General features: G+C 52.9%; 15 protein-coding genes and 1 long non-coding RNA gene across 41 annotated transcripts; 5 read left to right on the forward strand and 11 right to left on the reverse strand.

Annotated features, from left to right (window-relative positions):
* Positions 1–1,271: 1,271 nt before the first annotated feature.
* LOC309449636 (unconventional myosin-Vb-like) lies at positions 1,272–18,047 on the forward strand (the record flags this gene model as incomplete). Its single annotated transcript, XM_082071896.1, has 37 exons — positions 1,272–1,298; positions 3,285–3,395; positions 3,889–4,051; positions 4,143–4,287; positions 4,793–4,949; positions 5,141–5,281; positions 5,484–5,565; positions 5,766–5,873; positions 6,121–6,233; positions 6,347–6,612; positions 6,788–6,869; positions 7,164–7,304; positions 7,377–7,499; positions 8,264–8,347; positions 8,947–9,096; positions 9,225–9,322; positions 9,458–9,544; positions 9,623–9,734; positions 10,418–10,629; positions 11,268–11,424; positions 11,499–11,738; positions 12,440–12,649; positions 12,775–12,868; positions 12,984–13,129; positions 13,364–13,504; positions 13,881–14,108; positions 14,191–14,288; positions 14,802–14,988; positions 15,193–15,274; positions 15,483–15,638; positions 15,810–15,961; positions 16,264–16,353; positions 16,549–16,699; positions 17,081–17,351; positions 17,429–17,603; positions 17,729–17,809; positions 17,889–18,047. 37 exons carry the CDS (start codon positions 1,272–1,274, stop codon positions 18,045–18,047), a joined length of 5,220 nt encoding a protein of 1,739 aa, XP_081928022.1.
* A 4,345-nt stretch (positions 18,048–22,392) lies between these two features.
* On the forward strand, positions 22,393–26,219 carry LOC309449689 (killer cell lectin-like receptor subfamily F member 1). Its single transcript, XM_082071997.1, has 7 exons — positions 22,393–22,438; positions 22,514–22,597; positions 23,292–23,378; positions 23,779–23,955; positions 24,355–24,509; positions 25,462–25,577; positions 26,082–26,219. Exons 2-7 carry the CDS (start codon positions 22,522–22,524, stop codon positions 26,203–26,205), a joined length of 735 nt encoding a protein of 244 aa, XP_081928123.1. The 5' UTR covers positions 22,393–22,438; positions 22,514–22,521; the 3' UTR covers positions 26,206–26,219.
* On the reverse strand, positions 25,074–31,959 carry LOC309449690 (C-type lectin domain family 2 member B-like). Of its 7 annotated transcripts, none has more exons than XM_082072002.1 (8): positions 31,936–31,959; positions 30,218–30,301; positions 28,740–28,870; positions 28,251–28,307; positions 27,746–27,838; positions 27,461–27,645; positions 27,251–27,354; positions 25,074–26,849 (listed from the first exon to the last, which is right to left on the reverse strand). In XM_082072002.1, the coding sequence occupies exons 3-8, from the start codon at positions 28,762–28,764 to the stop codon at positions 26,693–26,695; spliced, it is 621 nt and encodes a 206-aa protein (XP_081928128.1). In that variant the 5' UTR covers positions 28,765–28,870; positions 30,218–30,301; positions 31,936–31,959; the 3' UTR covers positions 25,074–26,692. The 7 variants fall into 7 exon arrangements, with proteins under 7 accessions (XP_081928128.1, XP_081928125.1, XP_081928127.1 ...); XM_082071999.1 differs by lacking the exon at positions 31,936–31,959 and adding an exon at positions 31,328–31,903; XM_082072001.1 differs by lacking the exon at positions 31,936–31,959 and adding an exon at positions 30,952–31,281.
* A 785-nt stretch (positions 31,960–32,744) lies between these two features.
* On the reverse strand, positions 32,745–38,844 carry LOC309449688 (killer cell lectin-like receptor subfamily B member 1B allele B). Its single transcript, XM_082071996.1, has 8 exons — positions 38,831–38,844; positions 37,920–38,021; positions 36,232–36,450; positions 35,256–35,351; positions 33,762–33,890; positions 33,407–33,561; positions 33,084–33,199; positions 32,745–33,003 (listed from the first exon to the last, which is right to left on the reverse strand). The coding sequence occupies exons 3-8, from the start codon at positions 36,419–36,421 to the stop codon at positions 32,877–32,879; spliced, it is 813 nt and encodes a 270-aa protein (XP_081928122.1). The 5' UTR covers positions 36,422–36,450; positions 37,920–38,021; positions 38,831–38,844; the 3' UTR covers positions 32,745–32,876.
* Positions 38,845–42,647: 3,803 nt separating this feature from the next.
* Positions 42,648–61,543, reverse strand: LOC309449686 (killer cell lectin-like receptor subfamily B member 1B allele B). 11 transcript variants are annotated; one of them, XM_082071991.1, is made up of 11 exons: positions 61,153–61,543; positions 60,831–60,914; positions 60,424–60,602; positions 60,082–60,182; positions 59,693–59,924; positions 57,110–57,328; positions 56,131–56,226; positions 55,115–55,243; positions 54,760–54,914; positions 43,352–43,467; positions 42,648–43,271 (listed from the first exon to the last, which is right to left on the reverse strand). In XM_082071991.1, exons 6-11 carry the CDS (start codon positions 57,246–57,248, stop codon positions 43,145–43,147), a joined length of 762 nt encoding a protein of 253 aa, XP_081928117.1. In that variant the 5' UTR covers positions 57,249–57,328; positions 59,693–59,924; positions 60,082–60,182; positions 60,424–60,602; positions 60,831–60,914; positions 61,153–61,543; the 3' UTR covers positions 42,648–43,144. The 11 variants fall into 11 exon arrangements, 6 of the variants coding, with proteins under 6 accessions (XP_081928117.1, XP_081928116.1, XP_081928118.1 ...); XM_082071990.1 differs by lacking the exons at positions 42,648–43,271; positions 43,352–43,467 and adding exons at positions 54,099–54,356; positions 54,437–54,552 and having other exon boundaries at positions 61,153–61,542; XM_082071992.1 differs by lacking the exons at positions 42,648–43,271; positions 43,352–43,467 and adding exons at positions 54,099–54,356; positions 54,437–54,552 and having other exon boundaries at positions 61,417–61,521.
* Positions 43,812–46,484, reverse strand: LOC309449692. The gene is made up of 3 exons (XR_014185990.1): positions 45,524–46,484; positions 44,030–45,375; positions 43,812–43,829 (listed from the first exon to the last, which is right to left on the reverse strand). It is a non-coding gene; the product is annotated as an uncharacterized lncRNA (long non-coding RNA).
* Positions 48,398–70,275, reverse strand: LOC309449691 (uncharacterized protein). The gene is made up of 6 exons (XM_082072005.1): positions 70,245–70,275; positions 50,473–50,932; positions 50,151–50,234; positions 49,744–49,922; positions 49,402–49,502; positions 48,398–49,244 (listed from the first exon to the last, which is right to left on the reverse strand). The coding sequence occupies exons 2-6, from the start codon at positions 50,762–50,764 to the stop codon at positions 49,130–49,132; spliced, it is 771 nt and encodes a 256-aa protein (XP_081928131.1). The 5' UTR covers positions 50,765–50,932; positions 70,245–70,275; the 3' UTR covers positions 48,398–49,129.
* On the reverse strand, positions 61,714–78,557 carry LOC309449684 (killer cell lectin-like receptor subfamily B member 1B allele C). Of its 5 annotated transcripts, XM_082071983.1 has the most exons (10): positions 69,722–69,956; positions 69,401–69,484; positions 68,994–69,172; positions 68,264–68,753; positions 65,663–65,881; positions 64,760–64,855; positions 63,266–63,394; positions 62,911–63,065; positions 62,588–62,703; positions 62,260–62,507 (listed from the first exon to the last, which is right to left on the reverse strand). In XM_082071983.1, the coding sequence occupies exons 5-10, from the start codon at positions 65,850–65,852 to the stop codon at positions 62,354–62,356; spliced, it is 840 nt and encodes a 279-aa protein (XP_081928109.1). In that variant the 5' UTR covers positions 65,853–65,881; positions 68,264–68,753; positions 68,994–69,172; positions 69,401–69,484; positions 69,722–69,956; the 3' UTR covers positions 62,260–62,353. The 5 variants fall into 5 exon arrangements, 4 of the variants coding, with proteins under 4 accessions (XP_081928109.1, XP_081928106.1, XP_081928107.1 ...); XR_014185984.1 differs by lacking the exons at positions 68,264–68,753; positions 68,994–69,172; positions 69,401–69,484; positions 69,722–69,956 and adding exons at positions 61,714–61,923; positions 67,358–67,459; positions 78,444–78,553 and having other exon boundaries at positions 62,290–62,507; XM_082071980.1 differs by lacking the exons at positions 68,264–68,753; positions 68,994–69,172; positions 69,401–69,484; positions 69,722–69,956 and adding exons at positions 77,540–77,641; positions 78,444–78,545.
* Positions 78,558–80,957: 2,400 nt separating this feature from the next.
* LOC309449685 (killer cell lectin-like receptor subfamily B member 1B allele C) lies at positions 80,958–102,339 on the reverse strand. Of its 3 annotated transcripts, XM_082071984.1 has the most exons (13): positions 101,536–102,339; positions 100,385–100,844; positions 100,063–100,146; positions 99,656–99,834; positions 99,314–99,414; positions 98,924–99,156; positions 98,029–98,130; positions 96,340–96,558; positions 95,361–95,456; positions 94,345–94,473; positions 93,990–94,144; positions 93,667–93,782; positions 82,631–82,888 (listed from the first exon to the last, which is right to left on the reverse strand). In XM_082071984.1, the coding sequence occupies exons 6-13, from the start codon at positions 98,958–98,960 to the stop codon at positions 82,762–82,764; spliced, it is 981 nt and encodes a 326-aa protein (XP_081928110.1). In that variant the 5' UTR covers positions 98,961–99,156; positions 99,314–99,414; positions 99,656–99,834; positions 100,063–100,146; positions 100,385–100,844; positions 101,536–102,339; the 3' UTR covers positions 82,631–82,761. The 3 variants fall into 3 exon arrangements, with proteins under 3 accessions (XP_081928112.1, XP_081928110.1, XP_081928111.1); XM_082071986.1 differs by lacking the exons at positions 82,631–82,888; positions 93,667–93,782; positions 93,990–94,144; ... (8 more) ...; positions 100,385–100,844; positions 101,536–102,339 and adding exons at positions 80,958–81,414; positions 82,969–83,084; positions 83,292–83,446; ... (1 more) ...; positions 84,665–84,760; positions 85,646–85,864; XM_082071985.1 differs by lacking the exons at positions 93,667–93,782; positions 93,990–94,144; positions 94,345–94,473; ... (7 more) ...; positions 100,385–100,844; positions 101,536–102,339 and adding exons at positions 82,969–83,084; positions 83,292–83,446; positions 83,647–83,775; positions 84,665–84,760; positions 85,646–85,864.
* An 8,290-nt stretch (positions 102,340–110,629) lies between these two features.
* On the forward strand, positions 110,630–159,865 carry CERS4 (ceramide synthase 4). Of its 3 annotated transcripts, none has more exons than XM_082071978.1 (12): positions 110,630–110,880; positions 120,504–120,558; positions 135,762–135,935; positions 143,782–143,899; positions 146,615–146,733; positions 149,208–149,265; positions 150,227–150,277; positions 151,698–151,790; positions 153,002–153,130; positions 153,386–153,492; positions 153,882–154,038; positions 157,934–159,865. In XM_082071978.1, the coding sequence occupies exons 2-12, from the start codon at positions 120,539–120,541 to the stop codon at positions 158,123–158,125; spliced, it is 1,218 nt and encodes a 405-aa protein (XP_081928104.1). In that variant the 5' UTR covers positions 110,630–110,880; positions 120,504–120,538; the 3' UTR covers positions 158,126–159,865. The 3 variants fall into 3 exon arrangements, with proteins under 3 accessions (XP_081928104.1, XP_081928103.1, XP_081928105.1); XM_082071977.1 differs by lacking the exon at positions 110,630–110,880 and adding an exon at positions 116,958–117,042; XM_082071979.1 differs by lacking the exon at positions 110,630–110,880 and adding an exon at positions 116,991–117,003.
* Positions 159,866–161,847: 1,982 nt separating this feature from the next.
* LOC309449594 (kelch-like protein 23) lies at positions 161,848–165,332 on the reverse strand (the record flags this gene model as incomplete). Its single annotated transcript, XM_082071847.1, has 3 exons — positions 161,848–162,388; positions 162,692–163,103; positions 164,411–165,332. The coding sequence occupies 3 exons, from the start codon at positions 165,330–165,332 to the stop codon at positions 162,076–162,078; spliced, it is 1,647 nt and encodes a 548-aa protein (XP_081927973.1). The 3' UTR covers positions 161,848–162,075.
* Positions 165,333–167,000: 1,668 nt separating this feature from the next.
* On the reverse strand, positions 167,001–171,075 carry LSM7 (LSM7 homolog, U6 small nuclear RNA and mRNA degradation associated). The gene is made up of 4 exons (XM_082071741.1): positions 170,933–171,075; positions 169,962–170,052; positions 168,951–169,022; positions 167,001–168,062 (listed from the first exon to the last, which is right to left on the reverse strand). Exons 1-4 carry the CDS (start codon positions 170,975–170,977, stop codon positions 167,920–167,922), a joined length of 351 nt encoding a protein of 116 aa, XP_081927867.1. The 5' UTR covers positions 170,978–171,075; the 3' UTR covers positions 167,001–167,919.
* On the forward strand, positions 171,019–193,352 carry SPPL2B (signal peptide peptidase like 2B). Of its 2 annotated transcripts, none has more exons than XM_082071740.1 (15): positions 171,019–171,207; positions 177,797–177,916; positions 180,322–180,504; positions 181,160–181,249; positions 181,601–181,740; positions 183,210–183,352; positions 183,992–184,088; positions 184,245–184,361; positions 185,804–185,885; positions 186,274–186,348; positions 186,480–186,542; positions 187,232–187,331; positions 188,189–188,266; positions 189,722–189,950; positions 190,752–190,887. In XM_082071740.1, the coding sequence occupies exons 1-14, from the start codon at positions 171,151–171,153 to the stop codon at positions 189,901–189,903; spliced, it is 1,527 nt and encodes a 508-aa protein (XP_081927866.1). In that variant the 5' UTR covers positions 171,019–171,150; the 3' UTR covers positions 189,904–189,950; positions 190,752–190,887. The 2 variants fall into 2 exon arrangements, with proteins under 2 accessions (XP_081927866.1, XP_081927865.1); XM_082071739.1 differs by having other exon boundaries at positions 171,023–171,207; positions 189,722–189,882; positions 190,752–193,352.
* A 17,002-nt stretch (positions 193,353–210,354) lies between these two features.
* TMPRSS9 (transmembrane serine protease 9) lies at positions 210,355–227,683 on the forward strand (the record flags this gene model as incomplete). Its single annotated transcript, XM_082072046.1, has 19 exons — positions 210,355–210,478; positions 211,714–211,841; positions 212,282–212,349; positions 212,726–212,901; positions 214,705–214,746; positions 215,152–215,265; positions 215,950–216,121; positions 216,403–216,674; positions 217,408–217,544; positions 218,658–218,976; positions 219,511–219,682; positions 221,023–221,294; positions 222,842–222,978; positions 223,932–224,274; positions 224,369–224,485; positions 225,286–225,457; positions 225,749–226,014; positions 226,742–226,878; positions 227,293–227,683. The coding sequence occupies 19 exons, from the start codon at positions 210,355–210,357 to the stop codon at positions 227,452–227,454; spliced, it is 3,330 nt and encodes a 1,109-aa protein (XP_081928172.1). The 3' UTR covers positions 227,455–227,683.
* A 1,916-nt stretch (positions 227,684–229,599) lies between these two features.
* Positions 229,600–231,218, reverse strand: TIMM13 (translocase of inner mitochondrial membrane 13). Its single transcript, XM_082071763.1, has 3 exons — positions 230,960–231,218; positions 229,900–229,968; positions 229,600–229,825 (listed from the first exon to the last, which is right to left on the reverse strand). Exons 1-3 carry the CDS (start codon positions 231,095–231,097, stop codon positions 229,727–229,729), a joined length of 306 nt encoding a protein of 101 aa, XP_081927889.1. The 5' UTR covers positions 231,098–231,218; the 3' UTR covers positions 229,600–229,726.
* Positions 231,219–233,716: 2,498 nt separating this feature from the next.
* Positions 233,717–261,613, reverse strand: LMNB2 (lamin B2). Its single transcript, XM_082071976.1, has 12 exons — positions 261,315–261,613; positions 251,621–251,757; positions 247,966–248,122; positions 247,608–247,733; positions 245,191–245,361; positions 244,003–244,128; positions 243,597–243,817; positions 241,665–241,953; positions 241,096–241,203; positions 240,168–240,287; positions 238,880–238,981; positions 233,717–238,305 (listed from the first exon to the last, which is right to left on the reverse strand). The coding sequence occupies exons 1-12, from the start codon at positions 261,513–261,515 to the stop codon at positions 238,264–238,266; spliced, it is 1,800 nt and encodes a 599-aa protein (XP_081928102.1). The 5' UTR covers positions 261,516–261,613; the 3' UTR covers positions 233,717–238,263.
* Positions 261,614–273,986: the final 12,373 nt, after the last annotated feature.

The following is a 273,986-nucleotide window of genomic DNA, read 5'->3' on the forward strand; positions in this document are numbered from 1 at the left end:
TTCCATATTGATCCCCAGGAATGAGTCCCCCCTCAGTGTCCTCTTGTCCAGCTCCAGAGCCCCAGCTCCCTCAGCCTTTCCTCACACGGGAGATGCTCCACTCCCTCCAGCATCTTGGTGGCTGCGCTGGACTCTCTCCAGCAGTTCCCTGTCCTGCTGGAACTGAGGGGCCACAACTGGACACAAGATTCCAGGTGTGGTCTCCCCAGGGCAGAGCAGAGGGGCAGGAGAACCTCTCTGACCTACTGACCACCCCCTTCTAACCCACCCCAGGTACCATTGGCTTCCTGGCCACAAGGGCCCAGTGCTGGCTCATGGTCATTACCATTGTCCCCGTCCCCAGTGCTCTTGTAGGGAATGGAGCAGGCAGGTGCCACAAAAGCCACCACCCAAAGCCACTCCATGTCAGGGACACTGAGCAGAGCTGCCCAGTTCCAGGGACCTGTAGGAACAGGCAGGATGGTCAGACCCCAGGGGAGGGGACAGCAGGGACACTGCAGACATAGGGGGGGCACAGAGACGCCCCAAAGGTCACTTTAGGCAGGCAACATGCTCCAAACAGAGCTGTTCAACAGAAACCAACTACAAACGGGGTTTATCCAAATTTATTCAGCACTCCAACAACATTACACAATGCAGGTTCAGTTACTGGTGGGGAGTTAATTACCACACAACCACCTGAAACTCAAGGGGATCAGATCGCAAAACTCCAGAGTGATGATTTAAAAATGAACCCAAACTGTTCTGTGTTTCTATGGGGAAAACGTTGCCCTCAAGTACCCTGGGGTGCAGGTGATCAGGGTCCAGGGAGGCCCAGGGTACCCTGGATGAGAGCAGTTTTGGGGTGTCCCAGATAGGAGGGGTTTTTGAGTGCCCTCAATGGGCTTTTGGGGTGTCCCAAGTGTATGTGTGGGGCAGTTTGGGGTGTCCTGGGCTGCGGGGAAGTGCGTTACAGATGAGGCTTCTCAGGATGTCCCAAGTGGGGTCTTGGGGTCCCCCTTATGGGGATTGTCGGGGTGTCCCAAGTGGGGAGTCTCGAGGTGCCCTGCACAGGGCGCTCTTGGGGTGCCCGAGCTGAGAGGGACCTTGGGGTGCTACAGTCGGGGGACCCACCCAGGGGATCTTCTGGCCGGGAGGGGCTGTGGGGCGGAACCGGAGGCGGAACGGGGCGGGACCCGTAACTCCCCTCCCCTCCAATTAACAGCAATTAGCGGCCATAAAGGGGCTGCGGTCAGCGGGGGTGGGAGCGCTCACAGCAGCGGGGGGGCACCATGGCTGTGGGGGACCTGTATGTGCAGGTGAGGGGACCGGGGGTGTCCCACCCTGGGGTGCTGGTGGGGCACCTGGGGTGCTTGTTGCAGACCTGGGGGGACCGGGGGTGTCCCACCCTGGGGTGCTTGTTGCAGACCTGGGGGGGGGGTCGTCTTGTGCCTCCCCTGGGGGGGTTGACCCGCGGGAGGCTGCAGGTGCTGTGGGCCGGGTGTCCCCTTGGGTCACCTCCTGGGTGGCACCTCGTGGGGTGCAGGCTGCCTGGTGGTGCGTCAGCCATGGGGCGCTCGCTCTGTGTGGGTGCTGCCCCCCAGCTGGGCTGCTCTTGGGGGTCTGGCAACCGCAGCACCTCGCAGGGCTGCTCCCCACGGGTGAGGAGGGTTGGGTGGCTGCCTGGGCACCCACCTGTCCTGCTCCTTGCCCAGCTGTTTCCTCACCTGCATCGTCCTCTCTGCACCGTGGTCCAGCTCAGCACCATGAGGATGCTGCTGCTGTGAGCAGGTAGCAGGACAGGTTCTTGCTTATTGTTCTTGCTGCTGTGTATCAGAAATGATCGTTGTAGGACAGACCCAGAACATGGTCTGTTCTCCCTGGGGGTACAACATTATTCTCCATGGGTCAGGGGTGCAGCATGCACTACTGTGCCACGATTGAGGTGTCAACCAGGGCAAAGCAAGGAGGGTTTCTGTGCTTGAGGCATCGTGTGTTGCTTTGTCACAAATAGCTGGCCAGGCTGAGACCCAAGGGGCTGCAGGACTGAGCTAAGCGCCCCGTGGAGCCGTGACGGGACCTCCAGCCTGTGCCAGCCCTGCGCTCCCTTGGAGGGGAGCTGGGCCATGGCAGGGATGCTCTTATATCCAGATGTGATTTCAGACTCAAATCCCTTAGTGTCTTGCCAGGAAGCTGCACATGGTGCAATTTTTACTACCCCCAGCAGCTACTGCTCATAAAAGATAATGGTTTCCTGCTGCCGCACCTTTGTGGAGCAGCCCTTGTGGCCCCAGCCCACTCTTGATTTCAACTGCAAAGCCAGACCTTCAGTTTTCTGATGACTCCTGGGATGTGAACCTGAAGTTCAACCCCTTCCTTCCCCCTCACCAGATTTGCAGGCTGTTCAGTGCTTGTTTGATCAGATTTAATAATGCATTAACACATTGCAGGCCTGGAAACATTTGCTGCAAGCCAAGTTCCCTGCATTTGCAAAATGGGTGAAACCAGGGTGTTTTTTCAGGCGCTGGATTCCGGCACAAGGCTGGCTCCAGCACACTGATGGGGGTGATGTGTTAGAGCCCCATTCCTGCTCTGCAATAGCTCCTGGAGTTTGCAAAAGCAGATTCGTGCTCCCATCTCAGCCTGGAAGTTGCAGTTCCTTGGCCTGGGAGCCTGTGCCAGCTTGGGGCTGAGTATTCACTGTCTTGCTCACTGATGGGGTACCTGCAGCAGGGGTGTGAGGTTTTTTAGCCCAGTTTTTACCTCTCTACCTTGGACAGATGGACATGAGGTTCTCAGGATATGGGGCAGTGCCAGGGCTGGGTTATGGTTGGACTCAATGATCTTGAGGGTCTTCTCCAACCAAAACGATTCTGTGATTCTATCTGCTTCCAAGCCTGGTATCTCTGCCCAACCAAACCATGTGGCCATGTCCCCAGCGTGCTGGGTGTTCAGAAATGCCCGTGCTTGGCATCTCCTGTGTGTCCACAAACTTCCCCACAGCAGGTGTGGTTGCATCCTTGCTGTGGGGCAGAGACCCCCATGCGAAGGACAGCAGAGGTTTGACCTTCCTGGGGTGGGCAGTGGGGCTCCACAAAGGCACCTTCATGCACATCTGGAGAGCAGCTGGGTGCTGTGTCCATGGCTCACCCCACTATGGCGATGCTGAGTACCGGGCTGGCTGCCTGAAGTGAGAACTGCAGGGAGGGCTGTGATGCTGGGTTCAGAGGCTGGCAGACAGATGCTTTCCTTGTCCCCTGGCCGTGGCTCTCTGCAGCAATCCCCTCCCTCCCATGTCCCCGCAGGGTGCCCGGGTGTGGATCCCCGACTCTGTCGATGTCTGGAGGGTGGCAGAAATAACCAGAGGCTACAAGGAAGGAGACACTGTTCTCCATCTCCGCCTGGAAGATGGCTCGGTAAGGCTGGAGCTGTGCAGCCCCATGGATCCCTGCTGTGTTCCCCGCATGGTTGAGCATCCCCAGATAGGAGATGGTTCACCTCTGCACCCCCAGACCAGCCTGGCTCCTCAGCAGCATGTGGAGAGGCTCAAACACTGCCTGGATGTGTCCTGTCTGGTGTCTGAGCATCAATCCAAACTGTCACGGCCAGTTCTAGCTCACCGTGCCCTGTGTCCCTTGACTGTCCTCTGTCCCCACCTGCCTGGTGAACTGGTCCTTGCTGCCTGATTCCCAAAAGGCCTCCAGCTCAGCTCGCTGTGGTTCCTGGTGACTATGCAGGGACAGGAGCTGGACTCAGTGATTCTTGTGAGTCCCTTCCAACTTGAGCCATTCTGTGACTAACAGCCCACGCGTGGCCTGCAGACAACATCCCTCCTGCAGACCCATCCTGCCTTTGCAGGGCTTGCTGACCCCACTCAGCTCTTGTCCTGCTCCATCTCTGTCCCCACAGGTGCTGGCCTACCCCATTGAGTCCCAGCTGCCACCTCTCTGCAACCCCGATTGCCTCTCGGGTGCTGATGACCTGGTGGCCCTGAGCCACCTGCACGAGCCGGCCGTGCTGCACTCGCTGCGCCGGCGGTTCCTGGAGGCCAACGCCATCTACACCTACTGTGGTGAGCCCCAAACCCTCCTGCTCCCATCTCCTGCCCCTTTCTTGCAGCTCCTGGGGACAGTGGCCCCTCCTGCCCGTTGCTCTTCCTCCAGGTATCATCCTCGTTGCCATCAACCCCTATAAGCCGTTGCCCATTTATGAGGAGGAGGTGATTTACGCCTACAGTGGCCGTGAGATGGGGGACATGGATCCCCACATCTTTGCGCTGGCAGAGGAGGCGTACAAGCAGATGGTGAGGTGAGAGCATCACTCAGGGAAGGGCTGAAACCCTCTCTAAACTGTGGTGTGTCCATGGAGAGTGGTCCTGCTGGGTCACAGCATCCCAGCCTGGATGGGTTGCAGGAGCTCTGCAGATCCCCAGCCCCACCTGCTCACGCAGGGTCACAGAGCAGATCACACAGGTGGGCCCAGGGGGTTGGAATGTCTCAGAGCAGGAGACTCCACACCCGCTCTGGGCAGCCTGGGCCAGGCTCTGGCACCTCCCAGCAAACAAGTTGCTGCTCATGTTCACATGGAGCCTCCTGTGTTTCAGTCTGTGCCCGTTGCCCCTCACCCTGGCGTTGGGCACCACTGAACAGAGTCTGGTCCATCCTCTGACACCCACCCTGAGATACTGATCCATTGATCAGATTCCTCTCAGCTTCTCTTCTCCAGCTCAACAGCTTTCCTCATCAGAAAGATGTTTGAGACCCCTGAGCGTTTTTGTAGCAGGTTGTCCCCAGCTCCTGTCCCTCTCTGGCAGGTTTGGGAAGAACCAGTCCCTCATCATCAGCGGCGAGTCGGGCGCAGGGAAGACGGCGTCGGCCAAATATACCATGAGATACTTCACCACCGTTGGGGGCTGCCTGGGTGACTCCAGCATGGAGGAGAAGGTGCTGGCCTCCAGCCCGCTCATGGAGGTGAGTCCCCAGGGATATCCATGGGGACAGCCGGGGTGTCCCCGCAGGCTGTCCCTGTGCTCCTCATGGCCTGTGCCCTGCTGTGATGCCATATCTGTCCCCTCTGTAAAATGTCAGGAGGGGACTGACCTATTCCAGAGCACGTGGGCATCTGGGGCAAACTAAAACCTCCTGCCCTCCTTCCCCACCAGGCCTTTGGAAATGCGAAGACAGCCAGGAATGACAACAGCAGCCGCTTTGGGAAGTACATCGAGATCGGCTTCAGCCAAGCGCGTGTCACAGGGGCCGCCATCAAAACCTACCTGCTGGAGAAGTCCCGTGTCACCTTCCAGGTGGGTCTCGGGGTGGCGTGTGGACAGGGCTGAGAGCCCAAATCCTCTGAGTAAGAAGGTGCTCCTGCTGGTTATCCCTCAGAGCTGCTGGGAGAGGGAAGGTGTCCCTTGTCCCTAAATTTGGGGCTGCAGCACTAGTGCAGGGGAGCAGAGTGGCCCATTGTGACCTGGTTTCTCAGGGATTTTTCTTGATCATCCACAGGCGAAAGCGGAGAGGAACTATCACATCTTCTACCAGCTCTGCACCTCGGCCACCCTGCCTGAGCTCCAGGGCCTGGGTCTCCGTGAGTGCCCCCGTGTCCCCCTCGTGTCACAGCTTGCTGCTGGCCTGTCCCATGCTGGGCAGTGCCAGGCCCTGCTGCCCTCCAGCTGGGTGCTGGAGGAGGTTCTGCTGCGGGTGGGCACCCCGGGGTGGGATGTGGGTGATTGGGAGCCCCCTGGGGCAGGTTGTGCTGGTTCACAGCCTGACACATGTCACCTGCAGGTGGGGCGGAGTCCTTCCACTACACCTGCCAGGGCCAGGACACCGCTGCCCAAAGCACCAGTGATGCGGCCGACTTGGAGAACACACGACATGCCTTCTCGCTCCTGGGTACTGTCTTGGCTGGGCACAGGTGGGGAGGGGGCAGGCAGGGCTGGTCCCCAGGGCTGGTTGTCCCATCACCCTCACCCTGATGCTGGTGAAGAGTTGCTGGTGCCAGACACCCCAGTGCTGGGAACCCTGTTGTCACCAGTCATTCCCATTGCCCTGGACTGTGTAATGCAGCGTTTCAGACCTGGGGGGGGGTTTCAGCCAGGGGGAGCCTGGGAGGTCCCTCATGCCTGGGTTGTCACCGCAGGTGTCCCTGAGGATGAGCAGCTGGAGCTGTTCAGCATCCTGGCTGCCATCCTGCACCTGGGGAACATCGTGGTCAGAGGGAGGGACCGCCGAGGGGACGGCTGCTTCGTGGAGGTGGGTGACAACCTGCTGCCTGCATCCCATGTCCCAAACTGTCCCCTGAGCTGTGCTGGCTGCAGGAGCCACATCTCAGTAATGCCGTGGTGACAGCGTCTGTCCCCTTACAGCCTGATGATGAAGCCCTAGAGATGTTCTGCTCACTGCTGGGCGTTGAGGTGTCACAGGTGATGCGCTGGCTCTGCCACCGCAAGCTGGTGACTGCTGGTGAGACCTACCTGAAGCCCCTCTCCAGGCAGCAGGCGCTCGACTCGCGGGATGCTCTGGCCAAGCATATGTACGGGCAGGTCTTCAAGTGGATGGTGAGCAGGGTCAACCGTGCCCTGCGGTCACTGGAGGGCCACCATACCTCCATTGGCATCCTGGACATTTATGGGTAAGAGCAGATCCCATCTGCTGGGCTGTATGGAAGAGTGTGGTCCTGGTCCTGTGCCAGCTGTGGGTTTGGAGCCACCAGCTGCTCCGGCTGGGATGTGGGGCAGCACCAGTCCCTGCAGTGGGTGGGTGGCTCTGCCCGGCAGGTCCCTCAGGCAGGTCTCTGCTTCCCGCAGGTTTGAGATGTTTGAGCTCAATAGCTTTGAGCAGTTCTGCATTAACTATGCCAACGAGAAGCTGCAGCAGCTCTTCAACCTGGTGAGTGTCACCCAGATGTGCCTCCTTGCTGGTTGGTACCTGAGGGTGGGACCTGCGCATCCCTGCCATAATGTTGCTATTGATGCTCTCTCCCTGAAATGTGGCTGGTGCTTCAGTCCCTGCAAACATGGGGCTGCTGAAGCTGGGCATGGTCCCCTCCTTTCTCCCAAAATGCTCCTGTTCCAGAAGGGCTGCTCAGGTGTCATATGGAAACCCCTACCTTCAGTGTACTGGGTAGCCAGTCACCTTTGTCCCCTCCTGGCTCAGTCTCACTCTGTTCTCCCTGCCCGCCAGAACGTCTTCAAGCTGGAGCAGGAGGAGTATGTGACCGAGGAGATCCCTTGGGTCTTCATTGATTTCTGTGACAACCAGCCATGCATCGAGCTCATCGAGGGCCGGCTCGGCATCCTGGACCTGTTGAATGAGGAGTGCAAGGTGGGCGAGCAGTGCTGGGACCGGGCAGCTGTGGCCACCCAGAGCTCCCCTTCTGACCTCTTTGCCTTTCAGATGCCCCAAGGCAGTGATGGGAGCTGGGCACAGAAGCTTTACCAGACCCACCTCAGCAGCTCCCACTTCCAGAAGCCAAAGAGACCCACGGATGCTTTCATTGTCTGTCACTTCGCTGGCAAGGTAGGGAAAGCTGTGACAGCCCAGCCTTGGGTGGGGGCTCAGAACCAGTGGGCACCCAGCCTGTCCTACCTAGAGCTGGGATTGGGTCCTGCTGGCTCTGCTTCTGCTAAATGTGCTTAAAAGTGGTGGATAGCAAAGATGGGGACAGACTTGAGCAGGTCCTATTGTGATAGGACAAGGGGTGATGGTTTTAAACTAGAGGAGGGAGATTCAGGCTGGACATGAGGAAGGAATTGTTGCCCTGAGGGTGGCGAGAGCCTGGCCCAGGTTGGCCAGAGAGGTGGTGGATGAACCATCCCTGGAGACACCCCAGGCCAGGCTGGACGGGGCTCTGAGCACCCTGAGCTGGTGAAGATGTTTAAAAGGCACATAGACAAGGTTCTTAGGGACATGGTTTAGTGCTAGAGTTTGGTTATGGTTGGACTTGATGATCCTGAGGGTCCCTTCTAACTGAAATGATTCTATGATTTGATGTCCCTGCTCATGGCAGGGGATTGGACTAGATGAGCTTCAGAGAGCTCTCTGAACCCAAGCCATTCTGTGATTCTAAGTGCTGGGCTGCAGCCCTTCAGCTGGGGGTGAAAATATGGAAACTCTGGCTGCAATGGTTCCCTGCAGCAGGGCAGGAGCTGGGCAGCGTGGCCACCACCAGCTCTGGCTCCTGCAAGGACTTTTCCCCAAAATCTGTGTCCAAGCAGAGCCCTGCACCAAACCAGGTGGGGAAGCAACAGGCTAATGCTGGCACTGGCCTCATCTCCCACCAGGTAGAGTACCAGTGTGGTGGGTTTGTGGAGAAGAACAGGGACGCTGTCCCCGAGGAGCTGGTGGGGCTGCTGAGAGCCAGCAAGGTGAGAGCCACTATGAGTAGGGGCTGTGTAGGGCAGAGTCTGGGTGGCCTGTGGGTCCAGGAGCCCATGACTGGGACAATGATGGTGTAGAAGGTACAAACCATGTAGGGTAAATCCCTGTCTGTCTGTTGGCATAGCCCTGTGCGGCGCTGGCCGTGGTCAGGGTGTCCTGAGATGTGGGTGCTCCCCACCCCATTCCCCTGCCTTGAGTTTCCCCAGCTTGGGGACATTTGGCCATGTCCCTGCTGAGGGGGCTGGAGGGTCCTGCTGCTGCCACATCTGTAACGCTGTCACTTCTCCCTCCACCCTGCGTGGCCCTGGCAGAAGGTAAGGGACATCTTGGAGAGTTCTTGAGCACATCTGGGAAGGTGCCTGTGGCTTGTACTTTTCCTGGGGGAAACAGCACCAGGGGCACAGCTGGATCTGGCACACCTGGGCTGGATTTTCTGGCACATGTGGGCTGTAGCAGGGCTGAGGACCATGCACTGGGCTGGCATCTGTGGAGCCTGTGGTGTTTTGGGGCTGTCTGCTGGTGGTGGTAGCTCTCTGGGTGGCGCTGGTTGGGAGCTCTGCCTGGCTCTCACACCCTGCTCTCGCAGTCTGCCCTGCTCGCTGAGCTCTTCCTGGAGGAAGGGGACGGCGCCGTGTCCCTGCAGTCCCGCAGGTCCAGCGGGCCCAGGATGACCGGTCGCTCCAGCCGCAGATCACTGCCCAGTAGCCGAAAGAGCAAGAAGTCCATCTCCAGCCAGGTACGGGGTGTGGGGGAAACATGTGCTGGAGTCCCCAAGGTGGGCCCATCTGTGTCCTGGCGTGGGGAACCCCCCAAGCCCCAGGGTGCTCCTACCAGCCCTGATCCCGCTCGCCTTGTTCTCTGCAGTTCAAAGCCTCCCTGAAGCGGCTGATGGACATGCTGGGCAGCACCACGCAGCACTACGTCCGCTGCATCAAACCCAATGATGGGAAGCAGCCCTTTGTGTGAGTGCCTGGGGGGCTGGGGATGCTGTGGGGCACTGCTGTCCCCCAGTCTGTCCCTCCTGCCCTGGCTCTGCATAGCTTGGAGTGTGCCAGGCTGGCTGGGATCCATTCTGAGTCATCCTCTCTCTGCCCCAGGTTTGACTCCAGGAGGGCAGTGGAGCAGCTACGAGCCTGCGGGGTCCTGGAGACCATCCGGATCAGCGCCTCAGGATACCCTTCCAGGTACCCCCTGCTTCAGCAGCACCCTGGGTGCTCCCCGCTCCAGCCACAGCACATCTGACCCCCCTCTGCCCCCCATAGGTGCACGTACCAGGAGTTCCTGGAGAGGTACAGGGCTCTGGTGAGCAGAGAGGAGCTGAGGAGCACCAACAAGAAGCAGATCTGCAGCCTTGCCCTGGAGAGACTGCTCCAAGTGAGGGTCCTGCTTGGGGGGTGCAGCTGTGGTACCAGAGTGTCCTTTGCATATGCTTCTCCTTCTTTTAAGAAAGCTCTTGAGGTGCTGGAGCGAGTTGAGAGGAGGGAATGGAGCTGGTGAGGGGCTGGAGCACAAGTGTGATGGGAGCGGCTGAGGGACCTGGGGGTTCAGCTGGAGAACAGGAGCTGAGGGGAGACCTTCTGATCTCTGAACTGCCTGAAAGGAGCTTGGAGCCAGGGGGGTCGGGCTCTGCTCCCCAGGAACAAGTGCCAGGAGCAGAGGAAACAGCCTCAAGTTGCGCCAGGGGAGGTTGAGGTTGGATGTGGGAACAATTTCTTCCCCAAAGGGCTGTGGGGCATTGGAACAGGCTGCCCAGGGCAGTGCTGGAGTCACCATCCCTGGAGGGCTGGACAGACGGACATGAGGTTCTCAGGACATGGGGCAGTGCCAGGAGTGGGGAAATGGTTGGACTCAATGAGCTTTGAGGGTCTTTTCCAACCAAAATGATTCTATGACTGTATGTGTGGGTGCCCAGTGGGTATGGAAATGGGTGAGATGAATAGGAGCTTGGACTTCAGGGACCTTGGATGGGAAGGTTGGTGCCATGAGCAGCATCATTCCTGAGGGACTCTGGCTGGGGAACGCTCTGTCCCTGGCACTCACTCCACCCTTGCACACAGGACCCCAGCAAGTACCGGTGTGGGAAGAACAAGGTGTTTTTCCGGGCTGGCCAGGTGGCTCAGCTGGAGGAGCTGCGGCAGCGGCGGCTGCGGGCGGCCTGCACACTGCTGCAGCGGCTCCTGCGCGGCTGGCTGGCGCGGCGGCACTTCGCACGGACACGCGCTGCTGTCGTCTGTCTGCAGCGCCATGCCCGCGGCATGCTGGCCAGGAGGTGAGCACGGGACAGTGTGGCTTGGAGGGAACTGCGATGAGCTGAGACAGAGCTCAGCCTTGGGGTCAGCTGGCTCTGGCTGGGCTTTGAGCTGGGTGTCCCTCTGCTATGGGCTGGGCTCCTGGCTTTGTCACCCCCTGCCCAGCTCTGCCCTCCCTGCAGGTTTTCACAGCATCCCAGCTGGTTGGGTTGCAGGAGCTCTGCAGATCCCCAGCCCCACCTGCTCACGCAGGGTCACAGAGCAGATCACACAGGTGGGTCCAGGGGGTTGGAATGTCTCAGAGCAGGAGACTCCACACCCGCTCTGGGCAGCCTGGGCCAGGCTCTGGCACCTCCCAGCAAACAAGTTTCTGCTCATGTTCACATGGAGCCTCCTGTGTTTGTCTGTGCCCGTTGCCCCTCACCCTGGCGCTGGGCACCACTGAACAGAGTCTGGTCTGTTCTCTTGACACCCACTCTTAGGTATTTATTGATCATGTCCCTTTCAGCCTCCCCCAGGCTGAACAGCCCGAGCTCTCTCAGCCTTTCCTCATAAGATGTTCCAGACCCCACAGCATCTTTGTAGACCTGAATATTTTTGTCACCCTCTGTCCAGCTCTCTGCCCTCCCTGCAGTCACTGTGTCCGTCCTCTCTGCAGGTTTGCCAGGCTGCTGCGAAGGACCAGGGCTGCCGTGACGCTGCAGAAGACCCTGCGGATGGTTCTGGCCCGGCGTTCCTACCTCCGCCTGCGCCAGGCCGCCCTCACCATCCAAGCCTTTGCCCGGGGTTTGTTTGCCCGACGCCTTTACCAGCAGGTAGGAGCCTGGCAGGGCGGGGGTGCCCCATCCCACCTGGGGGGCTGTGCCACTGCCCCATCTCTCCCCCACAGATGGTGCGGCAGCGGAAAGCCGTGGTGCTCCAGGCCGCTGTGCGGGGCTGGCTGGCGCGGAGCCGCTACGGCCGCCTGCGCGGGGCCGTCGTCTACCTGCAGTGCTGCTACCGGCGGGCGCGGGCGCGGCGGGAGCTGCGGCGGCTGCGCCTCGAGGCGCGCTCGGTCGAGCACTACAAGCAGCTGCACAGGGGCATGGAGATCAAGGTGATCCAGCTGCAGTGCAGGCTGGACGAGCAGGTGGGTGCTGGATTGGGCACTTGGTGGGCCTTTGACCACTTCTTACCAGTCTCTGTGCAGCCAAAGCCACATCTACCCTTCTCTCCAGCCTTCTCCAAGTCCTGAGGTGGGAGCTGGCTCTGCCTGATGTGTCCCCAGGCAGGATTTGTGCATCTGGGGCTTATTCCTGGGTTTCTAATGCTTGCCATGGATGTGGGGCTGTGGTGCTGGGAGGAGCTGGGCACCCTCCTGAGTGCTGGGTTGGGTGCAGCAGTGTCACACTGGGAAGAGCTCAGTGTGGTGTGTTCTCCCACTATGGTCCTGCCAGCACCATCTCCTGTCACCACCTGGGTGACACTGCTCCATTTCTGGGGGTGTCTGTGGAGGGTTCCTCTGGTGTGACCTTGTTTCTGGGGGTTGGAAGAAGCAGGCCTGGAAAATCCTGCTGTTGGGGCTGGCCAGGAGGTGGGAAACGGGCTGTAAAGCCACAGCAAAGCTCACACTGGCTCCATGTGTGGTGGGATGTCATGGAGAACTGCTCTCCCAGGCCTGACCTACTTTGGGGTGATGCCAGAAGCCAAGAGCTCCAAAGAGATGGGTGAGAAATGGAGTGTTCAGGTTCATTGCAGAAGGGCAGCTTGAGTACACATGGTCCATCACTGATGGGGGATGTGTCCTTGTTCATGGCCACCTGCCTGACGTGCTCTGCCCGTTGTCCCCAGGCCCAGGAGAAGCAGCGGCTGGTGGAGCAGCTCTCGGGGCTGAACGCTGCCCATGCTGAGGAGGTGCAGCGCCTGCGGGCCGAGGTGCAGCGCCTGCGGGAGGAGGTGGCCCGGGACAGCCAGGTCCAGCAGCTGCAGGAGCGTTTGGCCGAGCTGGAGAGGCTCAGCATGAAGAGCTGCCTCAGCCAGGAGGTTGAGGAGCTCAGGCAGGTCAGTCTGTCTGTCTGGGGGATGCTCAGCTTGTGCTGGGGATCTCAGGGACCTGGCCACATGCTGTCTCCTGCCATGAGGTGCTCCCTGGAGAACACTGTGCCCATCCCTCCGCTTTCCTGCAGCGCTTGGCAGAGGTGGAAGCCACGAAGCTGCAGCTGGGGCAGGAGAAGGACGCTGTGATCCAGCGCATGTTGGAGCAGTCGCAGGATCTGGAAGGTAAAAGGAGTCCCTGGTATGGGCTGGTGCTGCGAGCTCGGTGTGTTCCTGCATGTCCCCTCACAGAGGGGTCCCAGTTTGGCCTGTCCCCAGCCTGCTGTGTCTGTCCCCACAGAGCAGCAGCAGCGTGTGGCGCGGGAGAGCTGGGGGCTGCGGCAGGAGCTGGAGGAGGAGCGGGCGCGCTACCAGAGCCTGGTGCAGGAGTACACCCGCCTGGAGCAGGGCTACGAGAACCTGCGGGACGAGGTGGCCTTCCACAGGGTGAGGGGCTGGCAGGGACACGGGAGGACCAGGACAAACCCCGCTGGGTTCCCTGTGGGGAGCAGCAGTGCTGGTGGGTCCAGGGCACACACTGTAGGAGAAGTGGGGTCCCCAGCTCATGTGCTGGGGGGTCCCCAAGCCTCCTCCTGAGGCCGTCGCTGCTCTGCTCCAGCTGATGGCCCAGCATGTGCTTGGGGTGTGAGGGAACAACGTTGTTTTCTCTTGCCTGCTCAGCAAAGCACCCTGAGGCGATCCCCTTCATCGGAGAGCTTCCTGGGCTCCGACAGCAGCTACATGTCCTTGTCCACAGCTCCCTCACGAGATGGCTCTGACCAGCAGGCTGAGGTTAGTGGTGACACCGGTGGGGACAGTGAGGTAGGGGTGATGTGTGGACTGTCCCTTTCCCTGGCTATGGGGACAGCTGTGCCCTGGAGCTCTTGACTGGGGGCTGGTCCCATGGGGAGGGCTGTCTGCAGGTGTTCTGCTGATGGACATGAGGAAGAAATATTTTGACCTTGAGGGTGTTAAAACACTGGCCCAGGTTGGCCAGAGAGGTGGTGGATGAACCATCCCTGGAGACATCCCAGGCCAGGCTGGACGGGGCTCTGAGCAACCTGAGCTGGTGAAGATGTCCCTGCTCATGGCAGGGGGGGCACTGGGGGAGCTGGGATGGTCCCTTCAACACAAACTGTTCTGTAACTCTATGGTGCCCAGCGCTGGCTGCCGTGCCCGACCCTGTCTCTGCACACAGGGGCCGGAGGAGCGCTGGCAGCCGGTGACAGAGGGACCAGAGCCCAGCAGTGAGGCGCTGCTGAACGGCAGCGCGGGGCAGGATCCCATTGGGAAGGCGTATCGACTCCTCCTGGGGCAGCTCAGTGCTGTCAACGAGGAGCTGGCCCGGACCCGGGAGGAGCTGCGCAGGTCCAAGGCGCCCGTGGAGCCGGAGGAGAGGAAACCGCTGGAGTTCCTGAAGCGCAGGGTGAGCCCCTGTCCCACCGCTGTGAGCAGGGTCAGGGCTGGGCTGCTGGCGTTGGCCTCATCCTGCTCTGTTCCATCTGCAGAACATCGCTGAGCTGCTGGGGCTGGGCAGGAGCCCGGAGAAAGCGGCAGCGGATGATGACTTGAAGCATGCATATGATGCGGTGCAGGTTGCCAACAGGTGAGTGTGGTCCTGGGGAGGTGGTTTCCTCACAAGGGGCTACTGCATCCACACTGCTTGTGGTGCTTTCCCTGGTATTTTATCAGCTTCAAATGCTCTTTGAAGCAGCCACCTCCTCAGGGGCTGTTGGTACTTTAGCACCAGCTGTGCTGGGAGAGAAAGGGCGGGCAGCCCCTCATTGCCCCACTGACCATGGGGTTGCCCTGGCTGTGTTTTTTGGGAGGCTGGATCATCCCCCCTTGCTCCAAGTACAGGCACAGCATGAGCAGATGGGATGCCCTGGGCTCAGCAGGAGCCTCCTAAGAGGGCAGGGCTGGTGTACCCTGTCCCTGGGATGTGCCCTGTGTGCTCCGGGCTCAGAACAGATCAAGGGGAGATGCTCCATTAACACAGTGGGGTCTGTGCTGCCTCCAGGGTGGGGGGAGAGTTCCCAGCTCTGAGGTTTTGGGGGAAGAACACCCCATGTAGCAGCTGGAGGTCGGTGCCTCAGTTTCCCTGGGTCTACATGCACAGGCTGCTGGCGAATCAGCTGCGGGAGGAGAAGCAGCAGCACGAGGAGGAGGTGGAAGGGCTGCACCTCGACATCTGCTCCCTCAAGCAGCTGAGCCAGCAGCAGGCAGCCCTCATCCAGGACCTGCAGCGGCACCAGGGGCAGGAGGGGCTGCAGACGCATGTCCTGCGGCTCAAGGAGGAGAACTGGGTAAGGAGGGGGAGCTGGGACAGGCAGGACCAGGCTTGGGGCTGCATTCCGCCTTGTGTCCTGTGGTGAGCTGCCGGGAGCAATGTGGGGGACCCTGTTGCATCCCCCCATCTCTGTTCCATCGGGGGGTGCTGGTGGGGGTGTCCAGCTGGGGGAGGCTGGCTGAGCTCTCCTGGGGCTGTCCCTGCCCAGGAGCTGGCCCAGAAGCTGGAGAAGCAGGAAAGGACCATGCTGAAGCTCCAGAAGCAGCTGAAAGCCTATGCCAAGCAGATCCAGGAGCTCACAGGCAAGTGCTCGCATGGGAGGGAGGTGTGGGGCTGGCTGGAGGGTGACCAGCCTGGTCTGGGATGGAGCATCACCCAACCTCAACATGGGGAGCAGAGTCACCCCAGACAGATGCTGGGGAACATCAGCTTGGACTGAGCTGAGGGGACCTGATTGGGGTCCCACAGGCCAGGACACAGCAGGATGTGACCTGCTCTCCTCTCCCGCAGTGAAGAGAGAGGCTACTGGGCCAGCGCAGGAGTTGGCAACATCTGCTCTGGTTCCATCCCAGTCCCCCATGGTCCCGTCCCTGGCTGGGACATCCCAGGCCATGCTAGCATGGAGGATGGAGGATGCAGGACGCATTATCAAGGCCATCATCACAGGTAGGGTTTGGAGGGAGGGAGACTCTCTCCCTCAGCTTGATCCCTGCTCAGGTTTCTTGCCACCCACTGCGTGGGCTCATTCTTTTGGTATTGCTGGTTCAGCACCCTGCCCAGCCCAGCGCTCACTTCCCATATCTGCCTGGATCCCAACTGTCCTGCTTTCCCCTGCAGATTACAAACCCCAGAGCAGCCCCGGGGCGCTCCCAGACCTGCCGGCCTACGTCCTCTTCCTGTGCTTTCGGCACGCGGACCACTGCGGTGATGAGCCGCGGGCCCGCGCGCTGCTGGATGCGGCCATCGATGCCATCAAGAGGGTCATGAAGGTGCTGGGCTTGGGGTGTGAGCTGGGCTGAGGAGCAGGAGCTTCACTGGCCAAGGTGGGGGTGGCACTGTGGTGGGTGGCACTGGGGCAGCAGCCCCAGGACACAGCGTGTGCCAGACTGCAGTGTCCAGCCTGAGCATGTCCTGGGGTGAGCGGTGGCCCTGGGTGCCATGGGGCTCCTGGAAAAAGAAAAACATCTGCCAGCTCTGCACGTGGCTCACGGAGCTACCACGGGGCATGAGGTCTTGCTGCCGTCACCGCAGAGCCCCCACTGACCCCCGTGCTCTCTGTTCCCTCCCGCAGAAGCACAGTGATGACTTTGATGTGGTGGCACTCTGGCTCGCCAACACCTGCCGGCTCCAGAATTGCCTGCGCCAGTACAGCCAGGACGAGGTAGGGCTGGGCTGCTGGTCTCTGTCACCTCCCTGGGAGGGTGGCAGCTTAGTGGGGACAGGGTTTGTCCCCATCTGGGACTGCATCCTCTTTGCCCCCACCCCAGGCAGTCAGGGATGCACTGGGCTCACCCTCTTGCTTGGGGACCCAGCTGTGTCCCCCTAGTGCTGGCTCTGACCCAGCCTGTGCCCGCAGAGCTACTGGCAGGGGAACACGGCACGGCAGAACGAGCATCGCCTGCAGAACGTGGACCCGCAGAGCTGCTGCCGCAGCCTGGGCGCCCTGGCTGTCCAGCTCTACCAGCAGCTCATCCGCACCGCCGAGAAGCGCCTCAAACCCACGATTGGTACGGCCGGGGCCGGGGGGCACTGCGGGGTGCTTGGTTCAGCGGTGTGAGCTCCTGGTTCTGCTGTAGGGGCTGTGCCAAAGGGGGAAGGTGGATTCTGAACTGGAGGTCCCTCCATCTGCTCCTTGAACATCCTGGCTGGGAGCTAAAGTGGCCTCAGCACCCCAGGGACCTCGGACTGCAGCCATGGGGAGCTCTATTCCCCTGTGCCCTGCTTTGAAACCTCACAGAGCAGTGCCAGCCTCCGGGCCACCTGTCCCAGAGGTTTCATCGGCCCCTGCATCCCCAGCTGGGATACAGAGCCAAGCACCAGTGCATTGACTGCCTGAAACACAAACCCAGGTCTCTGCCTTGTTCTGATGAGTCTTTTCTACCCTTTAGTTGCCGCAATGCTGGAGAGTGAGCCCATCCAGGGCTTGTCCTCCTCCTGCCCTCCCGGCCGCCGCCGCTCCTCGGCAGCCCCTGCCCACACGCTGCCCGAGCTCCTGCAGCAGTTGGGCTCCTTCCGTGCGGCGCTGGACCGCCACGGGCTGGCCCCCGCCGTGGGCCACCAAGTCCTGCGACAGCTCCTCTTCCTCGTCAGCGGCACCACCCTCAACTACCTGCTGCTGAGGAAGGACACGTGCTCCTGGAGCCGCGGCATCCAGCTCCGGTCAGTGCCCGGGCAGGACGGGGGTACCGGGGGGAGCGGGGACACGGCGCGTCCCCCCTGACCCGCTGTCCCGGCAGGTACAACATCAGCCAGCTGGAGCAGTGGCTGCGGGCGCAGGGGCTGCAGCAGAGCGGGGCACAGCAGGTGCTGGAGCCCCTGGTCCAGGCTGCGCAGCTGCTGCAGGTGAAGAAGGTGACAAAGGAGGATGCCGGAGCGCTCTGCAGCCTGTGCACAGTGCTGTCACCCCAGCAGGTACGGGGGGCTGGAACTCGCTGCCTCACCCTCTCCTGGGGTTCCCCAGGGGTGCTCTGGCACTGGGGTGGGACATAGTGATGTACCCAGCCCATCCCTGCTCATGGTCCCATCGTCTTCTCCAGGTTGTGAAGATCCTCCGGGCTTACACCCCGACGGTGGGGCTGGAGGAGCGCATCAGCCCCAGCTTCATCAGCAGTGTGGAGGTGAGTGGGACCTGGGGGACTGTCCCACGGGGGCCCCCTCCCTGGGGCAGCCCTGACCATGAGCTCCGTGTCCCCACAGGAGCAGCTGCAGGAGCAGTATGGAGGGGGACCCGGCCAGCTCCTGGTGGACACCAGCCACCTCTTCCCCGTGCACCTGCCCTTCGCCGCATCCCCCCTGCACCTGGACGAGCTCCACATCCCCGATGCCCTCAACCTGCCCGTCCTCGTCCGCCTCTGAGCCCAGCCCGGCCCGGGGCCACAGTGAGGGGGGGCTGAACCCCCAGGGGTGGGGAGGCCATGGAGGTTTGGGGCAGCACTTTTGCACATGTTGTTCTTCTGTTGAGCGATTTATTTATTGAAGTTCAGGTGCATGTTGTGGCACAGCCAGGGCCCATGGCAGTCTGCGCTGGGGCTTTTGGCCACGTTTTAATCCTTTGAGGTTATTAAAAGTCTTTGCAGGTAACTTTGGTGTCTGGGGTGGTTGTGCTATTTGCAGGGTGAGATGAGGGACCTTGAGGACCATTGCTGGGGTTTTTTTGAGCTATGGAATGGTTTGTGTTGGAGAAGACCTTTAAAGGTCACCTAGTTCCAACCCCTGCATGTGGGAGATCTTTCACTAGATAATATTGCTCAAAGTCCCATCCAGCCTGACTTAAAATGCTTCCAAGGTTGGGTTTCTACACGTCCTGTGGGCAACCTCTTCCAGGGTCCCACCACCTTCATTGTAAGACATTTCTCTGTTAAGTCCGGTCTGAATCTAAAATCCACCCTAAATGCTCTTTCCATTTTCCCCAAAGGGCAGGTGGCCCATAGAGGATTTGGAGGATAGTGAGGGTCCCACAGGGGCTGTGGCAAAGCACAGAGAAGTTATTGTCCAAGCACTGAGGAGAAATCTGTGGATGAGCAGCCCTTCTCCTGATGGGGGATCCCAACTGGGCAGACACCAGGCTGGGGGCTGTTTCCCTGCGCTCCCTCCCCCTCCCACACAGACACGGAGCAGTTCTGGACAAACAAGGTTTAATACAGAAACACAAGAGAAAAGGTCCCAGAGCTACTCTGACCCCCCACCCCAAACCCACCACCCCTCCTCCCGCCCCCACTAACACCCCAAACACCCCCCTCCTCCCACACCTCCCCTGACCCACCCACCCCCAAACCCACCACCCTCCTCCCACACCCTCCAACCCCCCAGACCCCCGAACACACTCGCACTCCTCCCACACACCCCAGACCCCCCACCCCCAAATACTGCACCCCTTGTCTCCCACACCCACCCCTGGTGTTCTCTGATCTAATCCCCCCCTCCCACCCCCCTGCTCCCTGCCAGAGCCCTGCGCTTGCTGGGGGGCTCTGCCGAGGGGCTCTGCCCCCGCTTCTGCCCCCGCTGCTCTGCCTTGGCCGCCTGGGGCGGTGGCAGCTCCATCCCCACGTCCCTCCACAGCTCCGGGGGCTCCATCCCCAGCACGTAGAACTCGGCCATGCTCAGCACGGCCTCTCTGAGCTCGGGGACGGTGTAGTCAGGGCTCAGCAGTTCCTCAGGCAGGCAGAGGGAGGAGAAGTCAGGCTGGGGGACGGGTGGGCTGGTGACACCAGGGTCCCCTGGCCTGGGGCTGCTGGTGGGAGTGTCCTGGGTGACCCCCAGCATGTCCAAGGAGCAGCCGAAGATCTCGAGGGCCTCCTCCAGTGGCACCTCCTCGTCAGCTGCACCGTGTCCCACCGTGTCCCCAGGTGCTGTGTGGTGGGGGACAGCAGAGGTGCTGGGGGGGCTGGTGCTGCCCAGGGGGCTGGCGCTGCCTGGCGGTGTCCCCATGGTGGTGGCCGTGACGGAGACGTTGAGTGGTCCCAGTGGCCCCTCGTGCCCATAGCTGGTGACGGACGTTGGCAGCAGGGGGGAGGCTGGGGCCACCGGAGTCTCACATCCTTGTGTGTCCCCAGTGTCCCCAGACGTGGGGCTGCTGCTGGCACCAGTCTGGCAGAGCTGCCCCATGGCCGGGGGGCATCCAAGGAGCTGCAGGGCCTCCTCCATCAGCTCCTCATCTGAAATGCCCAGGCTGGCTCCCAGGTCCCCAGGCTCCGCAGGGTCAGGAGCTGGGGGGCCGCTGCTGGAACCGTCTTCGGTGACCCCCACGGCTTCCCGGGAGACACCAAAGAGCCGATGGGCCTCTTCTAGCAGCATCTCCTTGGTGACATCCTGGAGAGCTGCTGGGTCTTCCTGGGCTTGGTACTGGGAAGCAGCAGCAGAGCTGGTGGGGGTGTTGCTGCTCCTCTGGAGGATGTTTCTGCCCCCAGGTGTCCCCGCAGCGGTGGCCGTGCCGGAACTGTAGGGCTGTGCCCATTGCCCCTGGATGTGCTGGTGGCCGGGGATGGACGTCGGCATCAACACAGGGGCTGGGGCCACCGCTGTGCCCTGGTGGCCGTAGGGCATTGCCCACTGGACCTGGAACACCCGGGGGTCGAACCAGCAGCCACACGGTGCTCTCTGCAGCCCTGTGTGGGGGAGAGGGAGCCGTGCTGGGCCGGGGGGACCCTCCATGGGCACCCCCGAGCCGGCCCCCATCGCCGACGGCCCCGGTTCTGCCCAGCGCCGTATGTGCCGGGGGACAGGGGTGGTGGGTGCTGGGAGTGCCCGGGGTCGGGGATGGCAAAGGGGCCGAAGGTGCCGGGGTGTCCGAGCAGACAGGGGTGCCGTACCTGCTGCTGGGGCCTGGGGGGCCGGGGGTGCCCCCCCCACCGGGGGTGCCCAGGCTGCGGGGAAGGGCTGCTCCTGCCCGGGCAGTGGGCACAGGGGGGCTGAGCCTGCAAAGAGACAGGAGCCATGGCCGGCGCTCACCTCCGCTCTTGCCCCCAGGAGCGTCCCGGGCTGCAGGGGTCGCGGTGGGTCCCTACCTGGGGGGCAGAAGCTCTGGGGGGGCATGAATGGCTGCAGGGGCTGCAGGAGCTGAAAAACTGGGGGGGCCCGGGGGCCGCGCGCTGGGAGCCGCAGTGGTGGCTGCGCCATCGTCCCTCTGGTTCTGGTAACTAAGGACTCTTTGGGGTGTCACAGGATGGAATGTTGGGGCTCGCCGTGTTCCGCCCCAACCCAAGAGCCTCCCCAGCTCCTCCTGGGCAGGGAAAGGGTTCAGGGGGGCTGGGCTGGGTTTCTTCCCCAAAGGGCTGTGGGGCATTGGAACAGGCTGCCCAGGGCAGTGCTGGAGTCACCATCCCTGGAGGGCTGGACAGACGAACATGAGGTTCTCAGGACATGGGGCAGTGCCAGTGGTGGGCTATGGTTGGACTCCATGAGCTCGAGGGGCTTTTCCAACCAAAATGATTCTATGATTCATGTTATTCCTGATCATTCCACGATCGTTTCTGTGTGCAGTTTGATTTCCCAGCCGGGCTGGGTGTGCAGGATCTTTGGTTCCCACACGAGGGCTCTGTCCGCATTGGCAAAGGCCGCACGTCGGCTTTTCCAGCAGAGCCCGTCCTGACCCAGCCCGGCCCGGGGAGAAAGTTTCATGAGCTTGTTCCTCGCCCTTGAGAGCAATGGGGAGAAACAGCAGCACAGAGTGTTCGAGGTGGTGCTGAGGTCCCTGCCCGTCACTTGCCTGTGTGCACTCAGGAATTGCTTTGGGCTGCACATATATTATATAATAAATTTTGTGGTTTGCGTTGAGTTATTTGGTTTGTTTCAGTTTTTTTGGGTTTTGTGTTTGGTGTCTTTTTTCAGGTTCCTTTTGCAGGGGCCAGTGAGAACTTGATGACATGAACCCAGACTTTTGGACTCAGTGCAGCACTTTTGTCCTGTGCTAAAACACATTGGCCTGGGAAAGGAAAAGAAAGACGGAAAGAAGAGAGAATGCCAAAGCAAGAGAAGATGGAAAGAGCAAGGGGGATGAGAGAGGGGGTGATGTGTCCCCCTGTAAGCAGCTGAAGCAGGGGATCAACCACAGGATCCAACACTTAATGAGCCAAATCGCACCTTGAAAATAAAATGTATGCTATACCTCTTCCTTTATTTTTTCAGGGGGAACATCTCTGCTTTTTGTTGTCACCTCTTTTTCCAGAGAGGATTTTTAATGCTGCATTTTGAGCATTTGCAGGAGCACGAAACCACGTGGACTCTCTCCAAATCTGCCCCTAGAAAGCCCGAACAGCCCCATGGCCGTGGCTGCGGCTGGATGCGGCGGGTTTGGCGTTTCCCGCACCAGCAGCTCTGCTCCTCTGGCCTCTGGGAGCAGCGCGAGACAGACCAAAGAGCTGCTGAAACAAACCAGCCCCAAATCAACCAGCCCCTGCACATCGCAAGTGAGTCACATCCTTGGTCTCTGCTGCTGGTTAAAAGCAGGTAGGAAATAGATAACTATCGATATATACATATATATTAGTACGTGTCATCACCGGCACGTCTCTGGCACCAGGAGGAGGAACCCGCTTTCCCCAATGGGTAAAGACCTTCAGACACCTCCCCTTCTCCCCCCAGGTCGCCTCAACATCTGGAAAGCAGCAGCTGTGGTTGGGAAGCAGCTCTCGGGGCTGGTGCAGCAGCGGCAGAGCAGAGCGCGACGCGGGGGACGTGACAGCCGGGGCACGGCAACGCATGTGGGGTTTGAGCTGTGACCGCAGCCCCAGGAGCCGCCGCTGCCGCAGGTCTCTGAGCTGCTTTGGCTCCAGGGTGGGGACAAGAGGAACCTCTAAGTCTGACTCTTAATGCCACGCGGGCAGGAGCGGCCATGGCGCTGACCACCGTCTACGCCAGCCCAGAGGTGCCGCCGCGCTCGGCTCCCGGCGCCCGCGCGAGGCTTCCCGGTGAGTGACCGTGTCGGTGCTGTTGCTCCGCTCACCCGGCCCCGTGGGGCTGGGGATGGGTGGGGGTGGAGGAGCGGGTGTCCCGGTGCTGCCAGACCCTGCCCTGCAGGGGAGCACAGGGACAATTTCCTGGGCCTTTTCCAGCGCTTTCCGGAGCCGACGGTGGCCAACGCCCAATGTTTTGCTTGGAGTGGGTTCGTTACCCGTCTCCAGCCCGGCACAGAGCGATAGCACATGCAGATTTCTTTCCCATAGCCCAATTTTCTTGAAAAGGGAGCAAAACTACAGCCGACCCCCAAGGACACCCCTACCCCTTCACGCAGGGCTTCGTGTTCTGGTCCCTTTTAGCAGCTCAACAAGGCTGAGCAGGAGCCGCGCAGCGACCTGCACCCTCTCCCCATCTCTTCAGGCATCCCAAGGGCTTTGCTTTGGGTCCTCCCCACCCCGGAGCCCCCGGGTGCAGCACAAGGAGGAGAGCAGCCCCGCTCCCAGGCTGAGGCTTTGCAGCTTCGCTCGCTGCAGCTTCCCCGCTCAAGCAAGCAAAGCAGTTGTGGGTTTTCTCAGCTCCACGGCTCCTACAGGCACTCGCAAGGTTTTCTCGCTAAGTTTCCTGAAACAAAGGGCATCGGAAACTGGGAAAAGAGCCCAGAAAAGCTGCTTCCTCCCTCACTCCCCGCTCTGGTCGCTGTTGCAGGTCCTTGGTACTGGGCGCTGCTGGGAGCCGGATGGGTTGGCACCGCGGTCCTGACGGGCGTCGTGCTGTGGCTGCTGCAGCGACAGGGTGAGCGGCAGCGTCTGTCACCCCAGCGCGGTGACAATCTCCCCCAAACCATCACAGCCCAGCCCCCGCCTGGGCCGGAGCGGATTCCTCCTGTATTTCTAGCAGGGAGCAGCTCCTGGGCCAGCTCTGCAGAGCGATCCCCACGGGGCAGGAGGGAAAAGCTGCCAGTGTGTCCTTCACGGGCTGATTTGTCTGGTTTTGGAGCCTGTCCTGATATAAGTCCCTTTCTGCACCCTGACGGTGGTTCAGAGACCCCAGGGGTCCCCCCGCAGAGTCCCGTCCCCAGGCAGCACCTTTCTCCGTCCCAAGAGCTGCTTTGCACAAGGGGGTCACCCCAGCGGCTGCGTCCTCAGTCCCAGCACAGCAGCACGATGTGCGGGTCAGACCGTCCTCATTTCAGGTGGAAACGGCCCCGTCCTGAGCCAGGACACGGAGACCCCAGCCAGCAAATGCTCCTGGGAATCCTGCCTGGTCACCAGCAGCCGCCGGGACGTCCCGGAGTTCAAATGCTCCTTGAGTTGCTTCCAGCTGCAGCTCAGACAGCGGCTGTGTGAGCCAGGGAGCCACAACGTCACAGGTACCGCGGGTCAGCGTCACCCGCAGCTTCGGTGCTGGGGACCTCGCCTTGTTGCCCCTTTTCATGTGGAAGGGGGACAACAAGGCCAGGAACATTGGGAAAACACCGCAGGACCCCCAAGTCATCCCAATTGCTGTCCCCATCCCCATCGCCCTCTCCCTGCCCCACCCTGCGCCCATCACCTTCCTCTATTGCTCCTCTTGCTTTTCCCCCATTACCAAGGGACATTTTTCCAGCACAAGCAGAGTCCACATTCCCCAAAAATGCACCTGGAAGGGCTCAAAGGGCAGGAAAAGCCTCAAGTGTCCCAAGGGGGTGCGAGAGCCCGGTGCCCCAGCCCTGCCCCTCGCCCGCGGTGCCGGGGGCTGCAGCAGCGCTCACACTCATCCTCTGCCGCAGGCGCCGCGCCGTGCCGGCTCTGTCCCGCCGGCTGGCGGCCGTTCGCAGCCAAGTGCTACTGGGTGTCCACAGACACCAGCGCCTGGGAGGAGGCGGCGGAGAACTGCGGGTACCAGCGATCTCAGCTGGCGGTGCTGGAGAGCGCGGAGGAGAAGGTGAGTAACTGCGGCGGGAAGGGCCCGAGCGACACCGCTGCTTTGAGCTTTTTTAAGCTTTTCTTTTGGCAAAAAGCCACGTTGTGGTTGAGGTTTCTCCTTCCTGTCTGGCAAAGCGCCCGAGCCCACACAAGCAGTGTGATGGGTCAGGATGAGGGACCTGGAGGTTCAGCTGGAGAACAGGAGCTGAGGGGAGACCTTCTGATCTCTGAACTGCCTGAAAGGAGCTTGGAGCCAGGGGGTCGGGCTCTGCTCCCCAGGAACAAGCGCCAGGAGCAGAGGAAACGGCCTCAAGTTGCGCCAGGGGAGGTTGAGGTTGGATCTGGGGAACAATTTCTTCCCCAAAGGGCTGTGGGGCATTGGAACAGGCTGCCCAGGGCAGTGCTGGAGTCACCATCCCTGGAGGGCTGGACAGACGGACATGAGGTTCTCAGGACATGGGGCAGTGCTAGCGGTGGGGGAACGGTAAGACTCAATGATCTTGGGGGTCTTTTCCAACCAAAATGATTCTATTATTTCAGGGGGAAAAAGAGCCTCAAAACATAAATCAGAACTTAGGTGAGGTTAAGGGAAAAGGGCAAATACAGTTTGCCCCGTATATGAGTTTCCAGGCTCCTCTGTCACCCCAAAAAAACCTGCTTCACCGAATCATACACACAGAGTCCCAGGCTGGTTGGGCTGAAGGGACCTCTGGAGATCATCCATTCCAACCCACCTGCTAACACAGGGTCACCAGAGCAGATCACACAGGATCGTGTCCAGGCGGGTTTGAATGTCTCCAGCCCTGCCCGTCATCTCCAGACCACACTCCCATCTCTTCCAAAGCACCCACCAACCCCTCCAGCCCCCGTCAGCAACCGGGATGTGCCGGGCCCATCCCGACCAGACCCTCACGGGCAGGATCAGGTCTCTTTGCCATGCGATCACCTCCGAGTCTCTTCTCCTCTCCCAGGCTTTCATCGCGGAGATGACCAGAACCAGCCCCGGAGCCTGGATGGGGCTGAGCATGGACCAGACGCGCGGGCAGGAGTGGAGCTGGTGGGACGGATCCGCGTTACAAGCAGCCCTGTGAGTGCCCCTCGCTCCGGTTCACGAGCAGGTTCCAACAGCCCCGGCCCAGGGAAATATTTCCCAGCGCGATGCTCAGCACAGACCCGGCTGCCCCCAAAATCCCCCTGGAGGCGGCAGCAACGCTCATAGGAGCAAAGAGAAACCAGAGCAACACGGGTTTGTTCTCTGCAGCCAGAGAGGGAAAAAAGCAATTAAACCATTATTCCTATTATATAGCCAAATGCAAAGTGCAATAATGTGTAAATTGCAATCGATCCCACAGAGCTAATATTTGTTAGTACACACATGGGGGTGTGGGGAGGGGTAATTATCTTTTGGGGTGAGCACGGTACTACCGATAGTTCTGCTTTCCCAACAGTTGGAAAAACAAGAGGGTGGTACCATCAGCTGAGCTGACAGCGGCTGTGCCGGTTCAGGTTGTGGGGGGAAAACACTGTGATGAGGTAACTGTTGTAACTGAACACACGGCGCCAGGCTGATGGCCGTCCCGGTGCTCCCCAGGTCTCCGGTGCTGGGTCCCGTCCAGGCGAAGGCTTGTGCCGCGATTCGGGGGGGTCAGCTGCGTTCCCACATCTGCAGCGCTCTACTGCAACGGGTTTGCCAGAAAAAAGCCACCGAGATTTAAGCCGGAGGAAATGACCAGGAAAACCAGGACAAGCTCAGCGCTGGGTAATTCACCGGGACGCCAAAACACATCCCAGAGCAGCGGCTGGGGCTCCTCGCTGAGGTCGGGGTCTCCACTTTGTATTTCTGCCCATTGCCTCCAGATCCTCCAAACGCAGATAAAACCAAACCAAAAGCAAAACCAAAACCAAGACACACAACACCGAGGACGGGAAAACCAGCGGGACTGAGCTCCGCGGGGCGGCAGCGGCAGAGCGGGGAGTTTTCCAAACCCCTCGAGTGTCCCCGAGTGTCCCCGCAGCTGCAAACGCTGGAAAGACACTTGTGGTCAAACCCCGAGCGAGGATTCTTTGGTCTCAGCTTGTGTCAGCGTTGTGAGGCGTTTCTGCTTTTGTAACCTAAAACGAAAATGAATTTACACCATTGCTAACACGTCGTGGAGGGTTAATAGCAGCTTGTGGTTGATCCCCTCTGCCCAGGGGGAAATTTCAGGTGAAACTGGGGAGAGTTTCTGAATCCTTCTGAATGGCGCTGGGCCGGTTTTGCCGGTGGCTGCAGACAGAGAATTTCGTCTGGGAGCACCAGTCGCTGCTGATCCCGTCCTGGTCGATATAGGCACATTGTCCCTTTCCCCGGACATCAAACCTGCATCAAAGAGCAAAAGGAAAACTCAAAGGGGTTGCTGTTGGCCTCAGGTGGGCGGCTGAGCATCTCCCAGACGGGAAACAGCGCCGCAGGAGCAGGAACACCCTTCCCAGCACAAAAAACGCCCCACGAGGAACAAAACCCGCGTCCCCTCCACAAATGAGGGAATAGTGTCAGTTGTGTGACCCTGGGAGGGTTCATCCCTCAACCCCCACCAGCATCTGCATCCCACAAACCCACAGACTCTGGTCCAAGCGCTTCAGCTCGAGCAAGAAAAGTCGTGCTTAATTGCTCTCAACTCATTAAATTTATATATATGTATAATATATGTGTCTTTTGGCATTCAATCCCCATCCCAGCCCAGGACGTGGTTTTGTTCTCCAGAAGAAGATGGGACGTACCAGTTGTTGAAGAGAGACCCGTTGACCCATTTCCAAGGTCCAGACTCTTCCCTTTGGAGACCCAACCAGTAGTGCAAGGAGCGCCCATAGCGCAAGAGGAAACGCTAGGGTGGGAAAAAATCAACATCAGAGATCTATGTTCATGTTACACCCTCCATTGGAACCCCAAATCGACTTGGAAACACCAGTTCTCAGGAATTTCCTGTTTACCAGCTCCTCCCAGCTGTCGATGGTGGCCAAATGCGCCCCCAGAGAAACACACGCGATCCGACTCCTGTTCCAATCCGCTTCGTCCTCAATGAAGTAAAAGCACTTTTCCCTGTATCCAATGCCGTTGTCCAGGCAGCTGGGAAGGACGTGAGAGGGGCAGGACGGGCAGGACGGGCATTTCTTAACTGGAAAGGAGCAGAACACGTCCTGGTGACTCAACCCGGTGGGTTTCTCCAGGGGAGGAGAAGACTTTGGGGGTCGGCACCTCCACCCTCAGCCACTTACCCGCCAGCGCGATGATGGTGAGGAGCAACGCGGCTACGACCACCGTGACCCCGATGGGGACCTTTTGATCCTTAATGCACTTAAGGCTAAAACCTGGGTACAAACCACATGGAAGATCACAAAGAGCAGCCCCAGCTCCCGCAGCTCTTGTGTTCCCCGCTCAGGGGCCTTCAGCGCCTTTAAATCCGTCCACAAAGCACGTGGGGGGTACAGTGGGGTGCAGGCTCGGTTCAGGGGTGCATCCCAGTGCTTTCAAAGGTCTCAAGGATTTTTAGGGCTTTCTGACCTCACTGAATCCTCTCCATCCCACCACAATCACAAGAGATGGGCACCATCCCCCAGACCCCCCGTTTGGGCCACCCTGTGCCTCCCGCAGCTTGCAAACAGCTTTACTTGCATCCTCCTGCCCCTCTCCCCAGCTATTTTAACCCAAATTTTAGCTGCCCGCGTCACACTCGGCCCAACCACAACCTCCCAAGGCCCCCATGGCAGGGCTGGTGCTCACTGGTCCTTCGCTCTGCTCTCTGCTGCGGCAGCATCGTTACGGCCGTCAGGTCTTCGCCTGTGCCAAAGCAAGAAGCCCATAGAATGTAAAGAGTTACTGCTGATGCTGTGACATTATTCATCAGGAAATTACTAATGTGGGCTGTCTTCCTCATGGGAAAAGCATCATTTCTCCTCCAGCTGGTTTACATGCACAGCAGGAAGGAAAATATGATTTCTGCCTTCAAAAAAACATTATTCGCTTGTTTTTCCAAACCACTTTGATTTTATCAGCTCCTGCCAGCCCTGTTTGCCCTGGGGAGGTTTTGTCTCAATTCTGTCCCCATTTCTTCAGCTACAAGGTGTTTTCAGCACCAGGACCCTCAGGTCACCCCACATGCTGCTGAATGGTCCTTCAGACCCATCTGAGCCGCGTCCCCAGCACAGAAACCAGCCGCTCGTCTCCAGGGCGGCTTTAAAGCCTCTGGGAAAGGGGCTGGTGCTCAGGTACCTGCATCACTAAGAGCTTCTGCCATCCCTGGTGCTGCGGAGGGGACAGATGGACCCTCTGGGGACGAGTGTGTCCCTCAGCTCCGCCGCTCCTGCTCCGTCCGGGGCTTTGCCAGGGCGCTCCTGCCATCACTGAAAGAAACAATTAACAAAATCATAATAATGATAATAAAACAACAACCACCAACCAAAACTCATCATCCCCTCCAAACCTCGGTGCTGCACTCGCAGCACTTCTGTCTAAAAGCTCCTTTTCTGCTGTTCGTTCCATGTTCGGTCCGTTCACTCTGAGTTCTCCGGCACTGTGAGCACCGTGGCCAACGCGGTGCTGAAGAAGCTCATGTTCAGATTTATTGCCAATAATACTGATAAGATTTCTCATGTTCCATCACGAGAGGGGCGAATGTGCAAGGAGGGGCAGACGGAACCGGCGACTAAAACTGACCGACTCAGTTTTCCATCCCATAAGCATCGTACGCCCTGTATCACAGGGAGAGCACGAGGTCTCGCTCTCTTCGACCACGGCCCTGAGGCCCCTGTCTAAGGAGAAAGGGGGTAGTGCCGTGGTTTATTGTCATCTTGCAATTAAACCTCAACAGTTGTTCTTATAAACTGTTTCTCCAAGGTCTTTGACTTTCTGCCCTTTCCCTGGCCGCGGCCTTTTCCCAGAGCCCATGGCGACATTGAGCTCTCTCCTCAGATCAGCAAAACCCCAGGAGATATATGCAGAATATTCACAAGAAAAACCTCAAACAGAAAAACATGCAAGAGGAAGAGCTGGAGATGCTGTTGTGAACAAGCCCTTGAAGCCAAGGGCAGCTGCAGCTCCCAGAACAAAGAGCTTCTGTGTTTATTAAAACCAGCCCTACCATCTGTTCCTGTTTAATGTCAGCACTGTAAACACATCTACATTATCTCCACCTGCCCTTTGGATCTTCCTCTGTTTGCAGCCAATATTTTCCAGGTGAGAACCACCTTCACCAGTTTGCAAAGGTAAGAATTGAATTTGTTTTTAACCCTCAAACGTTTGATCTCGAACAGGGTTTAAGTGATGCAGCATTTCGCTGCTCTCCCCAGCACCAAATGATTCCCGCGGCAGCGCGGTGGGTGTGGGGGCAAACAGCAGGGGATGGGGCAAGAGGAGCAAAAGCACCAAGTGAAGAACAGCGGAGAAACCAAATCATCAGGAAATAACCCCAAATACTTGTGGGAAATAACATACTTTTGTGTCCCAAAAAGCCTGTCTCAAATATTAAAGGAGAACATTGTTCTAGGTCGTGACCTCAGTAGGAGGAAACTATGGCCAGCGGTCATGGAAATAAAGGCACTTTTGTCTGGTGCCCGAGGGACAAAGAATCCCCGCAGCAAATAGGAGGGAGTCCCTTGTCTGACAGCACCCGAATGGTGCTGCAGCAAGAGAAAAACCCTTTAACTGGGAAAACAGAAAGGAAACGTCACTGCTCCGCAGGCTCCACTCACCCTGTGCATGCTGAGCGGAACATGGGCTTTTCTGTGCCGGCTTCTTGGTCCAAAGCAGCTTCAGTTTCCAGCTTCCAGGAGCTGCTGGGAGAGGAGAGATAAGAGATGAGATAAGAGATAAGAGAGGAGATAAGAGAAAAGGGAAACCAGCTTCCACTGCCAGTTCTTTTGTCCACTAGAGAAATAACTGCGTGTTTCCCGTCCCCGCCCGCAGCCTCCAGCCAGCTGAGGGTTTGAACCCACGCAGGGACGCTCTCTGCTCCCCAACCCAAACGTATCCCCAACCCGTAGGACGGGAGCGAGAATCCAGCAAATCGGAACAAGCAGAAGCGTCTGAGAACCGACACGGAGCCGGTGCTGAGAGCCGCCCCTTCCAGGTGCTCCCTGCGGAGACCCGGGAAGCTCCGCGTTCCAAACCCAGGTCCGGCTCCACCAGGACCTGCAGAATGGGGGCAAAGCTACGAGAGACCCCAGGGCTGGACGCTGTGGGTACAGCAGGAGCAAGTCCTGTGGTTGCTGGGACGTGATTCAGCACCGATTGCGGTTCCGCTGCTGATGTGATGGCTAAAGACCTCGAAAAACTGGGTTTTTTCCATGTTGTAATGCACCACTCCAAGGAATGAGGCCAGATAAGGGCACGAGCAGCTGTAACATGATTTCAGTAAAACATTGTACATACTTATCAAGCCAAGAATTCCTCTTGACATAACAAAGAAATAGGCTCAAGCCCAAACCTCTTTCCTTCAGGTTTTTACCCCGGCTCCTGCTCCATAATTCACCGCTTGGTCCCAGGGAGAGGCCGGGGGGGGCAAATGTCTGGAAGCCCCAAATTTCAGCTCTCAGCTCCATTACAACCCACTCCAAGCGTTCCAGCCCACGGCGCGATGCCCCAGCAGCAGGTGGGGCGGGTTGGGCTCCCTTGGATTGTCCTGCCCCGGTGGCAACGGGTGGGCGTCTCTGGTCTCCGGCCACAAATAGAAACACAGGGGAACACTCGGCTTCAGAGCGGCCTCCGAGTGGAAATAAAGCCCAGAGGAAACGCTGCGACAGCATCAGAACAAACCAGGTCGGCTCAAAGACAATTGAACTGCAGGATTTAAAGCTACTGACCTTCCCCGGCTCCCTCCGGCCCCAGCGGGAGCTGCAGGCGCTGCCGCTGTGTCCTCCGCCCGGGGGAAGAGGGGATGGAGCCAGAGATGGATCTTCCCCCTTCGCAGCTTTGTCCTTCCCCCAGGTCCTCCGCACCGACCTCAGTAAATACGCTCACACTCATTTTCTGGATTAAACCAGCAGCTGCCATAAATTCCCGCAGGAAAAGAAACCTCAGGGGAGTGTGGGCAGTGGAGACGGCATCGGCCCAAAAACATCCCCGCACGCAGCTCTCGCCGCCCATCGTCAGCATTTCTGTGCCCACCAGCCATGGGAGCGACACGGGGGATTTCCAGGCGACAGGTCCCACCTGCCCCCCCTACACATGAATATCGGCCGGTTCCCCAGCCAAGGCCTCTTCCCCTTGTGAAGTACACGGTTTATTCCACAGTCAGCGAGAGGAATGGCCTGCAAACACGTCACCAAACCACTGCTGGTGACAAAGGCAGCAAACACAACTATTTATAGGCTCGACAGTGCGATGGTGATACCAAATTTCCCCCACCCACATCACAATTGCAGAGAAATCATCAAGAAAGCACAAGTGGTGCTGGGGAGGGGGGTTGTACCTGATAAAGATGCTGGTTTCTCTTCTCTCTGGCACAAACCTCCTGTTTTGATTGTGGGAGGAATCGCTGCAGGCGGGAGGAGCTCGGGATGTCCCAGTGTCCCGCAGGGTGTGTTCCCTCACCCAAGGCTGCGTTACGGGGCTCTGGGGGCCCCCCAAGTCCTGATCCCCCCAGAAGCAGCCGAAAGCAGCCGCGGGGCTGCTGGGGACGAACCCGAGCTGGCTGGAGGGTGAACAAACCTCCCCGTGTCCCCCGCGAGAGCAACGAGGGGGCTGCGTGACACCAGGGCTGCTGCAAACGGCCCTTCCCAGTGCTCCCAGCCCACCCACCCCCAGGCACCCAGTTCAGACCCACAGCACATGGGGCAGTCCCGCCGAGCTTCGCCGCTCGCTCGGAGCTGGGGAAACCGTTTTGGGAGGTTTGCGCTATTTTTGGAGGTTTATTCTATAGGGAGATGCTCTTATCTCCTCCCCGTCACCCCGATGTGGCAGCTGTGGCTCAGACTTGCAGCCACCCCCATGTCCATGTCCCCTGTCCCCTCCGCGGGTCAGCAAACTGGGCTCTGGGTGTTCGCGCTCCTTGGGTCTGGCCCAGGCGCTGCCTCGCAGCAGTTCACCTGCCGCGTGTTTACCTTTGGATTGCTTTATTTCTTCTTAATCCTCCCCCCTGGACAGAAAGGGATGGGTACAGTGTGCACGAGGGTGTGCACGAGGGCGGGTGTGCACGAGGAGGCTTCTCTGGTACAGCAGGATGCTCCTTCCACCCCTCCCCATGAGCAAACTTGCTTGGAAACACCACACGGAGCCAAATTAACGTCATAATTAATTGGTGCAGATCTGTTGAGCAATGCCAGGACCGCAGCCCCCACCGAGGGCCTGATCCTGGCCCGTTCCCAGGTGTCTCTCCTGCTGTTGGCCCATTTTGTGCCCCTCCTGCCCCCCTCAGAGCTGGGTGGCTTCTTTCTGGCAGATCCAGGGAGATCCCGTGCTGCAGCTTTGAGACGTGATGCTGTTCCCCTTCAGCACCCCACAGCTTCCTCCAGACGGACTGCTCAGCCAGAGCCTGGGGCTGCAGGAAGATCCTGTGTCACAGCACGAGGGTCCCTGGGGTGCCCCCATCCCGACACCCATCGCACCCCAAGCGCTCACCGGTTCCAGTCCACGTGGGAACCATTCAGCCAAGTCCAGTCCTTCCCATAAGAGGGGCGGGAGAGGCCGATCCAGAAGTAGCTGCTGGGTTTCCCAATGATTTGGTTTAGGAAATCCTGTGTCGGGGGAGAGGGCAGGTGGTGACACTGATGTGTCACTGATCGCCATCCCAAAACAGGCTCCAGCCTGTCCCCACGCAGCCCCGAGCCCCACCAGTGTCCCCCACACTGACACCGGCCAAGGCTCCGCAGAGGTTTGTGCACAGGGGTGGGTGCTGAGCCCCGGGACCCGTCCCACATCCCCGATGCCATCGGTCCCTTTACCAGCTCGTCCTCGTCCCTCAGCATCAGCAGCTCGGCCCCCCGACTCGCACAGTCCCCCCGGCTCTCGCTCCACGAGCGCATCCCGTCAGCAACCCAAAAGCACTTGGTCCCACTCGCCATCCAGCCCCCGGGGCAGATCTTGCACCCCCCAGCCTCTGAAAGACAGGCAGTGCCATCTTCAGCCACCAAGAAGCCACCTTGTCCCCTGCCCATCCAAAGAAGGACAAGTGTTTAAGTGCTGCTGGCTCCCCAGGAACACGGGGATGGCCTGAGCTTCACTTGCTTCTCCAGTCTGGGGGTGCTGCAGGGTTTTGGGAAAGCAGACAGTGTGGAGATGCGTTGTGGTTGGCGTTACCTTGCAGGTTTGGCAAGCAAAGCTCTTTCCGCAGCTCTGAGCGGATCTTCTCCAGGGTGCTGTTGCCATCTCCTGCGTTCCCGCTCCCGTTTTTGCAGCTTCCTGGGTTCTCCGGCTGCTGGTGCAGAACTGCAAGGGACGGAGCGAGCAGGGGAGAGGGACGGGCTCCCCAGGCACGATACCACCGAGATCTACGTGCACTGGTCCCCGCGGGCTGCAGGGAAGCGTCTGGGCTGGATCCTCACACAAAGTGGGTGCTCGGAGCCCTCCAGCCCCCCTCACCCTTCCTGTGGTCTCAGCTCAGCCCAGGCCTCCATCTGAGCATCTCATGGGGGTGGGAACCAGCCTCGGGGCCCCAGCCCAGAGCAGACTCCCCGTTTTGGGTACGGGGTCCCCACCTCTGAGCTCAGCCCCGCGCCTGCAACCGCCTTCACCCGCTGCTGCTCTGCGCTGCCAACAGGATGTGGCCCCTGCACCCTGCGCGAGATGGAGCATGAGATACGGAGCCATCAGCCCGGCCGGCTGCAGAGAGCCCGGGAGCCTCTGACCGCTGCGGAAATGGCCTCTAGTGCACAACCCAGCTGTGCCAGCCCCAGCTGTGCAGCCCAGAGGGGCCTGGCGCAAGGGTGAGGGGCTCTGCACCACCTTTCAACTACCCCTTGCAGCACAGCGCGATCACAGACGCTGCAGTGCGCACAAAAGGCTTCCAGGAGATGCCTTTTGGGGTTTCTCTCCAGTTCTGAGCCCACACAAATTCAAACCATCAGCCGTTGCTGGTCAGACGTTGCATCAGACAACCAGTCGTTGCTGGTCCCAGTTCCACCCCGCAGCAGGGACAGCAGATCCCTACAAAGCCACCGGCTCAGGGCTGGTACCCAAATCGCTCCCGCATCCTCAGAGCATCACCTGCGTTCTGCAGCTCTCGGAGCCACGAAGGGTGCTGAGCCTCATCCCTTTGCTCTTCCCTCCATACCCGTGTGCCAAACGCTTGGCAGATCCATTCCCAAAGTTCAAATCCACACCTGAGACCATTCCCAGCACAAGATCCATTGGATCCCCTTCCCCTTTGCAGAAGGATCTCCTCACCAAGATCCACCAGACATTTGAGACTCCGTTCCAGCTGCTTGCTGTGCTTCGGGGGCGCCGTGGGTCAGGGCAGCAACAGGTGCCACCAGCAACATCACACCCGGCACAAAACTCATTCCAACAGGGCTGCGTGTGACCCTGAGCTCGGCCCCAGGGTGTCAAATCCTCACCCTGCCACAGCTGAGAAGTTTCCAGTGGTTTTCGTCTCGCTGGCCAACCAAAATAACCAAGTCTCCTCCACCCACCAGCTCTATGAAATTCTGATAAAAGCCAAGGTCATAAAAAGCAGATTTGCCTCCTACACAAGCACCTGAGCCAGCACCCCCGGAGCAGGGACCCTCTCTTCGGATGGTCCCCTCTCCGGATTGTCCTTTGGTTGTCCCCGTGCCAACAAGCAGATCTACTCACACGAGCATCCCATCGCCACCAGGGCCACCCAGAAGATGAGTTTCCCGGTCCAGCCGGCGCAGAGAGCCGCTCGGTGCCACCGGGGACAGCTCGATGCTGCAAGGGAAAGGAGTTGTTGGCAGAAAAGCCCTGTCCCAGCCCCGCATCCAGCCAGCCAGACCTGCACCGCAGATTCGGGCTCTTTCCTCCCCAAAATCCCTCTGTGGTGCTGCTGCTGGTTGTTCTACAGCTTTGGTCGGTTGTCCATGTTTTGTCATTGCCACCCTCCTCCCGACCCTGCTGGCACTGGGGAAAAGATGCGCGTGATGAAGTTGTGTTGGTTCTACCCAGATATGCAAGAATTGGCAATTTCCTGGATGTTGTAAAGTCACTAGAAGCCAAGGGTAGAGGTGGACCAAGATGGGAGGGCAGGATGATGCTTCTGGCCAAAGCCAGAGCTCACCTGGACCAGCAAAGGTTCGTCATCTGCTTCGGAATCAAACAGCAAAGGAGGAACATCCGACTCCACCTTGACATCAGGTGGTGGGTCTGGCAGAGTCCTTTGAGCTCAAAAGGGGGGTGTTTGGTGCAAATCATGGAATTCTTGCAAAGAAAAGACATTGTGGGAAGCTGCCTGAAGATGCCGTCACCACGCAGAGATCTCTTCCAGAGGGGAAAGAGCAGGAGTTAAACCTTCGCTGCAGGCAGAGCAGGCGCAGGAGGAAGGGGGAGGGAGGTGTAAGGGGACAACGTGGTGGCCGCGGGCACAAAAGCAGCATTTCAAAGGTCCTGGTACGACTTGGGCAACACTGACCCCATTTCAAATAAACCCTAAAACCATTTCAAGAGAAAACTACTGAAGGAATCCCAAAGAGCAGACGGGATCCTCCATCACTCACCGCAGCCACGGGCCCTTCCCGCTTGGGGGGCAGGAGCCTCCCAGCACAACCACAGCCAGAAAGTAAATATCCCCCAAAAAACCCCTCAGTGCACTTACTGCCAGGTTGAGGAAGCGAATGCACTTTCCTGCTGCCCCTTCCAGACCTGATATCCAGGTCAGCATGGACAATTTCCTCGGCCATAGCGGGAGAGGCGGGAGGATCACCAGCGGTGCCTCTGGCTCCAACGGGGCCCATCCAGCCCTGAGAAAACCGGCTTTTCTGCGGTTTTTCGCTCCTCTGGTTCATCTCCGCAAGTTCCTCTCCAGGCCAGAGCTCTGCGGGGAGAAGTAAGAGCCTCTGAGCGCTCGGCAAGCGCAGCGAGGTTGCAAGAAAGCGCATGTGATGCACTGGTCAGCCCGAAAACGAAACCTCACGCCCTTTGTGCTGAATTAAGCCAGGGAAAATGTGTTTGTCTCATCAACAGAAGCAGCTCCTGACAACATTAAGCCTTTTCTATTCAAAGTTGAGCCATATTCTTCTAAGGTACCAAACAAGACACCTTGAATAATTGAAAAAAGGGGCAAACAAACCCAAGATCCACAGTTGGGCAAATGGGCCGTTCCAGACTTTGCTCCGCTCTGTCCAAATGGGTCATTTTGCACAAGAAATAAGGTGTCGTGGCGAGAATGATCCGCGATCTCCCAGAATGTTCCTACCAGGATTGCGAGAATTGGGATTTTTATGAAATAAATAAAACCAGATCCATTCCACCCTTATCTCCTCCCTTCAGCTGCTCGAAAGGTGTTTTCTTGCCTCAGTCACTGCTTCTCCCCACCCAAACCCATCCCAGCATCGCCGCTTTTACCAATTTCCCTGTAATTTCACTGGTTTTCCAGCCTGGGTTTAAAGCACATCACCATTTTGCTGCTTTGCCAAAAAAACCCGGGAGACTCTGGAAACAAGGGGTTAGAAATGAGCCCTTGGAGGGGAAAGATGGAAAATGGCCCAAAAAGCTCAAGAAATCAAGCTGTTTCTCTTCGTTCCTTGTTTTCAAGGCATTTCCAAGAGACACTCAGCTGCTCCCTTTGGGAACCGGGACTGGAGCAACTGAAGGGCGGGGAAGGTCAGAAATGAAAGCACAGCCCCAAACTTATAGAAAATATAAAGGTGGAAAATGACAGGTTTACTGGTTTCTTTGGAAGATTCGCTCATCTTTTTCTGCACCGAGGAAGAAATCCCATGCAAGGATTTTTCAACCCCAATGAGAGGAAATACAAACTGTCAGGACCTGTTGAAACAGCCCCAAATTAGGTATTTAGCCCTTTTTAGGGGAAAGTGGTTTCCAGCCTGGGCAATGTGAGCACACAGAAGGGGCTCGATTGCGACCAGAGCAGGTAGAGAAAACAGGTGGAGATATATTAGGAAATTTCGAGAAACATCAAACACAGGAAGGGTTGCGGCTTCTCGACCAGCAACACACACTTTAGTTTAAAGGTCTGCAGGTTTTAAAGGCTTTTCTGCATCTAATCTGACTGCACAGAGGCAACGCAACAAAAGCCGAGCTCCCAGAGATGCTGCAGAGCTGACAGCCTGAGCTGACTGTGCTGTGTCCCTTATGAAAAAGGGGGGGCTGCGGTTCACAGCATCAAAAGGTGCGATGAGAAGGGCAGCTCGTCACAGCTGCCACGTCCATCAAGGTCATATTGAGCTGCTGCAGCCCCAAAAAGCCAGAGCAACCCTGACCCGGGGAAAAAGGCGCCTCAAAAAGGGGGATGTGATCCTACGCCTCCCACTTTTCACCCACCGCAGCCTGAACCCGGCTCTGATGTGCGGGATTCTCTCTCTTTGAGCTGGACTCTCAGCCTGAATGGGGCAAAGGTCGAGAGGAAGTGAAGAGATGTGAGTGCTACGGGAAGGGAAATAAAGACAAAACAAACAAATGTCATGGGGAAGAAAAACAGGGAAGAGCAAAGAGGAACCTCTGCCCATGGCAGAAGCCTCCACAAATAGGGTTTTCCCACCTAAGGAAGAAAAAAGGGCTGAGACTGTCCCAACAGCATCCCCAGCCCTGCTGGAATCTGCCCCGACTGGAAAGCCCAAGGATGGACGGACTGGGAGCACTGGGAAGGGCCGTCCCGCACAGCCACCGCTCCAGGGGACACAGGGAGGGCTGTTCACCCACCAGCAGGTGGGTTTGTCCCCAACGCCCACGGCTGCTTTCAGCTGCTGCTGGGGCTCCTGCGGCAGCGGCTTCTGGGGGGCGGCACACAAGCCCCCGTACGCAGGAACACAAGGGCTGATGGGGAGAACAGTGGCTTTCAACAAGCGCTGTGAGGAACAGAAGGGACACACATGATTATTTACCATGTTTTAATTACAAAAAATAGCAAAAAACCAGCAACAGGGTCTGGATCAGTAACAGGTGCCACAGGAGCTCACTTCACGTCCCAGCACAGGGTTGGGGAGATGGGCCGAGCTCCCTGCGCCCATCTCATCTGGCAGCAGCACCTCGAGCTCCATCACCACAGGGCAAAAGCAGATTCAGGGGAATTGTCAGAAAAGCAAGATGAGTGCTGCAGTGGGCCCAGGAGAAAGAAACCAGTTCCATGTGCAACCCAGGCTCCCAATCCACACAGCCAGATATCACCATCCCCGGGGTCTGCCCCTCCTGCAGGTCCCTCTCCTTGAGACCGGGCAGCGAGTTGTTACTGAGACCTGGAGAAATCCAGAGCTGCAGTGAGGGAAGAACATCCCCAGGTCACGCTGTGCTGCTGGAAGAGGTGAAGCTGTGGAGGTCCCAGCATGGAGAAGGTCCTTTCTCCATCCTCTCTTTCACATGATAGCTTGGGGCTTGCTGCAGAGATACGGTCGGAGCTGTGAGCAGCTTGAACTCACAACTCCACGGCCATTCAAAAACGCACACTCGACTTGGTCGTACACCAGGTACCTGCGACAAGAAGCACAGACAGCGCTTGCACCCTGGGGAACGGCTGTCCCCTCAGGCAGCAGGAGGGGACAAGGGCTGCCTGCACGGGACAGTCCCCACAGCCACGTCCCACCGCAGGACGGTCTCCCCACGGCCCTGGCTCGCAACGGGACTCACGTGTGGTTGAAGCCGCTGCCGTTCACCCACTGCAGCTGCCCGTCCCGTCTCCGCAGCCCAAGCCAGTAATCAATGTTGCCCCTGAGGCGTGAGAGAAACTCCTGGGCAGGAAAGAGAGAAGCCCAGAGTCAGGAGCTGCTGCCGCCCCAGCGAGTCCCTGTCCCAGCCCCACGCCAGGCCCTGGGACGGCAGCAGCTCCCACCCAACGGCTGCTCTGCCAAGCTCCAGAGCTCCTGCAGGAGCTCCCCAGCCCGGCTGGCCGGGTTGGTCCTGCTCTGCCGCAGCTCTGCGCCCAACCCACACCCCCTGCACCCCACACACCCACAGCCGCCCCTCACTCACCGTTTCCCACTCCCTCTCCAGCACAGCCAGCGAGGCCCCGAGCGAGGAGCACCGTTCCTGGCCCCACTCCCAGCTCCCCTCCTGCTCCCTGCTCGACAGGTAGTAGCAGACATTGCGGTACCCAACCCAGTGGTCAGGACAGCCCAGCGCCGCAGCCGCTCTCGCTCCAGCTCTTCCTGCTGCAGAGGGAAGGGAGAAGCTCAGAGGATTCCGCTCCCCAGGGACCAGGGCACACGGCTCCGGGGGGCAGGGAAGGAGGCAGCCCCGGGCTCCCCCCGCGGGGATCCCCCCTTTGCTGCCAGGGACCCCAGGGAGCAGACACCCCAGGGGAACAGCCCGGCTGGGCTGCCGGCGGCACACACGGCTCTGCACCCAGGGACGGACGGAGGCAGCCGCTGCTCCCTCACCTGACAGCGCAGCAACAGCCACCAGCAAACCCAGGAGCAGAACCAGAACCAGGACCCACACTGCATGGGGCTCGCACCGCCCGCCTGGAGGAGGAAAAGCCACCGGCAGTGAGGACGCTGCTGTCCCAGAGCAGGCACAGCCCCTGTGTCCCCGCCACCCCCACCCCAGCTGCCCAGGGAAGGCAGGAGGGACCCCCAGCCTGTTTCACCCCCCAGACAGCTGGAAGAAGCCTCACACTTGCCAGCCCCAGTCCTTGTGGGGTGACACTGCCACAGGACACTGTCCCCTCCCGACAGGCCACAGGGGCGGCCCTGCACTCACCCACACGTCCTCTGCCCGTCCCTTTGTCTGTCTGCCCAGGCAGCTCTGGGTGGCGGGACACCCATCCGCACTGGGGACCCAGGGGCTCGTCCACATTCCCATCTGTGTCACAGAACCTGTTCTTCTCCCCTTGTCCCACAGGGAAACGAGACAGGGAACCTCTTTCCTTGTAAGAAGTGGAATCTTCGACCCAAGGTCTTGTCTCCACTGTCACAAATGATTTCCAGCCAGGCCCAGGTGTTACCTTCCTACTGGGAGAGCGCAGAGAACATGATGAGAACACAGTAGATCAGGATGTTTATTTTTGTTACCTGGTACAGCTGATTTCAAGTACCATCCACTGTCCTGTGATGATAACCAGGGTCAGGAAGGTGCAGCCGGCCCTGTCCCTGCGGGGAGGGAGACACGGGCAGTGAGCTCAGGGAGCACAGGGCCCAGCCCTTGGCCCCCAACCCTCCTCTCCTGCACCCCCCGCCCAGGCTGTGCTGGGACCGTCCCCCTTCCCACCGACCGGAGCTCCCTACCTGACCCCGGCAGCTCCTCAGGCCGCTCCCGTCACAGCCGCTGTCCCGCTGTGGAGAGATGGAGGCGGTGTCAGCTGCTGAAAACCCCAGCGCTCCGGCCAATCAGCACGTGAGAATGAGGAGTGGCGGACGAGAGAGCCAATCGGAGCGATTTTGGGCGGAAACCTGTTTTTAATACCTCAGAGGCCGCACTGACAGAGTGAATAACATAGCAACCGTCTAGGTCCGTTAAGAACCCTTACTTTGCAAAGGTAAGTTTTGCTGCACCCAGGAGCGTCCTTGAGTGGGCGAGATAACGAGAACGGACTGCAACCCAGTTCTGAACAACCCAGCAGTCTGAACCCCGGCCAGTGCAGCACGCTGGGCCAAGGGTGAGAAAGTTCACGAGCAGCCTTCGTGCCCAGACCCCGGCCACCCCACGACCACCAGGAGACTGTGCAAGCAAACAGGAAGAGGAGACTATAGAAATTATTTCCTATAACTCATTTTAATAAAAAATGCCTTTTGGGGGAAAGGTTTGTGTAATGAGTCAACCGCAGGCTCTCAGTGAGCCGCGTTGGCTGAGAAACTCACGGGAACAAGATTTGCCGGAGCTATTCCTCAGCCTCTGTCCTTGTCCTTGTTAAGAGCACTGGGGAATCTGCCCACTGGATCCAGAACTGTGCACGTCCCACAGGTCCTGCCCGTGCCGAGCGCGGGACGCTGCCGATCCACCCGCGTTTTGGCTGGGGAGGATGTGTTTGTGCTGTGAGCGTGACCAAGCGCTGTCACAGGATGCACAGGAAGATGGGATTTGAGGGGGTGACATCTGTGTGGCCCGAAACTGCCACGTAGAGCCCTTGAACAGAGACCAAAGCAGCGGGAAGGAGGGAGCAGCCTGTGATCGCAGGTCGGTTCCCCAGCCAAGGCCACTTAACCTTGCGAAGCACTCGGTTTCCTTTCCAAAGTCAGCATGAAACATGGACTGCAAGCAGATGCCATAGTCACTGCTGGAACCAAAGCCAGCAAACACAACTATTTATAGGCTGGAGAGGAAGAGTTGATTTAGTGGTAGAGCCCCACCCCGGCGGGTTGGGGTTGTCGCCAGCCTGACTGAGAGGTGAAGCCGGAGAGAAAAGAAACTAAAGGAGCACCATGAGAAGGTAACGATGAGTGAGCAATCGCCGGACACACGCGTGCAGAGCGCGTGGACAGTACATGCAGCCTATCACGTTATCGTATAGCACGAGTTACAACCCATCACATTGTTGTAAGGCGTGTGGACAGGGCAGCTTTGCTATAAGGCTGGCCGGGTCCGGCAATAAAGTGAACTCTGTGAACATCACATTGGTGTGTCAGGTTCCGTGCCTCGCATGGAAAAAGCAACAGGTTGTACCTGATAAAGATGCTGGTTTCTCTTCTCTTTGGCACAAACCTCCTGTTTTGATTGTGGGAGGAATCGCTGCAGGCGGGAGGAGCTCGGGATGTCCCAGTGTCCCGCAGGGTGTGTTCCCTCACCCAAGGCTGCGTTACGGGGCTCTGGGGGCCCCCCAAGTCCTGATCCCCCCAGAAGCAGCCGAAAGCAGCCGTGGGGCTGCTGGGGACGAACCCGAGCTGGCTGGAGGGTGAACAAACCTCCCCGTGTCCCCCGCGAGAGCAACGAGGGGGCTGCGTGACACCAGGGCTGCTGCAAACGGCCCTTCCCAGTGCTCCCAGTCCACCCACCCCCAGGCACCCAGTTCAGACCCACAGCACATGGGGCAGTCCCGCCGAGCTTCGCCGCTCGCTCTGAGCTGGGGAAACCGTTTTGGGAGGTTTGCGCTATTTTTGGAGGTTTATTCTATAGGGAGATGCTCTTATCTCCTCCCCGTCACCCCGATGTGGCAGCTGTGGCTCAGACTTGCAGCCACCCCCATGTCCATGTCCCCTGTCCCCTCCGCGGGTCAGCAAACTGGGCTCTGGGTGTTCGCGCTCCTTGGGTCTGGCCCAGGCGCTGCCTCGCAGCAGTTCACCTGCCGCGTGTTTACCTTTGGATTGCTTTATTTCTTCTTAATCCTCCCCCCTGGACAGAAAGGGATGGGTACAGTGTGCATGAGGGTGTGCACGAGGGCGGGTGTGCACGAGGGCGGGTGTGCACGAGGAGGCTTCTCTGGTACAGCAGGATGCTCCTTCCACCCCTCCCCATGAGCAAACTTGCTTGGAAACACCACACGGAGCCAAATTAACGTCATAATTAATTGGTGCAGATCTGCTGAGCAATGCCAGGACCGCAGCCCCCACCGAGGGCCTGATCCTGGCCCGTTCCCAGGTGCCTCTCCTGCTGTTGGCCCATTTTGTGCCCCTCCTGCCCCCTCAGAGCTGGGTGGCTTCTTTCTGGCAGATCCAGGGAGATCCCAAGCTGCATCTTTGAGACATGATGATGTTCCCCTTCAGCGCCCCACAGCTTCCTCCAGACGGACTGCTCAGCCAGAGCCTGGGGCTGCAGGAAGATCCTGTGTCACAGCACGAGGGTCCCTGGGGTGCCCCCATCCCGACACCCATCGCACCCCAAGCGCTCACCGGTTCCAGTCCACGTGGGAGCCATTCAGCCAAGTCCAGTCCTTCCCATCAGAGGGGTAGGAGAGGCCGATCCAGAAGTAGCAGTTGGGTTTCCCAATGATTTTGTTTAGGAAATCCTGTGTCGGGGGAGAGGGCAGGTGGTGACACTGATGTGTCACTGATCGCCATCCCAAAACAGGCTCCAGCCTGTCCCCACGCAGCCCCGAGCCCCACCAGTGTCCCCCACGCTGACACCGGCCAAGGCTCCGCAGAGGTTTGTGCACAGGGGTGGGTGCTGAGCCCCGGCACCCGTCCCACATCCCCGATGCCATCGGTCCCTTTACCAGCTCGTCCTCGTCCCTCAGCATCAGCAGCTCGGCCCCCCGACTCGCACAGTCCCCCCGGCTCTCGTTCCACGAGCGCATCCCGTCAGCAACCCAAAAGCACTTGGTCCCATTCGCCATCCAGCCCTTGGGGCAGATCTTGCACCCCCCAGCCTCTGAAAGACAGGCAGTGCCATCTTCAGCCACCAAGAAGCCACCTTGTCCCCTGCCCATCCAAAGAAGGACAAGTGTTTAAGTCCTGCTGGCTCCCCAGGAACACGGGGATGGCCTGAGCTTCACTTGCTTCTCCAGTTTGGGGGTGCTGCAGGGTTTTGGGAAAGCAGACAGTGTGGAGATGCATTGTGGTTGGCGTTACCTTGCAGATTTGGCAAGCAAAGCTCTTTCCGCAGCTCTGAGCGGATCTTCTCCAGGGTGCTGTTGCCATCTCCTGCGTTCCCGCTCCCGTTTTTGCAGCTTCCTGGGTTCTCCGGCTGCTGGTGCAGAACTGCAAGGGACGGAGCGAGCAGGGGAGAGGGACGGGCTCCCCAGGCACGATACCACCGAGATCTACGTGCACTGGTCCCCGCGGGCTGCAGGGAAGCGTCTGGGCTGGATCCTCACACAAAGTGGGTGCTCGGAGCCCTCCAGCCCCCTCACCCTTCCTGTGGTCTCAGCTCAGCCCAGGCCTCCATCTGAGCATCTCATGGGGGTGGGAACCAGCCTCGGGGCCCCAGCCCAGAGCAGACTCCCCGTTTTGGGGACGGGGTCCCCACCTCTGAGCTCAGCCCCGCGCCTGCAACCGCCTTCCCCCGCTGCTGCTCTGCGCTGCCAACAGGATGTGGCCCCTGCACCCTGCGCGAGATGGAGCATGAGATACGGAGCCATCAGCCCGGATGGCTGCAGAGAGCCCGGGAGCCTCTGACCGCTGCGGAAATGGCCTCTAGTGCACAAACCAGCTGTGCCAGCCCCAGCTGTGCAGCCCAGAGGGGCCTGGCGCAAGGGTGAGGGGCTCTGCACCACCTTCCGACTACCCCTCGCAGCACAGCGCAATCACAGACAGCTGCAGTGCGCACAAAAGGCTTCCAGGAGATGCATTTTGGGGTTTCTCTCCAGTTCTGAGCCCACACAAATTCAAACCATCAGCCGTTGCTGGTCAGACGTTGCATCAGACCACCAGTCGTTGCTGGTCCCAGTTCCACCCCCCAGCAGGGACAGCAGATCCCTACAAAGCCACCGGCTCAGAGCTGGTACCCAAATCGCTCCCGCATCCTCAGAGCATCACCTGCGTTCTGCAGCTCTCGGAGCCACGAAGGGTGCTGAGCCTCATCCCTTTGCTCTTCCCTCCATACCCGTGTGCCAAACGCTTGGCAGATCCATCCCCAAAGTTCAAATCCACACCTGAGACCCTTCCCAGCACAAGATCCATTGGATCCCCTTCCCCTTTGGAGAAGGATCTCCTCACCAAGATCCACCAGACATTTGAGACTCCGTTCCAGCTGCTTGCTGTGCTTCGGGGGTGCCGTGGGTCAGGGCAGCAACAGGTGCCACCAGCAACATCACACCCGGCACAAAACTCATTCCAACAGGGCCGCGTGTGACCCTGAGCTCGGCCACAGGGTGTCAAATCCTCACCCTGCCACAGCTGAGAAGTTTCCAGTGGTTTTCGTCTCGCTGGCCAACCAAAATAACCAAGTCTCCTCCACCCACCAGCTCTATGAAATTCTGATAAAAGCCAAGGTCATAAAAAGCAGATTTGCCTCCTACACAAGCACCTGAGCCAGCACCCCCGGAGCAGGGACCCTCTCTTCGGATGGTCCCCTCTCCGGATTGTCCTTTGGTTGTCCCCGTGCCAACAAGCAGATCTACTCACACGAGCATCCCATCGCCACCAGGGCCACCCCGAGGACGAGGTTCCCGGTCCAGCCGGCGCAGAGAGCCGCTCGGTGCCACCGGGGACAGCTCGATGCTGCAAGGGAAAGGAGTTGTTGGCAGAAAAGCCCTGTCCCAGCCCCGCATCCAGCCAGCCAGACCTGCAGCGCAGATTCGGGCTCTTTCCTCCCCAAAATCCCTCTGTGGTGCTGCTGCTGGTTGTTCTACAGCTTTGGTCGGTTGTCCATGTTTTGTCATTGCCACCCTCCTCCCGACCCTGCTGGCACTGGGGAAAAGATGCGCGTGATGAAGTTGTGTTGGTTCTACCCAGATATGCAAGAATTGGCAATTTCCTGGATGTTGTAAAGTCACTAGAAGCCAAGGGTAGAGGTGGACCAAGATGGGAGGGCAGGATGATGCTTCTGGCCAAAGCCAGAGCTCACCTGGACCAGCAAAGGTTCGGCATCTGCTTCGGAATCAAACAGCAAAGGAGGAACATCCGACTCCACCTTAACATCAGGTGGTGGGTCTGGCAGAGTCCTTTGAGCTCAAAAGGGGGGTGTTTGGTGCAAATCATGGAATTCTTGCAAAGAAAAGACATTGTGGGAAGCTGCCTGAAGATGCCGTCACCACGCAGAGATCTCTTCCAGAGGGGAAAGAGCAGGAGTTAAACCTTCGCTGCAGGCAGAGCAGGCGCAGGAGGAAGGGGGAGGGAGGTGTAAGGGGACAACGTGGTGGCCGCGGGCAGAAAAGCAGCATTTCAAAGGTCCTGGTAGGACTCGGGCAACACTGACCCCATTTCAAATAAACCCTAAAACCATTTCAAGAGAAAACTACTGAAGGAATCCCAAAGAGCAGACGGGATCCTCCATCACTCACCACAGCCACGGGCCCTTCCCTTCCCGCTTGGGGGGCAGGAGCCTCCCAGCACAACCACAGCCAGAAAGTAAATATCCCCCAAAAACCCCTCAGTGCACTTACTGCCAGGTTGAGGAAGCGAATGCACTTTCCTGCTGCCCCTTCCAGACCTGATATTCAGGTCAGCATAGACAATTTCCTCGGCCATAGCGGGAGAGGCGGGAGGATCACCAGCGGTGCCTCTGGCTCCAACGGGGCCCATCCAGCCCGGAGAAAACCGGCTTTTCTGCGGTTTTTCGCTCCTCTGGTTCATCTCCACAAGTTCCTCTCCAGGCCAGAGCTCTGCGGGGAGAAGTAAGAGCCTCTGAGCGCTCGGCAAGCGCAGCGAGGGTGCAAGAAAGCGCATGCGATGCGCTGGTCAGCCCGAAAACGAAACTTCACGCCCTTTGTGCTGAATTAAGCCAGGTAAAATGTGTTTGTCTCATCAACGGAAGCAGCTCCTGACAACGTTAAGCCTTTTCTATTCAAAGTTGAGCCATATTCTTCTAAGGTACCAAACAAGACACCTTGAATAATTGAAAAAAGGGGCAAACAAGATCCCAAGATCCACAGTTGGGCAAATGGGCCGTTCCAGACTTTGCTCCGCTCTGTCCAAATGGGTCATTTTGCACGAGAAATAAGGTGTCGTGGCGAGAATGATCCGCAATCTCCCAGAATGTTCCTACCAGGATTGCAAGAATTGGGATTTTTATGAAATGGAGTAAAACCAGATCCATTCCACCCTTATCTCCTCCCTTCGGCTGCTCGAAAGGTGTTTTCTTGCCTCGGTCACTGCTTCTGCCCACCCAAACCCATCCCAGCATCGCCGCTGGAAACAAGGGGTTAGAAATGAGCCCTTGGAGGGGAAAGATGGAAAATGGCCCAAAAAGCTCAAGAAATCAAGCTGTTTCTCTTCGTTCCTTGTTTTCAAGGCATTTCCAAGAGACACTCAGCTGCTCCCTTTGGGAACCGGGACTGGAGCAACTGAAGGGCGGGGAAGGTCAGAAATGAAAACACAGCCCCAAACTTATAGAAAATATAAAGGTGGGAAATGACACGTTTACTGGTTTCTTTGGAAGATTCGCTCATCTTTTTCTGCACCGAGGAAGAAATCCCATGCGAGGATTTTTCAACCCCAATGAGAGGAAAAAACAAACTGTCAGGACCTATTGAAACAGCCCCAAATTAGCTATTTAGCCCTTTTTAGGGGAAAGTGGTTTCCAGCCTGGGCAATGTGAGCACACGGAAGGGGCTCGATTGCGACCAGAGCAGGTAGAGAAAACTCTGCGGAGATATCTTAGGAAATTTTATTTGAGAAACATCAAACACAGGAAGGGTTGCGGCTTCTCGACCAGCAACACACACTTTAGTTTAAAGGTCTGCAGGTTTTAAAGGCTTTTCTGCATCTAATCTGACTGCACAGAGGCAACGCAACAAAAGCCGAGCTCCCAGAGATGCTGCAGAGCTGACAGCCTGAGCTGACTGTGCTGTGTCCCTTATGAAAAAGGGGGGGCTGTGGTTCACAGCATCAAAAGGTGCGATGAGAAGGGCAGCTCGTCACAGCTGCCACGTCCATCAAGGTCATATTGAGCTGCTGCAGCCCCAAAAAGCCAGAGCAACCCTGACCCGGGGGAAAAGGCGCCTCAAAAAGGGGGATGTGATCCTACGCCTCCCACTTTTCACCCACCGCAGCCTGAACCCGGCTCTGATGTGCGGGATTCTCTCTCTTTGAGCTGGACTCTCAGCCTGAAAGAGACAAAGGTCGTGAGGAAGTGAAGAGATGTGAGTGCTACGGGAAGGGAAATAAAGACAAAACAAACAAATGTCATGGGGAAGAAAAATAAGAGAGAGGAACCTCTGCCCATGGCAGAAGCCTCCACAAATAGGGTTTTCCCACCTAAGGAAGAAAAAAGGGCTGAGACTGTCCCAACAGCATCCCCAGCCCTGCTGGAATCTGCCCCGACTGGAAAGCCCAAGGATGGACGGACTGGGAGCACTGGGAAGGGCCGTCCCGCACAGCCACCGCTCCAGGGGACGCAGGGAGGGCTGTTCACCCACCAGCAGGTGGGTTTGTCCCCAACGCCCACGGCTGCGTTCAGCTGCTGCTGGGGCTCCTGCGGCAGCAGCTTCTGGGGGGGCGGCACACAAGCCCCCGTACGCAGGAACACAAGGGCTGATGGGGAGAACAGTGGCTTTCAACAAGCACTTTGAGGAACAGAAGGGACACACGTGATTATTTACCATGTTTTAATTACAAAAAATAGCAAAAAAACAGCAACAGGGTCTGGATCAGTAACAGGTGCCACAGGAGCTCACTTCACGTCCCAGCACAGGGTTGGGGAGATGGGCCGAGCTCCCTGCGCCCATCTCATCTGGCAGCAGCACCTCGAGCTCCATCACCACAGGGCAAAAGCAGATTCAGGGGAATTGTCAGAAAAGCAAGACGAGTGCTGCAGTGGGCCCAGGAGAAAGAAACCAGTTCCATGTGCAACCCAGGCTCCCAATCCACACAGCCAGATATCACCATCCCCGGGGTCTGCCCCTCCTGCAGGTCCCTCTCCTTGAGACCGGGCAGCGAGTTGTTACTGAGACCTGGAGAAATCCAGAGCTGCAGCTGAGGGAAGAACATCCCCAGGTCACGCTGTGCTGCTGGAAGAGGTGAAGCTGTGGAGGTCCCAGCATGGAGAAGGTTCTTTCTGCACACCCTCTTTCACATGATGGCTTGGGGCTTGCTGCAGAGATATGGCCGGAGCCGTGAGCAGCTTGAAATCACAACACCAAGGCCATTCAAAAACGCACACTCGCCTTGGTCGTACACCAGGTACCTGCGACAAGAAGCACAGACAGCGCTGGCACCCTGGGGGAGCGGCTGTCCCCTCAGGCAGCAGGAGGGGACAAGGGCTGCCTGCACGGGACAGTCCCCACAGCCACGTCCCACCGCAGGACGGTCTCCCCACGGCCCTGGCTCGCAACGGGACTCACGTGTGGTTGAAGCTGCTGCCGTTCACCCACTGCAGCCGCCCGTCCCGTCTCCGCAGCCCAAGCCAGTAATCAATGTTGCCCCTGAGGCGTGAGAGAAACTCCTGGGCAGGAAAGAGAGAAGCCCAGAGTCAGGAGCTGCTGCCGCCCCAGCGAGTCCCTGTCCCAGCCCCACGCCAGGCCCTGGGACGGCAGCAGCTCCCACCCAACGGCTGCTCCGCCAAGCTCCAGAGCTCCTGCAGGAGCTCCCCAGCCCGGCTGGCCGGGTTGGTCCTGCTCTGCCGCAGCTCTGCGCCCAACCCACACCCCCTGCACCCCACACACCCACAGCCGCCCCTCACTCACCGTTTCCCACTCCCTCTCCAACACAGCCAGCGAGGTCCCGAGCGAGGAGCACCGTTCCTGGCCCCACTCCCAGTTCCCCTCCTGCTCCCTGCTCGACAGGTAGTAGCAGACATTGCGGTACCCAACCCAGTCGTCAGGACAGCCCAGCGCCGCAGCCGCTCTCGCTCCAGCTCTTCCTGCTGCAGAGGGAAGGGAGAAGCTCAGAGGATTCTGCTCCCCAGGGACCAGGGCACACGGCTCCGGGGGGCAGGGAAGGAGGCAGCCCCGGGCTCCCCCCGCGGGGATCCCCCCTTTGCTGCCAGGGACCCCAGGGAGCAGACACCCCAGGGGAACAGCCCGGCTGGGCTGCCGGCGGCACACACGGCTCTGCACCCAGGGACGGACGGAGGCAGCCGCTGCTCCCTCACCTGACAGCGCAGCAACAGCCACCAGCAAACCCAGGAGCAGAACCAGAACCAGGACCCACACTGCACGGCGCACGCACCGCCCGCCTGGAGGAGGAAAAGCCACCGGCAGTGAGGACGCTGCTGTCCCAGAGCAGGCACAGCCCCTGTGTCCCCGCCACCCCCACCCCAGCTGCCCAGGGAAGGCAGGAGGGACCCCCAGCCTGTTTCACCCCCCAGACAGCTGGAAGAAGCCTCACACTTGCCAGCCCCAGTCCTTGTGGGGTGACACTGCCACAGGACACTGTCCCCCCCCGACAGGCCACAGGGGCGGCCCTGCACTCACCCACACGTCCTCTGCCCGTCCCTTTGTCCGTCTGCCCAGGCAGCTCTGGGTGGCGGGACACCCATCCGCGCTGGGGACCCAGGGGCTCGTCCACATTCCCATCTGTGTCACAGAAGCTGTTCTTCTCCCCTTGTCCCACAGGCAAACAACACGGGGAACCTCCTTCCTTGTAAGTAGTGGAATCTTCGACCCAATGCATTATCTTCAGGGGTAAAAACGATTTCCAGCCAGGCCCAGATGTAGTTTTCTGACCACAACTGTTACCTTCGTACTGGGATAGTGCAGAGAACATGAGAACACAGTAGATCAGGATGTTTATTTCTGTTACCAGACAGCTGGCACAGCTGATTTCAAGTATCAGCCACTGTCCTGTGATGATAACCAGGCTCAGCAAGGTGCTGTCAGCACAAACCTCCCCTGTCCCTGCTCTAAGGGTGACACTGGAGCCAGTTGCCAGCACCTGGGGACACAAACAGAGAGACAGTGAGCTCAGGGCCCAGCCCTTGGCCCCCAACCCTTCCCACCCTGCACCCCCCTGCCCAGGCTGTGCTGGGAACACCCCCTTCCCATCGCTCATCCCCCACTCCACCACCAGCAGGGGCCCGGCCATGGGAACAGGGGGTCCAGGGTCCCCCCAACACATCTGCTGAGCCCTCCTCTGCTCATCACACCACCAGCCCCAGCACCCCAAGCTGGGGTGAGACTTTGAGCCTTTGGAGTCAACAAGGGACTGGAAGCTCAGTTATCCTGGGGGTGATGGCAGGAAAGGGGCCTGAGCAAAGCTGCTCATGGGGTGATTAGGAGAAAGACTGAAGTCAGGGCAGGGAGTAAGGCAGGTCTGCAAGGAACTAATACAGGCCTGCAACTTCTACTTTTCCCCACTTATCTGACATAGCCCTGGGCTCATATATCAGAACAGAAACCAACACTCACTTCAGCTGCTGAAGCCCAAGCTCACTGTCCTGCCCATGAAAATGCCAACACCAGCAAACTGCAAAACAGGCTCCCCTTGCCCAAGAGGACAGGACGAGTAACCCAGAGCTGCTCCCGTGGGCTTGTGCAAGCAGCTCCAAATAACCCAAGGGGAAATGGACACACAAATCTCTGGAGTCAGATCGGATCCACCTGAGGGTTCTGAGGGAGCTGGCGCAGGTGCTCACCAAGCCACTTTTACCACAGTCCTGGCTAACTGGGGAGGTCCTAGTTCAGTGGCAGTTGGCAAATGTGACACCCAACAACAACAAGAGTCAGAAGGAGGATCCGGGGAATTACAGGCCTGTCAGTCTGACCTCGGTGCCAGGGAAGATCTTGGAGCAGATTGCCCTAAGTGGCTTCACTCAGCACATACAAGACAACCAAGACTTCAGTAAAGCCTTTCACACCATATCCCACAGCATCTCCTGGAGAAGCTGCAGCTCATGGCCTGGACGGTGTATCTGCAATGGGTAAAGAACTGGCTGGAGAGCCGGGCCCAAAGAGCTGTGGTGAATGGAGCCAAATCCAGCTGGTGGCCGGTCACGAGTGGTGTCCACAGGGCTCAGTATTGGGGCCAGTTCTGTTTAATCTCTGTATCAGTGATCTGGATGAGGGGATCGAGTGCACCCTCAGTGAGGTCAGAGGGGACACCAAGTTGGCTGCAGTGCTGATCTGCTGGAGGGCAGGAGGCTCTACAGAGGGATCTGGATCGATGGGCTGAGGCCAATTGTCTGAGGTTCAACAAGGCCAAGTGCTGGGTCCTGCACTTGGGTCACAACAACCCCATGAACGCTGCAGCTGAGGAAGAGCGGCTGGAAAGGAGCTGGAGGAAAAGGATGTTTGTGAGAGCAAACAGAACAGTGAGAGCAAGCAGGAAACAGTTTGAGTAAGCAAATGGAAACCGAAATCAGACCCAGCTTCTGGGAAAGTGACTCTGTCCTCTCAGCCTGCACACACCAACTCCTGCAGAGGGGACAGGGGAAGCCACAAGCAGCCCCTCCCCACCCCAGCACCAGAGAAAGGTGGGAAATGGAGGAACATGGGGAGAGCAACCAGCCAGGCCCCTTCAGCACCAACCCCTCTGCAGAGCCCCGGCAGCACCAACAGGAATCAGGGAGCTCAGGGCCCGGCCCTTGGCCCCCAACCCTCCTCTCCTGCACCCCCCGCCCAGGCTGTGCTGGGACCGTCCCCCTTCCCACCGACCGGAGCTCCCCACCTGACCCCAGCAGCTCCTCAGGCCGCTCCTGTCACAGCCGCTGTCCCGCTCTTAAGAGATGGCGGCGGTGCCAGCTGCTGGAAACCCCAGCGCTCCGGCCAATCAGCAGGTGAGAATGAGGAGTGGCGGGCGAGAGAGCCAATCGGAGCGATGCTGTTTCCTGTCTAAAGGCGATATTTGGGCGGAAACCTGTTTTTAATCCCTCAGAGGGAGTTCTCAGAGGCCGCGCTGGCAGAGGGAAAGAAGCCAAAGCCAGCAAACACAACTATTTATAGGCTGGAGAGGAAGAGTTGATTTAGTGGTAGAGCCCCACCCCGGGGGTTGGGGTTGTCGCCAGCCTGGCTGAGAGGTGAAGCCAGAGAGAAAAGAAACTAAAGGAGCACCATGAGAAGGTAACGATGAGTGAGCAATCGCCGGACACACGCGTGCAGAGCGCGTGGACAGTACATGCAGCCTATCACGTTATCGTATAGCACGAGTTACAACCCATCACATTGTTGTAAGGCGTGTGGACAGGGCAGCTTTGCTATAAGGCTGGCCTGGTCCGGCAATAAAGTGAACTCTGTGAACATCACATTGGTGTGTCAGGTTCCGTGCCTCGCATGGAAAAAGCAACAGGTTGTACCTGATAAAGATGCTGGTTTCTCTTCTCTCTGGCACAAACCTCCTGTTTTGATTGTGGGAGGAATCGCTGCAGGCGGGAGGAGCTCGGGATGTCCCAGTGTCCCACAGGGTGTGTTCCCTCACCCAAGGCTGCGTTACGGGGCTCTGGGGGCCCCCCAAGTCCTGATCCCCCCAGAAGCAGCCGAAAGCAGCCGCGGGGCTGCTGGGGACGAACCCGAGCTGGCTGGAGGGTGAACAAACCTCCCCGTGTCCCCCGCGAGAGCAACGAGGGGGCTGCGTGACACCAGGGCTGCTGCAAACGGCCCTTCCCAGTGCTCCCAGTCCACCCACCCCCAGGCACCCAGTTCAGACCGCACAGCACATGGGGCAGTCCCGCCGAGCTTCGCCGCTCGCTCGGAGCTGGGGAAGCCGTTTTGGGAGGTTTGCGCTATTTTTGGAGGTTTATTCTATAGGGAGATGCTCTTATCTCCTCCCCGTCACCCTGATGCGGCAGCTGTGGCTCAGACTTGCAGCCACCCCCATGTCCATGTCCCCTGTCCCCTCCGCGGGTCAGCAAACTGGGCTCTGGGTGTTCGCGCTCCTTGGGTCTGGCCCAGGCGCTGCCTCGCAGCAGTTCACCTGCCGCGTGTTTACCTTTGGATTGCTTTATTTCTTCTTAATCCTCCCCCCTGGACAGAAAGGGATGGGTACAGTGTGCACGAGGGTGTGCACGAGGGCGGGTGTGCACGAGGAACCTTCTCTGGTACAGCAGGATGCTCCTTCCACCCCTCCCCGTGAGCAAACTTGCTTGGAAACACCACACGGAGCCAAATTAACGTCATAATTAATTGGTGCAGATCTGTTGAGCAATGCCAGGACCGCAGCCCCCACCGAGGGCCTGATCCTGGCCCGTTCCCAGGTGCCTCTCCTGCTGTTGGCCCATTTTGTGCCCCCCACGCCCCCTCAGAGCTGGGTGGCTTCTTTCTGGCAGATCCAGTGAGATCCCGAGCTGCAGCTTTGAGACGTGATGCTGTTCCCCTTCAGCACCCCACAGTTTCCTGTAGACCAACTGCCCAGCCAGAACCTGAAGCTGCAGGAAGATCCTGTGTCACAGCACGAGGGTCCCTGGGGTGCCCCCATCCCGACACCCATCGCACCCCAAGCGCTCACCGGTTCCAGTCCACGTGAGAGCCGTTCAGCCAAGTCCAGTCCTTCCCATCAGAGGGGTAGAAGAGGCCGATCCAGAAGTAGCTGCTGGGTTTCCCAATGATTTGGTTTAGGAAATCCTGTGTCAGGGGAGAGGACAGGTGGTGACACTGATGTGTCACTGATCGCCATCCCAAAACAGGCTCCAGCCTGTCCCCACGCAGCCCCGAGCCCCACCAGTGTCCCCCACGCTGACACCGGCCAAGGCTCCGCAGAGGTTTGTGCACAGGGGTGGGTGCTGAGCCCCGGGACCCGTCCCACATCACCGATGCCATCGGTCCCTTTACCAGCTCATCCTCGTCCCTCAGCATCAGCAGCTCGGCCCCCCGACTCGCACAGTCCCCCCGGCTCTCGCTCCACGAGCGCATCTCGTCAGCAACCCAAAAGCACTTGGTCCCACTCGCCATCCAGCCCCCGGGGCAGATCTTGCACCCCCCAGCCTCTGAAAGACAGGCAGTGCCATCTTCAGCCACCAAGAAGCCACCTTGTCCCCTGCCCATCCAAAGAAGGACAAGTGTTTAAGTGCTGCTGGCTCCCCAGGAACATGGGGATGGCCTGAGCTTCACTTGCTTCTCCAGTTTGGGGGTGCTGCAGGGTTTTGGGAAAGCAGACAGTGTGGAGATGCGTTGTGGTTGGCGTTACCTTGCAGATTTGGCAAGCAAAGCTCTCTCCGCAGCTCTGAGCGGATCTTCTCCAGGGTGCTGTTGCCATCTCCTGCGTTCCCGCTCCCGTTTTTGCAGCTTTCTGGGTTCTCCGGCTGCTGGTGCAGAACTGCAAGGGACGGAGCGAGCAGGGGAGAGGGACGGGCTCCCCAGGCACGATACCACCGAGATCTACGTGCACTGGTCCCCGCGGGCTGCAGGGAAGCGTCTGGGCTGGATCCTCACACAAAGTGGGTGCTCGGAGCCCTCCAGGCCCCTCACCCTTCCTGTGGTCTCAGCTCAGCCCAGGCCTCCATCTGAGCATCTCATGGGGGTGGGAACCAGCCTCGGGGCCCCAGCCCAGAGCAGACTCCCCGTTTTGGGGACGGGGTCCCCACCTCTGAGCTCAGCCCCGCGCCTGCAACCGCCTTCACCCGCTGCTGCTCTGCACTGCCAACAGGATGTGGCCCCTGCACCCTGCGCGAGATGGAGCATGAGATACGGAGCCATCAGCCCGGCCGGCTGCAGAGAGCCCGGGAGCCTCTGACCGCTGCGGAAATGGCCTCTAGTGCACAACCCAGCTGTGCCAGCCCCAGCTGTGCAGCCCAGAGGGGCCTGGCGCAAGGGTGAGGGGCTCTGCACCACCTTCCGACCCCTTCGGGCTGCTGTGCGTCAGGGCAGCAACAGGTGCCACCAGCAACATCACACCCGGCACAAAACTCATTCCAACAGGGCTGTGTGTGACCCTGAGCTCGGCCCCAGGGTGTCAAATCCTCACCCTGCCACAGCTGAGAAGTTTCCAGTGGTTTTCGTCTCGCTGGCCAACCAAAATAACCAAGTCTCCTCCACCCACCAGCTCTATGAAATTCTGATAAAAGCCACAGCTCATAAAAAGCAGATTTGCCTCCTACACAAGCACCTGAGCCAGCACCCCCGGAGCAGGGACCCTCTCTTCGGATGGTCCCCTCTCCGGATCGTCCTTTGGTTGTCCCCGTGCCAACAAGCAGATCTACTCACACGAGCATCCCATCGCCACCAGGGCCACCCCGAGGACAAGGTTCCCGGTCCAGCCGGCGCAGAGAGCCGCTCGGTGCCACCGGGGACAGCTCGATGCTGCAAGGGAAAGGAGTTGTTGGCAGAAAAGCCCTGTCCCAGCCCCGCATCCAGCCAGCCAGACCTGCAGTGCAGATTCGGGCTCTTTCCTCCCCAAAATCCCTCTGTGGTGCTGCTGCTGGTTGTTCTACAGCTTTGGTCGGTTGTCCATGTTTTGCCATTGCCACCCTCCTCCGACCCTGCTGGTGCTGGGGAAAAGATGCGCGTGATGAAGTTGTGTTGGTTCTACCCAGATATGCAAGAATTGGCAATTTCCTGGATGTTGTAAAGTCACTAGAAGGCAAGGGTAGAGGTGGACCAAGATGGGAGGGCAGGATGATGCTTCTGGCCAAAGCCAGAGCTCACCTGGACCAGCAAAGGTTCGTCATCTGCTTCGGAATCAAACAGCAAAGGAGGAACATCCGACTCCACCTTAACATCAGGTGGTGGGTCTGGCAGAGTCCTTTGAGCTCAAAAGGGGGGTGTTTGGTGCAAATCATGGAATTCTTGCAAAGAAAAGACATTGTGGGAAGCTGCCTGAAGATGCCGTCACCACGCAGAGATCTCTTCCAGAGGGGAAAGAGCAGGAGTTAAACCTTCGCTGCAGGCAGAGCAGGCGCAGGAGGAAGGGGGAGGGAGGTGTAAGGGGACAACGTGGTGGCCGCGGGCACAAAAGCAGCATTTCAAAGGTCCTGGTAGGACTCGGGCAACACTGACCCCATTTCAAATAAACCCTAAAACCATTTCAAGAGAAAACTACTGAAGGAATCCCAAAGAGCAGACGGGATCCTCCATCACTCACCACAGCCACGGGCCCTTCCCTTCCCGCTTGGGGGGCAGGAGCCTCCCAGCACAACCACAGCCAGAAAGTAAATATCCCCCAAAAAACCCGCAATGCACTTACTGCCAGGTTGAGGAAGCGAATGCACTTTCCTGCTGCCCCTTCCAGACCTGATATTCAGGTCAGCATAGACAATTTCCTCGGCCATAGCGGGAGAGGCGGGAGGATCACCAGCGGTGCCTCTGGCTGCAACGGGGCCCATCCAGCCCTGAGAAAACCGGCTTTTCTGCGGTTTTTTGCTCCTCTGGTTTATCTCCACAAGTTCCTCTCCAGGCCAGAGCTCTGCGGGGAGAAGTAAGAGCCTCTGAGCGCTCGGCAAGCGCAGCGAGGTTGCAAGAAACCGCATGCGATGCGCTGGTCAGCCCGAAAACGAAACTTTATGCTGTTTGTGCTGAATTAAGCCAGGGAAAATGTGTTTGTCTCATCAACGGAAGCAGCTCCTGACAACATTAAGCCTTTTCTATTCAAAGTTGAGCCATATTCTTCTAAGGTACCAAACAAGACACCTTGAACAATTGAAAAAAGGGGCAAACAAACCCAAGACCACAGTTGGGCAAATGGGCCATTCCAGACTTTGCTCCGCTCTGTCCAAATGGGTCATTTTGCACGAGAAATAAGGTGTCGTGGCGAGAATGATCCGCGACCTCCCAGAATGTTCCTACCAGGATTGCGAGAATCGGGATTTTTATGAAATAAATAAAACCAGATCCGTTCCACCCTTATCTCCTCCCTTCGGCTGCTCGAAAGGTGTTTTCTTGCCTCAGTCGCTGCTTCTCCCCACCCAAACCTATCCCAGCATCGCCACTTTTACCAATTTCCCTGTAATTTCACTGGTTTTCCAGCCTGGGTTTAAAGCACATCACCATTTTGCTGCTTTGCCAAAAAAACCCGGGAGACTCTGGAAACAAGGGGTTAGAAATGAGCCCTTGGAGGGGAAAGATGGAAAATGGCCCCAAAAGCTCAGGAAATCAAGCTGTTTCTCTTCGTTCCTTGTTTTCAAGGCATTTCCAAGAGACACTCAGCTGCTCCCTTTGGGAACCGGGACTGGAGCAACTGAAGGGCGGGGAAGGTCAGAAATGAAAACACAGCCCCAAACTTATAGAAAACATAAAGGTGGGAAATGACACGTTTACTGGTTTCTTTGGAAGATTCGCTCATCTGTTTCTGCACCGAGGAAGAAATCCCATGCGAGGATTTTTCAACCCCAATGAGAGGAAAAAACAAACTGTCAGGACCTGTTGAAACAGCCCCAAATTAGGTATTTATCCCTTTTTAGGGGAAAGTGGTTTCCAGCCTGGGCAATGTGAGCACACGGAAGGGGCTCGATTGTGACCAGAGCAGGTAGAGAAAACAGGCGGAGATATATTAGGAAATTTCGAGAAACATCAAACACAGGAAGGGTTGCGGCTTCTCGACCAGCAACACACGCTTTAGTTTAAAGGTCTGCAGGTTTTAAAGGCTTTTCTGCATCTAATCTGACTGCACAGAGGCAACGCAACAAAAGCCGAGCTCCCAGAGATGCTGCAGAGCTGACAGCCTGAGCTGACTGTGCTGTGTCCCTTATGAAAAAGGGGGGGCTGCGGTTCACAGCATCAAAAGGTGCGATGAGAAGGGCAGCTCGTCACAGCTGCCACGTCCATCAAGGTCATATTGAGCTGCTGCAGCCCCAAAAAGCCGGAGCAACCCTGACCCGGGGGAAAAGGCGCCTCAAAAAGGGGGATGTGATCCTACGCCTCCCACTTTTCACCCACCGCAGCCTGAACCCGGCTCTGATGTGCGGGATTCTCTCTCTTTGAGCTGGACTCTCAGCCTGAATGGGACAAAGGTCGTGAGGAAGTGAAGAGATGTGAGTGCTATGGGAAGGGAAATAAAAACAAAACAAACAAATGTCATGGGGAAGAAGAACAGGGAAGAAGAAAGAGGAACCTCTGCCCATGGCAGAAGCCTCCACAAATAGGGTTTTCCCACCTAAGGAAGAAAAAAGGGCTGGGCTGTCCCAACAGAATCCCCAGCCCTGCTGGAATCTGCCCCGACTGGAAAGCCCAAGGATGGACGGACTGGCAGCACTGGGAAGGGCCGTCCCGCACAGCCACCGCTCCAGGGGACACAGGGAGGGCTGTTCACCCACCAGCAGGTGGGTTTGTCCCCAACGCCCACGGCTGCGTTCAGCTGCTGCTGGGGCTCCTGCGGCAGCAGCTTCTGGGGGGGCGGCACACAAGCCCCCGTACGCAGGAACACAAGGGCTGATGGGGAGAACAGTGGCTTTCAACAAGCACTTTGAGGATGATTATTTACCATGTTTTAATTACAAAAAATAGCAAAAAAACAGCAACAGGGTCTATATTAGTAACAGGTGCCACACGAGGTCACTTCACGTCCCAGCACAGGGTTGGGGAGATGGGCCGAGCTCCCTGCGCCCATCTCATCTGGCAGCAGCACCTCGAGCTCCATCACCACAGTGCAAAAGCAGATTCAGGGGAATTGTCAGAAAAGCAAGATGAGTGCTGCAGTGGGCCCAGGAGAAAGAAACCAGTTCCGTGTGCAACCCAGGCTCCCAATCCACACAGCCAGATATCACCATCCCCGGGGTCTGCCCCTCCTGCAGGTCCCTCTCCTTGAGACCGGGCAGCGAGTTGTTACTGAGACCTGGAGAAATCCAGAGCTGCAGTGAGGGAAGAACATCCCCAGGTCACGCTGTGCTGCTGGAAGAGGTGAAGCTGTGGAGGTCCCAGCATGGAGAAGGTCCTTTCTCCATCCTCTCTTTCACATGATGGCTTGGGGCTTGCTGCAGAGATACGGCCGGAGCTGTGAGCAGCTTGAACTCACAACACCAAGGCCATTCAAAAACGCACACTCGCCTTGGTCGTACACCAGGTACCTGCGACAAGAAGCACAGACAGCGCTGGCACCCTGGGGGAGCGGCTGTCCCCTCAGGCAGCAGGAGGGGACAAGGGCTGCCTGCACGGGACAGTCCCCACAGCCACGTCCCACCGCAGGACGGTCTCCCCACGGCCCTGGCTCGCAACGGGACTCACGTGTGGTTGAAGCTGCTGCCGCTCACCCACTGCAGCCGCCCGTCCCGTCTCCGCAGCCCAAGCCAGTAATCAATGTTGCCCCTGAGGCGTGAGAGAAACTCCTGGGCAGGAAAGAGAGAAGCCCAGAGTCAGGAGCTGCTGCCGCCCCAGCGAGTCCCTGTCCCAGCCCCACGCCAGGCCCTGGGACGGCAGCAGCTCCCACCCAACGGCTGCTCCGCCAAGCTCCAGAGCTCCTGCAGGAGCTCCCCAGCCCGGCTGGCCGGGTTGGTCCTGCTCTGCCGCAGCTCTGCGCCCAACCCACACCCCCTGCACCCCACACACCCACAGCCGCCCCTCACTCACCGTTTCCCACTCCCTCTCCAGCACAGCCAGCGAGGCCCCGAGCGAGGAGCACCGTTCCTGGCTCCACTCCCAGCTCCCCTCCTGCTCCCTGCTCGACAGGTAGTAGCAGACATTGCGGTACCCAACCCAGTGGTCAGGACAGCCCAGCACCGCAGCCGCTCTCGCTCCAGCTCTTCCTGCTGCAGAGGGAAGGGAGAAGCTCAGAGGATTCCGCTCCCCAGGGACCAGGGCACACGGCTCCGGGGGGCAGGGAAGGAGGCAGCCCCGGGCTCCCCCCGCGGGGATCCCCCCTTTGCTGCCAGGGACCCCAGGGAGCAGACACCCCAGGGGAACAGCCCGGCTGGGCTGCCGGCGGCACACACGGCTCTGCACCCAGGGACGGACGGAGGCAGCCGCTGCTCCCTCACCTGACAGCGCAGCAACAGCCACCAGCAAACCCAGGAGCAGAACCAGAACCAGGACCCACACTGCACGGGGCACGCACCGCCCGCCTGGAGGAGGAAAAGCCACCGGCAGTGAGGACGCTGCTGTCCCAGAGCAGGCACAGCCCCTGTGTCCCCGCCACCCCCACCCCAGCTGCCCAGGGAAGGCAGGAGGGACCCCCAGCCTGTTTCACCCCCCAGACAGCTGGAAGAAGCCTCACACTTGCCAGCCCCAGTCCTTGTGGGGTGACACTGCCACAGGACACTGTCCCCTCCCGACAGGCCACAGGGGCGGCCCTGCACTCACCCACACGTCCTCTGCCCGTCCCTTTGTCTGTCTGCCCAGGCAGCTCTGGGTGGCGGGACACCCATCCGCACTGGGGACCCAGGGGCTCGTCCACATTCCCATCTGTGTCACAGAACCTGTTCTTCTCCCCTTGTCCCACAGGGAAACGAGACGGGGAACCTCTTTCCTTGTAAGTAGTGGAATCTTTGACCCAAGGTCTTGTCTCCGCTGGCAAAAACGATTTCCAGCCAAGCCTGGATGCAGCTTTCTGACCACAACTGTTACCTTTGTACTGGGAGAGTGCAGAGAACATGATGAGAACACAGTAGATCAGGATGTTTATTTTTGTAACCTGGTACAGCTGATTTCAAGTACCATCCACTGTCCTGTGATGATAACCTGGGTCAGGAAGGGGCAGCCGGCCCTGTCCCTGCTCTGACCGTGACACGGGCAGCGGGCTCAGGGAGCACAGGGCCCAGCCCTTGGCCCCCATCCTCCTCTCCTGCACCCCCCGCCCAGGCTGTGCTGGGACCGTCCCCCTTCCCACCGACCGGAGCTCCCTACCTGGCCCAGCAGCTCCTCAGGCCGCTCCCGTCACAGCCCCTGTCCCGCTCTTAAGAGATGGAGGCGGTGCCAGCTGCTGAAAACCCCAGCGCTCCGCCCAATCAGCACGTGAGAATGAGGAGTGGCGGACGAGCGAGCCAATCGGAGCGACGCTGTTGAGTGTTTAAAGGCGCTATTTTGGGCGGAAACCTGTTTTTAACCCCTCAGAGGGAGTTCTCAGAGGCCGCGCTGGCAGACGGAAAGAACAGTTAAACGGTGAATCACACAGCAAGTGTCCAGCTTAGAGCTTTGTGGAACCTGTTATGTTAACAAACAGAGCCTTACTCTGCAAAGGTAAGTTTTGCAACACCCAGGACCATCCTTGAGTGGGCGAGATAACGAGAACGGACTGCAACCCAGTTCTGAACAACCCAGCAGTCTGAACCCCGGCCAGTGCAGCACGCTGGGCCAAAGGTGAGAAAGTTCACGAGCAGCCTTCGTGCCCAGACCCCGGCCACCCCACGACCACCCCACGACCACCAGGAGACACTGTGCAAGCGCAACAGGAAGAGGAGACTATAGAAATTATTTCCTGTAACTCATTTTAATAAGAACCGCCTTTTCGGGGAAAGGTTATGAATATCTGTAGGCATTCCTGTGGTTCTATGTTAAGCACGCTTCATGCCGAGGTCAATTGTGCACGACTGGTGGTCTGGGTGGCTTCTTTCTGGCAGATCCAGTAAGATCTCGAGCTGCAGCTTTGAGACATGATCCCGTTCCCCTTCAGCACCCCACAGTTTCCTGTAGACCAACGGCTCAGCCAGAGCCTGGGGCTGCAGGAAGATCCTGTGTCACAGCACGAGGGTCCCTGGGGTGCCCCCATCCCGACACCCATCGCACCCCAAGCGCTCACCGGTTCCAGTCCAGGCGGGAGCCATTCAGCCAAGTCCAGTCCTTCCCATAAGAGGGGCGGGAGAGGCCGATCCAGAAGTAGCGGCTGGGTTTCCCAATGATTTGGTTTAGGAAATCCTGTGTCGGGGGAGAGGGCAGGTGGTGACACTGATGTATCACTGATCGCCATCCCAAAACAGGCTCCAGCCTGTCCCCACGCAGCCCCGAGCCCCACCAGTGTCCCCCACACTGACACCGGCCAAGGCTCCGCAGAGGTTTGTGCACAGGGGTGGGTGCTGAGCCCCGGGACCCGTCCCACATCCCCGATGCCATCGGTCCCTTTACCAGCTCGTCCTCGTCCCTCGGCATCAGCAGCTCGGCCCCCCGACTCGCACAGTCCCTCCGGCTCTCGCTCCACGAGCGCATCTCGTCAGCAACCCAAAAGCACTTGGTCCCACTCGCCATCCAGCCCCCGGGGCAGATCTTGCACCCCCCAGCCTCTGAAAGACAGGCAGTGCCATCTTCAGCCACCAAGAAACCACCTTGTCCCCTGCCCATCCAAAGAAGGACAAGTGTTTAAGTCCTGCTGGCTCCCCAGGAACATGGGGATGGCCTGAGCTTCACTTGCTTCTCCAGTTTGGGGGTGCTGCAGGGTTTGGGGAAAGCAGACAGTGTGGAGATGCGTTGTGGTTGGCGTTACCTTGCAGGTTTGGCAAGCAAAGCTCTTTCCGCAGCTCTGAGCGGATCTTCTCCAGGGTGCTGTTGCCATCTCCTGCGTTCCCGCTCCCGTTTTTGCAGCTTCCTGGGTTCTCCGGCTGCTGGTGCAGAACTGCAAGGGACGGAGCGAGCAGGGGAGAGGGACGGGCTCCCCAGGCACGATACCACCGAGATCTACGTGCACTGGTCCCCGCGGGCTGCAGGGAAGCGTCTGGGCTGGATCCTCACACAAAGTGGGTGCTCGGAGCCCTCCAGCCCCCTCACCCTCCCTGTGGTCTCAGCTCAGCCCAGGCCTCCATCTGAGCATCTCATGGGGGTGGGAACCAGCCTCGGGGCCCCAGCCCAGAGCAGACTCCCCGTTTTGGGGACGGGGTCCCCACCTCTGAGCTCAGCCCCGTGCCTGCAACCGCCTTCACCCGCTGCTGCTCTGCACTGCCAACAGGATGTGGCCCCTGCACCCTGCGCGAGATGGAGCATGAGATACGGAGCCATCAGCCCGGCCGGCTGCAGAGAGCCCGGGAGCCTCTGACCGCTGCGGAAATGGCCTCTAGTGCACAACCCAGCTGTGCCAGCCCCAGCTGTGCAGCCCAGAGGGGCCTGGCGCAAGGGTGAGGGGCTCTGCACCACCTTCCAACTACCCCTTGCAGCACAGCGCAATCACAGACGCTGCAGTGCGCACAAAAGGCTTCCAGGAGATGCATTTTGGGGTTTCTCTCCAGTTCTGAGCCCACACAAATTCAAACCATCAGCCGTTGCTGGTCAGACGTTGCATCAGACAACCAGTCGTTGCTGGTCCCAGTTCCACCCCGCAGCAGAGACAGCAGATCCCTACAAAGCCACCGGCTCAGGGCTGGTACCCAAATCGCTCCCGCATCCTCAGAGCATCACGTGCGTTCTGCAGCTCTCGGAGCCACGAAGGGTGCTGAGCCTCATCCCTTTGCTCTTCCCTCCATACCCGTGTGCCAAATGCTTGGCAGATCCATCCCCAAAGTTCAAATCCACACCCGAGACCCTTCCCAGCACAAGATCCATTGGATCCCCTTCCCCTTTGCAGAAGGATCTCCTCACCAAGATCCACCAGACATCTGAGACTCCGTTCCAGCTGCTTTCTGTGCTTCGGGGGCGCCGTGGGTCAGGGCAGCAACAGGTGCCACCAGCAACATCACACCCGGCACAAAACTCATTCCAACAGGGCTGCGTGTGACCCTGAGCTCGGCCCCAGGGTGTCAAATCCTCACCCTGCCACAGCTGAGAAGTTTCCAGTGGTTTTCGTCTCACTGGCCAACCAAAATAACCAAGTCTCCTCCACCCACCAGCTCTATGAAATTCTGATAAAAGCCACAGCTCATAAAAAGCAGATTTGCCTCCTACACAAGCACCTGAGCCAGCACCCCCGGAGCAGGGACCCTCTCTTCGGATGGTCCCCTCTCCGGATCGTCCTTTGGTTGTCCCCGTGCCAACAAGCAGATCTACTCACACGAGCATCCCATCGCCACCAGGGCCACCCCAAGGACGAGGTTCCCGGTCCAGCCGGCGCAGAGAGCCGCTCGGTGCCACCGGGGACAGCTCGATGCTGCAAGGGAAAGGAGTTGTTGGGAGAAAAGCCCTGTCCCAGCCCCGCATCCAGCCAGCATATTTTGCCCGCATGTTTTGCCATTGCCACCCTCCTCCGACCCTGCTGGCGCTGGGGAAAAGATGCGCGTGATGAAGTTGTGTTGGTTCTACCCAGATATGCAAGAACTGGGAATTTCCTGGATGTTGTAAAGTCACTAGAAGGCAAGGGTAGAGGTGGACCAAGATGGGAGGGCAGGATGATGCTTCTGGCCAAAGCCAGACCTCACCTGGACCAGCAAAGGTTCGTCATCTGCTTCGGAATCAAACAGCAAAGGAGGAACATCCGACTCCACCTTGACATCAGGTGGTGGGTCTGGCAGAGTCCTTTGAGCTCAAAAGGGGGGTGTTTGGTGCAAATCATGGAATTCTTGCAAAGAAAAGACATTGTGGGAAGCTGCCCGAAGATGCCGTCACCACGCAGAGATCTCTTCCAGAGGGGAAAGAGCAGGAGTTAAACCTTCGCTGCAGGCAGAGCAGGCGCAGGAGGAAGGGGGAGGGAGGTGTAAGGGGACAACGTGGTGGCCGCGGGCACAAAAGCAGCATTTCAAAGGTCCTGGTAGGACTTGGGCAACACTGACCCCATTTCAAATAAACCCTAAAACCATTTCAAGAGAAAACTACTGAAGGAATCCCAAAGAGCAGACGGGATCCTCCATCACTCACCACAGCCACGGGCCCTTCCCTTCCCGCTTGGGGGGCAGGAGCCTCCCAGCACAACCACAGCCAGAAAGTAAATATCCCCCAAAAAACCCCTCAGTGCACTTACTGCCAGGTTGAGGAAGCGAATGCACTTTCCTGCTGCCCCTTCCAGACCTGATATTCAGGTCAGCGTAGACAATTTCCTCGGCCATAGCGGGAGAGGCGGGAGGATCACCAGCGGTGCCTCTGGCTGCAACGGGGCCCATCCAGCCCTGAGAAAACCGGCTTTTCTGCGGTTTTTCGCTCCTCTGGTTCATCTCCACAAGTTCCTCTCCAGGCCAGAGCTCTGCGGGGAGAAGTAAGAGCCTCTGAGCGCTCGGCAAGCGCAGCGAGGGTGCAAGAAAGCGCATGCGATGCGCTGGTCAGCCCGAAAACGAAACTTTATGCTGTTTGTGCTGAATTAAGCCAGGGAAAATGTGTTTGTCTCATCAACGGAAGCAGCTCCTGACAACATTAAGCCTTTTCTATTCAAAGTTGAGCCATATTCTTCTAAGGTACCAAACAAGACACCTTGAACAATTGAAAAAAGGGGCAAACAAACCCAAGATCCACAGTTGGGCAAATGGGCCGTTCCAGACTTTGCTCCGCTCTGTCCAAATGGGTCATTTTACACAAGAAATAAGGTGTCGTGGCGAGAATGATCCGCGATCTCCCAGAATGTTCCTACCAAGACTGCGAGAATCGGGATTTTTATGAAATGGAGTAAAACCAGATCCATGCCACCCTTATCTCCTCCCTTCGGCTGCTCGAAAGTTGTTTTATTGCCTTGGTCACTGCTTCTCCCCACCCAAACCCATCCCAGCATCACCGCTTTTACCAATTTCCCTGTAATTTCACTGGTTTTCCAGCCTGGGTTTAAAGCACATCACCATTTTGCTGCTTTGCCAAAAAAACCCGGGAGACTCCGGAAACAAGGGGTTAGAAATGAGCCCTTTGAGGGGAAAGATGGAAAATGGCCCCAAAAGCTCAAGAAATCAAGCTGTTTCCCTTAGTTCCTTGTTTTCAAGACATTTCCAAGAGACACTCAGCTGCTCCCTTTGGGAACCGGGACTGGAGCAACTGAAGGGCGGGGAAGGTCAGAAATGAAAACACAGCCCCAAACTTATAGAAAACATAAAGGTGGGAAATGACACGTTTACTGGTTTCTTTGGAAGACTCGCTCATCTTTTTCTGCACCGAGGAAGAAATCCCATGCAAGGATTTTTCAACCCCAATGAGAGGAAAAAACAAACTGTCAGGACCTATAGAAACAGCCCCAAATTAGGTATTTAGCCCTTTTTAGGGGAAAGTGGTTTCCAGCCTGGGCAATGTGAGCACACGGAAGGGGCTCGATTGTGACCAGAGCAGGTAGAGAAAACTCTGCGGAGATATATTAGGAAATTTTATTTGAGAAACACCAAACACAGGAAGGGTTGCGGCTTCTCGACCAGCAACACACACTTTAGTTTAAAGGTCTGCAGGTTTTAAAGGCTTTTCTGCATCTAATCTGACTGCACAGAGGCAACGCAACAAAAGCCGAGCTCCCAGAGATGCTGCAGAGCTGACAGCCTGAGCTGACTGTGCCGTGTCCCTTATGAAAAAGGGGGGGCTGCGGTTCACAGCATCAAAAGGTGCGATGAAAAGGGCAGCTCGTCACAGCTGCCACGTCCATCAAGGTCATATTGAGCTGCTGCAGCCCCAAAAAGCCAGAGCAACCCTGACCCGGGGGAAAAGGCGCCTCAAAAAGGGGGATGTGATCCTACGCCTCCCACTTTTCACCCACCGCAGCCTGAACCCGGCTCTGATGTGCGGGATTCTCTGTCTTTGAGCTGGACTCTCAGCCTGAATGGGGCAAAGGTCGAGAGGAAGTGAAGAGATGTGAGTGCTATGGGAAGGGAAATAAAGACAAAACAAACAAATGTCATGGGGAAGAAAAATAAGAGAGAGGAACCTCTGCCCATGGCAGAAGCCTCCACAAATAGGGTTTTCCCACCTAAGGAAGAAAAAAGGGCTGAGACTGTCCCAACAGCATCCCCAGCCCTGCTGGAATCTGCCCCGACTGGAAAGCCCAAGGATGGACGGACTGGGAGCACTGGGAAGGGCCGTCCCGCACAGCCACCGCTCCAGGGGACGCGGGGAGGGCTGTTCACCCACCAGCAGGTGGGTTTGTCCCCAACGCCCACGGCTGCGTTCAGCTGCTGCTGGGGCTCCTGCGGCAGCAGCTTCTGGGGGGGGCGGCACACAAGCCCCCGTACGCAGGAACACAAGGGCTGATGGGGAGAACAGTGGCTTTCAACAAGCGCTGTGAGGAACAGAAGGGACACACATGATTATTTACCATGTTTTAATTACAAAAAATAGCAAAAAACCAGCAACAGGGTCTGGATCAGTAACAGGTGCCACAGGAGCTCACTTCACGTCCCAGCACAGGGTTGGGGAGATGGGCCGAGCTCCCTGCGCCCATCTCATCTGGCAGCAGCACCTCGAGCTCCATCACCACAGGGCAAAAGCAGATTCAGGGGAATTGTCAGAAAAGCAAGATGAGTGCTGCAGTGGGCCCAGGAGAAAGAAACCAGTTCCATGTGCAACCCAGGCTCCCAATCCACACAGCCAGATATCACCATCCCCGGGGTCTGCCCCTCCTGCAGGTCCCTCTCCTTGAGACCGGGCAGCGAGTTGTTACTGAGACCTGGAGAAATCCAGAGCTGCAGTGAGGGAAGAACATCCCCAGGTCACGCTGTGCTGCTGGAAGAGGTGAAGCTGTGGAGGTCCCAGCATGGAGAAGGTCCTTTCTCCATCCTCTCTTTCACATGATGGCTTGGGGCTTGCTGCAGAGATACGGCCGGAGCTGTGAGCAGCTTGAACTCACAACTCCACGGCCATTCAAAAACGCACACTCGACTTGGTCGTACACCAGGTACCTGCGACAAGAAGCACAGACAGCGCTGGCACCCTGGGGGAGCGGCTGTCCCCTCAGGCAGCAGGAGGGGACAAGGGCTGCCTGCACGGGACAGTCCCCACAGCCACGTCCCACCGCAGGACGGTCTCCCCACGGCCCTGGCTCCCAACGGGACTCACGTGTGGTTGAAGCCGCTGCCGTTCACCCACTGCAGCTGCCCGTCCCGTCTCCGCAGCCCAAGCCAGTAATCAATGTTGCCCCTGAGGCGTGAGAGAAACTCCTGGGCAGGAAAGAGAGAAGCCCAGAGTCAGGAGCTGCTGCCGCCCCAGCGAGTCCCTGTCCCAGCCCCACCCAGGCCCTGGGACGGCAGCAGCTCCCACCCAACGGCTGCTCCGCCAAGCTCCAGAGCTCCTGCAGGAGCTCCCCAGCCCGGCTGGCCGGGTTGGTCCTGCTCTGCCGCAGCTCTGCGCCCAACCCACACCCCCTGCACCCCACACACCCACAGCCGCCCCTCACTCACCGTTTCCCACTCCCTCTCCAGCACAGCCAGCGAGGCCCCGAGCGAGGAGCACCGTTCCTGGCTCCACTCCCAGCTCCCCTCCTGCTCCCTGCTCGACAGGTAGTAGCAGACATTGCGGTACCCAACCCAGTGGTCAGGACAGCCCAGCACCGCAGCCGCTCTCGCTCCAGCTCTTCCTGCTGCAGAGGGAAGGGAGAAGCTCAGAGGATTCCGCTCCCCAGGGACCAGGGCACACGGCTCCGGGGGGCAGGGAAGGAGGCAGCCCCGGGCTCCCCCCGCGGGGATCCCCCCTTTGCTGCCAGGGACCCCAGGGAGCAGACACCCCAGGGGAACAGCCCGGCTGGGCTGCCGGCGGCACACACGGCTCTGCACCCAGGGACGGACGGAGGCAGCCGCTGCTCCCTCACCTGACAGCGCAGCAACAGCCACCAGCAAACCCAGGAGCAGAACCAGAACCAGGACCCACACTGCATGGGGCACGCACCGCCCGCCTGGAGGAGGAAAAGCCACCGGCAGTGAGGACGCTGCTGTCCCAGAGCAGGCACAGCCCCTGTGTCCCCGCCACCCCCACCCCAGCTGCCCAGGGAAGGCAGGAGGGACCCCCAGCCTGTTTCACCCCCAGACAGCTGGAAGAAGCCTCACACTTGCCAGCCCCAGCCCTTGTGGGGTGACACTGCCACAGGACACTGTCCCCTCCCGACAGGCCACAGGGGCGGCCCTGCACTCACCCACACGTCCTCTGCCCGTCCCTTTGTCTGTCTGCCCAGGCAGCTCTGGGTGGCGGGACACCCATCCGCACTGGGGACCCAGGGGCTCGTCCACATTCCCATCTGTGTCACAGAAGCTGTTCTTCTCCCCTTGTCCCACAGGGAAACGAGACGGGGAACCTCTTTCCTTGTAAGTAGTGGAATCTTCGACCCAAGGTCTTGTCTCCACTGTCACAAATGATTTCCAGCCAGGCCCAGGTGTTACCTTCCTACTGGGAGAGCGCAGAGAACATGATGAGAACACAGTAGATCAGGATGTTTATTTTTGTAACCTGGTACAGCTGATTTCAAGTACCATCCACTGTCCTGTGATGATAACCAGGGTCAGGAAGGGGCAGCCGGCCCTGTCCCTGCTCTGACGGAGACACGGGCAGCGGGCTCGGGGAGCACAGGGCCCAGCCCTTGGCCCCCATCCTCCTCTCCTGCACCCCCCGCCCAGGCTGTGCTGGGACCGTCCCCCTTCCCACCGACCGGAGCTCCCTACCTGGCCCCAGCAGCTCCTCAGGCCGCTCCCGTCACAGCCGCTGTCCCGCTCTTAAGAGATGGAGGCGGTGCCAGCTGCTGAAAACCCCAGCGCTCCGGCCAATCAGCACGTGAGAATGAGGAGTGGCGGACGAGAGAGCCAATCGGAGCGATTTTGGGCGGAAACCTGTTTTTAATACCTCAGAGGGAATTCTCAGAGGCCGCACTGACAGAGTGAATCACATAGCAAGCGTCTAGCTCCGTTAAGAACCCTTACTTTGCAAAGGTAAGTTTTGCTGCACCCAGGAGCATCCTTGAGTGGGCGAGATAACGAGAACGGACTGCAACCCAGTTCTGAACAACCCAGCAGTCTGAACCCCGGCCAGTGCAGCACGCTGGGCCAAAGGTGAGAAAGTTCACGAGCAGCCTTCGTGCCCAGACCCCGGCCACCCCACGACCACCAGGAGACACTGTGCAAGCAAACAGGAAGAGGAGACTATAGAAATTATTTCCTATAACTCATTTTAATAAAAAATGCCTTTTGGGGGAAAGGTTTGTGTAATGAGTCAACCGCAGGCTCTCAGTGAGCCGTGTTGGCTGAGAAACTCACGGGAACAAGATTTGCCGGAGCTATTCCTCAGCCTCTGTCCTTGTCCTTGTTAAGAGCACTGGGGAATCTGCCCACTGGATCCAGAACTGTGCACGTCCCACAGGTCCTGCCCGTGCCGAGCGCGGGACGCTGCCGATCCACCCGCGTTTTGGCTGGGGAGGATATGTTTGTGCTGTGAGCGTGACCAAGCGCTGTCACAGGATGCACAGGAAGATGGGATTTGAGGGGGTGACATCTGTGTGGCCCGAAACTGCCACTTAGAGCCCTTGAGCTGAGACCAAAGCAGCGGGAAGTAGGGAGCAGCCTGTGATCGCAGGTCGGTTCCCCAGCCAAGGCCACTTAACCTTGCGAAGCACTCGGTTTCCTTTCCAAAGTCAGTATGAAACACGAACTGCAAGCAGATGCCATAGTCACTGCTGGAACCAAAGCCAGCAAACACAACTATTTATAGGCTGGAGAGGAAGAGTTGATTTAGTGGTAGAGCCCCACCCCGGCGGGTTGGGGTTGTCGCCAGCCTGGCTGAGAGGTGAAGCCAGAGAGAAAAGAAACTAAAGGAGCACCATGAGAAGGTAACGATGAGTGAGCAATCGCCGGACACACGCGTGCAGAGAACGTGGACAGTACATGCAGCCTATCACGTTATCGTATAGCACGAGTTACAACCCATCACATTGTTGTAAGGCGTGTGGACAGGGCAGCTTTGCTATAAGGCTGGCCTGGTCCGGCAATAAAGTGAACTCTGTGAACATCACATTGGTGTGTCAGGTTCCGTGCCTCGCATGGAAAAAGCAACAGGTTGTACCTGATAAAGATGCTGGTTTCTCTTCTCTCTGGCACAAACCTCCTGTTTTGATTGTGGGAGGAATCGCTGCAGGCGGGAGGAGCTCGGGATGTCCCAGTGTCCCGCAGGGTGTGTTCCCTCACCCAAGGCTGCATCATGGGGCTCTGGGGGCCCCCCAAGTCCTGATCCCCCCAGAAGCAGCCGAAAGCAGCCGTGGGGCTGCTGGGGACGAACCCGAGCTGGCTGGAGGGTGAACAAACCTCCCCGTGTCCCCCGCGAGAGCAACGAGGGGGCTGCGTGACACCAGGGCTGCTGCAAACAGCCCTTCCCAGTGCTCCCAGTCCACCCACCCCCAGGCACCCAGTTCAGACCGCACAGCACATGGGGCAGTCCCGCCGAGCTTCGCCGCTCGCTCTGAGCTGGGGAAACCGTTTTGGGAGGTTTGCGCTATTTTTGGAGGTTTATTCTATAGGGAGATGCTCTTATCTCCTCCCCGTCACCCCGATGTGGCAGCTGTGGCTCAGACTTGCAGCCACCCCCATGTCCATGTCCCCTGTCCCCTCCGCGGGTCAGCAAACTGGGCTCTGGGTGTTCGCGCTCCTTGGGTCTGGCCCAGGCGCTGCCTCGCAGCAGTTCACCTGCCGTGCGTTTACCTTTGGATTGCTTTATTTCTTCTTAATCCTCCCCCCTGGACAGAAAGGGATGGGTACAGTGTGCACGAGGGTGTGCACGAGGGCGGGTGTGCACGAGGAGGCTTCTCTGGTACAGCAGGATGCTCCTTCCACCCCTCCCCGTGAGCAAACTTGCTTGGAAACACCACACGGAGCCAAATGAACGTCATAATTAATTGGTGCAGATCTGTTGAGCAATGCCAGGACCGCAGTCCCCACCGAGGGCCTGATCCTGGCCCGTTCCCAGGTGTCTCTCCTGCTGTTGGCCCATTTTGTGCCCCTCCTGCCCCCTCAGAGCTGGGTGGCTTCTTTCTGGCAGATCCACTGAGATCCCGTGCTGCAGCTTTGAGACATGATGCTGTTCCCCTTCAGCACCCCACAGTTTCCTGTAGACCAACGGCTCAGCAAGAGCCTGGGGCTGCAGGAAGATCCTGTGTCACAGCACGAGGGTCCCTGGGGTGCCCCCATCCCGACACCCATCGCACCCCAAGCGCTCACCGTCTCCAGTCCACGTGGGAGCCATTCAGCCAAGTCCAGTCCTTCCCATAAGAGAGGCGGGAGAGGCCGATCCAGAAGTAGCTGCTGGGTTTCCCAATGATTTGGTTTAGGAAATCCTGTGTCGGGGGAGAGGGCAGGTGGTGACACTGATGTGTCACTGATCGCCATCCCAAAACAGGCTCCAGCCTGTCCCCACGCAGCCCCGAGCCCCACCAGTGTCCCCCACGCTGACACCGGCCAAGGCTCCGCAGAGGTTTGTGCACAGGGGTGGGTGCTGAGCCCCGGCACCCGTCCCACATCCCCGATGCCATCGGTCCCTTTACCAGCTCATCCTCGTCCCTCAGCATCAGCAGCTCGGCCCCCCGACTCGCACAGTCCCCCCGGCTCTCGCTCCACAAGCGCATCCCGTCAGCAACCCAAAAGCACTTGGTCCCACTCGCCATCCAGCCCCCGGGGCAGATCTTGCACCCCCCAGCCTCTGAAAGACAGGCAGTGCCATCTTCAGCCACCAAGAAGCCACCTTGTCCCCTGCCCATCCAAAGAAGGACAAGTGTTTAAGTGCTGCTGGCTCCCCAGGAACACGGGGATGGCCTGAGCTTCACTTGCTTCTCCAGTTTGGGGGTGCTGCAGGGTTTGGGGAAAGCAGACAGTGTGGAGATGCGTTGTGGTTGGCGTTACCTTGCAGGTTTGGCAAGCAAAGCTCTTTCCGCAGCTCTGAGCGGATCTTCTCCAGGGTGCTGTTGCCATCTCCTGCGTTCCCGCTCCCGTTTTTGCAGCTTCCTGGGTTCTCCGGCTGCTGGTGCAGAACTGTAAGGGACGGAGCGAGCAGGGGAGAGGGACGGGCTCCCCAGGCACGATACCACCGAGATCTACGTGCACTGGTCCCCGCGGGCTGCAGGGAAGCGTCTGGGCTGGATCCTCACACAAAGTGGGTGCTCGGAGCCCTCCAGGCCCCTCACCCTTCCTGTGGTCTCAGCTCAGCCCAGGCCTCCATCTGAGCATCTCATGGGGGTGGGAACCAGCCTCGGGGCCCCAGCCCAGAGCAGACTCCCCGTTTTGGGGACGGGGTCCCCACCTCTGAGCTCAGCCCCGCGCCTGCAACCGCCTTCACCCGCTGCTGCTCTGCGCTGCCAACAGGATGTGGCCCCTGCACCCTGCGCGAGATGGAGCATGAGATACGGAGCCATCAGCCCGGCCGGCTGCAGAGAGCCCGGGAGCCTCTGACCGCTGCGGAAATGGCCTCTAGTGCACAAACCAGCTGTGCCAGCCCCAGCTGTGCAGCCCAGAGGGGCCTGGCGCAAGGGTGAGGGGCTCTGCACCACCTTCCGACTACCCCTCGCAGCACAGCGCGATCACAGACGCTGCAGTGCGCACAAAAGGCTTCCAGGAGATGCATTTTGGGGTTTCTCTCCAGTTCTGAGCCGACACAAATTCAAACCATCAGCCGTTGCTGGTCAGACGTTGCATCAGACAACCAGTCGTTGCTGGTCCCAGTTCCACCCCCCAGCAGGGACAGCAGATCCCTACAAAGCCACCGGCTCAGGGCTGGTACCCAAATCGCTCCCGCATCCTCAGAGCATCACCTGCGTTCTGCAGCTCTCGGAGCCACGAAGGGTGCTGAGCCTCATCCCTTTGCTCTTCCCTCCATACCCGTGTGCCAAACGCTTGGCAGATCCATCCCCAAAGTTCAAATCCACACCCGAGACCCTTCCCAGCACAAGATCCATTGGATCCCCTTCCCCTTTGGAGAAGGATCTCCTCACCAAGATCCACCAGACATTTGAGACTCCGTTCCAGCTGCTTGCTGTGCTTCGGGGGCGCCGTGGGTCAGGGCAGCAACAGGTGCCACCAGCAACTTCACACCCGGCACAAAACTCATTCCAACAGGGCTGCGTGTGACCCTGAGCTCGGCCCCAGGGTGTCAAATCCTCACCCTGCCACAGCTGAGAAGTTTCCAGTGGTTTTCGTCTCGCTGGCCAACCAAAATAGCCAAGTCTCCTCCACCCACCAGCTCTATGAAATTCTGATAAAAGCCACAGCTCATAAAAAGCAGATTTGCCTCCTACACAAGCACCTGAGCCAGCACCCCCGGAGCAGGGACCCTCTCTTCGGATGGTCCCCTCTCCGGATTGTCCTTTGGTTGTCCCTGAGCCAACAAGCAGATCTACTCACACGAGCATCCCATCGCCACCAGGGCCACCCCGAGGACAAGGTTCCCGGTCCAGCCGGCGCAGAGAGCCGCTCGGTGCCACCGGGGACAGCTCGATGCTGCAAGGGAAAGGAGTTGTTGGCAGAAAAGCCCTGTCCCAGCCCCGCATCCAGCCAGCCAGACCTGCACCGCAGATTCGGGCTCTTTTCTCCCCAAAATCCCTCTGTGGTGCTGCTGCTGGTTGTTCTACAGCTTTGGTCGGTTGTCCATGTTTTGCCATTGCCACCCTCCTCCCGACCCTGCTGGCACTGGGGAAAAGATGCGCGTGATGAAGTTGTGTTGGTTCTACCCAGATATGCAAGAATTGGGAATTTCCTGGATGTTGTAAAGTCACTAGAAGCCAAGGGTAGAGGTGGACCAAGATGGGAGGGCAGGATGATGCTTCTGGCCAAAGCCAGAGCTCACCTGGACCAGCAAAGGTTCGGCATCTGCTTCGGAATCAAACAGCAAAGGAGGAACATCCGACTCCACCTTAACATCAGGTGGTGGGTCTGGCAGAGTCCTTTGAGCTCAAAAGGGGGGTGTTTGGTGCAAATCATGGAATTCTTGCAAAGAAAAGACATTGTGGGAAGCTGCCTGAAGATGCCGTCAGCACGCAGAGATCTCTTCCAGAGGGGAAAGAGCAGGAGTTAAACCTTCGCTGCAGGCAGAGCAGGCGCAGGAGGAAGGGGGAGGGAGGTGTAAGGGGACAACGTGGTGGCCGCGGGCACAAAAGCAGCATTTCAAAGGTCCTGGTAGGACTCGGGCAACACTGACCCCATTTCAAATAAACCCTAAAACCGTTTCAAGAGAAAACTACTGAAGGAATCACAAGGAGCAGACGGGATCCTCTATCACTCACCACAGCCACGGGCCCTTCCCTTCCCGCTTGGGGGGCAGGAGCCTCCCAGCACAACCACAGCCAGAAAGTAAATATCCCCCCAAAAAACCCCTCAATGCACTTACTGCCAGGTTGAGGAAGCGAATGCACTTTCCTGCTACCCCTTCCAGACCTGATATTCAGGTCAGCATAGACAATTTCCTCGGCCATAGCGGGAGAGGCGGGAGGATCACCAGCGGTGCCTCTGGCTCCAACGGGGCCCATCCAGCCCGGAGAAAACCGGCTTTTCTGCGGTTTTTCGCTCCTCTGGTTCATCTCCACAAGTTCCTCTCCAGGCCAGAGCTCCGCGGGGAGAAGTAAGAGCCTCTGAGCGCTCGGCAAGCGCAGCGAGGTTGCAAGAAAGCGCATGCGATGCGCTGGTCAGCCCGAAAACGAAACTTCACGCCCTTTGTGCTGAATTAAGCCAGGTAAAATGTGTTTGTCTCATCAACGGAAGCAGCTCCTGACATCGTTAAGCCTTTTCTATTCAAAGTTGAGCCATATTCTTCTAAGGTACCAAACAAGACACCTTGAATAATTGAAAAAAGGCGCAAACAAGATCCCAAGATCCACAGTTGGGCAAATGGGCCGTTCCAGACATTGCTCCGCTCTGTCCAAATGGGTCATTTTGCACGAGAAATAAGGTGTCGTGGCGAGAATGATCCGCGATCTCCCAGAATGTTCCTACCAGGATTGCAAGAATTGGGATTTTTATGAAATGGAGTAAAACCAGATCCATTCCACCCTTATCTCCTCCCTTCAGCTGCTCGAAAGGTGTTTTCTTGCCTCGGTCACTGCTTCTGCCCACCCAAACCTATCCCAGCATCGCCGCTGGAAACAAGGGGTTAGAAATGAGCCCTTGGAGGGGAAAGATGGAAAATGGCCCCAAAAGCTCAAGAAATCAAGCTGTTTCTCTTCGTTCCTTGTTTTCAAGGCATTTCCAAGAGACACTCAGCTGCTCCCTTTGGGAACCGGGACTGGAGCAACTGAAGGGCGGGGAAGGTCAGAAATGAAAACACAGCCCCAAACTTATAGAAAATATAAAGGTGGGAAATGACACATTTACTGGTTTCTTTGGAAGATTCGCTCATCTTTTTCTGCACCGAGGAAGAAATCCCATGCGAGGATTTTTCAACCCCAATGAGAGGAAAAAACAAACTGTCAGGACCTGTTGAAACAGCCCCAAATTAGGTATTTATCCCTTTTTAGGGGAAAGTGGTTTCCAGCCTGGGCAATGTGAGCACACGGAAGGGGCTCGATTGCGACCAGAGCAGGTAGAGAAAACTCTGCGGAGATATCTTAGGAAATTTTATTTGAGAAACATCAAACACAGGAAGGGTTGCGGCTTCTCGACCAGCAACACACACTTTAGTTTAAAGGTCTGCAGGTTTTAAAGGCTTTTCTGCATCTAATCTGACTGCACAGAGGCAACGCAACAAAAGCCGAGCTCCCAGAGATGCTGCAGAGCTGACAGCCTGAGCTGACTGTGCCGTGTCCCTTATGAAAAAGGGGGGGCTGCGGTTCACAGCATCAAAAGGTGCGATGAGAAGGGCAGCTCGTCACAGCTGCCACGTCCATCAAGGTCATATTGAGCTGCTGCAGCCCCAAAAAGCCAGAGCAACCCTGACCCGGGGGAAAAGGCGCCTCAAAAAGGGGGATGTGATCGTACGCCTCCCACTTTTCACCCACCGCAGCCTGAACCCGGCTCTGATGTGCGGGATTCTCTCTCTTTGAGCTGGACTCTCAGCCTGAATGGGGCAAAGGTCGTGAGGAAGTGAAGAGATGTGAGTGCTACGGGAAGGGAAATAAAAACAAAACAAACAAATGTCATGGGGAAGAAAAATAAGAGAGAGGAACCTCTGCCCATGGCAGAAGCCTCCACAAATAGGGTTTTCCCAGCTAAGGAAGAAAAAAGGGCTGAGACTGTCCCAACAGCATCCCCAGCCCTGCTGGAATCTGCCCCGACTGGAAAGCCCAAGGATGGACGGACTGGGAGCACTGGGAAGGGCCGTCCCGCACAGCCACCGCTCCAGGGGACGCGGGGAGGGCTGTTCACCCACCAGCAGGTGGGTTTGTCCCCAACGCCCACGGCTGCTTTCAGCTGCTGCTGGGGCTCCTGCGGCAGCAGCTTCTGGGGGGGCGGCACACAAGCCCCCGTACGCAGGAACACAAGGGCTGATGGGGAGAACAGTGGCTTTCAACAAGCACTTTGAGGAACAGAAGGGACACACCTGATTATTTACCATGTTTTAATTACAAAAAATAGCAAAAAAACAGCAACAGGGTCTGTATCAGTAACAGGTGCCACACGAGGTCACTTCACGTCCCAGCACAGGGTTGGGGAGATGGGCCGAGCTCCCTGCGCCCATCTCATCTGGCAGCAGCACCTCGAGCTCCATCACCACAGGGCAAAAGCAGATTCAGGGAATTGTGAGAAAAGCAAGATGAGTGCTGCAGTGGGCCCAGGAGAAAGAAACCAGTTCCATGTGCAACCCAGGCTCCCAATCCACACAGTCAGATATCACCATCCCCGGGGTCTGCCCCTCCTGCAGGTCCCTCTCCTTGAGACCGGGCAGCGAGTTGTTACTGAGACCTGGAGAAATCCAGAGCTGCAGCTGAGGGAAGAACATCCCCAGGTCACGCTGTGCTGCTGGAAGAGGTGAAGCTTTGGAGGTCCCAGCATGGAGAAGGTCCTTTCTCCATCCTCTCTTTCACATGATAGCTTGGGGCTTGCTGCAGAGATACGGTCGGAGCTGTGAGCAGCTTGAACTCACAACTCCACGGCCATTCAAAAACGCACACTCGCCTTGGTCGTACACCAGGTACCTGCGACAAGAAGCACAGACAGCGCTGGCACCCTGGGGAGCGGCTGTCCCCTCAGGCAGCAGGAGGGGACAAGGGCTGCCTGCACGGGACAGTCCCCACAGCCACGTCCCACTGCAGGACGGTCTCCCCACGGCCCTGGCTCGCAACGGGACTCACGTGTGGTTGAAGCCGCTGCCGCTCACCCACTGCAGCCGCCCGTCCCGTCTCCGCAGCCCAAGCCAGTAATCAATGTTGCCCCTGAGGCGTGAGAGAAACTCCTGGGCAGGAAAGAGAGAAGCCCAGAGTCAGGAGCTGCTGCCGCCCCAGCGAGTCCCTGTCCCAGCCCCACGCCAGGCCCTGGGACGGCAGCAGCTCCCACCCAACGGCTGCTCCGCCAAGCTCCAGAGCTTCTGCAGGAGCTCCCCAGCCCGGCTGGCCGGGTTGGTCCTGCTCTGCTGCAGCTCTGCGCCCAACCCACACCCCGTGCACCCCACACACCCACAGCCGCCCCTCACTCACCGTTTCCCACTCCCTCTCCAGCACAGCCAGCGAGGCCCCGAGCGAAGAGCATCGTTCCTGGCCCCACTCCCCTCCTGCTCCAGGCTCGACAGGTAGTAGCAGACATTGCGGTACCCAACCCAGTCGTCAGGACAGCCCAGCGCCGCAGCCGCTCTCGCTCCAGCTCTTCCTGCTGCAGAGGGAAGGGAGAAGCTCAGAGGATTCCGCTCCCCAGGGACCAGGGCACACGGCTCCGGGGGGCAGGGAAGGAGGCAGCCCCGGGCTCCCCCCGCGGGGATCCCCCCTTTGCTGCCAGGGACCCCAGGGAGCAGACACCCCAGGGGAACAGCCCGGCTGGGCTGCCGGCGGCACACACGGCTCTGCACCCAGGGACGGACGGAGGCAGCCGCTGCTCCCTCACCTGACAGCGCAGCAACAGCCACCAGCAAACCCAGCAGAACCAGAACCAGGACCCACACTGCACGGGGCACGCACCGCCCGCCTGGAGGAGGAAAAGCCACCGGCAGTGAGGACGCTGCTGTCCCAGAGCAGGCACAGCCCCTGTGTCCCCGCCACCCCCACCCCAGCTGCCCAGGGAAGGCAGGAGGGACCCCCAGCCTGTTTCACCCCCAGACAGCTGGAAGAAGCCTCACACCTGCCAGCCCCAGTCCTTGTGGGGTGACACTGCCACAGGACACTGTCCCCTCCCGACAGGCCACAGGGGCGGCCCTGCACTCAGCCACACGTCCTCTGCCCGTCCCTTTGTCCGTCTGCCCAGGCAGCTCTGGGTGGCGGGACACCCATCCGCACTGGGGACCCAGGGGCTCGTCCACATTCCCATCTGTGTCACAGACCCTGTTCTTCTCCCCTTGTCCCACAGGGAAACGAGACGGGGAACCTCTTTCCTTGTAAGTAGTGGAATCTTCAACCCAAGGTCTTGTCTCCACTGGCAAAAACGATTTCCAGCCAAGCCTGGATGCAGCTTTCTGACCACAACTGTTACCTTCGTACTGGGAGAGCACAGAGAACATGATGAGAACACAGTAGATCAGGATGTTTATTTTTGTAACCTGGTACAGCTGATTTCAAGTACCATCCACTGTCCTGTGATGATAACCAGGGTCAGGAAGGTGCAGCCGGCCCTGTCCCTGCTCTGACGGTAACACGGGCAGCGGGCTCGGGGAGCACAGGGCCCGGCCCTTGGCCCCCAACCCTCCTCTCCTGCACCCCCCGCCCAGGCTGTGCTGGGACCGTCCCCCTTCCCACCGACCGGAGCTCCCTACCCGCCCCAGCAGCTCCTCAGGCCGCTCCCGTCACAGCCGCTGTCCCGCTGTGAAGAGATGGAGGCGGTGCCAGCTGCTGAGAACCCCAGCGCTCCGCCCAATCAGCACGTGAGAATGAGGAGTGGCGCGCGAGAGAGCCAATCGGAGCGATTTTGGGCGGAAACCTCTTTTTAATCCCTCAGAGGGAATTCTCAGGGGCCGCACTGACAGAGTGAATCACATAGCAAGCGTCTAGCTCCGTTAAGAACCCTTACTCTGCAAAGGTAGGTTTTGCTGCACCCAGGAGCATCCTTGAGTGGGCGAGATAACGAGAACGGACTGCAACCCAGTTCTGAACAACCCAGCAGTCTGAACCCCGGCCAGTGCAGCACGCTGGGCCAAAGGTGAGAAAGTTCACGAGCAGCCTTCGTGCCCAGACCCCGGCCACCCCACGACCACCAGGAGACACTGTGCAAGCAAACAGGAAGAGGAGACTATAGAAATTATTTCCTGTAACTCATTTTAATAAAAAATGCCTTTTGGGGGAAAGGTTTGTGTAATGAGTCAACCGCAGGCTCTCAGTGAGCCGCGTTGGCTGAGAAACTCACGGGAACAAGATTTGCCGGAGCTATTCCTCAGCCTCTGTCCTTGTCCTTGTTAAGAGCACTGGGGAATCTGCCCACTGGATCCAGAACTGTGCACGTCCCACAGGTCCTGCCCGTGCCGAGCGCGGGACGCTGCCGATCCACCCGCGTTTTGGCTGGGGAGGATATGTTTGTGCTGTGAGCGTGACCAAGCGCTGTCACAGGATGCACAGGAAGATGGGATTTGAGGGGGTGACATCTGTGTGGCCCGAAACTGCCACTTAGAGCCCTTGAGCTGAGACCAAAGCAGCGGGAAGGAGGGAGCAGCCTGTGATCGCAGGTCGGTTCCCCAGCCAAGGCCACTTAACCTTGCGAAGCACTCGGTTTCCTTTCCAAAGTCAGTATGAAACACGAACTGCAAGCAGATGCCATAGTCACTGCTGGAACCAAAGCCAGCAAACACAACTATTTATAGGCTGGAGAGGAAGAGTTGATTTAGTGGTAGAGCCCCACCCCGGCGGGTTGGGGCTGTCGCCAGCCTGGCTGAGAGGTGAAGCCAGAGAGAAAAGAAACTAAAGGAGCACCATGAGAAGGTAACGATGAGTGAGCAATCGCCGGACACACGCGTGCAGAGCGCGTGGACAGTACAGGCAGCCTATCACGTTATTGTATAGCACGAGTTACAACCCATGACATTGTTGTAAGGCGTGTGGACAGGGCAGCTTTGCTATAAGGCTGGCCCGGTCCGGCAATAAAGTGAACTCTGTGAACATCACATTGGTGTGTCAGGTTCCGTGCCTCGCATGGAAAAAGCAACAGGTTGTACCTGATAAAGATGCTGGTTTCTCTTCTCTCTGGCACAAACCTCCTGTTTTGATTGTGGGAGGAATCGCTGCAGGCGGGAGGAGCTCGGGATGTCCCAGTGTCCCGCAGGGTGTGTTCCCTCACCCAAGGCTGCATCATGGGGCTCTGGGGGCCCCCCAAGTCCTGATCCCCCCAGAAGCAGCCGAAAGCAGCCGTGGGGCTGCTGGGGACGAACCCGAGCTGGCTGGAGGGTGAACAAACCTCCCCGTGTCCCCCGCGAGAGCAACGAGGGGGCTGCGTGACACCAGGGCTGCTGCAAACGGCCCTTCCCAGTGCTCCCAGTCCACCCACCCCCAGGCACCCAGTTCAGACCGCGCAGCACATGGGGCAGTCCCGCCGAGCTTCGCCGCTCGCTCGGAGCTGGGGAAACCGTTTTGGGAGGTTTGCGCTATTTTTGGAGGTTTATTCTATAGGGAGATGCTCTTATCTCCTCCCCGTCACCCCGATGTGGCAGCTGTGGCTCAGACTTGCAGCCACCCCCATGTCCATGTCCCCTGTCCCCTCCGCGGGTCAGCAAACTGGGCTCTGGGTGTTCGCGCTCCTTGGGTCTGGCCCAGGCGCTGCCTCGCAGCAGTTCACCTGCCGCGCGTTTACCTTTGGATTGCTTTATTTCTTCTTAATCCTCCCCCTGGACAGAAAGGGATGGGTACAGTGTGCACGAGGGTGTGCACGAGGGTGTGCACGAGGAGGCTTCTCTGGTACAGCAGGATGCTCCTTCCACCCCTCCCCGTGAGCAAACTTGCTTGGAGACACCACACGGAGCCAAATTAACGTCATAATTAATTGGTGCAGATCTGCTGAGCAATGCCAGGACCGCAGCCCCCACCGAGGGCCTGATCCTGGCCCGTTCCCAGGTGTCTCTCCTGCTGTTCGCCCATTTTGTGCCCCCCCCGACCCCTCAGAGCTGGATGGCTTCTTTCTGGCAGATCCAGGGAGATCCCGTGCTGCAGCTTTGAGACATGATGATGTTCCCCTTCAGCACCCCACAGCTTTCTCCATACCAAAGGCTCAGCAAGAACGCGGGGCTGCAGGAAGATCCTGTGTCACAGCACGAGGGTCCCTGGGGTGCCCCCATCCCGACACCCATCGCACCCCAAGCGCTCACCGGTTCCAGTCCACGCAGGAGCCGTTCAGCCAAGTCCAGTCCTTCCCATCAGAGGGGAGGGAGAGGCCGATCCAGAAGTAGCTGCTGGGTTTCCCAATGATTTGGTTTAGGAAATCCTGTGTCGGGGGAGAGGGCAGGTGGTGACACTGATGTATCACTGATCGCCATCCCAAAACAGGCTCCAGCCTGTCCCCACGCAGCCCCGAGCCCCACCAGTGTCCCCCACACTGACACCGGCCAAGGCTCCGCAGAGGTTTGTGCACAGGGGTGGGTGCTGAGCCCCGGGACCCGTCCCACATCCCCGATGCCATCGGTCCCTTTACCAGCTCGTCCTCGTCCCTCGGCATCAGCAGCTCGGCCCCCCGACTCGCACAGTCCCCCCGGCTCTCGCTCCACGAGCGCATCTCGTCAGCAGCCCAAAAGCACTTGGTCCCATTCGCCATCCAGCCCCCGGGGCAGATCTTGCACCCCCCAGCCTCTGAAAGACAGGCAGTGCCATCTTCAGCCACCAAGAAGCCACCTTGTCCCCTGCCCATCCAAAGAAGGACAAGTGTTTAAGTCCTGCTGGCTCCCCAGGAACACGGGGATGGCCTGAGCTTCACTTGCTTCTCCAGTTTGGGGGTGCTGCAGGGTTTGGGGAAAGCAGACAGTGTGGAGATGCGTTGTGGTTGGCGTTACCTTGCAGGTTTGGCAAGCAAAGCTCTTTCCGCAGCTCTGAGCGGATCTTCTCCAGGGTGCTGTTGCCATCTCCTGCGTTCCCGCTCCCGTTTTTGCAGCTTCCTGGGTTCTCCGGCTGCTGGTGCAGAACTGCAAGGGACGGAGCGAGCAGGGGAGAGGGACGGGCTCCCCAGGCACGATACCACCGAGATCTACGTGCACTGGTCCCCGCGGGCTGCAGGGAAGCGTCTGGGCTGGATCCTCACACAAAGTGGGTGCTCGGAGCCCTCCAGCCCCCCTCACCCTTCCTGTGGTCTCAGCTCAGCCCAGGCCTCCATCTGAGCATCTCATGGGGGTGGGAACCAGCCTCGGGGCCCCAGCCCAGAGCAGACTCCCCGTTTTGGGTACGGGGTCCCCACCTCTGAGCTCAGCCCCGCGCCTGCAACCGCCTTCACCCGCTGCTGCTTTGCGCTGCCAACAGGATGTGGCCCCTGCACCCTGCGCGAGATGGAGCATGAGATACGGAGCCATCAGCCCGGCCGGCTGCAGAGAGCCCGGGAGCCTCTGACCGCTGCGGAAATGGCCTCTAGTGCACAACCCAGCTGTGCCAGCCCCAGCTGTGCAGCCCAGAGGGGCCTGGCGCAAGGGTGAGGGGCTCTGCACCACCTTCCGACCCCCTTCGGGGGTGCCGTGGGTCAGGCAGCAACAGGTGCCACCAGCAACATCACACCCGGCACAAAACTCATTCCAACAGGGCTGCGTGTGACCCTGAGCTCGGCCCCAGGGTGTCAAATCCTCACCCTGCCACAGCTGAGAAGTTTCCAGTGGTTTTCGTCTCGCTGGCCAACCAAAATAGCCAAGTCTCCTCCACCCACCAGCTCTATGAAATTCTGATAAAAGCCACAGCTCATAAAAAGCAGATTTGCCTCCTACACAAGCACCTGAGCCAGCACCCCCGGAGCAGGGACCCTCTCTTCGGATGGTCCCCTCTCCGGATTGTCCTTTGGTTGTCCCTGAGCCAACAAGCAGATCTACTCACACGAGCATCCCATTGCCACCAGGGCCACCCCGAGGACAAGGTTCCCGGTCCAGCCGGCGCAGAGAGCCGCTCGGTGCCACCGGGGACAGCTCGATGCTGCAAGGGAAAGGAGTTGTTGGCAGAAAAGCCCTGTCCCAGCCCCGCATCCAGCCAGCCAGACCTGCAGCGCAGATTCGGGCTCTTTCCTCCCCAAAATCCCTCTGTGGTGCTGCTGCTGGTTGTTCTACAGCTTTGGTCGGTTGTCCATGTTTTGCCATTGCCACCCTCCTCCCGACCCTGCTGGTGCTGGGGAAAAGATGCGCGTGATGAAGTTGTGTTGGTTCTACCCAGATATGCAAGAATTGGCAATTTCCTGGATGTTGTAAAGTCACTAGAAGCCAAGGGTAGAGGTGGACCAAGATGGGAGGGCAGGATGATGCTTCTGGCCAAAGCCAGAGCTCTCCTGGACCAGCAAAGGTTCGTCATCTGCTTCGGAATCAAACAGCAAAGGAGGAACATCCGATTCCATCTTAACATCAGGTGGTGGGTCTGGCAGAGTCCTTTGAGCTCAAAAGGGGGGTGTTTGGTGCAAATCATGGAATTCTTGCAAAGAAAAGACATTGTGGGAAGCTGCCTGAAGATGCCGTCAGCACGCAGAGATCTCTTCCAGAGGGGAAAGAGCAGGAGTTAAACCTTCGCTGCAGGCAGAGCAGGCGCAGGAGGAAGGGGGAGGGAGGTGTAAGGGGACAACGTGGTGGCCGCGGGCAGAAAAGCAGCATTTCAAAGGTCCTGGTAGGATTCGGGCAACACTGACCCCATTTCAAATAAACCCTAAAACCATTGCAAGAGAAAACTACTGAAGGAATCCCAAAGAGCAGACGGGATCCTCCATCACTCACCACAGCCACGGGCCCTTCCCTTCCCACTTGGGGGGCAGGAGCCTCCCAGCACAACCACAGCCAGAAAGTAAATATCCCCCAAAAAACCCCTCAATGCACTTACTGCCAGGTTGAGGAAGCGAATGCACTTTCCTGCTGCCCCTTCCAGACCTGATATTCAGGTCAGCATAGACAATTTCCTCGGCCATAGCGGGAGAGGCGGGAGGATCACCAGCGGTGCCTCTGGCTGCAACGGGGCCCATCCAGCCCTGAGAAAACCGGCTTTTCTGCGGTTTTTCGCTCCTCTGGTTTATCTCCACAAGTTCCTTTCCAGGCCAGAGCTCTGCGGGGAGAAGTAAGAGCCTCTGAGCGCTCGGCAAGCGCAGCGAGGGTGCAAGAAAGCGCATGCGATGCGCTGGTCAGCCCGAAAACGAAACCTCACGCCGTTTGTGCTGAATTAAGCCAGGGAAAATGTGTTTGTCTCATCAAGGGAAGCAGCTCCTGACAACATTAAGCCTTTTCTATTGAAAGTTGAGCCATATTCTTCTAAGGTACCAAACAAGACACCTTGAATAATTGAAAAAAGGCGCAAACAAACCCCAGATCCACAGTTTGGCAAATGGGCCGTTCCAGACTTTGCTCCGCTCTGTCCAAATGGGTCATTTTGCACGAGAAATAAGGTGTCGTGGCGAGAATGATCCGCGACCTCCCAGAATGTTCCTACCAGGATTGCGAGAATCGGGATTTTTATGAAATAAATAAAACCAGATCCATTCCACCCTTATCTCCTCCCTTCAGCTGCTCGAAAGGTGTTTTCTTGCCTCGGTCGCTGCTTCTCCCCACCCAAACCTATCCCAGCATCGCCCCTTTTACCAATTTCCCTGTAATTTCACTGGTTTTCCAGCCTGGGTTTAAAGCACATCACCATTTTGCTGCTTTGCCAAAAAAACCCGGGAGACTCTGGAAACAAGGGGTTAGAAATGAGCCCTTGGAGGGGAAAGATGGAAAATGGCCCAAAAAGCTCAAGAAATCAAGCTGTTTCTCTTCGTTCCTTGTTTTCAAGGCATTTCCAAGAGACACTCAGCTGCTCCCTTTGGGAACCGGGACTGGAGCAACTGAAGGGCGGGGAAGGTCAGAAATGAAAACACAGCCCCAAACTTATAGAAAACATAAAGGTGGGAAATGACACGTTTACTGGTTTCTTTGGAAGATTCGCTCATCTTTTTCTGCACCGAGGAAGAAATCCCATGCGAGGATTTTTCAGCCCCAATGAGAGGAAAAAACAAACTGTCAGGACCTATAGAAACAGCCCCAAATTAGGTATTTATCCCTTTTTAGGGGAAAGTGGTTTCCAGCCTGGGCAATGTGAGCACACGGAAGGGGCTCGATTGCGACCAGAGCAGGTAGAGAAAACCCTGCGGAGATATATTAGGAAATTTTGAGAAACATCAAACACAGGAAGGGTTGCGGCTTCTCGACCAGCAACACACACTTTAGTTTAAAGGTCTGCAGGTTTTAAAGGCTTTTCTGCATCTAATCTGACTGCACAGAGGCAACGCAACAAAAGCCGAGCTCCCAGAGATGCTGCAGAGCTGACAGCCTGAGCTGACTGTGCTGTGTCCCTTATGAAAAAGGGGGGGCTGCGGTTCACAGCATCAAAAGGTGCGATGAAAAGGGCAGCTCGTCACAGCTGCCACGTCCATCAAGGTCATATTGAGCTGCTGCAGCCCCAAAAAGCCAGAGCAACCCTGACCCGGGGGAAAAGGCGCCTCAAAAAGGGGGATGTGATCCTACGCCTCCCACTTTTCACCCACCGCAGCCTGAACCCGGCTCTGATGTGCAGGATTCTCTCTCTTTGACCTGGACTCTCAGCCTGAATGGGGCAAAGGTCAAGATGAAGTAAAGGGATGTGAGTGCTACGGGAAGGGAAATAAAAACAAAACAAACAAATGTCATGGGGAAGAAAAATAAGAGAGAGGAACCTCTGCCCATGGCAGAAGCCTCCACAAATAGGGTTTTCCCAGCTAAGGAAGAAAAAAGGGCTGAGACTGTCCCAACAGCATCCCCAGCCCTGCTGGAATCTGCCCCGACTGGAAAGCCCAAGGATGGACGGACTGGGAGCACTGGGAAGGGCCGTCCCGCACAGCCACCGCTCCAGGGGACGCAGGGAGGGCTGTTCACCCACCAGCAGGTGGGTTTGTCCCCAACACCCACGGCTGCTTTCAGCTGCTGCTGGGGCTCCTGCGGCAGCAGCTTCTGGGGGGGGCGGCACACAAGCCCCCGTACGCAGGAACACAAGGGCTGATGGGGAGAACAGTGGCTTTCAACAAGCACTTTGAGGAACAGAAGGGACACACCTGATTATTTACCATGTTTTAATTTAAAAATAAATAGCAAAAAAACAGCAACAGGGTCTGGATCAGTTAACAGGTGCCACAGGAGCTCACTTCACGTCCCAGCACAGGGTTGGGGAGATGGGCCGAGCTCCCTGCGCCCATCTCATCTGGCAGCAGCACCTCGAGCTCCATCACCACAGTGCAAAAGCAGATTCAGGGGAATTGTGAGAAAAGCAAGATGAGTGCTGCACTGGGCCCAGGAGAAAGAAACCAGTTCCATGTGCAACCCAGGCTCCCAATCCACACAGCCAGATATCACCATCCCCGGGGTCTGCCCCTCCTGCAGGTCCCTCTCCTTGAGACCGGGCAGCGAGTTGTTACTGAGACCTGGAGAAATCCAGAGCTGCAGTGAGGGAAGAACATCCCCAGGTCACGCTGTGCTGCTGGAAGAGGTGAAGCTGTGGAGGTCCCAGCATGGAGAAGGTCCTTTCTCCACCCTCTCTTTCACATGATGGCTTGGGGCTTGCTGCAGAGATACGGCCGGAGCCGTGAGCAGCTTGAACTCACAACTCCACGGCCATCCAAAAACGCACACTCGCCTTGGTCGTACACCGGGTACCTGCGACAAGAAGCACAGACAGCGCTGGCACCCTGGGGAGCGGCTGTCCCCTCAGGCAGCAGGAGGGGACAAGGGCTGCCTGCACGGGACAGTCCCCACAGCCACGTCCCACCCAGGACGGTCTCCCCACGGCCCTGGCTCGCAACGGGACTCACGTGTGGTTGAAGCTGTTGCCGTTCACCCACTGCAGCCGCCCGTCCCGTCTCCGCAGCCCAAGCCAGTAATCAATGTTGCCCCTGAGGCGTGAGAGAAACTCCTGGGCAGGAAAGAGAGAAGCCCAGAGTCAGGAGCTGCTGCCGCCCCAGCGAGTCCCTGTCCCAGCCCCACGCCAGGCCCTGGGACGGCAGCAGCTCCCACCCAACGGCTGCTCCGCCAAGCTCCAGAGCTCCTGCCTGAGCTCCCCAGCCCGGCTGGCCGGGTTGGTCCTGCTCTGCCGCAGCTCTGCGCCCAACCCACACCCCCTGCACCCCACACACCCACAGCCGCCCCTCACTCACCGTTTCCCACTCCCTCTCCAGCACAGCCAGCGAGGCCCCGAGCGAGGAGCACCGTTCCTGGCTCCAATCCCAGTCCCCCTCCTGCTCCATGCTCGACAGGTAGTAGCAGACCTTGCGGTACCCAACCCAGTCGTCAGGACAGCCCAGCACCGCAGCCGCTCTCGCTCCAGCTCTTCCTGCTGCAGAGGGAAGGGAGAAGCTCAGAGGATTCTGCTCCCCAGGGACCAGGGCACACGGCTCCGGGGGGCAGGGAAGGAGGCAGCCCCGGGCTCCCCCCGCGGGGATCCCCCCTTTGCTGCCAGGGACCCCAGGGAGCAGACACCCCAGGGGAACAGCCCGGCTGGGCTGCCGGCGGCACACACGGCTCTGCACCCAGGGACGGACGGAGGCAGCCGCTGCTCCCTCACCTGACAGCGCAGCAACAGCCACCAGCAAACCCAGGAGCAGAACCAGAACCAGGACCCACACTGCACGGCGCACGCACCGCCCGCCTGGAGGAGGAAAAGCCACCGGCAGTGAGGACGCTGCTGTCCCAGAGCAGGCACAGCCCCTGTGTCCCCGCCACCCCCACCCCAGCTGCCCAGGGAAGGCAGGAGGGACCCCCAGCCTGTTTCACCCCCCAGACAGCTGGAAGAAGCCTCACACTTGCCAGCCCCAGTCCTTGTGGGGTGACACTGCCACAGGACACTGTCCCCCCCCGACAGGCCACAGGGGCGGCCCTGCACTCACCCACACGTCCTCTGCCCGTCCCTTTGTCTGTCTGCCCAGGCAGCTCTGGCTGGCGGGACACCCATCCGCACTGGGGACCCAGGGGCTCGTCCACATTCCCATCTGTGTCACAGAAGCTGTTCTTCTCCCCTTGTCCCACAGGCAAACAACACGGGGAACCTCCTTCCTTGTAAGTAGTGGAATCTTCGACCCAATGCATTATCTTCAGGGGTAAAAACGATTTCCAGCCAGGCCCAGATGTAGTTTTCTGACCACAACTGTTACCTTCGTACTGGGATAGTGCAGAGAACATGAGAACACAGTAGATCAGGATGTTTATTTCTGTTACCAGACAGCTGGCACAGCTGATTTCAAGTATCAGCCACTGTCCTGTGATGATAACCAGGCTCAGCAAGGTGCTGTCAGCACAAACCTCCCCTGTCCCTGCTCTAAGGGTGACACTGGAGCCAGTTGCCAGCACCTGGGGACACAAACAGAGAGACAGTGAGCTCAGGGCCCAGCCCTTGGCCCCCAACCCTTCCCACCCTGCACCCCCCTGCCCAGGCTGTGCTGGGAACACCCCCTTCCCATCGCTCATCCCCCACTCCACCACCAGCAGGGGCCCGGCCATGGGAACAGGGGGTCCAGGGTCCCCCCAACACATCTGCTGAGCCCTCCTCTGCTCATCACACCACCAGCCCCAGCACCCCAAGCTGGGGTGAGACTTTGAGCCTTTGGAGTCAACAAGGGACTGGAAGCTCAGTTATCCTGGGGGTGATGGCAGGAAAGGGGCCTGAGCAAAGCTGCTCATGGGGTGATTAGGAGAAAGACTGAAGTCAGGGCAGGGAGTAAGGCAGGTCTGCAAGGAACTAATACAGGCCTGCAACTTCTACTTTTCCCCACTTATCTGACATAGCCCTGGGCTCATATATCAGAACAGAAACCAACACTCACTTCAGCTGCTGAAGCCCAAGCTCACTGTCCTGCCCATGAAAATGCCAACACCAGCAAACTGCAAAACAGGCTCCCCTTGCCCAAGAGGACAGGACGAGTAACCCAGAGCTGCTCCCGTGGGCTTGTGCAAGCAGCTCCAAATAACCCAAGGGGAAATGGACACACAAATCTCTGGAGTCAGATCGGATCCACCTGAGGGTTCTGAGGGAGCTGGCGCAGGTGCTCACCAAGCCACTTTTACCACAGTCCTGGCTAAGTGGGGAGGTCCTAGTTCACTGGCAGTTGGCAAATGTGACACCCAACAACAACAAGAGTCAGAAGGAGGATCCGGGGAATTACAGGCCTGTCAGTCTGACCTCGGTGCCAGGGAAGATCTTGGAGCAGATTGCCCTAAGTGGCTTCACTCAGCACATACAAGACAACCAAGACTTCAGTAAAGCCTTTCACACCATATCCCACAGCATCTCCTGGAGAAGCTGCAGCTCATGGCCTGGACGGTGTATCTGCAATGGGTAAAGAACTGGCTGGAGAGCCGGGCCCAAAGAGCTGTGGTGAATGGAGCCAAATCCAGCTGGTGGCCGGTCACGAGTGGTGTCCACAGGGCTCAGTATTGGGGCCAGTTCTGTTTAATCTCTGTATCAGTGATCTGGATGAGGGGATCGAGTGCACCCTCAGTGAGGTCAGAGGGGACACCAAGTTGGCTGCAGTGCTGATCTGCTGGAGGGCAGGAGGCTCTACAGAGGGATCTGGATCGATGGGCTGAGGCCAATTGTCTGAGGTTCAACAAGGCCAAGTGCTGGGTCCTGCACTTGGGTCACAACAACCCCATGAACGCTGCAGCTGGGGAAGAGCGGCTGGAAAGTGCCTGGAGGAAAAGGATGTTTGTGAGAGCAAACAGAACAGTGAGAGCAAGCAGGAAACAGTTTGAGTAAGCAAATGGAAACCAAAATCAGACCCAGCTTCTGGGAAAGTGACTCTGTCCTCTCAGCCTGCACACACCAACTCCTGCAGAGGGGACAGGGGAAGCCACAAGCAGCCCCTCCCCACCCCAGCACCAGAGAAAGGTGGGAAATGGAGGAACATGGGGAGAGCAACCAGCCAGGCCCCTTCAGCACCAACCCCTCTGCAGAGCCCCGGCAGCACCAACAGGAACCAGGGAGCTCAGGGCCCGGCCCTTGGCCCCCAACCCTCCTCTCCTGCACCCCCCGCCCAGGCTGTGCTGGGACCGTCCCCCTTCCCACCGACCGGAGCTCCCCACCTGACCCCAGCAGCTCCTCAGGCCGCTCCCGTCACAGCCGCTGTCCCGCTCTTAAGAGATGGCGGCGGTGCCAGCTGCTGGAAACCCCAGCGCTCCGGCCAATCAGCAGGTGAGAATGAGGAGTGGCGGGCGAGAGAGCCAATCGGAGCGATGCTGTTTCCTGTCTAAAGGCGATATTTGGGCGGAAACCTGTTTTTAATCCCTCAGAGGGAGTTCTCAGAGGCCGCGCTGGCAGAGGGAAAGAAGCCAAAGCCAGCAAACACAACTATTTATAGGCTGGAGAGGAAGAGTTGATTTAGTGGTAGAGCCCCACCCCGGGGGTTGGGGTTGTCGCCAGCCTGGCTGAGAGGTGAAGCCAGAGAGAAAAGAAACTAAAGGAGCACCATGAGAAGGTAACGATGAGTGAGCAATCGCCGGACACACGCGTGCAGAGCGCGTGGACAGTACATGCAGCCTATCACGTTATTGTATAGCACGAGTTACAACCCATCACATTGTTGTAAGGCGTGTGGACAGGGCAGCTTTGCTATAAGGCTGGCCCGGTCCGGCAATAAAGTGAACTCTGTGAACATCACATTGGTGTGTCAGGTTCCGTGCCTCACATGGAAAAAGCAACAGGTTGTACCTGATAAAGATGCTGGTTTCTCTTCTCTCTGGCACAAACCTCCTGTTTTGATTGTGGGAGGAATCGCTGCAGGCGGGAGGAGCTCGGGATGTCCCAGTGTCCCACAGGGTGTGTTCCCTCACCCAAGGCTGCGTTACGGGGCTCTGGGGGCCCCCCAAGTCCTGATCCCCCCAGAAGCAGCCGAAAGCAGCCGTGGGGCTGCTGGGGACGAACCCGAGCTGGCTGGAGGGTGAACAAACCTCCCCGTGTCCCCCGCGAGAGCAACGAGGGGGCTGCGTGACACCAGGGCTGCTGCAAACGGCCCTTCCCAGTGCTCCCAGCCCACCCACCCCCAGGCACCCAGTTCAGACCGCGCAGCACATGGGGCAGTCCCGCCAAGCTTCGCCGCTCGCTCTGAGCTGGGGAAACCGTTTTGGGAGGTTTGCGCTATTTTTGGAGGTTTATTCTATAGGGAGATGCTCTTATCTCCTCCCCGTCACCCCGATGTGGCAGCTGTGGCTCAGACTTGCAGCCACCCCCATGTCCATGTCCCCTGTCCCCTCCGCGGGTCAGCAAACTGGGCTCTGGGTGTTCGCGCTCCTTGGGTCTGGCCCAGGCGCTGCCTCGCAGCAGTTCACCTGCCGCGCGTTTACCTTTGGATTGCTTTATTTCTTCTTAATCCTCCCCCCTGGACAGAAAGGGATGGGTACAGTGTGCACGAGGGTGTGCACGAGGGCGGGTGTGCACGAGGAACCTTCTCTGGTACAGCAGGATGCTCCTTCCACCCCTCCCCGTGAGCAAACTTGCTTGGAAACACCACACGGAGCCAAATTAACGTCATAATTAATTGGTGCAGATCTGTTGAGCAATGCCAGGACCGCAGCCCCCACCGAGGGCCTGATCCTGGCCCGTTCCCAGGTGCCTCTCCTGCTGTTGGCCCATTTTGTGCCCCCCACGCCCCCTCAGAGCTGGGTGGCTTCTTTCTGGCAGATCCAGTGAGATCCCGAGCTGCAGCTTTGAGACGTGATGCTGTTCCCCTTCAGCACCCCACAGTTTCCTGTAGACCAACTGCCCAGCCAGAACCTGAAGCTGCAGGAAGATCCTGTGTCACAGCACGAGGGTCCCTGGGGTGCCCCCATCCCGACACCCATCGCACCCCAAGCGCTCACCGGTTCCAGTCCACGTGGGAGCCATTCAGCCAAGTCCAGTCCTTCCCATCAGAGGGGTAGAAGAGGCCGATCCAGAAGTAGCTGCTGGGTTTCCCAATGATTTGGTTTAGGAAATCCTGTGTCAGGGGAGAGGACAGGTGGTGACACTGATGTGTCACTGATCGCCATCCCAAAACAGGCTCCAGCCTGTCCCCACGCAGCCCCGAGCCCCACCAGTGTCCCCCACGCTGACACCGGCCAAGGCTCCGCAGAGGTTTGTGCACAGGGGTGGGTGCTGAGCCCCGGGACCCGTCCCACATCACCGATGCCATCGGTCCCTTTACCAGCTCATCCTCGTCCCTCAGCATCAGCAGCTCGGCCCCCCGACTCGCACAGTCCCCCCGGCTCTCGCTCCACGAGCGCATCTCGTCAGCAACCCAAAAGCACTTGGTCCCACTCGCCATCCAGCCCCCGGGGCAGATCTTGCACCCCCCAGCCTCTGAAAGACAGGCAGTGCCATCTTCAGCCACCAAGAAGCCACCTTGTCCCCTGCCCATCCAAAGAAGGACAAGTGTTTAAGTGCTGCTGGCTCCCCAGGAACATGGGGATGGCCTGAGCTTCACTTGCTTCTCCAGTTTGGGGGTGCTGCAGGGTTTTGGGAAAGCAGACAGTGTGGAGATGCGTTGTGGTTGGCGTTACCTTGCAGATTTGGCAAGCAAAGCTCTCTCCGCAGCTCTGAGCGGATCTTCTCCAGGGTGCTGTTGCCATCTCCTGCGTTCCCGCTCCCGTTTTTGCAGCTTTCTGGGTTCTCCGGCTGCTGGTGCAGAACTGCAAGGGACGGAGCGAGCAGGGGAGAGGGACGGGCTCCCCAGGCACGATAGCACCGAGATCTACGTGCACTGGTCCCCGCGGGCTGCAGGGAAGCGTCTGGGCTGGATCCTCACACAAAGTGGGTGCTCGGAGCCCTCCAGGCCCCTCACCCTTCCTGTGGTCTCAGCTCAGCCCAGGCCTCCATCTGAGCATCTCATGGGGGTGGGAACCAGCCTCGGGGCCCCAGCCCAGAGCAGACTCCCCGTTTTGGGGACGGGGTCCCCACCTCTGAGCTCAGCCCCGCGCCTGCAACCGCCTTCACCCGCTGCTGCTCTGCACTGCCAACAGGATGTGGCCCCTGCACCCTGCGCGAGATGGAGCATGAGATACGGAGCCATCAGCCCGGCCGGCTGCAGAGAGCCCGGGAGCCTCTGACCGCTGCGGAAATGGCCTCTAGTGCACAAACCAGCTGTGCCAGCCCCAGCTGTGCAGCCCAGAGGGGCCTGGCGCAAGGGTGAGGGGCTCTGCACCACCTTCCGACCCCTTCGGGCTGCTGTGCGTCAGGGCAGCAACAGGTGCCACCAGCAACATCACACCCGGCACAAAACTCATTCCAACAGGGCTGTGTGTGACCCTGAGCTCGGCCCCAGGGTGTCAAATCCTCACCCTGCCACAGCTGAGAAGTTTCCAGTGGTTTTCGTCTCGCTGGCCAACCAAAATAACCAAGTCTCCTCCACCCACCAGCTCTATGAAATTCTGATAAAAGCCACAGCTCATAAAAAGCAGATTTGCCTCCTACACAAGCACCTGAGCCAGCACCCCCGGAGCAGGGACCCTCTCTTCGGATGGTCCCCTCTCCGGATCGTCCTTTGGTTGTCCCCGTGCCAACAAGCAGATCTACTCACACGAGCATCCCATCGCCACCAGGGCCACCCCGAGGACAAGGTTCCCGGTCCAGCCGGCGCAGAGAGCCGCTCGGTGCCACCGGGGACAGCTCGATGCTGCAAGGGAAAGGAGTTGTTGGCAGAAAAGCCCTGTCCCAGCCCCGCATCCAGCCAGCCAGACCTGCAGTGCAGATTCGGGCTCTTTCCTCCCCAAAATCCCTCTGTGGTGCTGCTGCTGGTTGTTCTACAGCTTTGGTCGGTTGTCCATGTTTTGCCATTGCCACCCTCCTCCGACCCTGCTGGTGCTGGGGAAAAGATGCGCGTGATGAAGTTGTGTTGGTTCTACCCAGATATGCAAGAATTGGCAATTTCCTGGATGTTGTAAAGTCACTAGAAGGCAAGGGTAGAGGTGGACCAAGATGGGAGGGCAGGATGATGCTTCTGGCCAAAGCCAGAGCTCACCTGGACCAGCAAAGGTTCGTCATCTGCTTCGGAATCAAACAGCAAAGGAGGAACATCCGACTCCACCTTAACATCAGGTGGTGGGTCTGGCAGAGTCCTTTGAGCTCAAAAGGGGGGTGTTTGGTGCAAATCATGGAATTCTTGCAAAGAAAAGACATTGTGGGAAGCTGCCTGAAGATGCCGTCACCACGCAGAGATCTCTTCCAGAGGGGAAAGAGCAGGAGTTAAACCTTCGCTGCAGGCAGAGCAGGCGCAGGAGGAAGGGGGAGGGAGGTGTAAGGGGACAACGTGGTGGCCGCGGGCACAAAAGCAGCATTTCAAAGGTCCTGGTAGGACTCGGGCAACACTGACCCCATTTCAAATAAACCCTAAAACCATTTCAAGAGAAAACTACTGAAGGAATCCCAAAGAGCAGACGGGATCCTCCATCACTCACCACAGCCACGGGCCCTTCCCTTCCCGCTTGGGGGGCAGGAGCCTCCCAGCACAACCACAGCCAGAAAGTAAATATCCCCCAAAAAACCCGCAATGCACTTACTGCCAGGTTGAGGAAGCGAATGCACTTTCCTGCTGCCCCTTCCAGACCTGATATTCAGGTCAGCATAGACAATTTCCTCGGCCATAGCGGGAGAGGCGGGAGGATCACCAGCGGTGCCTCTGGCTGCAACGGGGCCCATCCAGCCCTGAGAAAACCGGCTTTTCTGCGGTTTTTTGCTCCTCTGGTTTATCTCCACAAGTTCCTCTCCAGGCCAGAGCTCTGCGGGGAGAAGTAAGAGCCTCTGAGCGCTCGGCAAGCGCAGCGAGGTTGCAAGAAACCGCATGCGATGCGCTGGTCAGCCCGAAAACGAAACTTTATGCTGTTTGTGCTGAATTAAGCCAGGGAAAATGTGTTTGTCTCATCAACGGAAGCAGCTCCTGACAACATTAAGCCTTTTCTATTCAAAGTTGAGCCATATTCTTCTAAGGTACCAAACAAGACACCTTGAACAATTGAAAAAAGGGGCAAACAAACCCAAGACCACAGTTGGGCAAATGGGCCATTCCAGACTTTGCTCCGCTCTGTCCAAATGGGTCATTTTGCACGAGAAATAAGGTGTCGTGGCGAGAATGATCCGCGACCTCCCAGAATGTTCCTACCAGGATTGCGAGAATCGGGATTTTTATGAAATAAATAAAACCAGATCCGTTCCACCCTTATCTCCTCCCTTCGGCTGCTCGAAAGGTGTTTTCTTGCCTCAGTCGCTGCTTCTCCCCACCCAAACCTATCCCAGCATCGCCACTTTTACCAATTTCCCTGTAATTTCACTGGTTTTCCAGCCTGGGTTTAAAGCACATCACCATTTTGCTGCTTTGCCAAAAAAACCCGGGAGACTCTGGAAACAAGGGGTTAGAAATGAGCCCTTGGAGGGGAAAGATGGAAAATGGCCCCAAAAGCTCAAGAAATCAAGCTGTTTCTCTTCGTTCCTTGTTTTCAAGGCATTTCCAAGAGACACTCAGCTGCTCCCTTTGGGAACCGGGACTGGAGCAACTGAAGGGCGGGGAAGGTCAGAAATGAAAACACAGCCCCAAACTTATAGAAAATATAAAGGTGGGAAATGACACGTTTACTGGTTTCTTTGGAAGATTCGCTCATCTTTTTCTGCACCGAGGAAGAAATCCCATGCGAGGATTTTTCAACCCCAATGAGAGGAAAAAACAAACTGTCAGGACCTGTTGAAACAGCCCCAAATTAGGTATTTATCCCTTTTTAGGGGAAAGTGGTTTCCAGCCTGGGCAATGTGAGCACACGGAAGGGGCTCGATTGCGACCAGAGCAGGTAGAGAAAACTCTGCGGAGATATATTAGGAAATTTCGAGAAACATAAAACACAGGAAGGGTTGCGGCTTCTCGACCAGCAACACACACTTTAGTTTAAAGGTCTGCAGGTTTTAAAGGCTTTTCTGCATCTAATCTGACTGCACAGAGGCAACGCAACAAAAGCCGAGCTCCCAGAGATGCTGCAGAGCTGACAGCCTGAGCTGACTGTGCTGTGTCCCTTATGAAAAAGGGGGGGCTGCGGTTCACAGCATCAAAAGGTGCGATGAGAAGGGCAGCTCGTCACAGCTGCCACGTCCATCAAGGTCATATTGAGCTGCTGCAGCCCCAAAAAGCCAGAGCAACCCTGACCCGGGGGAAAAGGCGCCTCAAAAAGGGGGATGTGATCCTACGCCTCCCACTTTTCACCCACCGCAGCCTGAACCCGGCTCTGATGTGCGGGATTCTCTCTCTTTGAGCTGGACTCTCAGCCTGAATGGGACAAAGGTCGTGAGGAAGTGAAGAGATGTGAGTGCTACGGGAAGGGAAATAAAAACAAAACAAACAAATGTCATGGGGAAGAAGAACAGGGAAGAAGAAAGAGGAACCTCTGCCCATGGCAGAAGCCTCCACAAATAGGGTTTTCCCAGCTAAGGAAGAAAAAAGGGCTGGGCTGTCCCAACAGAATCCCCAGCCCTGCTGGAATCTGCCCCAACTGGAAAGCCCAAGGATGGACGGACTGGGAGCACTGGGAAGGGCCGTCCCGCACAGCCACCGCTCCAGGGGACGCGGGGAGGGCTGTTCACCCACCAGCAGGTGGGTTTGTCCCCAACGCCCACGGCTGCGTTCAGCTGCTGCTGGGGCTCCTGCGGCAGCAGCTTCTGGGGGGGCGGCACACAAGCCCCCGTACGCAGGAACACAAGGGCTGATGGGGAGAACAGTGGCTTTCAACAAGCACTTAGAGGATGATTATTTACCATGTTTTAATTACAAAAAATAGCAAAAAAACAGCAACAGGGTCTATATTAGTAACAGGTGCCACACGAGGTCACTTCACGTCCCAGCACAGGGTTGGGGACCTTGGCCAAGCTCCCTGCGCCCATCTCATCTGGCAGCAGCACCTCGAGCTCCATCACCACAGTGCAAAAGCAGATTCAGTGGAATTGTTAGAAAAGCAAGATGAGTGCTGCAGTGGGCCCAGGAGAAAGAAACCAGTTCCGTGTGCAACCCAGGCTCCCAATCCATACAGTCAGATATCACCATCCCCGGGGTCTGCCCCTCCTGCAGGTCCCTCTCCTTGAGACTGGGCAGCGAGTTGTTACTGAGACCTGGAGAAATCCAGAGCTGCAGCTGAGGGAAGAACATCCCCAGGTCACGCTGTGCTGCTGGAAGAGGTGAAGCTGTGGAGGCAGCAGCATGGAGAAGGTCCTTTCTCCATCCTCTCTTTCACATGATGGCTTGGGGCTTGCTGCAGAGATACGGCCGGAGCTGTGAGCAGCTTGAACTCACAACACCAAGGCCATTCAAAAACGCACACTCGCCTTGGTCGTACACCAGGTACCTGCGACAAGAAGCACAGACAGCGCTGGCACCCTGGGGGAGCGGCTGTCCCCTCAGGCAGCAGGAGGGGACAAGGGCTGCCTGCACGGGACAGTCCCCACAGCCACGTCCCACCGCAGGACGGTCTCCCCACGGCCCTGGCTCGCAACGGGACTCACGTGTGGTTGAAGCTGCTGCCGTTCACCCACTGCAGCCGCCCGTCCCGTCTCCGCAGCCCAAGCCAGTAATCAATGTTGCCCCTGAGGCGTGAGAGAAACTCCTGGGCAGGAAAGAGAGAAGCCCAGAGTCAGGAGCTGCTGCCGCCCCAGCGAGTCCCTGTCCCAGCCCCACGCCAGGCCCTGGGACGGCAGCAGCTCCCACCCAACGGCTGCTCCGCCAAGCTCCAGAGCTCCTGCAGGAGCTCCCCAGCCCGGCTGGCCGGGTTGGTCCTGCTCTGCCGCAGCTCTGCGCCCAACCCACACCCCCTGCACCCCACACACCCACAGCCGCCCCTCACTCACCATTTCCCACTCCCTCTCCAGCACAGCCAGTGAGGTCCCGAGCGAGGAGCATCGTTCCTGGCTCCACTCCCAGCTCCCCTCCTGCTCCCTGCTCGACAGGTAGTAGCAGACATTGCGGTACCCAACCCAGCCGTCAGGACAGCCCAGCACCGCAGCCGCTCTCGCTCCAGCTCTTCCTGCTGCAGAGGGAAGGGAGAAGCTCAGAGGATTCCGCTCCCCGGGGACCAGGGCACACGGCTCCGGGGGGCAGGGAAGGAGGCAGCCCCGGGCTCCCCCCGCGGGGATCCCCCCTTTGCTGCCAGGGACCCCAGGGAGCAGACACCCCAGGGGAACAGCCCGGCTGGGCTGCCGGCGGCACACACGGCTCTGCACCCAGGGACGGACGGAGGCAGCCGCTGCTCCCTCACCTGACAGCGCAGCAACAGCCACCAGCAAACCCAGGAGCAGAACCAGAACCAGGACACACACTGCATGGAGCACGCACCGCCCGCCTGGAGGAGGAAAAGCCACCGGCAGTGAGGACGCTGCTGTCCCAGAGCAGGCACAGCCCCTGTGTCCCCGCCACCCCCACCCCAGCTGCCCAGGGAAGGCAGGAGGGACCCCCAGCCTGTTTCACCCCCCAGACAGCTGGAAGAAGCCTCACACTTGCCAGCCCCAGTCCTTGTGGGGTGACACTGCCACAGGACACTGTCCCCTCCCGACAGGCCACAGGGGCGGCCCTGCACTCACCCACACGTCCTCTGCCCGTCCCTTTGTCTGTCTGCCCAGGCAGCTCTGGGTGGCGGGACACCCATCCGCACTGGGGACCCAGGGGGTCGTCCACATTCCCATCTGTGTCACAGAACCTGTTCTTCTCCCCTTGTCCCACAGGGAAACGAGACGGGGAACCTCTTTCCTTGTAAGTAGTGAAATCTTCAACCCAAGGCATTATCTCCAGGGGTAAAAACGATTTCCAGCCAGGCCCAGGTGTAGTTTTCTGACCACAACTGTTACCTTCGTACTGGGAGAGCACAGAGAACATGAGAACACAGTAGATCAGGATGTTTATTTCTGTTACCAGACAGCTGGCACAGCTGATTTCAAGTATCAGCCACTGTCCTGTGATGATAACCAGGTTCTGCAAGGTGCTGTCAGCACAGCCCCGCCCTGTCCCTGCTCTGACGGTGACACTGGAGCCAGTTGCCAGCACCTGGGGACACAAACAGGGAGACTGTGAGCTCAGGGCCCAGCCCTTGGCCCCCAACCCTTCCCACCCTGCACCCCCCTGCCCAGGCTGTGCTGGGACCGTCCCCTTCCCACCGCTCATCCCCCACTCCACCACCAGCAGGGGCCCGGCCATGGAAACAGGGGGTCCAGGATCCCCCCAACACATCTGCTGAGCCCTCCTCTGCTCATCACACCACCAGCCCCAGCACCCCAAGCTGGGGTGAGACTTTGAGCCTTTGGAGTCAACAAGGGACTGGAAGCTCAGTTATCCTGGGGGTGATGGCAGGAAAGGGGCCTGAGCAAAGCTGCTCATGGGGTGATTAGGAGAAAGACTGAAGTCAGGGCAGGGAGCAAGGCAGATCTGCAAGGAACTAATACATGCCTGCAATTTCTACTTTTCCCCACTTATCTGACATAGCCCTGGGCTCATATATCAAAACAGAAACCAACGCTCACTTCAGCCCAAGCTCACTGTCCTGCCCATGAAAATGCCAACACCAGCAAACTGCAAAACAGGCTCCACTTGCCCAAGAGGACAGGACGAGTAACCCAGAGCTGCTCCCGTGGGCTTGTGCAAGCAGCTCCAAATAACCCAAGGGGAAATGGACACACAAATCTCTGGGGTCAGATCGGATCCACCTGAGGGTTCTGAGGGAGCTGGCGCAGGTGCTCACCAAGCCACTTTTACCACAGTCCTGGCTAACTGGGGAGGTCCTAGTTCACTGGCAGTTGGCAAATGTGACACCCAACAACAACAAGAGTCAGAAGGAGGATCCGGGGAATTACAGGCCTGTCAGTCTGACCTCGGTGCCAGGGAAGATCTTGGAGCAGATTGCCCTAAGTGGCTTCACTCAGCACATACAAGACAACCAAGACTTCAGTAAAGCCTTTCACACCATATCCCACAGCATCTCCTGGAGAAGCTGCAGCTCATGGCCTGGACGGTGTATCTGCAATGGGTAAAGAACTGGCTGGAGAGCCGGGCCAAAGAGCTGTGGTGAATGGAGCCAAATCCAGCTGGTGGCCGGTCACGAGTGGTGTCCACAGGGCTCAGTGTTGGGGCCAGTTGTGTTTAATCTCTTTATGAGTGATCTGGATGAGGGGATCGAGTGCACCCTCAGTGAGTTCAGAGGGGACACCAAGTTGGCTGCAGTGCTCATCTGCTGGAGGGCAGGAGGCTCTACAGAGGGATCTGGATCGATGGGCTGAGGCCAATTGTCTGAGGTTCAACAAGGCCAAGTACTGGGTCCTGCACTTGGGTCACAACAACCCCATGAACGCTGCAGCTGGGGAAGAGCGGCTGGAAAGTGCCTGGAGGAAAAGGATGTTTGTGAGAGCAAACAGAACAGTGAGAGCAAGCAGGAAAGAGTTTGAGTAAGCAAATGGAAACCGAAATCAGACACAGCTTCTTGGAAACTGACTCTGTCTTCTCAGCCTGCACACACCAACTCCTGCAGAGGGGACAGGGGAAGCCACAAGCAGCCCCTCCCCACCCCAGCACCAGAGAAAGGTGGGAAATGGAGGAACATGGGGAGGGCAACCAGCCAGGCCCCTTCAGCACCAACCCCTCTGCAGAGCCCCGGCAGCACCAACAGGAACCAGGGAGCTCAGGGCCCGGCCCTTGGCCCCCAACCCTCCTCTCCTGCACCCCCCGCCCAGGCTGTGCTGGGACCGTCCCCCTTCCCACCGACCGGAGCTCCCTACCTGGCCCAGCAGCTCCTCAGGCCGCTCCTGTCACAGCCGCTGAAACGCTGGTGAGATGGAAGCGGTGCCAGCTGCTGAAAACCCCAGCGCTCCGGCCAATCAGCAGGTGAGAATGAGGAATGGCGGGCTGAGAGAGCCAATCGGAGCGATGCTGTTTCCTGTCTAGAGGCCCTTTTGGGCGGAAACCCAGCAGTCTGAACCCCGGCCAGTGCAGCACGCTGGGCCAAAGCTTAGAAAGTTCACGAGCAGCCTTCGTGCCCAGACCCCGGCCACCCCACGACCACCAGGAGGCACTGTGCAGAAATGATTTCCTGTAAGAGCCGCCGTTTCGGGGAAATGTTATGAATATTTGTAGGCGTTCCTGTGGTTCCATATTAAGCACGCTTCCTGCTGAGGTCAGTTGTGCATGACTGGAGGAAAGACCCTTTTTGCACACGGCACTGGGTAAATGTACCTTGTTTATAACCTCGCAGGTTGTAAATGAAATAAATAACTTATGCTTTTTCCATTAATAAACAGCATTTGGTTATATCTGTAAACATTAAACATGTTAGCATGAATCACAACTGCATTACTCACAGTCCTTTTTGCACCCAGCACTGGATAAACGTTCCTTCTTTATAGCCTCGCAGGTTTTACAGCCTTACAGGTTGTGAAGCTTTTTCCGTGCGTCAGCACAACACCCTTATTTCCCTTTGCCTGTTTTTCCAGGTCGTTTCTCTGCTTGTTTGCAGCATTTCCCCCCGTTTTGCAGTTATGAAAATCCCTCATCAGTCTGTCAGTCCTCAGAGTATAAATGTGTATGACCTTTGTTCATATGTGTTGTTTCTCAATAGATGTTTCAATGTGGTTGGGCACTGGAGATTTTGGTATTAAATAAATTGAGGCGGGGCGGCGGGGGGGGGGGGGGTAGCAGCCCTAGAAATAGGGACTTTGCCTTTCAGGAGCCTGGAGCTGTGTGTGGGGGATAAAGGATCCGTCTGCCCCTCCCACGCGGTTTTGGCACAGACAAGCAGCAAGAATGCAGAAACTGGGTGACTGTATAAGGTTTAGGCAATTGTTTGTGTGCTGGGTCAACTGAATGCTCTCAGTGAGCCGTGTCCTCTAAGAAACATGAACAACATTTGCCTAGTTATGTAGGCTCTCAGCCTCCATCCTTGCTAAAAGCACCAATGTGCATTTCTTAAGAGCATTTAGGAATCTCCCTCACTGGATCTAGAACTTTCAACAATCCCAGCGAGCGTGACCAAACGCTGTCACAGGATGCACAGGAAGATGGGATTTGAGGGGGTGACATCTGTGTGACCCGAAACTGCCACTTAGAGCCCTTGAGCTGAGACCAAAGCAGCGGGAAGGAGGGAGAAGCCTGTGATCGCAGGTCCCTGCAGCCGCGGGACTGGAGGGGACCCGCTGGGGGTTTCCAGGCTTGTGCCCCACACACCTCTGTACCCTCACTGCTGTTCGGCTCCGCCTGGAGCTCAGTGATGAGCTAAAGCACATTGAAATGCAGCTGAATGAGCTGATGCTAAACGGGGAAATGTCAGTTCTCGGCAAGGGTGATAACACTGCCAGGGACACAGCCAAAGAGAAGCCTAATGACAGAAAATATACATGATATATGGTACGGTGATTGAGTTTTAGGGAAAATATCATCCAAATACAACTATAAGGATTGCAACGTGGACAGGGTAGAGCAGAGCCAGTGTGAGCAGCAAAGGAGTGCGACTGGCATAGCCGAGGTGCATTTTAATTAGTGAGCTTGCACTAATCTCCACTTCTCCCAAGTAACAAGCAATAGGACGAGAGGCCTCAAGTTGCACCAAGGGAGGATTAGATCGGATATGAGGAAAAATTTCCTCACGGAAAGGGTTGTCAGGCATTGGAACAGGCTGCGAGGGAAATGGCCGAGTCGCCATCCCTGCAGGTGTTTAAAAGGCACGTAAATGGGGTTCTTAGGGACGTGGGTTAGTGCCAGTGTTAGGTTAGCGGTCGGACTCGATGATCTTGAGGGTCTCTTCCATGTTTCTGTCCGTGGGGTATTTAAACACAGTCTGGACACCGTCCTGGGCAACCGGCTCCACATGAGCACTGAGGGCTCGGCCCAGGGAGAAGGGTGGGGCGGTGGCCAAAGACGCGGTCACGGGCCCCGAGCAGGGCCCTTTCTCCAGGGGGAGTTTCTTTCATTTTGGGGTTTGGACCACGTGCCCCTTTCCCTGCACATCACGCTTTGCACATGGGATGGTTTGGCTTCTGCACACTCACTAACCCCGGCCAGGGAGGGGTGAAGCCCAGCGGCTGACACAATGGACCCCGTGAGGAGTGAACTGAGAACGCGGCCACCGCCTGTTCCCCAGAAACAGAACCACAGGATCCCAGAGTGTCAGGGGTTGAAGGGCCCTGGAAAGCTCATCCAGTGCAATCCCCCCATGGAGCAGGAACACCCAGATGAGGTGACACAGGAAGGTGTCCAGGCGGGTTGGAATGTCTGCACAGAAGGAGACTCCACAACCCCCTGGGCAGCCTGGGCCAGGCTCTGCCACCCTCACCCCCAACAAGTTTCTTCTCAAATTTAAGCGGAACCTCCTGTGTTCCAGTTTGCACCCATTGCCCCTTGTCCTGTCACTGGCTGTCACCGAGAAGAGCCTGGCTCCATCCTCCTGACACTCCCCCTTTCCATATTGATCCCCAGGAATGAGTCCCCGCTCAGTCTCCTCTTGTCCAGCTCCAGAGCCCCAGCTCCCTCAGCCTTTCCTCACACGGGAGATGCTCCACTCCCTGCAGCATCTTGGTGGCTGCGCTGGACTCTCTGCAGCAGTTCCCTGTCCTGCTGGAACTGAGGGGCCACAACTGGACACAAGATTCCAGGTGTGGTCTCCCCGGGGCAGAGCAGAGGGGCAGGAGAACCTCTCTGACCTACTGACCACCCCCTTCTAACCCACCCCAGGTACCATTGAACTTCTTGGCCCCCTCAGCTCCCGCGCCCATCGCGCGCTCTGCCGGGACCGGGACGCGAACCCGCGACCTCTGGGTCCGCTCGGACGTTCGCGCCGCCACGCGCCTCTGGGCAGAATCCGCCGTGGCGCTGCCGGCGCCTGCGCGGGGAGGTCAGGGGGGCGGAAGTGTCGCAGGGCGCGCGCCGGCAGCATGGCGGCCGCCCGCTGCTTGCGGCTGTGCGGGCGCTGGCGGCCGGCGCTGCTGGGGCCCCCGCGGCGCCGCTTCTTGGCGGCCGCTTCCTCCGCGCTGCCCCCGGCCCCGCAGGGAGGGCTGTTCACCCACCAGCAGGTGGGTTTGTCCCCAACGCCCACGGCTGCGTTCAGCTGCTGCTGGGGCTCCTGCGGCAGCGGCTTCTGGGGGGGCGGCACACAAGCCCCCGTACGCAGGAACACAAGGGCTGATGGGGAGAACAGTGGCTTTCAACAAGCGCTGTGAGGAACAGAAGGGACACACCTGATTATTTACCATGTTTTAATTACAAAAAAATAGCAGCAAGGTCTGGATCAGTAACAGGTGCCACACGAGGTCACTTCACGTCCCAGCACAGGGTTGGGGAGATGGGCCGAGCTCCCTGCGCCCATCTCATCTGGCAGCAGCACCTCGAGCTCCATCACCACAGGGCAAAAGCAGATTCAGTGGAATTGTCAGAAAAGCAAGATGAGTGCTGCAGTGGGCCCAGGAGAAAGAAACCAGTTCCATGTGCAACCCAGGCTCCCAATCCACACAGCCAGATATCACCATCCCCGGGGTCTGCCCCTCCTGCAGGTCCCTCTCCTTGAGACCGGGCAGCGAGTTGTTACTGAGACCTGGAGAAATCCAGAGCTGCAGTGAGGGAAGAACATCCCCAGGTCACGCTGTGCTGCTGGAAGAGGTGAAGCTGTGGAGTCCCAGCATGGAGAAGGTCCTTTCTCCATCTTCTCTTTCACATGATGGCTTGGGGCTTGCTGCAGAGATACGGCCGGAGCTGTGAGCAGCTTGAACTCACAACACCAAAGCCATTCAAAAACGCACACGCTTTTGGCCACGTTTTAATCCTTGGAGGTTATTAAAAGTCTTTGCAGATAACTTTGGTGTCTGGGGTGGTTGTGCTATTTGCAGGGTGAGATGAGGGACCTTGAGGACCATTGCTGGGGTTTTTTTGAGCTATGGAATGGTTTGTGTTGGAGAAGACCTTTAAAGGTCACTTAGTTCCAACCCCTGCACGTGGGAGATCTTTCACTAGATAATATTGTTCAGAGTCCCATCCAACCAGACTTAAAATGCTTCCAAGGTTGGGTTTCTACACGTCCTGTGGGCAACCTCTTCCAGGGTCCCACCACCTTCATTGTAAGACATTTCTCTCTTAAGTCTGGTCTGAATCTAAAATCCAGCCTAAATGCTCTTTCCATTTTCCCCAAAGGGCAGGTGGCCCATAGAGAGTTTGGAGGATAGTGAGGGTCCCACAGGGCTGTGGCAAAGCACAGAGAAGTTATTGTCCAAGCACTGAGGAGAAATCTGTGGATGAGCAGCCCTTCTCCTGATGGGGGATCCCAACTGGGCAGACACCAGGCTGGGGGTTGTTTCCCTGCGCTCCCTCCCCCTCCCACACAGACACGGAGCAGTTCTGGACAAACAAGGTTTAATACAGAAACACAAGAGAAAAGGTCCCAGAGCTACTCTGACCCCCACCCCAAACCCACCACCCCCTCCTCCCGCCCCCACTAACACCCCAAACACCCCCCTCCTCCCACACCTCCCCTGACCCACCCACCCCCAAACCCACCACCCTCCTCCCACACCCTCCAACCCCCCAGACCCCCAAACACACTCGCACTCCTCCCACACACCCCAGACCCCCCACCCCCAAATACTGCACCCCTCGTCTCCCACACCCACCCCTGGTGTTCTCTGATCTATTCCCCCCCTCCCACGCCCCTGCTCCCTGCCAGAGCCCTGCGCTTGCTGGGGGGCTCTGCCGAGGGGCTCTGCCCCCGCTTCTGCCCCCGCTGCTCTGCCTTGGCCGCCTGGGGCGGTGGCAGCTCCACCCCCACGTCCCTCCACAGCTCCGGGGGCTCCATCCCCAGCACGTAGAACTCGGCCATGCTCAGCACGGCCTCTCTGAGCTCGGGGACGCTGTAGTCAGGGCTCAGCAGATCCTCAGGCAGGCAGAGGGATGAGAAGTCAGGCTGGGGGACGGGTGGGCTGGTGACACCAAGGTCCCCTGGCCTGGGGCTGCTGGTGGGAGTGTCCTGGGCCACCCCCAGCATGTCCAAGGAGCAGCCAAAGATCTCGAGGGCCTCCTCCAGTGGCACCTCCTCGTCAGCTGCACCGTGTCCCACCGTGTCCCCAGGAGCTGTGTGGTGGGGGACAGCAGAGGTGCTGGGGGGGCTGGTGCTGCCTGGCGGTGTCTCCACGGTGGTGGCCGTGACGGAGACGTTGAGTGGTCCCAGTGGCCCCTCGTGCCCATAGGTGGTGTCGGCCGTTGGCAGCAGGGGGGAGGCTGGGGCCACTGGAGTCTCACATCCTTGTGTGTCCCCAGTGTCCCCAGACGTGGGGCTGCTGCTGGCACCAGTCTGGCAGAGCTGCCCCATGGCCGGGGGGCATCCGAGGAGCTGCAGGGCCTCCTCCATCAGCTCCTCATCAGAAATGCCCAGGCTGGCTCCCAGGTCCCCAGGCTCCGCAGGGTCAGGAGCTGGGGGGCCGCTGCTGGAACCGTCTTTGGTGACCCCCACGGCATCCCAGGACACACCAAAGAGCCGATGGGCCTCTTCTAGCAGCATCTCCTTGGTGACATCCTGGAGAGCTGCTGGGTCTTCCTGGGCTTGGTACTGGGAAGCAGCAGCAGAGCTGGTGGGGGCGTTGCTGCTCCTCTGGGGGTTGTTCCTGCCCCCAGGTGTCCCCGCAGCAGTGGCCGTGCTGGAACTGTAGGGCTGTGCCCATTGCCCCTGGATGTGATGGTAGCCGGGGATGGACGTCGGCATCAACACAGGGGCTGGGGCCACCGCTGTGCCCTGGTGGCCGTAGGGCATGGCCCACTGGACCTGGAACACCCGGGGGTCGAACCAGCAGCCGCACGGTGCTCTCTGCAGCCCTGTGTGGGGGAGAGGGAGCCGTGCTGGGCCGGGGGGACCCTCCATGGGCACCCCCGAGCCGGCCCCCATCGCCGACGGCCCCGGTTCTGCCCAGTGCCGTATGTGCCGGGGGACAGGGGTGGTGGGTGCTGGGAGTGCCCGGGGTCGGGGATGGCGAAGGGGCCGAAGGTGCCGGGGTGTCCGAGCAGACAGGGGTGCCGTACCTGCTGGTGGGGCCTGGGGGGCCGGGGGTGCCCCCCCCACCGGGGGTGCCCAGGCTGCGGGGAAGGGCTGCTCCTGCCCGGGCAGTGGGCACAGGGGGGCTGAGCCTGCAAAGAGACAGGAGCCATGGCCGGCGCTCACCTCCGCTCTTGCCCCCAGGAGCGTCCCGGGCTGCAGGGGTCGCGGTGGGTCCATACCTGGGGGGCAGAAGCTCTGGGGGAGCATGAATGGCTGCAGGGGCTGCAGGAGCTGCAGAACCAGGGGGGCCCGGGGGCTGCGAGCTGGGAGCCGCAGTGGTGGCTGCGCCATCATCCCTCTGGCTGTTGGTAACTAAGGACTCTTTGGGGTGTCCCGGGATGGAATGCTGAGGCTCCCCGTGTTCCGCCCCAGCCCAAGAGCCTCCCCAGCTCCTCCTGGGCAGGGAAAGGGTTCAGGGGGGCTGGGCTGCCCCCGGCCCCCACGGGCGGCTCCCAGGGGCTGGGGCTGCAAGTGCCTTTGGCTGGAAGCCTTGGGCCGTTCCCAGAGCTGGGACATCCTTGGCATGGGGGGACTTGGTGGGACGAGTCCCACGCCTGCAGTGCTGGGCAGGAGGGTCCAGGCTGGGCAGGAGGGGTGGGCAGGGCAGGCGAGGTGGAGCTGTCGCACGGGGTGGAAGGGAGAGCTTGGATGCTGCAGCCCTTCCAGTCAGACGGGAGGGGGCTCAGAGCCTCTGGGGGAGGGTCAGGGGCCGCCAAACAGAGCAGAGGTTGCACTGGGTGGCTGCTGCCCATCGCCCAGGGCTCAGGAGTCGGCCAGTGCTGCTCAGGCTTCAAGAAGCCCCTTGCAGAAGCTCAGGAGCCGGCAGTTCCCCTGGCGGGACGTCAAGCGAGTGGCAGAAGAGCAGCTTGGCTGGGCAGGGAACTCCTGGCCCAGCTCCGGAGTCCAAGTGCCGGATTCCAAGTGACCATTGTAGGGCTCTTCCAACTGAACCATTTCAGTCTTTTCAGGCCCTGTGGCTCTCTGGGGGGCAGCAGGGTCCCCCGGGCCATGGCAAAGCCTGGTGAAACCCCTGGTGCTCTCTGCAGGAAGAGCCTCGTGGTGGGTATGAAAAGTGTGTGCAAAAAGCAGCACATGGCCACCTACTCATAAAGATCTGAGAGACGTGGTGAGGACTCAGCAGCCGTGTTTCTTGTACTTGGTGTTATCCCACGTGGCCCTGGCTGAGCTACTTGCACACATCCATCGCAGCACTTGCATGTGAGCATCAGAGAACCAGTGAATAAAATTCAAGAGAGAATGAGTGTGAATGAATGACTTTATTTTGTTGAAAATCAAGTCACCTATTCAGCACATCGCCCTGAGGTTTCTGCACGGGCAGGCGGGGATGCCCCAGCACTGCTGGGCTCTCTCAGGACACTTCCCTCGCTCCAAGGTGCGGGGAGCAGGGCTGGAGGAGCAGGGACCTCAGCAAGGGACCCTCAAGTGCCCAGAGACGTGAACGTCGGGGTCCTGCCGTTCACCCCAAAATGGTGCTGCAGGCAGAGGTGACAGCAGGAGTGAGAAGAGCCGAGCAGGACAGAGCGGCCGCTGGATTGCTTGCTGCAGTTGCAGTGTCTAATATTAGCCACAGGTCGTCTACTTTAGGAGCCTTGTGAAGAAGGACAGCGATCCCCGTTTCTGTCTGTAATCCCCCGGAGCAGCGGCCTTTGAGGTCTGTAACATGAATCCTGCCAGGCTGCGCAGGGGACACAAAACGGCTCTTGGCTGCTTTGGTCTGGACTTAAAATAGGAACAAAGCTGCTCCCGTGTGCGTCCCCGCGGAGCCGGGGGCTGGGGAGGGGGCTGCGCGGCGGCCGGAGCGTCACGGCGTCTGCGTCTCCCTTTGTGCTGTTACACTCGCCAAGCTGAACTTGAGCACAAGCTGCTGAACTTGAGCACAAGCTGCTGAACTTTGGCACCAGGCAATAAGCCACTTTCTCTGGATCCCCGGGGCTGGAAGGACACCCAAGGACAACCAAGTTGGCCTGATAGACGGCAAAAAAATGTGCGAGTGAAGCGGCAGCAAAGCGGGTAAGTGGACACAATAAACGCTGGGACGGGCTGTGTCTCACGGTGTGTCCAGGCCCCTCTATCACCTTAAACGTCAGAGAACCCCCGTGGCACAGCGAGGGCAGACACGGCGCCAGCGGGTTGGCGTGGGGACGGCGGTGGGAAAGGAGCTGGCGCTGTGTCCATGGGCATCGTCTGGCTCCCGCCACAGGTTCTCAGTGTCCCCGTAAAAAACTTCTGCATCAGGCTGGGAACAAGTGAAGAAACTGAACCGCAGCAAGAGTTGAGGATGATCTAAGTGGGGAATGGGAAAGCAGGTTACCAAAAATATCCATGTAATGGTGGTGACAGGGAGCTGCACTTTATCTTCCTAGGGGATAGTGGAGTCTCTTGGGATGGTGTTGATGCTCAAAAGGGAGCTGATGTTCCAGGAGATTCATAGAAGACCCTGTTTTTACAGGAGCAGCCATTGCTGGATGGAGAGATAAAGGGACATAGAAGGTGTGCAGCTGTATGTAATCTCTTCCTAATCAAGACATTCTCTAAATCCCACTGGCTGTTCTGTATTTCAGGGCGGCCAAGGTGGCAGAGACCTGCTCAAAGCACTCTGAGCACATTACGTCTAGGAGGGCACATGAAAGAGTTTTTCTTGGTGTGTTTGTGTTGCTTATTATACTTCGTGAGAATATAAAAATAAGTCAAGGATCTAGGTGCGAGTCGCTGAACCAAAGATTTTTCAGTGTGACCACAACACGTGCCGTATGTGAGCCAGTGCTGCCAGTGCATGGGGACATGGCAGAACAATGTCTGTGTTGTCACTCGTCACTTGTCAAGGTGCTGGAAGTTCAACTCTTGCTCCTGGGATGTCCAGGCTCAAATGGCGTTTGGAGAAACAGGATCTGAGACCTTTACCTCCGCAGTCTGTTATATTATTGTATTGTATTTTGTTGAACTGCAAATAGAGCCAGATTCCTGGTACGCCTTAATTATGTAAATGCCCATTACCATAATGACCCCAACGCTGACGCTGTGTCCAGTTGGGTGTTGTGAGCAAGGAGATGTGGAGGCGTCCGAGTGGGGCCGGAATTCATAGTCTGTAAGGATGGGTGGCCAGCAGAATTGGAACAGAGTTATTAATATCTGCTTTCTGCGAAGATGTGAGGATTTCTTTTGAATGACCTGACTCAGCTGGTGACACAAGGACTTTCAGACTCCTTAGCCTCTTGGTATGAGTAACGTCACCAATTTAGAACAAGAGCATTTCGAGAAGAAAGGGAGGTTTGGTGCAGCTAATAACGGTTTGTGCTCCTCTCAAGAAGCATAAATGAAGCCGTAGTATCTATCCGCTGGCACACATTGCCTGATCACAACCACATGCCGAACTGAGTTTGTCTGCTACTGATAACTCCTTCCAAATTGCCAGCTTTGCTTTAACAAAGAGACACGAAGTGATAATCTGAAAGGCATGTTCAAAAGGACAGTCATGTTCTCAACAGCACCTCGGCAGGTGTCAGTGGTAAATAATCGCAAGCTCTTCCCTGCACTACCTGTGCAGTTCCAGTTACACAGGGTCTCACGGCATCCTCTCTCAAGATCTGAGGAACTGCAATATCTACTGAGGACAGGGTCCCTATTTCTTCAGAAACAGGATGTATTTCAGGAATAGATGAACTAATTGTGTGGATATGATGTGTCCTGGTTTTGAATTATAATGGCTTTGGGATCCTTAGGATGGAGAGGTGCTTGGAGAAGATGGTAGGATGAGGTGTCACAGGAGTCACGACTCAGTGTGACTTGAACTTAAATGTAAGGATTCCACTATTTTCCACGCTGTAACTGAGGTGAGATTTGGTGGTGGAAAGATGGACCATAAGGCTGCAGTCGCCAGCAGCTCCGTCCAGCACCGTGTGCCCCGTCACACAGGACTGTTCCCCCACCACCACCCGCCTGGTGCACACCCAGCTCTGCATGTCTCAGCGTCCCAGCACGTGGCTGGAAACTGCCCAGTGGAAAAGGCCCTGGGGGTGTTGGTGGCAGTGTCTGAACATGAGCCAGTGTGTGCCCAGGTGGCCAAGAGGCCACCAGCATCCTGGCTGGTACCAGCACTGGTGTGGCCAGCAGGCCCAGGGCAGCGACCGTCCCTGTGCTGGGACCTGGGGAGGCCAAACCTTGAATCCTGGGGGCAGTTTTGGGCCCCTCATGCCAAGAAAGAGCTTGAGGTGCTGGAGCGAGTTGAGAGAAGGGAACGGAGCTGGTGAGGGGCTGGAGCACAAGTGTGATGGAGCGGCTGAGGGACCTGGGGGTTCAGCTGGAGAACAGGAGCTGAGGGGAGACCTTCTGATCTCTGACCTGCCTGAAAGGAGCTTGGAGCCAGGGGGGTCGGGCTCTGCTCCCCAGGAACAAGCGCCAGGAGCAGAGGAAACGGCCTCAAGTTGCGCCAGGGGAGGTTGAGGTTGGATCTGGGAACAATTTCTTCCCCAAAGGGCTGTGGGGCATTGGAACAGGCTGCCCAGGGCAGTGCTGGAGTCACCATCCCTGGAGGGCTGGACAGACGGACATGAGGTTCTCAGGACATGGGGTGGGTTATGGCTGGACTCCATGAGCTTGAGGGTCTTTTCCAACCAAAATGATTCTATGATTCATATTATTCCTGATCATTCCATGATCGTTTCTGTGTGCAGTTTGATTTCCCAGCCGGGCTGGGTGTGCAGGATCTTTGGTTCCCACACGAGGGCTCTGTCCGCATTGGCAAAGGCCACACGTCGGGTTTTCCAGCAGAGCCCGTCCTGACCCAGCCCGGCCCAGGCAATCGTGCCCAAACTGAGCCCAGGCCCGGGCAGAGCAGGATTTGCACTTGCTGAACAGGATTTCAGAGGGTCCCTCTTTCGCAGACTGTAACTAGAGGACTTGTCTGACATCTGCACGCAATCTCATCCTGCTTGCAGTGGCTAAATGACTACATTCTAAAAACCCCATTTTTCTGACTCATAAAGATATTGCAATTTAAATACTAACCCACCAGGCGTTCCGCAGCCTATGTTCTAAAATGATAAGTGATTTTCAAGTACCTCAGATCCTAATTATTCCATGAAAATACTCGAAGAAGCCTGATATTTAGAGACACTGTGTCCATCTTTGTGTTTCAGTCCTCTTTGGGTGTTTTGAGATACATATCCCCAAAACCTGGTACTTTATATGGCTTCAAGGGCGTAGTCCCTGCAGTGGGAGCGAGGGACAGAGTTCAGCACTCGTAATTAAAAATTCGCTGTGATTTATACAACCTGCACGGGTCACATCCCCCTGCACCAGGACCCTCTGAGGACTCACGTTACAACTGAGAGTCACAGCCAGCCCAAGGAAGAAACTAAACACAAAGACAAAACCACCCTGCACAGAGCCCCTTCCTTTGCTCCAGCGCTCTTAGATGTTTTTGTTTCACCTTCTGCGCACGCTGAAACAATCAGATTTTTGCTCCTGGAAGGCCCAATCCAAATCCTTTGGAAGTCAGTGGGAGTTTTTAATTGACGTCACTGGGCTTTGGACCAGGCCCAGAAAAGCTGGCTCTATAAACAGAGCCGCTGCAGGTCAAGCACTGTTTTCAGCTGGTTTCAGCCATGCCACACAACGGCCAGGGATCCCTGACAGATTCCTAAAAGATTCCTTTCCGTGCCAGCGTTATGGTTGAACTCGGTGGTCCTGAGGGCCTGTTCCAACTGAAACAATTCTATGATCGGAACCCCAGGGCCCTGCAAATGCCTCCTGTAAATAAATTCACCAGTACATTTGCCCAGACACTAATCTGTTTGTGGCACCCTGGCTCCTGGACCAGAAACTGCTTTCAAGCCCTCAATCTCCTTCGATCTTGATTGCATATTGCGGAGCATGTGGACTTAAATCTGTAAGAGAGAAAACCATAACACATCGCTGTACTTGTTTTAAAATTGCTAACATTTCTATCACCACAGGTATTTATAACCACGCTCACCGTAACCGTGCTGACTACAGCGTTAAAGTCTGCCAGTAAAGAGCTGAGGGACCGCATTTTAGTAAGATGAGAAAATAGTCTTAGTGCTCCAAGAATGCATTAGAGCGCACTGGCAAACAACAACAGCACACATGATCCGCACTCCCCGGACTCCAAGGATGATGGGGTGGAGGTTTTTTTGGCCTGTGTAACACAGGAGGACAGAACAGATCATCTTAAGGATTTGTTTGGCCTTAAAATCTGCACAGCTGTACTGCAGTGATTGCAAAGCTGTGGTCCACAGTATTAGCTCTTTCTCCTTGTTTTGACTGAATAAAACATGTAGTACTTTAACCACTGTTTTTCCATGTAAAGAGCAGCTGCAATTTGCTGAAGGACAACCTTTTTTTTTCTGTTTTCAGTTTTTTCTTCACTTGTGAAGGAAACGCTGGGTTAAACCAAACACAGCGCTGGGAAAAGATGAAATGTGGAGTTGCAGAAATGGGTTCCAGCACCGTCCACTCAAGTGTTTACAGGCTGCTCTGGGTCCTGCTTGATGCATGACGGTTGGATTTTAGAGTATAATTGTGTGTGCGTGCATTCATACATGTATTTTGAATGTATTTTTACACAAGTGATAGAGCAGGAGCTCAGGCATGAAATTAGCAGATTTGGGGTAAAGAGCTTTAGGAGACTAATGTAAGTAAAAGACAAGGCTACAAGAAAAACAAAAGGGGGGACACATGCACGAGAAGAAAAGGAGAAGCTGGTTCATTGGGGCAGGAGAGCTGGAGGCGTCTCTTCCATCAGCCTGAAACAGGAGCAAGGATCTCGTGATGAACATTCCCCGTACGCGTTCTTTATCTTTTTATTTGCGCTCAGGAAAGGTGCGTGTAAAATAACCGATGGGCTGGTTCATTAGCGTTCCATTCTCACTTTGGCAGCTATAAATGGCACTGTGCAAATGGCAGTATTTTCTTGCAGTGACACACGGCAGAAAATCAGGGCTTTGGTGACATTATTCTGCCAGGACTCCGTGTGTATTAGTGCTGCCCTGTCATTTATCATACATCATATCACGCGTGTCGCAGCATGGCCATCCCTTCCAGCCCTTCTCTGCCAGGAGACATTCGTACCCTCTGGGGGAAGTATAGGTTGGGAATGACCTGTTGGAGAACAGCGTACGGGAAAGGGATCTGGGGGTCCTGGGGACAGCAGGGTGAGCATGAGCCAGCACTGGGCCCTTGTGGCCAGGAAGCCAATGGGACCTGGGGTGGGTTAGAAGGGGGTGGTCAGTAGGTCAGAGAGGTTCTCCTGCCCCTCTGCTCTGCCCTAGGGAGACCACACCTGGAATCTTGTGTCCAGTTGTGGCCCCTCAGTTCCAGCAGGACAGGGAACTGCTGGAGAGAGTCCAGCGCAGCCACCAAGATGCTGGAGGGAGTGGAGCATCTCCCGTGTGAGGAAAGGCTGAGGGAGCTGGGGCTCTGGAGCTGGACAAGAGGAGACTGAGGGGGGACTCATTCATAGGGATCAATATGGAAAGGGGGAGTGTCAGGAGGATGGAGCCAGGCTCTTCTGGTGACAACCAGTGACAGGACAAGGGGCAATGGGTGCAAACTGGAACACAGGAGGTTCCACTTAAATATGAGAAGAAACTTGTTGGGGGTGAGGGTGGCAGAGCCTGGCCCAGGCTGCCCAGGGGGTTGTGGAGTCTCCTTCTCTGCAGACATTCCAACCCGCCTGGACACCTTCCTGTGTCACCTCATCTGGGTGTTCCTGCTCCATGGGGGGATTGCACTGGATGAGCTTTCCAGGGCCCTTCAACCCCTGACATTCTGGGATTCTGTGAGGGCAAACAGGCCAAGTTTTCCGTTGATGCCATTACACCCTGTGTGCTCCACGCTCCTGGCGAGGCCCAGACGGGGTGAAGCGCTTCAGGGTCACCAGCACCTCTGGGTGCTCCCAACGCCTCCGCGCCCGCCCCCGGCAGCACCCGCTGCCCCCACAGGGGAGTTTCCCGCCCCGCGCTCAGGGGTCGCGGCCGGCGGGCGGGGTTGGGCGAGGGGCGGGCGGCCCGGGGGGAGCAGCAGCGCGCGGGCCCGCCCCGCCCCGCCCCGCCCGCCGCCTCCTCGTCGCTCCGCCCGGGGCGCGCACCGCGGCGGGGGCTCGGCGGACAGCGGGTGGGCGCCGCCCCGGCGGGGGAGGCTGGAGGCGAGCGGGTGAAGTAACGGGGGGAACCCGCGGGGCCGGGCACGGGGCTGCCCGGGCCGGGGGCTGTGGGCGCTGCCGAGGGGCCGCGGCTCCGCTCGGTCCGCAGGGACCGGGGGGCAAAGGGGGTTCGGGGACCGGCCCCTCGGCCGGAGGGATCTGAGGGAAGAGCTGCGAGGAGCCGGTTCCCACCTGCCGAGGGACCCGGCGGGGAAAGGCCGAGGGGGCTCTGGGGGCGGCCACGGGCTGGGGGAGGAGAAGCTTCCACAGGAGTTTCCGTGCGCGGGCAGATCGTGTGGAATCAGTACAGAAATAAAGGCGATAGTGAGCTGCGTGTGCAGAAATAAAGGCGATAGTGAGCTGTGTGTGCAGAAATAAAGGCGATAGTGAGCTGTGTGTGCAGAAATAAAGGCGATAGTGAGCTGTGTGTGCAGATATAAAGGCGATAGTGAGCTGTGTGTGCAGATATAAAGGCGATAGTGAGCTGTGTGTGCAGATATAAAGGTGATACTGAGCTGTGTGTGCAGATATAAAGGTGATACTGAGCTGTGTGCAGATATAAAGGTGATACTGAGCTGTGTGTGCAGATATAAAGGTGATACTGAGCTGTGTGTGCAGATATAAAGGTGATACTGAGCTGTGTGTGCAGATATAAAGGTGATACTGAGCTGTGTGTAGATATAAAGGTGATACTGAGCTGTCTGTGAGCGGGAAGGTCAGAGCAGCCGCCGTTCGGGACTTTGTGAGGGGCCAGTTCTGTCCTGTGGCAGCTCCGAGTTCTTAACCCTGAAAAAAGGTGAAATAACGGGAAGATTTTCTTGCTGGTGGTGGTGGAAACTGTTCCCAGAGAAAAGGATGGCAAAGCCAGCCACGAGGCTGAAAGAATATATTTGTGATTCTTCTTACAAATATTTGTGTAATGGTCAAAATTCAAGTAGTATAAGGACAAAAAAAAAATTCCAAATCACCTTAGGTTAAAGTTTCCAAAATACCCCAAGCGAATGCTTGATGGCGAATTCTGCTTGTGGAATGGTTTAAAGCCAGGTCGGGTGGTTGGTTTTAGGAAGCGCTGGGAGCTCAGACTAAAGTCGGTACCAGAGCGGGAGGTGAGTGTTTCTGGGACTTCAGTGTGGAGTCAGACACCTGAATTTTAGCCAGCTGGATTTGAAAGCGCTTGCTTATTTATCTGCATCATTTATCAGCGTTTAAAGGTAATTCCTTGTTTTGCAAGTGTAATGTGAAGAGGGGTTTTGCAAAAGCCAGACAAGGGGTGATGTTGGTTCCCCAAAGGAGCCAGTTGCTCGTGAGATGTGAGGCCAGGACTGATATATCTGCAGGCTCAGGTTTATCAATAGTCAGGAGACTTCTGGAGGCTTAAAATTGCAGAGAAGCTTTTTCCCCATTTCTGTTATGTTTTGGGTGGTGTTTGGGGGTGGTGCTGGTGGGGTTATTATTGGGGTTTTTTGGTTTTAGTTTTGTTTATTTGTGCTTTTTTTTTAAAAAAAAAGCAAGCAGTTACATTGTTAAGCGAAGGTTCAATGTTGGGAGATAATGGACTTGGGTTCGGGGCAGCAAAGACGCTGACAAAATCAAAAAATGCATCTGATGCGAAGCCAAAAGTGCTTTTTCCCTCGGATCAATGCTGCTGGGCGGGGAGCACCTGCTCTGGGTTCTTAGCTCTTGCAAACTGGTGAAATTCCTATCAAATATTAATTTTCATCATCTGACTCCCATCTCCTGCTAGAGTTCTGCTGAGGAGATGAAGCAGAGCAGAGATTTCTCAGGCTGACAGCAACTTCCATGCAGGGAGGAGAACAAACACCTGCAATGAAAAAGGATTCTCACATTGTCCGCTCTAGCCCACCTAAACCCACAGAAACTGGGTTTATTTTTGCAGTCTGTCACCAGGTAATTAAGAGAGACTCAGCTCCTCCATTTACATGTGGCAAAGACCAGATTCCTGCTGCCAGCTCAGCGGACCATGCTGGAGGAGTCAGTGCTGTATTTCAGCTCTAATCAAAATTAAAATGTGTAGTTTGAGCTGGTGCCCTTTTCCCGTGTTCTCAGACAACGTCAAGGGAGACCCAGCTGAACCGAGAGACCAGCGGTGGTGCTGGGGGTGTCTGAATTGTCTGTTCGTATCTGGGACACCAACTTGTCGGAATCCTGAAGCCCCGAGGTTTTGGGCTCATGCAAATGTCACCAAAGTTCCATTTCTAGTATGTACTAGATAGAGCTAATGTCAGCTTCTTTTTAAACCTTCTCCACTGGAGTGAGTTCCTTTTCTTCTCTTCCTGAGGCCACCAGCTGGATGGAAGGCACTTTTATTGTGGCTTTGAAGGCATCTGACATCCCTTTGGGTGCAGAACGTAAATGGAGAGCAGGAGCTCTGAAGAGTCGATATCACAGCAACAGCCAATTTTTATAGAGCCAGCAGTGTCCAGTAAACACAAACCCAACTCTTTCGGTCCTTCCTGCAATTGAGAAGTTTTCTGAAGGCAGCTGATGAGGATCTGTCGTTATATTCATGGGCCCAACAGGACTCAAGGAGCAAAAATGTGTCAAGAAAATCTGATGGTTTTCTGTCCTTTGAGATGTATCTCAAGAAAATTAATACTGTTTTTCTAATATTTCTTTCTGTATTTTCACACCAGCTTCTGTAATATTCTCAACTCTTCCCTGCAGAGCTTTTTGGGGAAAAAAAGTTGCTTTTGGGTTCACAGATTGAGACAGTTTTTTGTTCTCTGAAATGCTTACAGCAGAGAACAACACTTCCCAGGCCAGGGAGGGCACTGAAAGCATCTGTAGATCACATATTTCAGCATTATCGCATTGTAGGAAGCAGCAAATATGGGCTGGATACACAAAAATCAACCCGCAAACCCATTATTTCTGCTGGTGGGTGGTGATTCTGGTCAATATGCTGCAGCTGGTGGGGCTGTAGCATCCGGGCCGGCGTCGGAGCTTTGGCTCATTGTCTCCCCAGGCAGCTCCAGCCCTGGGACGTCTCTTTCCGGAGATCCCCGCACGCAACCTGGGATCCGCGGGTTTGGTTTGTGGGCACCGATTGCAGCAGATCGAGGGATCCACCAACCGCTCCAGGGCCACCGGGTCACCACATGTCCAGGTTCCAATGATCTGTCAGACTTTGGAAGCGGTTGTTCTAAATGAGCGATCTCTCGGGGAATCTGCGGATATTAATTCAGCCATTTTCTCTGCGAGAGAGCAGAACCCAGTGAGAATGGCTGCACACTGCTTTTTCAGGTCTAAGATGAGTAGGGGAAGGTTTCATGAGCTTGTTACTCGCCCTTAAGAGAAATAGGGGAGAAACACCAGCACAGAGTGTTTGATGTGATGCTGAGGGTCCCTGCAAGTTAGTTGCCTATGTGCACTCAGGAATTGCTTTGGGCTGCATAGATGATATATGATATATAATGAATTTTTTGGTTTACATTGTTTTTTTCTTTTCCAGGTTCCTGTTGCAGAGGCCAGTAAGAACTCGGTGCCATGAATCCAGACATTTCCAGGTACAGTGCTGCAGTTGGACATTTGGAGCTCGCTGGAGGTATTTTCTGCAACACAACAGTTCGAGCAGCTCGAGCTGCATTTCTATAGAGAGAAGCAACACCTTTTCCTGCCCCGAGCCACTCGCGCTTTTCTCTCATACCCTGCACAAAGGGTTCTGAACCAGGTAGTGAATTGCACTGAGGAACCGGCGTGGGGTAAAATCACCCCAAGTTAAAAGAATAAAAGGAGTTTGTTGTCTGTGAAGCCCCACAAATTCTTGTATGGAGTACGGGGCGGCAGTGAAGTGGCAGCGCTGTCAGGAATGGATCAGGCCGGACTCTACTCTCTGGCAGTTTTGGTTTAATCTGGCTCTGGGTTACGAGGAACCCGTCTCAGCAGGGGAATCTTTCCAGACTGGAAAGAGCAGCAGTTTCATTGTAGGGATTGTAGGGGAATCTCTCCACCCATTGATAGAATCTTAAAGGAACCACGTGTGCTGCTTCTCTCGCTGTGCTCCAGTCCTTGACTTTGTTCACGTGGAGGCAAATGGACAAGAAATGAGATTGTAGAATCTCAAAGGATTTAAATGCACAAGTGGAAACAAATAGTCTGTGATTTTTCTGTAGTGTGGGCTGTAACTAACTTGTACTTGTTCTCTAAAATGTTGACAAATGAGTCTGTATCTCGCAGCATTATCTGGGAAATCACTTTTAAAAAATCTGCACCTTTTGGTGCATCCAAACATTGCTGTTATGTAACAAGTGCACACTGAAATCCAATTAAAAGAGGGGAGCACAGTTTTGAACTGACTCTACTTTAGCTGTGAGTTTAGAACCTGTTGATGAGAACAAAAGTGTAATAAGATTTCCAGGTCAGGATTGCTTGTTGTGGTTTATCTCCTGTTTGTATTTCTAACATCTGTTCCAGATTTCTTCCCCATGCTTTCAATGCAACGGGAAGCCAAGAGTCTTTATCTCATACAAGAACTTACTTAAAAGTAGATTGTTCTTTAGAAAGCCAGAATAGTGTAACTATTTCCTACTAGAAAAATTATCATAGAATCATAGAAAAGTTTGGGTTGAAGGGACCTTCCCAGCTCCCCCAGTGCCCCCCCTGCCATGAGCAGGGACATCTTCACCAGCTCAGGGTGCTCAGAGCCCCGTCCAGCCTGGCCTGGGGTGTCTCCAGGGATGGTTCAGCCACCACCTCTCTGGCCAACCTGGGCCAGGCTCTCACCACCCTCAGGGCAACAATTTCTTCCTCATGTCCAGCCTGAATCTCCCTCCTTTAGTTTAAAACCATCACCCCTTGTCCTATCACAACAGGCCCTGCTCAAAGGTCTGTCCCCATCTTTCTTATCGACCCCTTTTAAGTTCAGAAGGGCCGCACTAAGGTCTCGCTGGAGCTTCTCTTCTCCAGCTGGACACCCCAACTGTCTCAGCCTGTCCCACAGCAGAGCTGTTCCAGCCTCGGATCATTGGTGTTATTAATTAATATATTAATTCTTTAATATATTGCAAGTCCGTGTTCCATGTCCTTGACTGCCCTTGTCTTTCAAATCATGGAATCATTTTGGTTGGAAAAGCCCCTCAAGATTGTTGAGTCCAACCATAACCCACCCCTGTCCCTGCCCCATGTCCTGAGAACCTCATGTCCGTCTGTCCAACCCTCCAGGGATGGTGACTCCAGCACTGCCCTGGGCAGCCTGTTCCAATGCCCCACAGCCCTTTGGGGAAGAAATTGTTCCAAATATTGAAGGTTTATTTAATTTCCCTGGCATTCCACAACAGGTTTTTCTTAAGAGAAATCAAATGTCATCATTTTCCTGGTTTTGAACATCCACTGAAGGTTGTCTGTTTTGTTGTGAGTAATTTCTGTGGTGTATCCATGTTTGCTGAGCAGTTCACCTCAGCATGTTTGGCCCTAATTATACAGCAGCGCCAAGAATCCAACGCACATTCCCCACCCCAATGTGCTTTAAATTTCATTCATTCAAGAGTCACTTTTATTTGAAAAACCAGGAAATATGCTCAAAGAGCTGCTGTAATTCCACCAACTTCAAGACTTCTATTGATTTTGGTAACAACGAGTTTCTTTATTTTAAAAGTTAGTTCCCAAAATCAAGGAATTCTTCAAACATTCTGCTTTGTGAGACCGTTGCATGGATGGCTGTGGGCATGGGACAGTGTTCGCCTTCCAACCCAACAGCGCCGAAGCTTTGAATCGAAATAGATAAGGCAAAAAACAATTCCGAAAGAGGTAAACTAGAGGTTGTATCCAGGTTATTTTTCTTTTAATAAGCAGTGTTCTTTTTACCCTTTTTTGGCTTTCTTATTTTTCATCTGCCTTTCTTCATACATATAAGAGAGACACCTTCCTTCTGGAGAGTCCGAAAGATGTTGTGTCAGAGTTGGTGTTTCGTATTTTCAAACCAAAGATCTGAGGAATGTTCCTGTTTAGAGGTGATGCTGAAGTCAAAGCATGGAGGCAGATATCCTGCAGTAATAATTTCTATGTGATTTTGTTCTCTTGGGAAGTTATTTGTGGTGAATCGAAGCCAGGAGAAAGTGACCCTGAGTATCTGTATTTTAAACACAAGCGCTGAGCACAGATCGGGGCTTTGTGCAGCGGGATCCGGGTGCCTGTGACTGTCCCTGCGGCTGAAGATAAATTAATATATGTGTTGTAGAGCGACTGGCCCAGTGTGGGGTAAATGCTGTGATTGAGTTACCTGTCACTGTCCCTGCAGCAGGGACTCCTCATTAGCAGAGCAGGAGGTGGAATCTGCAGCTTAACAAGGGTCCGTGTTAATTAGAAGACGGAGAAGACCACAGTCTGCAATGAACAGTCTGCATTCAGCAGGATTGCTTGTTAAAATGTACGTCAAATTAAGAAACTGTCCCGTAACGCCACAGTCACTGGATAAATAACGCGATGTGGCCGCGGGGTTCAGCATCACGACAGATAATGCACCGTCCCGTCGTGATTTGTTTCTGTGATGGGTAAAGCTCGGTTGGAGATGGGTTCTCTCGGTGGTAGATGCTGTTCCAGCAAAGAACAGAGAAAGATGGTGCCCGGTGGAAGAACTTGAGTTTTACTTTCTGCTTTATAAGCCATTCATACAGGGCTCTTAAATTACCTGTGCTAATCAAGAATAATTCATATTCAAATCTTTTTAAACAGCCCTCCTCCTATGTTGATTGCATTACTCATTAAGCAGTGATGATTGTGGAAAGTGAGTCACAATTCTTTTAATCCTGGAGACAGCTTTCTGCTGGTTGCTGTTCCTTTCTCAATGTTTTTAATGTATTTTTGCGGTAATGTTGGCAATGTAGATGTTGTTCTCAGATAAGGTTTTAAGTTTTGAAATGAAAAATAATGAGAGCGCGTACTGGTTTTAGAGGTATAAGAGTATAATTTTAAAACATCTTAATTTTAGACTAATTAAATGTCGTCTTTTTTTTTTTTCCTCTAAGCTTTGGAACAGCCTGGGGAGTTTGTGGGAACAAATACCTGGGAAACTGATGGAGCTGTTGATACCGAAATTCAAAGCCAGCGCAAACAAAGTAATTAAAGCCCGTGTGTTTCACGCACAGGGGAGGAGAGCGAGGATTGTGTGAAAAGTTGTGCTCTGCAATATGTAGGTGTGCGAGGCCGGGATATGGGATGCCTCCCTCAAATGCATGGACATAAATCCATCCCAGCTGCTAGAAAAGCGTTTTTCTAATCTGCGTTGGCAGTCGAGATGATCCCATTCCACTTGGATGGTTTATTTTTGACGGATCTGTGGCAGAGAAGTCAGACGCATCTTCGTGTAGGTGAATGCTCAGGGTTGCTGGTGTCATGGGTTGGAAAGCGCATCTCTGGGGAAATGACCCATTTCTGGCAGAGATAAGGGTAAGGATGATGGAGCGCTTGATTCATTGTAGGGGTTGACTGTACAAATTAGGGCTTTGGACTGCAGGGACATAGGAATTCTACATGCAACGGGGATTAAAAACTGCAATAAATGGCAGAATTAAGGCCAGAGGTTGCAGGGCAGGAGAGGAAGAGCTGTCCTGGAAGGGAACAGAAGGGCTTGCGAAGGGTGATTCTTAGAGGACAGATTAGGAGAGACCAGAGCCATGCAATGATTTAGGAGTATTTATGCTTTGAAAGGGCTGAAGAACCAGGTAACGAAGAACCAGATAATGAGGCTTTCTTGAGAGCTGTATGGTATTGTAATGTGACCTCAGTATGATTTGGAACCTACTACCGGCTTGTAATATATCCCAGTTTTTAAGTTAGAGTTAAGATTTTTGAGGCCTTATATGTAATTATTTTGTAACAGGGATGGTGATCATCAGTTGAAATCCCAAGCGTGAAATGGGATAATCCCGAGCGTGAAATGGGATAATCCCAAGAACAAATCCAGGCTGGGTGGAGAATGGATTGAGAGAAGCCCTGAGGAGAAAGACTTGGGGATGTTGGTTGATGAGAAGCTCAACGTGACTTGGCAACATGTGATGGCAGCTCAAAAAGGTGATCGCATCCTGGGCTGCATCCCCAGCCCCATGGGCAGCAGGTTTGGGGGGATCCTGCCCCTCTGCCCCGCTCTGGTGAGACCCCCCTGCAGTGCTGGTCCAGCTCTGGGTCCTCAGCACAGACACACATGGACCTGCTGGAGAGGGGCCAGAGGAGCCCCAGGAATGACCCGAGGCTGGAACAGCTCTGCTGGGGACAGGGGAGAGAGCTGGGGTGTTCAGCTGGAGAAACTCCAGGGAGACCTTAGTGCGGCCTTTACAGAGTTAAAAGGGGCCCATAAGAAAGATGGGACAGACTTTTGAGCAGGGCCTGTTGTGACAGGACAAGGGGTGATGGTTTTAAACTAAAGGAGGGAGATTCAGGCTGGACATGAGGAAGGAATTGTTGCCCTGAGGGTGGTGAGAGCCTGGCCCAGGTTGGCCAGAGAGGTGGTGGATGAACCATCCCTGGAGACATCCCAGGCCAGGCTGGACAGGGCTCTGAGCAACCTGAGCTGGTGAAGATGTCCCTGTCATGGCAGGGGAGGTGGAACTAGATGAGCTTTAAGGTCCATTCAACCCAAACCATTCTGTGATTCTATGACAATCTCAGTTGACAGCAGAAAAGATGTCTGGGGTGTGTCTTGTATCAAAAGGTCCAGGCAAATATTTTCTGTTTCTCAAGCATCTGAACCTCTGTGCACAGGTTGTAGGGTCAGAACTGGCCTCTGGAAGAGTTTTCAAGATCTCACGAAGTTATTGCTCCTCATGCTTAAAGTTTTCAGGTTTGTTCAGTGTGTATTCTCACAGTGTGTGATTCCCTTTTGTCCCTTTCTCCTTCCAAAATCTGTGGAAATGCTTCAGTGGTGTACAAACTGCTTGTTGGTAGTGTCTTTGGGGATAAACAGCATTTCTACTTAGAGACTCTTCGGCAGTTTTCCCATCTTGTAGCTCAGTTTGAAGGAGAAAGTCTCGCCAACACTGCCCGACTCTTGCTGTGTTCAGTACCAGTGAATTCGGAGGAAGGAGAGCTGAGAACAAATCCCTCTTGATTTGTTTGTCTGATTTTCCAACCTGAATTCTTGACTCACTGTGGCCTGAAGCCAGTAACTGGGTTTTCTTCCCCAGCTCTATCAAGTGGTGGTTGCTATTTCTGCAGAGAGGCTGGAGGAGATTGCAAGCAGTAGAAGAATGAAGGAAAAAGTCCAAAGAAATTGCTGAGTAGCTCATTTGGATTTTGTAGGTCCCTCCTTCTTGCGTTTTATGTTTGTGCTCTCTCAAGAAACACAAGTAGATCTGGGAATGTGTCCTTATATATTTTTGTGGAGATGTTCTGGTATTTGGATGCCTCAGTTGCTGTACTTGGACACTGGTCAGGTTGGATGTTTTCACTAAGATGCAGCATGCTCTGTAGTGTTTTACACAGTAACAGCAGAACATGGAGTTCTTGTGCCTTATCAAAACCATCAGCTTGTGGTCTCCCGTGGTTTTGTTGCTGAAATTTTTTGTTTGTTTGTAGCGTTAGCGAGCAGAAAACTGAATGTTCCCAAGTGTCAGGACAAGGTTTATATTACCTCACCCTGCCCTGGAAGTAATAAAGGAATGTTACCTCATTAACAGCGCAGCCATGGGGTGAGTGCCGGACAGAGCCTGCAGAGGTCTTGTGCTTTTATCTCTGCTGCTTTTTGCACCGGTAACTTAACACAACACCTCATTTTTGGGACTAGTCCGGCAACAGGCGCTGCAGTTCAACCCAGGTTTCTTCAGCTATAGTAGGGAAACATCTCCAGGTTCCTGGAGGAGGAATATGGCAGAAACAGCCATGGTATTTCCAAATGTGCATGTAAGTTCTTGAGTTTTTGTTAAATTTCCAGAGAGTAGGTTTGGGATCTGCTTGGTGAGATCTCATGGAAGACTGTCCTGGCAGGGAGAGGAGCCCAAAGAGCTGGTTGATGTTCCAGGACATCATCCAAACACCAGTTTGGTGTATCCCGACATGCGTATGCGTGAAGGCAATTAGGGAAAGTAGGAGAGCAGCAGGGATGAACGTGGAACTGTGGATCGAGCTCCAACACAGGATGGAAGTATCGGGAAGGTGGGGATGGTTGGCCAGGAGGAATACAGGAGTGTCTGAGCATAGGAAACACAAAGCTCTGCTGGAGTGAGGGATGTGAAGGGCAACCAGAAGAGCTTCTGTAAGTGCATCAGAAGACTGTGCTGCCATCCAGAGACCTGGACAGGCTGGAGAGCTGGGCGGGGAAAAATTTAATGAAATATAACAGGAGCGAGTATAGAGTCTCGAATCTGGGCAGGAACAACCGCAGATTCCAGTGTAAGTTGGGGAATGACCTATTAGAGAGCAGCAAGAGGAAGACTAAGAACAATGTGGGCCCACTGCTCCGCTACCTGCTGACTGAAGACACGGCGAAGCCGGCCTTAGTCGGTGCCTTTTCTGCCCTTGTGTTTTAACTGGTTGAACCAGTACTTGTTTTTTGCTGGGCAAACCCCGTGAGAAGAGCTGTGTGATTTGCATCCTGACGTGGGTGAGTGTCAGCAGCCCGGAGCCCGCGCTGGCGGCGGTCGGAGCAGCCTGGCGACGCGGGAGCGGGCAAGCGGAGCACAAGGTACGGATGTTAGTAAGTCATTTGTGCTGGGTAAGGAAGACGTTTGCGGGAGATCTAGGTAAGCAAGCTTGCTTGCTGGACTTTGATTTGCAACTTCTAATGTTTGTTTGGGTATTTTATGCTTTTTGTGCTGGGACAGGGGTCTCCCAGAAGAAGGGGTGTATGAAAATTGTTGCCTTTGAACAGAGCATGACCAAAGTTTGAGACAAGGTTAATGTTGGTTCCCAGACTTCTCAGCTTTTCACCAAGGCAGATCAACCCAGCTGTCTTGGTGAGCTGGAAAAGATGATGTTTTTTTATTGGGCTGTAGACTCAAATTTTGCCTTTCTGCTTTTAAAGTGAAGAATCGAGCTGGTCTTGGAGCAGCAGTGCAAGTGAGCACATACGTTCCTCAAAAAAGTTGAAGAATTGCAAAGTTAATTTAGTCCTTGGTGGGCAGCAGATGTGAAATAATTTGGTAGAAAATGTTGGCTGGTAGATCTAATGAGGAGAACGAGATTGAAGTGCTGGAGCGGGTCCAGAGAAGAGCAACAAGACTGGGGAAGGGACTTGAACACAAGACCCATGGGGAGAGGCTGAGGGAGCTGGGCTTGTTTAGTCTGGAGAAGAGGAGGCTTAGAGCTGAGCTCAGCACTCTCTAGAACTACCTGAAGGGCAGTTCTAGCCAGGTGGGGATTGGGCTCTTCTCCCAGGCATCAGCAATAGGACAAGGGGCCATGGGCTTCAACTCTGCCAGGGGAAATTGAGGCTGGAGATGAGAAAGCAATTCTGTGCAGAGAGAGTGGTCAGGCATTGGAATGGCTGCCCAGGGAGGGGCTGGACTCAGCGGCCCTGGAGGTTTTGAAACTGAGATTGGCCATGGCACTTAGTGCCATGATCTAGTCAATGGACTGGAGTTGGACCAAGGCTTGGACTGGATGAGCTCTGAGGTTTTTTCCAACCCAGTCCATTCTGTGATCTGAAAGCCAGAAAGTTGAGGATCGTTGGTGGACAAACAAAACTGCACAAATAATTTCAAATTTTCAACCGGCTTCTGAAGAATGTAGAGAACAAAGTCTGGGTGAGGAGAGGGAACCGGAGAACGTGGTGTTGGTGATTACAAAGGGAAGGAGATTGTGGGTTTGTTTCTTTCAGTACTGTTCAGAGCTGAAAACAATTCTTATTTCATGTGAAAACAAAGGGGAGATCCTGCTGGAAGTTGTGGTTTTAGGGGAAAGACAAGGGCGTTGAGAAAAACAAGAGAAAGAGGTGAGAAAGGTAGGGAATAGAGGAGAAATAAAGCAGAACTGGCCGCGGATAAGAAGAGATTCATATTCAGGATTTGTACCAGAATATGGCCATGTGGTTGGAGTTTCTGCGTCAGTTAAGGCTGGAGCGAGCAGGTTTAAGATAATCTCTAAAAGGAGTTTAAAGAAATGGAGGTGTAGGGGTTGCTGGGTTTGGTAGGAAGTTCCTTTGGCGGAGGGAGTGACGGTCAATAGGCTGCAATAGGTCAATAGGCTGCAGTAGCTCAATAGGCTGCAATAGGTCAATAGGAGACTCATGGGCTGCAACTATAAGGAAATATTTAATGTTTTTTTTTCCCGTTTTTGGCCATTGATGGACATTCTTAGGAAATGTTCTTAATTGATACATTTCAGGTGAGTCCCACCTGTGGTTAAATTCGCTTGATAATTAAAAAAGCCTTAAAATGGTGAAGAAGCAACAGGAGGATGGGGAAGAGGAGGCTGTCGGGCAAGGGCGATGTTGTCAGAGATAAGGGGACGTGAGCGAGCGGGTGACGCCAGGGTGGCGAACGGGACCAGGAAATGGAAATGAACATATCAAAGCTGAATTGGAACTTGAAAAGGTTCGCGTTTTCCCTTCAGGCGGGAGACTGGAACCAACTGATTAACCTCCGTCTCAGCGTGCTGACAATAATGACACATGTCGTTAAGAATTTGGGTGCAATCTTTAGTGGCAATACTCAAAATACGTTAGAAAAAATACATGAAGGAAAATCTATAGTTGCAGTATCGTGATCTTTAGTGTGAAGGGTTTTTTAAAAACAAAGCACTGGAAACTGAGATTAAGAGATTAAATATAATACGGGTGTTTAAAAAATAGCCCGTGTCACGTTAATCTGAGCTTTCTTTGTTAAAGTTATTTACTTCTGCATAAGAAAGGTGCGGTAAAATTCACGTCTGAGCTTCTCACTTGTGCAGCTGCAACAGGTAGTTGTAGGTAAAGTGGAAGAGATCAGGGTATGGGAAACATCAAATAGGTAAGAAACTGCCAATTAGCCCACGGAATTCTTGAATAATTGAATTCTTATGCAAAATCAGTTAAAGGTTCGCACGCATAATATGCAGTTGTAACTCAAATTCAGTATGGACCAAAGTAGGGCTAGAACACAATGGCTCTTCAATTTGAAAGGGTAGGGAACCTTTATAAACATGCAGAGGACTCTGGTTTTTGACCCCAGCTGCTTCACAGAAATATGGGACAAGCATTTTGATCTCCAAAGACATTTATTTGGTTTTAATTATTTCAGCCATAGCCCCGTGGAGAAAACAAAGCAGCTTGCATGGAGCAGCAGTGCGACTGGCTCCTTACAGCGCTGTGCTGCCACATTCATTAATCATTTCCCCCATGGCACTGGAGGTTAATTAACCCTGGGAAAACTGGCTGCACCGGGAAGGTCTCTGCAGGAATAGCTGTGCTGGTTCTGGAGCGAGGTCGTTAGCGTGGTGCTGCAGGTAAGTTAATGAGACCTGGCAGAGCTAACGAACTTGCCCCAGAGGCACCACGGGGATGTTTGTACCCCTGGCACCCTCAAACCCATATAATCCACTTGCAGACAATGGACCGTCTCTGGTGTAATTAAGAACTGGGAAAACCTTCGTAGCCAGAATGAGAGGAGTGAGGTGACCTCGAACAGCACAGCAACCAACAGCAGAAATTGGTATTAAAAAATGCGGGCGTTGATGCTCAATACTCAGAGATCCTGTTCAGAAACAGCTTCTAGTCAGAAACAGGAATGTGCAAGGAAAGGTTTTCCATTTCTCTGGCTATAGCTACTTGTATTTGCCCTATACAACACAGGATTAAAAGCGTCGGACTTGTTCAGCCTAGACAATGATCCATGAGAGAGAATATTGTTCTATAAACAGTAAGAACAACGGGTTTGTGGTGAATCCCAGTGTTAACGCAAAAACAAGTGGGATTAAAATTCTTTATCGTGGTTATCTTGTACCCACCAGAGGGTTTAGGAACCGCTTTCTAATCCATTGAGACACCTCTAATTCAGATTGGTACCTTATTAAAGGGATTATTTTTGCCTGTTGTAGCAAAATGCTGAAAGTGTCCCAGTGAGTTCTTGGCTATTCCTAAAATGAACGGCTTCATGAGGCAGAGGGGAGGAGGAAACAACCTGGCAAGTTCTATGTTGGAATTTGGAAAGAAGTTGGAATTTCAGTGCTATTTGGGTCAGAATTCTGACAGCAAAGACCAGAGGTTATGTTACCAGGATCTGCTGCACTGAGGTTAAGGCAGGGGAGGAGGGTGGGGAGAAGGAATAGTCAAGATTAGTCAAAAGGCAAATGAAAAACTCCAGTGTAAGCTTTAAAACAAAACCAAAACCTTCATCTATTTCTTTATAAATATATAAAGGGGGAGTGTCAGGAGGATGGAGCCAGGCTCTTCTCGGTGACAACCAGTGACAGGACAAGGGGCAATGGGTGCAAACTGGAACACAGGAGGTTCCACTGAAATTTGAGAAGAAACTTGTTTGGGGTGAGGGTGGCAGAGCCTGGCCCAGGCTGCCCAGGGGGTTGTGGAGTCTCCTTCTCTGCAGACATTCCAACCCGCCTGGACACCTTCCTGTGTCACCTCATCTGGGTGTTCCTGCTCCATGGGGGGATTGCACTGGATGAGCTTTCCAGGGCCCTTCAACCCCTGACATTCTGGGATTCTGTGATTCTTTCTTTAAAAGCAAATTGAAAACTCAGCTGTAATCTTATCTTTTGTTATGTATCTTTATATTATGTTAACAGTATAAGCAGTAACAGTGGCTAATGCAGTCCTGTCTGGCGTACGCTCTCCAGTAGCTTTATCTCCTTTTATCCTGTGGCACCTCCCGGTGTCACACAGACCTGTCACCCCCCTGGCCCTGCCCTGGGAGAAAGGCCCAGGTCCTTCTGCAGCCTGAGGTCCTTACAAACACCCATAAATATTTCTGTCTCATTTATCCTCCATCCTTATCTCCTCTATTCACATAATAAATTTACATGAGTATTTTTGTCCCTATACATTAACGTTCAGCTTGGGAATAGATTCTGAAGGCAAAGCAGCAGAATAGCTCTTTGAGGATGTAAACAGTGGTTATGTTTTCAGGGTGACAGAATCCCAGAATGTCAGGGGTTGAAGGGCCCTGGAAAGCTCATCCAGTGCAATCCCCCCATGGAGCAGGAACACCCAGATGAGGTGACACAGGAAGGTGTCCAGGCGGGTTGGAATGTCTGCACAGAAGGAGACTCCACAGCCCCCCTGGGCAGCCTGGGCCAGGCTCTGCCACCCTCACCCCCAACAAGTTTCTTCTCAAATCTAAGTGGAACCTCCTGTGTTCCAGTTTGCACCCATTGCCCCTTGTCCTGCCACTGGTTGTCACCAGAAGAGCCTGGCTCCATCCTCCTGACACTCCCCCTTTCCATCTTGATCCCCAGGAATGAGTCCCCCCTCAGTGTCCTCTTGTCCAGCTCCAGAGCCCCAGCTCCCTCAGCCTTTCCTCACACGGGAGATGCTCCACTCCCTCCAGCATCTTGGTGGCTGCGCTGGACTCTCTGCAGCAGTTCCCTGTCCTGCTGGAGCTGAGGGGCCACAACTGGACACAATATTCCAGATGTTTAGCCGTTTACCTGGGGAACAAGGAGTTCCTTTCTCGCTGGATGCCGTGCTGCTTCTCTAACTGTTCTCTGAAGGTGAAACCGTGTGTCATGATGTCCCTGAGGGGTTTGCGGACAGCAGCGTTCCTGGTCTGTGGCCCAGGCGGTGCAGCCACATTCCTGCTGGCCAGCACAGCCCTTGTTCTTCCATGCTTCCCTCCTTTTAGCTCTAAAGATTCAGATAAAACCACCAAGTTTAAAAAAATAGTCAGGAAAGGCAAGGTTTAGCCAAGTCAATGCAGTGAACAGGGCTGCACAAAGTCCAATTGAAAGTCAACTTAGAGGAGCTTTGTGGGACTATACAGGGTGTTTCCAAAAGATGGAACCATTTCAAAGCAGTAGGGATTTCAAATTGGCTCCAGCTTCTTGAAACACCCTGTGTATTGAGCGCCTGATCTTCTCACACTATGGGCTCCATAAGTGCTGAAGTGCGGCCTGTCCCATGGTGTAGTCTTGATACTTCTCAGAATATTTCTTCTTTATTTCTTCCTTACGTGCGTTTTCTACAACAAACTTAATGCCATTCTTCCAGGATTTATTATTTCGCTCGCTGTCTGTGCAATCCTGTCGCTGATCAGTTTGGTGTCAGGTATGGGAGGGTGTTTTGCAATGGTGGGGTTTTTCCCTTTGTTCTTGCTGAACTCTCTGTGTGAGCGGCCGTCTCTGTTACACCTGTATTCAGAGCTGGAGGGCTTTGTCCTGTATATTATTACAAAATTATAATAGCGTGGGGTGCTCTGTGAGGCATAAGGAACTTTTCAGTGAGAAACAGTCCTGCTTGTGCTTTTCCATGGGTGCTCAAAGGGCGTTTTTGACACACTTGTCTTCAGCTTCAGAACTTGGCCTGTGTAAATTGCAAAAGATAATTACGTTGCTTCCTACTGTCCACTTTCCTGAATGTTTGCAACCTGTAAATATATCTAGAGATAAAGAAATCTTCCAGGAAGGTGATCCTGACTATCTATAGTTTGCACATGGGAATAGATTAGATAATGGCTGTTTACTTCCTTAGCACTTTGAAGAATATTCCCCTTAAGCAAATTGGAAGACTTATTTGCTGTAATCGCCACCGAGCTGCACAGGTTGCATCTTTTTGTGTTCCTGCCAGAGATATTGAGTCCTGGATGGCGAATCCTGAGTTGTGTCATTGCAAAGGAGGCTCCTGCGGTGGATTTCACTGCTGTCCAGTGTAAATTGGGGAACGACCTGTTGGAGAGCAGCGCAGGGGAAAGGGACCTGGGCGTCCTGGGGCCAGCAGGGTGACCATGAGCCAGCACTGCCTCGGCTGCCTGCTCTCCTGCGGTCCCAGCTTCAGGTGCCTTTGCTGAATCACCAAAGACGAGACCAAGGGACCTGGTTTTAACCAGAGGACAAGGGGACAGACGGCGGGTGGCAGGTGTTCCCACCTTCAAACAGCCTCCATGGGGGAATTTCGGTTGTACTGTAGGCCCCAAATTGCTGTGGAGACTCGAGATTTGGCAGGCGACTTAGAAATCGTTGCATCATAATTGTCAGGCTCTTAAAACAGAAACCCAAGAGTCTATAAAGTCTGTTTATCTTCCTTTGATGTGCCGATGAGTTTTGTCCATTCGTTGCGCTGGAAGGAGAGCAGGTGGAAGGAGTGGGGAACAGCCACGAGTGGGAGCAAACCCACCATTTCCAGAGTCCCAGGAGCTGCACCAGAAAGAAGATACTGTGATTATTGTCAAACTGAAGGCTGGTAAAACACATGGGTGTTCTTTTCGGTCCTGGTGAAGCTGGATATTAGCCCTACTGCCACTTCTTCTGGTTGCAGTTCTGCAGTGTAGCAGGGTCCTGATTTTTATGAGGTGTTTTTCTGTCGTGGGTTTTGGTATCGAAAGCTGCAGTCGGGGAATACAGGAGGAGGATAATGCTTTTTCAGTAAGATGGTCTTCCTTTTGCTTTGGGGAAAAGTGTTTTCCTGCTTTGTGTGTCTTAAATGATCAGGAAGTTTGCATCCTTTTGGTATCGATCACATCTCTATTTGTAATCAGCCTTGTCGTACTGAATTGTCTGTGCATGTTCCAGCAGAAACGAGAGTCATATTTGAAGAAATAGGGCCCTGTTCCTCCCTGTTGTAGTCAGATCAAAAGTCACGTTGAGATGAATAGTAAAGTCCAAATCAAGAAGAGACGGTATCCCTCAGACTCTGTGAAATTCTGGAATGAGGCAGATCTGCAGTTTAACTACCAAATAACCTACTTCTGCATTACAGATATCTTCAAAATCAATGGATGATTCATTTGCAGTTGGTTAGGCAATTCTGGCAGAAAATGGGCCAGGGTGAGATGCTTTATGATACTCAGATCAGGCACTTCAATAATGCGCTTTTCCCCTTGATTTCGCAATATGAAATGTGTTGTTTCCAGCAGGAATGAGCAGCCTGCACTGCAGGGCAGCGCAGCTCCAATTCGTGTACGAGACAGAATTATCCAACAACAGTATTTTCCTGCTGAATGCTTCGTTACACCTATTGCACTCTCTTTCATGCTGCTGAATTCTCTGATCATGTATGTAAATCCCACCCTCAGGCACAGTCTTTAAAGTTACATTAAGAACCCAGTTTACCACTTAGCACAAAATTTCTTACCTGAAAGTACTTTCTTTAATCATCTAAAGCAGAAGATGTATCTTTTTCCTTACTTTTAAAGGTGCAGTCTTGGAATAATATGTTATAATGCATACGTATGCACGCAGTGGAATTGCAATGAGTAAACAGAAACAAATAAATACAAAACATCAAGGAGTGAAAAATAAGGCTATATACATGTGAAAGGACAGCTGGACTTGCTGCATTCTCATGGCACCAAACCATCAGTTCTGTAGAAAGAAACCTGTAAATTAAACTTAAAACGTCCTGATATGTCTTGCTGAGAATGACACTCGTGTTCTCTTGAATTCTGAGGCGCTTCTCTCCGTTTTCGCCCTTTTCGGTGCTGTGCCAGGACTCGGCGGTCGCCGGGCGCTGGATAAAAATCTGCGAGCTGGTTGAGGGTTCCGTGGGCACCGGCGCGTCCCACACCTCTTGTGCTTTCCCAGCCAGATGCAACCTCAGCGAGGGTGTAATCCTTCCGTAATCCTTCCTCTGCTTGTGCCGACAGGTTTGCCGTCTGCGAGGCTGCCCGGGGTTCATTCTGCTCTCTCTCCCTTCCAGGATGGCACGAGCTCTGTACCGGTGGCTGTGGCAGCACGAGTTCTGGCTGCCCCCCGGGATCACCTGGGAGGACATGCAGGAGACCGAGGACACGCGCTACCCCCAGCCTCGCGACCTCCTGCTCAGCATCCCCTTCGCCGTCGTCTTGGTTGCCATTCGCTACGCTTTTGAAAGGTAAGTGATTTAGTACTGCTTGGGGATTTTTAGGGATAAGGCTGGCAAGCGATAGGATGAAACAGCCTCAAGTTGCACCACGGAAGGTTCAGATTGGATATTTGGAACAGTTTCTTCCCCAAAGGGCTGTGGGGCATTGGAACAGGCTGCCCAGGGCAGTGCTGGAGTCAGCATCCTGGAGGGTTGGACAGACGGACATGAGGTTCTCAGGACATGGGACAGTGCCAGGGGTGGGTTATGGTTGGACTCCATGATCCTAAGGGGCTTTTCCAACCGAAATGATTCTATGATTTGGAAGACAAGGGCGGTCAAGGACATGGAACATGGACTTGCAATATATTAATGAATTAATATAGTAATTAATAACACAAATGATCTGAGGCTGGAACAGCTCTGCTGGGAGGACAGGCTGAGAGAGCTGAGGTTGAGCTTCTCTTCTACAGTTGAGCTGGAGAAGAGAATCTCCAGGGAGACCTTATTGCAGCACATAGATGGAGCTCTTAGACACATGGCTCAGTGTTGGATTTAAGCTACAGTTGGACTCCATGATCTTAAGGGTCTCTTCCAACCAAAACAATTCCATGATTCTATGATTTATTCTCTGTATGACTGAAGAGGTGCACAGAACCACCAGGTCTTAGCGTCTGCTGAGCTACATTTTTCAGCTCTGTCTTTCCAGCCCTGTGTGCTGCCAAAAGTGGTATAATATGTTGAATACAAAGCACAAACCCTTAATGTCTAATTATAAGCAATGTGACTTCCTACACTTAAACCAGGTAAGCCCTGGGCGAGGCTTGTGCTTCCAAAGGCAGACGCGCTGTTTTGTTGCGCGTTACTTGCCGTTTCTGGGTTGAGTGCGGCACAAACCGTATTTGAACTCCCTTATCTCGGTTAATGGGGATCTGGGGTATTGCACCTGGCAGATGAGCTTGGGTAAGATGCGTTAGATTGGGCTGAGTCATCCGAGCTCCGCAATCCGCAGGAACGTGTCACCGTCCACCGCTTGGCTTCGAGTGCCACCTGTCCCCACTGCGTCCTGGCCAGAGCCATTGCGGGGTTTGCACAGAAAACATGGGGGTTGTGGCAAAGGCACAGCTAGAAACGCTCCAGGGCTCTTCCACCCCAAGTTTCATAGAGGTTCCAAGATGCTGTTGCTTTCTGTGGTTTAGTCAATCATTAGTGTGGTCTGCAATAGAATACGGCGTGATTTGCTGGTGGATAACTCAGACTGAGCATGTGTCAGCATTGTCGAGACTGCCAGGTGAGTCCCCATTGGTGGTCTTGAGTGCTCTCTGAAGTGGTCTTTGCTAGATGTTCCTGGTTGCTGATCAAAGAGATCATATTTTGAAATAGTTTAGTCCACTCTGCAGTGGTTTTAAGCTTAGAAAGAGGGGAAAAAAGGCAATTAAAATGGTTTTGTCATATTTCTTTTAAAAAGTGGCTGCACAAGGAAATGGAAGCAGACCTCTGTAGGCCAGAAGAATGTTTCTTCTCCAGATTCTCTGTGATACGGGCCCAGCTTGGAGGAGTTTATAGAACATGAAATGACTGAGAGATGTTTTTAGTAAAAAAAAAAACATAGCCAGTATTTTTACAGAAACACAGGTGCATGAATGATTCTTTAAATAATCACTTTATGATGATGCGAAATGGGAATGCAAATCTCTTCTTTGTGAACCACACATTTAGTGTGTATGCCTTAAATTCCATGCACTTTCCTGGGGACACGGTGTCTCGTTGCCTCCACTGAAGTGGGAACCAGGTGCCGTGAGTAACCATTGAAACACCAGTGACTCACGTTTCTTCTTTGCTGGTCTGCAGACCTGGCTGGTGCAGAGCTGTGGTACAGTCCTCTCTGTGCCGCCGGTTGGGGGTTGGACACGTTTGCATGTGAAGCTGGAGGTTAATCCCCACGTCCTGCCGTGACGAGGACCGTCCAGGTTCGGGCTCCCAAATACAAGACGTGATCAGGAGGAAGGAGCCAAACTCTTCTCCGTGGTGCCTCGTGACAGGACAAGAGGCAGCGGCCACAAGCAGAACCGCGTGATGCTCCATCTGAATGTAAAAAACCCACTTTTTTCACTGTGAGGGTGGTCAGAGGTTCCACAGAGGGGTGGTGGAGGCTCCATCTGTGGAGATGCTCAAAACCCAGCTGGACACAACCCTGTCAGCATCGGTTCTGTTGCTCCGTCCCTTTATTCCCCTTCCTCCTGCCACTGCGCTTCTAGTCAATCTAAACATCTTTCCCATCTGCTTTAAGATGTTTTCCTCTCCCATCCAAGTGCTGCCTCAGCTGGGAGAGTTTCCACGGGCCTGGTCCTACGCATTAATTTTCAAGCTGTTTTGATTCACAAACTTCATTAAATAAAAGCTTCTTGTCACACCCTTAGGAAAAGATAATATCACAAGCCCATTTTACAGGTCCAGGAAACCTGTCATCATCCCACTATCTTACCTGTGCTAATTACAAGCCAGTGTTCTGCGCTGTGTTCTTGTTTGTCCTAACTCTGCAGTCATTTATTTCAGCACGATGGTTTCTCATTCTGTCATTACCCGTTCACATTCAGTTCAGCCTGGAGAAGGAAAAGCTTTCCCTGGCGAGTGGGAGGCATGAATCAAATCCTCCGTTGCTCCATCCCCTGGTGTGTACAGCGGCGCTTGCCCTGCTTAAAATACTTTGCTCAAAGTTTGAGACTTGCAGCCTTGAAAGGGTCTGTGTCTTATTCTCTGTAGGCGGCCTTTACTTTGTAGCTTTGTATATCTAGTCTGTGAGTCAAAATGAGCGTATGTGACTCATTTACAAGTTTGGTTTTGGTGGCTTTAGCTTTATTTTGCCCTCACCTGTTACTTGCAGCTGTGCATCACAGGCAAAGCGTTTTTTGGTCTAGATACGCTGTTTCGCTGGTGGTGCCTGCTCTGAGATTTCAGAAATGCTGCAGTGTGTTCCTGCCATTTACCTGTCTCAGAACTCCAGGAAAATACTAAGAGAAGCCCCGATGATTTTCTGCGGTTCGCATTGAGCAGCCACGTCAGCCGCTGTGCTTGGCCCGTGGTTCCGTCTTCTTGGTTTGATTAAACCCGCGGAAAGCCCCATTTCTCACACATGGGTTTTCCGCTCCCTGGCCGCACTGGGGAACTGGCCAGTGCCATCCCTTGGCGAGCAGCTCCTGTGGGGGTGTCCGTGGGAAGAGAACGTGCGGTCCGGGTGGGGCTGGGAGGGCCCAGGACGTTGTGGGCGCAGCCCCGGGGGGAAGAATCAGCTCACGCTGGGGTGAAGCAACTTTTCCGTGAGCCGGTTTGCACGGGGGAAGGTGGGAAAACGGGGCGTTCGGGGCTGGGGAGCAGAAATGTGGGTCCCGCTGCTCCTCGCGTGGAGCAGATACACAGTGATGTCCTGAATACAGGGGACCTGGACGCCGATGTTTCCCAGTTGCGTTTGTAAGTAGGACATATGTCCTACCCCCCGGACTTTGAGCCTGATTTTAAGCACCTGGATACCTCAGCAGAACTTCTTCTCCCTGACATACACCTGCACATAGGGATTTCAGCTTCTCTTCTAGTTCTATAACATTTGAGACCCTTTTCCATAAAAAATCAGGTTCTTGGAGCGCTGTGATTGTGAAGGAACCACAGCTCCTATTGCAAAGCGCTTCTTGCCATGTGATTAGGAAAGTTTTGAGGGATAGTAAAATAGAAAGTTAAAAATCAGAGATTACATCTTATTTAATAATCTGATTTGGACTCGAGCGGCGATGTTTGGATATCGGGGAACTGAAAGCCATTTTCAGGGAATTTGAATCAAATAGTTCCCAAGTTGCACTAGAGGAGGATTTGAGTCAGAAAGATTTGGTGTCATAGGAGGTTGTGACGGTACAGGAGCCATGTGTTGTATGTTGAAGTAAAGGGATGCTGCTGATCTGCAGGGAACAGATACTTGAACTCAGAGACACAGGAGAACACCCTTTTCAAGTAGTTTATTTTGCAGTGTATCTTTCTGAAATTCCTTCTGCCCCGAGACTTTTGTTGTTGATCAAGAATCAGGGAAGATCTGAAAAATTTCCAGGCAAGTTTTTTGTCCAGATCTATGGGACACTTTGTAGTGTTTAACTGAAAATTGTGGACGGACTTATTTAGGACAGCAGCACTGTGGCGATGGGAGATCTCGTATCAAATGGAACCGTTGGTTTAACCTCCACGTGAAGCGTTTTCCCGTCAGCAGGAGCACAGGGAGAGGAGCGCGAGGCTAAAGAGACTGTGCAGTTCAAAGAAGAGATGTTCTGGTCACTGGTTCTGCCTTTCTTACTGCTAGAAGATATTTGCCGAGTGGCACCCTTATAAATTCAAAAACATTGGTGTGAAAGAACAAAAACCACACACTCCAAGTTGAATTATTGTATTCTCACGCCAACTCTAAAAGCCTGTGCAGAAGGCATTGTAGCCCACCTGGGCAAGGTGGGGGAGCATCAATTTCTGCCCATTCAGGGAACTGCTGGAGAGAGTCCAGCGCAGCCACCGAGATGCTGCAGGGAGTGGAGCATCTCCCGTGTGAGGAAAGGCTGAGGGAGCTGGGGCTCTGGAGCTGGACAAGAGGAGACTGAGGGGGGACTCATTCCTGGGGATCAAGATGGAAAGGGGGAGTGTCAGGAGGATGGAGCCAGGCTCTTCTCAGTGACAACCAGGGACAGGACAAGGGGCAATCGGTACAAACCGGAACACAGGAGGTCCCACTTAGATTTGAGAAGCAACTTGTTTGGGGTGAGGGTGGCAGAGCCTGGCCCAGGCTGCCCAGGGGGGTTGTGGAGTCTCCTTCTCTGCAGACATTCCAACCCGCCTGGACACCTTCCTGTGTCACCTCATCTGGGTGTTCCTGCTCCATGGGGGGATTGCACTGGATGAGCTTTCCAGGGCCCTTCAACCCCTGACATTCTGGGATTCTGTGATTAATATGTTTAATTTCAGCAGGCTTCACACAAGATGGTTTGTTCTTTTATCAGTGAATAAACACCTTAGTGTGACCTTTCCCGTGCAGACCGTGGATGAGGGAAGGTCGCTGATGGTGAATTAGGCTTGAGATGAGAATTGTCTCACTGCCTGTGTCCCACTTACCTGTGGAACGTGGTGCAGTTTAGTCCTCAGACTTTCTCCTTCCATCTTCCCGAGAGCTGATAAACTGCTGCGCCGAGCCCGTCCCTGCGCCGAGCCGAGGAACCTGGGGTGTCGCAATCAGTACGAGCAGCAGCCTCGTAGGGCTGCGCTTGGAACAGCATTTCACTCAAAACTGAGTCATAGCACACATCCAACGTGTACCCACGGCCCTTAGGAAGAATTTCAGGCCTTGATTTCTCAATGACGGTCATAAAAGTAGGATCGGTCCCCTAATCCAACTCAAAACCTCAACAACAAAGCAATTGTTACTTCGCTTAATTACACCCCGTCTTCATCAGCTGCAACTGGATTGTTTCTGTTCTGGTAAGGTTTTATGCCATGATCATAACTAACCAGCAGGAAAGGGAGAGAAGACAGGGATTAAACAAAATTAAGAAATCTGTCAGGGTAATTTAAATGGTTTTTCAATAAAAAAACAGTTGGCACGCTGCCCCGACACCTGCCAGAAACGTTCCCTTTCCTTTCCACGTGTGTGCAAGTTTTCAGTGCGTTCAGTCCCGCTGTGGACTGACAAGAAGCTGCAATAAGGTTCTTCTTCAACAACAGAATGTGGTTCCATCTTCCTCTTCAGAGGAGCTTGTACCGAATGACCTTTAAAACAGAAACATCAGGCCCGTTTCAAGGAAGCGCTAACACAGGAACTGAGACCTAGTGTAGGTGGAACCCGGGTGTTACGCGAGTGAGCAAAATGTGGAGCCATCCTGTGGTTTATGCCTTTGTATAACAGAAGTTACTGCGTTCCTTAGTCTGTTCATGAAATTGCTTTTGATAGCTGTTAAATTAAGAAATGGGTTCTTAAAGAAATCTCAAAACGTCCCTTTTGGCAGGATGTTTGGTCGTGAATACACAGTGAGGAGCTGCTGTGGCATTGTGGCTGTGAAGTTAAAATAAGGGAAGGGAAGGGGAAAGGAGAGGGGAAAGGAGAGGGGAAAGGAGAGGGGAAAGGAAAGGAAAGGAAAGGAAAGGAAAGGAAAGGAAAGGAAAGGAAAGGAAAGGAAAGGAAAGGAAAGGAAAGGAAAGGAAAGGAAAGGAAAGGGGAAGGAAAGGGGAAGAAAAGGAAAGGGGAAGGAAAGGAAAGGGGAAGGAAAGGAAAGGAAAGGGGAAGGAAAGGGGAAGGGAAGGAAAGGAAAGGGGAAGGGAAGGAAAGGAAAGGGGAAGGGAAAGGGAAGGAAAGGGAAAGGAAAGGAAAGGAAAGGAAAGGAAAGGAAAGGAAAGGAAAGGAAAGGAAAGGAAAGGAAAGGGGAAGGAAAAGAAGGGAAAGGAAAGGAAAAGGGAAGGAAAGGGAAGGAAGGGGAAAGGGAAGGAAAGGGAAAGGGAAGGAAAGGGAAGGAAGGGGAAAGGGAAGGAAAGGGAAAGGGAAGGAAAGGGAAGGGAAAGGGAAATGGGAAACTCATTCAGTGTCCAAATCGTTAGGGATAACTGGTCAGAGGAGCTGCCTGACACGAGGATGGGCCGGGCAGAGCAGCCGTGGGTCTCTGCACTCGCGTCCTCTCTGTGGTGTTCGCAGCTCGTAACCACCCTGACCCCTTCAGCCCTGTTTCACCACTGGTGGCCCAGGGGAAGCTGGTGGTGCCTTAAGCAGTAAACTTCTACTCCAAAATGCAGAGATAAGGTTTCCAGAGATTTTGCATGTTCGGTGTTCAGCAGCAGTGCAGAAAAGCTCTTTTTCCCAATGAGACGAACTGCGTGCCAGTGGCAGTGTGTAAAAGGTAGCGATTACTAAGAAACTCAGTAATAAGGATAAAGATAATAATAAGGATGCTAAGGAACAACTAATTCTCCAGAAAGTCAAGGAGAACACAGTTAATTTGGGTGGTTTTTTTAAACACAGGTTTACCAAACTTCCCATTTATGCCGTGTCCGTGCGGGACCTCAGTTCACACCACGGGTGAGGCTGCTCCTATTGCCGAGGGCGAGAAGCGTGTTTGGAGCAGAGGGGGAACTGTTGGACACAGCCATTCTGTGCCTGGTTCTGTTACCCCTTGCTAACTTTTTCTCATTATGCGGATTATTTAATTTGCGCTGTTTCACTGTGAAAGTCTGAAGCTGCTCAGCTAGCATAAGCATCGGTTCCTCATGCCCAGCTTTCTAGTTGCTATGTCCTTATTTTACAACCCGTTTGATGCACATTAGGAAAAACAGCGGTAAGTTATTCCAGGAGACTGTGTCCCCATGCTCCAGCAGCACTTCTCTTCTGCGCAGATCTTGATCCTCCCTCTTGATCCCGAGCCAAGTCCTGAGCTCAAGCGATCGCCGTGCGTGTTCAGTGTTCTGGATCAAGCAGTGACCAATGTTCAGGCTCTATCATCGCTGCGGTTCTCTGCAGGAGCTGCGGGCGAGCGCTGATCTGCAGCCCCGGGCTTTGCGCCGCAATCCCGCATGCCCAAGCACGGTGGGTTCAGGTGTCGATGGAGCAAGAAACGGCATTTCCCAGCCTCGTGTAATTTTGGACATCACAGCACAGAGCTCAGGACAGCAGAACACAGGCCTCGCTGTTTCTGCTCTAAGTTTGTGGGTTTTTTCTTCTCAGCTTATCTGTCTTATCTGCTTGACATGATACTTGTGCTTAGATTTCAAACGTGGGAGGCAGCTGTTATGTACTACATCATGTTCTAGCAGTGCTGCAATATCAGAAATCACTGTTCTATCTTTGGCTGGACCTTTATCTTTTCTTCCGCAGAGCCGTAGCCCTGCCCCTCAGCAGCAAACTGGGTGTGAGAGACAAGCAGAGACCAAAAGCTCAGCCCAACCCTGTGCTTGAAACATTCTACACTACGCACTGCAAGAACCCTAAAGAGGTGAGTCTTTCCTTTGCTTTCCTCTGGATTTAGCGCTTGTGTCTTCAGCCAAATAAAATCACATTTGGAATGCTGAAGTTGGGTAATGCCCCTCGTATCTAGAAGCTCCACAAAGCAGGAGGAACCACTGTAGCATGGGCCACCAGCCACAGAGATCATTCTGCAAATGCCACCGGCTGTTCTGCTTCTGAAGATGTGACAGCAGCAGCTTTCTGTAGGTGGCATTCAAAGCACTTCAATCCCAAACTTCTATGGACAGGAAACTCTTCTCCCAAAGGAAATAATGACAAATCGTATTCCCTCTTGTGTTTGCTTTATACACGGCACAAACTGGAACATGGGAGGCTCTGTCTGAAAATCAGGAAACACTTTCTTACTGTGAAGGTGACCAGGCACTGGAACAGGTTGCCCAGAGAGGTTGAAGAATCTCCATCCTTGGAGATATTCAGAAGACATGGTCCTGGGCAACCAACTCTGGGTCATTCTGTTTGAGCATTGGGGTTGGACCTGCAGAGGTCCCTTCCAACCCAGCTGTTCTGTGGTGGCTTCTTTTAATATCCTCGCAAATCCCTGTCGCGTCAGCGGTCCTGAACTCCCCCGTTGCTTGTCCTTGCAGCTCAGCAGGTGTGGATTGCTTGGTGCTGCTGCTTCTGGGGTGAGTCGTTCTGTTGTGCAATCTATGGGTTTGAGATTGGCCCTTCAGGAAGCCAAGTGAAGTCATGTCCATCATCAAGAGATTGTAAGGAGTGTCAGCAAGCTGCCAACACAAACGGTGGGTAGTTTTCCCATGAGTGATCTTGAAGAGCTTGGCAGGATAGGCCAGGGTTATAACACCTGCTGCTGAGGGAAGCAGCGTTGGCAGGATTGTGAATTGTCAGGCAGTATTAGGACTGAAGCTTGTCAGTGAAGTCCCTGGATATGGCCCCTGTGGTGGGGAAAGGAATCATATGTCCTTTCAGCTCCTTTTTGCAGGCGTCCTTGGCCTGCAGCCATGGCTTTTAACCCTTAGCAAGGGCGTGCGAGCAGAGGGCTGGGGTTCCAGCCCCGAGGCGCAGTCCTGGCGCAAACACGTCGCTGTCTTGACGAGGCTGTTGCAGCCGATTCACACGGCAGTGGGGCACATGGACCCCCAGGATGTTCAGTACCAGGTTAAAAGTAAAAGAATGGAGGCCAAAATAAAAATACAGGGATTCATCTGGGTCGCGCAGCCAGCCTTTCTGCACAGCAGGGGTCTCAGGAATACTTGCTTATGTGGTTGTCCCTGACCTTCCTCTTTATCTCTGAAATCCACATGTTTCTCAGTAGAATCTGAGTGTCCTGAGCCGGAAAGACCCACAGGATCATGGAGTCCGACTGCTGTCCCTGCACAGGACACCCCACAGGTCACCCCGTGTGTCTGAGGACGGTGTCCAGTCTCTTCTTGAACACTGTCAGGTTGGGGCCGTGACCCCTCCCTGGGGAGCCTGTTCAGTGTCCAGCACCTCTGGGGGACGAACCTTTTCCTCATGTCCCACTGACCCTCCCCGGCACATCTTCTGCCGTTCCCTGGGCTCTGTCACTGCTCACCAAACTCCTGTCGCAGAGGTTTAACACAAGGCCTGGCTTTGAAGCAGGTTTTCCCCACAGCTTTACCTGCATCCACATTGCACTGGGTGGCACTTTTGGGGGGCAAATCTGTGTTACTGGAGCTTATCCTCACCACGAGACCCCTGAGAGCGCTGGGACGTGGAGTGAGGACAGAGCTGCTGCCTCGCTCTCTGTTCACTGGTTACACCCTGGGCAGCCTCATGGCTTCTTCCCTCTCCCGTGAGCTCTCACTCACCACCTTTTACTTGTCCAATGCACAATGAGATCTTACTGTTCTCAGCAGCCTTCTCTTTGGGAGGAATTCCACACCATGGAGCAACTGGAGATATAAATCAGTGTCTCCATTTGTCTCCACCACAAAAAGTCACTGAGTAAGAGTAGAAAGAAGCATGTCTGAAAATTGGTGATGGACATACTTTTGTAGGACGTGCTTGGACTATGTAAGTCACTCTTACATGATACCATTAATGCATTCTGTGAAAAACTATTGTTTTACTTAAAATATAAAGCTATCCATGATGACACTTCCAGAGGGAATATAGAACATAATATTTTTTCACATGCCAAACTCTTAAGAGCTTAAGGACAAGGTAATTGCAGGATTTCTGTGGGTAATCTATTGAAAAAATACTCGTAACAGGTTTAGTACAACAGGAAGAATATCCAGTGAGAAAATGGTGTTGCCTCTGCTCGTGATGTCAGTCAGGTTGTGGCTGATAATACATCAGAATGCTGAAAGGCAGGACAAGATTTGGTGCAGATCTTTAAAAGTTGTTTAAGCTGCAGCAAATATTTTTTGAAGTGACAGATTTAAGGGACTTTAAGTGGTTCGACAACAAACTCCTGTGAGGAAACAAGACCAGAGTTTGACAGTTGAAACTGGAGAAGTTAGTGTAAAAAATGTAAAGTTTCTATATTCAACAGCAATCCAGCTGATTACAGGGGGAAGGGAAAGATTTCCTACTATCTGAGGTCTTTAGGAATGGACGGCTTTCTGAAAGATGCCTTGGCCTGGACAGATCTGGGCTTCCCCGGAGCCTCCAGCTGGGCTCTGTGCTGGGTCAGACGAGCTGCCCCTTCTGATCTCCAAACCTGGCTCTGAACCCTCCTGCCTCCCCTCTCTTCCAGGGCGAGCTGATCGGTTTAGCCAAACAGAGCGACCTGCCCGTCAGGAAGGTGGAGAGATGGTTCCGGCGCCGCAGGAACGCAGACCGGCCCAGCCTGTCCAAGAAGTTCTGCGAGGCCTGGTGAGCAGGAGCACAAACCGTGAGCAGTGGGGGCTGCTCACCAGAGCTGAGCTCCGCGGGCAGCACAGCACATCCCAGTGTCCGCCCAGTGCAGAGAGCATCCCAGCTCAGTACATCCCAGTGTCCGCCCAGTGCAGAGAGCATCCCAGCTCAGTACATCCCAGTGTCCGCCCAGTGCAGAGAGCATCCCAACTCAGTACATCCCAGTGTCCACCCAGTGCAACATCCCAGTTCATTGCATCCCAGTGTCCGCCCAGTGCAGAGAGCATCCCAGTGTCCACCCAATGCAGAGAACATCCCAGTTCAGTACATCGCAGTGTCCACCCAGTGCAGAGAACATCCCAGCTCAGTACATCCCAGTGTCCTCCCACTGCAGAGAACATCCCAATTCATTACATCCCAGTGTCCGCCCAGTGCAGAGAGCATCCCAACTCAGTACATCCCAGTGTCCACCCAGTGCAACATCCCAGTTCATTGCATCCCAGTGTCCGCCCAGTGCAGAGAACATCCCAGCTCAGTACATCCCAGTGTCCGCCCAGTGCAACATCCCAGCTCAGTACATCCCAGTGTCCGCCCAGTGCAGAGAGCATCCCAGCTCAGTACATCCCAGTGTCCGCCCAGTGCAGAGAGCATCCCAGTTCATTGCATCCCAGTGTCCACCCAATGCAGAGAACGTCCCAGTTCAGTACATCCCAGTGTCCACCCACTGCAGAGAGCATCCCAGCTCATTCACTGCCTCCCAGTCTGCATCCACCCAGTGCAGGGAGCATCCTGGGTCTTCCCTGCCCCACCTGCTGCTTCTGCAATGCTCTGCTGCTTCTCCGTTACTGAAACATCCCTTGCTTTCCCCCTTTGTTTTCTCTCCCAAGTCTCCTTTGACTCCCGTCTCACCTTTATTCCTTATAGGGCCTCTGTTTCTGACTTGATCAGACTGACATTGAAACACAGTTGTGCCTGAAAAACTCTCTCCTGTTTTGCATCTTGCCGCTTTGCTGCTGTTTGGGTGCCTCCAGAATAATCAGCCTTTCTGTTGCCTTTCCCATGACTTCTCTTTGCTTCGCTGACTCCTTCAGCTGCGCCTTTTCTGCAGCTGTTCTGCACGCCGTTGCTTTCAGAAGCCGCAGGCAGAGCTGCATTGTGCTCTGCTGTCCGTTGGCTTCAGCATCCTGCGCGTCAAAACCCTTTCCTAGAGCCAGAAAAAGGGGCCGGTGTGAAAGTTCCTGTTTTCCAAAGAGCAAAACTCCTTGGAAACAACCTCATGGAAATCCTCGGTATTATGTGGAGGCACAAAATGAATCTCACATCAGACTGTTCCATAAGTGTTAGTCCTGAGTAACCATTCCACACTAAAGGAGGATGCTGCTGAGCGTGGTTGAAATGAGTGGCTGCTTTCTGTAAGGAAATAGTTTATTCCAGGGAAGCCACAGGGATGAAATAAATCATTAAATAGCTGCAGTGCTGTTCATCGGTCTAAAAGTGTCTATCTGTCGGGTGGGCATCGACTTTGAGCTGCGCGCTAATTGGAGCACAAGGTGATCAACCTCTAATTCAAACCCCCTGCCTAAAAACCCTAATTGAAAAAGAAAAGAATTATTGATGTTATTTATTTATAATATTCCAGCTAGTTGCAGTTATAAATATTTCCCAAATCCCTGGACAAGGAATGGTAAAGCAGCCGTGCTTTATCCATCAAGATGAAATCTTAAATTGTGCCGGCACTCAGCTGACTTGCAGTAAACAGCACCAGTAAACAGCAAAGGCTTTTCTGGCTCAGCTCACCGGGGATCTTGTCCTTCCACCTGCCCCGGTACCACTTGCGGAATGTCCTTGGATGTGAAACAGCAGCTTTGTGCAGTTAATGTCTCTCTTAGAGCTCCTGTGGGTTTCGTTGGCAAGTGGAGTCTCAAAACATATTTACTTCTGATGTGGTATGGAGATTTTGGGGAATTAAAGGACTGGTTTAGACAGTTTTACTCCTTTAAAGATTCTCTGTGTTTTTATGATGGGGTGAAACCCCCTCGTTCCTCACCGTACGTGTGTATATTCAGCGTGACCTGCCTCTGTCCACCAAACTGGGCCGACAGCTCACATGTGCTGCCATGTGGGTTTAATGTGGGTAAATCATTACTGAGACCAAACCTGGCAGTAATTAATTACTTTCCGTGATAATGAATCTAGCGTGCCTGGTCTGCAAAAGCCTGGGAGAGAGGTTGGCGCTGTTTGAGTTCCAGCCGTGTACCTGCCAGAGCTGAGAAGGTTTGGGATGATGCTCTGGGATCCTTGTGTTTTCTGCCATCCCTAAAGCAGAAGAGCCGCTCCTTATGATCCTTATGATCCAGGCAAACTTTGAACATATTAATGTACGTCTTTGCCTTAGTAGTGAGATTCTTTGAATGAGTGTCATTGAAATGCTGAATTGCAGCTTGGTGGTTAATGAATGGGGTTCTAACATCCTTTGGTTTGTTTCTTTGCAGCTGGAGGTTTCTGTTTTACATCACGGCGTTCTTCACTGGCCTGGCTGTCCTGTACGACGTGAGTACACCGGCAGTGCCACCTGCTGTTCCACCTGCCAGCACCTGCAAAACCGGCAGGTTTTGTTGTCATACATGTCCTTTCTGACCTTCTCATAGAGCTTTTCCCACCGTCTCGGTGTGTATCCTCTGCACAACACGCGTATCAAACCACAGACATCCTGGCCTGTGCTTGTTTTAAAAACTCCAGCTCAAAACCAAGAGGTTTCCTCTTCTTCTGCCAAAGCAGAAGAACATTGGGATTGTGTGAAAACACATTTCTGGGGGCAGGAGCTGGAACACTGACCTGAAGTGGAGGCTGCAGGGCCTGTTTGTGTGTTGTAAAAACTCAGCCTTCCTTTGGAGCATGGACTGCAATTTAATGACTTTATTCATTGATTTTCCTTACCCAAGGGATGCTCCATGCAGGAAGAAATTTTGGGGACTTCAGTTGCCGTACGTCTGTGGAAGTTTCTGATCTGCCAAGTTCTAAACTACCAATTCGATATGAAGTGTGAACCAAGTCAGATATCTTCAGAGGTTCATTACTTAGACTGTAGGACGATCCTCGCCAGTAGAGGAAAAAACATGTTCCTGACACACAAATTTTCAGCTTTCTTCCTACATTTTTCTTCAAAGCACAGAGATTCTTAATGAAACAGTTGTAAGAATATTTGAATATATTCAAAACCACTACCCCAGGGCTGCAACAAGTTGGTAGAAATTGTCCCTGAGCGATTTGATTTGGAATTGGGCTGGACACCGTGTGAAATGTCAGCGCAATAGCCACAAATTGGCAACATCACAAGCAACCGCAGGTTCTTGTAGCAGAAATTTCTTGTCAAATGAATTCCGGACAGCGCAACCAGCTCTGCCTGCAATAAAACACCACAAAGGCTGTAGTGGTAACGAGCTAAAGGAGTAAGTTGATAAGAGAAGAATTCCTCTGGCATTCTCACATTCGTGTTGCATTTCCTTTCCAGAAGCCTTGGCTTTGGGACCACAGAGAGTGCTGGACGGGGTATCCACAACAGGTGAGTCATGCAAGAGGGAAAACTGCTGGTTTAAATCATCGTCTTTCAATATCTTTTGAAAATCCGGTTATATGGTGACGAAAGAGAGGGCACTGAATTAAATCTGGACCCACAAGCCCTAAGAATTCAAAGCCAGATCCTCATCAATGGGAAGTGTCTTTGTATCTGGTGTGAGCTAAAGGCAGTTGAGGATGAGTCAGGAAAGCAGGAGGAGGCTGCACAGATAGAGGGCAGGTGGGAGTTCTGACCACGTGAGCCAAGAGCCTGGAAAATGGGAATACTCCAGGCCGTGTAGTTTGTAGAGGAGACGCAGCCCGGAGAGGAACATGTTGCCTGAGGACAAGTAGCAAAGACCTCAGTGGCGTGTAGAACAGAGGACGTGCTCTGAACGCCACGTATTTCAGCTGAACTGAAGAATTGTAGAATCCCAGGTTGGAAGGAACGGCTGTTACACAACAGTTTTTACTACTTGTTAAATAAATTATCCCAGCTGATGAGCTCAGCTTTGGCAGGTCCGTCTTGGAGCCGTCTGGACCTGGCTTGGTTGGACACAGGGCAGCTTCTGGCACCTTCTTGGAGCAGCCGTCCCTGCAGCGGCCCTGCTACCAAAACCTGGCCGTGTGAACGCAACACGCACCGTCCAGCAGCTCTAACAAACAGAAAAGACCCAAACCGGAGCTGGTGATGTCCCACCGGCAAAGAGCAAGAAAGGGCAAGGACAGACCTGTGTGTGAGCAGGAAAAAAGAATGGAGTAAATATAGTTTCTACTAAACCATGCCCTGTCCTACAGACAAGGACAAAAGGAAAGCCAGTTATCCCAAATAATCTTATATTTGCAGACAAAAGTCCCTTCTGATCCAGACCTCCTGTTGGATAACCTCTGGCAGATGTTAACATCCCCCAGTGGCACCAGAGCATCCAGCTGTGCTGCTTGTGGCCAGTCACTGGTGCTGTGAAGGAAAACAAACTAAAATCTATGCAGGCCACAAATCAACACTTTGGGTAGAGAAAGCCCAGATAGATGGGGATTTGGGGGCACCGTGCTCTGTGATTCTTTGGAAATGTTAGTTGCAAAGCTGCTGTAGTCATAGTAATTTTCTCTTATCAAACAGGTTGAGGTTTAGGAGGCCATATAGTGCCACAACAGCAAAAAATTACTTGTTAAATAGCACATACCTTGCTGGGTGCATCTAAGCCTTTAGTTTTCCAGCTGTGAAACCCCAAAGAAATTACCCAGAAGAATGCAGATTACTTTTCTCACTGGGATTCAGTGAGTAACCACATTGTTCACTTGAAGTGTTTCCCCGTGAAGTGTTGGTTTGGTTGGCTGATATTCTTCTGATGAGGAAGGAGCCTTCACTTCCAGCCCTTGCTCTGCTTGATCTGATGGGTATTTCCCCGTCTCTTCCCCTCTCACAGCCTCTCCAGCCCTCCCTGTTCTGGTACTACCTGCTGGAACTCTCCTTCTACTGGTCCCTGGTCTTCACGCTGCCCTTTGACGTGAAGAGGAAGGTGAGTGGCAGCCTCAGGGAAGAGCCGAGCGAAACAAGACCCGAAGTGAACACTCAGGAGAGAGAGGGAGCCTGAGAGAGCTGGGGCTGTTGAGCTGGAGCAGCTGAGAGGGATCTGATCAATGGGATCAATATCTCAGGGTGGGTGTCAGAGGATGGACCAGACTCTGTTCAGTGGTGCCCAACGCCAGGGTGAGGGGCAACGGGCACAGACTGAAACACAGGAGGCTCCATGTGAACATGAGCAGCAACTTGTTTGCTGGGAGGTGCCAGAGCCTGGCCCAGGCTGCCCAGAGCGGGTGTGGAGTCTCCTGCTCTGAGACATTCCAACCCCCTGGACCCACCTGTGTGATCTGCTCTGTGACCCTGCGTGAGCAGGTGGGGCTGGGGATCTGCAGAGCTCCTGCAACCCAACCAGGCTGGGGTTCAGGAGGGTGATCCCCAAGAGTCTGAGGTTCTGAGGGACTCTGTCCTTGCTGATCGCAGGAATTGCCATTCCCAGCCACTGCCTTCCCTCTCCTCTGGGAAGTGGAGAACACAAAACGTGACACAGAAAGGTGCAAACTACTGCAGTGTTCTCAATCCAAACTTCAAATCTAAACTTTAAAATTGCTTTTCTGAGACTCTCCTAGGCTTGTAGACAGGAAAAGAGATGATTCTCTGCCAGTTAAGCTGCCTGTGCCCCTGGTGCCTGTGCCCCAGCAGACAGTGCTGCGTGGTTACACCGGCACACTCGGGCATTGAGGCTGTAAGTATGTTCTTATAAGGGTAGTTGTGAGTCTCCACCAGTGATCCTGAGGGTCTGCGATGATTGTGCAAACAGGCACAGGGGCACAGAGATGGATACGGGCACCTCTTTGTGACAGAAAGGAAGCTTTGTGTTGAGTTTGTACTGAATCGTTGGCTCTTCTGTCATCTGATTTGCACCATCACGGGACCAGTACTGGTGGAGGGAGAGAGTGTTCTTTGCTGTGAGATCCTCAGTTTGTACCATAATCTCTTCATTCCTGGGTCTCTTGGTTGTCTGCATTTGTAGAATGTGTTTGGTAGAAGAGTTATAAGGGTAAGACCTTATAGTGGGAGGTTTCTTAGTCATTGGGAAGAGAGCTTTCCTTGCTACCTGCAGGAAGCACACTTGAAACGGGCAGAAGGATATGATATATTTTATTCTGTGCTGTATTTATGTATTTTATTCTCTGCTGTCCCCTTCAGGACTTCAAGGAGCAGATAGTCCATCACGCTGCAACCATCTTCCTCATCAGTTTCTCATACTGTGCCAATTACATCCGCATCGGGACGCTGGTGCTGGTGATTCACGATGCCTCCGATTGCTTCCTAGAGGTGAGCTCGCAGCGGACGTGCCGGGCAGAGCCTGGAGAGCAGCGCTGTTCTCCAGCCAAAGGGTGCATTTGATCTGGCTCAGCACGGGCCGGGCATTACGGTGTTTCACAGATAACTCAGGACTGATCAGACCCACCCTAGGAAGAGGCAGGATTATCCACACACAGATTGTCCCGTATCTGGCTCATTAGCTTCCTGGAGCATGTGCAGATGCACGGTCTTGACCTGCTGTTTTATTGTTCTTTCTCCTTCCAGCCAACTAAGATATTCAATTACATGAAGTGGAAAAAAACTTGCGACAGCCTCTTTATGATCTTCTCCGCTGTTTTCCTCATCAGCCGCCTGGTCGTTTTCCCCTACACGTGAGTCTGCTGCAGTCAAGGGAAATGGCAAAGCTGCCTTCTGAGAGGCAGCCTAATTCAGCCGGGGGCCGAATCTTTAGCTGTAGCCTTTGCTTTTCGATCCTTGAGCGTGTGTTTGTGCCCTTTGCATGGGCTGCAGGGCCACGTGGCTGTTGCACCTGCCTTGGGGTAAAGGAGGGTGAGCCTTGGAGTTCCTAAAGTGCTGCAGCGCACTGCAGAGCAGCAGCCCTCACCCTGTGGCTCTGCCCCACTTGTTTCTGGTGGGGAACTGAGACCTGGCTCACATCTGTTCTATATAAGAAGAAAGTGCCTGATCTGAAACTTTCTGGGGCTTAATTACAGCCTTATTAACATGTTTTCCCTTCGCTGCAATTCTCTCTCATTTGCAGAGTGCTCTATAACACCTACTATTACTCCATGGAGATATTCCAACCCTTCTTCGGATACTACTTCGTGAATACTCTCCTGATCATTCTGCAGCTGCTCCATGTCTTCTGGTCCTGCCTGATTATTCGTATGGTCTACAAGTTCGTCCTCCAGGGCACGGTATGGACCAGTTTGTTGTCCCCTGTGTGTGACATGGGGAGGGAGGGTCCACCCACAGTGCTTGGGAGCGCAGGGCTTCATCTGGGATGGATTCCTTCTTGCCCCAGTGAAATCATACATGTACGTTCGTAACAGTGAGGTGAAAGGAAGACTCAATATTATTAGGGAAAGTGGTCAAAAAAAGAGTAAGTTTTTAAAGTCACTACGATGTTTGGTTCAGTTCTGATGCTTGTATTCAAGAAAAATGTGGATTGGAGGCCAGTGGAGATTTCCATGAACAAAGTGAGTGACATCTGGGTCATTCAGCACTTGGCCCTGTATGACTTTCATTTGTAACAAAACTAAGAAATCAAGGCAGCAAAAGTCGTCATGACTGGGGAGGCCAGTGCAAAAGTGCTTCCCTTCTAGTGCAGGATTTTTAATTACGGTGTTACCGAGATCACAGAATCACAGAATGGCTGAGGATAGAAAGCACCTCTGAAAGTCTCGTCCATCTTCCTGGCTTAGTCAATGTCACCTAGAGCGGGTTGCCCAGGACCACGTCCAGACGGCTTTTCAATATCTCACAAAAAATCCATGCGCCCTGTGCCATGCTCGGTCACCCTCACAGTAAAAAACTGTTTCCTGGTGTTCAAAGGGAGCTTCTCGTGTTTCAGTTTGTGTCCGTTGCCTCTTGTCCTGTCACTGGGCACTGCCGAGAAGGCTCTGGCACTTTCCCAACATCCCCTGAGCCTTCCCCTCCCCAGGCTGAACATCCCAGATCTCTCAGCTTTTCTCCAATGTGAGATGCTCCGGTTCCTCCATCATCTTTGTGGGACTCTCTCCAGTTTGTCCATGTCTCTCTTGTGCTGAGGAGCCCAGAAGTGGACCCAGCACTCCCAATGTGGCCTCGCCAGTGCCGAGCAGAGGGGATGGATCCCTCGACTTGCTGCCAGCGCTCCTCCCGACACAGCCCAGGAGGGGCAAGGGCACATTTCTGGCTCCTGTTCAACTGGGCGTCTGCCAGGACCTCCAGGTTTTTCTCAGAGAAGCTGCTGAGCCCCCGGCACGTCCTGGTGCCTGCGGTTGTTCCTCCTCGCACTCCCCTTGTTGAATCTCACAGGGTTCCAGTTTGCCCAGTTCCCCAGCCTGTCCAGGTCTGATCCTGTGCCATATCAGCCACTCCTCCCAGTTTTGTCTCTTCAGCAAACTTGCTTTGAGTTCGCTCTGCCCCAGCACCCAGATCGTTTATATGTTTTATCTGGTTTGTCTTGCGGTGCTGTAGACATCTCCAGAGCACGTAGTTCTGTCTGAACCAGCTGTCCGGACTCTTTCCGTAGCAATAGAGGCAAACAGGCGTGTCCAAAGCGTAACCAGTTCAAAACTGCACCCAGGTAATGCTGCTCATCTCCACCAGTCACAGAGCAACCCTGGATGAATGTTGGAGATGCAGCCCTGTCAACTTCAGTGAAATGCATCCCCCTCTTTCTGACCATAGCCTGTAATATTTGCTGTGACACCAAACAGCTGCTCAGCCTGAAATTCATCCCAAAATCAAAGACGTGTCCTAGAGGCATTGGATCGGCCACATGCCGAGGACACAGTCCAGGAAAAACAGTCAGCGCCTTGTGGGATGTGACCTCCTAGCCCAGTATCAGCTGTTTTATTAGTATCCAACTGGGGAATTCTGTCTTACGGGAACAGAGAACAAGAATTAAAGGCTCATCTTCATGCATATCGTCCCCGTTTTCTTTATCTGCCGTCCCTTGAGGTAGCAGAGAGCAAATTACTTGCAAATTAGGAAACAGAAACTTCACAGAGGAGAAAATGAAGATGCAACTGAAGACGCCCTTTTGTTGTTTTCCTAATCCAGTGTGGGCTGAATTAGCATTGGGGTTATTACAGTGCAAAAATGATGAGGTAATAAACAGCCTTATTAGAAAGAAATGAAGCAGCAGGGAGAAAAATACTGAAGCGTATCCGAAATTGTTCCTATTTTGTCTAAAAATCATCTGCCACATTTGACGCAAAAATATATTTGAGTTCTTTCCATATTGAGCAGTCAACAGCAAACAAAAATCATCCTAACCAGATGGTTTCAATGGTAATTAGTAGCCCAAAGCAAGTATACAGGACATTCTCCCCATTTTGAGAGCCACGAAGTTCTCGCTCCAGTCAGAAGTTCACGTTCTTCTCACAGGATTTTCTGATCTCCACAGTTTTCCTCTCTGGCTACGGGATTATCTGTGTCACCTTCTCATGTGACGTCCCCTAATCCCCAGTGATTAGAACTCAGCCCAGATCCTGAAGTAACGAGTTTCATTCCCTGGTACATCGCAGTAATTCACACAGCTGGATGGTTCCTTTGGGAACCTCGTGGGTTTTAGGGCCTCGGCCACATTCCATGGCCATGAAGGGATAAACAGGAATATAAATTATTAGTATTTGTCCTTCTGCTGCAGAACAAGACTCCTGCGTAGTTCCTGAATGGCCAATTCCAGAACAACATGAGGAGCAGGTTGTGGACAGAATATACAACAGCATCTCCTGCCCGTGTTGTCCTTGGAGGCAGTTTGAATTCAGTGCGAGTTCGGGTTCTTGCAAATCCTGTCTGCATTTGGGTGTAGTGATCTCTAGAAAGAGCATCGGACCAAACAGACTTTTTAACGTGATTCATGAGATATCCCACAACAAACAGAGTAAACGGAGACCAGAGGTGTCCGTGCAGCGTCTGACACAGCACGGAGCACTTTCCAGAGCTCGGGTCACAGTCGGATTTGCTGCTTTCCCTCAGAACCCTCTTTCCAACAGGGAGTGTCACACCGTGAATTTGTCCCCAATTTTGGTGTCTTTTATTGCAGAGTAGAAATAGCCTGCGAAGCCAGCAAGTGCTCGCCTGCTTTTTCTAAACTGTTGTTTTATCACGTTTTTTATTCTTTGTCTTCCTTTTAAGGCAATGAATTAAATATTTACCAAAGTGGGTTACAGATCTCTCAGTCAATAGCAAGAGGCAAAACCTGAACGTAAGACTGAACGTAGTCGGAGTTGAGAGGCTTAGTGTTGAGTTTATTGGAAAGTGATGCTGTCAGACTGCCCTAAGTGCTCAACCTGCAGCCCTGTGGGCCACACATGAGCAGAAGTTTGTCCCTTTTTGTCCCCTTTGGCAGATGTAAAAGAGCTTGATTAACTGCTCCCCCTCCCCATCCTTTTTTTCAAGCAGCGAGGTGTTTCTCCTCGGTCTTACACAATTGTCCTCAGTCCTGCACACCTGCGGTTTGGTGCTGCTTCCCAGCCCATACAGCAATTCCTGATGTTATCAGGGTCACAGCTGGGATTGCACTGAAATCAAAGAGATGGAGAGAATCTGTTTCCAAAGGTGATGCAAACCCAAAGGGTGCTGAGGGGTCTGGAGCATCTTTGTGATGAGGAGAGACTGAGGGAGCTGGGGCTGTTGAGCTGGAGAAGAGAAGCTGAGAGGGATCTGATCAATGGATCAATGCCTCAGGGTGGGTGTCAGAGGATGGACCAGACTCTGTTCAGTGGTGCCCAGCGCCAGGGTGAGGGGCAACGGGCACAGACTGAAACACAGGAGGCTCCATGTGAACATGAGCAGAAACTTGTTTGCTGGGAGGTGCCAGAGCCTGGCCCAGGCTGCCCAGAGCGGGTGTGGAGTCTCCTGCTCTGAGACACTGAAACCCCCTGGACCCACCTGTGTGATCTGCTCTGTGACCCTGCGTGAGCAGGGGGGGCTGGGGATCTGCAGAGCTCCTGTAACCCAGCCAGGCTGCGATGCTGTGACGTGGTATGCGTGTGGATGCGTGTGCCAAAGGCAGAGGCTGGGGCAGCAGATGGATGTTCAGCCTGGGGCTCAGCTGGCTCTGTGTTTGTATCGCTTCTTATTTCCATTTTCCCATAGATGGAGAAGGACATGAGGAGCGACACCGAAGAAAGCGACAAGGATGAAGAAAGAGAAAAGATTAAGGAAAAGGAGAAAAACGGGGTGGCGTATTTCAGCAACGTCACAAGCAACAATTACATCCAGCGCAACGGGTCTGAGCCACTGAACGACAGAACCCACCTCAGCAACGGCCACGTCAAGGACCGGTAGCCACTGCTCACCTGCGGCGGGGCTGGGCTGCGATGGAGCCAGCCCACCGTCTTTAGAAACAGTTTTGCTCATTGTGTAGATAAAACGGAGTGCGTTTGCAGTATCATAGCTGAATTCCTGCTTCCTGTACACAGAAGTGTTCATAGTCGGTGATATCAGAAGGAAGTTTTTGGCCTTTCTTCAATAAAATCTTACTATAGGTTGTAGCCTTGAAGCGGATAGAAAGGGATCAAAGTGGTTTGACTTGTATTAGACTGTACCATAGTTCCTGTTAAATGCGTTAATCTTGAAAAATACTTTAAAAAACAAAGAAGTGGATAAAGTCTGGCAGTGTCAAGTCTTAACCACCTCATGTTGTTTAATAGGAATCTGTTTAGCCTTGATCAGCCTCTGGGGGCCCTGGCCCATTGCCACTGATGATTATGGCTGGTAAGTGTGACACTCAATACGGGGACATCTCTTTTGAGAAGACATACCCCATACACTCAGAAAATTACAACTGAATATAGTGGAATGAAAGCTTTGGCAAGACATAGGAGAATATGTTTTCTTCTCAAAGGAGATGCTGCTGTGTGGCGTGTCACAGTTTTGTAACGGTGTGGATCTCTGTCCCTTCTGTTGTCAGCATTATTGCCACAGAGGTGGGAACTCCAAAGGCTGGAGAGAACCCACCCACCCAAATCAGAGCTGGAAGAGCTGGGAAATTCAGGCAGCCGTGCCTCAGGTGTCAGGTAATCCTTTAAACCTGCCTCGGAGGGAAGTGTGGTCAGCGGGAGGTGACGAGGAACTAGATAATCTAGAATACAACAGTGATTAGTGCTCCTGTTTTCACCTGGTGTGATTGGCACAGTGGGAAACGGTTACAGAGTGAACTTGTGGCAAGAAGGGAGAACATTTCCTCTGTCCTCAGAGGAAAAAGGATCCAGAAGAGATCTGCTGAACCTTATGGAATATTGCTTTAACGCGGCCTTCGAACTCGAGGGCCTTTGCCTGGACGCATCAGGAATGGCAGGTTTAAAGCAGTAGTCCATGAAGTTATGATGCAGTTCTGGTTCCGTTTGTCCACATGTCCTGTGTCTTATGTCCTGTCTTAGACCTTGGATGCTGTAATCCCTTAAAAGAGTTAAATTAGCGTGACACGTTCCTGTTCTACTGATCAGTTATTCTATGAAATCAAAGCGTTGGCAGATCCGCTGTGGGGAGTGCGGGGACCCCCACTGCCAGGGCCGTGCGGACGCTTCCCTGGTTGTGCCCAGCGAGGGCCAGCGCTGACTGGGAGGAACATGGACCAAGGAAATGCCTGATTTGAGGAGGTTGTGCACGTGTCTAAGATTTAAAAGGCAGGTGACAGCGTAGAAGGACCAGAGGGTTTTCAGGGCTCCACTCGGGTGAGCTGAGACTGGGAGCTTTGATCTGAGCTGGTATGTGTTCATCTCAGGTTTCCGGCAAAATACTTGGGATGGTTTCAGAGGGGCTGATCCCAGGGCAGTAACGCGCTCTGGGACGAGAGCCTCTGCTCCTGCATCGTCCTTTAAATTCTTATTTGCTGAAGACAGTTTGTCTCTGAAACCTGGAGCTAATTTGAGGTTTGGAGTGTATCTTCTGTATCCTGCCATGTGCCTTTAATCCGAGTCTACAGCCTCGCTGCTCCTCTGCGGTGACGTGTTCCGGAGGGATGGTTATGTATCGTTTTGTACTACTGAATGGAAACTTTCTTTATAAATTACTTTTGAGAGATTTGATTGTCTGGACTATTTTCTACTTTAACTAGCAAGAGTTAACCTGGATTCGTTGGAGTATATAGGTGGATGTGTGATAAGGGAGACACGAATCGGTGCCGTTGCCAAGGCCAGTGCACACGCAGCGCAGGGAGAGGAGGTCACATACCCAGGACACCCAGCCAGGACAGATCTGCAGCCACATGATTTGTCTCCGACCAGGTAAAGCTGCGTTGGAACAAGGGACACTTGGGGACACCCCACACCAGACCCCAGGGCATGCCAGCTTGCTCGGTACCACCAGGGTGGTGAAAAGTCCAGGACTGCAGCACTGGGGAGATGCTTTGGACTTGCAAGGGTAGGGAGAAAGAAATTAATGTCTATTTTTCTTTCTCATGAGGTTTTAGGAGGCTGGGGAAGATCCCTGTTGTAGGAACACACCACCTCTCACCTGAGGAGCTGGATGCTTCCCAGCGACTGCACAATGCAGACACGTGTTGGTGCCTGCTGAATTTTGTCCCTCAGGGCTTTTTTGTTGCTCTGATGGCTGAGATAAACTCATTAGGAGGCAAATCTGGTTCTTGTGAAAGAACTAGAGAGCTGGGGCTGTTGAGCTGGAGAAGAGAAGCTGAGAGGGATCTGATCAATGGATCAATATCTCAGGGTGGGTGTCAGAGGATGGACCAGACTCTGCTCAGTGGTGCCCAACGCCAGGGTGAGGGGCAACGGGCACAGACTGAAACACAGGAGGCTCCATGTGAACATGAGCAGAAACTTGTTTGCTGGGAGGTGCCAGAGCCTGGCCCAGGCTGCCCAGAGCGGGTGTGGAGTCTCCTGCTCTGAGACATTCCAACCCCCTGGACCCACCTGTGTGATCTGCTCTGTGACCCTGCGTGAGCTGGTGGGGCTGGGGATCTGCAGAGGTCCCTGCAACCCAACCAGGCTGGGATGCTGTGCTGCATCAAGGATTCAGGAGAGCTGTTGGACTTGATTAAAAACAACAGGGGAGGGCTTTGCAGCCTGGGAAGGAAAAGCTGCAAGAAAGAGGTCGCAAGAGAGAAGCCCCTGGTGTTATCATCACCAGGTGGGGACTTGTTGTCTGTGCAGCAGTGTAACTGCAGCCACCTCCTCAACACCCACTGAGCCACTTTTGTGTACTAGGACATCTTATCCCGCCAGGCAGGTCAGAACAAGTGACGTTGTTTCGACTGATCTGAAGTCGTGGGATCGAGCGAGAGCGGGGAGTGTGATTGATGAGCTGTCAAGCTGGGAATCTCGAATGAGGAATGAGTTTTATGTCTTGCTGCTACTTGCATGCTGAGTCCCGAAGCCTCGTCTGTCCGTGCCCCCGTCCTCACCAGCATGGGGGTGTCACAGCGGCTCTGGCACCACAAATACCAACTGCCACCTGGAGCTGCCTGGGAAGACTTGAAGGACTCCGCAGAAACCACCACCTGCAGCTTTGGCACGTCTTGCTCTGCGTCCCTGCTGCCCTGTTCGTGATGCACCTCTGAAAGGTGAGTGTGCTGGTTGCCACCAGCATCTCACAGGGTTGCTCCAGGATAATCCTCACCTGCTTCCTGACCACTACAAGGTGTCCAGAGGACTGTCCCCAAGAATACTGAATCTCTCTGCTTTTTGTGGCATGTGGCATCCAAATACCACACAAATACGATGCGGTATTTGCCCTGCCCTCCCTCTCTCCTGTGCCTGTGGCATCACCTGTCCCCACGGGTGTGAGAAGACAAGCCCACCCTCAGTCCCACCTTACCTGTGGGTCCCTCTGGAGAGAGTCCAAGTGGGACCTTGCAACACAAGCACCGAGAGCTCATAGATCCCGCTGTGGATTCCCATGACACACATTTGATGTATTATTTGACTCCTACAGTATTTTCCAACACTGAAGCAATGACTTACTTGTCTCTCCCAGCTGGTCAAAGGACAGAGAAGCACAGAGCTTAAGGGTCAGAGCAGCCCTTTATTTCACAGCAGCCCTGAGGAGTTTTTGTACCATAACCACGCTGGCCACTGTTTCCAATAATGACCATCATGTAGACACCAAGGTTTCACTGGCTTTTGCTTCAAGTTGATTTGCCGGGTGGAATCAAAGTCACAAAGGAAGAGATCTATTCTCAAAATTTAAACATTTCACGGACCAAATTTGACGCAATCCAACTCCCCTCAGCTGTAGAGCAGATGACCTTTTCTTGGTTATGCTGGATCTGGCGTCGCTTAGGCCCACGTGTCAAACCTTCGCACAGAGACGCAGCCGTGAATAGGAAGGGGACAAGGGAGCTTGTTCTCTATGACTTGGCACATGTCCAGGTAGGGATCAAACAGGACTACAATGGGGAGGGCACTGTTCCCCTTCCTCTGTCCAAGGAGATAAATGCGTCCGTTCGCAGTGCTGCACCCCATGAAGAACTTGTGGGTCAAGCATTCCTCATCCACCGGGGTCCATTCGTCTGTCTCCACGTCCAGTCGAAAAGCTCCCCCGCCGATGGTGTACAGAGCGCCGTTCAGTGATGTGATGCAGAGATCATACCTGCGGGGGAAGAAACCTGGATCAGAATCAACAGAAAGATCTGGGCCCTGAAATATTCATAGAATCATTTTGGTTGGAAGAGACCATTAAGATCATTGAGTCCAACCATAACCTGACTCTGGCACTAAACCACGTCCCTGAGAACCTCGTCTATACTCACTATGACCTTGGTCCTTATATCAAGAGAGAACCACGGGAGTGTTGGTGTGATGGGAGCTCTGCATTTCTCCAGCCCAGCCGCTCCTTGGCACAGGACCAACACTAGAATGTTTCAAAGAAAGGTCCCAGAAGATTCTTTCTTACCTTGGAAGCGGAGAGAGCGAGATAACATCCCAGCTGTCCGTCTCTATGTTCAGCCTTTGCACTCCATCATAGACGTGTCCATTTTCATCCAGGCCGCAGACCACGTAGATCCTGGTCCCCACGCTGACGGCATCTCCCCTTTCCACGGGCTGAGCCATGGGACTCATGCTCTCCCACTCCGAGTCCAGCAGCGCCATGCGCTCCACGGCTGGGACGATCCCGTCGTCCGTGCTCCCCCCGAGCACGTACAGGTACAGTCCCGCTCCCACCGCACAGTGGCTGTTGCGGGACTTCTTCATGGCCGGCCCCTCCAGCCAGCTGTTGTCCACACAGCTGTAGATGAGCACCCAGTCCACACTGTACCACACAAACTCATCCCGGAAATATCCTCCCGTCACGAAAAGGAAACTTCCTGGAAAGACAGCAGAGAAAACACAGAATCACAGAGTGTCAGGGGTTGGAAGGGACCTGGAAAGCTCATCCAGTGCAATCCCCCCATGGAGCAGGAACACCCAGATGAGGTGACACAGGAAGGTGTCCAGGCGGGTTGGAATGTCTGCACAGAAGGAGACTCCACAACCCCCTGGGCAGCCTGGGCCAGGCTCTGCCACCCTCACCCCCAACAAGTTTCTTCTCAAATTTAAGTGGAACCTCCTGTGTTCCAGTTTGTACCCATTATTCCTTGTCCTACCATCGGCTGTCACCAAGAAGAGCCTGGCTCCATCCTCCTGACACCCACCCTTTATATATCTGTAAACATTAATGAGGTCCCCCCTCAGTGTCCTCTTGTCCAGCTCCAGAGCCCCAGCTCCCTCAGCCTTTCCTCACACGGGAGATGCTCCACTCCCTGCAGCATCTTGGTGGCTGCGCTGGACTCTCTCCAGCAGTTCCCTGTCCTGCTGGAACTGAGGGGCCACAACTGGGCACCATATTCCAGGTGTGGTCTCCCCAGGGCAGAGCAGAGGGGCAGGAGAACCTCTCTGACCTACTGACCACCCCCTTCTAACCCACCCCAGGTACCATTGGCTTCCTGGCCACAAGGGCCCAGTGCTGGCTCAAACAGCAGTTACACAAAGGCTGAGAATTGCTCCTGAGAACTACAGTTCTCATTCCTCCCCCGGCTGTACTGATGAGGTACAAGATGAGCAGAGGTAATTACTGCTCTTCCGATGGGTTTGCAGGACTTTACTCCTCGTCTGCACAGATAGGCTGGGCCTACGCGATGCAGTAAATCCTTCCAAGGCTGCTCCCACTCATGGACACACTTGGTTGGAAAGAACCTCTGGGTTTATGTCCCAGCTGCCCCTTGAAATGGGAGTATCGCCAACACTAAACAAGGGAAGCCACCGTATTGTGCTGTCTTGGAAGTCTCCAAGCATGAGGCTTTCACAACATCCATGGGTAAGTTTAGCTTAACAGCAACTATAAATCAGAAGTCACCATCTGTCAAAACCAACAGGAAAGGCTGAAAAAATACGCTGCTTAAAGCAAAGTCGTCGGACTTGCTCCTGATAAAGCTGATGTAAGTTCAATTGCTTCTGCTATATGAAAAGAAATATTGAGCCTAACTGTTCTTTGAACGAGTACGAATGCAAATATGAACGAGGTTTTAGCAACGCTGGACATGTGGTTTTACAGGAGCAGCTGAACTCCTGTATTTGGGTCTCTAAGCCTCCACCTCTGTTCACATTTGCCCAGTCACGTTTCTCTAGCAGTTACCTACTGCTGCCACCGCGTACTGCGTGAGGTTCCTGCGCTGCAGCGGAGAGCAAGCCTGCCAGCTCTCTGTTTTAGGTTGAAAGAGGAACAATTCTTGCTGTTCCTTGTCGTGCTTTCCTCCCAGGACGTACAAGGTGTCGTAACTCCGGCCAGCACGAGGACACAGCTTCATGTCCCGCCAGCTGGGCGGAGGACAGCTGTCTAACTTCTTTATGAGTCTGGAAAAGGTGTCCGTCTGTCCCGCGCGCTTGCTGCGCTTCACCAGGACATCGAGGAAGGACAAACTCAGAAAAGCCACCCTGACTTCGCCCACCAAGTCCAGAAAGTCCTCCTCTCTCGTCGCTGGGTCCTCCATTATCCACCTCATGATGCTGTCGAAAACCACGTCTTCTCGCGAAACGAAGAGCTCATCGCTTTTCAGGAGACACGCCAGCGTCTCTTTGGGTAGGGCCTTAAACTCCTCCTGGCACATCACGTCCCCCCAGTGCGTCAGAGCCACGTTCAGAGCCGCCCGGTACAGCCCCGTGGCGGCGAATCGCTGCGCGTAGCCCAGCAGGCCCAGGCAGTTGGAAACGTGCAGCTCTCGCTCCAGAAACTTCTCGCACAACAGCTTCACCCTCTCGAACTGAAAAAAATCAGCTGTTTCCAGTAAGCTGACGACGTTTTCTTGGCCAATCGGCACTCGGGCCGTGCGAGCGAACTCGAGCAGCGCCTGGAAAGGCACCGCGTCGACCCCTCTGATCACGATGTGGTGTTGGGAGCTCTCCCTCGCCCCCCCAAAAAACATGGCTCGGAAATAGGGGCTGTGCAGCGCGAGGACGCTGCGGCTGACCTGGAACAGTCTCTGTCCAACCTCAAGAACCGTGTCTGCAGCCGCTTCTGTCTGAGGCCCCGGCTCCTCTGGTTCCTGCGCCGGCTCCATGCTCGAGACCGCCGGGCAGTTAAAATTAACTCAGCCCTTACACGGCCTTTACTCACAGGAGGTCTCTGGAAACATTATCCCCCCCGCTGGGATAAATACAAGATAAGCCAGACTTGTCCTAAAAATAGAGGATGTTTTCTACCCTCCTGCTTCGCTCTTCAGTCCTTCCCGCTGCTGAAAGCAGAGCTGTACAACCAAAAAATGCAGATTTAATTGGCATTATCATCTTAGCTGGGTAAGGCCACGGTGAATTAGAGGAGCTGTTGGCCAAGCAAAGAGCCTGGACTATGAGGGGAGACAACCAAAGCTTTGCTAAGCACTGACTAAATATCAAGAAGTTGTACATATTTAACTTTATACTTGAGTAAGAGATAGGGGAAGGAGTGAGCCCCCGTTCCAACCGTCACATATTGTCACCTTCAACCTTGGTGCACTCAATAAATACAGTCGGGGTACAAGCAACAGCTGATTCCACACACTGAACTTCTGGGTGTTCAGACCAAGGTGTTAAGTGGAGAGATTTGCACAGTGGCCTTGAACTAGTGCCCCTTGTCACCAAGAGCTCAGCCCAGCACGATTCGGTCCCATTTCTCAGTGGAGAATATTCCACAATCAGGATCACAAAGCACTCTTTTTTCCCCTGGAAAGGGCATTTCTGGGAGAGGATTCTGCAAAACTGCTGTTGCAGGTGGTTTCTGGAGTCACAGGAATGAATCCAATAGAAAAGCATACACACATTTAAAATTCTGCTATTACTTTCATATTATTTTCAGGGACTTGACTCCCAAACACAACTCGGGAGTCTGCGCTGCAGAGAAGGGCAGTTCAAGACTCGACTTGGGCTGATGACGAGCAAATTCTGCTCCAAACACTTGGTCTGGATGAGCGGGGAGTGAGGTGACTGCGAACTGGCTGAAGGGAAGAAGCCAGAGAGTCGTGGTCAATGGGGCACAGTCCAGTTGGGGCCTGTATCCAGTGCAGAGCATCAGGGGGCAGTGCTGGGGCCGGTATTATTCAATATATTCATCAACGATTTGGACGAGGGAATAGAGTGACTGTCAGCAAGTTTGCTGGTGACACCGAGCTGGGAGGAGTGGTGACACTGGAAGCTGTGCTGCCATCAGAGACCTGGACAGGCTGGAGAGCTGGGCAGGGAAAAATGGAATGAAATAGAACAAGGGCAAGTGTAGAGTCTTGAATCTGGGCAGGAACAGCCCCAGGTTCAGTGTAAGTTGGGGAATGACCTGTTAGAGAGCAGCGTAGGGGAAAGGGACCTGGGGGTCCTGGGGACAGCAGGGTGAGCATGAGCCAGCACTGGGCCCTTGTGGCCAGGAAGCCAATGGGACCTGGGGTGGGTTAGAAGGGGGTTACACCTTCCTGTGTCACCTCATCTGGGTGTTCCTGCTCCATGGGGGGATTGCACTGGATGAGCTTTCCAGGGCCCTTCAACCCCTGACATTCTGGGATTCTGTGAAATGAGGAGTCCCTCTGAATGGTGTGATTGCCTGAAGAACAAGTTTTGGAGCGTCAGAAAACAAATGTAGGAAGGAGCACGACCACACAGCCAGCTCTGCAAAGCACCTCCTGAAAAAATTTCCATTTACAACTGCGGAGAGCTGGGACGGCGGCTGTAAAGCGCTTTTTCAGACTAAAAACCAGACATTTACAAACAGATTCATTTGTATTTATTCACTCAAAATTCCTCAATTCTTGCTATTTCTGCAGTATAAAAGAAATAAAAAATGTTTACTTACAAATCAAGTTATAACAAACAGAACCACATGTGGACAGCTACAATATAAAAATACGCAGTATTGCCAGGCGCTGCCTACAACCGAACATTAGGATCTTATATATTCTTGCCCTAAAATTCCAAGTATCGAACAGACTTGTCCGTGAGGTTCACATCGCTCAGTCGAGGATCAGCCTAGAAGTCAGTCCAGTGTTTCTGTAGGAATTTGGGAGCCTTCTGATACACAAACCACAGCCCGCAAGATCTGGAACAGCTGCTAGGAAAGATTTGCTTGGCTACGTGGCTTGAAAAGGTGACAAAGTCCTGTACAAAGCAAGAGATTTTCCTGCAAGAGAGACCGACCAGCAGGAAGACACAAAGACACAACGCTTCCCAGCCGAGCACTGACGGCTCAGAGGAAGAAACACATGTTCTCATGTATTCAGGCTCTAGGTTAATTTAGATTTTGTTCATATATTTATAAATGTAAATAAAATAACCAATGTTCAGGGCCTTCTTTACTAATTTTATGTGGTTGTTTCAAAACTCACAAGATCAAGAGGGTCTCTGACAATCCCATGACAGTGTGTTCCCTCCGCTAACACATTTATTTGGGTAAAAGAAAATAGAACTCAGAGCTTACTTCTTCAGCACCCCATCCTCTCCTCATACCCCTTACACACCCCATCCTCTCCTCATTTACGGAAAGCCACAAAAAGAAAAGTTGCCCATTGTTTCACACTAACAAATACACATTCGAGCTCCTCCCCACACCAGGAGGCTGCTCACACACTGATCGTTTTCTCCAATGATTCGCACCCTTGAAGTCTTCAGAGACAATAAAAGAATCAAGCACTAGCCGTCTTGTTGCTGAATGAAGGGGTTTGGAATGGCTTCCATTCCGTCCTGCGGGCAAATGAGAACCACAGAAGTCCCTCTGCAGACCACCAGGCCCAGCTGACGTGTGTCTTCTGTTAGTTTGTACTGATCGTCCGGATCTGAAAAGCAGAGATCCACAGTTACCAGGGCAAGATGAGGAAAAGAAACCAAACTCCATCAGCTTCAAAAGGGTTTTTTTTCCAGGCGTCTGCATTGTTTTATGGAACACGAGGACTACAGAAGCGATGCAGCAGCGGTATGTGATGTCCTCAAGACATTACTGATTCACTTACTGTCAAAGTAGCACATGCCACAGTGAGCAATAGAGAATTTGCTTTGTATAAAAAGCAGAACACATGTATTTTAAGGAATTCAAAGGCTCTTCCATTCAGCTCGACCAAAAGCACAATACAAGTGATTAAAAAAGCTCCTGATCCCATTTCAAATGCCATTATAGACAAACATTTTGGGATCAAGGTAAATCAGAAAAAGCCCCTGACTTCAGCACTCCCAACTGGGCTGTGGGTGGGGACAGACAAACAGACAACAGCCAATTCTACCCCCTCGGGAGGTCAATATATCCAATAAAAACGCATTATACTCATCTTTAAAAACTCCCTCTAAGGGTGTTTACACTAAAGACAGTAAGATATGGGTTCTCACTGAGATGCTTCTCCCGCTTTGAGCAAACAAAGGGCACAGCCTGACCTGAAGGGAGACGCCACTTTATTCCAGCTTTAGAGGACAAGGGCCCCAAATGAGTCACAGAGGAGCTCAAGCAAGAACAACCGAGAATGTTCTAACACAGGGAACATGCTTCATCCAACTTCTGGTACCTTATCCCTCTATTTACAACTTAGTTATCACAAACACGTCCCACTTCGGATGATGCCAACCTGTGATTTCTGGTTATTCACTCAGTGAGCTGCAAGATTTCTCTGAAGAAAATCAGTGTTGGGGAGAAAAAGAAAATGAAAACAGCTTTACAGAGATAACATACGACTCACCTCGCATGTATTCAATGGTACCGTCGAGCACAAGGTTTAGCAGAGGGTCAAATCCTTTCAAGACACCACTTGCTGTTGGAGACAACACACAACACAGTGTTTTTGGCCAATTTCAGGGCATTTTAAGAATATTTCAGCATAAGAAATTAATCCAGGTCACACCACGAAAAAGAAAAACCACCAAAACCAAATAAATACCCTTAGCAAAGGAATATGGCAAAAAATAAATCAAGACTATAATATTTTGAAGTGTTTTCCACAGAAAACTCAACTTCTAGCTGCCCTCCTAGAACTTCTCTTTAGCATCGGCACTGCCTGCATGAGAATTCACTGCAGACAGACAAGCGTTTTGGCCTAAAATTGAACGTGACTCCACACGACTGGTCCTAAATAAACTGCAAGACCACACAGAATGATCTCCCCATTTGAAAAATACTTATTGATTACCAGCATTGCTGTCACCACTAAGAGCCCAAATCAGAGGCTGATACAATCCCAGGTGTTATATGAAGATCGTAAAGGAATTAGCATGATTTTTTTTAGAAGAAAATCTCAACTACTACAAGTAAATGGAGGGGAAAATGACGTAAGAGCCTCTGAAGTGATGAGGAACCGTAGTGAAATATATTGAAATAATCTATGAACTCCAAGTACATTGAGAACGTTAAGAGATGACAGATGTATTAAGCATAACACCTATAAATGTTTCTGTGCGTTTTCTTGCAATGTGAAAAAAACAGACAAAAGAAACAAGACAGTTGAAGATAACTAATAAAAAAAGATGAAAGGTGCACAGAGAGAACATAAAGGTAAAATGGAAAAGATAAAGGAGATAAGATAAGTCTCGCACCGGTAACAGTGAATAGTAACAAATAAAAGCTCCCGCTACTCATCGTCCTTGCTGGAAAGCAACGTGACCACAGAAGAGACAAGAGGCGACAGGCAAAGAGCAAGGAAATACGTCAAAAAAGCTTCATGCGGCAGCGGCCCACGCCTCATCCACCCGCTCACCTTCTCTGCCACCCTGGAACTTCACCCGGATTGTTTTGTCGATGTATTTGGAGAGATCCAAAATACTCTCCTTCTTCTTCTTCTCCTTGTCCTGAGGGAGAGGAGCAGAGGTGATGTGAACTAGAAAGAACCTTTCCCTGCCCCCAGTTGCATTTACAGAATCACAGAGTCATTTTGGTTGGAAAAGACCCTCAAGCTCATCGAGTCCAACCATAGCCCACCCCTGTCCCTGCCCCATGTCCTGAGAACCTCATGTCCGTCTGTCCAGCCCTCCAGGGATGGTGACTCCAGCACTGCCCTGGGCAGCCTGTTCCAATGCCCCACAGCCCTTTGGGGAAGAAATTGTTCCCCACATCCAACCTCAACCTCCCCTGGCGCAACTTGAGGCCGTTTCCTCTGCTCCTGGCGCTTGTTCCTGGGGAGCAGAGCCCGACCCCCCTGGCTCCAAGCTCCTTTCAGGCAGTTCAGAGATCAGAAGGTCTCCCCTCAGCTCCTGTTCTCCAGCTGAACCCCCAGGTCCCTCAGCCCCATCACACTTGTGCTCCTGCACAAGACCCTGTTAGAAAATCCAGTTTTCCACTTTCCGGAGCCTTTTGTCCCATTCCAAAGGGGTAAATGGCTTTTCCCACATTCCCAGCATTTAGTTTGCATCTCGGCTGAATTTCCTCCTCTGTTTGAATTCTGCATTAAGTCCCCACACATCACACCTGTGCTGCAGCTCCCCTCCCTTCTCTCAACTCGCTCCAGCTCCCCAAGGGCTTTACTACAGCGAGGAGCCCATATACTCCGTAACACTTGTGGTGTGACACGGCCACGGCAGCCGCCCCGCGGCACGGCAGGACCCGGGCTGACCGGGCTGACCGGGCTGAGCGGGCCCCGGGCGGCCCCGCCGCCACAACAACCCCCAGGGCAGCCGCTCGGTGCGATCGCCGCCTCACGGGAGCCCGCGCGGCGCGCGCCGCGCTCCTCACCGCCATCTTGCCCGCGCCGCCGCCGCCTCCGCCGCCGCTCGCCATTTCATTCGGCCGCTCACCAGAAGTGACGTTCGCACCGCGGCGAAGCTCATTTAGCGGCGCAGGAAGCGCGGGGCGGGACCTCCGGGGGCGGGCTGCTGGGTTACCCGGTGCAGGAAGGACCCGGCTCCGGCCCCGCTCGGAAACAAAGCGGGCGGCGGCGCGGCGGGCCCGGGATGGCTGCGGAGCGGGGCCGGCCCCGCCTCTGGCTGCTGCTGTGTCTCCTGCCGCAGGTGAGGGGCCGGGAGCTCCTCGGGCGGGGAGGCGCCGGGGGATGGCGGGGAAAGGCGGGCCCGGCGCTGCCGGTGCCCCGCGGGCCTGTGTTCCCTCTCGGGCGGGGTTTCCCGGCGCGGGCCGAGCGCGGCCGCAGCCCCGGGGCGGGAGGAGCCGGGGGCGGCGCGGCCGTGGGGGGACCGACCCCGTTCAGCGGGGTTTATGTGTGTGGATATTGGAGTTTGTTTGTGTCTTTGATGGAGCCAGGCTCTTCTCGGTGACAACCAGTGACAGGACAAGGGGCAATGGGTTCAAACTGGAACACAGGAGGTTCCGCTTAAATATGAGAAGAAACTTGTTGGGGGTGAGGGTGGCAGAGCCTGGCCCAGGCTGCCCAGGGGGTTGTGGAGTCTCCTTCTGTGCAGACATTCCAACCCGCCTGGACACCTTCCTGTGTCACCTCATCTGGGTGTTCCTGCTCCATGGGGGGATTGCACTGGATGAGCTTTCCAGGGCCCTTCAACCCCTGACATTCTGGGATGCTGTGAGGGAGTCCAGCAGAGAGTGACAAGGTTGCTGAGGGCTCTGGAGCATCTTTGTGATGAGGAGAGACTGAGGGAGCTGGGGCTGTTGAGCTGGAGAAGCTGAGAGGGATCTGATCAATGGATCAATGCCTCAGGGTGGGTGTCAGAGGATGGACCAGACTCTGTTCAGTGGTGCCCAACGCCAGGGTATTTATTAGGTAATTTGGACGGTATCATCTAGTCTTAAGTCTTATTGGTGTAACATTGTAACACAACAGTATAATTTTTGCCCTCTTCCATACCTGTCCCCTTACTGATTCCTGCCAGTGATCTTTAGTTACACAATGACCTGGTTGCCAGTTTACTTCTTTGTTATTTCTGCATCATGTCCTTTTTTCTTTTCCTGCACCATCTCTTCCTTATTCCCTACATGCCCTGTCCCTTTTGGCATCTCTGTTAACTCTTCAAGTGGCTGGTAGATGTCAGAGTGGGTCAGGGACTGGCGTGGGGTCGGTTTGATCTGTTGGTTTGGAGAAAATTAGCACATTGGTGTGGAGGGACTGTCCACTGGTGGATGCTTCGTTCTGTAAGTCACTCACTCGGTGTGTTTGTGCAGCAGAACAGTGTTAACATGCTTGAGCAAGCTTGGAGCGAGCTGGCCTGCGCTGAACAGCAGCAAACTGAATTTACTGTATGCTGCTCGTATGTTTCTGTTAGCCAGGCTGGCTTGTGTAAAATTTGTTTGAATGCCTTGTATCTGAAATGCTTCTGCATCTCTTGTCAGTGTGTTTTTGGGTGGTGCATCATCATCCTCGGCTTCGGGTGGAGCAGGGTGCTCTGGTGCACGCGTACGACCATGATACACCAGGGACTGAGGGATGTTTCCCTCCTTGAGATAGGATAATAAGATTTCTTTTTAGTGGTGGCCACATTTGTTTCTAAACTGCTATATACAGGGAGCAGGAACAGCTCGGCTAGTGAAGCACAGCTTCGAGTTCTCATCTAGACACTGGTTGTGATCTTCTAGATCCAAGTACAATCTGCACTTAGAACTTGTTTTGGTGCTGGAGTCCTGGCTTTTCATTTAACTTTCATTCTGGCCATTCCTTCCTGGCATTGCTGCCTCTCACTTGTCCTGAACAACAGCAGATGAGCTTTTGAATATATTATAGCAACAAGATCTTGTTGGATTTGGTCTTCACTATAGTAGCTTTCAGCAGAATATTGAACTGAGGTGATGGTTTCTGTGTTTAAAATCGGACCGTTCTATAATATGATGTGGGTCCAACAAGGTGAAGAGACTGTCTGAAGTTCTGAATTAAGGTGATGCTTGACAATTTAGTCTCATGGAATTGTTGCATTGTGAATTTGAAGCTCTCTCTGCTGTACAGTGTTTTTTGAAGGGGAGTTTCTTTGTGTGCGAATTTGCTGTTCTGCCCTTTTGGTCTCCACACGGATCAGTGCAGTTCATGGGGAAACAACACACCCCAGGTAAACCTTTTGGAGATTCAGGTGGCCAAAGTAGCTGGTACAGAGCTAATGAAAGGGGCAAAAATTGGGGCATCCAGGTGAGTTTGGGGACAGGCCGGGAGGGACAAACAAGGAGTGACCAGGTCGGCTTTTTGAACCGTGGGTGAGCTGAATTCCTCTTCTCCAACCTTCTTCCATCGTTTAACTTGCAAGCCCCAGTACTTGTTTCTGAGCTGCATTAATTCTTCAACATGACAGGAAAAAAAAAACAAACTCAGCAAAAAAATGGGCAGCGTTCTGCTCTTTTAGTGCATTAAATAAGCCGTGGAAGTGTCTGCTGAGGTTCAGAGCAAACAAGCGTGTTCTCCTCATGCCACAAAGGATTAGATGGGCTCAGTTGCCCTAAAACTTTACACTTCTATGAAAACCTTCTCCTTGTTTTGCAGCTTTATATAAAATACCTGGGTTTGTGTTAATCATACAAGATAAAACTGTGATTCTAGCAGCTTTGCAGCTTTGCTTGTGACATGGCACTGGTGTTGAACATGGGTGCCAGGCTGGTAACGGTGTTTAAATACAAATAGTCCTTATTCATATAGGGAAAACAGATAATTCACTACTTAACTAGGAGAAGTTACTTCTGCTGTTTGAGGCAAGGAAGCCCATCCCTATTGCACTTTGTTATGCTGCATTCTAAATAATATATGCTGCATTCTAAATAATATGTACTGTAAGAAGGGAGTATCATAAAACACCTTATTGTCACGACTGTTTTTCTGTCAGTGTTTGAAAAAGGCTGGTCTGGGCATCCAGACACTTGAAAAAAGAGCCCTTGGGGCGGTAGGAACATTGTGTAGGAGATTATGACTCCTCCTGGGTTAATCCAGGACACCGAGTCATCTCGAGGAATAAGAACCATCCCAAGTGCTGCCACCATCCCAGCGCATCAGCTGCTTTGAACTGACTCGTGTTGTTTGATACCTCGTGGCATAAATAAAAACCCAACTGGAAGCATCCAAGCCCTGTGGTACCGAAACAAGAAACCCCGATGGCTCTGCTGAGGTGGGAGGATAAGCACAAATTTGTGGCTGTTAACAGACTTCAGAGCTATGATTCACAGAGATCATTGCTTGTTAAAACGTCTGTGAATCCTCGTTCCCCACGGACTCCATTCTCCATGGACTCTCTGCGACCTCTTCTGCTTTTAGCCCTCTCATATTCCTTTTAATTCCTCTCATCCTTGATTTTTACTTGGCTCTTGGCACAGGAAAGCACAGAGTTTCTCGAATGTTTAGAGCACTTCACATTAAGAACCTTTTATTCCCTTAATATTTCTTTCAAGAAGATCCATTAAGTTGCTCAGAAAGCACGATCGTGTATTAGTGTCTTTGCTGTGCCGTTTGGGTTTATTACTGACTTCCAGTAATGTTATCTAAATGGAAACGTAGCAACACACCCTGCGCTTGTTCTCGTGCTTTAAAGATGTGTAGTTTAGATCTTGTAAGTGTAAAACTTTTAACCATACAGATCAATTGTTTCTATATACGCATAAAGCTGTTCAATTACAGGTCGCCAGCTCCTGCAAAACTGCCTGAAGATTTGGGAGGCAGCTGGACACGTAATATGCAAAACTGAGCTACTCAGTTTGTTGTGTTTGGGGTTTTTTGTGGGTTTTTTATTATTATTTTTAAAAAATGTTTATTTTAAGCCCAGTCAGATCCTGTAGCAATAAGCAGGAAACACTTTTGTTCTTGTCTTTTCTCTGTGTCTGCATTGGGATCTCTGACTTGTTACTCTTGAAAGCAAAATTCAAGCTAATAACAATGGATTATTTTTCACTACTTCTCCCTGGATTATTTTTCACTACTTCTCCCTTTTGCTGCAGGGGTTTTAGGTGTTATGGTTGGATAGCCGAGACATGAGTTTAAAAGTCCACCATGGCAAAATAGTTGGAGTTTTTTGCTAAACACATTTTTTCCTCACACATATGCACCATAGTATCTCCTTCTTCCACAAATATTTGTATCTTGTAAACTTGCAAGTGACTTTAATTTGCACTGAAACAAACGGTATAACCAGCCCAGCACACTCAGGACAAATCTCATAGATTTTAGGGCACTGAATGAGCACTAATGTTATAAAAAAAGGGAAAAGGTGATGTATAAGTTATCGTAGACCAATTATATACAAAAGAGCTAAATATAAAAATCCTTACCTCCTGTATATTTTTAGTTGATGTTTCTTTGCTGCTATGTGGTAGAATGGCAGCATTCATCCTCCAGGCAGCGTGGACATCGCTTGTTTAAAGGATGATTCTTTCAAGTGTTTCAAAGAGCATCTTTTTACCCTGAGCCTCCACTATGGCTTCGGGGTCACTTCTGTGGTTTAAGGTTCAAGATACAGAGGGAGAAATGAGAACGAGGGATTCTTTTAGTGGGTTTTTGAACAAATGTGTTAAGATGTGTTTGCTGCTGCCTCCGCTCATCTTTAGTACCTTGTTTCTCAGCTGCTACCTGCAGAAACAAATGTGGAAGGTGTATTTGTAACTGTGCAGTTATCAAATCATTAATCTGTTTAGACTGTGGATATTAAACTAGACGTTGACAGATTAGTCTGTCACAACTTTCTAATTCAGTAGCATTGATGCTTAGGGGTATTGCGTTGTGTTTCTCTCCAGTACAAGGTTTCATCAGGTCTGGTTGGCACAAAGTACTTTGCTCGGGGAAAACTAAATCTGAGCAATTAAATGTGTCTTCAGTCTTGATTAAGGGTACTGGACAGGAGAGAGAGGAGGAAGAATGGGAAAGGAGGAGTTGGGTCCATGTGTAGAGGACAGTAGGACACGAAGGGGGGTGGTAGGAAGATAAGATAGTTGGGTTGGGGGTTTTTTTGCTTGTTTGGGTTTTTTTTTGGGATTTGACTTTTTCCTGAGGCTGCCACAGTGGGTGAACTGATGGTCTCTGCTCGTCCTGTGTCCCGGAATCACTAAAGCATGGGCAGCATTCCACCAGAACCCAAATGTGCAGCTTGTTAAGGCCAGGTCAGTTATTGAATGTGTTTCAGATATTATCTTTTTAAAACAGATTTCGAAGTGCTGATTGCTGGTAAGGATTCTTGAGAGTTCTCAGTTAAAAGCCTATAAAATGAGAAACCTCCCTGTACAACAATGGTCTTGGAATACACACATTATCCAGTTACATTAACAATGTTTGGTTTTCCTGAGCACTGGGTTCCAAAAACTGAGCTAAAATAGTATTTTATATAGTTATATAGTTTATATAGTATTATAGATGCTACATTTAATATGGGGTCAGTTTTTTCCTATCTAATAGCTCATATATAATTGGCATTTGCTCTCAGCATCATCTTTTTATAATCTGTTGCCAGACAGCATTACTGAGACAATGAAGTTGCTCAGTAAGATACTGTGAGGCTCTGAAGCAGTAATTAAAGTATAACAAGACGCTCCTTCAAAAAGAACCATAGGTCTGGATCTGTATAATCAAATTTTAAAGGAAAAAATAATATATATATATATGAGCAATTAGTGGAGATGGTGCCTGCAACCCCGTTGGTGCTGCCCTGTGGAGCATGGAAGTGTCCTGTAGAAATTAATAGTGACTTGGCTGATGTTGTAATGAAATTCTGTGTGTCTTGTTGTTCCAGCAAGGAGGAGACCCCCCTGTCTGAGAGAAGCAACGCTAGGGACCCCTTTGTCACTTAGAAATGAGGAGGATTTGTATCAGAACTCTTAGACTGCAAGAACAGCAGAGCCTGTGATACACTTCGTGTATTTCTGAGGGCAGGGAGGATTTACAGTTATTTTAGTTCAGTTAATGTGAGACTGAAGTCAGCACTAATTAAATAAAACCATCACTAGCAGCACATACTTGTTGCGTTGTCTTCCTTGGTGTGCAAGCAGACGTCGGCAGCAACTCCACCAAAATATTGACTTTTGCAGGTTCTGTGGATGGTATTGTAGCATTTCTGGTGTGGCTTTTTGGCTGGAAGATGAGGAATATATCTGGTACTCACAAAATTGTGTCGCTATATGGATGGAAGGAAGCGAGAAAATATGTAAATGTCATGAAGAATGACAAGATTGTGAATAACTCTGTAATAGGTGTTTGCTTGTGATGAGCTGTCACCCTGTGCTGGCCCTTTGGTCTTTCAGTATTCTTGGAAAATGGCCTGATATGGTCTGACATAACCAAAATAATGAGGAAATTATGATATTTGCTAAGTATTGCTGTTTTGCAATGGGAAGCTGAAAATATCTGTGTTAAAAAGAGAACTTCTAGTGGCTAGGTGTGGTTAGAATGCTTACCCAAATCAACGGACTACAGACAGTGTATCACAATCGAGAAGATGCATTAAACTGGTGTAACTGCTGCAGAAGCAAATATGCTTAATGCATCCAAAGCCTTTATTTGAAATATGATGGAAATAATGACAAATTCCACCATACTCCCTGCATAGATATTGAAACATGGTAGAATCCTTTTGTTTTTCTTTAAAATACGAAGCAGTCGAGTCACCAGCAAGTTACACCTCTCACTACGGCCGTTTCATGGGACCTAAAATTCCTGTGGTGACATTTTTGTTGTATTTTCAGGTGTGCTGCGAGTACGGGATGGTGCATGTCCTGTCAGAGAAGGGGAGCAGCAAAGGAAAAGACTATTGTATCCTCTTCAACTCCCAGTGGGCCCATTTGCCACACGATCTGGGTAAAGCTGTAAGTACCTCGCCAAGCAATGGCAGAAGAATGTATTAAAAATTACGAGGAAACTTCTGATTTCTAACTTGGATGAGCAGAATTTGAAGCAACTACTTTGTTTGCTCTACAGAGAAAATATTTTTCTGTATTAATATCACCTGCTATGGTGGGAATATTCCTTTCCAAGCAGCATGCAGAGGGAATAACTGTTTGTGGTTCAGACCAACATGAAAACGGCACTTAACATCACAGAATCCCAGAGTGTCAGGGGTTGAAGGGCCCTGGAAAGCTCATCCAGTGCAATCCCCCCATGGAGCAGGAACACCCAGATGAGGTGACACAGGAAGGTGTCCAGGTGGTTGGAAAGGAGTTTTTTCGATGCTACAAAAAGATATACCACATGGCCTTGCTATAAAATATGCTGAACTGTGACCTTTAGTTCTTTCTCAGCTACTAATTGTGGACTGACACTCTGTTCATTTCGTTCACTGCATTCCTTAATCTACCAGCTGAGGGCTACACAGAATTATTAATGTTGCCTATCAGTGTGTAATCAAGTTTTAATTACCCATGGCGGGTTTATTGCAACTGCAGATCACCTAGATAATCCAGCTCAGATCCTGCAGCTGCCTTTGCCTCGCAAAAATGCACTGGGGACATATTTAAGTAGCTCTGCAGGAGCCAATATAGTCCAGAAAAACTTGCACTGAACTGAAGCATTGAACAGATTCTGCTCCCACTGTGAATCCTCTGTTCAGTTGGGTCCCTCATTGTAAGGACACTGAGGGACTAGAGAGAGTGAAGAGAAGGGAACGGAGCTGGTGAGGGGCTGGAGCACAAGTGTGATGGGAGCGGCTGAGGGACCTGGGGGTTCAGCTGGAGAACAGGAGCTGAGGGGAGACCTTCTGATCTCTGAACTGCCTGAAAGGAGCTTGGAGCCAGGGGGGTCGGGCTCTGCTCCCCAGGAACAAGCGCCAGGAGCAGAGGAAACGGCCTCAAGTTGCGCCAGGGGAGGTTGAGGTTGGATGTGGGGAACAATTTCTTCCCCAAAGGGCTGTGGGGCATTGGAACAGGCTGCCCAGGGCAGTGCTGGAGTCACCATCCCTGGAGGGTTTTAAGAGGCATTTTAGATGAGGTTCTCAGGGACACGGTTTAGTGTCAGAGTTGGGTTATGGTTGGACTCGGTGATCCTGAGGGTCTCTTCCAGCTGAAATGATTCTCTGATTCCCCGGAGCACTGGGGCTGCCTGTGCTGTATCCCTTGGCTCTCCCTGTTTCCTTTCTCAGCTCTCCCTCTGCCTCTCCCTTTCATCACATTCTTGGTCCTTCTCCTTCCCTCCAGTACTCCAGCCATTCAGTTTACTAACTGAGGGGATACAGTGCACCAACCTGAGCTCACTTGGCGTTTGCGTTCTGCTCCGTTAGAGCTGATAAGCTTTCCTGAAACCTGGACAACCAGGAAGCGTTTGTGGAGACATTTTCCTGTCTCTGAAGTAGGAGACAGGTTGGAGATGGCAATTTTCAGAATAAACTTGGAGCTACTGGCAGCTTGACCCTCACCTTTCCCTCCTAAAACAGCAACCAGGTATTTGGCATCATATCACATACCTGTGGATTTCTAACACAAAGTGTTACTTGTGACAGCTTTTCAGGTTAAAACTTTACCCTGGCGCTTCTCAAACCCCCAGCAAGAGTGAGGATGGGGCCTGCTTGTGTTAGCACAGCTCACACCAAGAAACTGTTATTTGGTAGATAACTGCACTTTTCAGGTGACTTTCAAATAGAACTGGGCAAAGATTTCGCAAGGAGCAATTTCTGCTGATGTTATTTCTAAAACCTTGAAGTGTCTTTGGGCTGTTCCTGTGCAAACATCCCAGAGCTGATGTCTTTGGGTCTCAGGAACTGGGGCAGGTCTGCAACATCTCTGAACCACAGGCAGTGAGGGAAGCAGCTTAGAATCCAACATCTGGGTGCTTAGGATGCAAAATCTCAGCCAACTGGGTATGGTTGGTTCTAAAATGGAAATTTATTGCCTATGCTTTTGTACTTTAATTCAGCCTGTGCTTGTGTTTCTTGCTGTTTATACCCCAAATCATCTGAGCCACCCCAGCAATGATAACGCTTTGCTGTACTCCTACATCCCTTCAGAACAGACACAGTGCTGAAGAAAACATGCAAGTATGGATCATAACTCAAATTTTATTACCAGTAGAATTCTGTACAACAGGTGACATGAGGCAGGACCTTGTGCAATAGGAAAAGCAGCAATGTTTCAGTTTTCCCGTTTCTCTGAGAATATTCTGTCACTCCATTACTTGAAAGTTCAAAATTACCCTTTAGAAACTGTGGTTTCTGCTCTTGACTTCTGATATCATTTTATTTTACATGTTTATATATGTATTTAACTAATTTATTTCGTTTCAGTCACTCCTACAACTGCAGGATCAAACAGCGTCCGTTTTGTGTTCTCCTTCTGATGTACCTGATGGGGGATTTAATAACCAAATCCCCATGGTGATGCGAGGGAATTGCACCTTCTATGAGAAAGTGAGGCTTGCGCAGATCAACGGAGCTCGTGGGCTGCTGATTGTCAGCAGAGAGAGGCTGGTGAGTCTCTTTCTGTCTTTATATATTGCTGATACTCCTCTAATGTTGGATATTGTCTTCAGTGCTCAGTGTTGGTATTTCATGCTCCTCTTTAAAATAAATCTATGTATGTGTGTGTTTGCGCATGTACGTACATTGTATCAATACATGTAGAAATAATATAGCTAAATGAAGGATTAATTAAAGGAGAGCAGGTCTCATTGAAGTCGGAGGAGTGCTGCTTAGAGCCTGTGTACCATTCAAATCAAGGGCTCAGAATTATCTTCTATCATGAAGTACAGGAATGGAAGGAGGAGGTTGGTTTCCTGACTCATCCTCCCGCCTTCAGTGAGATCCAGAGCACAGTGAATCGGGTGCTTTGGCTGGAACTGGAGCATCACCAGCGCCTGTTCTGGCAAATCAGCAGTTTTGAACACTGTAGTCAATCCTAGAGGCACACGAGTCCTAAAACCACGACCCTGATGCTGCTTGAAGCTTGGCTGTTACAGTCTTTAACAACTTGGCCGTACATTCTCACTTGCAGTTTTTGCTCATTATGTTCCTTTCTAAAAATTTTCCCAAATGAACAGACACAGAACTTGCAACTTGAACTCTTTTGCGATAGAAATATTTACAGAAATGAATATCATCTTACCTGCTCTGAACTGTCTTTCAGGTTCCTCCTGGGGGTAACAGGAGTCAATATGAAGAAATCGACATTCCTGTGGCTCTGCTCAGCTATACTGATATGTTAGATATTGGCAAGGTAAACTTGATACTAAATGCTTTGATTTGTATTCTCTGATTTAAACGAGTCACTGTTCAACACTATTTGAAGTCCATCTTAAAAGCTTTGAATCTGTAGAGAGTTATACTCATGAAAATTGCATTATTATGTTTTGGAAAAAAAACCTGCAGCTCTCTTAGGAGGTTATTTGTCATCCTCAGAATAAAATCAGAATGGAGCTTGGTGCTGGAAATAAATGTCGCTAATAGATTGTTCTCAAGTATTTCTAATAAAGCTTGATTGTGAGGTTGCTTAGTGAAAACTAAATAACTGAAGCTTTGCTGGGGTGGCTTTTTGGAAGTTCTTCATAGCTTGTACTTGCCCCCGCAGAGTTTCGGCAGCTCGGTGAAGGGCGCGATGTACGCACCCAACGAGCCCGTGCTGGACTATAACATGGTGATTATATTTGTCATGGCCGTGGGGACCGTTGCAATTGGAGGCTACTGGGCAGGAAGCAGAGATGTGAAAAAGTGAGTAATCTTTAGTATTTTGCCTGGTCAAAAAGCCAAATATTTGAAAAGCTCAGAAGGAAAACTGGATAGTAACGAGCTTCCTATTTGGGCTTTTGCAAAAATTCACCATCAAAATATTTTATAAAAATTGTTTTTACTCGTATAGTGCAGAAAAAACGATTTGATGGTTAATGTACCTGTGTTTATTATGAGTCTTTTATTGAAATTTTATGGCTACGTTTTGCCAGTAAGTGGAGTTGGAGGGTGGGGGTCATCTGTGCCACACTTATTTCTAACATTTCCTCACGGTTTCTCTTATCTCATCCCCATACGCTTTCTCTGTACGGTCTCGTTTCCCCCATATGGTCTTGTTGCTCCCCGGATGGTCTTTTTCTTTCCCCATACAGGCCACCAATTAAATCTGTCCCTGTTTAAGGCAAGGCAGCAGTAAACCGTGGCAGACGCTCCCTGTTATCCCCTTTACCTCCTGCCACCCTTCCTTTAGATCGGAAAGATGATTGGAAAGAGGAAAGGAAGAGAGACTTAGACTTCAAGTTGGAGAGTTGTAAAGGGTTTTACTAATGCTACTAATAAATAGAGAATACATACACAAACTATCCAAACCCACTCTCAAGCGCTGGATGCGGAGTTGGCGTCGCTCAGCAGCAGAGCTGGGGCTGCGGGGCTGGCGGCTCCAGCAGCTGCAGCTCAGGCCCCGGCAGTCACGGGCGGGACTGCACAGCAAAGCGGAACCTGGGTGCAGGATGCAGGGCCTGAAGGTCACAGACAGACAGACAGACAGGGGCCTCTCTAGATGTCGGCTGTGGGCAAAGAGAGTGTGACCCTGTGATCACCCTCTTACATAGGGGGTGTGACGATTATGGGATGGAATACTTAGTTGGTCAGTTCTAGTCACCTGTTCATCCACCCCTCCTCAAACACGCCCCTCTCACAATGGAACTGGGGAAAACTTATCAGTCTTTCTTAGCTACCATAGTAATAAATCTAAACATGAGCTTCTTCAGCATTCCCTTGGTCTCTTATCAGCATCTGAGGAAAAATATGCAGCTAAAACTCAGAGAAGTACAGCCACCTAAAGAACTGAGCTGAGAGAAAAATCACTAAAAGAGAACCGGTCTTGTTTTTAACAAAACCAGGACACGTTTTTACTTTATATACACAACCTGACTTCAGGATTTCTTCTAAAGTCAGCAAATTATTCTGTAGTAATTTTCAGGATTCTGTTGAGTTCTTAGTGGATGAAAAATTGATAAATTAACGCAGCAGTTACTGGTTTATGCATTGTGTTCCATCTGGTATTCATATATCCATGTAAAACGTGGAGCTCGCTGACCCAAGTGGAAATCGCTGCACAATTGGTGTTGTGTCATGTTTCCAACCCCATGTAGTTCTCGCTGGAAATTCGGTGCCCTTTCATGTTTCCTTGCAGAAGGAATGGACTGATTTTTACCCTGTTCCTCTTTCAGGCGATACATGAAGCACAAACGTGACGACGGGGCAGAGAAACACGACGATGAAACGGTTGATGTGACTCCGATCATGATCTGTGTGTTCGTGGTGATGTGCTGCTCCATGCTGGTCCTCCTTTATTTCTTCTATGACCACTTAGGTACTTTCCAAGTTGGATTTGTATTGATACATCTTCAATATCACAAGGCTGCCATCATTTAAGAAACATTTTTACTCTGGAAATAGTTATGAAATGGCTGTTTTCTGCCATGTTTCTTCATTCCAATAAGATGTAAAACCCTGTAAGTAGAGTAGAGTAGATTTCTATACCTGCTTTTACTGACGTTGTATTAGGTGATCACAGAATGTCGGGGATTGGAAGGGGATGGAGGTGAGGCTGACTGGTCTATAGTTACCCGGGTCATGGAGCTTCTTTCAAATATTAAAGCCTATTAAGTAGATACAGACTTAATGGCTTCCACCTTTTATTTTTGTCAAAGTTGTCCTCAAACCTATACTTGTCTTTTTATTATTGTTCAATATGTCATTAAGTTATGAGATACAGGATCAATTTATCTTTTTTTACCTTTATAAAGATAAGTTTCTACTGATCACTTATCAAATTGATTGACAAAAAACACAAGAGTCTAATGCGTCGTGATTTCCATCCTTTTATAAGTTATGAAAGATGCACCCAATCTGTATTAATTCATTTTACTATTGAGTAAAGGGAAGAGTTCCCTTATGATGGTCACACATACTCGTATCCTACGGGGACTTACTATTTTTTCTTTCTCAGTCTACGTTATCATAGGGATATTCTGCCTGGCTGCCTCCATTGGTCTCTACAGTTGTCTCTCTCCCTTTGTAAGAAGATTCCCCTTGGGAAAGTGTAGGTATGTGGCAATCTTTGAATATTTAATGAGCAAAATTAATTATTTATAGGGTTGAGTAAGTGTGGGATTTACAAGGTGGTTTCATACTTCAAAATGTTTATAAAGGAGGAGGGTAACTACATAGACAACTGTAGCTTTGGTGTGTTTCATTTTCAGAATCCCAGACAACAATTTGCCTTATTTTCACAAGCGTCCACAGGTCCGGATGTTGGTTTTGGCCGTATTTTGTATCTCTGTCAGCGTAGTCTGGGGAATCTTCAGAAACGAAGATCAGTAAGTGTGTATTTTAGTTTTTTGTGTTAGAAATTGTAATGTGCTTTACAATATAAGTCACTGACATCCATAGAAGCCTGAACTTATGCAGAATTTAGGAGCAACAGGGAAGAAATTAAAGACTTGGGCAGAAATTCCTGCTTGTTCCTTATGTACTTTATCTTGTTGGTTTAAGTTACAGAAAACCATATCTTGTTAAGCTCGAATTTCTCTGAGTCCCAGTCCCTGTTCTGATCTCTTTGGCCTAAAGCAGCTTTTCAAAAGCGCTGTGGAAAGTTGGACACAAGTTGTCTGACTTATTCCTTCAGGTGATGGTCTGCATGCAAATAAGAGCTGTGAAGACTCAAATCTTTAGTTTCTCTGGTATGAGTAAATAATCCTCTATGTCCAGTATTGCCACAGTACCTAATTATAGCACGTTCTTACCCCTTTTGTTAGAGGGTTTTGTTGATTTTTGGTGTTGGTTGGTTGGTTTTGGGGGGGTTGTTTGTGTTGTTGTTGCTGTTGACCCCTTACCTTACTCCCAGATGCTCCAGTTTCCCCATATATACAGGATATGTTTGTCTTCTTGGCCCCTCTAGCAGGGATTTGATATCGGAACTGAAATGCCATCTTGTTTCTGCTCCCGGTCCCACAGACACTGTGTTTGTGCCTCAAATGTGCCTCACTCACAGAACTCATAAATCAAGGAAGCATCGACTTTGAAACACTTTTTAGGGCAATAAGTGTCAGACTGAGGAGTACAGAGTAGTATAGAGCTGTTCTGTCCTGGGATATTTAGCACTAGGAAACGCGTTTTCTGCCTCAAAGCTGGAGTGAACCTGAGTGTTTCCTGCCCAAAGCTCCATCAGCAAGTGCTCAGGAATTGATTACAGCAGCATAATCTATCATCTGCATCTAGACCTTATTGATTTTAGGGAAACCTTAGTGGTTTGTATCTCAAATCCTACTTCTCTTTGGTCCTAGCAATCAAGAGTAAAGAGCCTTGATACTTTTGTACCTGACTTGGGAAACACAATCAAGAAACAGCCCCAGCTGTACCCTCAGCACATGGGGCCATACACACAGACACAGGCCAGAGCACCCCGGAACGTCTTATTGTGGTACCACTGACCTCATTCAGCCAGTTTTCAGTCCAACACGCTCATCCAGCCCGCGCTTCATCAGCTTCTCTAGGAGGATCTTATGGGAGATCCTCAATGGAAAACCTTCATCTAGATAAATATCCCTCCTGCTCTTCCCTCATCCACCAAACCAGTTCTTTAATTGTACAACATTATCAGGTTAATCAAGCACAACTTCCCATTTGCAAATCCACACTGACAACAATGTCAATTCCAAGCAAGTACTTCTAATAAAGGTTTTTCTCCCAAGCAGGTCCTTGGTGAGGCCAAGGCTTGGTCTGACATTCCTGCAGTAACGTTCCTCTCCTCTTCCTTTAGGTGGGCCTGGGTTCTGCAAGATGCTTTAGGGATCGCTTTCTGTCTTTACATGTTGAAAACGATTCGCCTGCCTACATTTAAGGTATGAGAGTTAAACAGACTTAAAAAAATGTTTGCCTGTATATAGTTGAAGAGAGGAGCCACTTATAATGGTGTCATTGGCTTGGAAATGCACTTTTGCTCATATATAGTTTGGAAGAGAGTGATGTGATGAGTATAAATAGACCATAAAGATTTTTAGGGTCTAACATGTAATTTTGTGTCTAAGAATGACTTTCTTATACTTGGTGCATGTGAGACCAAATTACTCCATCTAAAATATTTGGAAATTATGAAAAATACTTACGTCGGTGACTTGGTTTAGTCCTTGTTAGTTCTTTCCTTGAATGGTTTTAAGTTGCTGATTATGAGTTCTTTGCTGTTAACTAAAGCACAGTATGTAAATACCAGTATCTTGTCTCTTCTTCCAGGGCTGTACCTTGCTCCTCCTGGTCCTTTTCGTATATGATGTATTCTTTGTATTTATCACACCTTTTCTAACAAAGGTAAGGAAGTGACTTCTCTAGTGCCTGCTGCTCACAAAGTGTGATAACCTGTTTCTCTGTGTGTTCCTAAATGGTTCCAGACCTGCTGAGCAAAGCGCTAATATACAATTTTCTCTTATTTTTTGCTTTAGACTGGGGAGAGTATCATGGTGGAGGTGGCTGCAGGCCCGTCCGATTCTGCCACTCACGAAAAGGTACTGAATGTCATCCGAAAATACGGCACTAATTTTCAGCTATTGCACCTTCAACTTCTTTAAAATTCAAAGTCCACAAAGGCGAAATGGAGATGCCAGCCCGAAAATAATTGAGTGTGGAAATAAGGAGTCCTGGGCTCTCGGATAATCTGCACCAAACACAAGGGACAAAGCAGATTTTTAGTGGTTCGTCACAACAACTTGGGTCCTTTATCTTTGAAAGGGTTTCGGTGGAAGGAAACTGCTCAGCTCAGCTTCACAAAAACATGTGGCTACACTTGTAAATATGATTTATTGCTAATGAAGCACCATTTTTACTTAAAGAGAGAAGACTTCTGTGGTCACTCTGTCAATCCATGCTAATTTCTTTAACTTCTTACATTCTTGTCCTTAGTGTTTTGAGGTGTCTGTCACGTGGAGTTGTCTTGGCTCTTTGTTTTTAGAAAATGTTTCATCACTTCTGTCTTAAACACGTTTTGTTCGTTGTCACTAATATATTTTAAACATAAGCATCTCTAACATAACAAAAGATACATTTGCTCTATCTGAAATCTGCAGTTTCAATACAACAGGAACAAGTTCTGGTAGATGGTGTCAGTATATAGAGTAAACAGCTGAAATATTGATGAAATAAATAAGTAAAAGTTAAAATATTTATAAAACTAAGACCATGTCTGTCTCATTCCAAGCTCCCGATGGTCCTGAAGGTCCCGCGGCTGAACTCCTCGCCCCTGGCGCTGTGCGACAGGCCTTTTTCTCTCCTGGGCTTTGGAGACATTTTAGTTCCAGGTATTTCTTGTTGAGTGCATTCAGAATTTTCCATGTTGCACTGTCATATTAGTTTATGCCTTTTATGTTCTATTTTTCCTGCACTCTTCACTTTTTCCGTAAGAAATTAAACACACGTTAATCTTATTGCTCGGTTTCACATTCAGTGATGTCAAGAAATGTAGGGAAATCTTAAGAGCTGATTTAGCAACTAATTTAATATAAAACATCTTCGACAGTGTGGTGGCAGAGGAAATTTTTTGTCCATTTACACACATAGCTGACCAGCCTAAACTTCATATTTTTGTTAGTCACACAACATCCAGTTTTAGCACCTTCTCTCCAGTTTGACTTCACATTGTATGTAGAAGCATCTCTGGCACTGCGGCAGGTGAAAACGAGTGTGTGTCTGCTGGCTTTCAGGTTCCTTCTGGAAATAATTGGTTGATTTTCTTGCATTTTGGGAAATATAAACTGTGTCATCCCCATCTGTGTCCCTTCCCAAAACTGTAACAGGCGGAGTCATTAACCATAAATTCCTCCTGTCTTTACAAGGAACTGGAAGGGATGAACTTACCCTTATTCTTGGTGTGAACACTGTATTTTTACAACTGTTTATCAGGGAAGGGATAACATTTTGTATCTAGGATCTGTATATTTGATGTTAATTTTTTATTAGAGTGCTTCTGTTGTACCGGGCTTGTGTTATCATATCACATATTGTGCAGCTTCTTGAGTGATGCTCTCAGAGTATTTAAACACTGGGGTGTCCAAGTAAGTGTTGGAAAAAAATATCTTAGAAGTTCGTAGATACTTTGATAGGTTTGTATATCTTAATGTATTTGAAAGCCTGTTGTAATTGTTGTTTCCTTTCCTAGGCTTACTGGTAGCCTATTGCCATAGGTTCGATATCCAGGTGCAGTCGTCCAGGGTCTATTTTGTAGCCTGCACAATAGGTACGTGTGACACCTGCAAACCTCACCTACAGGAATTGCTCTCTTTAAAAACGTACCATTGATCACGTATTTCATCATTTGTTTTGTTTTTTAATTCTTCTCCTCCTTTTGTTATTAAACAGAAATATTTTAGCAAAGTACTTTCAAGGCTAGACATTCCATCCCCACCTTCTCTGGTGTCATTTTCCTGAGCTACCTTATATAAGGGAAGCTTCTTGATACCATGGTTGGTCTCACTATAACCCTTAGATCTACACTGTCTTTACAGCAGCTTAGTTGCAGAGATCAGAAGGTCTCCCCTCAGCTCCTGTTCTCCAGTTGAGGCCTGTATCCAGTGCAGAGCCTCAGGGGGCAGTGCTGGGGCCGGTATTATTCAATATATTCATCAATGATTTGGACGAGGGAATAGAGTGACTGTCAGCAAGTTTGCTGGTGACACCGAGCTGGGAGGAGTGGTGACACTGGAAGCTGTGCTGCCATCAGAGACCTGGACAGGCTGGAGAGCTGGGCAGGGAAAAATGGAATGAAATAGAACAAGGGCAAGTGTAGAGTCTTGAATCTGGGCAGGAACAACCCCAGGTTCAGTGTAAGTTGGGGAATGACCTATTAGAGAGCAGCGTAGGGGAAAGGGAGCTGGGGGTCCTGGGGACAGCAGGGTGAGCATGAGCCAGCACTGGGCCCTTGTGGCCAGGAAGCCAATGGGACCTGGGGTGGGTTAGAAGGGGGTGGTCAGTAGGTCAGAGAGGTTCTCCTGCCCCTCTGCTCTGCCCTGGGGAGAGCACATCTGGAATATTGTGTCCAGTTGTGGCCCCTCAGTTCCAGCAGGACAGGGAACTGCTGCAGAGAGTCCAGCGCAGCCACCAAGATGCTGGAGGGAGTGGAGCATCTCCCGGGTGAGGAAAGGCTGAGGGAGCTGGGGCTCTGGAGCTGGACAAGAGGACACTGAGGGGGGACTCATTCCTGGGGATCAAGATGGAAAGGGGGAGTGTCAGGAGGATGGAGCCAGGCTCTTCTGGGTGACAACCAGTGATAGGACAAGGGGCAATGGGTACAAACTGGAACACAGGAGGTTCCACTTAAAGATGAGAAGAAACTTGTTGGGGGTGAGGGTGGCAGAGCCTGGCCCAGGCTGCCCAGGGGGGTTGTGGAGTCTCCTTCTCTGCAGACATTCCAACCCGCCTGGACACCTTCCTGTGTCACCTCATCTGGGTGTTCCTGCTCCATGGGGGGATTGCACTGGATGAGCTTTCCAGGTCCCTTCCAACCCCTGACATTCTGTGATTCACCTCTGAACTCACTGAGGGTGCACTCAACCCGCTCATCCTGATCAATGATAAAGAGATTAAACAGAACTGAACCCTGGGACACCACTCATGACCAGCCACCAACTGGATTTAGTTGTTGGTGAGCAGAGCTCTCTGTGAATACCTGTGCTTTGTTGGTTTTTCCCTCCAGCGTACGGCATAGGGCTGCTCGTGACCTTCGTGGCCCTGGCGCTGATGCAGATGGGCCAGCCCGCCCTCCTCTACCTGGTGCCCTGCACGCTGCTCACCAGCTTCGCCGTGGCTCTCTGGAGAAAGGAGCTGGGCATGTTCTGGACGGGCAGCGGCTTTGCGGTGAATACCAGTTTGATATGAGTGTCTTCGAGAAATACTAATGTTATAAAAACCTAACTAAAATTAAAGTTGAGTAAAACATTGCAGTATTATCAAACAACACCAAAGATTTTTGTTTTGCTTGAATGTTTGCTTTTTTTACGTACTTTTTCCTTCAGTGAGATTTTATTTTTAAAAGGTTTATGGCCGCTTAAACTGGCTGTTGGAAAGTAAAGTAGACCTTGCCGGTCCTTCTTGATTCTGCTATAGTTTTCCTGGTTTGATCTCTGTTGAAACTCATGGTGGTGGTGTTATTAATATAATGTTTTATAATATTATATGAAATATATCATTAAAATCTTGTTCTTCGTATTTTTGCATAGCCTACTGCTTATGAAGGTAGAAATCAAGTTCAATATGCTAAGTTATCACTTTGTTTTACTGTGATACAAGTGAAACTGATTTTATTCCAAAAGGAATAATTTCTATCATGATACATTATTATATATTTTGAATAATTACTTCAAGGGCGAATCTGTCAAGCTACGGGTCGCCCCCAGTGAGTTTTATTGTTATTCAACTACTTGTGATAACCTTCACAACTTTCCCCTGGAGAACAGAATGTAACTGTTGGAAAAGTATTTGAGATCATCTGAACTGTGCTGTTGCCAGTTGTACATTGACAGCAGAGGTGGGCGAACCCGGGGAATGACAAGGGCCAAAGGCTGTTTGCTCCTGCACAAAGAGCAGGAACAAAGACAGAATAATTGTCTGCCTGTGTGCGTACTGGAGAATGATAACGGAGATGATGGACCTTCAATGACCATCACTCCTGATAATGACGTGGTAATTCTTGCTTTCCGTCACTGACTGTGATTTTCCCTTTGCAGAAGGACCTACCTCAGCCTCCCCTGGTGATCGCGCCCGTCAGCTGCCCCGAGCTCCCCAAAGACAGCGGCAGCGTCCCGGATCCCCCGCCGGACACCGAGCAGGTCACCAACCCCACCCTGCACGTGGAGGAGCCGCACGGCCCCACCACGGCCACGGAGGAACCAACCGATACCAACGCAAACACAGACCAGTCCGAAATTCCTATCGCACCGAGCGAGGAGCCGGCTGGGCAGAATAAGGACGACGCTGAAAACAAATGCCTAAACGCAGAGCAAAACCAGCCGGAATAAACGATGCGATAAGAACTCCTTCTTTCCCCTCACAAGCATATCCATGTAAAACCAGTATGTATTTAGGACTGGTTTAGTAGTGTTTGCGTTCGGTGAGGAACCTCACGGGGAGTCTGATCATCAAATCCAACAACGAATGTGCTGCCTCCAGCTTCGGTACAGCTACACCCTTCAAACATCCTTCTGAAATATGGTGCTCTACGAGGGTTCTGATGTACGGATTTCAGTGATCATTTTATTAGCGAATGCCTTTGACCGTTCCATTTTCATTAGACCGGGGTAGTATTAAGAGTCTTTATTTACACAGTACTCTGTGCTCGTGTGGGTGTTGCTGCTTTAGCATAGCGTAGGTTAATGTGGAGGAAAAGCATTGAACTCTTGCTACAATGCTTCGCTGAGAGAAACACGATAGGTTCGGTTTTCTTTTAGCACTTTCCCTATTGTCTCTTTTTATTATATTTTACTTTTCCCTACTTGTCAAAGCCATTGATACAAGGGAATGCTTTAGTACAAACTGACATTCAGGAAATGCAGAGGGTGGTTCAATTACCAGCCTCTGAAAGGATTTACACCACCGTGGTGCATTAAATGCATCTCTTTAACCTTTTTGTCTTTGTTTTTACTTCCAGGTCCTTGGGTTGGCTACTAGTCTAGTTTAAAACATGGAGCTACAGGAAACTTTCAAAGCACTCATATGAACTCTAGGGGCTGTTGTCTGAAAATAACCGGTGTTGGTCACAGGACACTGTCTGGAAGCAAAAGCATATTAAGAATGTCTAATGTTTTAGAAATAAAATACAAGCCAAATAGGTAGTAGCACTATACTAAGCTTAATAGGCAATATTTTTCTGGGGACAATTTTAAAGTAAAGCAGTAAAAGATCATGTTTGGGGGTTTGAGTTTCTGCTTGTTATTCGTTTCAGGAATATAATTGCGGTTCCTAATTCTGAAGGAAACAAGCTGGTGGTGTCTTGCCCAAGGGAGCGCATACGGTGCTGTACTCAGTTGGGATTTGAAGCTACTTGCTGCTCGGTAGCTCATCAGCTGCCTCAGTCGTGGTGTGTCCGTGTCCCAGAGCAGCCAGAACTTGGCCTGGCTCTGGATCAGGCTCTGATCTACCTGATTATCGCACCTCTTGCTCCATGACATTGTGAAGGACTAAATTGGTGAATTTCAAACTCTTTAGGGTGCAGCTGGTCTTTATATTCCTGAAATTGTGTGTTTTCCTGTATAACATGATTGAGTCTTTTGTGCATCAGCTTTAGTACACAGACGGATGGCGTGATTTGCATCTTATTTATTGATTCCATCTAAGAACATTTGGCTTTATAACGGGATCTCTTCTTCACTTGAATTGCAATCCCAGAAAGCCTCAAACACTTCATGTTCAAACTGAAAGAGAAAATGGAAGTATTCTAGGATCCTAGAATATCATTCAAAATACTCCTCGGAGTATTTGAGAGCCCAGAACATGATTTACAAAACCCTCATCGCGGCATACGCGATCAGAGGCAAAATGCTTTCAAACCAAGGATTTCCAGTTGGCACGTTGAGTTGCGTCATTTTCATGTCTGTGTGTTAACTATCGGCCGTTGTCCTTTTGTCTGGGTCTTTCCAAAGTTTGCCCTGTGCTTTCGGGATGTTAACTCATGTTCTTCTCTGTTTCACCTGCAATGGATCAGGTTTTTTCTCCAGAACCTGAAAGCTTTTCTGTAAAACCACCCTGTGGCTTCACAGTTTCAGCAGCTCCTGCTTGAAGCCTCCAGCCCTGTCCGACCAATTGATTTAATGGTGAGTTTCTTGCAAGGCTTCTTGAGTCCAAAGGCCTGTGCTACATTTAATTTACAGATCACCCCAAGGGAAGATGGTAGTGCTAAAGAGATCTGGGTTTAAACCTCTCTTTAACGGACTTTTTCCAGCAGCAATCTGAACCAATTATTACAAAGGAAGAGCAACAGAGACATTTTACTGCAAACTTCAGCCAGCTGGATTATGCCTTAATTTAAGCCGTTGTATAAGTATGTATATTAAATTAAGAAAACAATCTTGTCTTTAAATAATGAACTTGACAAACAGCAAGAAAACCAGTTTGGAGACTCACTCGAAGCTTTTCTGCCTTGATTATCTTTCAGTTGTGTTCTTTGGAATAGTTTTTTGTATAATCAAAGCCAGTGGCTTTCTGGTGGTGAAGCGTTAGGTTTTATCTACTCGAAAGTGTATTTTAACGTTTCTTCTCATATCTCATGGATTAGGAAGCAGTTTCTTTCTCAAATTGTTTATAACTCAATTAAAATAGAAGAATTCCTACCACTCGTAGGCATTTAACAGTCGATTTGTTCCTGTTACATCCTAGATGGGTCTGATCGGAGCGTGTGCTTCACCTCACGTTCCTGGGGCTTTTCCATCTATTTTTAAGTGAATTTCTAATTTTAAACTACAAAGATCAATGCAGGAAAAACAAACCCAGTAGCTTCTCAATGCAATATCTCCAGGTGAAGTGTGTGAACCTCAACGCGTTTCACCCTCTGGCTCTTCCAGCACTGTACAAATGGGCTGACCCTGGTGCACCAGTTTGGCTGCGACTGTTCGGACCCTGATCCTGGGCAGTTCAATCCCTTCCAGCAAAAAAACCACCCAGGTCTGTGCTGGTTTCTTGCACTACACTGGCTGTTTAGCGCCGTCATATTTCTTTTTAATGGCAGCTTTAATTATACAAAATATTGGTTTGTTCATTGATAAGCTTTCATCGTTTGGCTTGTTATTTATAGTCCGTTCATGGGTGAATAACTGGCTGAGCAGGAATGTGCGACGAGTGCATTTTGACACAAGTAAGCGTTTAAATTATACATATACCAGCAGACCCGAATATTTCTCCAAAGCCTGTAGAAATGGTGCCTTTTTCCATGACGAATATAATCTCTGACGTTTTAAAATAAAATCTGTGTAAGGGCTGCGTCTTCAGGAAAATGAGTATATTATTATTATTGTTATTGTTATTATTATTATAGAGTCCAGAGAACAGGAGCTGTGATTAGAGGTCTGGCAAACATCAGTAACAAGGGGAGTCGGATCTTGGGGTGTTTTATCCAGACCGGTTTCCCAGCTGGCTGGTCGGAGATGATGATAATTCGCACTAATGAGCTCTTTGGCTTTTCAGTTTAAGCTCTGTGCCAATGGTAAAGTAATAACAGAAGGGCAGTGGAAGCGTTTCCTCCAGAGAGGTGAAAACTGCTCCTGCAAAGAGAAAACCTAAAGGCGCGTATGATAAACAGCCAAAAATCTGAAATGCTGAAATTCTGTCCAGGTTCCACCTTTGCCTTCGGTTTGGCAGGTAAATATTCCCATTATGTGGAGTAACGATGAGGTTTTACCACCTGCAGATCAGCGATAGATGATGAATCATGTGCTTAAATTGTTTTTTCTTGAATTGGCAACTAGTATATTGTGCAGAATCATCTATAATTTCAGAAACTAGCGGACTCGGCTTGACTTTTTGCTTCAATGTGGGTTCTGTTTTCCCACCAGCTGTTGGCAATATTGCAGTTGTGGTCCTGTTGATGGTGGCTGAGTGTGGATGCTCCTGGGATGGTAATTTGGAGCCACCTTCTTCAGCTGAAGGCAGCATCAAGTCTAGCAAGTTTCTCACAACATCTTTGTGCAAGTTGAGCTCCAGGTGGGAAACTTCACCCAGGTCTTTATCTCGGAAATCTTTGAGGTGATTTGTAGGGTTGAGAATTGCTGACACACGCCCTGTGTGTTGTGAACTTTCTTTGGGTGTTTATACGAAACATTGATTAGCTGAAAATAGGCAGAGAGGAGATCTCAAAATAAATAAGTGCATTGTAGCTCCTAAAAACAATCAGTGGCTGAGCTGGTAGGACGCGCTGCAGTGGCAGATACCCAACACTGAATGGAATTCTAGGATGGTTTGGGTCGAAAGGACCTTAAAGCTCATCTAGTTCCACCTGCCATGACAGGGACATCTTCACCAGCTCAGGGTGCTCAGAGCCCCGTCCAGCCTGGCCTGGGGTGTCTCCAGGGATGGTTCATCCACCACCTCTCTGGCCAACCTGGGCCAGGTTCTCACCACCCTCAGGGACAATTCCTTCCCCATGTCCAGCCTGAATCTCCCTCCTTTAGTTTAAAACCATCACCCCTTGTCCTGTCGCCACAGGCCCTGCTCTAAAGTCTGTCCCCATCTTATGGGCCCCTTTTAAGCACAGAAAGGCCACACTAAGGTCTCCCCAGAGCTTCTCTTCTCAGCTGAACACCCCAGCTCTCTCCCCTGTCCCCAGCAGAGCTGTTCCAGCCTTGGATCATTCCTGTGGCTCCTCTGGCCCCTCTCCAGCAGGTCCATGTGTGTCCTGAGGACCCAGAGCTGGACCAGCACTGCAGGGGCAGCTGCGCCAGTGGTTTGTAAAGGATAGAAATGGCTTTTTTAATCTTAAAAGTGTAGCTCTATTCAGGAAAATGCTGTCAAACTGCTCCTCTGCTGTGCATCCGAGCGTGGATGGGGAAGCTCGTGACATCTGGGGGGAGCAGAGTTATTCAAACACTTTTTCCAATTAGCAGTTAATGGCAATGGGACTGCTGTGCTGATGGCTGTGGCCTGTTTGTCTCCAGCTCCCTCTTTGTCGCTTGTTCTCTCCAAAAACCTTTTGATTCTTAATCTTTCCCAGAGCCAGCGCAGCTTGGGGACAGCAAAGAGAAATCTCTGTTTCATTGTCCCCTCCTGGTGCTGTCTGAAAAACAACCAGGAATCACACAGAATCCCAGAATGGACTGGGTTGGAAAAGCCCTCAGAGCTCATCCAGTCCAAGCCTTGGTCCAACTCCAGCCCATTGACTAGATCATGGCACTAAGTGCCATGTCCAATCTCAGTTTCAAAACCTCCAGGGCCGCTGAGTCCAGCCCCTCCCTGGGCAGCCATTCCAATCCTGACCACTCTCTCTGCACAGAATTGCTTTCTCATCTCCAGCCTCAATTTCCCCTGGCAGAGTTGAAGCCCATGGCCCCTTGTCCTATTGCTGATGCCTGGGAGAAGAGCCCAATCCCCACCTGGCTAGAACTGCCCTTCAGGTAGTTCTAGAGAGTGCTGAGCTCAGCTCTGAGCCTCCTCTTCTCCAGACTAAACAAGCCCAGCTCCCTCAGCCTCTCCCCATAGGGCTTGTGTTCAGGTCCCTTCCCCAGTCTTGTTGCTCTTCTCTGGACCCGCTCCAGCACTTCAATCTCTTTCCTGAGCTGAGGGGCCCAGAACTGACCACAATACTCCAGGTGTGGCCTCCCCAATGCAGAGCACAGGGGAAGGGTCACTGCCCTTGTCCTGCTGACCACGCTCTTTTGGATACGGGACAGGACACCATTGGCCTTCTTGGCCACCTGGGCACACTGTTGGCTCATGTTGAGCTTCCTGTCCATTAGTCCCCCAGGTCCCTTTCTGCCTGACTGCTCTGCAGCCACTCTGTGCCCAGCACGGTGAGCACAGCCTGGCCCGCTGCCCAGATCGCGTGTTCCCTCCATCACGGGGCACGTTTTAACACTAAAATTTAGCCTTTTTGATCCTAGAAGTCACTGACAATACGTATGAGCTCCAGTACTTTCAGCCTGGTAATATATATGAAAGCAAAACCGGTTGTTTAATGGAAAACAGGGATTTGCAGCCCCTACCGTAGATGGGCCGCTCGTTATTTTGAAGCATTTTCCTTGAGTTTCTCCATCTGGCCGGTGCTGGGGGAACTGGGAACATCCAGCGACGCCAAGTCCCGTTGGAAATGTGTTGGTGTTACTTTGCTAAACGGAATTATCGGTGCTTTGTCCGTGGATCGGACGGGACGCTGGAGCCGAGAATGCAGAGCAGTGTAAAGAGGATTTATGCAACGACACCTGTTTGCTTGACGCCTGTTTCTCAGGTGCTCAACAGCAGCTGCTTTTAGCGAGGAAGTTTGTTCTTGGGAGGTCACATCTGAACAATTGTAAATGTCTGACGTCTTTGTGGAAGGACTTTGTAATATTGGAATAATAGCACATAGGCTGGTGTTACCAACAACTCTACAGGTTATTTTAGCGCTCGCGACGTTCAGCTCCACATGGTTACGCATGAGGAATAAGCTCTTTAAGCTCATTTCACACGATGCTGAAGGATGGATTTTCTTGTGCTCCAAAACCTAAGGTGTATTTTTGCTGGTTTAAGATCTTCTATGCACTTGGCCCCTTCATTAAATAAACCCAAAAGCTAAATGTGTTGGCCAGTTTATGGTGTGAAAATGCCGATAAATCAACATCCTCTTTCGATTCCCTGATTTGTATCTTGTGTCTATTTACATTGTCAATTAACTAATCCCAGGCACTTGTTTCATAGTTTTAGTTCGCTGGGTTGCTGAATTTGGACCCAATTTTGTGCAATTTCTCCCTTCACACCCACTGTTCAAGGTTTAGTATTTGCCAGTATGAGATCAGCATCATCTCTATGGTACAAGTACCATTTTGTTGTTGCTATTGTTTGCAAGTAATAACGAAGAACTGAATGTCACCTCCAGTGCTGACAATAGGACAGAGCCATGGCAAAGACCAGGAGAAAAAGCAACGTCGTTTCCATGTAGAAAAAGGCATTTTTGGTAAACACTTCTGGTTTTCCAACCCCGTAAGTCTTACTGCAATACCTGTGTTCTCAGTTCAGGTGGGTTCTTTCCACCCTGTGTCTATAAAGCTCTTTGTGGTTTTGATATCAGCCGTGGACCCGACCGCACAGCTTATCGTGATATCTCTATTTTTCTAGATGTAAATACATGTAAGAGGGAGCGTTTCCGGTGACCAAATGCCCGTTTGCTTCTTCCTGCCCGAAAAATGTGGGAAAAATCCTATTTCAAAATGAATGGGGGGGAGGGAACAGAATCTTGAATTTTCCATGGAGTAACCAAACCAATTTCAGGTGCAAGAGAACAGAATGGAAACCAACCGCTCAACTCAAATTGCAGTGTTTCTGTTTCCTTTTTCTTCTGTTTTGCTTTTAAAACCCACAGGAATTGACTTTCCTTCCACCCATTTTAGCTTCAAACTGTACCAATTTTCTAAAACTGTAAAATAAAGATACTTAATTTTTGAACTGAATTTTGGTGGTTTGACTTCGAAATCCCATTGTTCACCCTTCTCATTGTCTGTGCCGGGTGCAATAAAATGTCTCATGTGCTGTGAAGGATCTCGGAGCAGATTCCCCCTGGATTCCATGCGAAATTCTTACAATTTGCTGGTGGGTTTTGCCAGTTTGCTGTTAACGTGCAAAACTCAGCACCAGAAACGGGGTTTGTGTCCCCACGTTGTCTCTTTTTCCTCCTTCCATAACCCTGATGCGACGGTTGTATTGGTACAGTCAGTTCTGACTGATCTGGTGATGAAGGTGGTTACTGATGGTCCTTCACCGGTTAATTAAAGTTTCATTCCTAGGGAATCACAGGGATGTACCCAGGAGGGGTGCGAACTGCAGACAGGGATGTTTCCACCCTGTGCTTTGTCCCCATGGTTTGCGTGTGCTCTGCATTTCACTTGTCGATGCGCAATGCGGCCAGGGAGACAAAACCTGAGCCGTTCCTTGTGTTACCTGGCTTAATTAAAAAGAGAACAACATTTTAAAGGGGAAAAAGCTTGCAGGAGAGTCTGTCTGGTGGGGTGTTTGCTGGGGAATCAAGAGGGAGCTGCTGCCAGCGAGACAAAGACGGTTCAGAACCAGAAAAACTGGTTTGGTGTTAAATAAAGGGCAGTAAATGTTGAGATACGGCCTGGCCACAAAGCTCATCCTAAGGGATTCGAAACGTCATCCTATGTTAGTTGACACAGGATTCGAGATTTAAACATACACCTGTATGCTAGAACTAAATTAGCAAAATGAAGAAGTTACATGACTTTTATCTTACTGTGTTGGTTGGACAGACGCGGACAGAACGTTTGCGTGTCTTTATTTGTAGTAAATTTGGGTCTTGGCACAGAGAATTAAGTGATCCACGCGGGAGGATGTTCCCATGGGCTCAGGTGAGACCCCAAGCTGCTGCTCTGCTGAATTCCCACCGTGGTGCTGGCCTGGGGTTCTACCCCACCATCCATCGCTCCTCATTATCTTAATTACATTCAAAGCATCTCCCAACTGGGATCTGTCCTATGTGACCATTCCCGCATCTGCTTTAGCTGTTTGTGTTGGCTGGAGCGCTTTGTGTTGACCGAAACCACCTTATCTATGTAGAGCTCCCTGGGTTTAGAGCGAGAGCCCCCAGGGCGCCTCTGGAAGGAAAAGCTGATGGGCAGTTCAGCCTGGGAATTAGTCTCTGTTAGTCTCTGCACGGCCCTTGTCTCCAAGGTGCTGGAATTCCGGCCCCAATTGCTCCAATTCATGTGAAGATCTTCACTTAATTGCCCAGTTTCAAGTCCATTCATTGTCTCAGAGGCTGGAGTGGGGGGTTCCTGGAGCACCTGGGGACTTGTGCCCATGGGGACAATGTCCATCCCACCCACAACTGAGCCAGCACGAGCGTCCTACCCACAACTCCACAGTTCCACGTTCCGCAGCTCTTGCCGCGTACCCCAAATCATGTCAATTGTTTTATTTCTATTTTAGAAGGGGATGAAGATCGGGTATCACACATAGCAAGTAACACCCCGGAGGGGTTTAAAAGACATTTAGACGCAGTTCTTAGGGACGTGGTTTAGTGCAAGAGTCAGGCTGTGGTTGGACTTGATCCAACTGAAAGGGTTCTAGGAAATAGGAGAGAGCTTTTGACTCATCACAAGGCGCAGCAGCCCCGGGCTCCAGCATCGCGGTCCAGGCGCCGGTGGAGCAGGTGGGACAGAGTTACTGAAACAGAGTGAAAATCCTGCGCTCTGCACTTCTTTAGCCTTTAAGCGCAACATTAGGTACGAATCAGCGGTGGTTTTCTTTTTGTGGGATCTGTATTCAGGCTAATACACTGTTTTATACTTCGCTCTGAGGTTTTTCTATTTAAATAAATACTTTCTCGGTGTCCAGGTCCCTTCTCTTCAGCGTCACCTCCCAGACTGGGCTCTCGGACAAGCTCAATGTTCTGCTCCCAGCAGAGCTTTGTTCCTTGGAAAGAGCTGCAGCTGTCGCTGCTTCTTGTATAAGACATTTCCATTAAAAAATCGAGTTATTACATTGCTTTAGTGCAGCATTTGTTTATTGCAGCAAACCCGCAATGGGCAGAGTGGCCCCGTTGAGCTTGGCGAGGTTGGTTGCCAGTGGCCACGTTCATGGTAACTGTCTTGAAACGGAGAACTAAACTTAACAGCAGAGTCAACGATAGTTAAGCAGCGTTCTTTATTTAATCAGCGCTGGGGACACATAGAACATTCGTGTGAGTTTTTTTGTCTTTAATAATTCTGGGTCTTGGCACAGAGAATTAAATGATCCACGCAGGAGGATGTTCCCATGGGCTCCGGTGAGACCCCAAACTGCTGCCCTGCTGAATTCCCACCGTGGAGCTGGCCTGGGGTTCTGCCCCTCGATCCATCGCTATTGATTATCTTACTTACCTTCCACATCCCCCCCCCCGGCCCTTGTTGCTTTTGGGGTTGGGTCCAGCAGTTTTGCCTTTTCCAGTCCCACAAAGACATGTGCAGCTTCTTCTTTATCTGCTGAACCTCTTGGAGGACGTCAGGCTCCCGCTCAGCTCTTCCACGGGGATGGACAGATGGACGGTACACGCGGTATGTCAGTAAATACAGGAGCCGCTCGCGGCATTCACTGCTCACTTACAGCCCAATGTGTTTATATTCAGAGATGGCTGCATTTTCCTGCTTCATTGGATCTGCAGGAGGAATTTTGACCAGCCAGTCGTGGTTTCTGGTGCTCAGGAGGAACCTAAAGGAGGTTTTGGTGGTTGCTGCTTGGTCTGGAGACGTGTGTGGGACAGCAGGTGTTGGGAATGAACGAACATGCTCTTATCAAAACCGACTTCAGAGAAGCCTCTGTGATCATTTTATCACTTAAAAACGTTATCATCTTTCCTCGCTTTGCTCTTTAAGCACATGAACTGCTGAAGTTTGCCATTGGTGCTGCAGCTGCTCAGGATCAGAAGCGGTGACTGGATGAGAACTGTGCCAAGCGGCAGGCGGAAAATTCGAATTAAAGGAAAACCAGTTCTCAGTTTTTCGTGGTTTTTGTCCTTTCAAGGCGGCAGGAGGGTCGTCTGTGGGTTCAAACACCAGCTCCAGCGCAGGGGACCCTGCCCGGGTCTGGCTGTGTGTGTGGTGCTGGGTGATCCCTGCGGCCCTTGGGCCATTCTCCTCGCACAGATTGTTATGATGATAACCAGAGTACGGACTGTAAGGCCTATGGATGTCTGACCGAGAAATGAGGGGGTTTTTGTAAAAGTGCTCCCTTTCACTATTTTCTGTACATGGGACAGTGCTTGTTAATCACCCACACGGGTTTCCTGCGGGGGGCTGCAGGTTCTGGTGAGTGGGGCGAATTTGGGGCTGCAGGTTCTGGTGAGTGGGGTGAATTCGGGGCTGCAAGTTGTGCTGAGTGGGCAAAATTCAGGGCTGCGGGTTCTGGTGAGTGGGGCGAATTCGGGGCTGCAGGTTGTGGTGAGTGGGGTGGATTCAGGACTGCGGGTTCTGGTGAGTGGGGCGAATTCGGGGCTGCAGGTTGTGGTGAGTGGGGTGAATTCGGAGCTGCGGGTTCTTTTGAGTGGGGTGAATCCAGCGCAACTGCCATGAACCGGGCAGCAATTTTGCTTTGTGCCCCGCTGGTGAAACCCGACAGAAGAGAACGGGACGTGTGGCGCAGCGAACCGCAGAAACTGCTGCGGGCTGGGGGCATCTCTGCGCGGGGATGGGGGGAGAAACGTGCTTGAACACCAGCAAACCCGCTTTTGAGGGTGAGCGGTACCGCTGCCCGGGCTGCGCCTTTAAGCTGTGTATGCAAAGTCCCGTGTGCCGCCCCCCGCCCCTGCAGCGGCTCCCGGGGCCGGAGCGGCCGGTGCCGCCGGGCAGAGCCGGGGACGCTGCGCTGCCGGAGCCACCGCGGCGGGGCCGGGGAACGCGCCGGTGGCAGCGGGGAGAGCGGAGCGGGTGAGTTCCTGCGCCCGTTCCCCGCGCGGTGTCGGGGCTCTGGGCTGGGCTGGGAGGACCAACCCCCTCTGGTTCCCGGGGCAGAGCGATCGCTCCGGGGTTCGGGGCTCCGGGGGTTCGGGCGATGCCTCCCCCTCCTCCTCACTTTTCCAGCGGGGTTTGCTGCCCGCACTCCGGGATTTCCAAGCAAGTGGGAATTTGAAACTGCTCCTCCCCGCTGAATTTTCCCCTCTGTGCTCGGGAAGTTGCTTCGCTTGTTGCTGGATTTATTGCCTTTGGGGGAAACAGCGAATCTTGTATTTAAAGTAATAGATGCAAATAACTTCAGTGCTTCCTTTTCAGTGGCTTACGCCTAAGTGATTTTCCTTATGTGATCATCATGAAGTGCGTTTATAGTGTCTTTTCAATTCCATGCGGCTTCCAAAGGATTCGGGGCAGGTTGGGAGCACTTTGCACAAATCAGCTGGTGATGCTGGAGGGGGTTTGTTCACGATTGTCAGACCAAAGGAACCACACGAATGGGCTCCCAACTGAATATCTGTGGAGGTTTGACACTTCTGCTCGTTCTGTCCTGCAGGTTATAGGGTATTTCTGTAGGACATTCGGTCTGTCAGCCTGTCTGACTGTACTGAATGTGCATCTGATGGATGAGCCTGGTGGAAGGTGATCCCTGGGCTCTCTTTAGAAGTCCTGGTCAAGGAAGAACGTCTTAGTTTCTTTAACCAAACACAGAGAAAGGTCCATGTTATCTAAAAGCTATAACAAATTATGAAATATTCTAGAAAGAAAGAAGTTCAGGGTTGCTTCATCAGAAATAAAAAATGCAGCTTGACCAAAATAAAATAAGCAATACTAAAATAAGCAACATTATCACCGTACAAAATCCGTGAGCGACGCAGCGATGGCTGAGAGCAGCTCAGCCCCTGGCATGGGGTGAATCTTGTCACAGCCTCGGTGGCCTTGGAACGGCACCAGGTTTGAGCTCAGGTGACGTTCCTGCAGCGGACGGGGGTTTGTCCCCGGGGTGAAGGACGAAGGGGCTGGTGAGAGCTGCTCCGCACCCGCTTGTGCTCCAGCTCAGCAGAGCCGGCTCGGGTCGGATCCCCGAGCTCTGCCCAGGGACGGTCCCGGGGGGACGTGCCAGGAAAAGCAGCGCAGGATCTGAGCAGGGTCACAGTGGGGTCTGAGCAGGGTCACAGTGGGATCTGAGCAGGGTCACAGTGGGGTCTGAGCAGGATCTGAGCTGGATTTGAGCGGGATCTGGGCAGGATTTGAAAAGGATCTGAGCGGGATCTGAGCAGGATCTGAGTGGCATTTGAAAAGGATCTGAGCAGGATCTGAGCAGGGTCCAAGTGGGATCTGAGCGGGATCTGAGCAGGATCTGAACAGGATCCGAGTGGGATCTGAGCAGGATCTGAGTGGGATGTGAGCAGGATCTGGGCAGGATCTGAGCAGGGTCTGAGTGGGATCTGAGCAGGATCTGAGTGGGATCCAAGTGGGATCTGAGCAGGATCTGAGTGGGATCTGAGTGGGATCTGAGCAGGATCTGAGCAGGGTCTGAGTGGGATCTGAGCAGGATCTGAGTGGGATCCAAGTGGGATCTGAGCAGGATCTGAGCGGGATCTGAGTGGGATCTGAGCAGGATCCAAGTGGGATCCAAGTGGGATCTGAGCAGGATCTGAGCGGAATCTGAGTGGGATCTGAGCAGGATCTGAGCGGGATCCGAGTGGAATCCAAGTGGGATCCGAGCAGGATCCGAGTGGGATCTGAGCAGGATCCGAGTGGGATCCGAGCGGGATCCGAGCAGGATCCGAGTGGGATCTGAGCAGGATCCGAGTGGGATCTGAGTGGGATCCGAGCAGCCCGTGTGTGCTGCATCCCCAGGCTGCCGTGCTGGCCGCCCGTGCTCTCAGCCTCAGCTCTGGGGTTCAGCGGGTGCCACGGTCCTGCAGCCCCACTCGTGGACTCTCATTGTGCAGCCTCTGGGGTCAGTGACACAACTGCCACCGCCCAGGCACCGTGAGCTCCCGGCGCTGCTGCTCCTTCAGCCCGGCTGCTTTCTCTGTGTTAGCTCATCTTTTGACACAGTGTTCATGGCAGGAGGCTGGACTCAGGGTAGCGTGGGGGTTTTGTGCCCGTGACCGTTAATGCCAACCTGCCAAACTGTAATAACAGCTGAAAGTAGATTAAAAAAAAGGCAAAAAAGTAATTTACGCTTTGCTTCTAATTTATGTAAGCTGGTAAGAAAGAATAAAATGTGGTTGTCTGCAAAATGAGGACATCTGCCTTAACCCCTGCTCCTCCAAGAACCTCCAGTCCCACTATGTCACCAGTGCCATTGGGACCGTGCTGGGTCCTTTGCGCCGGATGGGACGCGGTGTCCCAAGGAGGAGGGTGCTGGCACTAAAGGAAATGCCAGGAGTTGAGCGTGTGAGTTTTTCTTGGCCATTCATGAGCTGAAAAGTATCAAATGATATAGTGCTCCTATTGTGAAAAGCCACTGGACAAAAATGGCACTTCCAGCTGACTGGATACTCCCGTGTGTATTCAGTATTTACTATCTGTACCCAGTTTTCAAGCCAGCGCAGTTAGGGGGAGGAAGGCAGCTTTAATTTTATTGTGTAATCCACGGCTAAGAGTTTAAAAAGTAATTGCAGGTACAAATCTGCCCGGTGAGAGCCCGAGGCGGAGTGGAAATGATGTTAGAGCCTTTGTTACCGGGATAATGGGAGCGGTGGGAGCTCGGCCTGTCTGTCATGTCCCAGCTGAGCCCGCCGAGCTGGCAGGCAGGGAGAGGATCCTCTTACCTGTAAATTGAGAGACATTTGAAGTCCGAGAGGGACAATAAACAAGGCTGCGCAGTGTCACGGGGCTGCTGAGCGCAGGACTGCGGCTGCACCGGGGCAGCTCCGGGAGAGCCGAGAGCGAGCGGCGCTTGGGATGGGTCCCAGCAGGGACGTGGTTCACCTGCTGACAGTGCTGGGGGCTCTTTGCTCATCCACCTCAATAGGAAAGTTTAACAAGGGCAAGTGCAGGGTCCTGCAGCTGGGGAGGAACAACCCCCGGCACCAGTACGGGTTGGGGTTGAGCTGCTGGAAAGCAGCTCTGCAGAGAAGGACCTGGGAGTTCTGGGGGACAACAGGGTGACCATGGGTCACCAATGTGCCCTGTGGCCAAGAGGCCAATGGGACCTGGGGTGCATTAGGAGAAGTGTGAGCAGCAGGTCAGGGAGGTTCATCCTCCCCCTCTGCTCTGCCCTGGTGAGGCCGCATCTGCAGAACTGGGTCCAGTTCTGGGCTCCCCAGTTTAAGAAGGACAAGGAATGACTGGAGGGAGTCCAGCAGAGAGTGACAAAGATGCCGAGGGGTCTGGAGCATCTTTGTGATGAGGAGAGACTGAGGGAGCTGGGGCTGTTGAGCTGGAGAAGAGAAGCTGAGAGGGATCTGATCAATGGATCAGCATCTCAGGGTGGGTGTCAGAGGATGGACCAGACTCTGTTCAGTGGTGCCCAACGCCAGGGTGAGGGGCAACGGGCACAGACTGAAACACAGGAGGCTCCATGTGAACATGAGCAGAAACTTGTTTGCTGGGAGGTGCCAGAGCCTGGCCCAGGCTGCCCAGAGCGGGTGTGGAGTCTCCTGCTCTGAGACATTCCAACCCCCTGGGCCCACCTGTGTGATCTGCTCTGTGACCCTGCGTGAGCAGGTGGGGCTGGGGATCTGCAGAGCTGCTGCAACCCAACCAGCCTGGGATGCTGTGATTCTGTGGAAAGTGTCAAATCCTCAGCCCAGGGTCCGCAGCCTCTAAAGTGACAGTGTTTTTTTATACTGGGAAGTCGGGTGTAGCCTTCAGATGCAGCACAGCCCCACTGAATGTTAACAACAGCGAGGGGGGGACATGCACAGCTCCACATGCCCAGTTACAGACGCTGGAGCTGGGTTAAAGCAAAAGGACTAAAGAAACTCAGCGCTGGGTGGTTCAGGGAACCATTCTGGTGTCAGGAGATGCTTGTGCCACACGAAACAAAAAGGCCACACCAGCCAAACCTGGTGTGACCGTGTCTGCCGAGCGTGTGGGCTTTGTCTTTGCTCAGGAAGGGGCCGGCTGCTCCAGATGGCGCATCATGGCGCATCATGGCGCATCATGGCGCATCATGGCGTATCATCATGGCGTATCATGGCGCATCATGGCGTATCATGGCGTATCATGGCGTATCATGGCGTATCATGGCGTATCGTCATGGCGTATCATGGCGCATCATGGCGTATCATCGTGGCGTATCATGGCGTATCATGGTGTATCAGCATCTCATCGGGAGATTGAAGGGAGGACACCCCAGGAAACACCAGTGTTATTCCAGCACTCCCTCCCTTCTCCGGGCCCCGCTCGGTGCAGCCCGGGGTGTCCCCAAGAGGGAACAGGCTCACGGGTCTCAGCCTCTCCAGACTGACACAACCACCACCCAGCAAACACCACTGGGGATAAACCCATTCCCCGCGGAAAACATCCCACCTCCCACCAGTAGCTGCTGCCCCGAGTCGCTGAGCCCCGTTTGCACACAAACTCACAGCTGTAAGGGAAAACAAATCACAATGCTCAGCCCTATTTTAACTGAGATATTTGGGGTTTGCTGTTCTCGGCAGAGCTGTTTGCACACCCGCATCTCTTCATCTCCTCTGGTCGTGCTCCTGCTTTCACTTACTGCACGTGACCATCTTCTGTCTTGCTCCGGCTCATGGTTTGGTGGCACAGATGTGGTTTGTTGTTCTGGCACCTGTGATCTTTGAATGGTGAACCCACCAAACAAGGCACACTGGTCTACTTTTTCATTTTGGGCTTTCTCCTTCTAGCCCAAAGTGATTCTGCCTCTGCCGTATTCCTCCTCTGAAGTGCCACAGGTCTTATCTCGGTGATAAAACCCTTAAGTCCTTCACTCACCTTTGACCAGATGCTTCCTGAGGCTGCAGGTGGATTTGCTGTTGTCTGCCCCGAGCGAGTCGCGTGTTTTTCATACCAATGCCATGTTTTGCAAAGGCTCTGTCTGGTGAGGACTCTCAGGTGTGACCTCAGGCCAGGAGGTGGCTTTACAACCCCCAGCAGACGCCGTGTTGCTGTGCCGGGAGCCGACCGCCCTGTTATGGTACCAGTGTAATGTTTTATTAACACATGGTTATTCAAATGGTTGCAGCACCTTGGCTGCCCATTATAATTGTTGTGTTGGAGAAAACCATCCAAACATGCTAAAACGTAGAAATGCAGCCCAAAGTCTCCAGGGCTCTGCCAGTTGGGGACGTTTGATTTTGTCTCATATTCATTATCTGTGAACGAAGTTGACTTTTGAAGACACGGGTACCACTGTTCCTTTCCTGTTTCCTTCCCTGCTTTCCTCTGCTCACCAGACCATTGGTTTGGCCGTGTCCTCATGGAGGACGGCAGAGGAGCGACAGGAGAAGCTGCAGAAGAGCAGGAGGGACCCTGATGAGTTCAACTCACTTGTACCATCAAAATAACACCCAGCCACAGCCAGTTTTGTCTGTTATTTCTTTTTCTCAGATGCGGTTGTCCTACCTGTAAAGCCCATTGGTATAAGACCACTGGTCAACGTATCTGGACCAGATTTTTGAGCTTATTCAGCATCCCACAAGAGAGCCGGTGACTCCAGACCTCTTGGAAGGCACAGGACTCATCTGTATGTATCCAGGTCACCAGAACCATTGGAAAATAAATGTTTCTGCCTGTCTTCTCTCAACCAGAGCTGAATTGTCAAATGGAGATACTGTTCGAACAAACACCGGGCCCAACGTGCCGATCTGTGCCAGGCTCAGTTACCGCTGAAAAAGGATATTTGGAGGTCTGCTAGAAAAAAAAGAGGCATCTTGGGCAGCCTCTCCCTCCCTCTCCCCTTCTCTCTGTCCGATGCCTCACAAAGAAGTGACCTTTTAAAATCTCTTATCTAGAGGCTCCTGTTCAAAGAGCTGCTGACGCCTCTTGGAAAAGGCTGAAAAGCTCTTCTGAAACTGCTGCTCCCTGGGTGCTTTCCTCCCTCTTTCTCTTTCATTGCTGGCTGGATTTGCATTAGAAAAGGCTGTTCCTCCACAGGTTCCCTGTTTGCTGAAGTCACAGCCTGATTTATAGTGTCAATAAATTTGCTCTGGCAGCCCAACCACTCACAGCATCTTCTGAACCCGTAGGAAGGGACCAGACGAGCTGACAGAATTTGGGACTGAGGAAGGAAATCTGAGTGGGGTTTATGTTCTTGAAGTTGTTGATATCCAGGCAGAGTAAATCTGAGAGGTGAACTTGCCAAGACTCTCCTGTGACCTGTAAATCTGAAGTTTCCCAGCAGCTCAAGGTTGAGGAGCCCTGGACCTCTGGCGAGAAGGTTGGACTTGATGTGTTTCATCTCTGACCAACCAAACTGTCTTAGACGGACTTTTGGGCACCAGTCTGGAGAGAAGGGCTGTGTGTCTTCTGCCAGCCTGTGCAGAATATTAGCCCAGTAATTTCATAGAACACATCTCAGGGCTGCAGGAAACCAGAGCCCCTTCTTGTCCCGTTAGGCTTCTTGCAATAATTAACAGGGCTGAAGTTTGGCTGATGGACCAGCTGGGGATAAAGGAGGATATTCCAGCCTGTTTCATTCCTATCGATATCCAGTTGTTGATGTGCAAAAAGAAAACCAAACCAGCAACAGTGTGGTTTGTACTAGCAAGAATAGAGACAGAAAAACAAGATAAATGCCCTATTTTGGGCACTTTGGAGATCACAGTTGGAGTCCTGTGTCCCGTCTGAGCATCTTCAGCACACAAAAAGCATCGATGTACTGGAACAAGTCTGGCAGAGGCCACTGGGTCCATATGTGAAGATCATGTGAAGGGGTTTTGGTTCCCGTGCAGGTTTGAGCCATTCAAAGGGAAATACTGGAAGCACCAGTGCCAGTGCTGAGCACAGGGAAGGAGAAACCGCTCATCGGGATGGTGTCATAGCTGTAATTAAAGCACAGATTAATTGCTCTGCGTCACTATGCACTGGGAGCTCCACTACAGGGAGTTTTGTCACCCACTGGATTTACTGACTGTGAGTTGATATTTCTTTCACAATTCCTGCAAAAATACGGAGTAGCATTGGGCAACGTGTGAAACTTCACCCTGGAACCTGCCCCGTGAACAGCTACAGGGTGAAGTTTATTTCTTAGCCAGTTTCAATCCACAGAACATACACCATGGGGATACAAGTGTCAGGATTGCAGCAGCCAAGTCAGAATGGTCCAGTAGAAGCAGCCAAAGCTTCTTGCAGTTTTCAGTCCAATTGCTCTGGTATAGTCAATAGCTGGAGGATCAAGCAGGTCTCTCTCCACAGCTCTCTCCTTGGGCTGCAGAGTTTTGTGTTTAAGGCTGAGACTGCAATCTAGTCTTGGTTTTGGCAGGCCTATAAGATTGCCTGGAGATAAATGTACTTTCCAGCTTAACTGTTCCCCCTGCTACTGCAGCCCCAGGACTCCCGAGCGGCACTAAAGCATCTGCGAGTGGTGCCGGCTGGTTTTAGGGTCTTCACTAGGGGAGATGTCTGAGGCAGAAAGAACAAGCCAAGGCACCAAGCCTCATCCCTGCCAGACTTTTTCAAGTACCTTAATGCTTTTCATGCACTGAAGATGTTCAGTACTCCAAATGTGATCTCGAAAGTGCCAAAAATAGGGCATTTATGTTGTTTTTCTGTCTACACTCTTACTAGTTCGCCATGGGTGTCAGGAGCTGCTGCTGAGCAAACCCGGGGCTGCTGCTGAAGAGCAGGTACCGTGTGCTGTCCTGACCAGACCCTGGGCAGGGCCTGTGGCACTGGGACATGGGACACCATTTCAGCGCTCACCCAGAGCTGGTGTCACCAAAAGTGCCCGTGCAGAGCGCGGAGATGGAGGCACCAGGCTGGTTCATGTTCACAAGGGACATGGCCGTGCTCAGCAGTGGCCTCCTGGGAAGAGAGGGAAGGGGAACCAGCAGGGAGAGGCCACCATGGTTGATGTGTTCCAGCCCTATAACCTGGATTTATTAGTAAAATCTCCTGGTGGCAGCCTGAGGCACATTCAGGGGATGCCGTGTGTGTCCATCCTTTCACCTGTGATAACGCACTGGTTGGAGCTCCTGGGGTAACCATAGCTGGCATGTCGCTCTTCATCTCAGTCTGGTTCTTCTCCTCCTCTTTTTAATCGCAGAAGCCATCGTAGAGCTGCTCAGCAAACATGGAGCAGATGAAGCCGGTGCTGAGCACCCAGGGCAGGGGACCGAGGCCCAGCTGCTGGAAGGTGGCGGCGGCTGCCGCCGTGGTGGGCAGCGCGACCGCGCTCTACCTGGGCATCCTGCTGGGTGAGTGTGCAGCCCGGTACCTTCTTTCGGCTTATCTGCTCAAAGAAAAGAGAAATGGTCTGTGCAGCTCACAGTCCTCGTAGCAAAAATCCTCAAAAGCCTTCTGCTGAGGATGAAATGTGGTCAGCTCTCCCCACACACACACAAACTGCAAAGGCTGTAGCCAACTTGTTCTGAATATCAAATTTTGAAGCACTTAAGTGTCTCATGACACGTGTGCTCTGTTCCTCCCCTCTAATCTCACCCTGTGACTGCCAAATTTCTTGTTGCTGTGTCTTGCTACCCCAGCACCTCCTGCCACCAACCATTGCCTGGTTTACTCATAGAATCACAATGTCCTGAGCTGGAAAGACCCACAGGATCATTGGTTCCAACTGCTGTCCCTGCACAGGACACCCCACAGGTCACCCCGTGTGTCTGAGGACGGTGTCCAGTCTCTTCTTGAACACTGTCAGGTTGGGCCGTGACCCCTCCCTGGGGAGCCTGTTCAGTGTCCAGCACCTCTGGGGGAAGAACCTTTTCCTCATGTCCCACTGCCCCTCCCTGGCACATCTTCTGCCGTTCCCTGGGCTCTGTCACTGTCACAGAGCAGAGCTCACCCTGCCCCTCCTGCTCCTGCTGAACCTGCAGCCCATGAGCTCTGCCCTCAGGCTGCTCTGCTCCAGCTGAGCAAACCCAGGGACTGCAGCCGCTGCTCATCCGGCTTCCCCTCCAAACCTTCAGCAGCTTCGTGTTCCTCCTCTGGACACTCTCCAGGGGGTGACACTGTTTCCTTGCCTCTCCCACCCCCATCCTGCTGCCTCTGGTGTCCCATGGCCAGATGCCACCTCACACCAGCCCCCTGGGGTCAACCCCAGCCCGACAGATCTCAGCAGTGCCACACGAATTCCTGAGCTGCCTTTGGTGAACAATACACCTTTCCCCAGCCTGTTCCTGCCAGGATGGGGCCGGTCCGGGAGTGCACTGCCAGGCTGTACCCACCTGTTCATGGACTTTTGTCTCAAGCTTGAAAAAAATCCACCATTTTCACATTCAAATTAGTTTGGTGCAAAATTCCTCTATTGCACGGCCAAGGCAGCCGGGGTGACCGGGGCAGTCGAGCTGCTCAGACCAGGGTGGGTCTAAAGGACATGATGAGATCTGTTCCAAAGCAGATAGTGAGCAAAGCTGGGTCCAGCCACGGCCCCGAATGTCCGTGTGTCCTTTGTGCGTGACAGACGCCTTCCCTCCCTCAGCCTGTCACCCTGCGGCAGAGACCAGCTTCGAGCACACCGTGGAGCTGCGCGGAATCGCGTTCAACAGCAGCTTACAGACCGAGACCTCCGACTACTACAGGGTGCTGACGCCGGTGCTGGAGAGGCTGGTGAGCTCTGCTGGGCTTGGCGGGAAGAGACTGTGGCGGTTCCGCTGGGTCCGGCTCAACCGTCCTCATTCCGCCGGGTGTGGATGCCGAGAGCAGGAGGAGAACAGGGGTTTCTTAAACATCAGCAGAGGGCTGAGCTGCACTCCAGAGGCCATGTCAGGGCCCTAAGTGACGTTTGCAGAGTGGGAAATGTGTGCTCAGGCCTGTTCCTTGCGAAAGAGAGGTGGTAGAAAGGTCTAAAGAAGGGATGTTCTGCCTCGTGCCCCGAGCCAGGGTGGGCAAAGGGCCACACATGAGCTGGACACTGGTGGTTCTGCTGCCTACAGACAAGAGGAAATGCTTCAGCCACCTCCGTCTCCCTGCAAAATCCCAGGCATCCTCTAGTCCCGTCCCCCCGGGGTCTTCTGCCCGGTCTGTAACCGTCGTTCTTTGCTTTGCAGTTCCTGTCCAGTGTCCAGGACTCGCAGCTGGACTGGAGCTGCACCGGCTGCACCATCCTGGGCTACAGGTGAGTGTGGGCAGCTCGTGCTCTGGGAACCCCGTGAGCTGCACCGGGAGGGTGAGCTCACGCCTGTGCTCTGTTCAAACCGGGACAAACTGCTTTTTGGTCAAGGCTGGAATTCCTTCTGGGATCACACCAATGTTCTGGGTTCCCCCATTTGGAAATACAGTCAGAAAGGCAGAGGAAAACTGCTTGGTTCAAACAAAGCTGAACTTTGGGCTAAAGTAAAAAATGCAAATGACGATTTCAACCCAGAGCACATCTCCAGAGAAACTTGCACCTTAAATTCTTAAGAATGAGTTTTGCATCTCTTGGGTTCACAAGAGCCTGTCACTTGCACTGACCATGGAGCCAACGCAGCCATTGATTCTCCGCCGTCCAGCAGGAACGGAAACTCGAGTGTGATCGTCCACTTCCGCCTGCGCTTCGCCCCGCGGGACGCGCGGCCGCTGACCCCCGCGGCGGAGGAGGCGGCGCTGAGGCGCGGGCTGGCGGCCGCGCTGCGCGGCCGGGGCCTGGCCCTGCCCTACGGGACCATCTCCTCGGCGGCGCTCACAGGTGCGTTCTCTCCCAGGCAGAGCCGGGTGCTCTGTGCCGGTGCTCATCTACCTCAATAGGAAAGTTTAACAAGGGCAAGTGCAGGGTCCTGCAGCTGGGGAGGAACAACCCCCGGCACCAGTACGGGTTGGGGTTGAGCTGCTGGAAAGCAGCTCTGCAGAGAAGGACCTGGGAGTTCTGGGGGACAACAGGGTGACCATGGGTCACCAATGTGCCCTGTGGCCAAGAGGCCAATGGGACCTGGGGTGTGTGAGGAAGAGTGTGAGCAGCAGGTCAGGGAGGTTCATCCTCCCCCTCTGCTCTGCCCTGCTGTGGCCGCATCTGCAGAACTGGGTCCAGTTCTGGGCTCCCCAGATTAAGAAGGACAAGGAATGACTGGAGGGAGTCCAGCAGAGAGTGACAAAGATGCCGAGGGGTCTGGAGCATCTTTGTGATGAGGAGAGACTGAGGGAGCTGGGGCTGCTGAGCTGGAGAAGAGTAGCTGAGAGGGATCTGATCAATGGATCAATATCTCAGGGTGGGTGTCAGAGGATGGACCAGACTCTGTTCAGTGGTGCCCAACGCCAGGGTGAGGGGCAACGGGCACAGACTGAAACACAGGAGGCTCCATGTGAACATGAGCAGAAACTTGTTTGCTGGGAGGTGCCAGAGCCTGGCCCAGGCTGCCCAGAGCGGGTGTGGAGTCTCCTGCTCTGAGACATTCCAACCCCCTGGGCCCACCTGTGTGATCTGCTCTGCGACCCTGCGTGAGCAGGTGGGGCTGGGGATCTGCAGAGCTCCTGCAGCCCAACCAGGCTGGGATGCTGTGAAAGCCACAAGCTGTGTCTCGGCCAAACCACCGCAGGGCTGCAGCTCTGGGTGTCCAGTGAAGGCTTTATGCCCAGCAGCAATGTTAGAAATGGAGGTGCTGCCCGACACCCAAGCAAACCCGCAAGAGATGCTCTGCCTGGCTCCCAGGTGCCACCAGGTTCACCAAAGAGCAGCAGAATCATGCCCAGATCTTGGCGGGTGCTCAATAGAGAGCATCTTCAGGGACCTGCTGCAACAACAGAGCCCAAAGCAGCTTCTTTTGTTTTTAATTGTAGCACCTGTAACCAGCCTGAGGGAAAACAGATCGAGGTTCGGGAGGTGGACTGCTGGGTTTCTGTACCTTAGGCTGTCCTCAGAGCTGCAGCAGTAATTCCTGCTTAGGTAGATATTTATCATATTTGAGCTACTCTCTGAAACCACCTGATTTAGAAATTCTCCTTTCCTGCAGCGACCGTGGAGTCGCTTGTGACCACAGATTCCAGACCCAGCAGATTTAAAACCAAATGTGCCTGGAAAACATGCAGGTGTAGTTTCCTCCACAGCTCCCTCTGCAGCGATGGGCAGAGTCCCTGTGTTTTTGGGAGCCTCGTGCAGCCCAAACAGGGGGTGCACAAACACCCCTTGGCTCTAGTCAACAGCCAGCATCTCTGCAGCCCTGGAGCCTCCTCAATGGTGCAGCTCCTGGGAACTTCTCCCTGCACCCAGGGTTGCCCCAAACACACACAGGGCTGCAGATGTTGCAGATGTTGCAGGTGCTGCAGATGCTGCTCCTCCGCTGTGCACGGGCACCGCGGAGCAAACCGAGGAAGGGCTGTGGGAAGGAAGCGGCCCAGGAGCTCAGCGCTGGCCGTGGGGCAGGGAAAGCAATGGCCGGGCAGGAGGAGCAGCTGAAGCAAAGGCTCTGCCAGCCCTGGCCAGGGAACCGCGCAGTCCACGGGAACACACAGCACCGGGACACCCTCACTAACCCCCCTTCCTCCCGCTTTGTCGCAGGTCCCAGTGAGGTTTCTCACCACAGACCTGGACTGAAATCAGGTAAGACGTATAGATGAGGCTCTTAGGGACAAGGCTTAGTGCTAGAGTCAGGTTATGGTTGGACTCAATGATCTTAAGGGTGTCTTCCAACCTAAATGATGCTGTGATTCTAGGAGTCCGGCCGGACCCTCTGTCCCGCTCCCGTGGCTGTGCTGTGCAGCCTGACCTGCTGCGGGTACCAGGGGTATTTGTACCCCATCCTGTTCCTGAGCTGGTGCTCCAGGGCCCTGCAGCCCTTTCCCCTGCAAGCTCAGAAAAAGCTGCAGCTCCGCTCCCGGCTCCGTCCCACGGGGACTCGGGCACTGCCCGGGAGCAGAGGGACAAGGACACGGCGGGGCTGTCCCTGGGGATGGCTTCTGGGACGGCTGCAGAGCACAGGAGTGACTCAAGCCTCGCTGTCCGCAGGGAGCTGCCCCGGAGACATGTTCAACTGCCGCAACAGCCAGTGCGTGTGGAAAGAAAACCCGGAATGCGACGGCCGAAAGGATTGCGCTGATGCCTCTGATGAACGGGGCTGTGGTGAGTCTCCCGCTGCCGGGCTCCTGGACAAGGGGGACAGGCCACAAACCACGGCTGCACACCCTGACAGGGCTTCTGGGCACCAAAGTGAGCCGAGGACACGGCACAACTTGTCAGGCCAGTGTCTGCATCAGGATGTTGTGCCCTAGAAACACCTTGGTCCCACCACCAACTGCAAAGGGTCAGGACAAGTCCCCCTTCCCGGTGGGCTGGCGTGCGGGGCAAACGCCACATGGCCACGGGCTGCTGGGCACAGGTCACAGGGCAGTGGCTGAGCTTGTGAAACCAGATGAGATATTTCCCTTCAGAATTCTTGCTTTAGAAGAGTCTCAGGGAGGGCGCTCTGATGGGCCAGTGCTTTGCAGTGCTCTTTTCCAAGCCTGTGGGTTAAACCACAGAATCCCAGAATGTCAGGGGTTGGAAGGGACCTGGAAAGCTCATCCAGTGCAATCCCCCCATGGAGCAGGAACACCCAGATGAGGTGACACAGGAAGGTGTCCAGGCGGGTTGGAATGTCTGCAGAGAAGAGATGCCCTGTGACATCCCTGTGACATCCCTGGCAATGTCCTGCTGCTTGCACGAGTGCTGGGATTGCACACAAAGCTGCTTTTCCACTTACCCCATGATCACTTTTCCGGGGTGCAGCGAGCAGGACCCTGACTGTCCGTGTGTCTCCCATTGCAGACTGCGGGAGCCGCCCCGCCATGCAGACCGCCAGCCGGATCGTCGGGGGCTCCGAGGCCTCGCGAGGGGAATTCCCCTGGCAAGTCAGCCTGCGAGAGAACAACGAGCACTTCTGCGGAGCCGCCATCCTCACCGAGAAGTGGCTGGTGTCTGCCGCTCACTGCTTTACCGAGTAAGCTCCAGCCACACCAGCTTGCCCCCCTCTTCCCCATTTCTGAAAGCTGCCGGATCTCCCAGCTCCAGCCCCTGCTGTGCCCCTGCCCCAACACGCCTGGTTTCCCTCCGGGATCTCCCGTTGCAGTGGGTGGGATGGGCAGAGGCAGCACCAGCTCAGCAGCAGCTCCGGTTTGCAGGTGATGCTGCGGCTCTGGTTTGCCCAGCAATGCTGTGGCTCTGGTTTGCAGGCAATGCTGCAGCTCTGGGCTCACATGGTCCCATCTGTCTCCCCTCCAGGTTTCAGGACCCGGCCATGTGGGCAGCTTACACAGGAACCACCTCCCTCCACTCAGACAGTGGGGCGGTGAAAATGAGCATCTCACGCATCATCCCGCACCCCTCCTACAACACCGACACGGCTGACTATGATGTGGCCGTGCTGGAGCTGAAGAGACCTGTGACCTTCACCAAGTACATCCAGCCCGTGTGCCTGCCAAGCGCTGGGCATCACTTCCCCACCAGAAAGAAGTGTCTGATCTCCGGCTGGGGCTACCTCAGAGGGGATTTCTGTAAGCACAGCGAGGCAGAGGAGGGAGGTGTGGTGGGTGTGAGTGGAGCAGGAGGCATGAGGGGAGGGAACTCAGGTCACAGAACCCCAGAACCCCAGGCTGGTTGGGTTGCAGGAGCTCTGCAGATCCCCAGCCCCACCTGCTCACGCAGGGTCACAGAGCAGATCACACAGGTGGGTCCAGGGGGTTGGAATGTCTCAGAGCAGGAGACTCCACACCCGCTCTGGGCAGCCTGGGCCAGGCTCTGGCACCTCCCAGCAAACAAGTTTCTGCTCATGTTCACATGGAGCCTCCTGTGTTTCAGTCTGTGCCCGTTGCCCCTCACCCTGGCATTGGGCACCACTGAACAGAGTCTGGTCCATCCTCTGACACCCACCCTGAGATATTGATCCATTGATCAGATCGCTCTCAGCTTCTCCAGCTCAACAGCCCCAGCTCTCTCAGTCTCTCCTCATCACAAAGATGCTCCAGACCCCTCGGCGTCTTTGTCACTCTCTGCTGGACTCCATCCAGTCATTCCTTGTCCTTGTTAAACTGGGGAGCCCAGAACTGGTCCCAGTTCTGCAGATGTGGCCTCATCAGGGCAGAGCAGAGGGGGAGGATGAACCTGCTGCTCACACTCTTCCTCGTGCACCCAGGTCATGCTCTGACCAGGCAGGGTGGCAGTAACAGGGGCAGCGGGTCCTGTGCGAGGTTCCCTGTGAGGAGCTCACGGCCGCATCTTCTCGTTTAGTGGTGAAACCCGAGTTCCTGCAGAAAGCGACGGTGGAGCTGCTGGACCAGACGCTGTGCTCCAGCCTCTACAGCCATGCCCTCACGGACAGGATGATGTGCGCCGGTTACCTGGAGGGGAAAATCGACTCCTGCCAGGTAAGCGCTGCCCAGGGAAGCCGGCACATGTCCCCATATGAGTCTGTTCCCTCTCAGTATGCACCAAGCAGCGCTGCCAGAAGCAGCATCTGACACCATGGTCACGGTTCCCCCCAAGTTCAAGGCCACAGACCCAAGCAGGGATCAAGGACTGCAGAAGACAAAAATGAGGACAAGTTCTCTAGTGCTCAGAGCAGGGCACTGCTGTGTAAGGGGCTCTTTTGGCTATTTAACTCCTTCACTTCCTGAGCTGTAATCAGGGCTGGTGCTACCAATGTACCTGGCAGGTCCTCAGATCAAAATCCAGATGGCAAAGGTCAGCAGTGGAAACTGAAACATACACAGCAGGTTTTGGTGAACAAGTTGGTGTTTTCTTTGCCTCGTCAGCCTTTATCCAGCCTGGCACTGCAAGTGGTCGGCTGGAGAAAATCCCGTGTGTGGGGAGAGGGGACTGTGATGTCCATGGTGACCCTGTGGTTTGGCCACAGCCACCAGCTGAGCGAAACCGCCCTTCTCTGGCGGTAGCGGTTCACACTTCTGTACCACCGAGGCTTTGAGGTTGGATGATGAACGTGACCCATCCGGTTATTCACTACTCACCCAGAGCAACCCAGCGCCCAGAAGGCACTGCCAGCTTCACAGACACCTCATGTCCTACATCAGTGACACTCACATGGCTGCACAGTACCAAAGAATTGACCAGGGAACCACAGGCCAAACCAAGAAAACATCATGCAAAGCTTAGCATGGTCCCCCTGGGTTGTGTATCACACAACGAACACCCATCGTCTGGCTGCTTAGTGGCTGCTGGGCTTCACCTTTCAGAGCAGCAGTTTAACAAATGACTAAACCAGGAGAAATGCTTACCCTAGATTTTCTGGAGGATGTCCTTGTGCCCTTCTGGCGTCTCAAGGGCACCAGGGTACTGCTAATAGCAGCACAGTGTGCACACAGGAGCAGCCAAGGGCCAGCACAGGAGATGCTTCACTTGTCACTAGGCTGGGCAATAAGCAGAGCTGAGCTGGGGGACACGGGGACACAGAGATGCTGAGGGTGGCCAGGACGGGCTCGGAGTGTCCCCAGGGCGAGCTCACCATGTGGCTTCTCTTGCAGGGTGACTCTGGTGGGCCCCTGGTTTGCCAAGAACCATCTGGCAAGTTCTTCCTGGCGGGAATTGTGAGCTGGGGCATCGGATGCGGTGAAGCCAGGCGGCCCGGGGTCTACACGCGTGTTACCAAACTCAGAGACTGGATCTTGGACGCCATTTCTGCCTCCCCCACCTCCACAATCGACACCGTTCCCCTACCACACTCCAGTGCGAACCGTGACCTGGTCAGCTCTGCGGACCTCAACGCCACCACCACCGGCACCATCCCCACCGCGTTACCAGCCCAAGCTGCCAGCACACCGGTGACAGCACCAGGACCGCAAGGTACGAGCACCCCCAGGGTGGGCACACTATGGCACGAAGAGGGGCTGGCACGGGTCCAAATGTCGTGTTTGTTCCACCATGGAGCGGAAGTGCTAATCGCCCAGGCACAAGTGGCAACATCTGGTGGCCCTTGCTCAGCCCAGAGCAGCCTGGCAAAGTGCTGGCTCATGGTCACCCTGCTGTCCCCAGGACCCCCAGGTCCCTTTCCCGTACGCTGCTCTCTAATAGGTCATTCCCCAGCTTACACTGAACCTGGGGTTGTTCCTGCCCAGATTCAAGACTCTACACTTGCCCTTGTTCTATTTCATTCCATTTTTCCCTGCCCAGCTCTCCAGCCTGTCCAGGTCTCTGATGGCAGCACAGCTTCCAGTGTCAGCCACTCCTCCCAGCTCGGTGTCACCAGCAAACTTGTGACAGTCACTCTATTCCCTCGTCCAAATCATTGATGAATATATCGTTCGGTTAGAAGCAGCAAAATTCTCTCCTTATCTTCTGCCAGGAATTCTCACAAGTCACGTTTTCGCTTTTGTTCAGCGTGCGGAGGACGACCCGGGTTCTCGAAACCCAGCAGGATCGTGGGAGGAACAGACGCTTCCAGAGGAGAGATCCCCTGGCAAGCCAGCCTGAGAGGAGACTCGAGGCACTTCTGCGGAGCCACGGTGATCGGGGAGCGCTGGCTGCTGTCGGCAGCGCACTGCTTCAACGAGTGAGACGCCACCCGCGCCAACCGGCCTTCCAGCAAAGCTCTAGTTTCTGCTAGAGAGTCATAGTAAATGTGTTTTGTGGGGAGGGCAGGACGAGAAGGGAAAGGTTAAAGTAGCCTGGGTAGGAAGCAAGGGCAGCGCTTCAAATGGGTGGAAAAGGAAACGTGCCACGAGTTTCTGCAAGAAATTTAACCTTGGGAATTGGCTGTAAGATGGGAAATAGAGACCCACGGTCAGCTGGTAGATGCTCAGTTTGATTTTGAGTAGTTAAACAGCGAGACCCCAAGTCCAGGTTTAGAAATAACCAAGATAAAGAAATGAGTAGCCAGAGGGTGACGTTTGCCAGGAATAAAAACTCCTAGAGGCAGAAAGGGTGAGGGACTAACTACGAAGAGTTTCAAAACAGCCTTATGTGTTAAATAAAGCAATAAAGCGCGAGTGAAATGCAAGGTGGGCACGTGTGAAGTGAGGTGCACTGCAAAGCAGCAGAGCCACCCGTCTGCACATGAGGACGGGTCTCCATCGGCTTTTACCTCCAGAAAAGGTCAGAAATACTGTGGATTCTGCCACGAGAACAGCAGTTCTGTGGGCACCGGCAATCAAAGAGCAAATCAATAGTAATTATTAGAAAAACAACTGAGATTCCCAGTGTGTTGCAGGTGATTCACAGCACACCGACCTCTCAAACATTGCACACAGAGCTAGAATAACGTAAAATGTGAACACAAGGATGTGGATCAGCATCCGAAACAAGCACAAGATGGATCAGACTGGAGCTGGGGAAAGAGACAACGGGGTGGGGAGCGTGTGATAGGGACTATACAGTTACAAAGGGTACAGACAAAGTGTTTAGGAAATGCATTCTTACTGTTTTACTAAGATATCAAACCACCAGCAAGAGCAGGTGGAAAACAAGGAAAAGGAAACAGTTCATCAGAAATGTCGTAGAACTGAATGTTTAAAATTCACACGGGGTTAAAACAAAACAAAACAAACAGCACAACTTGAGAAAATCCAAATAAAACCCCCCGAATCCATCAAAACCTACTGAGCATAGAGACAGCATCTGTGTGCCAGAACACTCCTGAAATGACAAATTGCTGGAGGTGAGGGGAGGATTGCTGCAGGTTTACCTGCTCCTCAGGACCCTCCGATTAGTGCCACTGCTGGAGACGGTTCTTTGGGCCTGACCTAGCAGAGCTGCTCTTTGTGCTGGGCTCCGCTTTGCTAAAGTAACATTTCAAACACTCGGCATTTAAAGTTGTTTGCAATTCCAAGGTCAGAATTCATGCTCGGGGTGTGTGTGTGTGAATGTGCATGTTTAGGATTCTGTATTTTGCAGGACACATTCAGAAGAGATTGAAGCCTACATGGGAACAACATCACTGAACGGAACAGATGAGAGTGGGGTGAAGGTCAATGTAACCAGAGTGATCCAGCATCCCCTCTACAACTCTATTATGTTGGACTACGACGTGGCTGTGCTGGAGCTGGCGACACCTCTTGTCTTCACTGAACACATCCAGCCCATCTGTCTCCCAAGTGCTGCGCAGGAGTTTCCCGTTGGCAAGAAATGCGTCATTTCTGGCTGGGGTCACCTCGAGGAGGGGAACGGTAAGCACCGATGCACTCATAGAGCCATTTCGGTTCGAAAAGACCCTCAGGATCATCGAGTCCAACCATAACCCACCCCTGTCCCTGCCCCATGTCCTGAGAACCTCATGTCCGTCTGTCCAGCCCTCCAGGATGGTGACTCCAGCACTGCCCTGGGCAGCCTGTTCCAATGCCCCACAGCCCTTTGGGGAAGAAATTGTTCCCCACATCCAACCTCAACCTCCCCTGGCGCAACTTGAGGCCGTTTCCTCTGCTCCTGGCGCTTGTTCCTGGGGAGCAGAGCCCGACCCCCCCTGGCTCCAAGCTCCTTTCAGGCAGTTCAGAGATCAGAAGGTCTCCCCTCAGCTCCTGTTCTCCAGCTGAACCCCCAGGTCCCTCATCTGCTCCCATCACACTTGTTCTCCTTCGTTACCAGTTAATTGGTTCTGGAGCAGCAAAGCCTGAGTCTGGGGATCATCCAGCATGGGGATGGTAACGGGGACAGTCAGGAACTGGCAGAAACACAAGACTTAGCAAGAATAAGGGCACCTTAAACCACAGTTACTTAGGAGCCACCAGCAGACAAGAAGATGGAGAGAGCAGTCTGTCAGGAACCAGGAGCGACCTGCTGGGCTCCCCGGGTAGTTCTCCCCGTTAAGCTCAGCTCGGAGACCTGATCCAGCTCTGGCAGGGCAGTGTCAGCCACAGCAACCACACTCGGTCGCAAAGGTGTTCCAAGCAATTAGAAAATGCAAAGATTGTAGGGAGAAGACCTGAGGGTGGCACGTGTGCTCCCAAAGAGGTCCTGCTGCCCCTCCGACAGGTGACCAGGGGCTGATCTAGATACAACTGCCTTGTTATTTATCAAAATATTGCTTTAAGTCAATCAAACCCAGTTGAAATAGAAATGTTGCTTGAGTAATTTGTTTTGTTGTCTGGGTTTTTTGTTGTTGTTGTTTGTTTGTTTTTAAATGAAACCTCTAAAAATAAGAGTTATCTGAGGTGAATTATATTTCTTACAAATACATTTATTAGGTAACTCATACTCTCTTCTTTTGGCTAGGACAACTTACATAGCAATTTTTGTTATGCTAAAATTTTACAGATTAAATGTCCAATCCCTTTATTTTATATAATTTTTATTCTCTCACATTTTTTCCTGCGTAACTCTAAGAACAAAGCTCATAAATTTAGTACATCTAGCCCTTTTTCTCTGACTCCTCTTCCAAAATGCCGGTATCAACAGCACCTGCAGCAGCAGATTCATATTGCACAAGACAGCTGGCTATATGGAACCTGGAAGGTAGAGGACAGATATCTTTTTAGCAAGAAAGAATTCTATAAATAGAGGTTTCGGCTGTCAGGACAACAGACACTTGCTGTTATGTGTCCTGTGCACGGGGACAAAACCACCTTGGGTGAGCCAGGAGCCTCAGGCAGCTCTTACAGGACTCAGATTCTGGGTGGGACTAGAGTCTGTTTTCCTGCAATACGTGTTGGGTCAGTCTAAAAGCCGATAGTTCCTGCTCCCCTCTGCCGTGCTCACCCGTCCCGTGGTTTTCACACAGCCACCAAGCCTGAGATGCTGCAGAAAGCCTCTGTGGGCATCATAGACCAGGAGACCTGCGATTTCCTCTACAACTTCTCCCTCACTGACCAAATGATCTGTGCCGGCTTCCTGGAGGGGAAGGTGGACTCCTGCCAGGTAAGAGTCTGCAGTTGCTCTGCTCCTCTGCGGGTTGTTGCAGAAAGCCGGGCTAACTCGGCTCAGCACATCCTCGGGAAATATTTGCTGAGTTGCTGTGGCCAGGCTGTAAAAACCCAGCCCACTGACCCCTGGAGCTTTAGGAAAGTAAACAAAGCTCCGTCAAGTTGAGCACGACTTAGACCAATATCCCCCTGTCCTGCTGGGCCAGACTGGACTCCTGGATGGAGCCGGTTTCCTCCTGCGGCAGCCAGATGGTGGTAGTTGGTGGTGGTTGTGGTTCAGAGAATCCCAGAGTGTCAGGGGTTGAAGGGACCTGGAAAGCTCATCCAGTGCAATCCCCCATGGAGCAGGAACACCCAGATGAGGTGACACAGGAAGGTGTCCAGGCGGGTTGGAATGTCTGCAGAGAAGGAGACTCCACAACCCCCTGGGCAGCCTGGGCCAGGCTCTGCCACCCTCACCCCCAACAAGTTTCTTCTCATATTTCAGTGGAACCTCCTGTGTTCCAGTTTGTACCCATTGCCCCTTGTCCTGTCACTGGTTGTCACCCAGAAGAGCCTGGCTCCATCCTCCTGACACTCCCCCTTTCCATCTTGATCCCCAGGAATGAGTCCCCCCTCAGTCTCCTCTTGTCCAGCTCCAGAGCCCCAGCTCCCTCAGCCTTTGCTCACACGGGAGATGCTCCACTCCCTCCAGCATCTTTGTTGCCCTGCACTGGGGGAAGGAGCTGTCGGGACCTATTAACTCTCATGACAAATGCCACCTGTACCTGTGGAGCCAGGCTGAGCCACTGACCCCAGGTTCAGCCTCTTTCGCACTCGCTGCCCGGCAGCAACAGCCCCACGGGGCTGGAGAACAGAGAGTTTGGGGCAGCCGTGTCCCCCGGCGTGGCTGAGGGGCAGCTCCACGCAGCCCTGGCCTGAGCAACCATGGCCTTGCTCCTTCCTCAGGGAGATTCGGGTGGACCCTTGGCCTGCGAGGTGACCCCAGGAGTGTTTTATCTGGCCGGCATCGTGAGCTGGGGAATCGGCTGTGCCCAGCCTATGAATCCCGGCGTGTACTCCAGAATTACCAGACTCAGAGACTGGATCCTGGACACCATCTCGCAGCTGCCCAGTCCTGGCACAGGCACTGTTTCCAGTTCAACCTTCGCTAGAACGTCCGCTGCAGCCACCGTCACCCCCCGGCCCAGCACCACAGCTGCCAGTCCAACTGACAGAACCACAACAGCCACCGAAGAACCCTCCACAGCCCTGCAAACCACGGAGCCTGCCAAGCCCACCCAAACCCCAGGTAAAACTGATGACAGATTTATTGACATGTTGGTGGGAGAGCTCCAGCCCCAGCAGAGAAGGTGCTGAGCTCACTCTGGGTTATTCCCTTCCAGTGGTGCCTTGTACCAGCTTCACCTTCAAGTGTTCCAGCAACGTCTGCATTGGAAAAGAAAATCCCGAATGTGACGGCATTGCCGACTGCAGCAACGGCTTTGATGAGCGCAACTGCGGTGAGCGCTGCTTTGCAGCCTTATTCTGTATCACCAGCCTCCCCAGTGCAACCACCAACTTCTCATGGGCCACCCTGGGCCTCATGTTGGTCCAGGTCCTACCTGGTCTGTCAGAGCCTATAAGATAAAGCTGGATGAGCAGGGTCCAAATTTTCTGCCAGGGCACGTGGCCTCCTCTCCTGTGCTATAAACATTAGAACCTGTCTGCCAGCACATGGGCCTCCTGGCCAGTCATTCTGCTGGTGCGAGCTGGCCAGACTGCTCTGCACAACGTGCCAGCCCAGAAGATGCTGTAACGTCCCCTCCTCACGTACCACATCCCTGGAAGGTGTGATCTGTGGTAACAAGTTCCCAAACTTGTTCCCAGATATGCCATGTCTGCCCAGTCTTATGTCAGATCACAGAATTGTAGAATGTCCTGAGCTGGAAGGACCCACAGGATCATTGGTTCCAACTGCTGTCCCTGCACAGGACACCCCACAGGTCACCCCGTGTGTCTGAGGACGGTGTCCAGTCTCTTCTTGAACACTGTCAGGTTGGGGCCGTGACCCCTCCCTGGGGAGCCTGTTCAGTGTCCAGCACCTCTGGGGGAAGAACCTTTTCCTCATGTCCCACTGACCGCCCCCAGCACATCTTCTGCCGTTCCCTCAAGTCCTATGGGTCAATAAAATCCATCACATCCCACTGGCCCGTGTCTGTCTCCCCGGAAGGCCCCACTGCGGGTCGGGCTATGAAAGGAGGGCAGATATCCCTTCCACTTACAGTTAATTAAAACCATGGTGCCTCTTCTTCTGTCGCAGATTGTGGCTTGACGAGTGCTCTGGCCTTCAGCAAGATCGTGGGCGGCAGCGCCGCGGCTCGAGGAGAGTGGCCCTGGCAAGTCAGCCTCTGGCTTCGGCGGAAGGAGCACAAGTGCGGGGCCGTCCTCATCGCCGAGCGCTGGCTGCTCTCCGCAGCTCACTGCTTCGATATGTAAGTCTGAGAGGGGCTCCTGAAGCCAGGTGGCTCTTGGCTTCACCCTTCCTCCCCATCCAGCGCCGTGGCTGGGATGCTGTGCCCCACGAGGAGCACATGCTCCCTGTTACGGATGGTAAGTGCCAAGGCGAATGAGTGGAGCAGAGCCTGGGTATGTCCGCGCTGTGATGGAGACGGGTTCCTGGCCTCACAAGGGGTGGCCGTGGTGCATCCCAGTCACACAAGTGGAGGAACAGCCCTCCTTGTGAGGCCACGCTCCTAACAGCCAGGTTTGCTGTCTTTCTGCAGTTACAGTGACCCCAAAATGTGGGTGGCCTTTCTAGGAACACCCTTCCTGAACGGCATCGATGGCAAAACGGAGAAAATATTCCGGATCTACAAGCACCCTTTTTACAACGTCTACAGCCTGGACTACGACGTGGCACTGCTGGAGCTGAACGCGCCCGTCAAGTTCAGCAGCACCATCAGACCCATATGTCTCCCAGACAGTTCACACGTCTTCCATGAAGGAGCCAGATGCTTCATCACAGGCTGGGGCTCCACGAAGGAAGGAGGTATGGGCTGAGAGGGCCCCACCACATCCTTGAGGTTCGGGTTGGACATGAGGAAAAGGTTCTTCCCCCAGAGGTGCTGGACACTGAACAGGCTCCCCAGGGAGGTGTCACGGCCCAACCTGACAGTGTTCAAGAAGAGACTGGACACCGTCCTCAGACACACGGGGTGACCTGTGGGGTGTCCTGTGCAGGGACAGCAGTTGGAACCAATGATCCTGTGGGTCCTTCCAGCTCAGGACATTCTGTGATGGCCACACCACGTGCCCCATCCCCTGTGAGCTCAAATATCATTGATTCCCGCTCCGCTTCCCCCAGCGCTCCCCACACCAGGCTGGACGCTGGAGGGGACACCAGCCTGCGCACGCCCTGGTGTCACCACAGTCTCCTCCCAGGCCCTGTGCTCCTCCACTCGGTGACACCTCTGCCCTCCTGCAGCCCTCCCAAGCTTTCTCCATCCCATCACAGTGCTGCACATCCCTTTGCAGCTGCTCCAGCTGTGCTCCCGCAGCACACGGACCACCCTGATCCCATTTTATCAGGTCAGCCAAGCAGCCTGACACACCGCACACCGAAGGGACCTTCCTGTGCTTGCTCTGCTGGGGAGAAGCCAGGCCTGGTTCTCCTTCCCAGTGCGGGTCTCTCCCTTTGGCAAGAAACCCCTCTCCTACACACACTGTTGCTTCTGAGCGGCTCTGCAGCAAACTCACAGCGGTACTTGTGTCCTCAGGTCTCATGTCAAAGCATCTGCAAAAAGCAGCAGTGAACGTGATCGGAGACCAGGCCTGCAAGAAGTTCTACCCCGTCCAGATCAGCAGCAGGATGCTGTGTGCCGGCTTCCCGCACGGCACCGTCGACAGCTGCTCGGTGAGTGTGAGAGCAGCAAACGCTGCGGCTGGGACGGAGCAAACCTGGGCAAAGCCCTCGGGGTGGACGCCCTTACCCTGCGTGTCCACCCGTCCCCACCGGCTGTCACCGTTACCTAAGTCCATACACATCATTCTGCTCGTCCCACCGACCCGTGACAGGTCAGGGAAATGCACAGAGAGGCAACGCCACGGCAGGGACCACAGGCAGCCCCTTTCCTTACCCTGTTGTGCCTCCGAACATGCTCTTCCCTGCTCCAGACCCCCAACCTCAGCTTGTGCATCCCAGCACATCACTGGAAGCAGCTCCTGGGGGTGGGAACAGGGCAGCAAACGTTCCCATGTCCCACACATCTCACAGCCGGGGGCTGGGCCACCTCTTTGCTTGACACGGGACCTTCTCCTCTCTCCGCAGGGCGATGCGGGTGGACCCCTGGCGTGCCAAGAACCCTCAGGGCGGTGGTTTCTGGCAGGAATCACAAGCTGGGGCTATGGCTGCGCCCGGCCATACTTCCCTGGTGTCTACACCAAAGTCACAGCCGTCCAGGGCTGGATCGCGCAGCACCTCAAGCTCTGAAGCTGAATTTCACCACTCAGGGAAGCCGACGGATGAGAGGAGTAATCGCCAGAGGATGCACTAACCCCTCAGCTATTGTACTTTTCTTTTGACGCTGCAAAGGGGTGAAGATGGTCTGCAGGTATTAAGCAAATGCCGGTGTTGTGCCACCCACTGCAGCTGTGACACCAGGGCATTTGGTAACCGCTTTGCATAGAAAGGTACAATTCTAGACATTTTCTATAAATAAATGAGGCCTGTCCCTTCTTAAGACCTGGCCAAACATCCTACGCATTAAAATGTGGCCTTTCTAGTTGGAGGGGTGCCCGAAAGACCTGCCAGAGGTTCATGTAGCTTGGCTGAGCTCCGCCTGTGAGTTGTCACCCCAAAGCCAACAGACAGGGGAACCTCAGCCCAGCCCTTGCAGAAGCCTCAGGCCTCACTGCCTCGATGGAGCCGTCACGTTGTGCGATGGCTTTTGGAACGGGTACACAAGTGTTTCCACTCGGTGCTCAGTGCGTCCCCTGGCTCACCATTGGATCACAAGAGCAGTCAGGACTAAACCACTTGGACTTAAGGCTGCATAGACCTCACCTGCATTACAATCAGAACAGGCTTCTCAGACGGCAACCCCCCAGCTCCCTTTGCATAAGGGAACAGGTGATTAAATTGACAAAGATGAAGGCACAGCCACACAGACAACTGTTCTGGTTAAGCTAGGAGGGAAAAATCCCAAGTGTTGAGCTGGTGGCCCAAGGATCCAGCTCCTTCAGGGGCAAGTCCAGTCCCACTCACCAGCGTAAAGCACACAGACACCTCTGTTCACAAGAAAAGAGCAGAGCTCACGTGTTAAGCCTTAGGCAGACTTAGACATCTCATAGATCCAACCACCAAAACTAAAGAGCAGGTCGTACCCCAACCCCCTTCCTAGTCTTGGGCACTTAAGCTCTGCATTTGGGTGCAGCGAGAGGTTTGTTCTTGCCCAGCCCAGCTGGCACTGAGATCCAGCACCTTCCCAGCTCCAGCACCACCAAGGTGGCAGACCCGGTTCCGAACCGGGCTGGAACACTTGTGCGACGTTCCCATCGATGAAACAGGACTGCACAAAATTCATACAGCCATAAAGTAAAAAAAGCCCCTAAGCAAACATGGCTGGAAAGCACTTTATTTTCAAGTAGTCATCCTGCTCAAATATCCAGCGAACTCCTAATAGTTCACCTTGTGTGAGAACACTTTAGTCCCTTCATAGGAGCCACCACATTGGAGATTAAATGAAATCAGGTTTGCCCACATCCCTTTGAATGTCCTAGCAGGTACGGAGCCACCACCCAGTCTGTGCCCTGCCCCAGCAAACTGTGAAATATTTTATAAAATACAAAGGAGCTTCGAAAGGGATTTAAAAATATCCCACTACAGGTGCATGGGCACTTTTAATCTCCAACGCTCTCCTCTTGCTGCCGCTGTGCACGCTGCTGAGCACACGGCATAACCAGCCGTTCCAGGAGAGGTGTGTGAGCTGAGAACAACAGAGCTCAGACCCAAGCGCCCTGTTGCACAAGTGCTCCTACCCCAAAAACAGATGCCTAGAAAGTAGGCACCAAGATGGAATGTCTGTGCCAGAGCCAAACCAGAAGTTACAGAATATCACAGTCACACAACATGTTTTATTCCATAAAGAAAGCCACCTAAGTACTTCCCAACCCTCTTCATCCCCAGCGGTGCTTGTCCAACTGTTGACAAGGCTGTGCTGCAACCCTGATCAGAGCAGCCCTGCCTCCCACACCGCCTGAGCTGAGGAAGAGCCCACGAGCCCAAAAGTGAGCCCCGCATACAGCTGTACAAACACAAGGCAAGAAAGAGCCAAGTGCGGCATGTGGAGCATCTTACTGCACCTTTCCACTGATGAGAAGGGACTGAGTAGCTACTGATGGCTGGGTCCGTGCTTGTGTCCTGGGCAAGGGGGCTGCGTTGGCTCGGCCCCCTCTTCCACACAAGGCTCCTTGCCCCTCGCAGCCCCTTCAGCAGGGATTTATCAGCTCCTATGCACCTTGGCCAGTCTGGACCACTGGCAAGGGCATGAGGCAAACCAAGCAGCTCACAGTGGCTCTCGCGGCTGGCAAATTCACTCCCTCCTGGGGCCGGTGCCAATAAAAGCCAATGGATGCAAAAGGTTCAGCGAGGGTTTATTGCTCTGCCATGGCGGGGGCTGCAAAGGCTGCAGGATCCCTGCCCCAGCCACCTGGACTGGCCGCTCGTCCCTTCCCCACATGGTCCCTCCCTGCTCCAGGGCACTTCACATGTTGGCTCTTTCCCGCTGCAGCCGGGAGTTGTAGGCTCGCGAAACCGTGTTCCAGGCGTCCATGTAGCGGTCCATGCACATGGCGATGCATTTCTGTGGGACACAGAGAGCCCTCAGCGCTCGCCCGGGGCAGCGCGGGGGAACCCGCTGCTCCCCACCCCGCTCACCTGCTCCGAGTTGTCCAGCGCACCCCCGGGCTTCCCGATGCACTTGCGAAAGCACTTGTCGGTCATACGCTGTGAGAGACAGGGGACGGGGGGGACAAAGAGAGAGGGACGTGAGGAGAGGGGGACGGGAGGGACCAGGAGAGAGAGGGGATGGGAGGAGAGGGAACAGAGAGAGGGGATGGGAGAGAGAGGGGGACGGGAGGGACCAGGAGAGAGAGGGGATGGGAGGAGAGGGGACAGAGAGAGGGGATGGGAGAGAGAGGGGGACGGGAGGGACCAGGAGGGGACAGAGAGAAAGGGGATGGGAGGAGAGGGAACAGAGAGAGGGGATGGGAGGGACCAGGAGAGGATAGAGAGAGAGGGACCAGGAAAGAGAGGGGACATGAGGAGAGGGACGGAGGAGAGAGGAGATGTAAGGAGAGCGGGACAGGAGGGACCAGGAGGGGACAGAGAGAGAGGGACCAGGAGAGAGAGGGGATGTGAGGAGAGGGGACGGGAGAGAGAGGGGACTTGTATATTTATGTTTACATAAGTAATTATTGGAGAAACTGAGGTTGGTGCTCTCTAGTATCAAGGATATTAACGCGTGTGTGGTGACCCGTATGTGGTGATCAGCAGATGTTCAATGTAGCAGGAAACCCCAAAGGAACTCGCACTCCTTTGCATGCATATTGCATGAACTGCTTCTAAATTGTTTTATACTTAAAAGGCTGAGTGTAAAAAATTTGCCTGCCTTGTTACTCACACAGGGGACGGGGAGAGAGGGGACGGGAGAGGCGGGAAAGGGACCGTGAGGGGACAGCGAGAGAGGGGACGGGAGGAGAAGGGACAGAGGGGACATGAGGGAACAGAGAGAGGGGACGGGAGGAGAAGGGACGGGACAGAAGGGCCGGGAGCGGCGGGAAAGCGGCCGCGGGCCCGGCCGGGAGCAGCGGCCGCTGTCCGCTCCCTTCCCCGCCGCCCGGCCGAGCTCCCCCGGGCCGCGGGGCAGCGCCCGCCGCTCGGCACGACCGGGACCGGGACCGGGACCGGGACCGCCCGCCCGCCCGCCCCTCCTGACCTGCAGCAGCTCCTGTGCGTTGGCCACGGCGATCTGCACCTTCACCTGCTCCATGATGAGCCCCGGGTCCAGCTTCCCTCCCCCGCCACCTCCGGAGCCGAAATCGGAGCCGAAGTCGGAGCCGAAGCCGCTCTCCATGGCGCAGTCAGGGCGGGCGGCGGCCCCCACGCTGCCGGCGAAATGGCGGCTGCCGGGACTACGGCTCCCAGGGAGCACCGCGCCGGGCCCGCCCCCACCGCCCCAGGGCACCGCGGCCCCGCAGCCCAGCGGGCCGGGCCGGGCCGGGCCGGGCGGTGCTGGGGCCGGGGCCGCTGGTTCCGCCCGCGGTGCCAGAGCTGGGGGGCGGGACGGGCCCCCGAAGGTCCTGGGGATGGGCCTGTCCCGCCTGTCCCGCCGGGCATCGGGCTGAGACTCGTGTCCTCAGTTTATGTGACTGCGAACTGGCTGAAGGGAAGAAGCCTGAGAGTCGTGGTCAATGGGCACAGTCCAGTTGAGGCCTGTATCCAGTGCAGAGCATCAGGGGGCAGTGCTGGGGCCGGTATTATTCAATATATTCATCAATGATTTGGACGAGGGAATAGAGTGACTGTCAGCAAGTTTGCTGGTGACACCGAGCTGGGAGGAGTGGCTGACACTGGAAGCTGTGCTGCCATCAGAGACCTGGACAGGCTGGAGAGCTGGGCAGGGAAAAATGGAATGAAATAGAACAAGGGCAAGTGTAGAGTCTTGAATCTGGGCAGGAACAACCCCAGGTTCAGTCTAAGTTGGGGAATGACCTATTAGAGAGCAGCATAGGGGAAAGGGACCTGGGGGTCCTGGGGACAGCAGGGTGAGCATGAGCCAGCACTGGGCCCTTGTGGCCAGGAAGCCAATGGTACCTGGGGTGGGTTAGAAGGGGGTGGTCAGTAGGTCAGAGAGGTTCTCCTGCCCCTCTGCTCTGCCCTGGGGAGACCACACCTGGAATATTGTGTCCAGTTGTGGCCCCTCAGTTCCAGCAGGACAGGGAACTGCTGCAGAGAGTCCAGCGCAGCCACCAAGATGCTGGAGGGAGTGGAGCATCTCCCGTGTGAGGAAAGGCTGAGGGAGCTGGGGCTCTGGAGCTGGACAAGAGGACACTGAGGGGGGACTCATTCCTGGGGATCAATATGGAAAGGGGGAGTGTCAGGAGGATGGAGCCAGGCTCTTCTGGGTGACAACCAGTGACAGGACAAAGGGCAATGGGTGCAAACTGGAACACAGGAGGTTCCACTTAAATATGAGAAGAAACGTGTTTGGGTGAGGGTGGCAGAGCCTGGCCCAGGCTGCCCAGGGGGGTTGTGGAGTCTCCCTGCAGAGCAACCCCGCAGGGAATTTCCTCTGGAGTGAATGACTCTGTCCTTTGAGGACAGGGCAATGTTTCTCTGTGCCACAGATGGCTCAGGTAAGAGGCTCATACCTTAAAACCTGCATTAATTCCACCGTGATTATGTCCCATTAAGTGAGAATGTAGGAATTCCATGAGAGTTGGCAGAAGCAAATGGGAGACAACACTATGGAGGGATTTTTGGACAATGTGAGACAATGAGACTTGACAGCAGAGCTAAAGCCAAAACTGCTCTCATCCTCACCAGCTAGAGCACACCCAGGAGACTCGGTATTTATTGTAAATTCTCCTCTTTAGTGAGCAGTGACAGAGCCCAGGGAACGGCAGAAGATGTGCCAGGGGGGGTCAGTGGGACATGAGGAAAAGGTTCTTCCCCCAGAGGTGCTGGACACTGAACAGGCTCCCCAGGGAGGGGTCACGGCCCCAACCTGACAGTGTTCAAGAAGAGACTGGACACCGTCCTCAGACACACGGGGTGACCTGTGGGGTGTCCTGTGCAGGGACAGCAGTTGGAACCAATGGTCCTGTGGGTCCTTCCAGCTCAGGACATTCTGTGGTTCTAAACCAAGCCTGTCCGTGGGTCTGTCCACTTGAAACCATCCCCACACCTCACAGAACTACCACAGGCTTGTGCTAACGCTGCGGTAGGTGCCTGTGGTAACAATTTTCTAGTGAAGTGGACCAGAAATGGCGCTGGGCTGCGGATGGATGCAGCCACACACAGCAACACTGCTGCCCAGTTCTGGTTCCTAAGAATCGGTCGCTGCCACAGCTCCTTATCTGCTCTTGTTCTCTAAAGTTAGGGAATAAACAGCTTTAGTTTATGGAATCATTGGGTGTACAGCTTCTTGTAGAACATGGTTAGAAATTGTTAATATAGGACTCGCTTAACCTAGGTTTGCTCAGCGTAACTTTTGGCAGCTGCGAAACTTCGACTTTTCTGCTTTGTAAAGTCAAAAAGGCCTCGGAGCCATCAAGCTGTAGAAGCTGCAGCCCTTGAGGTGAAGGGACAGGACAAGAACTTGTCCTCAAGTGCTCATTTTCTCCACCTTCAGCTGCAAAACAGCCGCTGAAGGTCAGAGCTTTAACTGGCGATGATGAAGAGATCCAAAAAACAGGGGGAGCCCCGACTCTGACTGTGCGCTTGGCCTGGAGCGGTGCACAGGGGTGGGCACTTTGATTTTGGGGGTAGAATTGTCTGTTTGTTCTTGCTGAGGGTCCCTCCTGGGGAGGCACCAGCTCTGCTCTGGGCCCTGTGAATAAACTACTTATTGTAGAAGAATTTCTGGAATCCATGGCGGATTCTCTGCAACAGGAAACCCAAAGAAAAGGAACGTGTTGCGATGGGACGCGGCCCCAGGCCCAACCCCTGCAGGTTTAATGAAAGGAGGAAACAAAATGCAAAACATTTATTTGAGTGTGTTGTACAAAAAGTTTCCAGTCATAAAATGTATATTACAAATCATTGAAAAAAGACAAGACATTTGGCATGCATATTCTAAAAAGAAAAACACTTTGAAATGATAAAGTCTAGATCATTACATACTTTTCTGGTTTCATGTCGATGTTTTCATCATTTTGAATTTCAATTTGCAACCTTTTCCGTGATTATTTTAAAAACTTGAGCCTTCCAAAAATCCTCGTTTGCAGCAGCTGACTGGAGGTGGGTGATTAAACCGACCAGAGACTGTGTTGATAATAATAATAATTAAAACAATAAATCACAATTCAAGTCACAAAGCATCACTATTACAAAAAAATAGAGTTGAACTGAGATTGGGCCCCAATGGAAAGCATTTTGTTTTCATCTCAAAAATACTTTATTGCTTGGAATTTTAGTGTAACGAGCTGGAATACACAACAACACCCACCTCGTCACCGTGGAACAGTCACGGCAATTAAAAGCCAATTAGAACATGTTTTATTTGCCTGAACTCCAAGTCAATTCACTGCTTGTGCTGTTCTGAACCGAGTCTTTCCCTTTTAAGCATCTTTTTCACTCTCTAGACCTTAGCATTTCAAGAAAGGCATTATGTTTACAAATAATAATTGCATGTAAATATGGTCTTGTATAAAAAACCACTTTTAAATTATTTTAAACTGGTTTAAAGCTAAGCATATTGAAGGGCAAATTAAAATTCTGTTTCCCAGGCCATTTTAAGTGAGAAAAGAAACTCTCCAATAGAATTTGGCTGGACGTTCAGCTAAAGGAACGCTCTGAAAAATGCAATCGCTGCCTCACCTTCCACTCACTGGTTTCCAAGCTTCGTTTGCTGCTCACACGGGGTTTGGACCCAACAGTGGCAATGAAATCCAGGAGCAATCTGGATATGCCTTTGTTTAGAGATAAGACTTTGGAAAGAAGATACAAAGAGAAGACAGAACGACTCGACAGCGAGAGAAATAAACCACACGGCACGCGTGTTTCAAACAGCGTCAAACGCGATGCACACGAAACCGATTCGCAAATATTCTGGGGCGTAGAGGATTTGTACAAAGCTCTAACCAACCCCCTTCAGGCTGCAGTTAAAGGGCTTTTGTACAGGATGAGCGTTAAAAACCAAGAAGCGAAAAGGCGTATAAAAACCAGTAAGATCCCTGAACTGAAGGTGAGGTGTCCTGTTGCTCAAGGATGAAGACGCACATCAAGTGATGGTTCACAGTACAGGCCGCTCCGCGCCGCAACGAGCTCGTCTGGGCCCACGCTGCAGCTGGCGGGGAGCAGAGCTTTATTTTATTCTCTTCCTGAGACTTTGGGTTCCTGCTACAAACGCCAAACTACGCATCTAGCGACAAAACGGCGCTCAAGCCGTCGCTACAAACTGTTGGGTTTGTCGGGGCAAATCTAGAGGAACGAACACGCCGTGCAAAGGAACGGGAGCCCTGCGATAGTGGAATGAGCCGCTGCAACACAACGGCTGGAGGAGCAAAGAGGGAGGAGAAGCGGCACGAAGCGTCGGGGTCTCTGCGAACACCAACACCAGCATCTCCACCTGCTGCAAACTCAGGAGTAGGTACTGTGTTTATATCATATTTTATATGATATTGTTTTGATCTATACAATAAACAGATTGGCTTAACTATCCAGCTGTAGTTATTCTATTACTGCCCCTCTTAACCAGTGCGGATCTTTAGGGGTCATCTTTACTGTTTCATCCAGAATAAAGTAATTTCCGTATTTTTCCAGGATAAATATCCATATGGGTAGTTACACTCAAGTAACTAATAAAAGCTCCGACGCTTAATTTCTCTAATCAGAGAAACCTTAAAAGAATTTTTCTCCTGCTAAGTCAAATCTATTTCTCCATCAAGCTCTACTCCCAATATCAGATGCAGGGGTAGAAATGCTGACAAACCTGGTTCACATTTGGATCAAATAGGAAAAGAGGGCAAGGGGATGCTGGATTTTATTCAAACAAAAAGCTTTACTTATCCTGGAAATAACATTAGAAAAATCCTTGAAGGACAGGAAAATGATGCTAAAGCCACAAAGCCCTCCCAGAGGGAGCAGCTTTAGAGGGATCGCGCTGTTCCACTCAGCTCAGCGTCAGAAGCGAGAGGAGAGGATGGGATTGGAGAAGACACACACAGAAGAGTCCACGGAATACAGTAGTTTGTGTGTTGCGATTTACAGCTAGGAATTATTTCGTATTTCTGGGTAGCCTGTGGCGAGTCGCCCCCATTGAGAGCGTTTGCAGTCAGCGTTTGATATCGACACCTGGATATAGCTCAGCGTGGTATCAAAACAATGAAAAATGGCCTGTTTCCCAGGTTAAAGGGCACGGCTGCAAATCTAAGGATAAACTGTGCAGAGTTCCTGAAGGGCGAGTGCTCGGCACCACAAGCACCAGCCTCGAGGCTCCAAAGAGGTTCCCCATACAGTAGCTGTGAAGAATTCTGGCTCAGGTAGCAAGAGGATTTTCCTCGTTCAAGCTGCCTTTCCCAGCCCAATTAACTACACACTCACTGCTTTAGTATTTAAGATCACAGAACAATCTTAAATTCACAGGATGATCTTGAAGAAGAAGCAATCTGAAAACTGGTCAATGTAAAAAAAAAAGAAATAAACCAACATAAATACAGATATTTAGGAAAAAAAAGCAGCACAAAAAGCCCTCAATGTTATGTACGTCTATTAGAGAAGCTGTGGGTCAAAGGGAAATGCTGCCCAGTGGTTGGAAGGTGCAATGGAAAAGTACTTTTACATTGATTGCATTCGTTTGCAGAACAAATTTAGACAAGTTAATTGGTAACGGTATGTCTGAGAAACATAATTTCACTAAATACATTTTACAGAGAGAGAGAGACATGATTTACTACATATTTAACCTTCTACTCAAGCAGAGTGGGAAAATTCCATCAGAAAAAGGCCAAGTAGGTCCAGAGTTATCCCCTCAGCCCAAAGAGCCAGATGGTCATCCTGCCTTTTGTAATGGATCTTCCGAAACATAAATCTAAATCTCTATTAGTTTAACCTCAGTAATTCTCTTATCGCACTCACAGAGGAGAGCAGGAACTTGGATTTCTTCTTAAATGGCAAAATAAGCTTAAAAGCCCCTTTTGTTCCCACCCTGCTTGCATTACGAAGCCATCAGTCAAAGCCACTAAACTGACTCTCTAGGTTATATCTGTCAGTCACGATACTGTTCGGAGAACATAATGTCCAAAAGCCACCGAAAACATCCAAACCTTGTAGCTCGTGTGATGAGTCTCAACTATCGGAACAAGAGCAGAGCGCAGGTAAAACCAGGATCCTGTGTTGCCATCAAACAATATCCGCGGTTTGTGGAATATTTTGTAATAACTAGTGGAAAAACCTTTTGTTTTGTACGTTCTTTGGAGCGGTCAAGTGTTTTTCTAGTGCTAAAGATGCACTACTAGATAAATCCAAACCCTCGGGGAGTCAGTTACCTCCAAAGAAATGCAGCAGAAGAAACCTAAAGCTAAAGGGGCAGCGGCAGCTACAAACCACATCGTACAAAACGCAACTCGGAGCATTTGCTATAAAAAGTGTTATTCACCCTTTGCTCACCGTTCGATTTCCAACATCTGAACACTGCGGAGCAATGTTTACATCCTGAATAACGGCAACTAATTAAAAAAAGAAGTCATTAATCCTGTGGTATTTTGCAAAACTGCTCCTTAAGGTATCTGGCAACACCCCTTTGAATGTAAGAAAATTATGAACGAGCTGCATCATTTAAAAGGATCATCTTTAAAATCCCCAATATTTAGCATCGCCAAAAGTATTTTTTGTATCTAAAATCCAAATCATTCTGTCCGACGCCAAATGCGTCAAAGGCATTAAATAGTGATGCTTAATTAACGTCACCCCTACGATTTGCAGCCGGGATCTCACAAGGTCTCATTTGTGACAAGGTCAAAATCCCCTGAAAATAAAGCCGTTAAACCTCTGGTTTTGACACTTCCTTACATTAAGATGGTGTATATATATATAGTGTATATACACACACACACATATATATATTCAGTAAGCAGAACCCATCATTCTCCATCCTCCGACATCACGATATGGAGCCGAGGGTTTGGCTGTTTTTAAGTTATCCCGGTTATGTGCAATTACAGATTTACCATAAACTCAAGGAGCCTCATCCCACTGTAGCTAAAAATTCCTTTTCTGCTGCAGGTTTGTACACAAGACTTTAAACTCTATGTGGGGGATAACATTGTATTCCCAGATAGTGTTTCAAAGAGGGAAAAAGAATGAAATCTATTAAAAATTCTAACGGTTTTGCTCAGGAAAGGTTTTTTTTCTTTTGACATTTTTTATAAAAAGGTACCAAGGAGTAAACGTCAAAGAAATCCGCTGATGCATATAAAAATAGTTTTCAGTGGCTCTGGAGGGGGAAAAAAATAGCAAAAATAAAAGGAAATAAATGGAAAAACAAAAATAGCAAATAATAGTTTCTTTTTTCTTTCTTCACATCACTGCGCATCCTCGGGAGGTTGTTCTGGGATCCCCCTAAAACGAGACAGACGTGGTTGAACTCAGTGTTTAGTGGCTTCTCCCACTGTAAGGCTGGACTCTGCTTATCATCCCAGTCCCTAAAAGCTGTTTTTTTTGGTAATTTAGTTGTATTTGGGAACATCACAATAATAGAGAACACATCACAGCTTACTGCCAGGATTAAGACATGGGTTGTGGTTTCCTACGATGCGTCAATAGTGTTTCTGTTTCAGCAGCTTTAGACTAGAAATAAATACGCTGTTTTACCTCCTGGAGACCAAACCAAATCTTTGAGAACTCACTGTCAAACCTGCACAGAACGAGTTCTGGGGGAAACGGCCCCAGATCAGAACAAATTGGCTGAATTTGAAATAAACATGAAATGTTTTCTATCACCTGTATGAAATCTCTTTTCACTCCGCTGGTCGGTTATTTCACAGTAGTTAACTAAGGGGTATGAAAACATACAGGTGGTGTTATTAAGAAAAGACCAGTTTATTTAAGCTATTGAAGGGACCCCCCTTAAATCTGATGCCTAATTAACCCAACTAACGAGATGCAAGTTCAACATCTGGGCTGCATCAATTACCTGCTGGTTGAAAAGATCTTCCTCCCCAAACTCCGCTTCATCCTCTTCCTCTTCATTCTCTCGCATAACTACTGATTTAGTAACACTCCGCACTGCGACTTCCTACGCAAAACAACAGAAAGGGGATGGTCATTGTCTATAGCTATTTACATTTTCGCTGTATCATGAATATAACACCCCTTTTAAATTTTGGAGGGTTTAAAGCAACGCACCATGCATTTTACATGAGCTACACACACAAATCCCAGAATGTCAGGGGTTGGAAGGGCCCTGGAAAGCTCATCCAGTGCAATCCCCCCATGGAGCAGGAACACCCAGATGAGGTGACACAGGAAGGTGTCCAGGCGGGTTGGAATGTCTGCAGAGAAGGAGACTCCACAACCCCCTGGGCAGCCTGGGCCAGGCTCTGCCACCCTCACCCCCAACAAGTTTCTTCTCAGATTTAAGTGGAACCTCCTGTGTTCCAGTTTGCACCCATTGCCCCTTGTCCTGTCACTGGTTGTCACTGAGAAGAGCCTGGCTCCATCCTCCTGACACTCCCCCTTTCCGTATTGATCCCCAGGAATGAGTCCCCCCTCAGTGTCCTCTTGTCCAGCTCCAGAGCCCCAGCTCCCTCAGCCTTTCCTCACACGGGAGATGCTCCACTCCCTCAGCATCTTGGTGGCTGCGCTGGACTCTCTCCAGCAGTTCCCTGTCCTGCTGGAACTGAGGGGCCACAACTGGACACAATATTCCAGGTGTGGTCTCCCCAGGGCAGAGCAGAGGGGCAGGAGAACCTCTCTGACCTACTGACCACCCCCTTCTAACCCACCCCAGGTCCCATTGGCTTCCTGGCCACAAGGGCCCAGTGCTGGCTCATGGTCACCCTGCTGGCCCCAGGACCCCCAGGTCCCTTTCCCCTATGCTGCTCTCTAATAGGTCATTCCCCAACTTACACTGAACCTGGGGCTGTTCCTGCCCAGATTCAAGACTCTACACTTGCCCTTGTTCTATTTCATTACATTTTTCCCTGCCCAGCTCTCCAGCCTGTCCAGGTCTCTGATGGCAGCACAGCTTCCAGTGTCAGCCACGTCCATAGACGTAACTAGGACGATCAAAGTTTTCCAAAATTTCCCCCAAAATCTCAGAGATACGTATAGATATTTAATGATTTCAGTGTTATAAAGTGTCTTATTTTAGGAGAAAATGACAGAGATGTTAAAATCGGGGTTTTGTCATCATCAGCCCCGTCTGCCCCCCAAACGAAGTGGCTGGAGGTGACGCGGCCCCGTTTCCCGGCACATCCCACCTCTCCTTCGGCGTTCACCAGGTACGTGCGGATGTTCCCTCCGGTGCCCCAGCTGCCCTGGTTCTTCCACACCAGAACGGACGGGGGACTGTGAGAAACGCCCGCGTCCGCACCCCAGATCTAGGGAGAAACACACGCTCTGAGTAGATATTCACGCACATTCTATTTTTCAATATACAGAACCCCTTAATTCTCCTATTTCTCCATACATACCCATTTTGTTTCTGAATTTCCGATGGCGCTTCCACCCTGCTTTTCACCTACACTATTACTTGTCGGAAGATATTCTCAGTCTACTACAAAAAAATAACACTAGCAATAAAAAACACCCCACACAAACTAATATTGTGCTTGTCAATTCTTTGCTGAATACACAGGTTTCTCCTGCCACTGTCTCAATGGCTACACTGTATGACGCCAAAACAGGAATTATAATGTATCAATTTAATCTTTTACATGTATCTGAACAATTGATACATAAGTAGAAATAGTGGAATTGATTAAAAGCCATTTTTTTCTGAAATAAAATCTGTTACAGACTGAAAGTAAAATACAGAATTATAGAAAAGCAACTATCCTATTCCATCCATATCCTATTCCTATCCTATTGAGGCTTAGTCTGGTCTTCAAGTCTACTGGACTGAGTGAATGCTCTAAAATGTTCCTGTTTCATTAGGAGCTGGAGCAGTTTGAGCCCATGATTCACCCCCAAAATACCTTTATCTTCAATGTTCTCTGTGCCCAAAATGCTCTTAAGTACTGCAGTGCTAATATAGAAATTCAATTAGTGTTCTGCGCTTTTATAACTGAAATCCTGCCCCTCTAAAGTGAGTTACACAGCAAATCTGGCTGTACCAAGCGCCAATAAAACCATGTTGTTGGCGTACTGTATACTTAATAATATCTAATAATGTAAGTTATAACTTACCGTTACAGTCTGCCCAGCTCTGAGGACATACTTAGGAGTAAATTTGTAAGCAATCTCTTCTCCATCTCCAATTTGTCTTTTCAGTCTCCAGCTACCCAAAGACTGATCCTGCAGAAAGAGTCGCAAGGTTATTTAGGGTGAGCAAACAGCACAAACAGGCACCAGAGCTTCCTCGAGGTCTCTTTGTCGTTAAAATAACGTGAATATAACTTCATTTACATGGTTGTTAGCCATCTGCATTCTAACTTAAGTGTTTTTCTATACACATTAAGAGTCTGAAGTGTAAATCCTGTAAGGTCATTCAGCCAAATTTAAATTTTTCACACAGAAAGGTTCTGCTAGAGCCAGCAAGGCCATTTACAGGAGCAATCACACACATCTGGGACAAATTCCCTGCAAAAACTACACTCACACCAGCACATTATCACATTCAACTTCCAAACACCCCTGTGAATTATTGCAGGACGCTGCACATTGAGATGCCGCTCCTGTTCTGAGCAACCCCACTCCTTGTGCTACAAACATTAGGATTGAGCTCCTCGTTTTCTAGGACTTCTGCCCACACTCACCTTCTCCGAGTTGTTCTTCAGCTGCACATACTTGCCCTCCAGGTCGATCTCCTCTATGCTGATACTCCCCGTGGCTGAAGCTTGTTGGGACATTTGGAAGCTGCTGCTGCTGCTGCCGCTGATGCTCCCGGTGCCGATCCCGCTGGTTCCGCTGCCCGAAAGCTCCTCGGTTTCCAGCCGTTTTCTCTTGCCGCGGGAGGAGCGGAGGAGGGACGTGCTGCTGCTGCTGCTGCTGGAGGTAGCGCGAGAGACCGTGACGCGGGAGGATGGACTCGGAGAGAGTTTCAACCTGAAAACAACGAAGCAGCATTTTAATTAATGCATCTAGGGAATGACGAACAAAGCAATAATGCTACAATACATGTAGTGAACAGACTGTCCTGGTTTTGTTAAAAACAAGTTTCTCTTTTAGTGAATTTCCCTGCCAGCTAAAGCTTTCACATTAGCTGCATTTTCCTGGAAAACCAGATACATGTTTTGGTAAACATAGCAATGGAATGAGAGGTTATTGCTAAGGATGGATGCGCATCTTGAGAGGGGCAACGAGAAACAGGTCACCAGAAACTGACCAACGGAGTATAACATCCCATTCACGTGATACTTCATATAAAATCACAGCATCCCAGAATGTCAGGGGTTGAAGAGCCCTGGAAAGCTCATCCAGTGCAATCCCCCCATGGAGCAGGAACACCCAGATGAGGTGACACAGGAAGGTGTCCAGGCGGGTTGGAATGTCTGCAGAGAAGGAGACTCCACAACCCCCTGGGCAGCCTGGGCCAGGCTCTGCCACCCTCACTCCGAACAAGTTTCTTCTCACATTAAATGGAACCTCCTGTGTTCCAGTTTGCACCCATTGCCCCTTGTCCTGTCACTGGTTGTCACCGAGAAGAGCCTGGCTCCATCCTCCTGACACTCCCCCTTTCCATATTGATCCCCAGGAATGAGTCTCCCCTCAGTGTCCTCTTGTCCAGCTCCAGAGCCCCAGCTCCCTCAGCCTTTCCTCACACGGGAGATGCTCCACTCCCTTAATCATCTTTGTTGCCCTGAAAGTGGGAGATCACAAGGATCTCATCCCTTTTTCCTTCTGGCCGACATTCGGAGAGGACCTTGTGTGTCACCCTGCGAACTGAGGCCAGTGACAGACTGAATCCAGCTCCGGTTGGCTGCAGAGTCCAGTCCAGGACTCCGGGTGCCGACCCAGCAGTTGCTGGGACTTTCAAGATTGGTTTTGTGTATTTTGTATTATTTCCTCTACTTTATCAGTAGCATTAGTAAAACATTTTTAATTTTTCCCATTCTCCTCTCTCTGTCCTCCTTTCCCTCCCAATCGCCTGCCCTTAGTGGGAAGGGGGGAGACGGAGGGTCTGTAGGGGGAAATGGGGGAGAGGGGGTTAACAATACATCTGCCATGGTTTATTGTCACCCCGCAATCAAAACCTGGACACAGACTGATGTGACCCAAGGCTGAAAGCAGCTTCTGTGTGTGTGTCAGCAGGACCGCCCAGAGGAAAAGCAGCAGGGAGCTGAGAAATTCCTCAAATTTTCTGGTACTATGATTATATGACATGCAAAGTCACACTAAGGAGAGCAACATGGGTCACATAACCTTCCCTTCAGTGTATCTACTACTAAACACACTATTCTTGGGCCACATCATTTACAAAGAGGTCTAAGCACTTCAATAAAAAGAGAAGATGTACAGAATGATTTATTCCACTGTACTCTGAGACATTATAAAAACCAAAATAAAATAAAGATGGTGTTTGGATGAGAACACCTGCAAGCGTTCCACACAACACATTGTGGTGTGGAGCCAATGTGACTGCAGGGAAACAAAATCTGGGCATTCCTGCTCAAACAGGAAAAAAAACAAGCAGAAAAAATGGAAATAACACCTGCTAGTCCTAAGAATAAAACGTTTTCTGTACGTACCTTTCCTCTTCTCCTTCCAGGAGTTTTCGGTAAGCGCTGATCTCCATGTCCAGTGCTAATTTAACGTCGAGCAGCTCCTGGTACTCGGTCAGTTGCTGCTGCATCTGGTCCCTCATGTCTGTCATCTCCCTCTCCTTTGCATCCAGCATCTTCCTGAACTTCTCCCGCTCGCCAGCCATCGTTTCCTCCAGCTCGCGAATGCGATCTTCCGCGGCGCTGGCCTGTGAAAAACACAGTTGGCGTCTATGTGGGTATAGTAAAAACATTCAAAAATCCATCTCTCTCCCAAATGGACGTCAAGATTTCTCTCCGCAAAATTCAGGGAACGCAAAGGGACGGAAACATCAATCCATCCAAACACCACAGTGCTTGCGATTAGTTATGAGAGCAAATGTAGTGCCTTTACCTGTTTCTGAAGGCCAGAGAGCTGGTAGCTGAGAGCTTCTATTCTCATTCGAGCCTCTTTCAGCTCCTCTCGCGCCGCACCGGCCGCTTTGTCGTTTTGGTCTGAGGACAGTTTGGCATTTTCCAGCTAGAAGGGAAGTTTGATACACGTCACTTGCACCGAGTTGGATATTCTGCAAATATCCTTTCAGTAAAAAACAGAAGCTATTTAATCTCTAATCATTTTTAATGGAAATCTGGGAAGTTTATTAGAAGAATTGCATCATCATTGCTGGGGCCCCCGCGGCGCCGCTTCCTCCGTGATGCCCCCGGCCCCGCCGGGCCCCGCGCCGCCCGTCCGAGTCGCCTTCAGCACGGGCCCGCCGTGGCGGCAGCGGAGCGCCGGGGGCCTGGCGGGGGGCGACGCGCTGGAGGGCGGCGGCGGCGAGGACGGGAGCGGCGGCAGCGGGGAGGACGGCGGCGGGGCCGGGCCCGTCATGACGGCGCTGACGCCGCTGCTCGTCCCGGAGCATTTCCCCAGCGTGCCGCTCATCGCCGTGACCCGCAACCCCGTGTTCCCGCGATTCATCAAGATCATCGAGGTGAGGGGCCGGGGCTCTAACAGAGACCAGGGGCGCTTTTCTCCTCAGAGCCGCGCTCTGTGTCCTTACAGGTTTATTTTAATCGTAGAGGCTTGTGGCGGTAGCAAGGTGTGCAGCCTTCTGCTTTTTAGTGTTTATCTGGAGCATCTTTGTGATGAGGAGAGACTGAGGGAGCTGGGGCTGTTGAGCTGGAGAAGAGCAGCTGAGAGCGATCTGATCAATGGATCAATACCTCAGGGTGGGTGTCAGAGGATGGACCAGACTCTGTTCAGTGGTGCCCAACGCCAGGGTGAGGGGCAACGGGCACAGACTGAAACACAGGAGGCTCCATGTGAACATGAGCAGAAACTTGTTTGCTGGGAGGTGCCAGAGCCTGGCCCAGGCTGCCCAGAGCGGGTGTGGAGTCTCCTGCTCTGAGACATTCCAACCCCCTGGACCCACCTGTGTGATCTGCTCTGTGACCCTGCGTGAGCAGGTGGGGCTGGGGATCTGCAGAGGTCCTGCAACCCAGCCAGGCTGGGATGCTGTGAAGACAGCGAGGCTGATGGAAATGGTTTTATCTCCCCACTGGAGCTCAGTCAGACAGATCTGGGGACAGCAGGACTTACCTTGGCCTGGTAGGTTTGCTCCAGCTCCATTTTGTACAGTTTGACTTGTTCATCATGCTGGTTTCGCAGATCCTCCAGTGCCTGAGTCATTTTGGATTCATACTCCTGTTGGCGACTAGTGTCCACCTCGATCAGACGGTGTTCGTGTCGTTTTCTTGTTTCCCTTATTTCCTACACACACAAACAAGAAAAAAATTCCCCCATTAGGGTAAACAGTACAAGCAATGACAGTCAGAGAACAATTAACTATTTCAGCATTAATTATTTAGTACCTGAGCTGGGTGAAGATGTCCCTGCTCATGGCAGGGCTTGCACTGGATGAGCTGTGAAGGTCTCGTCACCCCAAACTATTCTGTGATTCTCTAATTCTAGTATAGAGAAGCTACAGTACTAAAGGCATTTAAGGCTAAGAATTACTGCAGGTACTAACAGATGCAAGTTACCGTTCTCATTTGGTACGATATAATTCTTAAAAGTGATCCTACTTGAAAACAGGTTTAAAAATATTCATACACGGTTTAAATAAGGAGCTGATTTATGCTACAAAAGTCAAAGTGGGTGGAAAGGAGGAGAAAAAAACATGAATTTTACACAGAGACTCCATGTGCTGCACAACAAACCCTTTCCTTCTCACCATACATCCTTACATTGCAACAGCACCCCACAAGGACTCAGAGGAAAATTAACCCCTTTTGTGACCACTACACATATTGGAAAAATAATCATTACAGAGAAAAACTGCATCTACAAATTTCACTTTAAAGCATACGCACATCTCTTTTTCTATATAGTGGATGACCTCTATTCATTAGGTTTTGGTTATATTGGCAATAAAGCAGCAACCCAAGCCATCCTGAAGACAAATATAACTTTTTCTGGTCAGAGCTTGCACTAAGAAATGTTCATTTTTAGAGAAGCAGGAGTTCTCTGTGCCTACAATACCGGTCGCAAAGTAGCAAGGTGACTTTCTCATGTGCTTATTCACGCTGAGCCCCGCGGAAACCCGGCCAGGCCTGAACTGAGACAGGAACAATTCCTCCCTTCGGGGCAGGACAAAACCAGAGCGGTTCTGAGGACGGGAGGAGGCCTAAGGGAGCAGCAGGGCCAGAAGGAAGAGCAGCCGAGGGAGCAGGGCTGGCTCTGCACCGCACTGTAGTCACCGCAGGATAACGCTACTTCAGAGAGCCTTACAAGCTGTTGTGCAGAAGTGCTCTCCATCTAAAACAAGACTCTTGGAAATGTGCCCCTCTACTCACAGCTGTGTGTCCTGATGGGATCTCGAAGCAGATTTCCCTTCTGTGGTGGATTTTTAGGCCACAAAGCCTAGCCAGCAGCAGCCCCTCAGAACTGCGGGCAATGACCTCTCCGAGGCCACAGAAATAACTCTGTAGTCCCCAGGGTATCAGGTGAAGGGCTGCGCTGATCGAGCAGTTCAACACCACGAGGACAAGCAGGTTTCACTTGCCACGCTCCCCATCGCGATGTTCAAACTCTAATGGGACTCCAGACCCTTCAATGAACCAAAATAATTCACTGATCTAAAGAAAAGCAATTCCTCTTTTTCTTCATGTGTTGAATTGGTCCATACAAGGATCAAAGAGCTCCAGAGATGGCGAAAGGAACGACCCCACTTCAAAATCAGCTTCTGCTGCCTTGTTTAGCTTCACCTAGTCAGATGAAGACACTCACCATCCCATTCCGTGGCAGGATGTAACTCAGCCGCTAAGCTGGCAAAAATTAAACTCAACCAAAAACCCCTAAGCATTCTACTAGCTGATCAGGCTGAAATGGTTTGGTGATCCAAACACCACAACTAGCACACGTGAGATAAGGGCAGAAGCGTGTGGCAGTGGCTCAGCAGCCGCTAACTGAAAGAGCTTGCAGAGAACCAAAGGTCAGAGTCGGTTTTGCACAAGATGGAATAAACTGCCATAACGCTTTGGTCTGGTACAGAGAGAAGGTCATGCTTCCCTTTCCCAATCCCCCAGTCCCCACTGGTGCATTCTCACTATCTACTTTATAAAACAAATCTGGTTCTCCCTGGTGCTTCTGTGAGCCAACCGACTAAACAGGCACAAAAGCAGCCCTGCACAAAGCAGGGGAATTGCACGCTGTTCTCATCAATAAAAGCAGGTTATGGTCACATCCAAAACCACCAAGCTGGTGCTTGTTGGACCCGACTTTCCTTTCCCCAGCAGTCAGCTGTGAACTCACCTGCCCCAGAACAACACCCCTTGGCTCTCACGACAGTTCCGCCACCATGTAGCTCTTCTCAAAACCTTTAACTATTTTATTACATTTACAGCAAGGATAACACGGATTTTCCCCACCTGAACTAGTCGGTAATTGCTTATAGTCAGTCTGAATAAAAGGTCCATAAGCTTCAGACTATGACAAGATCACTAGGTTGGCAATACCTCCTCAAACACATTCTTCCTGAACTCCAGATCTTCCTGCAAGCTCTGGCACCGATTCTCCAGGTCCACGCGCATCAGCGTTTCCTTCTCCAGCTGCTTCTTGGCCACAGCATGAGCATCTTCAGCCTAGGAAAGAGTTTTCAAGATGAAGATTTCATTTTGTCTGGATCCCTGTTTCCCATTTCTAAACCACCATTTTGCTTTACAGAGATTTCTTATAATTTAATTTTATATCCAAGAGGGGCAGGCAAAGGTTCAGCAGCAAGCAAGCTGGATCAATGACGTTCAGACTATAAACTGCTAATAAAAATAACTCATTTTACAATACACTAAAGCAAGGAAGAGTTCACGGCCATACCTTGGCAAGCTGGGCACGCAGATCGGCCACCTCTGCTTCCAGATTGCGTTTCTCATTCAGGACAGTGTTGAGTTCCGCTTCACTTCGGTGGAACAGCACTTCAAGATCCTTAATGCGACCCTGAGCCACGGACAAATCTGCATCTTTCTTCTTGTAGCTGAAAAAACAAAGTTTATTGCATTTATGTGGATACACATACATCTTTGTGCATGCCTTGGTTACAGCTACAGGTGTTTTGTTATTACACACATTTTATTAGGATTAGTGTACCACCAGGTGGCTCCCACAGTAACCTGCAAACACAGTTAGTAAAAGTCATCATAAACACCTCTTAAAACTCGCAGCTTGTAGCGATGTGTTGTAAATGCACTGCCTAATAAAGAAGAACATATGCCATGGGCAGACAAGGGAAAAACAAGGTATAATAGTAACTCTGATAGCTAAGAGATGACAAATCTGCTTTACACACGAGGTGTAAAGACTATTTTTTCATTTCCTGGCTGCACAGCACATTTAATTGCTGCTAACTATCATTTTGGGTTATGGTTCTGAGAAACAGAGCGCACACACGTCCCAAAGAGGCCCACGAGCATCCCCAGTGTTTCATACTTGATGATGAAACTGCCCTGCAAAGTGAAGATCAGGTTTGCGACCTGAGGAACCTGAACACGCATAAATCTACGGGACCTGATGAGATGCAGCCCAGAGTCCTGAGGGAATTGGCTGGTGTAGCTGTCAAGCCACTCTCTGTGATATTTGAGAAGTCCTGGCAGTCTGGTGGAGTCCTTGGTCACTGGAAAAGGGAAACATCGCACCCATTTTTAAAAAGGGCAGAAAGGAGGAACCCAGGAACTCTGATGGAGTGACAAAGGGTGGGCTATGGATGACATCTGTCTGGACTGGTGTAAGGCCTTTGACAAGGTCCCCACAACACCCTTCTCTCTAAACTGCACAGAAATCGATTTGATGGGTGGAAGCTTCACTTGGTGAGGAACTGGCAGGGTGGTTGAGGGTCAACAGCTCACAGTCCAGCTGGAGCTCAGTGACAAGTGGTATCTCTCAGGGGTCCATACTGGGACCAGCACCATTTAATATCTTTAATGACATAGTGGGGACAGAGCCTGAAGTCACAGGCTAAATTAACTCGGTGGACATTTTATAGACACTTCACAGGAGTGGTCCAGACTAAGGGAACAATATCTGTGTGTTGTAGGAAATGATGGGAAGGGGGTGGTGGTTAATGAGGATGTATTAGATAATGTGGGACCTGAGCGTGATGTAAATGATGTGGAATAAGGGGTGGAGAGTGTGCTGGTTTTCGCTGAATAGAGTTCATTTTTTTCATAGTAGCTAATATAAGGCTGTGATTTGGATTTGTGTCACAAATCCTTGTGTGCCAAGGTTCTTACTGCTTCTCAAACCCAGTGGAGCTGTGCAAGCAGGCTCAGAACAAACCAAGAGCAGGATAAGCCCTGGGCTCCTTTGGACACAAACCAGGCCTGATATCACCACACCCAACCCCACCCATGGCCTCCCCAGAGCATCCTCAGTGCCTTCGGGCCAGGGCTGCTCAGTTCACAGACTCAGGCTTTAGGAGAAAACAGAATGAGAAGGCAGCTGGTGAAGCAGCAGGTTGGCTACATTTGGATCCTATGGCTGGAAAAGCTTTGCAACTGAGATTCAATTCACTCTAATGCTAAGGAAACATTTCCTAGATATCCTTTCAAGTCAATATTTTCTCTGCATACTCGCACTATGACTTTTCTTCTCCCTAGAACAGGAGGTTCCACTGAAATCTGAGAAGAAACTTGTTGGGGTGAGGGTGGCAGAGCCTGGCCCAGGCTGCCCAGGGGGGTTGTGGAGTCTCCTTCTGTGCAGACATTCCAACCCGCCTGGACACCTTCCTGTGTCACCTCATCTGGGTGTTCCTGCTCCATGGGGGGATTGCACTGGATGAGCTTTCCAGGGCCCTTCAACCCCTGACATTCTGGGATTCTGTCACAAGAGGCCAGAGGAGAGATGTCCCGGGACAGACATCTATTATCTCCTCTCCTAGTAACACAACCTATTTCCAAGCAAACAACAAAGTGGTGATGTCTGGGATCTTTCTTGTCTGTCATGAACTTGAAAAAAATAAAAGACCAAGGTAATCACAGTGAACATAAAATCACACACTAACCTGCCTACTCTCCCACTACACACAGTTTTTAAAGCACCGAAACAAGCTCGGCCGGTGCGCAGACTGTGGGCGTGGGCAGGACGGACTCCGGTCAGGAGCCGGGCGTCAAGTGGACACCGTGCGAACCGGGCAGACAGGACCTGGAAAAACCACGTCTGCAAGAATCGCATTTAAGATGTGGCCACATCACAAGAGTAATTTTCCATACGACCCAAGCTAGACACCCTGGGAACAATCCAAGTACATTACAAGCATCTCAAGGGATTAGAAGCAACCAGGTGGAATAGACTTTCAAGCCAAGAAGAATTTAATTCCACTCAGAATAGAGTGAAAACCAGGTATATTTTCCTCATATTAGTCTATGTCAGAACAGTTTTAAAAAATGTTTTAAATTAGTGTGGCAGAATGAATCAGTCATTGTGGTGACTGGTGAGGGGCAACTCCATTGTCCAAACAAAAGGTGAGGGAGATGACCTGAGGGAAGCAACCATCTCCATCACTTAAGTGCACAACATTCTACAGCAAGATATTTGTAGAATCTCTTTGCGCTATCAAAAGCCTAAAGAACTGGAATCAACGGCTTCACCCCTCTTATAACCACTTAGACACAAAGAAGTGAGACAGGAGGCTTGTACTGACAGCACATCTGTACTGGCACTGCTGGATTAAGAGCATTCTATGACCAACAATGTTCATCTATGGGTGATGTACATACTGACACGCTCAGGAAAAAACTAACACTCCTGAAGTTTATAGATTAAAATATGTACTAAAATTCAAATCAGAAGCAAAAAAGTAATTTTGCCACCACATATACTCATTTTTAAAAGAAGTTTCAACTACTAAACAGTGTTTGATTACAAAACCCTCCTATTGGGAATAGAAATAATGGATTACGTTTGGCTTCAGTAGCCGGTTTATTTAGGGCAGTTCTCTTCCATGCAGATGGAACAGCAGCTTGTTAAATGCAATCAGTACACGCTCTTTTTCCAGCACACTTACATTGTAGCTTCAAGCGTTTCAAAGCCAACGCTGCTTCCATATTCCCAAACTGCTCAGTGCCACAGCCAGACAATAAAACTGACCATGTTTAAAAAGTTAACCTTCCTTAGATGGGCCAATTTTAAGGTAGATCAGTTTCTCCAGCCAGTTTACCAAGCAGCTGCATGTGTCACACGCACATCAAGAGAGGTACCAGAGGACGAGAGTGGGGACAACTGATCATTTCAGCCTCCAGATGTCCAAATTGCTCAAATCACAGTATATTAATCTTATATCCACAAATAGATTTGTGGATATACTGGTTAGGTTATCTGCTCTGAATAGCTGAGGAATTTCCCTTTAACAATCTTCTTTACCTGCAGCCTTCCAGAAGACACACACTAAGGCATTTTAAAAAGCATCTATAGTATCATTCCCACCTCAAATATTGCCCATTATAATAGAAAAAAAAAAAAGATGCAGGACTCTCCTTACCTTTTATTGAACTCCTCAAGTTCCGCTCTCAGTTTTCCTATTTCGATCTGTAATCTCGCCCTCTCTTTGGCGGTTTCATCCAGAACTCTGCGAGCATCAGCCAGTTCAGACTCATAGAGACTCTTGATTCCACTCACCTAGGGGGAAAAACGTATTTAAACACGAGAACATCCCAAAGACAACCAAAGAACTGAAGCACAGCACCAGGATTCACACAGCTTGCTTTGAAAAACAGAAGGGTGTATTGTATTATTTCTGTTGTTTAAGAATATTCCATATTGAACATTTTCAATTAATATGCACCTACAATTAGATGTGATCTAGTCCCAAAGACGAGATTTAATTTTTATTGCCACTGGGACATAACCAAACAGACCATGTTTGAAGTGTGCAAGTCTTCCAAGGAGAGAAACTGAAGCAGTTTGGTGCTCACCCTCATTTCCAATGTTACTGCTTTAAAAAAACCTCTCAAAGCAGCAGTATCACTTAAAGATAAATGGGGAGAGACGTATTTTGTGGAATACAGGTCTGAGGCCAAATTTGACTCTGCTTGAAACTACATGAACTAGAGAAGTGTGAACTGTTCAGAGATGAGATTCCACTCCTGCTTTCTACCTCACAGGATAAGGATCTACAGACATCTCCCTGTCCCAACCCAATATACTGAATATTCAGCTGTTCCGACTGCAGCAAAGCACCTTAAATCTTCCACACCTTCACCTTTATTGTGTCCAGTTGTGGCCCCTCAGTTCCAGCAGGACAGGGAACTGCTGGAGAGAGTCCAGCGCAGCCACCAAGATGCTGCAGGGAGTGGAGCATCTCCCGTGTGAGGAAAGGCTGAGGGAGCTGGGGCTCTGGAGCTGGACAAGAGGACACTGAGGGGGGACTCATTCATGTTTACAGATATATAAAGGGGGAGTGTCAGGAGGATGGAGCCAGGCTCTTCTGGGTGACAACCAGTGACAGGACAAGGGGCAATGGGTGCAAACTGGAACACAGGGGGTTCCACTGAAATACGAGAAGCAACTTGTTGGGGGTGAGGGTGGCAGAGCCTGGCCCAGGCTGCCCAGGGGGGTTGTGGAGTCTCCTTCTCTGCAGACATTCCAACCCGCCTGGACACCTTCCTGTGTCACCTCATCTGGGTGTTCCTGCTCCATGGGGGGATTGCACTGGATGAGCTTTCCAGGGCCCTTCCAACCCCTGACACTCCAGGATTCTTTGTATCAGGTAGTTACAATGTCAGGACCATGTACAACTGTTGCTATTGCTTCTGTGAAAAGATACCAGAACAACTCTTACTAATGTAAATTCAAAACGGAGCAATCAGGGAGCGAGAACAGCCAAAGGCACAACATACCGACAGTGGGAAGAGGAATTTCATAACAAAGCGTGAAATGTAGAAACAAGCAAGCAAACTGTGCCATTGCTATTGCAGCACCAGTGACAGACTCAACCATCTGGTCTTCAAAAAGACTGATTAACAGCAGTCAGGATATAATTAAGTTCCTGATAGTCTACATTCTTATAAAACTTCTGAAATTAGCTAAAACATGACAGTAAGAGGGATGAGAAGTCTTAGTTTACAAGCATTACACATGCCAGACACAACTTGGCTGTCTTCCCGTGCTATCTTACTTCTATTCTTTAAAGAATTAATTCTTTCATGCTTTATTCAACTTCAGTTCAGGAGTTCGGGTTTAGTTTGGTTTCTTTCTTCCCCCTCCATAGCTCAGAGCCAGAGTTTGCCTATGGCATAAGCCAACACAACTCTGTATTATCAGTTCACAATGCCAAGAAAAATAAAATCAAATGAGATTTTAAGGCCATACAGCCTGTCATTATGGATGACCATTGAGTGACAATACAGTATTTGCAAATTGCAATACAAAACACAACTGCCCAAAGGGTGAGCACTGATTCTGCACCATCAGGTCCTGCATCCCCAGCATCCCTTCAGCTCTTAAATGTGCCAAAATCCTCGTCCTAGGACACCTACCAGGAATGTGGGGCTGTATTGCTGCGGGTTCACAGACACACTAAGTCAGAGTTGACACAAGGACAAATCTCTTCCCGGTATCCCAGGGCATGAACTGGAATTGCATGGCAAGGCAGAAAGGAAAAAAGCCTTTTTCTCCAGGTTTTGGTGAATATTGTCACTAAAAGGCGGTGTTGGTGTGATACTGACAACAGGCAGTAAGTAGTTTATGCTTTTGAAGCATTACAGACAACACACAGCTTAACACCACCCAAACAATATTCTGAACAGAGAATAAACACTTAACGCAATTCCTGTGTAGTGAGACTAGAGCTGGATGGTGCTAAAAATTGCACGATGAAAGCTGTTTCGGAACCTGTTGGTGAAAAGAGAACCAGAGACTTTGCTCCTTAATTAGAAAGGACTGATTCATTCACGGCATAACCAGTTGTGGTTGCTTACTAAGGATTTTTCTCCTGCGGCTTGTTAACCTCTTCTCTGCTCCGGTTCCACTAACAGGAGAAGGAAACACACAGGGTCGATTCACAGCCCAAAGTGTCGCTCAAAAAGCCATTTTCAGTAGAATTTTAAGCTAATGCACTGAGCAGACAGAAATCACTGAGACATAAGGACACTCTGCACAGGGGGGCACCGGGGACACCCTCAATCATTTAAAAAGATATATAAAAACACAAACAACACACCCCAAAACCAAAAACACAACCCACACCGATCCTCCCCAGAACTCTACCAACAGGGTGCGAAGAGAACATGGATACACAGTAAGACTGGAAAAAGTTTCCTATTATCAAACAATTCAAGATGGTCTTTCTAGATCATTAAAAGTAACATCTTGTTTATTTTCAGCACTTATCAAGCAGCGAAGAGAGAACCAAAGGCTCAAAGTGGTGCTGGCTCAGCTGAACTAGTCTGGTGTTGTGTGCTTGACAACACTTTGAGTCCAGGACGGTTATTCATGGAAATCACCGTTCTGCCCCAGCACCAAGAGAAAATATGGCATGTATTTCTGTTCCCTGAAACTGTCACCCCTCAAACTCTGATCTGGTGGAAGGAACTTAACTGGGAATCTGCTGAGACTCTGAAAATCTCCCAAGAATACAGTCCCCAAGATGCCTCTATCATCTTGGCTCTACAAACTCCCTTTGCTCATCACTTCACATTTGCTACTCAGTCTGGTCTCTAGTACAGCAACACTTCCCTACATTCTTAAAATGGTGCTGTTAAAGCAAACCAGAACTTCCCAAGATAAGCCTCACATGCCCCTTCTGGACAAGAAAACAAAAAAGTCAATAGGAACAACAGCCAGAATCCACAGTAACCAGAGAAGGAAGCTGAATAAACGCATCTGGCACCTGTGGAGCCCATTTCTGGTGCTGTCCCATCACACTCTGAGCACAGTGACACCAGACAGTGTCTCCCTGTCCTCAAACACTCCCAGACACTGGATGCAAGAGATAGACAACAACAAAAAATGGAAGGTTTTGTCAGGTTATCAGGACAATCTAGCAATTCAAATTCCTTCATTTGTTGGTTGTTTCTCATCATTTTGCTTGGGTTACCACAGCCCACTGCATCCTGCTCCTCACATCGGAGCAAAACATGCTCATCCTTGGAGGCAATGCCAGCGACAACAGCAGCTGGCACCAAATGCTGAAGAGAAAACGCATAGAGAATGAGGCAAACATACAAGGATTTTCCACTCACATACACTCCCAGCTTCTACAAATTTTTTAAAAAGTGTCAAAAATTGTCTCCAGGCACCAAAAACCAGCAGTCACCTTGTGACTTAGAGACCTCGGTATGGCTTTTTGGAAGAGAAGCAGTGGACAAGGGAACAAGCACATGAACAAGAGTTTGAAGTCAACAAGCAGAAAGGGGAGACTCGGCTAAGCCTGGATACCTCAAAGGCTTGAGCATCCCCCACCAAAGGCTCCTATAGGGTCCAAGGAGAAATAGAGAAGAAAAAGGACACAAAGAGAGATTTACCTTCCAGGAACAGAGGTGAGATTGGTTGTAGTTCCCCGTATCTCCCCAATCGCCCCACCTTTGCTCCATTTCCCAACAACTGGGATGGGCCACTCTTGAGCTTTGAGGTTGACCTTGAACATCAACCCAACTCTAAAGGACACTTTGTCTCTCCAGGGCTGCAACCCAGGAGATTCTTCCAAGAAGAGCCCAGGAGACGCTGAAGTTTATTCTCCTGATTGTAGGTCCTGCTTTTTGCTCTGCTCCGTCCTCTAAAGATCCCAAACTTCACCATCTCATGGTCACTGTCCTGACCTTCGCATCCCTGACCAGTTCCTCATTATTTAGTAAGTATGAGGTCCAGCAGAGCACAAAGACTAGTGCACGAGTCTTCTTCCAGCTGACAGAAACGGGTTCATTTACCTCTTCTTGATCAGGCCAGCAGCAGACACACGGCACAGTGTGACCCATGTTCATCGCTAATCCCGACCCACGAGCTCCAGCCGGCTCGTACCCTGTCCCCAGGCTGAGCTCCCGGCAACTCCCCGTCCCCACCTTCCTGAAAATCCTGTATGTGTTTGTCACTTCAGTCTGGTGGGTGAGCCATCCCTGATCCCAATCAGTCACAGATCTGTAACTGCCCAGACTTGTCATTCCCCGTTTGTTCTCCATGCTGCACACGTTAATGTCCCGGGCATTTCAGAGGCACCCGAGCCTGACGATCCCCAGGAAGGGCAGCAGAGCTTCCCCCCCAGGGCTGTCCTGCAGGAGCTTCCTTCTTTACATGCCTGTGCTTGGAACATTGCCATTTCATCCTTCTGCTATTGCTTTCTCTGCTCTGCATAGAACCCCAGGCCTTTTTCTTGCTTACTCCATCCACCACTTCCTCACCTGATCCTACCTGAGAATTTCTCCCTCCCCCACCATTCCCACTTGAAAGTTCTTCTTAGCGGGCTGACCAGCCCTCTTGGCAAAGATACATTTACCCTACTTAGGTGGATCCTGCCCCTTTGAAGCACTAGTCAGTCCTGAAAGACGATTCCATGGCCGGAGAAACCAAAACGCTGTTGCCAACAGCAGTTGTGCAATCAACTGTCGCTCTGCAGGATCTGCTCAGCCATCCTCAAACCATCCTTCCCCACGCCATTAACAATCATCCAGAGCCACCTAAGTCATGTTTGATACCTTTCAGGTCACTCCTGACAGTATCACAGCAAATATAACAGTCATACAGCCAAGTGAGCCTCAGGAGTTTCTCTACAAGTCCAGAGTACAAGCTCCTGGGAAGTAGAAAACATTCCCAGATGGCACAGTAAATGGGTCCATCCGCTCTGAAAATGGAGCCGCTCCCATCTGAAGATGATGGAAGAAATAAAACCAAAACCTCCAAATGGAGTTCAGTAGGAACCGGCAGACAGGCTGCAGGCTGACCCACGACATGGCAACGCACACCCAGCCTAACTCCTCCTGCACAGGGCTCAACCTGGACACCCTGCAAATTGCACTACAAATGTGCTTTCACTATTTTCCTCTTCTGCTGGCAAAAGCCTTCAAGTTTGTAATTGAGCAACACAGAGACAGGGAAGTAGAGCATGTGGAGAAAGAAAACAGCAACATTTCCATAGCACAGTCTGAAAAGCAGGACTGCTGGATGCTCTTGAACCCATCAACCTGTGCTGGGAACAGTCAGAGCTCCCTGTGAAGCAGAACAGGGACCAACACACAAATGCGGACCCTCCCACAGCCACCATTTGGGAAAAACTGCAAGGTGTCACTTAATGAAGACACAGGGAACGTGCCAAGGTGACAGTGAACCTACATGCTGGGCAAGAACCATACGCCATCCAGCCACAAGTGAGTCCAGACAAATTTGGCGAGGAAACAATCTCATTAATGTGCAAAACCTAAATGAATTCCCACCAGTTGTGGTTCAGTATGTTCTTATTCACCCAGCTATGGATTGACTACCAGTCAGCTGCGTCCCAGACTAGCCAAGGACATCAGTCAAGTTCTCAAGCACAATGAAGACGAGTTGCACATCACCACCGTCACCTCCCAGGTGATGTCTATAGTGCCAGAAGACCATTTAACCCCATGTCTTGGAGGCTACAAGTCTTGAATGACCCACCACCCACAGCAGCATCTGAACATGCATTTTTCAGGTGGCAACCAGGCAACACCAGACCCAGGTACCTGGTCAGGACAGTAGCTGTGCTACCACACATGGTGCACATGAAGAGCACAGCAGCGGTGGTGAGGTTACGGTGACAGTTCTGACAGCTCTGCCATTCAAGATTGAGGCCACCATAATCACACCGCAGAGCTCGGAAGCCATCGGTGAAGAGGGAACCCCCTGTGGGGGGCAGTAGCCAAGGCTCACAGGGATCCTCTTTTTTTCTCCCTACTTCTCATTTCTGTGGGTGAGAACAGTGGGACGTGCTCAGAACAGTGTAGGAACCACTCCCATGTCCATCAAAACATCTCTTTTGGAAGCCTGTAATCACAAGCCCTCCAGGGAGTTCACGGAAAGGGAACTGAGGAGAGCTCTAGGACTCCTCGCTCAGCCGTTCCAGTATTTCCCCTCCCGGATTATTGTAACAGTGACCCCAACACAGTGGCAACAGCATCAGTCACATACTAGGGAGGTACAAAAACAAAGAGATGAGCTAAATTTCTCTTCTGTCAATCTAAGCTACTACATTCCTGCAAGAGAGCAAACAGAGAGAATGAGGTCAACTACAGGTTCCCTCAGCTACAGAGGCAAAATATTTGTATTTGTCCCAGGGCTTACTGTATACATATTTATTTCTCTAAAGGCCTACTACATACACATAAAGGCAGAACAGCATTGAACAAGGTTAGGGAAAGTGGGGAAAAGGGTTGTAATTAGTAGAGGACTAGAGATGACTCTCAACTTCTGCTGAGTTCCTTTTCTTTCCTGTTAAAAGGCAGCAGCCTTGTGTTCCTCAAAAAGAGCAACAGGAGTTATTTTGTTCCAAAGCCATGATGCAGCTGTGGTCCATAAAACTATGGAGATTGTCCAACAGGGGAGGACAAAGTGGCTGCTTTCTTGTGTCCTCTGCAGATTGGTGATGAAAACAATGGGGAAAAGGAACATCAGCTGATGATTAGTGTCTGGTAGAACAGTGACAGTCTTTGGCTGAACAGCATCAGCAGAACTTGCCTCATCTAGAAGACAGTCCCCTGAACTAGAGCTTTGAAAAAATGATCAGAAACACCTTGGATATGGACACATCGCCTGTTTTCCAGACAAAAGTCTCAGGTGTTACCGTAGAGCCCACTGCTGAGCATCACTCCTGCTTGTCATCCCACAACGCGCATCATTCCATCCACCACCGGGCAGATGATGGTCCCTGTCACTACCATAGATAAGCCACAAATATTAGAATATTCAGACCGCCAACAAAAAAAAATCTGAGTCATATTTAAACATAGTTGAGGAATTTTCATCTTGAACACACTGGGAAAAGAAAATAGTCTATTTTAAGCATGTAGAGCTAGTATAAAGATATAATGATGTAGCCAGAACAGTAGACAAATATCACTGGACTACACTTGACTGTGTTTCTACACAGAAGTTAGAGTTGCTTTGGGGTTTGTTTGAGTTCTGGATTTTTTGTGGCGTTTGGAGGGTATATTTTTAATTAGTGTCTTGTTTCATGCTAAGCCAAATCATTTTATGAACACCAATCCCAACAGTGTAACAAGAAAACTGAATTGTCAGCAGAAAATCCAGTTTACTAGACTGGTTCTGACAGTGAAAGGGCCGGATCCTCCCATTCCAATAAATGCAAAATCCGACAGACACCTGAAGTTTTACTGCTCCCGCCGTGCTAAACCACTGTCCATTAACCTGCATCAAAACAACAGACTACAAATTCTCCTTTTTGGACACGTGTAAAGAGTAATTAAGCTGTCCTAAAGGAATGGGGGAAACATTTAACGAAATTGGGCCAGAGACCAGCTGAAGTATCCCACATTGGCTCTGATGTGCCAAAGAGTTTGAGGAATCCTGACAAAGTTTGTTAGAATATGTCGAAGAATTAGGACTTTTTTAAAGTCTGGAAGAAAAGTAAAGAAGAAAAGCACTAGGGCAAAGTAAATAAAATATTTATAACAAAATAATCAAGTTTATTTTCCAACTACTGCATCAGAGTAATTGATAACACCCAGAACTGATAATACCCAGAACTGCTGCTAGGAGTTGGTTTATGTTCAAAATCTATAATGAGATTTAATATTAAAAATTCAATGAGATTATATCTATATGTTTTCTGCTTGTCCTGTTCTTACTTTACTAACGTGTACTGTCAACAGAATTACGTTCTGCCTCCTACATATACAACACATACTTCTAGCCTCCAGCAATAAACAACTTATAAGCTGCTTGAACCAGACATGATTATTTTGTTTACAGCATGACTTTACATAGGACAAGCAATGTAGTCATGTTTTACGTTCAAAATATCTAGTTATTCTTTGAAAATGTTGAAATTATATCATTAAGTGGTACAAAGGGACTTTAAGGTATTTGAATCCTGGGTGCTGTATACTCCCAAAACAAGACGCTACTTTATCCGGTCTGCTTCAACTAAATTAATTCAAACCCTCCAACCGCCACCCCCAGCATCATCAAACCAGATCCTTAAAGGGGAGGGGAAAAAAAAAGCCTGCACAGATAACAATCCATTGCATCACACACGTTACAGTAAAGCTGTTATCTACAGGCTTCCCACAAAGTTTCACTTCATAGCCGAGGTGGGGCCTGGGGACCCCTCACCCCGGGCTGGTACAGGGCGGGTGGGACTGTCTGGAAGGGGGAAAGTAGATAAAACAGAAGAGGGAAAAGCAAAACGTGGCTTAGGAAAAAGGATCGGCCAGTTTTGCCTCTAAATCACGGGGAGCAACTCGCTTCCATGACGGGGACTGTCAGCACAGAGCAGCTCACGCCGCAGGGATCTGATTCCTCGCATTTGCAGGGACTAAGAAAGATTTCCTCTGGTGGGAAGCAAAGTTAGTCTGAACCCTTTCAAATGTTTCATTTAATCGCGTCAGCCGTCCGGACAGAGACCGCAAAGTACCGCTCGTGTTACTACAATTCACAGGAGCATGTGCTCAGCACGGGGAGACTCCGAACTCCAGCGAAGCAGCGGATCGGACCGACACGGGCACCCGGAGGGGCCAGAACGGTGTTCCCGGTGCTGGCGTTCCCGGTGCTGCCAGCCCGACCCGCCAGAAACACGGCGAGAAACGCGGAGCCCCAAGCGCGCCCCCCCTACCCCCCCCACCCCGCCCAGGGCCGCTCCCGCCACCGCGCTCGTTCCGGGTGTCGAGTTCTCACTCGGGGCCGATCCTGAGCCGCCTTCCCCGTGTCACCGGCAGCCCGTGCCCCACACACAGAGTCCCCGGCAGCCCCCGGGGGGCCGCACAGCCCCAGGCAGGCGCTGATCTCCGCAGCCGCCCCCCGCACGGAGCTCCGCACGGCGCTCGCCCTCAGCCCCCACCCCGGCCGGGCCCGGGCAGACCCGGCGCGGCGCGGCCCCAATGGCGCCGCCGCACGCGAGGCCGCGCGGGGCCGCCACAGCGCGGGAACCGCGAACAGGGCGGCCGGGCCGCGCACCCGCCCCGGCACCGCGCGGGAAAAAGGCGGCCGACGGACCGCTGCCCGCCCTCCCGCCGCGGAGAGCCGCGCGAAGGCCGCCCGGGCCGTACCTCCCGGGTGGTGACCTCCTCCTTCTCGGAGATCTTGAGCAGCAGCCGGTCATTCTCCAGCTCCAGCGCCCGCACACGGTCGATGTAAACGGCCAGGCGGTCATTGAGCTGCCGCAGCTCCTCCTTCTCCTGCAGGCGGGAGATGCGAGTCGGCGACAGCGGGGTCCCGCCGGGGGTGCCGCGGCTCGGGGTGCCTGACATGGCGCTCGGCTGGCGGGCGGGCGGGCAGCGGGCTCATTCAATCCCGCCGCACCAGGGAGGAGGGAGCGGCAAGATGGCGGACATCGCCTCCCCCGCCGCCGCGCCGCCTGGGAAATGAAGTCTCGGCGCCAAGATGGCGGCGGCGCGGGGCGCGCTGGGAGCTGCAGTCCCGCCCGCCATTTTGTGGCGGGGAGGGTCTGAGCCTGTTCTCCAGCCAAAAATATAGCTTGTTCTGTCTACTAAAGTACAAAATTAGGCGGTCGTGAGCATTGGTAAAGCGCAGGAAACGACGGGCCAATGTTAAAAGCATTTTTTTGTTGTTGTTTTAAATAAACCCGGAGGGAGCAGCGCTGCCCACCAGGGTTGTTCTTCATAGGCTCCCCAGCTGCCAGCGGCTGCTCTCGGTGCCGCTCCCAGTCAGAGCAGCCCCGGGCTCTGGTGGGCGCAGGTGACTGGTCTGTAACGCCCCACGTTCCGCAAACCCACCTGAACCATCTGTCACCATCAGGCTGGTGGGAACTGTCACCATGCTGCTCATTGCCACAACTGCACTACAACCTGTGCACTATTCCTCTTACAAGATACGTTTTCACATTAGTTATGTGTTCACTTCGCTTATATCTAGCCCTGGTTTGTGCTGTTCATGAATTTGCTGTGCTTTGCTGTTAACACTGAAGTTTAGTAGGTCAGGGACCTGCTGTTTTCTTAAATTGGGGGTGGAAAGTCTCAGTAAAATACTGATCGGCCATTTCCAAAGGTGAACGTTGAGGACTGCAGTTCTGTAGATTTAGACATTTCTCCTGAGGTTTTATTGAGATGCTGCGTTGTCTCCCAGTCTCTGATCAGGCCGCTCAAGAATGTAGCCAAATTTTGTACAAACTAAGATCCACTGAGTTTTCCTGAAGATCTGGAGTACTATTTTCCCCAAACTATATTTTTACTGAATATACCCCAACTTCTGACAGTTCTTGCTCATTAGCAGTTTAAACTGCATTACCACGGCCGTGAGCTAATTCCTTATGTCCCAAAACTTTAGAAGCTGAAAAGCCCACACTTCCCTTGTGCCTTTTGGCTCCCAGGGAAGGCTGAGAACAGAGATTTTCTGCTTAAGAAGTTAAAAAAAATATATCCAAATCTGTTATTCATATACATGGGCAGCAAATTTAAAAAGCAGCATGAGCGTAATACAAAGAAGTGCTGTGCGGAGGGAGGACAGATGTAGGTAGATAAACAGTAAAGAGAGCAAGAAAATGCTGCACACGAGGTCTGAAAAGAAACTTAAGCAGCCAGGCTGAACAAATAGGTGTGAATGGGTTTATCCTCAAAATCGAAGCCACACAATCCTCATGTTAGACGATCTGGGATCCTAATATCAACTACACCTCAAACTGGAAAACCTCGGAATAAATCCATGAATTCCAGATGCGCGTTACTCTGGTTGGCAAATCACTGTAAATCCCTCTTGCAACCACTGCGTATCTTTAGCATCTGACCCATGTAAATAGTAGGTTTTCACATGAATGCACTTGTTTAAAAATATGCATCTGATAATGAAAATTGCCCTGGGTTCCTCCATAGATGACAGAGTGTCCGTCCGTCCTGCCTTGGGCACCGTGTTTCCCGGGACAGCCCTGGCTGCTCCTGCGCCTCCACCAGGACAGGGCTTTCCACACCAGAGCCGTGGGTGCTCGGAGGGAGTTTATGAATCACACCTAAAAAGAAAATAAGCCTATAGATCGCTTTTTCTGTGCGCATTTACACACCCTCCCTATTTGACGGTGACAGCTGTCATGTCTTTATCAGTGAGCTCTGATACTATGACACAAAACTCAGTGCAAAACTCAGCTTTCTAACCTGATTTGAGTTCATTTTGACTTATACAGAGGCTTTCAGCATTCCTAACGTTTTATTTCCCCCCCCAGTTTTCCAGTTTGAGACGTAGTTGATATTAGCATCCCAGATCCTCCAACATAAGGATTGTGTGGCTTCGATTTGTTCAGCCTGGCTGCTTAAGTTTCTTTTCAGACCTCGTGTGCAGCATTTTCTTGCTCTCTTTACTGTTTCTCTCCCTCCGCACAGCACTTCTTTGTGTTACGCTCATGCTGCTCTTTAAATTTGCTGCCCATGTATATGAATAACAGATTTTGATATATTTTTTTTAACTTCTTAGGCGAAAAATCTCTCTGTTCTCAGCCTTCCCTGGGAGCCAAAAGGCACAAGGGAAGTGTGGGCTTTTCAGCCTCCGAAGTTTTGGGACATAAGGAATCCAGTTTAAACTGGTTAATGAGCAAGAATTGTCAGAAGTTGGGGTATATTCAGTAAAAATATAGTTTAGGGGAAATAATACTCCAGATCTTAAGGTTTTGGCTTGAATTTCGCCCGAAGAAAGCAGCGGGAAGAGCGGACTACAAGTCCCAGGGTGCCGCGGCCTGCGCGGGCCCGAGGCCGCTCCCGCCGGGGCCGGGGCCGGGCCGGGCCGGGGCCGCCTCCGGATTTGAAGTTACGGGGCGTTTTTTGAATTTTGGCGCCTGTTTGCAAACTGGAGCCCAACTGCTGCTGGATCGGCTCCAGCCCAGCCCGTGAGCCTCCGCCGGACCCGCCTGTGCGCGGTATCACGGCAAACATCGCAGCCTTTCCCCAGCAGAGCCGGGGGATGCGTGTGAGCAGCGAGCAGTGCGCTTAGAATGAACATTTCGCCCTCAACACACACTTTCCAACACCAGCTAATTCGTGGAAGAGCAGTTCTAAGCTTTGCTTATGTGAAGCCAGAAAAAACAAAATGCTAGGAATGCTGAAAGCCTCTGTATAAGCATTTTTGGGTTAGCTCATGTCTTCTCTTGTGATTTGACGTGATGCTCTGCGCATCTGTCATATTTTGGAAATTCTTCTAAACCTTTTGCCTAGTTTTGATTGATAATATAATCCAGATGTAAATCCCCTTTGCTCATGAAATTTAGCCCAAACTCCCCCATTATTCTGTCTGTCAGATTTTTTAGATAACGGCTTAAAAACTTTGATTGTTCCAGTGCTTTGTTTGTTTGGTTCGAATATTTTACCAGTTATTTTTATAGTGCTGATCTCAGCTGTGCTGCAGTAAGATTTGTGGGGTTTTAAACAAATTTACTGAAATACATCCCAACAATAATTCCTAATATTTTCTATAGTTTTTAGGCAATCCCTTTAGCAGTAACCGGAACACTCGCACACTTTGCTCCGCTGGTCTCCCCTCCTTGTTAACTGAACACGTATGTTCACTTGTCCTACCTCTGATGAAAATAAATGAGCAGTTTGGGGTGGGGTGAGGACAGGAAAGTATTAAGGGAGGGGGGGGAAGTGCAAAAGCCCAGAGCCCACTAGACCAGTGTGTTTTACAGGCAGTACAATGGATGCTTCAGTCGTGGAATTAGCATCTGTTCAAACTCCAAGGCTCACCCATCGCCAGGTTTGCTCTGTGGAAGCGGAGCACAGAAAAAGGCTGGTGCAGGTACAGGTTTCACCCTGAAATAAAGTCAGGAACTTGGCAGTGCCCTGGGCTCGGTGTCAGAGCTCTTCCTCAAAGGTATTTGCAACATATCTGTCTGTCTGCACAGGATTAGAGAGTTTTGGGATGTCAGAGAACACCGGCAGCAGCGATAGCTCTGCCTGGCACTGGGGCGCTTCCCTGCCAGATAAATGAAGAGATTACCTACAGAACGTAATAAACACAAAGGAAAACCTCACGTACCCTTTGCTGCAGAGAATCTCCTCGTCGTTGACCTATTTCCTGTACAGTTGGGTGTAACGAGTTTTCTGACGCTGTTCAGGATTTCATAATGACTCTGACATTTTCACAGACCAGGGGATGCGGGAATTCTGCTATTTCTTCCCTCAACTGCTTCGGTTTCTCAGCAGCTGCTGCCATGCCCTCCCCTATCTCATTTTACACATTATTTGTATGTCTTTACCAGGATTATTTCTTTCTCTGCCTTGTGTTCCTTATCTCACTCTGAACAGCCTGTTGGGGTTGAATTGATTGTCTCAGATATTTTCATTGATTTCAGGAGGGGGAAGGACTGAACACACAGCACAGAACATCTTCCTGTCAGCCCAAATTCAATCCAGCCCAGTAGCAGTGCTTAAAAAACTTCTGGCAATGACTGCAGGTCTGGAAGAAGCATCCACACCTCACAGATTTCTGCTCCAGAATTTCAGCTTTCATTGACTAAAACTGCTTCCCGCAGGGTCAGAAAGCACCAAAGCAAGCAGAGAAAATGCCATGTGTCATGGCTGAGATTGTCCTCATTCACTAGGAGAAAGTTTGCTAAGAGAGATGTAAAAAAGAGCAACACAGTGCACAGTTGTGCAAACAGCAGATTGTACGTAGAACAGGGATTTCTTTTCAAGATGACTCCACGCTGTAACGTGTACAAGGTGTATTTATTTATAATTCCAGGCATACAAGGTTTGGCAGAAGCCTTGAACAATAAGATGCTGCTACAGCATTTACCTCCTTGCTGAGGCAGGATTCAGCCTGTACCCCAAGAGTTAACCAGACCCGGGGGACAATCCAGGGCCGTACTTGGGATCGTTCGCTCCTTCACGGCAGGAACACGAGTGACAGTCACGGTCAGGAGGGCCCCGGTGGCCCTTTTCTCGTGCTGGAGCCAGACCTGGTCTCACATGACTAGAAATAAATGAGAATTTGATTTTAAAACCTCTCACATTTCCTCCCCGTCTCAACAGAAAAGTGGCAAAGGAAGAAGCCGCGGGGTCAGCGCTCAGGACTCCTCAACTTGCCACAGTTCTGCTTTGGCGCTTTTCCACACATCGATTTGTTTATAAGCTAAAAAAGAGCCACGTTTGTAACACAAGAACAGCGGAGAGGTTTCTACGGTTAATTCCGAGTCTTTATCGGGCTGAAAGAAGGAAGGAAGGAAGAGTCACAGTGTGATTCAGCACAGCCTCAGCGCAGCGGCGGCAGCCGAGTTTTCCCCTCACCGGCTCCCCAGCACTCAGCAATTCTCCTGAAGAAATTGAAAGATTTCATAGTAATAAAATACCATGAAAACACCACTGAAAACATATGAGGTGGCCAGGTAGGAACAATATCACCATTTCCTTCTAGTCCGGCTGCGCTGGAGCCTGTGGAGACGCAGCCATGGGTGTTCACCTGCATAATTAGCTGCTATTTATATAGGTAAATAACAAAAGTAATCTAAGATCAAGGAAGGAATTATTCATATCACCTTTAATGAAACATTGGGCCAATAGTCTCTAACATAATGAGTTTTGACTTTTCTCGTAATACTTTCAGGGATCCCAAGATAAAGACTCAGGGCAGCCCCAGGTTCTTGGTGCAGTTCAGGTTCGGCTCGGAACACAAACAAGCCCGGGATCCTTTCGCCGTGCGGCAGTTTGGAGGGTGCGGACGCGCTCCGAGCCGCGGCTCCTCTGAGCTCACAAAGCTGCTTTATCAGCCGGGAGCAATCGCAGCGCCGCTCTGGAAATCACGTCTGACGTTGTGTAGAAGCTGGCGCTGCTCCCCGCGCTCGTGGCAACAAACCCAGTGGGTTTTTTTGTTTCAAAACAACCATTTGGCGCCTGATTTTCAAATCCGCAGACCAACTGCAGCTGGCTCGGCGCCCATTGCCAGGAGGCTATTTATGTACTTCCCCCCAGCAGCTGCCGTAACCTGGTACGTACCCCACGTCAGGCCGCGCTGGCTCAGCCTCTGTGCTGGGCTCCCTGGTTAAGGCTTCAATTTTATTCTGTTAAACAAACAAACCAACCAAGCCCAGTGCGTTGGCAGCTCCGTTTTTAGCAAAGGAAGGTGAAAGCAGAAACTCTTGGCTCCCCTTTAAAAGATCATTAGCCCACGGCGCACTGTAACATGAGCAATGCTGTGGACATCTGGGAGCACTGAGCTTCCTCAAGACAGAGCTGCTGCCAAAGGTAAAGTTCACACAGTAAACGTGACAGGGGAGGAGACGGGGCTGTGAAGAGCTACGTGCATGGGACCAGTCTGTCTTGTGCATATTACTTTAATAAAGGAGATTAAAAGAGTGCTTTCTGCAATTCCAAAGTGCGCTCCACCCAAAGCATTTTACAAAGCATAATTCATCAGGTTTTATAACGATCTTGCGACAAAATGAAGACGACTGTGAACGTTAACGTCTGTATTTCTTGAGCTTCACAGAGTAGCTCGCTGGACCTGGCTTTCAGGTCCTGTCAATGCATCTGTCTCAATGGAAAACGTTTTTCCAGTCTGCAGCTGGTGACAGCGGTGATGCGCCGGAGCACAGGCTCAGCAATTGTCCCTGCGTGTCCCTAACACTGGGGACAGCACGTGAACCTGCGACAAGAAGCCATTCGCTGTCTTGACTTTGGTAGCGAACTGTATGGACCAGGAGAGCCCCTGCGCTCCCGCTCTGCCGTGCGCTGGGTCCTGGACGCCAGCAGCATCACCTCACTTCTTTCTCTGCCACCAGCGCACTGGGGGTGGGCAGGTGCCCTGGGGAGACCACACCTGGAATATGGTGTCCAGTTGTGGCCCCTCAGTTCCAGCAGGACAGGGAACTGCTGGAGAGAGTCCAGCGCAGCCACCAAGATGCTGCAGGGAGTGGAGCATCTCCCGTGTGAGGAAAGGCTGAGGGAGCTGGGGCTCTGGAGCTGGACAAGAGGAGACTGAGGGGGGACTCATTCCTGGGGATCAAGATGGAAAGGGGGAGTGTCAGGAGGATGGAGCCAGGCTCTTCTGGGTGACAACCAGTGACAGGACAAGGGGCAATGGGTGCATACTGGAACACAGGGGGTTCCACTTAAAGATGAGAAGCAACTTGTTCCCGGTGAGGGTGGCAGAGCCTGGCCCAGGCTGCCCAGGGGGGTTGTGGAGTCTCCTTCTCTGCAGACATTCCAACCCGCCTGGACACCTTCCTGTGTCACCTCATCTGGGTGTTCCTGCTCCATGGGGGGATTGCACTGGATGAGCTTTCCAGGGCCCTTCAACCCCTGACATTCTGCGATTCTGTGATGCTGTGAAGCGGCTGATAAGCCGGTGTGCAGCTGTTGCTGGGGTTGCATTTTCACAACACATTTGGTGTGCGAGGCCGAGGAGCGCGAGGAAACTGCAAATGGTCTCAGGTCTGGGGGAATGTACAGAGGTTGGTGTGGGGTTGAGTGGTCAGAGAAGCCACCGGCAGCTTATACCGACAATTTAATATAAGAAGCAGTAAAGAGTTCAGTCAGTGACATGTCCACAGGGGAACACCACGTGCATGGCCGACATCGTGTAGATGAACCACCACTTGTGGGATCCAGCATGCTGCTGTCTGGATGTGAGTGTCCTCTTTCCCATTCCTGTGCTCGTCTGAACTGGTTTGGAGCGGCAGATCCGTGCAAGCAGAATAGAAATCACCATCCACCCACTGTACCCCTCCTGCTAATCAAATACTTTTTGAAGACACGTCATCTGGTGGTTCCGGTTCAGCGGCCACCTCACCCCGTTTCCCAGTGGCTGGGGCTGCAGAAGAACAGAACAGAGAACAGCAGAACAAACGCGTCCACCTTGCATTGCCAAGGCGCTGGGAGTGCTCCCAGTGCAGCAACTGGGAACCTCAGGTGCCCAAAGGTGCTTGGCCAACCTCAGGACACCTTTGGCTGCGGGATCCCCACGAGGAGAAAATAATCCTCTGTGAAGAACCTGCACCAACTGCTCCCCGCTTTGCCTTTGCTGTCTTTACACGAATCTCTTGAATTCTGTTTACTTTTTCATTCAAATAGTTTTCTCCTCCCCACCCTGCACATTTCTCCTTTGGTGTCAGCAACTGGCCACTCTAACCAATTCATGACCAATTTTCCTATTAGTTCTTGTCAAAAACGCCTTCTTATGTAAAACCAACAGCAACATTTGCTTTCCGCAGGACTCTCCTGCTGGCACACACACCTCCCTGGAAGGTGGATGCCCCCATTACCCCCTTCTTCTCAGGAAACAGTCCTGTTGGTTGTCTCTGCAATTCCTGGCCTGTTGGTGGGGCTTCCAAAAACACTCACTTTGGGCAGGACGCCCCTTTGCTGTCCCCTCAACGCTTGCAGTACTAAAAAGGGGCCGATAAGAAAGATGGGGACAGACTTTAGAGCAGGGCCTGTTGTGACAGGACAAGGGGTGATGGTTTTAAACTAAAGGAGGGAGATTTGGGATGGATATAATGAAATTGTTGGCCCTGAGGGTGGTGAGAGCCTGGCCCAGGTTGGCCAGAGAGGTGGTGGATGAACCATCCCTGGAGACACCCCAGGCCAGGCTGGACGGGGCTCTGAGCACCCTGAGCTGGTGAAGATGTCCCTGTCATGGCAGGGGGGGCACTGGGGGGCTGGGAAGGCCCGTCCAACACAAACCATTCAGTGATTCTTTCCATGATTCTATGATTATTCTTGGTGCTTTTCTGGCTCCCTTTGGCCTGAGCATCTCAGAGCTGCTCCCTGCCCTGCAGCAGGTCACAGGGCTGCCCCAGACTCTGCAGATGTCCCCAGCTCCAAGGATAAAGCGTGGGCAGGTAATCCACCCATTAGAGCGAGGAGTGGGAAGTGTCAGAGCCAGAAACCTTCACAAAACATGCTGCATCATGAGACGGGTCATGGAAAAACGCTCCGTAGCTGTCTGGTGGCACACGGTGTGAGGGGACAGCACAGCTGAGAGCAGCTCAGCCGCAGCTGCTCCTCTGGAACGGCGTCATTGCAGAAATGAAGAGCAGCCTCTGTGCTGGGGAGCCCTTCCCACTTCCACCAGGACGTGTCGGTCAAAGCCCTCGTGGGGCTGGGAAGAGACGTGCCCTGGCTTAGTGGGACCAGGGCTGGGAAGGCAGAGTCCAACTGGTAGTGCCAGTTGGCTTCTCCCAGCAGAAGCACCGGGGGATGCTGAGGTCAATGTAAGGACAAGGAATTACTGGAGGGAGTCGAACAAGGGCTATGAAGATGCTGAAGGGTCTGGAGCATCTTTCTGATGACGAAAGACTGAGAGAGCTGGGGCTGTTGAGAAGCTGAGAGGGATCTGATCAATGGGATCAATATCTCAGGGGGGTTGTCAGAGAATGGACCAGACTCACACAGACTCACAGAATGTCAGGGGTTGAAGGGCCCTGGAAAGCTCATCCAGTGCAATCCCCCCATGGAGCAGGAACACCCAGGTGAGGTGACACAGGAAGGTGTCCAGGCGGGTTGGAATGTCTGCACAGAAGGAGACTCCACAACCCCCCTGGGCAGCCTGGGCCAGGCTCTGCCACCCTCACCCCCAACAAGTTTCTTCTCATATTTAAGTGGAACCTCCTGTGTTCCAGTTTGAACCCATTGCCCCTTGTCCTGTCACTGGTTGTCACCAGAAGAGCCTGGCTCCATCCTCCTGACGCTCACCCTTTATATATCTGTAAACATGAATGAGGTCTGTTCCGTGGTGCCCAACACCAGGGTGAGGGGCAACGGGCACAGACTGAAACACAGGAGGCTCCATGGGAACATGAGCAGAAACTTGTTTGCTGGGAGGTGCCAGAGCCTGGCCCAGGCTGCCCAGAGCGGGTGTGGAGTCTCCTGCTCTGAGACATTCCAACCCCCTGGGCCCACCTGTGTGATCTGCTCTGTGACCCTGCGTGAGCTGGTGGGGCTGGGGATCTGCAGAGCTCCTGCAACCCAACCAGGCTGGGGTTCTGGGATTCTGTGAGATGCACAGGTCACCCTGGGGCTGCCCTGTAAAACGCAGCAGTAACACCAATGGTGGGTGCATTTGTCCACACTGGCTAATCCTGAGGAAAATCTGTAGGGCTGTAAATGGCCTTTCCCACCTGATAAGGGTGAACCGTTTCAACTCCCAGCAGCAGCACGTTGGATGGAAGGTGAGTCCCTGTGGTCCTGCTGAAAGGTGCATTGACCCAGGGAAGAAGCAGCGTGTGATGCACCAGGGGAAACTGAGTCACTCCTCCCTGCCATTCCCTACAAGAAAGCAGGAAATTTGCATTTCAATGGCAGAAATAAATGTTACTCACCCACGCATATATTCTTCTCTTGGAAGTGATGAGCAACTTGCAAGAGAAACCAAAGCTGAGGCACCTATAACTGCACAAGTGGATACAAAATTAAGGCATTCCATTGCACGGCAAGGAGGTGAGGTGGATTAGCCCAGACTGGAATCCAAGCGTTATAAACCCCAGAGGGTTAAATCCTCCAGCAGATGGACCCGCTGCCTGGTCCGGCAGCTGCAGATGGTCGGACCGGCCAGGTGGATGGAAACCATTGCTCAGCACAAGCTCCCGGGAACAAACAGGGGTTGTTTCCAGTTTCCCCTGGAGCAGGTGGGCTGGGAACAGGTGCTGGGAGAGGAGCACAACGCAGCATTGGAGGAACACGTACCCTTCCCTTCATTACACAGCGACAGGGGAACGGCCGCAGCGCTGTCTGCCTTTCCTCTCCCGGGTCTGTGGCTTCTCTGTGCGTGTCCGTGTCCCCACGCACGAGCGGCTCCAGCGCGCGGCTCTTGCGGAGCAGCTGCTCAGCTGCTGCCCCGGCTTGCGGGGTGAGCTGTGAGGATTTAGGCGGATTTAGGCGGCCGGTTCCTCTCCTGCTTTCAGTGATAGACGCTGCCGGTTTCTTATTTTGCTACGGAAAGTCTTGCAAGTTCCCAAAGACTCCTGGGGATATTATCTGGACCCACTTTACTTGTCGAGACTGGAGATTTCTTTGAAGTCACGTTCAAACGACTTGAGCTGGAAGAACCAAGGACCCACGTGAAAACTGCCCTATGTGTGCAAAGCAGGATTTTGTTTAAAAATATGCTTAAACTAACTAATAAACCAAGCAGTTAGAGTCTGATTGCCTCAAAATGGGGCTTTGAGAGACAGTCCGGAGCTCGCCCAGCTGGGCTGAGATGATGCAGGACGTTCCCTCGTGCTGAGACTTGGTTGGCAACACCGTGTAGCAGAGAGACAAAGCGTCCGAAGGCAGAAGAGTCATTCCTGTGGGTTGTTTTAATTAAAAGAGGAGCAGTGGGGACACCACAGAACCTTCACTCCCCTCCCAAGCAGCTGAAGCAAGGGAGAGCCACCTCGGTTTGGCTCCGATCGCTCCCTGGACATCCCCGTTACACACCAGGGGCTCCTCCAGCATCTCACCAACCAGACCTTCCCGAGCCCTGTCCTGCTCCTCCAAAGAGCAGAGTGGAGCCCTGGTGACGAACCATTCTAATTAGCAACAAACCATTAGAATTAGCAATCTAAAGGCTGCTTCCAGTGCATCCCAGGCCAGGCTGGACGGGGCTCTGAGCACCCTGAGCTGGTGAAGATGTCCCTGCTCATGGCAGGGGGGGCACTGGGGGAGCTGGGAAGGTCCCTTCCACCCAAACAGTTCTATGATTCTATAATTCTAGTTCTACAAACCCAACCAAGCGCCCGCCGGTGCCAGCACAGCCCTGCGTGCCTGGGCCCTTGCTCATCGTCACCGTTTCTGTGCCTCACAGCCCGTTCTTAGCTGGCACAGAGATGTTATCGCTTGTGCTGTCCCCACATCCTCTTTTCAGAGCCCTGTTCTTCTTGGTGCATGGGGGGTATTTCCATCCCTCACTGCAAGGGCTCCGCTTGCAGAAATATTGCGTACGATGCACCCCGCGCAGGGATTTTGCTGGTTGCTGTTGTAATTGTTTCCTGGGAGACACTGAGGCTCCATCACTTGGGAAACATCCCGCGTGGACACGTGTAATGGAGCTGGTGGAGAACGGGGCAGAACTCAGCGCAGAACCAAGACTTGCAGAAGTGTTTGAGCTCCAGAGCCCGCGGTGGGACAGGCAGGATGCTCTGGGGAAGGGGCATTTCCAGAACAAACCAGTGCACCGAGAGCAACGAGGTCTCAGCTCAAAGCAGACGCCTCTGGCTACTTGTGGGAACAGTGCTGAAGTGCTTCTGCACCCATTACTATGTGTATTTTTGTTCATTAACACCAGACAGCAGCCTCTGAATGTAAAGCAGCCTGGATTTCAGCAGGAGGCTGAGCCCATCTCAGCGCCCCGGGTCTGCTGGCTCACTAGAAACATCTGGCAACTCTACCCAGCACTTGTCCCGTCACATCTGGAATTCTGTGTCTGGTTTTGGTCCTTCTCAGCACAGCCGGCCAGTCCCGCCCTGGGGCTTCCAGTGGTTTCCTTCACCTTTTCTCCCCTTTTTTCTCCTCCCTGTCACACTCACCTGATGGGGTCTTTGCCTGTAATGACTCTGGAAAAGCAATAAGGCAAAAGTGTGGGGACTTAATGTAGAATTCAAACAGAGGAGGAAATTCAGCTGAGATGCAAACTAAACGCTGGGAATGCGGGAGAAGGTGTTTACCCCTTTGGAATGGGACAAAAGCCTCTGGAAAGTGGAAAACTGGATTTTCTAATAGGGTTTTATAAAGGAGCACAAGTGTGATGGGAGCAGCTGAGGGACCTGGGGGTTCAGCTGGAGAACAGGAGCTGAGGGGAGACCT

Source organism: Streptopelia decaocto (genome assembly GCF_964273445.1).
Source record: "Streptopelia decaocto genome assembly, chromosome: 24".
Classification (NCBI taxonomy): domain Eukaryota; kingdom Metazoa; phylum Chordata; class Aves; order Columbiformes; family Columbidae; genus Streptopelia; species Streptopelia decaocto.

What these genes read in the sequence shown, in the direction of transcription:
- LOC309449689 (XM_082071997.1), top strand. Translation starts at nt 22,522, where the DNA reads ATGGCGCTGACCACCGTCTACGCCAGCCCAGAGGTGCCGCCGCGCTCG. An exon ending in AGGGAGCCACAACGTCACAG is followed by an intron (nt 23,956 to 24,354) that starts GTACCGCGGGTC and finishes CCTCTGCCGCAG; the next exon opens with GCGCCGCGCCGTGCCGGCTC. An exon ending in TCCGCGTTACAAGCAGCCCT is followed by an intron (nt 25,578 to 26,081) that starts GTGAGTGCCCCT and finishes GGTGCTCCCCAG; the next exon opens with GTCTCCGGTGCTGGGTCCCG.
- LOC309449690 (XM_082072002.1), bottom strand. Translation starts at nt 28,764, where the DNA reads ATGGCAGAAGCTCTTAGTGATGCAG. An exon ending in CACCATCATCGCGCTGGCGG is followed by an intron (nt 27,646 to 27,745) that starts GTAAGTGGCTGA and finishes GCTCCTTTCCAG; the next exon opens with TTAAGAAATGCCCGTCCTGC. An exon ending in GGGTCTCTCTTCAACAACTG is followed by an intron (nt 26,850 to 27,250) that starts GTACGTCCCATC and finishes TCTTTGATGCAG; the next exon opens with GTTTGATGTCCGGGGAAAGG.
- LOC309449688 (XM_082071996.1), bottom strand. Translation starts at nt 36,421, where the DNA reads ATGAACCAGAGGAGCGAAAAACCGCAGAAAAGCCGGTTTTCTCAGGGC. An exon ending in GGTGGCGATGGGATGCTCGT is followed by an intron (nt 33,891 to 35,255) that starts GTGAGTAGATCT and finishes CGTCCCTTGCAG; the next exon opens with TTCTGCACCAGCAGCCGGAG. An exon ending in TGAGGGACGAGGACGAGCTG is followed by an intron (nt 33,200 to 33,406) that starts GTAAAGGGACCG and finishes CCCCCGACACAG; the next exon opens with GATTTCCTAAACCAAATCAT.
- LOC309449691 (XM_082072005.1), bottom strand. Translation starts at nt 50,764, where the DNA reads ATGTTCTCTGCACTATCCCAGTACGAAGGTAACAGTTGTGGTCAGAAA. An exon ending in GGCTGTTGCTGCGCTGTCAG is followed by an intron (nt 49,923 to 50,150) that starts GTGAGGGAGCAG and finishes TTCCCTCTGCAG; the next exon opens with CAGGAAGAGCTGGAGCGAGA. An exon ending in TGGAGAGGGAGTGGGAAACG is followed by an intron (nt 49,503 to 49,743) that starts GTGAGTGAGGGG and finishes TTTCCTGCCCAG; the next exon opens with GAGTTTCTCTCACGCCTCAG.
- LOC309449686 (XM_082071988.1), bottom strand. Translation starts at nt 61,444, where the DNA reads ATGTTCTCTGCACTCTCCCAGTACAAAGGTAACAGTTGTGGTCAGAAA. An exon ending in GACGGGCAGAGGACGTGTGG is followed by an intron (nt 60,915 to 61,152) that starts GTGAGTGCAGGG and finishes TTCCTCCTCCAG; the next exon opens with GCGGGCGGTGCGTGCCCCGT. An exon ending in TGGAGAGGGAGTGGGAAACG is followed by an intron (nt 60,183 to 60,423) that starts GTGAGTGAGGGG and finishes TTTCCTGCCCAG; the next exon opens with GAGTTTCTCTCACGCCTCAG.
- LOC309449684 (XM_082071980.1), bottom strand. Translation starts at nt 78,480, where the DNA reads ATGTTCTTCCCTCAGCTGCAGCTCTGGATTTCTCCAG. An exon ending in TTCGCTTCCTCAACCTGGCA is followed by an intron (nt 64,856 to 65,662) that starts GTAAGTGCACTG and finishes TTTCCCTTGCAG; the next exon opens with CATCGAGCTGTCCCCGGTGG. An exon ending in CGAGGGACGAGGACGAGCTG is followed by an intron (nt 62,704 to 62,910) that starts GTAAAGGGACCG and finishes CCCCCGACACAG; the next exon opens with GATTTCCTAAACCAAATCAT.
- LOC309449685 (XM_082071984.1), bottom strand. Translation starts at nt 98,960, where the DNA reads ATGTTCTTCCCTCAGCTGCAGCTCTGGATTTCTCCAG. An exon ending in GCAGCTCTGGATTTCTCCAG is followed by an intron (nt 98,131 to 98,923) that starts GTCTCAGTAACA and finishes CCCTTCCCGTAG; the next exon opens with CACTCACATCTCTTCACTTC. An exon ending in TTCGCTTCCTCAACCTGGCA is followed by an intron (nt 95,457 to 96,339) that starts GTAAGTGCATTG and finishes TTTCCCTTGCAG; the next exon opens with CATCGAGCTGTCCCCGGTGG.
- CERS4 (XM_082071978.1), top strand. Translation starts at nt 120,539, where the DNA reads ATGAATCCAGACATTTCCAG. An exon ending in ACTGCAAGAACCCTAAAGAG is followed by an intron (nt 143,900 to 146,614) that starts GTGAGTCTTTCC and finishes CCTCTCTTCCAG; the next exon opens with GGCGAGCTGATCGGTTTAGC. An exon ending in CCTCCGATTGCTTCCTAGAG is followed by an intron (nt 153,131 to 153,385) that starts GTGAGCTCGCAG and finishes TTCTCCTTCCAG; the next exon opens with CCAACTAAGATATTCAATTA.
- LSM7 (XM_082071741.1), bottom strand. Translation starts at nt 170,977, where the DNA reads ATGGCGAGCGGCGGCGGAGGCGGCGGCGGCGCGGGCAAGATGGCG. An exon ending in GTTCCAGGGTGGCAGAGAAG is followed by an intron (nt 169,023 to 169,961) that starts GTGAGCGGGTGG and finishes TGTCTCCAACAG; the next exon opens with CAAGTGGTGTCTTGAAAGGA. An exon ending in TACCATTGAATACATGCGAG is followed by an intron (nt 168,063 to 168,950) that starts GTGAGTCGTATG and finishes TCTGCTTTTCAG; the next exon opens with ATCCGGACGATCAGTACAAA.
- SPPL2B (XM_082071739.1), top strand. Translation starts at nt 171,151, where the DNA reads ATGGCTGCGGAGCGGGGCCGGCCCCGCCTCTGGCTGCTGCTGTGTCTC. An exon ending in TTGTCAGCAGAGAGAGGCTG is followed by an intron (nt 180,505 to 181,159) that starts GTGAGTCTCTTT and finishes ACTGTCTTTCAG; the next exon opens with GTTCCTCCTGGGGGTAACAG. An exon ending in ATATGTTAGATATTGGCAAG is followed by an intron (nt 181,250 to 181,600) that starts GTAAACTTGATA and finishes TTGCCCCCGCAG; the next exon opens with AGTTTCGGCAGCTCGGTGAA.
- TIMM13 (XM_082071763.1), bottom strand. Translation starts at nt 231,097, where the DNA reads ATGGAGAGCGGCTTCGGCTCCGACTTCGGCTCCGATTTCGGCTCCGGA. An exon ending in ACGCACAGGAGCTGCTGCAG is followed by an intron (nt 229,969 to 230,959) that starts GTCAGGAGGGGC and finishes TGTCTCTCACAG; the next exon opens with CGTATGACCGACAAGTGCTT. An exon ending in CGCTGGACAACTCGGAGCAG is followed by an intron (nt 229,826 to 229,899) that starts GTGAGCGGGGTG and finishes TGTGTCCCACAG; the next exon opens with AAATGCATCGCCATGTGCAT.
- LMNB2 (XM_082071976.1), bottom strand. Translation starts at nt 261,515, where the DNA reads ATGTCAGGCACCCCGAGCCGCGGCACCCCCGGCGGGACCCCGCTGTCG. An exon ending in GGAAGAATGTGTTTGAGGAG is followed by an intron (nt 245,362 to 247,607) that starts GTATTGCCAACC and finishes TTGTGTGTGTAG; the next exon opens with GAAATAAGGGAAACAAGAAA. An exon ending in CTGGAAGGAGAAGAGGAAAG is followed by an intron (nt 241,954 to 243,596) that starts GTACGTACAGAA and finishes CGTTGTTTTCAG; the next exon opens with GTTGAAACTCTCTCCGAGTC.